Source organism: Salarias fasciatus, chromosome 22 (assembly GCF_902148845.1).
Source record: "Salarias fasciatus chromosome 22, fSalaFa1.1, whole genome shotgun sequence".
Classification (NCBI taxonomy): Eukaryota; Metazoa; Chordata; class Actinopteri; order Blenniiformes; family Blenniidae; genus Salarias; species Salarias fasciatus.
The window spans coordinates 2,877,610-3,165,967 of record NC_043765.1 but is presented as its reverse complement, the minus strand read 5'-3'; the positions used below and the strand labels follow the sequence as shown (position 1 = coordinate 3,165,967).

Sequence of the window (288,358 nt, the reverse complement as noted above, 5' to 3'; positions counted from 1 at the left end):
AGGACGCACCGTTCCGAGGGTTCCCCACAACATGTCCTGTGATGAACAGAGAATGTTGGTTCTGTAAATTATCGCCATATTTATTGATATTGCTAATGTGTTGTTTGTGTGTCTCTTAATTCCTTCTAATAATATTTTATATTTGTGCCTTTTTAATTCTGTTCCTTCTTTAGTCTATGTCTACACCTCCACCAAAACAAATTCCTCATATAGGCTACTGTACTTGGCAATAAACTTGTTTCTGAGAAGAAAGGAAACTTCTCACAGCTGATAACACAAAAAGCTTTGTTTGAATTAAAGGAATGTCAAATCTTTGTTAAAAGAATCAACTTATTGATTATTGAAACAAAACTCATGAGCAGAATTCAAGAAAAATGCATAAAACTACAAAAGCCTCCTTATTTACAATGAGGTGAGTGTTTGTAATTCCTCGCTCCGCCTTGCTGGACACACCAGACCTGCAGATAAGGCTGTCTGCTGTATTATCTACAAATGTGCATTCTTAGTGGGCAGAGTCAGAACAGGAAGGGCAAAGGTCGACTTACATAAGAGCTGTAGTACTTCAGATCCATGGCTTTATTTAATCTGGGAATATGAAGAAATACACGTCAAAACATAGAGGATTCAACCACAGGTGGTTTTCACGCTCAGGTAGATGTAAACACACTGGTGATCAAGAAAAGGATAATGGTTGCATCTTTTAGATCTAAAACAGGAAGCTGGGTAAGAAAAAGGACAGGTGCTTGCAGTCAACTAAATTAAAAACGACTAAATTAAAAATACTCGATGCCACAAAACGTTAAAAAAATACTGAAATTCCTCACTGTTACAGAAACTGAACTGCAGGTATAGAAAGAAAATGCTAATTTCATGTCTTATTTTAGGTTTCATTCGATTATCTTTTACATGACTGATAGAACAAACAGCAAAAACCCCAAAACAGGACATTGTTTAATTCATTCGGACAATATTTTAACCACTTCCTGAAGAGAAAAGCAGATTTTCTTACCTGTAACAGAATCCTGATGCGGCAGCAGGGAGGAGTGGGAGAAGCGGAATCAGCCGCTATTTAAGCCCCGCCCACCTGGAGCCACGCCGGCTCCCGGTACGCCCACCCAGCTGTCAATCAAAGCGCAGACCAATCACAGCTCAGCATTCTCCTGCCATCGTAAACGCTCGTGTTTCTGGTGAAATACTACCACGTTCCTCAAAAAGAAAAGAATCCAGACCGTCAGGTTTGTTTACAAAAGACAATCTGTAAACTGTACCTCTCAGGTAAATGAAGGAGTAGTTTCAGTTAAAATAATATATTCTACCATTCTTTTCATGTCTAAAAATTGATAGAGTTCTTTAATTGTCAGAGGTACAAAAATAAAATGTAAAAATTTTATAAAAGAGGCATCTGATAAGAAAAGCCACCTTGTTACATGCCAGCCATCTCTTTGAGATATAACTGTTGGGTGTGGTTTCTCTCTCTCTCACACACACACACACACACACACACACACACACACACACACACACACACACACACACACACACACACACCCACCCTCTGAGACCTGAAATTTAGACTGTATCAAAATGAGTTAACAAAGAGGCTTTTCAGCTCCTGTGATTTTAAATGACAAAGATAGCAATCTGATACCAAAAAAAAAAAACAAAAAACCATCGTGAACGCCCTTTTACTGTCATTCAAGAGAAAGGAGACAACAAGATCAAGTTCATATTCACACTGATAAAACTTTCCAGATCAAGTATTTGACTGTTGCACAACAACAACAAAACAGTGAAATTACAGTCTGAATGACAGTAAAACGTCATGGTTCTAACAGTCTGAATCCGTTTGCTCGTCTTTCAACGGTTTTCCACCCTCAGGATCCACAGAAACATGAGACCTGTGTGGTTATTCCAAACAAAACAGATCTACAGCAGCCCGACGTTTCTGTCACTGAATAAAACTCTCTTTCATCAAGGCAGACAACCACTTGTGTGTGTGCGCCGCTACCATTATGCTGCATCTTTTGAAAAATTACATTTATTTTAGTTTTTAGTGGTTAAACTTGGATTTGAAGTAGAAAATTTCAGGAAATAGACTTTGTTTATTTCAAGTACTAAATTACATGTTAAAGGAATAAAAAAAAAAATCAAAATTTGAGTCTTAAAGACAAATGTTTTTAATTTCTAAAATTAAGTTTGTCCTTTAAATGCTGTAATGCAGTTTTTATTGGTTTGGTGCAAAAAGGACAATATGAAAATATACTGTATATACCTCAAGATAAAACATGCAAATCAAACACATTTATATGTATCTTTATTTAATATTTTAAAACCTCTCCCATTTACATTACAGTTGAGATCTTTTGTAGCAAATATGAACATACTGTGGGTAACACACACATACACACACATTTATGTAACATAAGACTTTCATAAAACACGTCTGATACAAAACGACCCAGTGGTTTATATGTTGTATTCACACACACGTCCCAAAAATGTAGTGAAACAAGCAATAAAGTACTAAAGAGCATCAACGTTTCTTACATACAACATGTGTTATTGGCTTCATTCCTCCAGTGTCAGCAGGAGATTTAAAGCTGCGAGGACGAACTACGGGTGCAGGCAGAGAAGCAGCGTGGGCTCAGGTTGCACAAAGAGTCAGGCTTGAATACTTTAACTGCTGGATAACAGGTCAACTGGACACAAGCGTCTATCCTGAACTGAGACTGAAATAAAATTGCATGATATGGGCTGAAAAAAAAAAACCTAACAAAATACAAAAAAAAGTGGGGGTTTGGAAAGCAGTGGTGCAGCTCGTCAGGGCTTGTATTGCTTCAGTGGCTTCTCCTCTGCTGCTGCTGCTGCGCTCACACAGTGCATGTAACCAGACGTTCAGAGGAAATCGTATCTCGCTTCGCGAGGAGGCAGTGGCACAAACGGTCTAGTGTTCTGGAGTGGTCAGTCCGATGGAGATCAGAGCAGCTCGATCTTCCACTGCTGGCTCGGCCTCTCGTCGCCCTCCGGCATGATCACCACGTGGTCTTTGTCGTAAGTTTTCCCACCTGACGATCAGGGAAAAACAGTTTTCAAAACATCACAAGTGGGGAAAAAATGCTCTGACTTTCAAAATTACATTTAGACACATAAAAAAGACGTCAAATCAGACTCTTCGAGATGATCCAGAAAATCTGGGAAGCTGCTTGAAACTCCCACTTTTGGTGTGTTATCGAACTGCTGTTTGGCTTTTCTGCAATGTTTTGGAAATCTCAGGAAGCAAGAACAAAACTATAGGAAACCACGATGTTGAAGTTTGGAAAATAGAGGCCAACTTTTCGCAAAATGAGACAATATAACATTTGAGCTCCACCAGGACATCGGAGGATGATTTTGAAGTCAATTCTTTAAAATTCAGGCAACAGAAACTGTCTGCATCTAAAAAAAAAAAAAACTACTATAATCTTAAAAAAAGTCCTTTTTTTAATAACCCTTCTGGTAAAAAATAAAGTGAAATATCCCAAAACTCCTATTGCCGCTGCAGTCTGCCTGTTTCCCCAAACTCACCCTGACAGCACTGGAAACATTTCAAAGAAAACACTGATTTCTGAACAAATTTCTTCAGAGTAGCGGATATATGTTCTGGAAACTGATTCTAACAAAACATTTCCTCTTTCAATTATCGGTCAAGGAGATTTAACTTTAAATTCAGTTTCAGTTCTTGAAACTAAACATTTTCTGCTCCTTCTGCAGGGAAACTGAAAACGTTTCCCTGCAAAATAAACGAAGCTGTGCTCCGTTTGTCTGAGCAGCAGTTGTTTGCACAGAAGTTTGAATAATATGAATACAAATGGATCGGTCAGCTGTAGCCCTGCAGAGTCTGGATGTTCTTCACGATTCAAAACAGGTGCATTCAGATGGAAAAACTGAACCAAATGAAACTGCAGCTTTCAGGATTGATTAAAAACGTGAAAACTGGAATTTCACACTTCAGACGAAGCCATTCCCACGCGTTTGTACCTTTCACGTCCAGGATGAAGCCGGGGAAGGTGATGCTGGAGATGAGCCCCACCGTCTGGGCCGTCCAGGTCTGGATCGGCTGCCTGGTCTCCGTCCACAGAACCACCTTGGCCCCCGCCTCCACGTTCCCCATCACCTGCAGCGCCATGTCGGGCGCCATCTGCCGCAAACACACAACGTTCAGGAGTCGTCCGACAGCAGACGACGGAAACAAGCCATGATTGTTTCCATCTTCTCGGAGTACCTTGTTCTTCAGCAGCCCCTCCTGGTAGTACCAGATGTCGGTCATGGGCTCCACCTGCGGCGCCGCCACCACTCGGCCAGACTTCATCTCCTCCACGCCGCCCTGGACGGACAGGTAGTTCCCCGTCTCTCTGTTCTTCACTCGGAAAAAGCGGCGCTTCTGCAGGGGGGAAACAGAGAACGTCTTACTGTCTTATGACAGAGCAGAAGACATCGACTTAATACTTTCAAACTCAGCAACGCTGAAAAGCAGCATGTCTGAATTGGAGTGTACTGCTTTATTTAATGTTTGCTTCGATGCTGAAGCAGAGAGGCAGTGAAGCTGAAGAGGACGAACCGGTCTGACGGGGTACATGGAGCCGACCGCGCTCAGAGCGCTGAACTTCGGCCAGTTCGTGATCTCAATTGGTTCAAGCAGGAACTGGCGCCCCCTGTAGTTAGAGTACTCGCATATCACCCAGCTGAGAGAGAGAGAGAGAGAGAGAGAGAGAGAGAGAGCGAGAGAGAGAGAGAGAGATGGTTTGTTAAAATGCATTGCCTGTTATAGAAGGGAAAGAAATCAATGTCCCATTTCAGATTTTGAACATTTCCTTGATGATTTGGCCGGAATGGAGCATCTTGACGGCCGTTTTTGGCCCACGGGCATTATGTTTAACACCCCTGGTGTACTCCGTGATCGACTGATTTATACACAACGATGAACAATTTGATGTGTTTCAATCAGGGCTATTTCATTCATCGTTTTAGTAACATTTTCTCTTTCAAACAAATTAAAGTCTTCCATCTATCAATGGCGGAGCTGTGACGCCGATAGTGAAATCATTTTTCAATGTAATGAAGTCAGTAACAATTTAAATAAAGTAGAATAAAAAAGAACCTTTTCAGATGTAACTATTAATAAATTTGGCTGCATTTCTTGGAAATAAGGTTGGTTTTTTTCCAGATTAGGTATAGTGGATGAGACAGTTGCCATATTCATTAATTCATTGAGGAAACGGTGCAAAGCTCTCAGTCATGGTTGTAAAAACTCCTCTGCTACCTCATTAAACGATGGGCTCTATTACATTTCTAAAGGCCAAACTGTGAGACGCCAGCGCTCACCAGCCGCTGTTGACCCTGACAGACAGGATGTGGTTGTTGAAGCCTTCCTCCAGCATGCTGAGGACTTCATTCTCCATCGTGATCTCTCGGCCCTCCAGACCCTCGAGGCCAAACAGGGAGATGGAGGGAACGGAGAACAGCTGCACATGGAAGAGGAGGGGACAGGAGGGTCACAGTGAGGACGGCAGCGGAAACAGAAAGGCTTTCTTCTTCTTCTACTTCACAGGCCTGCTTCCTCACCATCGGGACGACCTTGGCGGAGCGGATGAAGCAGCCGGGAGGGCAGCCCATGCTGGTCAGATTGGGATAATCTCCCTCGGATAAAACGAACATGGCGCCGGCGAACTTATAGTTCTCGTAGAGCACCCAGCTGAAAACAGAGCGGCGAACCGTCAACCCACAGACACACAGATCAACTGCACGGCCTCCCGATCACCACACTGGGAGTGTCTCATCAATATTCAGCTTCCCGGGTTCAGAGGGAATTCTGCACAAGAGTGAAGCCCAGGATAGCATGATTTCACTTTTTCTCTAGAAAATTATTAAAAACAATTATCTTCTGTTTTTAGACAGCATACAGCACCATTCATGGCTTTTTTAAAGAAGCCACAAATGATTGACTCTACTTCCCCCTCCTTCCATCCTCTCAACATGTTTCCACTCTCTCTGCTCGATCCTCACCTTCCACGCGCCACTCGGCAGGATTTGGTCAGCAGTTTATCCGGCAGCGTTTCCTGGTTCAGGTTAAAGACGTGACATTCGCCCTGGAAGTCCGGCTCCGAGTACAAGAGGATCTGACAAAGGAAAGAAGAAAAACTTCAATCATCAACTTCAATCAAAGTCTTATGATCATATTAGAAAGCGATGACATCTAATACATAAAGCCATCAAGTTTTTATTGTCATACTCAGTTAATCAGATTAAAAAAAAAAAGGGTTTTCCCCAGAAGAGTGCATAAACAACCTCAAGGCAAATAATTAAGCTGTCCTGGAGGAGACAAAAGTTAAAAATTAAGGTAAATGCTGACATACTGACCTCGTCTTTGCTCTTCACACTGTCGCCCGGCGCCTAGAAACCAACAGAAGCAACATGTCAAAAAACCCACATCCTGCGTTTGGCGTCGGTATCTGACCGGCGGCGAGCCGCACGGCGCCCCTCACCAGCAGGATGGGCTGGACGGAGCAGATCCGGGTGTCCGCAGAGCCCCAGTCGGCACAGTTGTTGTAGAAGCCCTTCTCCAGGACGTACTGGTTCCCGGAGAAGTCCACGTGGGAGTAGGCGATCCACCTGGAGGGGGGGACGGACCGTCAGCTGCACTGTGGGGGGGGGGGTCCTGAGAGGGGAATGCGCCGCGGCGTGCGTGTGAACTTACGCCCCGCTGAGCACGTGGATGGAGCGGGTGGAGGTCTTGTACTCGAAGAGCTCGACGTCCGGGATGGCCTCCGTCACCTCGAAGGTGTTCTCCTCCTGCACGCCCTCCTGGTCCTCCTCCGGCTGCTCGAACATCACCATCAGGGGGTCCGTCAGGTCCTGACAGGGGGGAGGGGGGGGTCACACAGTTCAGTTCAGTTCATGGGAAGTTCTTCTCTGTTGTGTGTGATGAAAATGTCTGTATTTTCAGAAAAACCAACCAATTACTACAGAAAATAACCACAACCTCAACAACACAAAGCCCATTTAAATGAAACCTTCTGATGAAAAATACAGACAAACGTTTGCTACTCCATAGAAAGCTGTTTTTGGGGCTTTATGTTTGGCCAAGTTGGGGCCTCTTGCAGGGCCGGTTTTGGCCCATGGGCCTTATATTTGACAGCCCTGCTTGAGACCACAGATCGATTCAGACATGGGATTCTCAGCTGAGAGAATTCAAACTTCAATTTCTGATTCAGCTTTCTTTTAAAACTGTGGTTTAAAAAGTCTGTCATCCAAAAAAAAAAAAAAAAAAAAATTTTTAAATTGAATACTTAACATTTTTAAAAGAACGATAGTTACTTGTTTTTTGGGAAATAATCTTAAGCTGTGAATCCGAGACAACATAGTTTACTACTAAAGAATCAATAAATTGGTTAATTTAAGAAGACAGAAAAGCCAAAAATGTCAAAATAAATGTATCCTAAACACTTTGTGTTTGTTTCTTTCAATTCCTGTATTGTTTTGAAGTAATTCATGATTTAAAAAAATGAAGAAATTGAGCTTAAAATATAATATAAATTTGATTAAAACACCATCAGATTCCATCTCTTTCATTGACGCTACGACTCCATGTTTGGTTCACAGGAACAACCGCCGTCCAACTTACCGCTCGAATGACCCTGACGGAGCGCAGCTCGGCGTTGCAGCCGCCCCACACCCTCCAGTCGTGGTACTCGCCCTCCTCCAGGAGGTACTGGTGTCCCCGGAAGCCCTCCTTCTCGTAGCCCACCCAGCTGGAGCCAGAGACAAGAAGCACGAGGATGAAGACCCCGCCACGGCTCTGCCGCTTTGATTCATCCGTGTCCTTCTCCGCAGACACTCACATTCCTCCCAGGACTTTGAGGGAGCCGACGCTGTACATGAAGGCGGTCTGCTGCCGCTCCACCCGCGTCATGAAGTCCCTCATGGTGGTCATGATGGTCCTGGACTTCCCCGTGAAGTACGGCTTGTCGTAGATCACGATCTGGAGACGCAGACAGGAAACGATAATCATAATCACTGTGCTGTGCTGATCGGGGGGAGGGGGGGGGGGGAATTATTTTGATTTTAGCCGAGAGAAAACATTTTTTAATTTTTACCTTTGGTTCACTCAAGTTTTCCACTCTTGGTTCACCCTGCGCCGAGAAAAACAGATCAATTACGCTTTTATCATGCGATGCATTTCCATTTAATGGCTGGAAGAATGCTGGAAATCCTGTTTCTGCCTTTTTATCCAAGACTTAAATACGTTTGTCATTGATTTTTGTGCCACAATAATTGATATCGTACAAACAAAAAGCTCCGTCTGTCTCTTTCTGGCAGATTTGAACAAAACTTCAACAATCATAAGTCCTTTGATGACGTTTTTCAGTGTAAGATGCTGCATTTTGAGTTGATATGCTGAAATTTTTAATTTTTTTCCCTGGACAGAGCGGAGTGCAGAGCAGTGACATGATTTAGCTGAACTTCATGTTGCAGGCTGAGATTCATAAAAGGGAGGAAAAAGGGAACATTTAAGGAAAAAGTGAAGTAGTTCAGAAGTTTGAAGCTGCTGAAATGCTGCAGCTTTTAGGGAATTTGTGCGTTTTTCAGGGCCTGCAGGTATATGTTAGGTTGTGAATGCTAACGTTAATGTAAATCATGACGGCTGAATGTTCACGGCTCAATATTTCCTCTCAAAATCAAGCAGTGTTCTAAGCATGTCAAATCATTTCACAGTGAGTGAAGCAGATCGACACATTCAGTCTTTAACCTGCGTCACTTACCACTTTCAGCGGGTGCAGTGAGCCCACGTAGGGCTGCTCCACCCCCCAGGCCGCCGGGTTGGAGTACCCACCCACCTCCAGGACGCGAGGCACGCCCTGGAAGAAGGGCTGAGCGTACACCAGCCACCTGTGGGCCGGCGCAGGCAGCGGGGGGTTAAAAACACAGGAAGCACCACACACCTGAGCTTCAGTAACACTCGGCGTTCAGGACTCACAGCCCGGCGTTGATGATGATGGAGTTGGCCTTGATGGGGAAACCGAAGATCCTGGCGTCGTCCGACGTGTCTCGGAAGACGACCTTCTTCCCCTCCGCGTTCTCCTCCGGGAAAAGACTGATGTCAGGAACGCTGTAGTCCTGAGGGAGGACGGAGGACAGACGAGTCAGGAAGTTATGGAAATAACAGCTGTGAAGGTCACTCTGGCGTAATAATAATAATAATAAAGACTTACTGAAAGATATTCAGTAACTGCTTTTCAGAGTGTGATTTCAATGATTTTGATATGTGTCATGATTTAATAATAATCCTTGTTTTAGACACTAGATGGAGCCACTGAGTTGTGTCTATTGGAGCCGTCTGATTTGCATCAAAGCCAGTGATTGCATAAAGAGTTACTTGCAAATGCATTTATATATAAATGCACATCTTTCTAAATATATTCGTCTACCCATTAATGTCAATGCATGACATCTAAATACAAAAAAAAAAAAGTATTTGTCAATCCTGCCGTCAATCCGGTGTCTACAACCAGTTCAATCAGGAGCTCCATTTAATTTTTCAAATTACAGCAAAATGTCAATGTTTTGATAGACATGAAAACACAAAGCCTCCCAGATGGAGTGAAGTGGGTAACTCTCACCCTGACCGCCCTCCGAATGGACCCGATGATGAACCTGCGGGCCGGGCGGGCCTCGCCCTGCTGCTCGCCCTGCTGCTCGCCCTGCTCTCCGTTCTGCTGCTGCGGCCCGGCCTCCTGCTGCCCGTCCTGCAGTGGCTCCTCCGGCGGGCCGAAGGGGTAGGTCAGCTCGATGTCGCCCTCGTCCAGGGCGATCTTCTCCCCTTTGAACTCGGGTTTCTCATACAGCACCCACCTGACGGGGGAGGACGGAGCATCATGAGGTGCTGTTATGAGTGTAGATCAGGCTACACCACTAACACCAGCCGGAGGAGCCGTTCATACCGACTGTTGGCGGCTTTTATAGTTTATGAGGAGATTTTTTTTAGCTGTTGCATCATTTGGACACTTGGTGGCGTTGAGGAGACGCAGGTTCTATGTAGGAGGAATACAGCTCTCATTTGTATTGACAATCATTGTCTCGTTGTGTGGTTCTTACTACACAGGTGGAGCAGCAGCCAACAGGCGCAGAGCAGGAGGAGACGTTCAGAAACTTTCTGATGTTTGTCTTTTTGCTTTCTTCAAATAAACCATAAACTAAACTGCAGGCAGACCGACTGGAATTCCACTCCTGCTCCACCTGTGCAGTACAGACAAGGGGACGTTGACATATTGTCATCATATTAACAAAACTGCCTGTTTAAACACGGTGAGATGCTCAAACACTTTGGCATTTAAAGATACCGATTAAAAATGCAGCTTGATTTTAGTTTTCTGTCCTGTTTCATGACAGTTTCCTCCATGTTTTGTGTCGGTAATTTTAATATTCTCCAAGTAAAAAGTGACATATGATGGAAATCAACTCCAACAATTGCTTTAGCATTAAGTTGTAAGAAACAGGAAGTTATTGGCATCAAAGTGTATCAATAACGAGTAAAAGGAAGTTATCAGTATCTTTCATCAGTGACAGAAAACACTTAAAAAGAGCTCAACTTCCATCTGAGGTAGATAAACACAGATAACTGCTGAGGGCAGCTGAGTTTGTGTAATCGCTGTTTTCATTTAAGTTTAATCATCTACCAGGAGGCAGCCAGGCGAGCGCTGTTTTGGCGTCGTTCGCTTGTGTTGGAAAAACACCGCCGAGTGTGTTGAAGCTTGCGTTTGGGTGTGTTAACCAGCGGAGGAATTTCGGCGCTCACAGGCGTCAATAGCCGGCTTGTTTTCTCGGTACTGGAGAGCATCCGGAGCGAGGGGCTCGTTTGGTAGAACCGGTGTTTAATTACACACTCGATGTTTCGAGGGAAAAAGAAAAGAACAGAGACAGCTGGGCGTGGACGCGTCATCCTGTCTAAACTATGCAAACCTGGAGATGAGAGGAAAGTTCAAGCTCAAGTCTCGAACATATTGTGGTATGAGGAAAAATGCAGACTGACGGCTGACGGCGGGGATCGGCGTCGGACTCGAGTCATTCAAACTCCAGAATGAAACACTGAAGGGAAATCTGCCAACTTCCTTATCAACAGAGTGAAAACAGGTGAATGATTAAGTAGGAAGCCTTCAGTACTGTTAGATTTCTGAAGTTTCTACACAGGCTGAACTTAAGTAACTTGAAAATACCTTAAAAATAAACTGAAGTGTTTTATTATGCTGATGATTTTCTACTTTAACAGATACAAATATCTGTATTTTGAACTCCTTGCATTCTCAATACTGACTATGGTAGGAGATGCAGAAGGCTTCAAGTAAAGTCTTTAGTTTATGATTCAGAGAAAAAAACCTGAGCTTCAATATTGGAGGAGTGTCTCAAAGTAAAAGACATACTGCATTCAGAATTGGCGGTTATAGAAGTATTTTCCTTTGACAGTACTGGAAATCTGGCATTTCTTGCTTACATTTGTCTTTCCTGTTGCCCAAACAATTTACAGCTCAACTTTTAATTTGAGATCATTTTAACTCGTCTCCATCCGAGTCAAACCCTTTTGAACATTTCACATGAAAATGCAGAATTTTTGCATTTTAGTTTTGTTTCTGTGACATGTAGACATGGACAACACCAAGTTGGATTGTTAAAACAGTAACTGTCAATTATATTTAAATCCAAAAGACAGTCTGGTGGTTCCTCACCCTCCTCGGACCACCCGGATGGAGATGGTTTCCTGCAGCTCCCAGGATGTAGCATCAACAATGTCACTGCGGATCTCCAGCCGCTGGCCGCACATCCCAGGTCGGTCAAAAACGTACATCTGCAGGACAAATTAGCATTATTATTGGTTTGGTAAGACACGTTTTCCAGGATAATGGTTTACAGTCAAATGCTGGAAGATGTTGAAACACAGAAAGGGAAAGAGAAAAAAGAAAAAAAAAGACGCGAGCATAATAAGCTGGCTCAAAACAAATTAGCTATAATCATCACAGTCAGCCAAATTAGGAGTGCCAAACTCATTTTAGTTCATTCAATGTGATTTCAAATGGGCGGAACCAGTAAAGTGGAAGAATAATAGCCTATAAATCCTGACAGCTCTGAGTTTTCCCTCAATTTTAATGCAATAAATACAAATATGTCCTGATAGGTTTCACATTTGATGCACTTTTTTTTTTTATTCAAACAGAGTGTAACCTGAAGTATTAACTCATGTGTGCAAAAGCCTGTTTCTCAGAATCCAGATTTCAACAGGCTTCTCTCTTCTTTCAGGTAGATTCTGAATTTTCCAGATAAGACAAGCAGTCTGGGAGTTATTGCTAACGAGACGCTAACGTGCCGGATCCCGTCCAGGACTTCAAACGGCACAAATCAGAGATTCTTTTCTTGAAAGTGATTAACATTTGCAATGTTTAGACGTCTTTTGAAAATGCAACCCCTCGCTTCTGCCATCTACCGAAACTCCTCTCATGTCCGGAGCACAGACACGCTGGCTTCGCTCAGGCCTGAAGCCCTGCAGCAAGGGAGAGAACCCAAACCGAAATGTCAGCTCCACCTCCACCGCTCAGGATGCTTCATGCACAGCAAGCACAAGCAGGCCTGACATTTAAAAATTAACAGCAGAACATGGCCCCACTGGAAGCAGGTATGCGGCTTAATAATCAAGCCGAGTCTGAGATTCCACGGAGGAAGTGTGGGAGGGTTTGGTTTATCTGGTAGAGCACAAACCTGATCGTCTGCTACCTGGATTAACAAAGAAAAGCTCGTAAATCTCTGTTATGTAAGAGCACATATGTACATTGACGCAGCACGACTCCCCTGCAGGTAGAAACAAACCATCGATTGAGAGCGAATGGTTAGTGAGACCCTGCCTGCCTGATTTACTGCCGTCTGGCCTGGAGGGGGGAATTTGCATGTTTGGCAGACTGCATTAAAAAGCGAACACGGTGACAAAGCTGTCCCTGCCTTTTACCTAATGTCAGCTATGCTAACCATCTGCAGCAGGAAGTGCCCCTGCAGAGGGCCAGGTAAGGAGTGTTGTTGGTTCATCAACACGGATTCCATAGCGTCAGTGTGACAGGAAGTCATTTACATACAGCGCCGGTGCCTTTAGGGAACAAATAACCCAAAGCTCTGGGAATGTGGACATGATCCAGGATCTCTCTGGGGATGCTGGTTGGGATATTTTAGGCAACGAGAAGATCAGACCAATTAAAAACAGATCCGGGGACATCAGATAACCATGGAGTCCGGAGTTTTGGGTTATTTTTTCCATTTTGTTCTGTTCATCCTTCACTAAAGGCATCACAGGATGGATAAATGAGGCCCAGAAAGTGTTTATTCAATTTAAACAGCAACACTGGTTTGACTATGATTCCACTTCCTGGTCCCCGGTTCAAGGTAATGAAATCATGACCTTTCACCACTTCCTCCTCATGCAGATCATACACACCTCTCATGCTCAGGAGTGTGTTTTAGTGTATAAAAAAAGAGAAATGCTCACCTTTCCAGGACGAGGGTTGAGTTTTCCATGTTCCTTCTCTTTCGTGAGCTTTAGAACAAAAAGAATAATCATGTCAGTGAACTGTCGAGCACAGAAAAAGGCAGCAGAGTGTAAACAAACAAGCTTCTGAATTACACCCGGCGTTCGCACATGCCAGACAATCCGGACATTGTTTCTGCTGCGGCTACTGTGTTCGACAGGTTCCGGGGACATCAGAAGACAGAAGGAGAGCAGAGGACGTCCTTCATGACAGCAGAGACGCGTCTCTGACGGCGCTCTCTTCACTGGACCTGCAAAACCTGATCGACACGACACCGGGTCTGAGAATTCCAGTGGACCCCGCAAGTGATGAGGGAACAGTGTCGTCGTGCTTTGCTGGCGTGCATGCGGCTGGTGTGTTTGTGGGTGTGTGTCTCAGGTATCGCCTGGCCTCTCCTCTGAGAGCGCTGCAGGAAACAGGTTACCATCGGGATCATGTTTCCATCCAAAGAGGACCGGCTACTGTTTCAGTCCTCTCTGCCCCATTTCCATCCGGGGAAAGTTTGCGACCACATGAAGGATGATTCGAGAACGATTAACCGACGTCAGCCTCCGACGATTCAACCTTCAGCACACAGCGGGCGTTTCTGTAACAAAACACCTTTTTTCGCATTTCGATGAAAGTGAGTAAAGCTCCGACCTGCTGAATAAAAGAGTAACTCATGACTGCTCACAAACCAGAGGACAGAAACCGGCTCTCCTCCACCGGAGCCCAGCAGCCTCACTCCACCGCCACAGAAATCCCCACTCCACTGTGTGTGAAGTCTCACGCAGCGCAGTTTACACGAATACAATGCAATAGCAGTATTTCTGCAACTACGCTCTCGTTTCACTAATCAATAAAAGTCACAGTACCATCAAAATCAATAGAGACGGTGCCAGGGTTTACATTCCACTGACGTGACGAACGCTCGTCACTTCCACACGTCGACGCTTTTTGTTAGAACAGCCCGACTGAAACTGTCGAGGGACAAACGACGAGACAATGCAGCATTATTGACATAGCCTATCATAACCCGGCTTTCTGTCTAACATCAGCATCTCTCAGGTCATTCACATCCGGGCGCTGCTTCCAGGGAAGTCTGAAGAGTCGTACGGAGTCGAGACATGGGGAACCTGTATTGCTTGTTTAAAAAAAAAACAAAAAAAAAAACCTTAAAATGTTTGGCACCAAATCAGATGACAAATTAACTTTGTATGTGCAAAGCGTTGTATAAAACACACCTAAATATTACTGCTATGCAGCAGAGTAAATTTATCCTTTAACCTTCTGCATTCCTCTAAGATGTTTTTTGAAATCAGGCCAAAACTTTTGCAAACAGAAACTCCTCAAACCTGTTTTAAAACCCTTTATGAACATTTCAGTATAGATTCAGACTTTAAACTTGACTTAATGTCTTTAAAATAAACCCACCAGGATTCTTTAGACCATCATACCTGGCTCTTTATAGAGTCATCCATCTCGACCTGGACCCTCTGAAATAGGCATTATCTATAAACTATACCTGGATTCTTGAAATCAGATGTACGACAGACTCATTCTACTGGATTTTTTTGAGCCTGTGCATTCGTTGGAAGTCAAAAGGACACCCAGATTCTTTAAATTTAACCCCTTAATTTAAATCGAGACCATTTAAAACATCAAACTACACTTTAAACAGCTCTTTGTACTTGACCTGTTTAAGCTACGTCTCAATTCTCTTTGAAAGACTGAAATAATCTACATTTTTGCACCAGGCTTTTTAAAGAAATACATTTTTTAAAGGTTTTTCATTAAGAACAGAAGAATGAGATCAGCTCCACCCGACTGGTTACACACTGCGTTAAAGGGCGAGACTCAACAATGCGAATGGAATAATCTAGTGGCAATCACTCCGTCTCAGCCCCGGGCGAGATAATATTTGAGATTTCAATCTTAAAATCTAATTTACCATCTGTCAGCCATGCACCTGCTGAGCGAAGAGGCCGGTATGTTTCCTGCATATTTATTTCTTTACAACCTCAAGGTCAAACAGCTGCGTGAGGATATTGGCGCAGGTTCTGCGATCCGGCTGCCAAATCAAGACTAACTCACGACTTTGGCACCAGAACTGCCTTCCAATTAAATTACAAACCTCAACTGGGATCTGTTGCTTCGACAAATCCCCAAAAACTATGCGGCGGTGATGCAAACGGATTACAGACAAAGCGCATAAGACCTCGCGAAAGACGGCCGACAATCACGCTGTCGTCTCACCCTCCCACTTTCTGTTTAGTCCCTGTCAGCTTCGCTTCAGCTCACATCAAACCAGCCAACACAAAAGTTTTGAGGTGTGTCCTGGACTGTGCAGGAACCGACAGATAGCTGCGATGGGTGGGGAGCCTTGTGCAGACATGAAGAAAGCAAAAGGGGAAAAAAAGGATCAAGTGTTCTGCCAAAAAAAAAAAAAAAATAAAGGATGCCTGTATGCCCACCAGCAGGGAAATTTCACAGGTCTTCACATTACTCTAATAACGTCAACTGTTAATACATAACTTCATGTTCTAACTCTCCTTTTGTTGGATCCGATCGTCATTTCCTGTGCTCATTGAGCAGACAGCAGCAGGATGAAGCTGTAAAGTACGTTGCCGTTCATTATCTGAAGCCGTTTATTGAATCCATTGCATAAGATACTTTATGAAGATACGGCATTGCCTATTACACAGTTTCTGCACCAGTGTGCAGTTTTCCCACACGTCTGCAATGCAGCAGACTCAGAAACAACCTATATAAGAAGTGACGCCACTTTCTGAAGGTACAACAACAGTAACCAGAGTAATAATGCGTTTTTTTTTTTTTTTTTTTTTTCACGACATTCTCAAGTTCAGCATCGGTCTGACTGACCTGGTTGGAAATATGAGCCGCGGCTGAAGCCGTACCGTTGACTATTGTTCAAAAAAAGTGCACGTGGACTGCTAATGTCCCCACTGATCAAAACACCACTGCAACGTTCTGCGCACCGAGATGAACGATCGGCTCGTAAAGGAGCGAGAAAACCATCCAGGACGCATTACTGTCAGTTCTATACGCCGCGTTTCTGCACCCGCGCTCACAAAGGGGGTAATTATAATGATTAATAGCTCGGTGAGAAACCACTTAAAGGCAGCGTTGCTGAAGGGCTGAAACAAGAAGAGCGACTGAGGGTGACAGCGCGTTGCAAACATAATGTGCGGCTGGTGCCGCAGGAAGGGACGGGCACTTTTACTTCAGACACGTGTGAATGGATAATGAGCTCCGTGCCAACAAAGATCCCTTAAAACAGGTCTTACTCACATAAATCATTCGGATAAACAAATGCATGTAAGGACAAGAACAAGCAAGAGGGAAACAATCAGTCTTCACACTCGCTCCTGTGTGACGGTATTGTATTTTAACACTGCGGGTGTTTGTCTTCTTTGACAGTGAGGAGAATTTGAGGATGAGATCTGGCTGCAGGAACAGAGGGCAGAAGTGCACGCTTAGGATTCTCCATCCTTTTCGTAGTTACTGTTTCGTGAACTCTGCTCACTGCAAAGATTTGGGTGCTGTGCACAACCCAACCACCCAAACAATTCGGATCTGAAATGAAGCCTGGATGGACGTCTTCCACTCTTAATTGCGTCGGTGTGCAGAAATATGCATTATTCATTGTCGGTGTGCCTGTCTCATCCTGTACCGAGGCCTGCTCCCACAACAAGTGGCTCTTTTAAAGAGTACGTTCAAGAATGCCGATTATGTTTGTCAGTATATTTAGAATTCTGCATTGTGCTTTTCTTCTTTTGATTGTCAGGCACTTTAATGTGAAGTAAGCAACAAGACTGAAGATTCGAGTCGAACAATACTCACATAGGCATCGGGGAAGGCTCTGTACTTGGATAATAAATTCCTGTCGGGTTCTTGGTTCTGGAACTGACTCCCCGGGCTCTGGAACTGAGGCCCCGGGCTCTGGAACTGACTCCCCGGGCTCTGGAACTGACTCCCCGGGCTCTGGAACTGACTCCCCGGGCTCTGGAACGGATTCGACACGTTGCTGAACAACGGCGACTGGGACCCGGACAGGGCCTCGCTGCTGAAGCTCCTCTGCAGGAGGGGCGGGGCCGCAGTCCCGGCGCCGGCCCCGATCCCGGGCATCTGGCCGAAGATGGAGAGCGGAGCATCTGCGCTGGTCAGCGACTTCGGGAGGTCTAAGGAAGCGGAGGACGTGAGCACGCGGGCGGGGCTGTTGGCGGCGGCGGGTGGAGAGACGGCGCCCAGCGACGGCGGTCGGCTGATGCGGCTGTTGAGGTCGTCCGATCCGGGCAAGGAGCCCGTGGAGGAAACGGAGGCGACGGAGGCATTCAGGAGGAAGGACAGGCGTTCGGACCTGGAACCCACTGGGTCTGCGTTGGCTCTGGGTTCGCCGAGCTCCTTCGGTCCTGCGCTGATTCGGCTGCTCGCGGGCCGCGTGTCGGGCAGGGAGCCGGTGCGGAACAGCGGCCGGTGGGACTTTCCATTCTCCAGCGTCTGGTCTATAGACGACGACCTGTAGCTGCCAAAGAGGACGCTGTTGTCCAGGCGGGAACTGGGCGATGGAGGGACGCCGTTTCCATTCTGCACCGGAGACTGCGCCTCGTCGGGAGACGAGTCGGAGGACTTCATCACAATACTGTTACTCGTAGACGCTCTGAGCTGCAGGCTCAGATTTCTGGTTCCTGGCTGCTGCTGCTGCTCCTGTAAATGACCCGAGACATGAACAAGTCCATGAGCACAATTTACCCAACTGGCTGAGCAGGGACGAGATCCACTTAGTCTGAGCTTCACTTGATAAGTTTTTAAAACGGGAGTCAAACACTGACAGCCCTGTTTCACCTCGAGTGGGTCAGACTGAAAGTTCAAATATAAAAAGGCAGTTTTACCAAAGTATGTGACGAAAACATCCGTATTTTTAAAGTTAATACAGAAAACACCTATAATCTCAATATAAAGACAATTTTAATGAAACCTTCTGGTGTAAAATAAAGTGAAATGTCCAAAAGCTGTTGCATTCTGCATATAGCTTTTGTTTTTTTTTTAAACAAACTCCCCCTGACAGCATGACTTCAGTTCTAATGCTAGATATCTCAGCTCATGTTTTAATTTTTGGATTGTGTCCAGTAATCTTAAGAAGTTTTTAAAATCAACATTATATTTGAAATTTTAACAACTTGCTGGGTGATTCGGCCGGATTAGAGCTCCTTGCAGGCCAGATTTGGCCCACAGGTCTTATGTTTGACACCCCCGTTGTAAAACCAGCATCATGCGATATGTCTTTATGATAACACAATGAAGATTAGCGGTACTCCAAAAGTTTCCACCCCATGCATCGAGTGTCAAAAGGTTTTTGTTAGAATCTCTGTGTTCATGCTATTATTGTCATGATTGATTTTTGATGATTTTTATCAGATGTTTGAGTATAAAAAAATTGAAGTGGGTGCAGGTTACCTGGCTTTGCTTCATCAGCTCCAGCGGAGAGCGCAGGTCCCTGATGTTCTTCCTCAGTCCCAGGTCAGCAGGCAGCACGTACTGTCCATTGGGGACCTCTGTCTGGGGGCTTGTGGGACCCGCGGGTTTTACCGGAGAGCCGGCGGAGTCGGTAGCGTCGCCGACGACGGGGCTGGTGGCGTCCTCCACGATGGGCGGCAGCGAGGACATGAGAGTGGGGGCGGGGGGGCGTAAGGCCATGCCTCGGGGCCTCATGGAGGGCCCCATGCTCTTCAGGGTGTCCACCAGGCTCTCCATGTGCGAGGGGCTGGAGAAGTCGTCCTCGGGGGAGGCGGGGGGCGTGGAGGGGGGGGCCGCGGGATCCGGGACCAGCTGGACCAGCGTGGCCTTGAAGACGCCGGTGAAGGCCTCGTCCTCGTGGTCGTCCCGGTAGCCGCTGGCCGGAGGAGAGGAGGAGACGCCGAGGGCAGGGAGCTGCTGCGAGTCCCAGCCCGACTCCGTCTGCTCTGCCGCTGCCTCCGGCCGGCTCGCTGCAGGTGCAGCGGGATGCTCCTCCTCCAGCTCCCGCAGCAGGTAGCTCCGCCTCCACGAGCCGCTCGGCCGCCCCGCCGGCTCGCTGTCACGCTCCAGAAACACTGCAGTCCTGTCAGGCAGATGGCCGCCGAGGGTAGAGTGTTCCTCCGGAGAGGGGGCGGAGACTTCGCTCAGGTGTTTGTAGGCTGGAGCCTCGGGGAGAGTGGAGGAGGAGGAGGAGGAGGAGTAGGAGGAGTAGGGGTAATGAATAGAAGAGCTCTCAGATATTCTGGAACTCAGGGAGTCAGAAAAACTCGAATTTTCCGTCATCCTGGGTACATACTGACTGACTCCCTCAAATCTGTTCTTCCATTTGTACTCTGAGCTGAAGCCGGCCTCGCCGGACTCGGTCACGGCGCCGCTCGTCTCGCTGGAGTCCGCCGTACTCTGGCCGACGTTACCGCCGCCGTCCTCTTTGATCAGAGACAGTTTATGGACGCGGAGTTTGGACTCGTCCTCTTTCGGGAGAGCGGAGGTCCTGAAGCTCAGCTTGGTGCTCAGGCTGCTGTAGCCTGAACTCATTTTGGAGTCCTTCTCACTTTCTGCAGTGCTTGAAGCCGTCAGGGACCTGACCAGAGAGAGAGAGCGAGAGGGAGAGAGAGAGAGAGACAGAGAGAGAGGGTCAGAAAACGAGTACAGTCATTAAGACCAAAATCCACTAAGTGGTTCCTGGTGAACTGCACTGCGTTCATGCAAATCCTACCCAGCCACTTTGACTATCAGGGCTGGAAACGCCTCAGATCTCACGACTGAAACAGCCGCTGCACCGTTTTCACCAGAACTGAACAGAAAACGGCGTTTTTGGTCTGTGCCCGGCGACGTTGGGCTGGGTGCATCATGTACACAGAAGAGAGAGAGAGAAAACACTCTGACAGTTCAGGCTTAGCTAAAGTCAACACGTCTCGATTGACTGCAGCAGCGATCCGGGAGTCCCGTCGTGTTTTCACTTCCTGCTCGTCTCGGCTCGGAGAAGCGCCTCCAGCCGAACTTCGACCCGTGACGCTGAGTTTTACAGATGATAAAGCTGACAAGCTCCGTTTATTGGATCAGCTGACTAAATCTATTCGAGCACATTTTATTGAGGGTGTGGAACAGTTTTTGCAGTTGTAAATGAATGAATGAATGTGTTCTTTAAATTTGAAATCGGTTTTATCAGGACAGAGGAAACATTACTGATGCAACTGAATTAGCAAACTGAATTTCAAAGATTAAAAATTTAAATGATTGTTAAGACAAAAAGTTAACTTGTCACACTATTATTTTTGCCAAGGGTTTCCACACAAAAAAAATTATTTTACTTATTTGTATCATCTTTATCTTCAATTTATTACTTTCTTTCAAAGGCTGTTCTTGATCGCTGTGCTTTAATCTCTTTCATAATCTTAACTACTTGAGATTAAGAGTCTTGTTTTAGGAGGGAACTGCTCAGTGTCTGGATGGCGCTGGAGAAATCTGTTGTCAGCTGCTCTCACAATAAAGAAAGAATAAAATCCCCACAAAATAATTATTTGCACTATTTACATTAACTATATTTAGTATTCAGTGGACACTACAGAAAGTCTGCAGCTAGTATAATAGATTTCCATAGTTTCTTATGCTGGATGTTTTTCCAGAGTCAAACCTGGTCCAGGAACAGTCAAGGTCAATACTCAACCCAATCACTGGCAAATGAAAATAAATAGAAATCCAGCATTCTGTTCAAATTAAATACAGTTCAAAAGGATAAATAAACTGACAAATTACATGACAATATTTTAAGAATGTCATAATGCAAGTTACACCACTTATTAAACCCAATAATTATCTTTTGTTTTCATTGAACAGCTGAATTCAAGTGACTGTGGTTCATCTGAAGACATCGGTAGAAAAGAACAGAAATCAGAGAAACTTAAAGTAATAAATACTATAAATGACGAGAGTACCTTGTGTAAACTGAACAATCTGTATAAAGTTAAATAAATTACATAACGTAAAGCGTCAATCAGCTTATTTTAGTTGAGGAGAAACATGTGGTTCCATTTCATCTCGAGCGTTCCAGACCAGTAAAATCATTTTCTTTGTTGTGACGCAGAGTATTTGTGACAAAATGTCCTTTTTTTTCCCCCCACAAACCAAACAATTATGACAGAAAATACTTAGTTTCAGACAGTGACAGCGCTGAGGAGGTGGAGGTTTTTTACAGAATGACGAAGAACGAGGACATCGGAGCGACAGCTCATGTTCAGAGGGAAAGTGATGGACTTGTTCAGTCATGTATGAAGAGGAGAAGAAGCTGTAAGAGGACGCCGAGGAGGAGGAGGGTCAGTGAGGGGGAGCGTCATGGATAAAGTGGAGGAGGAAACAAACATGACCTGCATGAGAAGCTCTGCTGAAAACCACAGAATAACTAGAGGAGCCTTGAGGAGCGGAACACAGTCGAAACTACCTGACAGATGTTAATGTTGTGTTTTTTCCTGGAGCTACTTAGACTCAAGGATTGACAAACATTCTAGAAATGTGTTTTGTGTGAGCAGAGCAGAGTTCAAAACGGGGGCCAAAGTCATCTAATGAGGCGATGTGCTTCTGAACAGCGGCTGCCGGTTTTCTCAGCTTCTGTTTTTTCACGTACAGTGTAGTGCAGAGAAGTGTCAAACATAAGGCCCGTGGGCCAAAAACCAGCCTGGTGTAGAGTTTAGCTCCATTCCAGAGCACCGTCACACAAAACCACCTGCTTGATTCTACCTTTTAATGCTATAATTTCACATTGTTTCCCGTTTTCACTCTGATGTTCCTGCACTGAGCCGACTGTGGAAATTTCCTGTAGATACACTTTCATTTAAATAATGACACCGTCAGCAATTCTATTCTCTCCAAATTAGGAGTGTGTTTTTTTTATTGGCGCGGTAAATGATGTGCAGAAATACAGGAGGGAGTTGGTGCAAGTGTGTATTCACCTCCAGACAAAAGGCACAGCAGTGCTGCAAACCATCAATGAAAGGACGGACGAAAACGCCCCGGGGCTGAAAAGGATGACGAAACCTCGGCGGCAAAATGTCAAGAAGGAGCCACAAGCCAACCACTAATGCCAAGATGATCTGCCTTCTGTGAATCATTCGACCTTTTCAGATCCTCCGAACCTGCACGACATCAACGTTTCAAGGTGGGGTGTGTTGAAAAGAACTGAATGGTAAATACCAGAGTGCGACTTTCAGGACTGCTACTGCGGAAAGGTCGGAAAAGTCACAGAAAGTGTGACTGTTATCAACTTGTTGGAGCATTATGGCTCCGGAGGTGGAACAATTCTTCAAATTTCATGCAAAAAAAAAAAAACACACACACACTCGCACACATCATGTGGATGAATGCAAAAACACGCTACAGGCGTTAAGTGTTTATCTGTGTGTGTTGAAGGTTCACTCCTGAAACCTGCTGCAGTCTGCAGAATTCTCACTACTAATAACTAAAAATCATATGAATCAACCGGTAAAGTTCACAATCGCTCTTCTCTGGTGGTTTCTAATTATGAAAGCTTTGTAAAATGAGTAAATCTGACGGCAGCAGGTGTTTCTCTGTGCATCGTTGGCAGTCAAAAAAAATATACAACTATTGATTTTCAGAATTTACAAACTAACTGAATCAAAAAAAAAAAAAAAAGATGATGCTGGTTGTGTTTTTGTTGAGTTGAAGGGAGCGGTTGAAGTTCATTCACCTGCAATAGTGATTAAAGCTACTCCACCAACAAAACAGACCCAAATTATATCAAATAAACGACTTTAAACCATCACTTTTCACACATTGGGAGTAAAAATCAAATAATCAGTTCAATTCACAACAAAATGTCAGTTAAAAGCTAATTTGTTGAGTGACATTTATGGTTAACAAGGGTGCAGGTAATGGTCAGTTTTGTCTATTTTTATGAATGAAATCAATTTTCTTATCCTACATCTTAACATTTGATCAAACAAAACTTCCCTCTCGTTCTGCTTTCACTGAAAATCCCACCCTGGTAATGGAGTCATAATAAAAAGCAGTAATGGTATCTGAAATTTTAAGGTGGCACTGCAGATTTATTATTATACCTTGAAAGCTTTTTAATGAACATCTGTTTTCAGGATATCTTGAATGGAAAAGCAGCAGAAAGTGCAATGGCAGCACGTTTCATTTTTGAAAACACGAGGCCCGTGGGTCAAAAGTGGCCCGCATGAGGCTCCGATCCGGGCCGCCGAAACGCCAAAGAGAAGAAGAAACAACACACCACTGAGAGCCGAGCTGAGATATCGGTGACGCTGCCATGAAAGCAAGCAAACCAGTGGGGAGTTCAAAAAAACACACATTTCACCATATTTTCTACAAGGAGGTTTCATTAAAACTGGCTTAATTTGAGTGGTAGTTATAATTTTTTTGGTTTTAGAAGAGAAAAATAAACATTGTCGCGTACACTCTGCACCACATGGAGGAAAAACTCTTCATTTAAAGGTTATTATGGTACTGTTTTCCTCGTTTAGTCCACTCAAGATGAAATTCGTCTGAACTTCCGTCCCTGAACTACAATGCGTTTGACACTCCCAGTCCACAGAAACTCTTAAAGCCGAACGCAACACCTGCTTCAGGTTAGCTTCATCGTAAACGACTGTCAAAGGAAAAGCAGAAACATGAAGAACAGTTCATTGAAGACGATTGACTTTATGATCTGCAGTTTTCTCAGTACACGGTGAGAACATTGCTGCTCCTCCCACAAAGCCACGCCCACGCCCCCCAGCGACGGCGCATTCTGGCAGCCGCCCAAAAACCTCCCCGCGGACTTCGGCGCAGCATGCAAACCATCCGGGGCGCACAGTGTGCGAACGCCTTCAGACATGCCTTCATGTTAAACAGCACATGTCCTGGAACATGTACCAGACTCGTGCACGGGAACATGGAGTTCCTCAGAGTGAGAGCTCTGCACGGGAAACAGATTCCAGGTAACCGAGTGAAACGCAAGAACAAGAGATCCGCAGAAGACACCGGATGTAATGCAGTAGTCCGATCTTGCTGAGACTTTTTGAGCTATTTGATGGTTTTCATCAACATCTCTGGCTCATTTTAAACTTCTCTTCATTTTAAACGTCTTTAAACAAACAGTCCAGTTTGTCATATAAAGAGAAGTGTCCTGAAAGTTAGAATTAATAACTAATTCTTGTTATCTGTTACTGTTCAAACAGCTTTATCCAGTGTTTGGCCATGGAAGGTTTGAACTTGAAACAGTTTAATCGTCTATTCTATTGGTTTTACACGAGTCTGTTATATTCCCGTTACTGTCTGGACGGCACAGAGGGTTTCATTATACAGAATCATGTCATGTGATGTAAATATGAAAACAAACTGGAACTTTTAGACTCAACTTTTTCATTTTTTTTTTTTTTTTTGTTTAGATAAATCATAATAGAAATAATTCCAAACACTCAAAATGCTAGTTGTTGAAAACGAGTCTCTTTGTGACTCACTGCACTGACACTAGTTCCATTCTAGTAATTACTGTGTATAAGTGTGTTTAGTTCAGGGGCCACAAACACACCTCATCTATCCTGAGAGGGCTGCACGACTAAAACACTGCAATAATATGCTTTAAATTGAAAGTTCACTTGTTTTTTCCCCCTTTGCTGTGGCACAGAATATTGGTCTATATTTTCACACGACTAAAACGTTCCTTCATTCTGAACGTGGGCCTTATGTTTGACACTCCTGTTACTGAAGCCCACGTGCAAATGTTTGCATACTCCTGCATGTTTGAGGAGAAACACGTGGCTCCATGTAAATTCAACTCTTCCAAACAGCCAATTCTCGTCTTTGTCCGTGGAATAACATCCTGAGCAGCGGCTGAAAGCTGCAGGCTTCACTCTGACAGAGTCAAAACAACAAGCGGCTCACTGGGCCCAACGAGCTGCACGAGCCGCCGCCCGGCGTGCACGAACACTTCTCTCTGAACTCGGCCGAGTGAAGCACCGCGTCATCGGTCGACGGTAAATCAGATGATTCAGATCTCCATTATAACCCGGTCAGGGTTTACTCCTTAAATGTAACTGCTGTGACAACAACATCAGCACGAAATGTCACAGCGAAGCAGTCGGTACAATGACAAGGAGCAGAAACGATTAGTCGCTACAGGCAATTACACCCGACTGTGTGTGTGTGTGTGTGTGTGTGTGTGTGTGTGTGTGTGTGTCTGGACTTGAGCTGCACTGAGGGTGATATAATCCCCTTTTTGACAAGGAGGAATGCTTGTTAAAAAGAACCCGACATCACTAAATGGGCTACTGTGATTTATTAGAGCGCCTTGGAACTCTGACCTTTACTTTTTAGAGATCAAGTTGATCACACGAGTTGAATTCATCTTAGTTCCAGGCCACATGGATCTCAAAGAGGCCAAAGAAAGAGCGACATAACCTGAGAGTGACAGAAAATATTCATAATGTCAATTCCACGAAATGCAAACTACTGCATTTCAGTTTTGGGTGTTTAATTTTCTGCACTGAACAAAAACATAACCGCAACTTTTTGTTCTCATTTTTCATGAGCTGAACTGAACGATCGCAGACATGTTTCTATGCAAAAAAACAAAAAAAAAAAGGTTATTTCTCTCAAATATTGTTAGCAGACTTGTCTAAATCAGAGTTATAAATACTGTGGTGCAGAGTTTCTGTGTATTTTTCCAAATCTGAACAATTGCGACTGAAAATTATTGATTTTAAAATTATATGAAAGTATAACATTTTAATAATACAAAAATACAGCAAAAGGTCCAAGAAAACGTCTCCTCTATTACTGTTGCGTTCTGCATGCAGATTTTTATAAAGCATGACTTTGGAGCTAATGCTAGCTAGCTAATATTCATAGCATCACTGATATCTCAGCTCAGGTCTCAGTTTTGGAAATGTATTAAAACAATTCAAAGGAAAAATAGCTTTTAACAATTTGCTTGGCAGTTTGACCAGATTGGAGCCTCTTGTGGGCTGGTTTTGGCCCACGGGCCTCATGTTTGACACCCCTGAGCCAGACTCTCTTGCTGATATCAAAGCTCAGTTGGAATATTTTCTGGCTTTCAGCTGATTCATCTTGATACTACAATCAGTTTGGAGCTTCTCAATCTCATATATTCACAATTCAGCCACTCCTGATACAAGTCATTAATGTAATAATTATCCTGCCGCCCCACCCTCCCACTCCATCCTGCCCCCGCCTCTACCGCTGATCAGACTGGCCAGGTCGCATGTACTCGGTCTTATCTCAATGATTCACCAATAAAACTGACATAAAACATGAACTGTGGATGTGTCACACTGTTAGCAGCTTGTTACCTGCTCAGGTAATCTTCACTGGAGATGTTTCACCTCAGGATCGACTAATCTGGTTACTTAACGCCAATTATATTGCTCATGATGCAACACGTGGCTACGGCTCCGTCTCCGTCTCCGCCTTTTACTGCTGCAGAAATCCATTCCAGCCAAGTTAAACATTTAAAGCAAAACACTTGAAACTCCAGTCATCTCTGCTCAGGTGTTCAGAATATTAAGTAGCTTCATTTGTGTATGAGGCATCCCTCATGTGGAAGCTGAATTGAGAGGAAAAAAAGGTTAACTTTAGGAATTAATTTGTTATAAATAAACAGAATCTTGGTTAAAAAAAAAAAAAACAACTCAAGAGTGTCAAACATAAGGCCCACGGGCCAAAGCAGGCCCGCAAGAGACTCCAATCCGGCCCAACAAACCACTGAACAAACGGAAAAACTTCAAAACAGACTTTTTTTTTGATCAGATTTCTGAAGAATTGCCAAAAGGCTGCAGTTTATTTTCAGAGGTGGACATATCCGTCCTCAGTAAATTCCAGTAGTGATTACTGAGGGTTAAATAGCTCAAATGTCCCAGAAAAGACGTTGAACTTTAAAAACAGAGCAGGAATGTTTTCTTCTGTGGTGTTAAGGTGTGGTTTAAACTGTGTTCATGTGTGCCGCTGACAGTAGGTGGAAATTCCTCACAAGTTTGACATTCCAGGTGTTTCCTCGCCGCGTTGTAACGACGGGCTGCTGTCCGGCAGATCTGTACGCAAACAGCGGAGCAAGTGTAACACCAGGTTTCACCTTTACTTCAGATGAAGTGTCTTTCGGGTTGAGGTCAAGAAAACGCACAAAAATGATCTGTTTAACCGACATTTACCTCCCAGCGAGAGCACAGAAACGTCTGAAGCCAGCATGTGTCTCTGAGGCTCCGTTTATACGACGTATTCCACTTTCGCTCACGTTTACACGATAACGTTTCTCTGTCCCCTCACCACAATCAGAACACCAGAAAGCCGCCACCTCCGAGTTTAATTCTGCAGGTTTCTTCCTGTTAAAAGGGAGTTTTTCCTTTCCACAGTCGCCGATTCTTGCTCATGTGGATCTGTGGGGTTTTCTCCGTGAAAGTGTCTAGAAATGACTGTGTTGTAATTGGCACTTCATAAATAAAGCTGAATTGAACTGAAGTTGGCGTGAACTGGTGTTTGATTATGGAATGAATTCACACACACGTGTGTGCATGGAACAAAACACCATAAACATGGCCACTGGGAGTTCAGGGACTGCCAACTGTACAACTACCAGGAGAATCTGGACGGAGACCAGGACCAGGAGAATCTGGACGGAGACCAGGACCAGGAGAATCTGGACGGAGACCAGGACCAGGAGAATCTGGACGGAGACCAGGACCAGGAGAATCTGGACGGAGACCAGGACCAGGAGAATCTGGACGGAGACCAGGACCAGGAGAATCTGGACGGAGACCAGGACCAGGAGAATCTGGACTGGGAGTCTTGACTCTCTGGAGGAAAACATTGTTCCGACTGTACATCAACTGAGCATGAGCAGAACACGGTGATAGTGCACATGCGACTTGGCCGTCTCCATGGAGATGGAGCCTGAGCGTTTCAGAATGTTGTTTTCTACCGTTTCCATGACGACAGACTCGGAGCATTTTCATAAAATTCCACCCTGGGAGCAGTTTAATAAAAAAATAAATAAAAGTTTTCAGTCACAACAAGCACCCTTGCTGTGTGAACAGGCACCGAAAACGTAACGGAAACACCCAATAAATGGGTCTTTCAGCTCCACTTCGTCCCCGAGGAGGAATGTAAAAGGAGACGCCTCGTCCGTCTTTCAGTAAGTACGCCGGAGATTCTGGTTTTAAAAGGCATTTCTCAGTGAATGCTGCAGAAGGACGTACGGCGCTGCAAAGCGTCAAATCCGTGGAGCTAATCCTTCGCTGACATTCAGTCTTGGAGGCTTTACGTTACCCAACTGCTGTGTTTTCACTCCTGATCCTCCTTCAACTTAAACATTCTTCTACAAAGCAGGAATCCATCCAGACCAGCAGATTGAAAAACAAAACTTGTCAAGTATTTTTCAATTCTGACTTTTCTCAAACTTTGCAATATGAGCAACATCCACACAACTATCAGATTCCACTGAGCAGCAACACTGTTACCTGTACAGAATCACCGGTTCAACAAATAGCTTTGCTGCCATCTTGTGGTTTCAACTGGAAAAACAAGCACAGCTGTGTAAACACACACCTCGACTGGTAATTCCATTCACCTGAAGGGCTCGAACCCTCAGCAGCGCAACAACCCCATTTCATTTTTATGACCGGTTTTATCAATTGGATTCTAAAGCGGCAGTATCAGTCTGTCTGCTACTGTTGAAACTTCCAAACATTCCAGATGCATAAATAAAACACATGCCAGAGCACAGAACCACCCACACACACACACACACACACGGTGCCAACGGGAACAAAGTTATATGGTCAAGGTGTGTTCACATACTAGTGATTCCTGAAGGTTTTTCCATTCGTCTCAGCTGGAGCCTCCATTTATCACCCGATGATCAGAAAACCATTCAGCGCTGCCGTCAGGTCCAACTGATTTTGTGTTGCATAACCTGAATTTGTGTGAGGACATTTCAAGATGTTTGGAGATAAAATTGTCTGGGCATGGCGGTTAGGGAGTTTTCTTCCAACACTGACACATGTGGACGTTGATGCTCCTGTCATGGTGATGGAACAACACTGCTCCACCTGCGGCCGAGAGGTTTGAGATCAATGTAACAGTGCATCCACACAGAGACTCCTGCAAAAATCTGCCGTCCATTCTAAAACCTGGTGAAAAGGACGAATCCTTCAGCTTGTTTGGAGAACTAATGCTGGATAAAACGCTGTGGGTCAACAGCGGCAGACAGAGGGTCTGTTCACACGGTGACGGAGCTCACAGCGGCTCAACATGCCACATTTTGAACGGACAGTTTTCAAACCTTTGCCACCAAACATGAAGCTTTTCTTGCATTTTCACTTGAAACATTGTGGAAATGGGACCTCATCTAATGTCTCTCACTCATTCATTTATTAACTTTTCAGTGTTTTTTTCCCCCTATTTTTATTTTAGAAAATGACTAACTGAATCAGATTAGAATATGATTGCTTTAGGCTTTTTCTTTTCCCTACTACCCACATCCAAAAGTTAAGAGGTTCTGTTTGTGATTCCTTGTCTTCATCCTTTTGCCAATAGCTGTCTTTTCAGTGTGATGAATTGCATCTCTCTGGGAAAATGAAGTACATCTACATTTAACATTGATATTTTTTAGAATCACAATGTAAAAAACATTCATTAAAGGTCTTAAAATCAAAGCTTACAGAGTGAGAATAGCACTTTTTGCATCACACCATTCAGTATAGTTGTAAATTAACCATCATTTTCCTGTACTTTCAAAATGACAGAGACAATTGTAAACGACATCTTCAGGTAATAAATCACATTTACGAGGCCGCTGTGAGACGCTTTGAGTTTGAAAGTAAAAGCTGTCTGAAGTCTGAGTCTGAAGCATCTTTTATGGCAGGAAGTTTAACTTTCGGCGCATTAATACAAAACAGGTTGGAAAAGTCATTTTAAGGCAGGAGTGTCAAACATGAGGCCTGTGGGCCAAAGCTGGCCTGCAAGAGGCTGGGAACCCCCACACCCAAAAAAAATTTAAAAAAAACAAAAACAAAAAAAAAAAAAACCCCAAAAAACACCAAGATAATGAAATACAACAGTTTAGTAGACAGGAGGTTTCATTAAAGTTGGTTTCATGTAGAGACTGCAGCCATTTTTGGTGATAATTGTTTGATTTTGTGGAAATATTGATTTTATCTCGAATACTTACGGCATTATTTTCCTAGTGTGGCATACTCGAGATGAAACTGGGCTGCGAAATTGTGGAACCTGAACTAAAATGATATCGAGCTTGGTTCGTTCGTTCAGTCACTTTGTGGGACGTGACGGTTTAATTCTTCCTGCAGCGTCTCCAGCTGGTAAGCGACAGAAGACGCCGTTCATCAAGCTGAAGAGTGGAAAAACATTCAGCACGAAGATACAGCTGCTGCAGATAAACATGCGAAAGTTTGGTTTTCCAGCCTTCAACACACACACACACACACACACACTATCTGGGTCCTATAAATCATTAATCCATCGCCGCTCATCACGGTTCTTTATCACCAACGCCTCCATAGATTATCTCAGTAAATTATTCATTAAAACCAAACAACCACTTGATGGTTTAATGGTCATTAGTCTAAATTGTAAATATGTGAAATTCATTTATTGTGTTTTACACACTTGGGTTTGGTTGAAGAAATCACATGCAGTATTTTAACAGCTTTTTTTTTTTTCTTTTTTTTTAATTAGACTACAAATGAGGTGCATCATTAAAAATGTATTGTATGTTAAGTATGTCACTAAAATGAACCAGATCAACGTGTTTAATCCTCCAGCACAGTCCACACTGAGCCGTGACTGGATCTATGTAACCCAAGGATAGTCGATGCCTTCAACATGTGCTTCCCCAGAAAGGGTGTGTTCAAGATAAACAGGTATGAGAGACTCTGGAGCTCAGCAATGCAGCTCATCCACTGTTGGGACTTTCTTTTTTTTTTTTTTTTTTAAATCAGAGGAAATGTTTAGCCATAACACACTTATCGGATGACTTCACGGTAAGGTGACACAGGTAAAATAACCTTTTGAATGTGTGTGAGACATGAGGAGCACGCCCCTCATTCCAGCCCAGCATCTACGAAAAAGGCAGCAGTTCCCTGAATGACACCCAACACGCAGAAATATGCAAAGTCGCTCATTCTTGCTGGCGTCACGCTGCTCGGCCTGCGGATGTGACCCTCTCTACAGATGGAGACACTCACCCCTCATTCAGGTGCGGCTGGCTTTCCCCCGGACGCTCCTGGTTCTCCCGGACAGCCTCTGCAGCCTCGGTATCAGGACGGCGTGCGTCTGCATTGGGTTCTGACAGCCGGACTGCCACTTTAACGTGTGTGTCAGGGCTCTGGGCGATTGGATCCGCCCACTCTGGAGCCCTATTGTGCTCCACCTGAGCGGCGTCTGATTGCAGCTCGGCGCCGTGTGTCACCTCTGCTGCGCCGCAGCTCTCTGCTGGCACCGTTTTCATGGCGACGCCGCTACTTTCTGAGCTTCCTCCTCTCGCTTCGTCACTCTCGTCTGCCTGTCCGCTCAGTGAAACGGGCTCTTCGGCCTCAGGTGGGATCGTGTCTCGGTCACTTTGCTTGCCACTGGAGCTTGCATGTATATTTTCACTGCTCCTGTTATCTCTGTCAGCCAGACATTGCCCCTCGGGGCTTGGGAGTTGCTCCTCTTCGTGGTCTTCCTTTTCCAGGATCGCGCTGCACTTTGCTTCCTCCCCCTCGCCGGGTGGAGCAAAGTCACATACCATCAGAGAGCTCACCTGCTGAACCGGTGTGGCCGGTAACTCCTCCTCTCTCACCTCCTCCTCCCCCTCTTCTTTTATTTGTGCTGCTGTTGCGTCTTTTTTCTCCAGACTCTTCGCATCGCTGCCTCCGAGGAGCTGGTTCATTCCGGTCTCTTTGGTTGGAGCTGCCGTCTTCTCGCCTTCCGGTTGGCGTGCTTCCTCCTGGCTCGTCCTCTCGTCTCCCTCAGGTCTCATTTCAACAATCACACCTTCTGTTTGCCCCTCATCTCCGCCACCAGTAGAAAAACTTTCCTCTCTCGTGTCCATGGTGAACAGCTCATCCCCGCTCTCATCCCCCTCCTCGGCGCTGTAGTACACCTCCATGGTGGCGCCGTCCTCTGACCCTATGCTCAGGTACGACGGGCTCGCGGCCCCCTCAGCCCCCTCCATCCGTCCGGGCCGGTCGGACAAACTCTCCGTTCGAATTTTTAGCACGACGCCCTTCACTGGAGACGGACTCCTGGCATCGGCGCTCGCTCCGTCTCCGACTAACTGTTCCGGCAGGATGTCCCTCCGTTCCGAGTCAGTAACCCGAGCATCAGTCCCTTGGGATGTTGCGCAATCAGACATGGGAGGGGCGGCATTTGTAGGCACAGGGACCGACCCCGAGCTGTCAGGAGCGAGGTCCGGTTTCATCTCTGAATAGGAATGGCTGGACTCTGATTGAGGAATGCAGCGTCTGTCAACCTGCTGAGAACCCGAGTCGGGCAGATCCAGACTTTCTACATTTCCATCAAATTCAGAGGAAGCTGCTGTTTTATCAGTCATAGAGACGAAACTTCTGATCGTATCATGTGTTCCGTGAATGGAGCCTGGCTCAGCTTGTACAGAAGATCCTCTTGTGTTAATTTCATTCAAAGCTTCGACCATGTCAGGTTTTTTAGTTTCTGTAATTATGTAAAGTGTCTCCACTGGATTCTGATTGGCCGAATGAAACTCAACAGGATCCCTCACCTTGTTTTCCTCAGACTGAAGTGAAGACGACACCTGAAAGTGGAGATCTTTGCCTTCTGTCTGATTTTCATCACAAAGTTCTTTGTTTATTTCCGTATATCCGACGTCGGTGAGAATTTGGGAAGAGTTTGCCAAATTTCCACCGACGGAAGTTAAACTGTCGGCAGAATTGTCTATTTCAGCAGAGTCAGACTGATCTGAAATCCAAGTACGAGAAGTTTTGACCATGACCGGTTTGGGCTCAGGTCCTGGGATTTGGGCCGTGACCCCTTCAGGTTCTGGGACTTCCCCATCGGTCAGGATCTGACGTGAGACGGTCTCTGCTGATTTGTCTTTAATTGAATGAAAATCACCAAGATGCTCTTTCACTAAACGAACAATGGAGTCTGACTTCTGTGCAGATCTTCCTTCCACGTGAATTTCTGGAGTGTCGTCAGCGACTGGCTTCTCATTTTCAAGACGTCCAGCCTCGGGGCCGATTCGGGCCAAGTCTAAACCTCCCACGGTTTCCTCGATCTCGCCAACGGTCCAATCCAACTCCCCTGGAGTTCCCTTAGGAGAGAGAATAACACAGGACTCTGAGTGAATTTCATTGCAGGTTTTGATCATGATGGCCTGTTTCTTGGTTTCGCGATCCGTTTCTTCATTTGTTTTTTCGTCTAAGGAGGAAATCTTGTCGGTAGAATTGTTCGTTGTGGGAACTGTAGAATCTGAATCACGTGAAGCTGACGACCAGGAGCTCCCGGGATCAGCCTCTGTGTTAAGTTCGTAGAGAGTTTTGACCATGATGGCTTTTTTGATTTCAGGAGGGCTCATCTTTTGAGGCACGCTCACTTCTGCTGATTTCTCTCTGAGAGTGACGAAACTCTCGACGGTATCATCGACTGCAGTGATGTTTTCAGCCTCATGTGAAGAGCTCTTAGCCGAGTGAAAGACACCAGATTCTGAGTGGATTTCATTGAGAGTGCTGACCGTGACGGGCTTTTTGATTTCAGCGTTTATGTATTCCGTCAGGACTTCGCCTGGTTTTTCACCCTTGATTCTGTGATTGGAATCTGAGAGCAGGACTGATTCTGTGTGACGCTCATTCAAGGTTTTGATCATGACGATTTCCCTTTTGGTTGGAGAGTGTCTCGTTTCAGCATAGACTCGAGATGAGTTTGCCTCATCGACCACATCATTAGCGTCGGACTGAGACCGACGTGTGGCATCGGCTTCTGTGTGAGACTCAAGACTTCTGACCGTGACCGTTTCAGTTTCTGTAAGTCGAGTTTCGGTTTCGACTTTAGATGAGGACTTTGACAACGAGGACAGAACCTCAGCGGTGAAGTTCTGAGGGAAAAGTGAGTCGTATAAAGCTCCGTAGACGATCTCTGGGCTGAGGGGAACAGCTGAGGCGGTGGCAGTTTCTGGAATAGCGCTCTTGCTGTCAGGAAGAGAGACTTCAGGACCGGTGGCAGTGGCGTCCGCGGCGTCCGCACCGAGATGAGACTTGTCTTCGTGAGTCCGGGGAGCCGGATCTGTGACAGCGGGATCTGTGACAGCGGGATTGTTTTTGGAGTCCAGGTAAGGCAGGGAGGACTGGTCCGCCGTCTCACGGGCATCGGGTCGAGCGCTGGATTCATCTCTCTCCGGCAGATTGCTGCGTGCTGAGGTGGAGCTGGCGGACGCTGCTGGATCCGGCTGGGTCTTAACCTCAGGGGGGATTTCTGGCTTCGTTACAGTCGATTTGAAGTCATTTGGAACATTTTTCTTCTCAGCTTGGGGATCTGGATTGTCCAGCTGCGCCTCGGGGATGGAGGCAATGGGAGCTTTGCGAGGCTCTTGGTGGACGTCGAAGCCGTTTGTGAGAACCTGGTTGGATTCTGTCTGGGACTGACTGGTGAGGGTGAAGTACGATTCTGACTGATTATTGGCCACAGGAGGAGGAGACGGGATATCGAAGGCGCCGCTGGTGTCCAGCTCCGGCTCGGACATGCTGAACCGCTTGGTGTTCGTCTGGTCCAGCTTCATCTGACTGAGGTCCTGAGGAGACCAAGAGGACATTCACAGCGTCAGTAATGGAAAAACACATTTCAACACCTGCTATGGAGCCAATGCCAAAAACAACAATGAATGGAAAGGACATGCTAATCCCTGAAAGAACAGATTCCTTGTCCTTTGACGTTTGTTATGAGAAGTGAAATCTCTGTCACAATGCCGGCATCACTTCAGCTGATCTACTGATAAACTAACTGGAGGAAAGTCTCAGTGAAGCACGTGATTTTACCTCTTGCTGCTCTTCGATGCCTTGGCTATGGAGGCCAAAGGAGCTCTTTGACATGTCGTCTTCATCTCTCTTCTTTTTCTTTTTGAAACCAAAGGAAAACGTGGCGAACCTTTTGGGCTTCCGTAGGTCCAACTCCGAGTAGCTGATGTCTTTGTCCTGTCAAAACAGACCACAATGGCATTCATTCACAGGATAAGCAGCATAACTACATCAACTTTTGTTTTTTTTTTTTAACATCTAATGCTTTGAAGGTACAAAAATCTTGTTTGTGTGGATAACCTGGAAAAACACAGTATTTTCTAATGAAGTTTACGTAAAGTTAGTGATTTCTAATGTTGTTGGACTTCATTTAGTCTCCAAAGCATCTCTCCGTTTCCTCATCCCACACTTCAGTTCCATGATCATCCTCAATTCTGAATCTGTCACTTTTAATCAGTTTGATGGAAAAATTTTTCCCCCCGTTTCAGAATTCATTAAACAAACTGAGCTGATCGCTCGTGTCAGTCAGGCAGGATAATTGTAAGCGAAGAATGAGGAACACACACACACACACACACACACACACACACCATGCACACACACAGTAAACAAGAGAAGAAAAAAAAAAACTGTTGACATTGCTCACTTCATTTTTCTCAGGGTGGGGTCGTTTTCACTGTTTGGAATGAAGGACCAGAAGAACATGAATTCTCAAGCCTACAGTAGTGAAGCTGCTTGGATTATTGTCGTTCGGGGAACTCAGTGACAATAAAAATTCCACTCTTAAAGAGTTTTACTCTCATAAACCACTTTTATCACCAGAACATCTGAAAATCAGACCTGGCAAGTAAACATACGTCTACCTGCAAATCTACTAGAGTATATCAGCACAAATAGTCTTCAAGTGAATAGTTAAAACATTTATTCTACCATTTTAACATTTCAAAATCTCTTCTGTTTCCAAGTAATAATTGAAGTAACCCTTTCTTTAAAAATGCATGCGAACAACCTGGCAACACAAATACAGATCATGAGAAATAAATATGAATGGCATTTGATCAGAGGAGTCAGTGAGTCAGCCTGCGCACTTTTTACATTTTAATTTAAACTTTTGGTCAAAAATTTAGCTTTGATGACAACTTTGAGAAACACAGGTCTCTGTACTTCTACCTTGTTTCCCAGACTACAAATTGCATCTGAATTTAATACACATCTGTTGAAAAGATGTAAGCGCTAATTTGCATGACGTTTCAAGTGAAAATGCATCGTTTTCGTGTTTCTGTCTCAGAAAATTTTCATGTTTACATGTTTGAAGAGCTGCTTCTTCTGAACCTTGAGCTCTGGCTGTCGTGCTTTTAGCCCACGAGTCCGTTTTCTTCATCAACTTTAGAAAAGATGCCAAAGTGTCTTGTTTGAGGATTTCCTGAGAGCAACGGGTTTCCTGCAGATATTTCATAAAGATATAAAACTCATGCAGGCCGATACGAAGATGGAGTTGGATAGTGCTTTGGTGAGCGTGTTTTGTTGAGCCTGGACGGAGAAGAGGAATCCAAACAGCTGCTGAGTGTCACACACATCACTCACATCTGGGTGTGTCTGCAGGAATTCCTCCTTTACTGATGTGTGAAATGTGAAGACAACAATCAGAGAGCAGCTGAGCTGCGTCTAGAGGGAGGCGGACGAAGCAATCCTCAAGTATGATAAACATCAGACGGTTGTGTGTTGAAATCCGGGCTTCATGTATTAAAGCTGCGGAAGCTGATCGTCTCTCTCTGAGGTTTAATGAGACAAACTACAAGTTATTATTAGGACATCAGATGATCGGTCAAATCCAAATCAAAACACACAGACCCGAGTTTTAGGTCGTGATCAAATTATCCTCCAAGCCATGCTGTCAAGGAGAGTTTGGAAAAACACCCATAATGCAACAGCTATAAGACAAGTCTGAAGCCAGTGTTAATAACAGACCATATCAGGATTATATTCATCTTTGGGTCATTTAGACACAGTTTTCTGCTGCCCACTACATCTACACCTGCCCCTGTTGACCTCTATTCCATCGAAATGTTAAGCAGTTTGTGTTTTGCTCAGCAGATGTCAGCAGTCAGCCACTAATACTTTAGTTCAGAAGCTTTCCAGAGCAATGGCGCCCTCTGCTGGAGATTATGCCAGTTTATTTAGTTTACGTTTTTGCTGGATTTTCTGATCCGATTTGTCAGATAACAACCTGCGGGCATGTCTGGGAAGGAAAGCTCAGACTCATCCAGGCATAATGAAACCATAACATCTGAGGAATAAAGAATTCAGCAATCACAGGTAACTTTACTGGACAGATAGCAGCTGTTTACACACACACACACACACACAGAGCAGGTATTCTCTGTGCGGAGAGTGTGTGGTGACATAATGCATCTCAGAACTACACAAGTCTGAGTGAGTGTGTGTGTAGCAGCTATAGGAGTCATGTCAGTCAGCGCTCAGGAGGGTAAAGGGGTCACAGTTATGCAAGACAGACCCCGAGGGACCCACAGCTGGAATGAGGCGACTGTTGAGAGAGAACGTTCATGTTCAGACACATTTCTGGTGAGTTCAGAGTGTTTGGAGAACGTCTGACCTGCAATGTGATCAGAAGAAAAACCTCAGGACTACAACACAAAGCTACTGATCCGGGCAGGTTTTGGTACCGAAGAGGATAAAAAAACGTCTCTACAAGTCAGTGTGAGACCAAGGATGGGATGTGAATCTTATGACAAGTGAGACGGTAGTTTAAAAAAAATCAATTCACTATTGTAGATGATGTAATGCACAAATTATGAGAAAAGATTCAGATTTTACAACCAAACCGCATATACAACGCATGAGTGTTCGCTTTAATCTGCTTCAGACGGCATTCAGCTTTAGAACGCTAAAGTTGAGTTCAGATGAACAGCATCCAGTAAATCCCTCCACTTCACCCACCTTCACTCTGGGCGCCGTGCCGTAGAGAGACGACCTCTTGTTTTTAGGGACGACGGCGTCGGCCCAGACTTCTCCATCCTCTGGTGGGTTACAGGAGTCGACGTCACTGGAAAGAGAGTTCACATGTTAACGTTCATATTAACATCGTGGTAGTCATTAAAATGAGACTGAAGTAATCCAATACACCAGCTAATCTAAAAAAAAAAAAAAAAAAAGGAGTTCCTAAATGCACGATACATCTTAATAATGAGAAAACCCAAGTAACTGCAGAAGACTGTGGCAGTTTAGATCCTGTCTGTTATGCACTGGGGGGGATTTTTTTTGTTCAGAAATCGATTTTTTTCCCATATTAGTTGAACAGTAATGTACTTAAACCACTCGTTTATGACCGTGCTTTTTGTATTGTTTTCGCAAAGTAAAATAAACTAGTATGTACTGTATTTTAAGAAGACTTCAGGATGAAATGGCTGGGTTTTAAGAAAGCTACTTTTTTTCAAATCCTCTTTTATACACAGTCAAAGCTTTTGAAAAGAAAGTCCAAAGCTAAATCAGTTGGACTCAGATGTGAGCATTTTTTGGGGGAATATGGCCCGATTAAAGTTTGTAGACGTCATCAATAGACTTTCACGTGGTCTGGCATTTAAGTAAAAAAAAAAAAAAAAAATTGTCCAAATTGAAGAATCGCAATTTAAATCGGCAGCCGGAACATCGTAAAAAAAAAAAAATCCTAACTGAGAAAGAAGCATATCGTCCCAGCTCCATTATGCATGTGCTACGAAATTTAAATAACCAAAATAAGGAGCCTAATTTAAAATGACATCTTACTTTTCTCTCATCCTGCTTGTGAATTAAATGGTCATCCTTTAAAAAAATAATAAAAAAAAAAAACCTTCAAACAGATTTTCCTTAAAATTCTAATCAAATTATTCCTGAAATATTGAAAGTTTTGTTAGATTTCTGCGTCTTTCTGTGGAAATGGAATTATGTTCTCAAAACTTTTGAAGGTGTCAGAAGACCAAATGAAAACATGAAAATGAACTTTTTTTTTTTTTTTTTTTGTCTTTTTCAGAGAACTTTCATGTCTCCACTGGAACGACCACGCTGGATGGTTATTACAATCCCCGTGACCAGGACCAGCAGAACCTGGACTGGCAGTCATGACACTGTGCAGAACTCCTCGGTACGGCCATAGTGAGCACGTGCAGCAGCAATATTTTACAAAAGCTGCGTTTTCAGAGGCTCCAGGCATCGTTGTCATGTAAACAGACACTCAAAATGCAACGAAAGTTTTTTTAATTTTCACATAAACTTTCTTGACTTCCAGCTGTATGATCAACATCAGCGAGGCAGCCGAGACACGAGGGTCTGAAGCAGCTCGCTGCAGCGGCCGCTCCTCTGCCCTGCTGCTCGTCCGGCTTCCCTCCAACACTCGGCTCCTCCGGTCGACGCTCAGCCGACACACTCCGGATCGCTGTGGATGAACTCTTTTCATAAGCTGCAGCTTCTGCTCCGGATCAGTCGAGCGCTTCTGTTCCTTTGTGTGTTTTGCTTTGTAATTAATCTCTGGTATTAAACCAACAGTTAAGCCACTTTTTTGATCCAATACCTTTTCAGCTGGTAATGAAAACAACACCGGTCGGTATTAATACACCCTCAACGCCGCCGGCTCTTCAGTCAACAGAAATCCCTCAACGGTTATTGAGAGCCATCCTCTCATCAAACAGGCAGCACAAAGGTCACTTGGTGCTCATGTGGACAGCTTCCCTTTAGATAACTGGACGAAACAGGAAGTGGAATGGCGAGCAAACAAAGACGCCGCAGGTTAGGGATCAGTGTGTCTTCAGCAGCTGCGCACGCTGGTGTGTACACAGAGCAGCGTGCAGCCTTCACCTCTCTGGTGACAACAGTTCACGGTCTTTTTCATTCATTCACTCATTCTTTATGCAGTTTTAATGATTGAGTTTTAGAGTCGAACTGGCCACTTAGACACACACACATCCACAGACACACTCCACAGTGACCAAAGCTGCACGGCATGCTTCAGATTCATCGGAGTAATGACCCGGCGATTAGCCCTGTGTGAGGCCGTTTGTCCTTCTGGTTGGAAAAGACGTCTCCGGATAAGAGGCTGAGTCACATCTGTGTCCCGAGCTGAAGCCTGTTTACATGTCAACACGCTCGAAAACACACAAAGCCCTTCAGTGTGTGAACTTACAACACGATGTTCATGAAAAGAATCTCATGAACGGGACTGAGTGAAGTCCAGCAGGATGCAAGGAGAGAGGAAAGTGTCTTCTGTCCTCTGGCAAAGCAGCGAACAGTGACTGACGGCGTTTGTTTGGTTAAGAGCAAGAACGACAGCACGAGATGGAGAGAGAGGGAGAGAGAGAGAGAGGGAGAGAGAGAGAGAAGGAAAGGAGGACCGGTTTGCTGAATTCAGACATAATTTATGGAGTTCATCTGTAGACACTGGAAACCACTCGGCTCCGTCAAACCACATACTTTCTTTATGCAAACGCACAAAACAAGGCTCCACCTAAAAAAACACACACTCACCGACGTTCCATGACAAATATTACGTTCCAGCTGAGAATCGACTGATCAACAGATTGTTTTACCACTTTTAGAAGCTTCGACACGCTTCTTAAAAACAGTCCTTTATCACAGAAATGAAGCCTTTACAGGGAAGAAAATCCTTTGGGAGCAAAGAATTTTTCTCATCCATAAAACTGATGCATTCCAATTATGTTTTCCAGAAAATGATAGCCTCTGCAGGATGGTCGTCACTTGTTTCAAGCGGCGAAAGACAAGAGCGAAAAGTGTGAAATAAGGAAAGCAAGAAGGCAAGCAAGAGCAAAAGAGAGACGGGACCTTATACACAACAAAAAAAAGGGTTAATATGTATTTGTGCTGCTGCATTTATACCTGAAGAACACTGGCCCTGACTTTTGTACTAAATGTGCCGTCTAAATTGAAACGCCACAGGACCTTTAACCCCCCCCCCAGAAAGACAAGGCTTTTCCTAAATTGCCCAACAAAGGTCTGTTTAAGATGCGTCAATAATCAGACGAAAGCTTTAGAGATCATGGAGGAACTTCACGGAGATTAACAGACAACGCTGAATCCAGATCACGTCTTGCAGGAAACGGTGATGAAAGGTTTGTTCTGATGATATTTTACGAGCATTAAAGCGCATCGCGGCTTCCCCGACGACACCCAGCCCGAAGCAGAACGCTCTCATGCTGCCTGTCGGACAACCCAACACACTGAAACAAACCTTCAATCCACCATTTCTTTAGGAAACTCGTCTTCCTGTATGCACATACCAACAAGGGTGAGCACAAATAAACTTCCCTCATCAAATATCGAAGTGCGCACACACACACACACACCCTGAAAGCATGAGGGAATGAATGAGTGAATGAAGCCCGACACATTAAGGCCGGCGGGGCGTTGACAGACATCTGGCTCACTTCAGATTCCTTCACTCATGGCACACGGAGCACAAAGGGACATTCTTGTCTCCGGTTCCTCTGAGGGGAGCTACATGACGTACCAGTTGGATGCAACCGACACCTCCACCCCTCAGCCAATCCTCCTCTTCACTGCCAAACTTCCAGGAGTCGTTTTCAGAAAGGTTTCCACCTTTTCAGTGATTGCAACCACTGTTAGCATGTAAACGGACTCCCAAAACACAACGAAAGCTTTGCATTTTCGCCTGAAAATGTCTGAATGGGGCCTTAATGTCAAGTATACGAACAAAATGTTCACACATGATGTACAAGACACTGCAAAGCTGCGACAGCGGCCCCAGTCGACCCAAAGTGCAACACACCTCCAACAAGGCGTCTTCAATATCAAACAGACAATCGATTGACAACCTCAGTCTCATAAGCTGAAAGACGATCATCATGCAGAAAGAGAAGGAGTATCTCGCAGCCTCAAAGGCCAAACAAAGTCATGTAATAGAGCTTTGTTTGCATCTTCAATGTTTGGTCTCAGATAACAGCAGCACTGCGACGCTCGTCAAAGCTCAGCCTCTCCGCCGTCTTCCCACAGGCATCGTCACTGCCCGGGTGTCATTACCCAACAGACGACGCGTTTAAAAAGTTAATGTTTGACTATTGCTTTGTTCGCAGGATGCTCAGATGATCTATTAGTAACAACTAACCGGAATCCGACTCATTACTCCTCCGCTCCATTTTCAACACATACAAAAGACCAATTGGAGCGACTTTCTCTTCTGCATTGTCATGCATGACAGATAATTATGCCTCTTCGCTGCAGCTGCTGGGACGGTTTCCACAAAGGCTAAACGTTGCTGATCTTGACTGCAATGCAGCACACAAGGTCAAGACAAACCCGACGTTCAGTCAATGAATTACTAGAGAACCGACCCAGGAGGACCCCTTTATGGTACAGGTTTTGTTTATGAATAGCTGAAATGACTCGCTAGTAAATCTTTTGCATGTGGAATAAATGTCACAAGGCACCAAGGGTTGAAAAGGTGCAAAAAAACGCCGAAGCTACTATTGATTTTTAACTATTTAAATAACATCGATGCATCTGTGAATTCATTCTATGCAAACTATGAATCAGTGTTGATTTTGTAAGCATATGTTCCTCAGGTATGCTGCAAGTTGGGTTTATATAAACCTGGCTTTGCTGTGCACACACACACACTTCATGCACAAAGCTAACCAACGAGTTCAACAAAACATTGACTCATCGGATCTGTATTGTTTTGAATAATGTTAAAAATTCAAGCGCAGTCGAGCTGAAACAGATGAGCTGCTTCTGTAACAAAGATGCAGGCAACTTGTATCCTTTGGCGGCGAGCTGGCATGCATGCGCCTCTTTGTCCGCCTGATTCGTAGTTTCATGATGATAATGTGGCAGGCATGCAGAACGGCAGGTTCCTCTGCAGCGCTTCCATTAATCCACGACTCCAGTCCGGGGTTCGTCTGACTAACAGATACTTTGAGAGCGTGGGTGTGTTCGGCCGGGCTCGGAGAGAAACTCAGAGTCGTCTCGGTAATTCAGTACAATCAGCTGTCATGTTTCAGACAAGTGATGTGACTTTGACATAACCGTGAACTTTGTGAGAACCGCGGAACCAAAACAGAGCGACTTCCCGAGACCCTGAAATCCTCAAGATACCATCCTGGTGTGGACTGAAGCCGAAGCTTCAACCAACAACAAAAACAGACTCAATCCGTCTGGACTTAATCCCATCTGGGACAATGTCAGCGCTTCTATATGTACACACACACACTCCCACACACACTGAACTGAACTCCCATTGTCGTGTAATTGTGGTTAACAATGAAGAAAATAGCACCGACTCATTATCCTTATTGTTCTCATTCAAAATAATATAAATCAGTCTCTAAAATTAATTTGAAATTTCCTCAAATTTGTTGCAATTTGTTTCTAAGTTCAGAGAGAACGAGCCGGGAACTTTCCCCTTGCGTAACCTCCCTGAGTGGGTCTGTGTACAGAGGCGGCGGCGGCAGCTTCGCAATTCATTTTCCTTCTGAGCAAACACCAGCTGTCAGCACGTCTGCTCTGAGGCCACCTGAGCAACATGGCCGCCCTGCAAACGCCACGCGACTCCGAGCTCGCCCTCCGCTCCACCCGCAGGAGCCATGGGTGGGCGTGAAGCTCCAGAACGCGTTTTCTCCTTCGTAGGCACTTCTGTCCGACGCCATGAAATTCAAAGTGTGTGTGCAGCCAGTCTGTTGTGTTCATTCGATGCATGCGTCGCATTTATTACAGGCTTCATTCAGGTCGATCTCACTTCACTTTATGCAGCGCTGGGCCTCAGGAATTTGACATTTTAAAGTTTTTTGTCGTGGTGCAGAGTATAGGAGATGAAAAAGAAAATCAAACATTTACGACAGAAAAAAAGACTATAATCTCCACAGAAAGCTAATTTTATTGAAACCTTGTGGTGCAAAATCCGGGGAAATGTTTTTGAAACTTCTCCAACTGCTGCATCCTGCATGTTTTCCCAAACTCTCCATGACAGCATGCCTTTGGCCCACGGGCCTTATGTTTGACACCACAACTCTACATATTGACATCTACAGCATGTTGCTCCAACGAGGAGTGCATGATGCCAGACTGCAGGGAACCACTCAGCACCTTCAAGCAAATTAGATCAAGAAGTCCGCTACAGATTCAAGCAGTTATTTTTGTTTTACGAGTTTAAAGATCTTGTACAAGTGATGCAAGATGCAGTTTTTCTGTCTGAATTGTTCGGAGGCTGAGGCTTTCCTTCTCGTTTACCCCTTCATCCTCTTATTTGCCCAGCTCGAGGTCACTGGTGCAGATCCATGCAAACTGTGTGCAGAAGGTCGGCCACACCCTGAACAGGCCACCAGTCCATCACTCAAAAGCACATTCCATCGCGAGTCAATGATTAACCTCAAATGCATCCGTCTGGTCACGTGGGAGGAAGTCAGAGCACCCAGCAAAACTCTAAACAAGCTCAGGGAGAACATGAGTCCATCCAGAAAGGCTCGACAGCAGGGGTGTCGAACAAAACCGGCCCACCAAAGGCTTGATGCAAGAGCTGCAGGAGAAGCTCTGCGGACATTTCACAGCATGTTGAAGCAGAAAGTTTCATTAAAATCTGCCTCAGGTTGAGATTGTTGTGACTCTTTGCTTCTTGTTAAAATATGAACATTTTAATCACCTTTACTCTGAACCCCAACAAAGTACAACTTTAAAGCTGAAAATTGAAAGTCATTTTGGATCGAGTTCACCAGAGCCCACTCCGGATCAGATCTGGCTGAACTAAAATGTGTCGACACCCCTGGATTTAAGCATGTCCAAGACTGTTCAGCCCACCTGAGAATGGAGCGTTTCATGCATATGAACCGTCCTAAAAGCCTTAAAGTCATCTCAGGATGAGCAAAATATTGACGTCAAAGAGCATTTATCCACAGTCAGAAGGACAATGAAGACATTTCACCTGTGCGAGAAGCGCCAGAGGAGAAGAACGAAAAAAAAATTGGCATCGGTTCACAACTTGCAGAAGAACATGTTGGCAAGAAACAGGAATTCTCTGGAGCTGAAGCACAGACAGCAGCTGTTCAGGAACAGGATGCGAAGCGAATGTTCAGCTGATGCAGCTCAGGTCTTCAGGAAAAATCTACAACTGTATGACACAGACAGCTTTTCACTTTCGCTTTAAATTATTGTGGAAACCGGGATGTGGGCAGATAAATGAATAAATCGACACAAAATTCTAACTTTACACCTATTTTAGTTGTTTCAATTATAAATTCATATCCTGATAATATTGATGACTCAGTTTTATCAAGCTCCATGTTAAATATATTAATCTCTCCCAATTATGAGAAAGAAAACAAATTTAGCATTCAGTTTCCACATCACTGTGCCTGATAGGTGAATCAGATGATCGTATTCATAGGCGGCGCCAGGGCGGGGCTTGGTTGGGCTAAAGCCCCACCAAGAATTGTATTAGCCCTACCATGAGCCAACCAAGAAAAAACGAAACGTTTGAAATCCAACAGCGCCACTGCGGGGCATGTAACGGCATTCAGACAGGCGTCTGCGAGGACAGCTGAGCCGTCACTCTGGGGTCCTGCTACGTAGTACGTCACTCATGTGAGTGTGCCTGAGCTAACCTGGCTGTAATTTGTTTTGGCGGCTCATAGTCACCCGTGATTAAGTTAACGGTAGTAAGCTCTTCAAAACATGGACACATTTGTTTCTAAACGTCGCCGGACAGTCCGTCTTGTTGGTGAACAGTTTGTCCTGCTTCTCACGGTTTTCGAGGAGATTTTCCAGGTCACAAAATTCATGTCTGACCAGCTCCAATCAACAGATCTGGCAACCTCCTCCAGCGGACTGCAGAGGCACCGCACACAGTGCTGCGGTAATCCCGGACCGGAGACGGAACGCAGCCAGAACGGTTGTTCTGTTGGACATGATGTTTCTGCAGGTCATACAAATCGCTGACTTTCAGAAGGAAGACCGGCTCTCCTCTCCGCCGTGCTCGACGTGCGCGCTCAGAATAACAGTTCGTGTCGTGCGCTACGGAAGCCTCACACGGACAAAAGTGCGGCAAACGAGTAAAGTTGGCTCGACCCGGGGAGCGACCGTGTTCTCACTGCATCTAGATCGAGCCGGGGTGTTGTTTTATTTTAAATATACATTCACATTGAAGTTCTGGCATTTTTTTGGAGCCCTGCCACAATATGGGTCAGCCCCGCCTCAGCCCCACCAGGAAAAATACTCTGGCACCGCCACTGATCGTATTCAAGATTCAAGGAACTATTTGTAGAAACTTCACTTCAGAAATGCAATCATTGGGAAAAACTCTCAATTGTGTGTTCATATTGGTAACTGGAGTTCTCTCTCTGATTACCATGTAAAGCTGGGTGATGTGGCCCAGAACTCGGATTACAATATTTTTTTTCCCCTCAAAGTTTTACTACAAATGCAATTCTGGGTCAAACTCATTAACAAACTGAACACAGGCACTTTAATTAACCAGCAGCTGCACAAAATAAACACATTCCAAAGAAAAATGTTGAAAAAAAGGAAGGGGGGGGGGGGGGGGGGGGGGGGTATGCACAGAGGCTCTGATCATGGCTGCACTAGAACAGGCCCTAAACACGGGATCACGAGAGGCCGGGGTGGATCACTCTAGACAAGACCCTGAAACAGTCCAGCACATCACAGCAGGGGGCGAGATGCTGGCAGGACTGGAGGGGTCTCCAGTCCTGTTCCTGGAGAGCCCCTATCCAGCATGTTTTAGTTCTCTCCCTGTCTCACACACCAGCTGGCATGAACAGGCTCGTCACTGGACTTCGCTATGTGCTTGGTGAGGACAGAATAATCAGATTCAGGTGTGTGGAAGCAGGGCGCGAACCAAGCGTCAAAAGATTAGTTTTTTTAAGAAAATCACAATTGCATTTTTCCATAGTTACACTTGGCGATTTCTTTTTTTAAATTGTGTTTTTCATTTGAAGGCAGTTTTCAGCACATGAAGCATCCATCAGTCCAAACAGTCATCACTGAAGTTCCAGCACGGAGACCTCCTGCAGCCACTGATCTCTGACCACAGCGTCATGATTGGAAATCTAACACAGAAAGCATTTCCTTTTTGACCTGGTTAGATTTTCTTTCAAAATAAAGTGCCACGTAAATCAACTTCATGCAACGTCTCGGATAAAAATACAGTTTTCAAACTGAAAAAAAAAAGCCCTAAGCCTAATTATATGATTAATCCCAATTAAAAATTAATTGTTAGTCATCCCTATTAGAATTAATACAATTAACTCTGCTAGCCCTAATAAATATATATATATATGATACAATACAGCTGTGTTGAACTCATTTTAATTCAGGAAGAAACCAGAGTGGTTCAGACACGTAGTGACAACCTGCTTCGTTCAAAACATCTGGTCTGGTCTTGCTTTAGCACGGCCCGCTTTATGTGAATAAACAATAATAATAATCAGATTCACAGATATAAACAGCCGAGCATCGCGGAAGCAGCTAATCCAAATTGTCAATCAGATATTTACTGTCATCTCATGAAGCGAATCCATGACGCTGTTTTCTATAACGCTCTCATAACTCCAGAAACGTAAAACTGTCTGTTTACTCTGCAGGTGAAACAGGTTCAGTGTAAACATGACGGGACGAATGTGTTTTTAAAAAGACTGGTGAGGAAGATGGCGGATTACACAAACATACGCCTGCTCTCCAGTTATTAGATATTCACAAGTCAACAAAAAGACCCACAAAAACAGACGTCTTACAGCCTTGACCCGACACTAGAAAGAGTGTGTTACTTTGTGTTTGTAGGTCATGCAGGTGAGAGAGGGCGTGTCCACAACGCGCTCGCTGCACTGCCATGTTTTGGAACATCAGAGCTCAGAGAGGGAGTCTGCAGCTTATCCGACATTCATGAGAAGAACGGAGGCAAAAGAGGCCTGGAGAGGAGCAGCCGACGGACCCGAGACAAACGGGACGCTTCAACAAGCCGGCAGCTGGAAACCAGCTTTAAAAGAGTCAAAGCTGCCGAAGCACAATGTGGGATCAGACGAGGTTGAACATAACAATGACACTAAAAATATCAAACACACACACAATCGGGGTCAGTGAATGGCCTCCAGAACACACCCAGCGTCATGTCTTATTCAGGTCTGATGGTTTCAAAACAGACAGAAGAAGAAAACTTACTGAAGAACAGAGTTTCTCCTGAAACATCAACACAAAAAAAAAACATCCTCAGTGACTCAAGGTCAGGAACTGGTAACTACGCAAAACATCCAGAGGAAGAGATGCTTCTGAGAGGCAGCAGGGGGCAAAGAAACTCAGGACACCTGTGGACTCCGGGGCTGAGATGAAAACATTAAGTCTTTTACACCAGTTCATCCAACTTAAAGCTGCTTGTCCTGCAGGCCACGAGAAGGATAAAGTCACCTATCAGCCTCAAACCATGGGTTTGGACTGTGAGAGGACACACAGGAAGAACATGAAAACCTGGCAACTTGCAGCCCCTTCTCCTGAAACTTTCAGCTCAATATACTCAGATTACTTCGTGACTGATTCACTCATGAAGCTGCTGCAGGGTTCACAAGGAAACAATTTAAGTCATTTCTTCATTTTTAACTGAAACATTTTAAGTGCCTTGCAGTTTATAAACCAATAAAACACTGAAACTGGTTAAGTTATAGTTAAGGAATTCCCCTAAAGGGCTTTAGGGGCTTGAAAAGAATGTCTACTAACTTTCCTCCTGCATTTTTAACATATTGACTGAAGCAAAAAAGGCAAATGTCATGCAATCAAACCAATCCGGCCCACTTTCAACGGTGGAAACAGCGTCTTAACCAGAAGTGTGCACGTTCAAACATTGCAATGCTGGGTAAATTAACGCACTGGTGGGTAAATTAACGCACTGGTGGGTAAATTAACGCACTGGTGGGTAAATTAACGCACTGGTGGGTAAATTAAACGCACTTTAGCACTGCTGGTTGATGAATTGGTCATTTGGGGCGAAGAACAGCACCCGGACACATCAGGAGCTGCTTCACTGGAGGCGGAAAGTAACGAACCGCTCTGTTCTCCGTGCAGATTTGCAGCGTAGAGCGTTTCTGTCAGTGCACGAGAAGCCGCATGTCACATGCACGGACACGAAAACACGACGCCGCTGCGTAAAGCCGTACCTGAGCACCTGCTGGCTCCCGTTCAGAGACTTCTCCGAGCCGCTTTTGGACTTGGTCTTCAGCGTCGGGAACTTAAACTTCTTCTTTTCTCCCTCGTGTTTCTCCTTCTCCAGCGACTCGCTGATGTTGGCTTCGCTCCTGGAGAAGAGCTTCCTGAAACCTTTGATGGACGGGCCCTTCTTCGCCATCTCTGCCCGGCTGGACGCGCCTCGCTCTTCCGCGGACTGTCCGCTCGTTAAAGGCGGATGGAGGCGGCAGAGGGGCGGGATGACGCGGACTGATGGCACCTGACAGCTTACAGCTGTTGCCGCTGCCTCATTCTGTGAGCTCAGGTGTGTCGACACGCCCCAGTCATCCGGCACAGCCTCCGGGACGCTGCGCGCCGCATGCGCACCGTGCGTCAACGCACTTCAACGGCGTTTGGAAACGAATGAAAGTTTGTTTTGCTTCCTTTTTCTCATCAGGAATGATCACATGTTCAGTTTTTTTTTTTTAATATCAAGGCCGCAGGCGCTGGTTTTATTGTCTTTTCTCACATTCTTTACATAAGTCTGCACACAGACATGCGCGTAAGAGACAGGTGAAAGTAAAAACAGCACTTGAAACAATTTAATGAAGTAAAAGTAAGAAAGTACTGGTTCTAAAATGCATCAAATATTTTATTGATACAAGATTCTCCTTTTGAGGCAACTTAACTTGTTTTCCCCACATGTCCATGCACAAACTATGCATTTTTTTTTATGTGTATGTTAATTATAGATACTGGAGCGTTATCTCCAGCCATGATACAGATCAGATCATGATTCAACCTGCAAGAGCTTTCAGTCTTAAATTAAATTTTTTCCTCAATTTAAAAAAGTAATGACCTGGTTCTGGTTCATGTGAGTTAAATTTAAAAGTGTTTGAATGTTTAACACATAAATTCTACGAAATTGAATTCATTGAATTTAATTACTGTTACTGTCATTTGCTTCAGTCCTTTTTCTGTAACTTGAAATCGTCTAAATATGAGGGTAAAACAAGTCAGTCTGAAGAATGTGGAGATGGTAAAGGAGAGATATTTGTCTCCAAATGGAGTAAAGGATAAAGTCAGTCAAGTAATCACAGATAGCTGTGAAATTGAAATACTGGGGCTGTGGTCTTCACTGCATGAACTCATCTATTATCATTATCCAGTCAACATTTCACTGCATCGCGACGCATAACTCTGTGTTACATCCCCGTTTTCCTTTATTACTGCACATGACTGTTATTTTCCATCAATGAGAACAAGGAGTCAAGTAAATATTAACTTTTTTTAAATTTAGAAAATGACAAAGAAGACAAGTGTTTTGATATCTTCTGCTTCTTCTTGGACCCTGGACGGATCGCCACTCCATCGAACACAGAGAAACAAACAGAAACAACCAATCCATCATCACTGCTTCATGAAATTGTTGGAGGAAATCATAGAAAACCCTCACAGGCACAGGGAGAACATGCAAACTCCACACAGGAAGTCTCAGCCTTGTCAGTGTGAGGCAGGAGTGCTAACCTCTACAACACCATGCAGATCAATACATTGTGTATCAGTAATATTATTTTTTTTATCAGTTCCAAAGTTAAGATTTCATGTTTTAGTAAAAGATGAACATTCCAGCATCCAGGTGTTGATTAAATAACATGCCCCCATCATGTTGGTACAGAGATTTACTTGAGCTCTTACCTTGAAAGTCGACAAATATGATGTATTACCAGTGGATCCGCTGCTGGAAGGGATATTTTATGTCATTTTAAGGGTGTAGAATGAGTTTTAGTGAGGGGCTAATTACAGTAATACCTGAAATGAAATGGGACAGAAGCTGTGGTGAAACAAAAAGACAAAAAAAAAAAAAAAAAAAGACATGACACAGCTGAAAAAGCCAAAGCACAACAGCAAAAGACCACAGTGAAAGGCAGTGCATGATGGAAGCTCACAGCAGTCGGAACACGCCTGGTTTCCAGAGGACAGTATTTTCTGAAACAACCAAACGATGGACGGCAGAGCCCATATATAAAGTTATGACAATATGAACACGGTACTGATTTATGAACACACATGACATTCATCACACTCATCGAGCAGCAGCATTAAACTCATAAAAGTATTCTGCAAATATGGAAACAAGTGGAAAGTTGACCCTTCAGAACCGCCATAAAAAATGATTTATTACTTCTTATTATATTTAAGCTTATTATATTACATATATGTAGGTTTATTTAGGTTTCAGAAAAGGAGAGTGAAAGCAAATCATTTGAGGGGGAGAAAGTCCTATTTTCTTGTACTCAAATAGACAAAAATTACTTTTAAATGTCCAGTTTAATCGCAGTCAAATCAAAATGGTCAAATGAGTATTTGTCAGAAAAAAACAGCAACAGCAATGTATGTATTAGAAGTTGACCATGGTAAACATGTAGACGCATGTTCTCCATTCAACAACACTGCCCTCGTGTGGCCAATCTGCAGATTACAGCTTTAAAGTGTTAAAATACTTTTATTTAGTGCATTTAGTGCAGCCTCATGGTGGCGCTGTAATCCAATACACACACACACACACACACACACACACACACACACACACACACACACACACACACACACACACACACACACTTTTGTCTTCCTATCCTCGTGGGGACCTTCCATTGACTCCCATTCATATCTAACTCCTAACCCTGACCCTTACCCTAACCCTAACCCACACCAAAACAAAGCGTAGCCCTGAAGAAATGTTTTTGCACTTTTACTTTTTTCAGTAACAACAACATGGTCAAGAAAACGCTGTTTCCCCTCATGGGGACCCAAAAAATGTCCCCACGAGGCACGTTGTGCCGGAATTTCCATCCCTCACAAGGATGGAAAAACGTGTACACACACACACACACACACACACACACACACACACACACACACACACACACACACACACACACACACACACACTTCTTGCAGTGTGAGAACTGATTCTTCAACCTGCTTCGCTCCGTCTTCAGCAGCCGATTCACAGAAACAGCAAAAACCTTTAGAGGCTTGTTTTTAATGTTTTGCTCACATCTCACATGTTACAGAAGATGCTCTTAACTTAACTATTAAGAGAAGTGAAAACCTCCATCTCAACATTCATGTTCTGTATAAATATCAGGCGGCCGCCGGTGACCAATGGCACAGTTTTTATCACCAGTGAAAGTTTTATTGCTTTACTGTAACAGTAGCCTCCCACGCGATAAGGAGGGAAGTGGGAATAAGGGTCAGTCTATTCCTGGGTGGCAGTTTCGATTGGGAGGTGACATCAGATGAACTGGCTGTGCTGGGATTACCCTCACGCTGCCTTCAGGGACCCAGTGGAGGCACCGTGGAGGATGGAAAGTTAAAAAATATATATCAAGAAACATCAGCTACATTGATCACAAGTGTTTTAAAAGGAGGCCACCCATCCGGGGCATGGCCTGGTCTGCGTCCTGTTATGTGAACGGAGCCACAGATGCTTCAAAACATCAATAAACAAGGAAATCAAGGAAAAAGTCAGTGTAATCAGAAGAGTAGAAGCATGTCGAACATGGGAAGAATATAAATGCTACCAGAACAACGGGGTGGGTGGGTAGGGGTAGGGTAGGGGAAGGTGTATACGAGGGGTGTCAAACATAAAGCCTGTGGGCCAAATCCGGCCCGTCTATCCACCAAGCAAATTGTAAAACTTTTAAAGAAAACAGAGATTTCCTAACGATAGCAGACACAACATGACGCCGCGACCCGAGCTGAGATATCTGCACCAGAAGGTCTGATTAACAGTTCTGTTGAGATTATTGTCATTTCTGTAGTAATTATTTGGTTTTGTGAAAATTAGACATTTTGACTGTGTTTTACCAATCTGACCCACTCAAGATGAAATAAGCTGAATACGGCCAAGAAACTAAAATGTATCTGACACCACTGTATAGCATACAGTTTGACGTGTTTGTTGTCAAATATAAAATATACCAATTATTTCTTTTTGTGTTTTCAATGTGATTTAGCAAACTGAACATATTCTAAATAAATAAATTAAATAAAAAACAAAACTTCAAAATATCTTCATTGACAATCATCAGTTTATTCAAATGTTAATACATTAAAAGGGCACTATGGAAAATTGAAGTCGTGCCTCTGCTGTACACCGGGTTGCAGCATAGAGTCACTTTAATGCCAGTTTGTCCTTAAATTGTTTTTGGTGTCTTGAATTTAAAACCAAAGAGCTGATCATTGATTTTAAAGAAGGAAACGCCAGAACAAACCTTCATTTCCAATCAAAACATTTTGCAATTGTTTAATCCCACAGATATCTTGGCACCGTGTTTGACTCGGCTTAAGTTCTTCGTAAACTTTACGCTGATTGCCAATAAGGATCAACAAAGAATTTAGTAAATGAGGAAGTCAAATTCTTTTAATGTCACATTGTTATGACATTTTTATTGTTCTGTTATTTAAAGCCTTTCAAAGTTTCCCTTCAGCTGCTGTCACCAAAACACAAAAACAGTTCTTTTTTATTGATTTTAACAGTGAAACTTATTTGTTTCTTGCGTTTAAATACTGTTCATATTGTCTCATTTTCACCACATTTTCTTTGTCTTTAATTTTATCTTTATTAAACTTGTATATATTGGCTGCTTATGGCTTACTCTGCCCCATGCTTAAATGTTCTTACTTGACAGATTGACTATTTATTGAATATTGATTGATTATTTATTCATTATGTTGTTGAATGCCTGTGTGCAGTGGGAAGCTATGATTTGCACCTTGTGGGATAAATAAAGTTGTCTGAACTGAACTGAATCCCCTGTGTTGTTAACTTGCAGCGTAACACCAAGCAGGCTTGGACCAGGTGGAAAATGTTGACTCAGGTCCTGATTAACAACATTTCCAGTGAAAATGCATCGTTGTTGCGTTTTCATTTCAGTAAACCTTCGCTTTTGCAGGACGTTTTGAAAAAGATGTAGTTTGCTTGTTATATCAGAATGGCCTGAGTTGTCATCAGTCATGGAAACACAAGTACGGTTTCACTTGAAATCGCTGCCATGATTATATTAGTTCTACATGATAAATAAAACAAATATTACGTATTGTACCTTTAAACCTTTGGACTCATTCGTCTGATGGCTATCGTGTCACAGCCACGTGTTGTGACTCAGAACACACACCCATGTTTACTGTCTTCTCCTCACCAAAAATAACAATAATAAAAAAAACCCCACAAACAGGAAACAGGAACTTCAAAATTACTACAATTAAAGGCCAACACACACTTGAAAAGCGAAAAACACTGATGATGTGTGTTTGGAAAAGTGTAATTACTCAATGCAGCTTTAAAAAAAGAAAAGAAGGAAAGGGAATTCAAGGGAATACAATAGAACTGTTTTTTTTTCACTTTGCCACACGCCTTGCACACCCAGTGACACACACTCATACATGTGTGTGTACACATCTCTATTTCCAACTTTAACTCCCGTTCAGTCTTCAACAGAAACACATTCATCATCAGCGTAAAGGTGAAACTCTATTTCGACGGTAATCTTTAATCAAATCTCTGCGTCAAAGTAAAACAGAAAGTCATGCTGCTGAACAACAGCTGATCACAAGATAGGATTCAGTGACTGCATATGACCTTTTTCCTGCACTGCTGGCGTTCGTGTGTGTGTGTGTGTGTGACAGAGAGTTACATCATTGCAGACAATCAGCATGTAAAGACTTAACAGATAAGAGCCTATCTAGGAGCAGCAGGTTTTTTATTTCTTTTCTAGCCATTAATATTTCAAACTTTCCATCGCTCGGTGTATACTGCATGTTCACACAGCATAAAATATTCAACTGACATTTTTCAGTTTGTTGAAATATCATTTTGCTCTTAGCATAATTTTTTTCTGATTACATTATGTCACTTTTAGTCTCTATACATACATTTTCGTGTTGTTGGGATTTTCTCTCTTGTGGTGTGTAATGCAGTCAAGTCCAGCAAAACGGCCATCTGACGCCAAGTCAGGGGTGTCAAATATGAGGTCCGTGGGGCCAAAACCGGCTTGCAAGAGGCTCCAATGTAGCCCACCAAACCAGCAAGAGAATTTAAAACCTTTCAAGACATTTCTGAACAGCAGAACACGGAGACCCTGCTGTTTGGTGACATCCATCTGACGCAGGACAGACTGGAGATTGCACATTTTTAACGGTGATGCATGATTTGTGTCGCCTCTTTCCAAAGAAAAACTTGAGAAAGTGGTGACTGTATTAGCTATCATGGCTTTGGAACTGAATTGGGTTATTTCTGTGCAGTTTCTTCACCTCTCGCACATTGAGTCACAGAAAAGCATCGGATGTCAGTCACACTCACGATGCTTCAGGAATCTTTCCGGGAATCTGATTGTTAAGTCTCGGGGTTGGACAGCGTTTGGATGATGCATATCATGCTCCATGTGGGCAATGACTGCAAATCTTCCCTGAAAATCTAAATGCAGCAACAGTTTCAAGTGAGTCAGCATGAAGTCAGTGCGAGTCGTCATTTCTCCAGAAAAGCTTGCTGTCCTCTGGATGGACAGAAAGAGAAGGACGCCAGTTCAGCACCTGACCGAGGAAGACTCCACCAGCGGTGCACATTTTAAACACAGACGCGAACCTCTGTGTGCATTTCCTTCTGCTATTTCCAGAAGTAAATATAAAGTTGAGAACTTTCCTCACGTGGACAATTTCAACATTTTGAGGAATTAGTCAGCTTTTTTCTTTTTAAAGAGAGAGAATATAAACATGAGACCTGATTGAGGCATTGAGGCCCCATGTTGAGACAACATTTTGAAGTTTAATTTCTAATGTTCAGTGAATGATGAAATGTGACACAGTCAATAGCTGTGCTGAAAACAGTGTATGAAGGTGCAGCAATTCTAGTAGTGCCACCTCTGTGCACTGGGTGGCAGTATTGAGTTTATGGGTATTTAAGTGTTGGTTTAATCGAACATCTTCTGCTGCTTTTTCGGTTCTTGGTCTAAAATTGGGACAAGGCAGCGCCCTCTGTAGCTCATCACGAGCTGGTTAGATTGTTATGCTGACTGAATGTCTCCACTAAAAACTGAAATTAGCATAAGTACACCAAATACCTCAGGTGTGGCCAGTTAGCTCCTTGTGTCCTGATCGGTCAAAGAGACAATGATTCCTGAAGCTTGGATTTCCTTCACAGAACAAATTAATATACTTCCAAACCCTTAGAGCCATTTTACACTGGTTCCATGACGAATCTGGAATGGATCCGCAGTGGAAAATCACATTACGCATTAGGAGCTACGAGCATAGATGTATGGCCATAGATAAGTATATGCTATCAGCATTCGCCCCCATTGTAATAAATCTCCACCGGATCCCAGAGTGGTTCCCAGAGCTCCGCACTGAAAGTTTGCCATCTCCACGAGACACATATGTGCTGTGGAGTGCAAGAGGAAATTTTTATTTTGGAGGACCGACGTCCGGTCGTCCGTGGCTTTATGGGTCAGTCATCTTTCATCCAACCCCTGGCGTGTTGGTCGCTGTATGCGGAGGAAATACAGCCGCTACTGGATCACTGGTGACTCTGTTGCAGCTGCAAAGTTTCCAGTGGAAATACAGCCGTTCATTTCAATGGGGCTAATGCTAGTAGCCATATCTATGGCCATATATCTATGCTTGTAACTCCTGCTGCGCAATGCAATTTTCCGTTGCACAGCTATTATGGATCCGTAACACAACCAGTGCAAGATGGGCCTTAAAAAACTAAGATTTTGTGGAGGAACCTGATTTGTCCCAACAGTATAACTCCCAAACTCAAAAATCTAAGACTGGAATTTAAATGAAACACTTGTTCCTAGAAACAGAATAATTTAGCTGGAGGATAGTTAATGGTGACCATAATGGTGTGAATATTTTGAAAGTCTAAAGTCTCAAAACAGTTGCATACAGCTGTGATCCAGTGTTTAATTTTACATTCATCCACAGATGTCACTAAAGGTCATTTTGTAACACGCCTTCGGATGAAACCGCAGTTTCAAGAAAAAGCTGACTTAAAGGTCAGATATGAAAATTTAAATAAAAAAACAAGTTTTAAGTTGTTTAAAGAGTGTTGATGAGCAGTGAGGCGTCCCGCTGACGCTCCTCGCCGCTCTCAGCCACCTGACACAGTTTGAAGGGGTTTCCTGTCACACCGCGTTTGAAGGTCTGAGGTGTTTTGCTTGTGGTCGGCCTTGTGTGGGTTTTTTTTTTTTCTTTCTGCAGGGTACTCCCCCACAGCGAGGAAACACTGGAGAGAAGAGTCATCAAACAACGCGAAGAACAAGAAAGTGGTTAGAGAAGGCAAAACCAGTGAGAAATGAAGAGAAGGCAGGCTGACGAGAAATACAAAAAACATGCTTACAGTAACTTTGAAAAGTATTTTGATGATGACTTTATCCCTCTGCCTTTCAGAAGCAGCGGCTTCGTGGTATGGGCGCCTCTTCCTCTTTTCACACGTTAGCTATATGTGCTACATATATTCCAATATATGTAAGTGTGTGTAGATTGGATCTGGGTTTATTGGTTTAGTGTTCATGCGTTCCCTGCTCCGGACAGGACGACTGAGTCAGCAGTTTAATCATGACCCTATATGGTCACTTTCTGCAGGACACTCACACCATGTCATGATCAGGACGAGGTGGCAGGATTGTGAAAGCTTTTTGTAGAAATCCACGGGGAATTTTAGGTGATTTAGAGTTTTTGTTAAGCATTAGGATGTCATTTTGTTCAGTTCCAACAGAACTTCTACTGCATATATGTACATGATGTGGTTCTGTTTTGTAAGACGGACTCTAAAATATTTCACAAAGCAGGTTTTCGGATATTCTTCACCAGCACCAGTGTGTTGAAAATCTCCATTTCAAATCAAGTCAAGGAGAAGCTACAACCCTTGAAATAAGCTAACATGCACCTAAATCTGTAAATATTAAGCATTCTGAACCTGAGCACAAATTTAAATAAATAACATTTTTGACCACGTTTATCAAGTAAAAATAATGTTTTTCCAATTAACGTGTTAACATGCATGTATTTTCACTTTGCATTTACATTTGACATCAGGTTCAGATGTGGCTGAAGGTACTTTACTCTCCCATCAATTGAAAAATAATCCCTGGGTTTTTTTTTTATTATTTGTTTGTTTGTTTTTTGTTATTTCAACACTTGCTCATTTGCCATAAAAATTCCATGAGCTTTGAGTAACTCATGTCTGGATTTATCTGCATTGTGATGAAGAAACAAGAGGGGGAAGTTTACCAATGGAGGCTTCAGGGACACGTTTATAGACCTTCTTTAATGTAAATGTGTTTATTACATTATATGGTGTCTTTAAAATTTTGACTAAGTATTCAGACATTTTTAAATATGTATGTGTGTGTGTGTATATATATATATATATATATATATATATATATATATATATATATATATATATATATATATATATACACGTATATATATATATGTATGTATGTGTGTGTATATATATATATATATATATACATATATATATATACATATATATATATATATATATATATATATATATATATATATATGATAACAAGCATGCATGTATGGGTGTGGATTAATCCTGAAATATAAATTTATTTCAATGACAATTTAATATAAGCGGAAATAGATTTCTTTCTTCTTTTCTGTATGTGTTTGAATTTTGTGTTTCGTTTGACATGTCGAGAATGAATAAACTTGAGATAAAAGTTGTGGTTAAAAAAAGATATATATTTTTTTCTAATCAGACTTACACTATACTTTTTTTGTTTTTGGTTTATGGTTCACACCAGCCCATAATAAGATCATAACAATGTGAAGATCCTGCATCAATCTGTACTGTTATTTACACAATTTAATCTCTGATGTTATTTGTTTCCCTTTGTTAGAATGCTTCTTCCAGTAAAGGTGACAAAATGAAATGAAACATGAAACTGACACAAAACCATGACATGTGACACAAGTCACAACTCGCACCGGCTTACGGTCATTGTTGTTGAAACCGCTGTCGTTTAATTCCTTCTTGGCGTTCTAAGAATATTCAGTTTGTCATCTCGAATTGGGGGACTTGTGATGTATAGAGTGCTTTTTCTGGGTTTTATTGCTGGTTGATGAGTTTCAGTTCCTATATTTTGAAGGAAAGTGTGAAACGTGGAAGCAGCATGAAAAGAGGGACGTAACGTGGAAGTGACTCATCGTATTGCCAGTAGGAGTGGATCGCTAAGAAGGTCGGTAAGAAGGTCGTCACCAAGGCGTCTGCATTGTGTTTCAGCCATGGACTTAGTTACAACCACAGAGAAGATTACTCTGTAATCCCTCTGGTCTACACATGACTTTTCATTTGCTATACAAGTGAAAAACACAAACAAAGAGAAAAGTTCACTCCAAATGTGATTAAAAGACAAGAATTACTTTAAACTTAAAGAAAATAGAATGTTCAGCATTGTAAACATCTAGTTCAGAATCAAATTAAAGGCCTCTTACATGAAATACCACAAAGGATATACTTTGTAGAAAAGGGTCCATCATCTGCAAACAGTGATTATTATATTGACCAGCAGCTTTTGGATCTGCCGTCACGCTGCAAGTCTCAAGCTCCTGCGCCTCATTCTTGACCTCAAACAACTGACGTCCATCCAGAGTTCACTGGACTCCATTCAAACTGAAGGACCAATTTTCTTTTTCATGTATTAGGATGCGGTTGTCAACTGAAGTCTCGCTTACAGGACGTGTCATTTTTTTCATTTTCGTTTATTAAAGCTTTTCCATTTACACGTCGTTTGGACAGATACCGAAGTTGGTTTACAACTACGGCGACCACAACTACGGTAACTGTCAACTATGAAACTACCAACTTCCAGGAGAATAGCGACAGCAATTTTTGCTACGTAGTATTTAACAGCATTTCCACAATTAGCATGGGAGCAGAGCCGAAGCTTTGCAAATAGTTATGTTTTCTACCATTTACACGACGACAGTGTTTTCAAAAAGTTCCACCTTGGGAGTCATATTCAAAAACTTGCATTTTCTGTGGGTCCAAGTGTATCGTGTAAAGAAACACCCAAAACGGTCCAAAAATTGTGTTAAACTGGCCTATTCATTCTTCGGAAATCAAGATAAAATTGGAAAAAAATTTCAGCTTTAAAGGTGCATTAAGGAGTTTTTCAACTTTAAAAATACTTATTTTCCACCATAAATATGTTACACATTTTTAATGATGTGAACAATGTGCCCTGACATATTCATTGCAAGTACCGCTAACAGCGCTAAATTGTCACTTGAAAGTTTCAGTGCCGGTCCGGCACCACAATTTTTTTGGGGAGAATTTGAAAGGAATGACGTAATGCGCGCTCCGGCTGGTTAGGTTTCGTTTTGTCCGCCATTACTCCTCCAGATGCTTAGTGAGCAACAACTGAGCAGGATCTTCCAGAAAGTAAGAAAAGACTGGCTTCTAGCACTGCCACAGCTCCACACAGACTCCACCAGGTAAAAGAAACTTAAATTTTACTCGAGCGCTACTAAAAGAGTGAGGAAGAAGTTCCCCTCTTCGTGCACGCAAGCCACAGGCACGAGTGTTTTACTAAGCTGCATTACGCCCAAGGCCTGCAGGGGGCGCTGTTTCGCATAAAATGTGCAAATTCCTTAATGCAGCTTTAAACTGATATTTATGTCACTGAGATCCACATTCTAGAATGAATTTGTATTATGAATAACTGCAGCAGTACAAAAGAAGCGCGACTCGTTCAGCTGTTGAATGACTTCAAATGAAGGCCTAACCGTCATTTTACTGTCAAAGAAACTGGCAGCTTTCTTCAGTGTTTCTCCTTCACAGATTCCTGAAGTCATGAATATATTTTGTTGTGAAGTTGTCGAAATTCCAAAATAACATGAATATGTGTGTTGCGTAAACCCAAAGGCACTTGGATGAGTTTCTTTAGAGATGCATGTCTTTCAAAGAAACCGTCGTCATCGGCGTAAAGGTCAAACTCAGTATATTACCTTGTAAATACCAAAGTGAATGTGAAGATTACGGAGGAATTTCTGTCGGATCACTGAAGCACTTCAGGGGAAATTGTGATTAAAGTGTAATTTGACAGGTTAACAGATGAATGAAAATTATTATAGCTGCTAAGAGATCCCTGAGATAACACTCGACCAACTTGGATTCTGTTTCACTTGTCTTGATTTGATCAATTAAACTGAAAAACTGAAATATGCAAGCTTAGAGTTCATTAGTTGATTAGACTTTGACACCATGCTGAATTTTTTTCACTGTATCATCAAACAGGACTCAAAAACATTTCTGAATGAAGCTGAAACACACACAGTAAGTATAGAAACAATATCTTTAATGTGCTACATCATGTAAATATAAAAGTATCATCAAAATAGTCTCTCGCATATAAATTCTTAACATCTCATAACCAAAAATAAACCTACATAAACAAACGTACTGTACAAAATTTTCAAACTACAGAACAGTAAAAGAAGCACAAAACTGACTCCGAAGTGACAGTAATACAGAAAGGTTCCTGATGACTCAGATCTCTTTGCATTGATTTTACAGAGCTAAGTGACATGACTCTTGTTCTGCTTGTTTTCCTTTTGCACTCCAGGACATGAGGTACCGATGTCTCCATTAACATTTGGTTGAAGCTCCTTTCTTGTACAGCAGTTTTTCTATGTGATAAATATGAAGCATTTAAAAAGCTGCAAATAAAATCATCTGCTCATAATTGTACCCTTGTTATCTGTATTTGGCAGACTTTCGTCACAGTGTGGCTTTATGCTCAATTCAGCTCAGGGAAATGGCAGAAAATGAGCAAACGAATAAATAATGCTTTTTCTGAATCTATTTGGATGTTAAACAATCCTACATAGTCATATTTTTTTTGGAGTGAATTTGGCAAAATGCTTCTTATCACGCTCTTTCAGGACACATGGTTTTCCCTTTATTATCATAAATAAATTAAATAATCACAATCAGTGGTTTTTGTGCCGCCACTCTGCCCCACAAAGAAAAAAGGACTTAGACTCGCTCTGCTTCTCACTCAGAATCATCAGTTCATCATCGCACAAAGTAAATATCGACACGCAGAGACTCATTCACAGGTTCAAGCTATCAAAATGTTCCTGAGTCGTTTTCTCTCAGCGATCAGTTCTCCTGAGAAAAGACAAGACAACACTAACACACACAAAAAAATAAACACACACTGTGATAAAGCTAAATAAATATAGATTGCTCAATGAAAAAAAAGTAATAAGTTAAAGCACACAAAAAGCATTTTTCTACCTGAGTGAAAGTTTTTTGTTTTTTTAAATATTTCACAGTTTAACAACACTTCCCCTCGTTGAATTGGTTCTAAACTGAGTTTGAAAGGAGGTACAATCACTGAAAACCCTCACCCAGTCTTTGGATTGCTCTTCATTTGGTGCTACGCTCCTTGGATCAGAAATAGTTCATATTTCCCGTTTTGCTCCTGACAGCAAAGCAGGACTTTTTTCTTTAATTTGGCGAAACTCGTTTTTCTTAGTGGATGACTTAGTTTGTTCATCTGATTCCTCCTCACTGTCCCTCTGTTTTCACTGTGGGCCGTGTGTGGAGGTGAACGACGCTCGCTCTCTCCGTGTAAGCTTGGGAGGGGCTGTGGTGCGAGGACGATATGGGCGACGGGGTCATGGCCACCGCCGGCGCGTTGATCGCCGCCATCAGGGCCTTCAGGAGGACGGCGGCCTCCCTCTGGTCCTCCTTCCCCTCGCCCTCCAGCGTGCGGGCCAGCCAGTGCTCCACCGCCTCGCCCACCTGGGGCGCCGACGCCGTTTCGGTGAGCGTGTCGGCCTCCTGGCTGGCGTCGAACTGCTCCACCATCTCCTTGACGCGCGCGTTGACGGGCGCGGCGGAGCCGGCCGGGCAGCAGCTGCGCTGGTGGATGGCGAGGGAGAAGCGGTGGAAGAAGGCCTGGCTGCACAGCGGGCAGTGGTAGGGGCGGTCGCGGCTGGTGTGCAGGCGGCGGTGCAGCTTGAGGTGGATGTACTGGGTGAACTTGGTGTTGCACAGCTTGCACTGGTAAGGCTTCTCCCCGGAGTGCAATCGCAAGTGTGTCTTCAGGTTGCTGGTGCTGCTGAAGCGCTTGTGACACACCTGGGAAACACAAAGGGAAAAAAAAAATTAGTCCAACGCAACATAAAGACAATTTTAAAGATGCTTTCTGATGCAAAAAGCAATGAAATATCCTGAAATGTCTCCTCCAGCTGTTGCATTCTGCCTGTTTTCCCCCCCTGACAGCAAGGCTTTGAGGACAGTTTAATAGCAGCCAGGTAGCTAGCTAGCTAGCTAGCTGTAGCTCGGCTCTCACTGCTGTTTTCAGGCCGGTTTGGCACAAGAGCCTCATGTTTTGGACCATCGTGACTAACATCCAGCCGACAGACTGTGAAACAAAACCTGGATGGAGCGTTCTCGGGAGATCGTGGAAGAATGTGGCAACACCGCAGAGCTTCCTGCTCTGCTTCAGGATCATCCTCCGTGACACATAAAACAGGTGGGACAACCCACTCTTTGTTCTGTCCCAAACACTCACACCCAAACAGTCACTTTAGTAAACAAAAGTGCAATAATGATGCCGGTGTATGACAAAGTCGGCAGAGGCAGTGAAAAATCCAACAGACACTGTGTTTCCACAATGGCATGTGAGTCAGAGAGCATTTACGCGTTTTGTGTGTACAGTCACTTTCTTTATATATTGTAAGAAGTGTGAAAAGCCTGTAATAACACAGACACACACATGCGTGGGCCACGGTAAGCGACATACCTGACATTCGTGTGGCTTCTCTCCTGTGTGGACCAGGTGATGCTTCTGCAGGTGTGCCAGCTGAGTAAAGCTCTTCTTACATAAGTTGCACTGAAAAGGCCTCTCGCCGCTGTGCACTCGGAGATGGACCTGTAAACAACAAACGTCACGAGCACCAGTCAAGCCACTGTCGTTTCGGATGCGCCGGGTTGAACTGTCAGCGGAAGGAACTGCGTCTGTTACCTTGAGGTTCGACAGCTGTCCGAATGTCTTCATGCAGATGTTACATTCGTATTTGATCTTGCCGTTCTGCTTCTTCAGCGGGTAGGGCAGCGACTTGTGGCCGGGGCCGTTCCGTGGCGCCATGCTGCTTTTGGTCGTGGCCAGACTTAAGTTCATGGCCTCGTCGCAGCCGGAGGGGGACTGCTCCGGGGACTGGGGCAGGCTGCTGGGCTTGGCGATGGGGGAGAGCTCCGGGGTTGCGGGGGCTCCTCTCGGCGGGGAAATATTTGGCGTTAGTTCTTTCAGACCTCCCGGCGGAATGGGGGAGAAGGGAAGGGACACCGGGAGCAGACTGGGGGGGCCGATCGGAGGGTAGGGGAGTCCGTCCGTGCTGAGATAGCTGCTGTATCTGAGGGATCCCTTTGAGGGGAGCATGCCGGGGAAGGGAGGGGAGTACGAGGGGAGGAGGAGGCGGGGGTAGTGGGGGCCGTAGGGGGGAGGAACTGGTAACCTGGCTGCAGAGATCTGGACTGGGAGTACAGTGGGTAGGACGGCATAAGGCGCTCCCTGTGGCCGTACAGGCCATGGAGGTGCAGGGGAAGGTTTCTGTGCTGTGCTGGGAGCGCTGCGTGGTGGTCCGCCAGGAACGGGTGGTTCAGGCCCATGCTGGGCTCCCCCGGTCCCGGCTGGGGCGAGGGGATGATCCCCCTTCCCTCCGCATCCTTTTCCTCCTTCTCGACTTTTTTGCTGAAGTCCATGATCTGGTCGTCGGGCGTGTCCGGCGGAGTGTCCCTTTCCAACAGTTCCACGTCGATCTTCTCCTCCGGCTCGTCCTCCCGCTCCTCCTTCACCTCCTCCTTCGCTCTCTGCTTGAGCCACGTCTGCTGAGGTAGGTCCTGTCTGCTGCACTCGCGCTGCTGTTCTTCGTCAGCGCTCGTGTATTCTGCGACAGAGAGAGAGGAAACACATCAAGTACATCTAAGACAAAACAGGAAACAACTTAAACATATCCTCTGTTCATCACAAATTTCTGTCAGTACTCGTGACACCTCCCGAAAGAAGGCACTCCCTCTTCTGGTAAATGGTAGTAGTTTCACTTTTGACATGACAGGGATGTGATGCGTTGTAGGTTTCCGTTTGTCAGTCACAGTAGTGATTTTATTGAGGGTGAGGGAGTCGGCGGTGAAGTGCGTGGGAGTCTTTGTGTCTTGTCATATGTGTGAGCAGCGCAAGACTCTGAGTTTCATCATCTGTGAAACCTTTTTTTTTTTCTCTGTCTTTCTGGGTATTGCTGCGTTACCGTACTCGCCACAAAAAAAAAAAGAAAAACTTCCTCCATTGTGAGAAAGTGCTTGCCTCTACTTGTCTAATTTGTCAGCATTACAGTGATTAACTCTAAATCCTCCTGAAAACTTTCTTTTCACTTCATATTTGAATTTAAATATCTGCTATTTAAAAGATGAAGAATCTCTAATCAGTTCATCTGAATGTGATTTTCTTTATTTTATCTGCACTGCATATTTATGACATTAATTTGCTGTTTAATGAAATTATTTCCACACAATTCTCTTTCTTTAACCTCAGCTTTTCCATTTTTTTTTTGTTTTTTTTTTCGCTAATTTAAATCATCTTGCACAGACCTTCCTGGTTTTGATCATTTCTGCTAAGGTCTGAAAAAAAATGCCAGTAGCTGCCTTGAACTGCTGTCGCAACACATCCAGCAAGCGTTCAAAAAACTACTTTTCAAGGCAAACAATGAACAAAACTGGACTCTGACAAGAAGAAAAGGTCGATGCTTTCAAGAGCTGATAAAAGCAGGTAATAATACCTGTGCCTTGCCTTGGCGTTAGTCACAAACATGACTGGCGACACGTCTGGTGTGTCCAGTTTGTGCGATTAATCATACTTGTCCTCATCTTTCAGGATGGAGAGGATATGACTTGGTGTTTTACAACTGACTCACCAAGGAACTTTGACCAGGCATTACTCTCCTTAGACTTTTCCACTCTTAATTCTGACACTCAGCTCGCTGAATGTTATTTCTGCCTGTCGGATTTGGATTCCTTGTGATCTCGTGTAAGCAAAACAGGGAAATAGCATCAAGCCAACTGGTGTCATTGTTTGCCGAAGAGATAGCGTGGGTGCCTCTTTACAAGGAAGAGAATGCCATCTTCACTGGAATTAAAGTGAAGGAATTTTCCAAATAAAAAGCTCGAGGCGTTTGTTTGCCCTCACCACGGATCGAAATCTGTTGTTTAATCTGACTTCCTGATCATAATGAGAAGGATTTCTCTGAGTCATTAAATGCTTCATCACTGAAAATAGCCAACAATCAGCTGCCCTCCACTCCCTCTCACCTGCAGGTGAACTTCATAAAATGAGATGACTAATTTCACCGAACACGGCATTTAAAAAAACCTGTTAACCACCAGCCATTTGACGCTGTGTGTGCACTCGCCTCGGTCCCTCCCAGCGCCTTCAGATATTTGCCAGTTTTGTCAACTTCCAGTGCAATCTCAACCGCAAACACAAGGGAAAAGTTCCGGCGCCCGGCTGCACTCACTGTGCTTGAGGTCTTCCTGCTGGCTGCAGAGCCTCTGGGCGAACTCCTGGCTGTACCACACCAGCAGCTCCTGCTTGGGCTCCACCGGCCGGATGGTGTAGAAGTAGATGTCTCGGCCGTTCTGGCACGCCACCAGGTTCTGCTCGGCCAGTGAGCGGGCCGGGTTGACGTAGCGCATCCAGTTGCTTCGGTGGACGTCATAGCCGTCAATGAAGTTTTGAAGCTGCCCGCCACTGTAAATCTGCAGACGAAGATGGAACAAACAGGATGTTAATGGATTATTTATGCAAGATTTGGTTATTTAAAAGGCAATGGAAACATTCTGAATGAAAGTCTGAGTTCTTGTTGAAAAAGAAAACTCCTGGTTGTAAATAAAGATTATGAAGTTATGAAGTTGTTATAATCACCTCTGCCATGTACAATTAAAAGTCCTGTATCCTCTTCAGTTAATTTAGTGTGTAGTACTCCCTCAGTCAGTCACAACAGCTCTGATCTGTGTGTCCTCCAATGTGTGTCTTTTTGAGGTGAGATAAGGAGGCGTGGCCAACGCACGCTCGCTCGCTCGCTCTCTCTCACTCACTCACTCTCTCTCTCTCCTTCCTTCTCCTTTTTCACCTCTTATGTTCAAGTCTCATCAATTTACCTAACCAAACACACACCAGTGTGACTGGTGATCACATTCCTTCGCAGAAATGTGTGCGCTGTCTTGTGGCGACAAACTGGAAGTAAAAGGAAACGCCAGCAACAGCTGGCAGGCGGCCATAAAGCTGAAAGCCCGCATGCTCCAGACAGCACGTCCACCTCGCTGCTGCACCTGTGTCATTCCTCTGATATCATAATCACTCCCCTGGAACGCCAACTTTCACTATTGAGCCACACGCACGCCGCAGGTTTACAGGAAACAATGCCTTGCAGGAAGGAAGTCACGTAGGATGTCAACAAAAAGTCCTGATGGGAATTGACTCAAAGTGAGCTGAGAATTTCCTGAGTGACACATGTGGATGACAGAAGAGAAAGAGGGAGATGGCAAAACGGGGGAGGAAAGGCTAGGATCGTCTGAGTTTGTGGTGTAGTCACTTCCTTTGTGTGTGTGTGTGTGTGTGTGTATATGTGTGACATATGTGGCGCCGGACCTGAGTGCCGGTAAAGCTCTGATGACTTTGCTCTTATGCACTGACTGTGTTTACAACTTCCTCAAAACTTTTGACCAAAACCCCTGAGAGCGCTTTTGTTTCCCTACTGACGTATGGACGAGGACTTCTCCGTATGAGCAATGTTTTTTCTTTTCATGACAACAAAGACACAGTTTCTCCTCGACTTTTCCCACACTCGTTTTCTCACAAGCTCTGAGACTTTCTCTCCACTGCCTGACCGATCGGACTGCAGTCGTTCAGTGTCACGACAATGAAAACGATGTAGGTTCTCTCAAGCTGCTGACCGTCCTCACAAAGGTTGCACCATTTTAAGAAGAAATTAAAAAAACAGTTTATGAACAGATTTCTTTTCACTCTGTATTTAGAAAGTTTGGGGGTTTCAGTGTATTGAAGATTTAGCACTCTAAGAATTTGCCCCTCTGCCAAGATATTGTTTAAAAAACACAAAATGCAAAACCTACTGGGCCCCATTTACACAACGTTTCAAGTGAAAACGCATCATTCAGATAAGTCTGGGGAGGTTTTGAAAATGACGCAACAACTGCACTCACGGTTTTGCACTCAAGCGTATCCAGAAATTGAAAGGAAAAGGAACAAAAACATGAAAAGCAAAATAATTCCCCTGACCTTACCTGCAGCCACGGCCCTCCCCATGTCCCTCCCCACACTGAAAGCCCCTGACAGCAGGGAGGGAGGGTGCGCGGTCCGACTCACCCTCCAGAAGTATTTCCTGTTGGCCTGTTTGGGTACGCTGTCTTTGGTGTAGATGTCTCCTTGAAGTGGGCCGAAGCGAGTCCCTTGAGGAATGTACTCTTTGCTGAACACGCCAGTCACCTGGGAAATGGACCAAAATTGGTAAATTCCAGTTCATTTACTTAATTTTGCTTGTTTCCATGAAATAACTACACAGCAGTGGAGGATAGCATGCTTTGACGATTTGTAAAATCTAAAACTGTGTTTTTTGTTTTTTTGGTGCGCTGCAGGTATTTTCACTGCTTCTCTTATCTCAGGTCTGCTTTTGGTGACAAAGCCTGTGCGTGTCCTTTGTTGACACGTTGTCGGCCTGCATTACGTCTGTGGCGGTTCTGTCGAGTAAACCCAGACGACTCGTGGAGAAGCTATTAAAACCCACAAGGTGACCCAGTTTAGACACTAATGAGTTAAACGAATGAAGAGAATTACTCTCTCTCTGACCTACTCCACTGATCTCTGACCTGCTGTCCTCACACAGACCGCAGACGAGAAAAGAGAGCGGACCAAGGTGTGTGAGCGAGTCTCGCGAACCTCATGACTTTAAATGCACGAATGAACCGAATGGCGTCTTCTGTCTCTTCTTTGGTTTCTTGTTCTTCGCAAAGGTTGCTTCAAAAACCGAAATCCATGGTTACAAAATGTTCCGCAGACGAGGAAATGAGTCAAACATTCGTCTATCATCAACATGTCTTGTATAGGAGCGTGGGAGTTTTTCTGCCAGGCCTTGTTGGTGCAGGATATGCAGTAATGCATGTAACGACGAAGGCTGCCCACGGAGAATTCTCACTCATTGCTACTGTTCAGGTAGTTGTGTGTGTGTGTGTGTGTGTGTGTGTGGGTGTGTGTGTGTGTAAGTTGGGAGGACACTGGTACCGGGAAAAAAAAAAAAAGAAATGTATAGCGTGGAAGCGCTTTGGGATTCATACTTAATAGAAAGTGGTCAGGCTTGGGGTCAACGCTCATCAAAACACACTCAAACATAAACGCCATCTGCAGCGCGCACACACACACACACACACACACACACTCTCCCAACCCCCAAACTTCCAGACCACTCCAACAGACACACAGTTAACACACTGTTTCTCGTATTCCTGCTTCAAGAGGCAATGTTCAAAAACCGACACGGAGTAGCACTTTCAAGTTAATCCCCACAAAGTCAGACCCCGAAAACCACGCCGCCGCCGCCGCACTCTGAGGATTTACGACATGCAAATGACGTGTCGCCTGTTAATTGGGAAAACAACAGGTTGCTGCAGGCGGACCGGGGTGTGACTGCGTGTGTGTGTGTGTGTGTGTGTCGAGTGACCACTGAAGCGAGCGCGCTGATTCCAGGACGCGATGAGCCGGTCTGACAGGGACATTGTGCGTCGCTGGCGTTGCGTGACTAACGAATCGCTGTGGCCGCTGGGCTGCCGCTACCGCTCAACCGCTGAGTCCAGCCAGGTTGGGAGGCCGGGGGAGGGAGGGAGGGAGCGGAGGGCGGTGTCCAGCGCCCCCACGCCATCGCCCTCGTGAGGGCCACCCTTTTCTTCTGCGCTCTCCCAATCCCGTGTCTTCTCTCGGCTTGTGCGGCCGCCAGGGTGAAGCCTGATGCCTGGCCGGCCGCCTGGCCGGCCGCATGTCCCCAACGAAAGTTAATCATCTGGTTTTAACCTAAATCCCCACCCCCAACCCCAGCCTCCCCCACCCCCCCAAATACAGCCTCCTCACCCCGGCTTCTTCCATCCATCTTCTCCAACCCCTCCTCCTCTACTTACTGGCACCCGTTCCTAACGCCCCATCTGCCACGTGCCCCCTTCACCCCTCTCTGGATTTCCTGGCACGCTTTGCATTGAAATCGGTAAGACAGCGAGGCTTGAATGAAGCGCTCACGTGGAACGGGAAGACAACTTTGTGGGGCAGGTGAGTCGAGTGCCACGCTGACTTTACCACTCCTCTGTCCGTGAAACATCAAGACAGGGAACCTGTGTTCAGGCACGCTCACCTCAGTATGTTCTAATCATCTCAAGAAAGAAGTTTCCAGCTTTAGTGATAGCGAGATAAGAAGGAAGATTCACATGACAGCATCAGTCAGAAGGGAAACTACTCCATTAACAGCAGCCAGTCGAGGAAAAGCAGATTACTGGCACCCAAGTGACTGTGTGCTCATGTTTATTTTCATGTCTCATTTCTCATGTTTTTTGAGTTTCTGAGCAGAAATTACACACATGAACACTTATCTACAGATGTGATCATCAGATAATTCGCACTGAAGTCACGCATGTAATCTTAACAACGCCTGCATCCCGAAAGTCAACAGCAAAATCAAGTTCGGCACCAGCAAGTGTGAGTTTGTGAAGTTTTTTTCAGATGTTTTCAGCCAGTAAACAGCGTTGGCGGTTTCAACATGTGATTTTATCACTGTAGCTCACATGCTGTTTCTATGTTTTTTTTCCATGCCACAGCAGCGAACGCGACACAAAGCTGTGAACAGATGAGAGTATGACGCCTCAAGAAGAGGAACAGTGGCAGAAAGGGTTGCCTTGGGTCCTGACAGAAAGAGGAAGGGGGATTGCAGAGACAACCGCAGCAGTGTTAAAAGGAAGGGAGCGCGAAGTCACACTCACTTATCCTGTCAAGTTACAGAATGTGTTTATTCTGAAGAACAAACCCTCGCAGCGCTTCGGAGCGGCGGACAAGTCAGGGCAACGGCCTGATTTTATGACCGGCAGGGCCAGCAGTCAGCTGACGGGGTGAGCAGCTCAGGGATATTGCGTGTGCACTTGCTGAGTCACCTCAGTGGGAGAGGACGTGTGAGGAAAGGAGGGCAGGTGAAGCGCCGGAAAGCGTGTGTGCCGTGGAAATCACCCTGCAGGTCGGCTCTCGCCTGCCTCATTACCAACATCCAGGTGCACAAAACACCCAGGTGATGTATGGGAAGGCGAGGCGAAAAGACAGTAAGGCCTTTGACCTCAAGCTGCTAATGGACTTATGTCCACTGCCCCTCATTCATTCATTCACGCACGCACGCACATGCGCACACACACACGCCGTCTCGCACATGAGAACTTGTTAGTCAGCAGATCTTTTGTTCCCTGTTTTTCCAATGCAGATGGCAGGACAGACTGTTATGTAACAGAAATATGATAATAAAGAGCAGATGCTAAAGCTTTATTCCGAAAGCTGTCCAATCTGAATCTATATCGGAGACAGTGGAAAGTCGGGCGAAGGTCACCAGACGGTTCCCCGTTCCACGACGGACACTGGATTCAATTTTCTGTTCAATTAAGGCGAAGTTTCCTGCGAGTGTTAAAGAAAGCAGCTCTCACCTCGTTGTCTGTGCCGTACTCGAAGGTGAGGTTGCGTGGGATGGAGGTCATGGCCTTGGGCAGGCTGAAGCTGGGGTCCGACACCTGATCTGGCACAATGTAGGTGCAGTTGAGTGCAAAGTCCACCTCCCTCCATCCGCTCATGTCTCCAGGGGTGCTATCCAGCTTCATTCTTGGCAACGTGGAACACGACTTTGACAGGTTTGGTCTTGGAGTTTGGTTTTCTTCGGTTTGGTTAAGGTTCCTTTGGTGTAGGGGTGCTTTGGTTTGGTTGGGGTAGGTCCCTTGTCTTAGGTACGCAGGTTAAAGCTTAAGATCTGGAAAAGGAGAGGGGGGCAATGGAAGAGATGTTGGAAAACATTGCACTTGAATACATTTTGAGAAATGCAGGAGGAAACTGAAAGAAACTATGCTCCTTGTATAATTAACCAACAAAGTGACAACACTATATAAAGATCATAAAAACCGCCTCAGGGTTTGACGAGGCTGGATGTCTGCATGGTAGAAATCCCCACGCGGTCTGACTCATTCGCCTGCTGCCATTCAGAGTTCATCGACACCGTTGATTTATAACGATTTGACGTTTTGTTTGAGATATCCATCTTCCTTCTTAAAGGCAGTAAAAAAGAGAGAAAACTTACTTTCACACATTCATTCAGCTGGTGGATCCACATTTCTTTGGCTATGTCATCGCTCGTCCTCTCAGCTTTCTCCTCTCTGAACTCTCTCTCTCTCCCTCCGGTCAGCGTCTCTTCAGCGTTTCCTCTCAGTTAGATCCTCTGGGCATCCCTCCTCGTAGCTGCCACTCTGTTCACCCCGCACCACAAACTCATGAGCCAGGATTGCGCCAAGCTCTTTTAGCTCAGCGGCCCGGCCAATCGGGAGCCGCGGCGGTCATGTGACCGCGCCATCTGACACGCAACTGTTGGTTTTGGACAACAACACCGGTGACGTTGCCCACTTGGCCAGCAAGTGGCTGTTGTGATGAACGCGTACACATGTGTATACACATACACACACACACACACACGCGCGCGCGCGCACACACACACACACGCGCACACAAAGAAGATGTCTTAATGAATGAATAAAGGAGGAGCAGATGGCTGGCCTGTTGCCACTGAAAAACACACTGCGAGACTTTTGCTTGGTTTGGCACTTAATGAGCAATCTGCTGCCACCGGACCTCCTTGACCTACATCTCACTGCAGAGCGTCTTGAACCGAGACCCTCAAGACCCTCACATTCAAACACCAAACCCCAACAAGCGCACACACACACACACGACACCAACTCAATTTCAGCGCAATCCAGGAAGTGGACGGTGACCTTCCATCGGTTCTCGTCACACTCTCCACTTGGCGAAGCGTGTTCATTCACAGGTACAGATGTAGGCCAGGCCGCTCAGGGAAGTGACTTAGACACCTGCCGGGCGCGTGTTCCCTTTACTTTCAGACCGTCTAGTTCACCTGACGCCAAACTCGGCGCCAGATCAGCTGATGACCTGCATTTAGAAAACTGGGACAGGAGAGAGGAGTCGAAGCGCCATAAGGAGGCTAAAGAGAACGTGACTTCTCTAGAAGTGGAAATGAGAACTGCGATTTTTCTCGTTAGCTAAAGACCTTGAAATCTCACTTCGTCCACGTGTGATTTGAACCTGGAACTCAAACCTTGTTTTTGACGCCTTTCTTAATATTCTACTGTTAAACAGTGTAGAATTCACATCAATCTCACAACTTAACACACATTTTTAATATGTTCCACTTGTATATAATATTTATGGATGTATTTAAAAAAAAAAAAAAATACAGCCTTTTTTTAAATAATTGTAAATTAATTCCAGGCTTCAAAAGTTATGGATCCATACAGAAAGATTATTTATATATATTAAGAGAAAGAAATGTGCAGTAGCAGTGTTCTCTCCATCTGAGCATATTTATAAAGTTGTGTTTTCCTCCGTTTCCATGGAGACTTACAAAAAGTTTCATCCTTATGAGCCGTTATCATGAAGTTGCATTTTCAGAGGCTCCGAGTACATTGGTCAGGTAAATAGACCCCCAAAACACGACCAAGGTTTTGTACTTTCATAACCAGGACCTTAAAAACAGTAATTAACTGGTACGTCATAATTTTGGTTATTTAAAAATCACAGCTGATAAAACTTAAAAAAATTAAATTCAAACATTGGCACCCCATTGCAACATCAGAGAAACTGCCATTAGTGCTTTTGGTGTGTCTTGATTTCCTTTAGATTTATATACAGTATGTGTTTTATATGTATGAATGCATGCAGGCACACTTAAATATCGTCCTATTTGCAAATAAACAATGGATCGACTCAGCCACTTTTAATAAATGTTACCTAATAATTGGTTGTTTATGAAAACAGTTGATTGATTAATGCAGATAATCAGGAACATGAGTTTATCAGAGTCTTTTGGTATAAATGTAAGCAAATATTTATCTGTGAAAAATGGCGAGTACACTGGCGTCTCCTCCTTTAATAGGCGTAAATTGGCTGCCATATGGCAGCGCCGCTACTCCACGAGGGGAGCTTTAGCGGCCGGTGTGGCGTTGGGCGGGGGGGGGGGGGGGGGGGGGGGGGGGGGGGGGGGGGGGGGGGGGGGCGAACGGCGATGGACGGACTGAATGCGTGTGTGATTGAGGGGATAGAAGGAAGAGGGGATCGGGATTTAGGTTCTTTCACTGGCCCGCGCCCGGCTGAGCTAATTTCTCTAATTTGCAGACAGTCTGGGCTGCGGCTCAGGATCAGAGGCTCAACACGCTCCGGGACGGCCGGGGAGCCGACTCATGGCGCTCCTGGACACACATCCGGGACACCGGCCGGGCGTCACACGCTCCAGAGGGGGGAAACCTCCGCCGGCGGGGCAGGAGGAAGTGTCGGGGCGTCGCACCAGACCAGAGGGATAAGTGGAGGAAAAGCCTCGGGTCAGCAGTAAAGAAGCCGTCCGAGAAGGAGAACTGGTGTTTTGTAACAGTCGGCCTGAAGTGAATTCATGTTGACGTCCAAGCGGCCTGAATCTCCTGCAGCACGGAGTCACCGTGCAGAGAAAGCACACCTGCTGCTCCCAGCGCTCCGGAGTGAGTCTGAACAGCAGGAGAGCTTTCGTACAGCACAACGCAATACCATAAAATATAGCTTTTACTGTCCCTCTGAGGGAAATTTATCTTGGACTCAGTAACTGTGCCATAAAGGCCTCGACAGCCATAATAACAGACAACTCCACAACAATTACATAAGACTATTGGACATTTTAATAAGAAATGTCTAAAATGACTAAAGAAAGAAACACCAATTCACTATACATTCTCACTGTTAATCAATATCGATAGTTATAATCTGAGAGGTTTCTATACCTTTTTTTCACATAAACAATTTTATTAAAGAAGAGAAAATTTATCACCAGAAGTAGAAAGAGCTCAAGAAAGCTTTGCTAAAGTGCAACTGCTGCCATAGTGGTCCAGTTGAACTCATACAATTAAAACTACACTTTATAAAATAACACTCTTCTCAAAACTCCTCATATTTTATTCAGTTTAGTTGTGTCAAACATCTATGTTCAAAGAACATTACTCCAAAAAAAAAAAAAAAGAAGATACAAATGTATAAATGCTGCATGAGGGTGAACATATATAGATATAAATAAGGAATTTCATACAAAAAAAAAAAATCAACTTTGGCAAAAAAAAAAAAAAAATGCTGAAATATAGATTACATGGTTTAAACTCAACAAAAAAGGAGGAAAAGGATGTCAGACTCCTATTTAATTACATTAATGAGTATTTGTAATCTATTACTTTCACACTATTATAATAAACATAACGTCTTCGATCATTCAGAAAGACACAAAAATAAGTGAAGAAAGTCGATAGAACTCTAAACTCATTGTGACCCAGGTTTACATCTTGCCTGGATATTTATATAATTGTAAAATTATTCCTGGAATGAACATAACTAATGTTCATTTAACATATGTGAATGTTAAGGAGAGTTCAGTTTTTACAAAGCCGCACTGGCAAAAACTCAAACTTTTCATTTAGGAGTTATAAAGTAAAACCCACACATGCAGTTTCATGTCCGAAGCCTCCCGACACCGAGACTCCAGCCAGCGGAAAATCTGATGCAATGATTCCAAGGTAAAAGGATAATATATATTGAAAAAAAAAATCAAACACCTTTTAGACACTGACATGAGAGTGTGTACAGGAGGGTATCAATAAGTTTACATTAGAGTAACTGATTTCTTCTGTTTCTGTATCTAGTATATCATTTGACATGTGTGGAACGAATTAGTAGAAAAAAATCTCATGTTTGTAAGAGAGGTGCTGAACAAATACAAACTAAATCTTTTAATAAAAGTAATTTCTCCTCAAAAGTTTGTCATGAAACATGAAATTTGATCAAATCCAGTCATTTTCAGAACATGCTTGTATTTTCTGACAGATGAAAGACGTGGTTTTTAAGCCCGAGTCTCCTGAGTCTGCAGCTTCGACTCGGACCAGCAGGCGTGGCTCTTCATCAGCGTTCTGCCAGGAATCCTGTCATTGAGATGTTGCAATATGGCGTTCAGTGTGATTTTCCCTCACAGAGATAGAGCAACAGGGTGTGAAGAGACTCCGACTCAGAGTTTCTTATCGAGTCGAAGTTTTACTTTCCGTCACATGACTGTTGACTCAGCCGTCCCGAGCCGGGAGCAGCGGTGAAACATGACTCAGCTGGTTCGTTCAAAACTCCAGTGCTTGGGGCAAAGTCAAGAAGTTATCAAGACAGGTTCATCTGGAATGATTCTGCTGCCCTTATCAGTTCATTTGTACGTTAATATTCATCATCAGGACACTTTTGAAAAGGTTGCAGGACTTTTTTTTCTTTTTACTTTCTACATGTGAAGGAGAATTAAAACATTCTGGCAAGAGATAAAAAACATTATCAACACACATTTTATTGAATCCCAAACTTTATTTATTGCTGAATTTATTCTCAGAAAATCTTTTTTTTTTTTTTAATGCCTTTATTTCTTTAGTTTTCAATAAAAACAAGTGCGTTGCAGAGCTGCTGTCTCTCCATGCTGCGAAGCGTTGGCTTCCTGGAGACTCGGCTGCTGAACTCATGTTGACTGGAGAAGGAGCGGCTTCGTAATCCTGAACCAACTCGTCCTACGAGGGACACAAAGCTCCCCGAGTGTGGCCAAGAGAAGCGTTATATAACGGCCAGCATACCTTCACAGAACCGGACCGCTTGTTGATAGTTTTAGTATTTGTAGCTTCAGAACTGCTTCCTCTCACTGATCTGCATATCTTCCTCCCACTCAGCTACTGCATATAAACAATACTGCAAAAATAAAAACACCAAGTGCAATTCACTAAAGTGTAACAGCAGAGAGACTATTGAAAATAACCGTTTATTTTCACAAGTTGTTTTCAGTCACCAGTGAAATAACTACCATCGACTGACGTCGTGAACAATTTTAAGCTAATTGACAGTTTTGTGTCAAAATGTACAAATAATAAATAGGAAAGAAATTCACCAAAAAGATTATTTAAAATCAAAAGCTTTATCCCTGATCACGTAAAACTGGAGACACAACTCTGCACTTGCTATTTCTGTGACGATGACCCATCACTTCAACGCCAACCATGATTCATTTTTGGCGACAAAACAAAAAACAAAACAGAACAACGCCCACCGAAGCATCAGCTGGTGCTGGGAAGAGTCGGCTGACTTCTTTTAATTCAGACGGGGATCAGCTCCTTTTGTTTTACTCCGAATCGAAGCGGCTGGATTCATTTGTTGGTTTGTGTCAGTGAGTCAGGATCCATGCACAGATAATGAGAACACAATGGAGCGGCGCCACACCCCAAAAAAACACCCCGAAACTGTGGGAGAGGCGGCGAGCGGGCCTGCCACACGTTACGTAAAGGTTCGATGTGCGGTAATATTGTTTTAAAATGATGAAATGATTCACAATAAACAGTGTGTCTGTTTCACTTCCAGGTTAAAGTCTGAGACTCCGTTTACATTTGGGTGAAAAAGCAACTGTCATCACAACAACAACAATGGCAGCCTCTGAACTGTCAGGATTTTCCCCTCTGAGTTCTACTGCACCACTGAGTTTCCAGAGTTTCTGCCATTTCCCGTAAAACAGTTTTGAAAATATCGCTGTGTAAATGCAGAATGCTACGTCGATGCATTTTCACTCGAAACGTTCGAAACACGACCTTAAAGCCCATCATGCTGGTTTGGGATGAACTGAAGTGAAAGCAAAGCAGCGTTCCACACATGAACGGGAACTGAAGATCGTTTGATTTCCTTTGTAGGAAGAAATTCTGATCAGCCGCCGTGTCTGCCAAAGGTGAATACTGCGACCAGTCCGAGCCTCATGGTTAATGATTTCAGAATTTCATGATGTCTTTTTCAACTCAGATTTTTTTTGCTCTGAAGTTTGGATATTCTAACTCACAACTGCAGTGTTTCAGCAAAAACGTGGCTTTTTTGATCAGTTTTTCTTCATTTCTGTGCTCCCTACATCTATCCGATGATTAATAAGAATTAATCAGACGTATTCGGTATTTATGAACAGCCGTTCGGTGCTGCTGTAGCTGAATAGAGTATAATATCTGATCTATCGTCTGGATCTTCTGCTCACAGTGGTGTTTACACCCCGGGCCGGCCGTCTAGGTGTCCCCAATCCTCTGCGCTCCGTCGGCACCCTCATCTCCGGGTGTTTTTCCAGTCCTGCTCTCATAAACAATAAACAGCTGAGCTTCAGATCTTTGGGGAAAAGAGGATTATTTGTCTGTTAATGCATTGTTACCATGCCTCTGTGATTGTTGCCCTTTAATAACAACCACGCCTAGCTTTTTTTCTTTTTCTCTTTTTTTTTTTTTTGAGGAAAACGCCTGGATGTGGTGTTTAACTAGAGAAACGTCACCTTTCTTTCCCGCTGGGGGGGTTTGTTGTTTACTTAAGGCTTAGGTTTCATCAGATTCCTTCACCCGGCGGGATTATCCCCGCTCACTGACCCTTAAATATGTAAGAGGACATTATTGCGTTTCCTCACCAACAGGCAGGCAGAAGGCAACTGTTTTCCTAGAAACATATTTGTTTTTGAGGATTCCGTGGTTGGGTGAAGTCCTACCAGCGGTTTTTTTTTGGTTTCAGTCTTTGTCATAAAAAAAAAAAAAAAAGAGAAGTAATTCTTAAAGAGAGAGTGAGTTCTGCGAGTTAAACTGCCCATCACAACACATGCTTTTTGTCATTTCTAGCTAAAAGAAATAAACTTTGGAAATGGCGTGACATTTGATTTGCAGGCTGTGTTGGATCAGTCGCGACTTCTGTCCTGTTGGGGATCGTTAAAACTGGCGCTCATCTCACGACTTCCAGTCACGGTGGACCTGTTCGACTTGCACTGTTGCCTTGGGGGACGTTTCTGTGGAAGAGTCTTTGGCTCCGTTTTTCCACGATACGCATCAATGACTGTTTTCCCCTCAGGGATCTTTTGTGTGTGCGCGTGTGTGTGTGTGTGTGTGTAGGTAATTCCATGTAACTGATCATTAAGCGATACACGTGCCGACGAAGTGACGTTTGGAAGCCGAAAATGCTTTGTAGCTGTTGAGCAATACATTTCAGATGAAAAACATTTTAATTGGTTTTATTCAGTGAGCAGCATTTGCAGCATTTCACTGCAGCAGAAGTCACATTTCAATTGACTCATGCTGACTTCGGGAAAGTAGCAGTGTTCCCCCAGTATGTTCGTGCACTCAAGGCCAGGATGACGCCGGACTGACACTTTCTCAGCAGCGCTGGCGGCCGGAGCCAGTTTCTCAGAGGTGCTGCAGACAAAAAGCAGCTCGTTTTCACACCTCCACGCGCTCGCATGCAATCAGAAAAGAGGAAGGAAAGAGGCGTTAAATGAAGCATCACTCTCCACTTTGTGAACACGGTAATGAGGACGACTGGTGAAGGTGACGATCGGAAGCTTCCTGTTTCATCGAGAAGAGAGGAGGACTGATATTCAGAGTTGTTTCTCTTTCTGAAAACGATTTGCGTTTCCATGGCAGAAACGTTGCGAAACGATGTAGTTGTGTAGTTAGGTGGACTGGGAATCACTCCAGAGGCAAACTATCTTTTGCACATGTGCAGAGGAACTATGAACTGCAGCCGCGATGCGTGTGAAGCAGTAGCAGGACTTCTACCACTGACGGAGCGACAGCGTTTCCAAAAAGTTGCGTTTTCGCCCAAGTACACAGAACGAGTCGGAGCATTCTTGAAAACTTGTTCTCTCAGTAGCTCCGAACACCAGTCCAACCAACGCCCAAAACGCAGTCAAGGTTTAGTGTTTCCGCTTGAAAAGTGTTGTGTAACGGCGGGCAAAAAGACACACAATCAAACACACTCAGAAAACTGTGAGCCACCATTGAGCTTCAAACACGTCTCATGAAACCAGAGTACGATCCACACACAGGAGATGACACACACAGCCCGGACTCAAACCGGGCTCTTCAGGCTGCGCGGAATGAGAGCGAACCACTGCACCGTGGTTCCCTGTTGGGAAGGTTCCACCTGCAGAGCAGAACCGTTCCATGCAGCCAGTGTCAACAGATGTTGGTGATCAACGCGTGCATTCGGGCTAATTTGCAGCATATAATACTTCCATAATCTCTCCATGCCGCCTAATTAGCGCAGACTGCTGAACACAAGCTGCTACTCTCTGAACTAATGAGACGATGGCAGACTAAGACCCTCATGACGACCATTTCCACCGCCGCACGGCGAGCGTCTCGCAGGCTCACCGGGATCTGCAAGTGTGGCGCGAGGCGGGGAGGGGGCCGGGCTGCAGAGGAGGATACGGGGGATTAAAAAAATGTTATGATGAGGAAAACAGGGTTAAGTAAAGTCTGCACGCTTCTGACTTGTGGTTAACAGGTGGGCAACGAGGAGGAGCGACCCCCTCCCCCGATCCCAGCTCAGGAGGAAGACTTTACCCAAGATCTGTCTGGCAGACAGCGAAGGGGATTTCAGCACCAAATCCAGCGGATCAATAAAAATGTCTGCTAATTAGGGTGGCCGAGGGGGCAGGAGGGCGGGGGGGGGGGGGGGGGGGGGGGGGGGGGGGGCAGGAGGGCAGGGGGGGGGGGGGTTGACTGGATGAGAGTGAGACGGGGAGAGGAAGAAGAGGAAAAAAAATCAAAACAAACACGGGAGCCGCCCGTGCTGATTCAGAAGTCTAGACAGATCAGGAAAATCCCCAGACAGCTGTACCTGGCGAGGAAATCAGGTAAAGTCCGCGGGCCGACACCCTGCCTCACCCTACCTCCTCTGGGCAAGTCTGTCCAGGGATCAGGCACAGCTCTCCCCCCCTCCCTCCTCCCTCCCTCCCTCCCTCCCTCCCTCCATCCACCCATCACTCTCTTCCCAAGGCGGACCGGCCCTCCCATGCCACTGCGATCAGTTTCTCTGACCCCAATCCTCCGTCTTCCGCCTCCCACCTCTCGCCCTGCTCCTTTTCTCCTGCCCCCCCCCCCCCTCCATCCCCCTCCCCCCCTCCTCCTCTGGACATCATCACTTTGACCTAAATCTCCTCATTTAATCTTCTTCTTCTTGTCTTTTGGATAACAATCAACCCCCTAATTGTCTTAATCTCACTGGTCTTTTATTGTCCCCGGGGCGTCATGCGCACCGCAGAACAAAAACACGAAGCACAGATCGATACTCGGCATCGGGCGGCGGGCCGCACCGCGGCGCTCCATTGATTATCACTTAATTAATTTTGAGTGGCACATGGATTTAATTACTGGGAAAAAAAAAAAAACAGAGGGAGTGGTTCAAGGATGGATGAAAAATAAGCTTAATGATGAACAGAAATGAAAAGAAAAATTAAGGATCAATTGTTAAATTCATCAGATTTTATTACCATTTAAAAAAAAATATCCCTTCACATGAAAAAAATCAAGCATCTGTGTATTAAAGGATGTATGAAAATCTAACATTCTGAAAACAGAATGAAATTAAATGGATTAACACATTATCACATTTTAAAATAGACTTTTTAAATCAGTAACTGAAGAAAAAGAATGAAAAATAAGGGCTCTCTGCATCGAAGGATATATGAAAATGAGCAAAATGGTGAAAGAAAATTCAGCGGTTAGATCAAAAATTCAACAGATTTTATAAAAGAGCAACATTTAAGAAAAAAAACTACCTGTAGAAATTAAAAATACAGCATCTGTGTATTGAAGGATGTATGAAAATGAGCTTGTTGTTTCAAGAAAATCGAATAGAAATGAAAGGAAAATTGAAATGAGTGACTCAGATCGTTGTGTAACTCACCAACTTTGTGGATGAGATTAACATTTAAAGAAAGGAGAAGAAATCGCACCAAGAGTGAAATAAAAATCCTCCTAGTCGGACGCAGAGACCCAAGTCAGCGTTTGTAAACACCTTTTCCAAATCTCCCCACAAGCGGCTTTTTTCTTCTTCTTTTTTTTTGCTCTCTCTAAATAAAAAATAAATCTGTACATTGTCAATTTGGAAAATGAGAAGCTTATGGAATAGCACTTTCAGTAATATTACAATACGGCTTTGACATTAGCCGGGATCAGGCCGGGGTTAGGACATGATTTGTATATGATTTTGAAACGATAATCAAAATATTCAGAACAATAAGGGATTATGGCGGCCGGCGGCGGCACCGCCGACCATCTGCTGAGGACCGGGACATCGGGGGAATAATGTTGTTCACTTGTTCATACGCCTGTGTTTACATAGAGACTTTATTTTTAACGTATTTGTTCATGTGTGCTCAGGCACAAACTGAGCCGCAGGATTTCAAGATGTTGACCTGCGATGGTTTATCTCCAGCACCGCTCGGGATCGGAGGCCTGGCGTCAGAAAGCGGCAGGTTTTTTTGGAATAGCTGCGGCCTCACACTGCACAATGTGACGACCGCTGCGTTTCAGGAAGGAAATCTATAATCAATGGGTGTCAGACTGGAGTCACACATGCTCCAGTTTCATCTCGAGTGATAAAACGATGCCCTGATGACTTCCCATTTAAGCTTTCTATGTCGTGGCACAAAGTATTTGCGTAGAAAATGTCTATATTTTCTCCAAAACTAACAATTACTACAGAAACAAACGACAGAATGTCAACATGAAGTCAGTTTTGTGCCGTGTTGTGACGCTACTCTTGAGAAATTTTTCCAAAAATTTGAATTTTTCATGAGACAGTTTTGTTCTTGTTGAGTTTTTAACCGATTTACAACTATACTTAATGGATTAATTGTGATTTAGCCAACACTGTGGATATCTGGCAGTTTTTCCACGTTACAGAGGAGAAGTTCTGTGACATGTTACTGAATCTTGTCCATCAAACCCCTGAAGTCGCTCTCTTGTCGAGTTTATAAGTAGAAAGCCTCGTTTCTCTGCTTTCAAGTCTTTCTGGTGTGTTGATCCTTAAAATAAAAAGGTTAAAACTATTTAGTTTAACTGAAGAGGCAGTGACGTGGCGTTTCTTTTTCTTAATGGCATCAGCTCAGCTCCTCCCCCTCCTCTTCCTCCTCCTCCTCCTCCTCCTCCTCCTCCTCAGTGGGTGTCGGTCTGGAGCTCCGCTGCAGTCCGTCCACACTGTCTGCCCCCGCTGTAATCTGACATGGCTAATCTGGTGTCTCTGTCCTCGGCGCTGCCAGAACTACCTGGGTCTCTGCAGCCAATTAGCGCCCATCTGCGCGGCACGCCACGCGGCCCGGCGCCAAAGCCGGCCTCCGCTGGAGCCCCAGCCCAGCCCAGCTCAGCGGAGGCTCAGGCTGTCTGGGGCCCCACATATCTGCTTCCATAACAGCCCATCTGCCCGCCGCTTGGCCTGGTCCACTTTCATCCCCAACGGCCCCAAAGATTAGGGCTCCTCCTCGGACTTACTGTCAATTACAGCGCTTGTTGCCGTGCGGCTGTTAGGTAACAGGCCGAGCTATGATTCATGGTTAAGTTGCCGGCTGCGTTTCTCCGGAACCGCGCTGCCCTTCAGCAATGTTTCATGGATCACGGACGGAGGAGTTTTCACACCGGTGATCTCAGAAAGCAGCACAGAGGAAAAACTATGAACGATAACTGGAACCAACTGCCGTGTTGCACAATTCTTTCTTCTTGTTCAGTTGCAGCGACGAGCAGTTCTCCAATTCGCTGCACATCATATATGATTAGAAAAAGGTGTTATTTATTATTTATGCATGTCTTGACTTGAAAAACACACTATTAACTGCTCATTCACATCTCTTGCGAAGTGATGTGTAGCTGACCACATTTAACAAACTTACAGATTACAAACACAGGATTTTATTTACTGTCCCACATGCGATTAACAAAAGTAGTCAAGTAGACTCAACTTACTGGATTTTATTCAGGGTAAATAAACAAATCCCTTCACTTGCAGTGTGTTTCTGTGCAAAAGATTGAACAGATTCTCAAACTGGATGTAAACACCGATGCACTCGTTCGTATTCATCATATAAAGAGTTAAATTCTCAGCAATGTCACCTTGTTTCTATACATTCAAAAGGAGTTTCGAGAGTGCAGAAACGACAGAAGTGCTGCTTCATTATCTCCATGCTCGGCCACAAAGACAGTGAATGAGATATCCCAAACAAGGTTAGAGGCCTTCGAGCAGCTTGTTTTCTCATCAAGCCAGTCTCACTTAATCACCTTATCTAAATTAGTTTGAAATTAGCCCTCTTTCTGAACTCCCTGCCTCTGCTCCCCCTTTCCTCCCCAGTCGTTTTCACAGCTTTGTGGATTAGACAGATTACACGTCTGAAACGGTGTTTTTGTTCTTTTCTCTCCCTCTCCGTCTCGGCGTTAACTCGGGATGTTACTCGGGCTCCGGCCTGCAGACGCGTCCGTCACAGCAGCAGCTTCGTGCACAAAGTGACGGAGTGACGGGCGCGCCCGGTATCCCTCATCAGAAATTCACCGTGACGGACGTGGAATCAGACGGCTCGGTGGGGCAGCGGGAAGCGCTCGCAGAGGGAATGTCCTCGGTTCGAGGACAGCTTTGGGGGCGTCCCTGCGCTCTCTGGGGTTTTTCCAGGTGAATTTGAGGGGAATCAGCGGCTCTCGTAACGTCCCGCATGTGCAGATGTTCGTGGCTGTGTCTGTTTGGCCTGTGGTGGACTGGCGATCCGTCCATCAAGTCATTAATCAGCTCAGATCGTCTCCAGCTCCCCTCCACCAGCGAATAGGAGAGAGGGACGCCTCACTCTGTTGTTTTTCATTTCTTTAGGAGCACTAGTGTATTAAGAGTTACTTAAAGAGGCAGTTCTGAAACATGTGATGTACAAAATAGCTTAAAGGTATTAATTAAAAGTGGTTTGTGCCTGGGTGAGGTTATTTTGCCCTGTTAAGGTCAGGATTTTTAACTCATGTTCTATTTGACAGCTCACTCATTTCAATATTAAGGGAAACGCCCATAAATATATTCAATCAACATAAGTGCATTTTTAAAGGGCGGACCGTAATGCACAATAGCTGTGATTCTCAAAACCACTAGGGGGCAACATACTGATCAATAACCCCATAATATCCTCACTCTCCGATAGTTTAGTGATGTGATATCAGCTCTTGATTTAGATTATATTAGAATAAATAAACCTTTATTGGTCCCACAAGTGAGAAACTGCAGTGTTGCAGCAGAATGACGCAGAAATACAAACTATAATGTGGAACGAGCTCAAAAAGAGGAACAGAAAGTTGCGAGAGTTTTTAAAAAGCACGTATGATCAGTATGTAATGGCTCAGATCCAAGAAACTACAAAGCAACACTTTTTCCAAATCTGATATGATCTAAAGCCTATAATAGATACATATTTGATATCACATTCTGCAGCTCATTTGTTTTCCGAGCTTGCTGTTGAAGTGATCGTGCAAAATCAGCCAAAGTGGTGATTTAATGCTATGACTCCTGTTCGTGCAGCTCTGGACTGAAGCTCTGGCAGCTTTACAGTCATTTTATGGTTGTGCACCCAGATTGGCCTCCTCCTCTTTTCTTTCCCTCTTTCTTGAATCCAGTTCGTGATTTGAACTGCAGTCTGAACTGAACACAACCTTCAGTTTCCTGCAGCAGCACATTTCAAGCACATGCCATTTTGCTGAATGTTTTCACAGTCAAGCCCTCCTCGGTCTTTTTCTCTCTTTTTTTCTTTTTTTCTTTTCTAAACTCTGAAGCGCGCACCTCTCGCACGCAGCGCGGCCGTGGTGCGTAATTTCCTGTGTAAGGAGGGACCCAAGAGAAACAGGCGGTTTCAGACGTGTGCGTGTGCGGAAAGTTGCTTTCACTTTCACTAGAAGGCTCCACCGATTCCGCGGAGAAACCGCACTCACACTAAAGGCGCGAGAAATCCACATCCCGGCAGCGAGGACACGGCCGAGGGAGAACACTGAAACTGTCGGAAAGTCTCGCCATGGCCTTTAAATACCCGGCTGCCCGCAGAGATGAGAGTAAGGTCAGTGCACGCGAGCTTTCTTTACCCCCAGGTCTGTGTGAAACTCGTCTGCAGAAAACTCCAAACCAGGAAGAGAAAGGAGGGGAGGGAGCAGAAACAAAACTTTACGCAGACGCGAGCCGTGAGAGTCGCTGCTGCGGTGACGCGTAATTACGCTTTGGATGAAATCAAACCGAAGCGAACCAACCCAACCCCCCCCAGGAGAGAGAAAAGCCCCGGACAGAGTCTGCACTGCGCCCTGGAGGAGGGGTCTGAGGCGGAAAGGAAACTCAAGCAAAGTGTGTCCAACCCCCTCCCCCCTCAGAAATATGATTATGCAGCCATTTCATTTCAGATGAACTGATTTATTTACGAGTGGGAACGTGTTCCCGCTCACACACACACCTGCAATAAAATGACTCAGCTTTAACTCCTGAGGTAATTAGTTGGAAAGAAGGACAGCTCAGCTGTTGGAACAGACCAGTATTCCTCCGCAGGCCTTCTGGGAGGAAATGACAGTAAATGATCAACCAGCAACAGAAAGTGGTGAAGCAAAACGACATCAATCCCTTCCTGATCTGATGCCAAGTAGAACTGCACCTGGTACCACAGAGGAAATCCAATACTGACAGTTTGCTCATCTTGGTAAAACGATGCCATAATAGCCTTTAAATTCATACTTTGAAGTGTTTCTCCGTCATGGTGAAGATTATACTTTTTTTTTTTAAATATTATTTGTGAAAATAAAGACACTTCTATAGAAAATGATGAAGCCAATTTTAATGGGAGCAAAATACAGTGAAATATCCTTTAAAAAACTTCTATAGCAGGAAGAGAATGTTTCATTGTTGCTCACTTTCTGAACCAGGTGGATGATTACCATGGAAACAAGATCAGTGACCCCTACGCTTGGCTGGAGGATCCCGACAGCGAGGAGACGAAGGTACGCTCCGGTTCCCCGCAGGAAGCCGACGAAAGAAAACTTCTCATGACTTATTTTCTCTCACTTTTCGTCCCCCAGGCGTTTGTGGACGAACAGAACAAGCTGACCATGCCGTACCTGGAGCAGTGCGCCGTCGGCGCTCAGTTCCAGCAGCGCCTCACCGATCTGTACGACTACCCCAAGTACAGCTGCCCCTTCAAGCGGGGCAACAGGTACCAGAACGACGGAGCCGCGCCGCCCGAAGTCACGTAGCGCCGGCTGGGACTCACTCTGCGTCTCACCCCGCGCAGGTATTTCTACTTCCACAACAAGGGCCTTCAGAACCAGCACGTGCTGTACGTGCAGGACTCTCTGGAATCGCCGTCCACCGTGTTCTTCGACCCGAACAAGCTGTCTGAAGACGGCACCGTGGCTCTGACCAGTGAGGAACCCCGCGCACGTTCTCTCAGGGTAGGTGTCAAGAGAACCCCGCGGCTCTAACTCCTCCCCCTGCTCCCCGCGTGACTGCAGTGGGCCGCCTGTCCGAGGACTGCGAGTACTTCGCGTACGGCCTGAGCAGCGGCGGCTCGGACTGGGTGACGATCCGCTTCATGAAGGCCGGCGACCTGACGGAGCTGCCCGACGTCCTGGAGAGGGTCAAGTTCAGCTGCCTGGCCTGGACCCACGACGCCAAGGGGGTTTTCTACAACTGCTACCCCCGCCAGGAGGGCAAAGCTGACGGTGCGCACCGACGAACCCAAACGGCAGCGCCCACTAGTGGCCCGGCGTGCTCACTGCACTTTCAGAGCTTGTGTAAACAGACATCTCTTTCAAAACCCTCATGATTCCTCTCTTTCGTGCCTGGATTCAAGGCACGGAGACGACGTCCAACATCAACCAGAAGCTCTACTACCACGTCATCGGAACCAAGCAGTCGGAGGACATCCTGGTGGCAGAGTTCCCCGAACATCCCAAGTGGCACAGTGCACTGACCGTGAGGAATCATGCACACTCTTAATGTGTCAGGCGTAAAAATGCCACGGTTTGAACTAAAAATCTATGCTTTTAATGATATTTGGTTGATATTTGTGCACCACACGGCTTTGTGTTTCCGTCTCTCCCTCCTCAGATCTCGGACGACGGCAGGTACGCCGTTCTGTCCATCACCGAAGGCTGCGAGCCGGTAAACCGGCTGTGGTACTGCGACCTCCACAGTCTCCCCGACGGCATCAAAGGTCTGCGCCGAGACGCCCTCCGTCACTTTGGCAGACTCTGACGGACTCTGACGGCGGTCCGACTTGCCCCCGCAGGTCTGCTGCCGTGGGTCAAGGTGGTGGACGACTTCGACGCCCAGTACTCCTACATCACCAACGAGGGCAGCGTCTTCACCTTCCGCTCCAACCTGGACGCGCCGCGCTACCGCCTCATCAACATCGACCTGCAGAGGCCGGAGAAGCAGCACTGGACCACCCTCATACCGCAGCACGACAAGGACGTCCTGGGTAATTTTCCCCCCGCCGCCGTGGCGCGTTGGGAAATCTCCTCCGATCCTCAGAAGCGTGTCTTATACGTGGAATCTTACTTCCACAATTCAACCGTAGGGATCTTACAAAATGCCCTTATTCACCGAATCTGAGTGTTTCGATGACCAATCGACCGCGGCGAAAGGGAAGTTCTGCGTTCACGGTCACAAACCTCCGTCACAGGGAAGTCTGCTCAAAAAGTGAAACCTGGGGCATTAAGTGCTTTTTTTCTTCTTCTTTGTGAGTCATCGCAGTGACAGTAAGAGTGCCTGGAGATCAGACGTTTCCCACGACAAGAGTCAAACAAAACAAGTGAAAAAAAAATATACTGAGCTGTCAAGAACGTTGACTGGAGCTTATAGAATTTTTAAGAAACATTATAGTTGTATGGTTCTAATAGAAAAATAATGCATTGATAATAATATAGTAATTATTACTATTTGTGTATTTTACAGGAATATCATGTAATCATTGACGTCTCTACATTGTGGGAACTTTTTAAAAATGCAGTTCTTGAATTTTTCCAGAGTGACTGCAGCGCTGCTGCATTTCAGGATGTGATCATTTACCGAACCTGTATCTGTGCACGTCGTCCAGCGGGACGTCACAGAAGTGAAAAACTCCCCGACTCAGCAGTTCTCCAGTTTCTCTAAAAGCGCAGCTGACATGTCAACAGTGCGTCTCCCCGCTTCCTCTGAGAGCTGCATTAACCCTTCGCGCAGTTTGTGTTTTTTCCATCATAAACTAATTTCAGAAGAGCGTCTCGGTTTTCACCTAAAAGGCTGCCTTCCTCTCGGGATCATGAGACGACGCCTCGTCACTAAATGAGAAGTGTGCTGTAAAATAGAAAGGATGGCAAAATGCACTTCCCTCTTCCCTCTCCTCCTCCTGCAGCCTCCGTTTCTGCCGTCAACCAGCGCCACCTGCTGGTCAACTACGTGCACGACGTGAAGGACATCCTGCAGGTGCGCGAGCTGTCCACGGGGGCGCTGGTCCGGGACCTGCCGCTGGACGTGGGGACCGTGGCCGGAGTCAGCTGCAAGAAGAAGCACTCCGAGTTCTTCTACAAGTTCACCTCCTTCACCACGCCGGGTAGGCCGTCAGCCGGGATCACACACGCTCATCTGCAAGTCGTTCTGCAGTTTCTGATAAAAGCAGAAACATCACTTAGAAATCTTCTCTCTATATGATCTTCTGACTGACTAAAGCCTCCACTTTCAAAGACAAAACTATCTGAGCAATGTTACTATTGTTTCAATATAAGAAATCCAGAATTTCAACTAAGCCCCGTCGACAATTCCAGCGTTTGTGTTTCCGTTTTAGAAGAGTTTCATGTTTACACAGCAATGTTCTGAAAACGACGTAGTGCACAGAGAACTAAATGCTAGAAACTTTATCAATGGCTCTTTATTTATCCAATTGTTGATAAAAAATTAAGTATGTTGCATATTTTACAGATGTTCTGTTTGCACAGGTGTGCTCTATTAATGAGGAATAAGGTGCAGCATCTTGTTAGGATGAGTTTAGGTGTCCGTTATGATAAAATGTTACATTTTTGCAGCATGTCTGTCAGAAAATCTAGTTTTTTTGAGTTGAGGTTTGTAGTAAAGAGGGTGTACTTGGTGTGCAAACTGTACAAAGCCCAGGAAAATACTTCAATCTATCGAGCAAAGTTTAAAACATTTCAAAGAAAGTGTTGAGTGAAATTAAAAAAAAAACTTCAGCTGAGATTCAGTGATGCTGCCATAAAATCTAACTACCTCAAGCAACAGCAATTTTTTTTGTTGTATTTTTACTGTATTTTGCTACATTAAAATTGTCTTAATGTGGAGATTGTAGTTATTTTCCATTGTAGGTGTTTGTTGTGTGTGAAAATCAGACATGATCATCATGCATACTCTGAACCACAACAAAGAAAAGTTTAAGTTTCAAGGTCATTCTGGCACAACTTCCCCTCTCCGGCCCTCTCCAGACTCCAGATGAAACTGAGCTCTGAATGTCTCCTGAAGTAAAATCAGTTTGACGCTGCGTTAATGTGAATGTGGAAGGTGAACAGCGCCCCCTAGTGTCCAGATGCTGGTAGTGGAGAAGCAGAGGAGCGCTGAGGTTGAGGTTAACTGACCAAAAATCAAATTGAAATGCAAATTTGAGAAGGCAAATTGAATTCTGGTAAATTTTTTGAGGGGTGGACATGAAAAAACAAAACAAAAAAAAAAATCACCTTTTTGCTTTTTCTTTTTAGTTATGATACAAAATGTGCAACATTAAGATGAAAATGAAAATGCAGTTGAGATTACTGATTGATTTTAATTATGAATCAGATGATGCAGCCATAGCCTTAGAATGAAAAACCATTTTGACTAATCCATTTTAAATTGGACCAAAATTTGAATAAATTAGGTATAAAGAGCAGATTAACTGAGGTGCAGTAAGCAGACCAGATGAGGATGCGGATGAAGGAAAGTTTTCTTATTGAAGCTCCGTGACCTCTGACCTGCGCTGTTCTGACTAGGCATCATTTATCACTGTGACCTGAGCGATGAAAGCCCTCAGCCCCGGGTCTTCAGAGAGGTGGAGGTCAAAGGCATCAAGCAGGACGACTATCAGACCAGCCAGGTGAGAAACCCTGCTGCTTTCTCCTCATGTCTGCACATCACAACGTTCACTATCGTGATAAATTAACCATTTTTTTCCACGTCTTCATTCAGGAAAACAGATCATCACAATAAATACACTTAAAATACACTGTAGAAGTAACTGTTATAAGTTTAATATATGTAACTGAGGAATTAAACCTACATGAATGAAAGACAATGAACACAGAATGACTGTCAATTTCTTGGTAAAACTGCAGAATGAGGCGGTTAAGTTTTTTGTTTGTGTTGACAGTAATGGTCAAATCAGCATCTTTTAATATAATACTGAGTTTATTTTCATGCTATAACAGCCAATAATGAAAGAATGGCCAATAATGTAATGATTCCAATTCCACCCATGTCAAATGTGATCGAGCCAAAAACGAACGTCGGAATGTAATAATTTAAATGAAAACACATTTCTGAGGAGCAGCGGACACAACAGCAGCTACAGGAGAAGTTTTTTTGGGGGGATATTTCACTTTGTCACCACAAGGTTTTATTAAAATTAGCTTTATGTTGAAATTCTTGTCATTTTCATCAGTAATATTCTCATCATGTATGTTCTGCATCACAACGAGCAAAAACCTTCGCTTTAAGGTTTTTCTATCGCTGTTTTAACCGGTCCAGGTCACTGAAATTGGGCCCCTGAAATAAATCCTAATGCTCAAGCAGCAGTGACATTTGCATAATATGAGCATCAATCTGACAATAGTTCAGCTTCTCATTTCCTTTGCATCCCAACAGCCGTGCAAATAAACTGACTTCATCTCCCTTTGATCTGTCGCCGATATTTTCCTTTTCCACCTCTAAATGAAATAACATCAACTCGAATCTTTCCATTAATTAAGACGTTCAGACAGAGGCTTATTTTCACTGCAGTGTGACGTTTGAAGTTTCACTGCCTGCAGGAGAGACCTTCCAGAGGGCGCCCCGTCTTTGAGCTGAACCCCCCCCCCATTACTCTTCCCGCGTCTTGTTTATCTGGTATCATCTCCCAGTTTAATCACGCTCCTGCTGTATTAGCACATCTGCTGTTTGCATATTCATACGGTGGTGCTGAGGCAGCACAAACAGTGACAAATGAAGAGCAGCGCAGGGCTCCCATCGCTCAGTCTGCTCTTTCACACCTTTTTCAGGTGTTCTATCCCAGCAAAGACGGAACCAAGATTCCCATGTTTTTGGTCCACGCCAAGAATTTGAAGAAAGACGGGACTAACCCAGTTTTCCTGTATGGATACGGAGGATTTGAGGCTTCGATACAGCCATACTACGAGTACGTACTTCGACTCTACTCATGCTGTAAAACCTGCTTCTCTTTGACACGATTTTCTTCTAAAATTTCAGAAGTGAGTTAAAAAAAATCATGCTGCGATTGAGATGATGTGCACTAAAGGTGCAATATGTATAATTTTGTAAGATTCATATACATTTATTTATTAAGGTAAATGATAAAAAAAAAACTGTACTGGTGTCATCTCAAAGATGATTGTTTTCAATGCACTGCTGGTAAATCTTCCACAATCGGAACTTGTTCCAAACTTCCCTGCCACGTTTTCCATTGCAGTACAATTTTACACCACTAGATGGTGTCATGACAAGCTCAGCAACACAAAAATGGCTGATGGTTGAGAGAATATAAGTCAAAAATCTGAAAAAAGACAGAAAACGCTTCCATGAAAAAGCTGTTTAAATAAAGCAACACAAAACGTAGTTTTACTAGTCTAGTTCAAATTCTTTTTTTCTGTCAAAGTTAACTTAATTTCTATTTAATAATTCTAAAAATGATGTAAAATCTGCTCATCTACATGGATTTTATATGTCAAGAAAGTGTAAATCTACCAAAAAAAAAAAAGACATTCCAAATTTATCACGCTGGATTTCTTTAAATTCTAATACACATTCCTATTGTTATATCTTATCTATCGCACTTTTTCTATGAAGACTTCTTTGCAAAGACTAAAACTGACTTGTGAACAATAATAGGCACTTTTTCACTACATTTTCTAATCAGGTTTTCATGAATAATTTCAACAATCAGGTTCCTCTTCCCACAATGGCCTTTCAGCCTTCAGGTGTTCCACAGGGTTCTTTCCTTGGCCCTTTGCTTTTCTTTCATTTTCACATAATAATGAAAATAGTTAAAAAAAAAAAAAAAAAATCGGGTTGTTTCCTTAATTTTGGTGGATGTGATCTAATAACCTTTGGAAGAGCTGTTTATCTTCTTCACTGCCTCGATAAAAACCTGATGGATTTTCTCTTCCGTGCGTTTAGTGTTGCCAATCTGCTGTTTGTGAGACACCTGGGAGGAGTCCTGGCAGTGGCCAACATCAGAGGGGGCGGAGAATACGGCTTAACCTGGCACAAAGGTACCAGAGTGCCGCCGCTGCCCTGCGCCAGACGCCGTTTCCTCTCATTGACGCCACTCGTTGTGTTGCACTGCGTTCATACAGCGGGCTGTTTGGGGAACAAGCAGAATTGCTTCGATGACTTCCAGTGTGCGGCAGAGTTCCTGATCCAGGAGCAGTACACCACCGCCAGCCGCATCGCCATCAACGGCGCCTCCAACGGCGGGCTGCTCGTCGGTGAGGACTGCATCCGTTTGTCTCATACTCAGTGGAATAAAGTGGTAATTAGAGGACAAAACGGCGAAGGCATTTCTAACTATTAATGCTCCCATTGGAATTTCTTCATTTGCAAACTTGCCCTCTGCTTTGTAGCTGGAATCTTCAAGGTAAATTGCACTTTTCCACCTCAGTTTAATTCACTGAACTCGTCTATTTTATTTAACCCATAAAACTCCTTCCACTCTATGTACTGTTCATTCCCGTAGTTTTGCACTTTTAGGAAGAGTGAACAAGTCCCACCGAGCTTCAGTTTATTCCGTTTCCTGCAAACAATACAGATTTATCTTGCAGTATTTAGCTGTTCAGCCCCATTTATTCAGCCATTAAACGTTGTTTAGTGACAGCATTTACAAAAGGCTGGCTGCCATATGGCGTAAACAAACAAAGCCGAGCGAGCCACGCTTCACTGGCGCATAAGTGGACATTTACTGATTTCGTCCTGTGCTGTAGAATACATCTGTGTGTTTAAGTGTGCTGCTAATTTCACGAACTCTCACACAGCGGCGTGCCTGAACCAGCGACCGGACCTGTACGGCTGCGTGGTCGCGGAAGTGGGCGTGATGGACATGCTCAAGTTCCACAAGTTCACCATCGGCCACGCCTGGACCACCGACTACGGCTGTTCTGACGACCCGGAGCAGTTCAAGTGGCTCATCAAGTACGAAACACAGCAACACAACATCCTACAACACTTCAAACTCTGCAGCTCCTCCTTCCTCACCTCAGTTTATTCAGATTATTATTTAGGAATGTGTCGAAAGCCAAAGATGACTGAGGGAACAATCTTTACTCTAGAAGAAGGGAATTAGGAAAGCTAAAATTAAGAACATATATAGAAAAGTAAAGAGGAACTGTAGGGTTCATACAGTCATGAAAAACATGGTCAAGTTTTGGAAATGTAAAATACAATCTGGTGATTTTCGCCTCAGGTGTCAAGACCAAGGGTCTGATTTTAACTGTGATAAATATCAAGAAAAAAAATCAGATAAAAACAGTGACTTTGTATGTATTCTTCGAATCATGAGTATAAAATCAGCTGTAAAATGCCAGAAAACAGCATCAAAAACCAGCAGCTTTTAAAATACCAGTGATGGATGTCCGAAGACAAAGACCCGAGGCGAGCTGTAAAACAGTCAACATTTCCAACATGTGACACTCGTTCGCCACATAAAGGGGAAAAACAGGAAAAAGCTGCTGTTGACGCTTCACTGCAGCTTCAGCGAATCAGCGAGTTTCTAAACTCGGGTGTATCGAACACATCCAGTGAAGCTGCTTCACCCTCCACCGACGGCAGCTTCTGGTCATTTAACGTCCCCAGACCTACCGGTTTGCTCCGACCTGCCAGAGAAAAGAGGGCGCCGCAAAAAATCTAACTGATGGGAAGCTTTTAGAGACGAAGCTCGACGCCGACATATGACCGTTGCCATACATGTCAATAGAAGGATGCCTGTATTACAAAGACTTTATCAACATTTAATACCAGAATTAACAATGAGTGAGACGTCTTCAGTCTTCAGTCCATTTATTGTGTTTACTGTTTGAGTTATAACTGCCAGTTTCACCTTAGAATTTTTTTTAAGTTTAATTCACATGGAAATATGCCAGTTTGTGCCTCCTAGTTACAGGGAATTTACAACAAATAAGTTGAAAATGTGAACAACCTCGGTATTATTTGTGTGATACATTATTCTGGTATTTTATTTAGTAAAAAATTAGCAGATATTAATGCTCTTAAAATATTTTTAACACTGAATATTTTTGATCTTACTGAGAAGCACCTCATGTTTGAATACATCTGAATGAAGAGTGAAGTTGCGCATTAGTCATGGAAATTTGGGGGAAAGTTATGGAGAAGTCTTTGTAAATCATAGATGAAAAAGTGTGTGAACCCTGGAAACACACTTCAGATAAAAACGACTGAAATCATCGGATCCCCAGTATAAATTTTGTTCAGTGAGTGAAATGATAAGCTCTTCATGCCTGTGCTCCCTTGCAGGTACTCCCCTCTCCATAACCTCCCCGAGCCGCCGTACTCCGGCGCCCCCTTCCCCGCCGTGCTGCTGCTGACGGCGGACCACGACGACCGCGTGGTGCCGCTGCACACGCTCAAGTACTGCGCCGCCCTGCAGCACGGCGTGGGCAGCAGCCCCGCGCAGCGCCAGCCCCTCATGGTGCGGGTGGACACGCGCAGCGGCCACGGCGCCGGGAAACCTACCGCCAAGGCCATCCTGGAGAACACGCACGTCTTCTCCTTCATCGCCGAGACTCTGGGCCTCGGCTGGAAGGACTGAGGCGAACACGAGGAGGCGGCCTGCAGCTGCATCGGCCAAAAACTGAAAAAGATGCATTGAATGTTTTGAAAATCTGCACTATAAGTTTACTTTTGAAATGAAATAAAGCGGTTTTCAACATCTGAATCCTGGAATTCTTTCACATGTAAATCAGCCGTTCAGTGACTGTGGTTCATGACTGCTGAGGCAGAATCAGCGTCACAGAGGAGATTATGCTTTATGTCAGCATTAGATAGATGGGTGGGGGGATTATTTACAGTAACAACACAAATTAAAGTAAAATTAAAAATAAAATATCTAACAATCAAGAATGAAATATTAAATTATTAAATATTAATATGAAGCAATAGTAATATTTACAACATAGATTCTATATAAACAGAACAGTTACTGTCAAGTAAACTACTGTCAGAAACTGAAAGTTTAAAGACGGTAAAAGAGTGGATGAGTTATGACAGTCTTACCTTTAATGAAAATCCAGATGAGAAAACAGTTTAATCTGAGAAACCAGTGGATCTGCTCCCCTCAGTGTGACCTGAGACTGTGACTGTTGCTCCACCTGTTGCTCATTGGTTGGTTGATTGTTGCTTGGGTTGTGTGTCTGTTGTCTTCAGGGGCAGTGGGAAATTTAAACACTTTGCAAAAAACACTGAACAATAAAATAAAATCCTCTCCATTAAACTTTTTCCTAAAATAACATATACAGACTAAAACACGCACCAAAATTAAATTATTCAAAAGTAAATTTGATGAAACTACCATAAAATTGATTTGGATTTTAATTATTTGAAAAGGGGCCTCAAACTGACACTGCTTTTTTATTGGGGATCAACGAAGTATGGTTATTAAAAACAGGTCTTTAATTAATCTCTTTATTAAATTGTTTCAGTTTTTTTCTTCGTATTTACAGGGCAAGAAAAAGCCAGAAAAATGGACTGAATTTCATTGAATTTTTGACAATCAGCTGAAAGAGCCAGAAGTGAAGGAAGTGGACCGGGAGTGAGCGCTGAATGGGGATGATTTCCACTCCTGAAGCTGCAGTTCTCACATCTGCCATTAAGTGGCAGTATGGCACTGCAGAGAGATGCTCAACCATTGGCCAACAACTCCTGCACTCCGTTTGGCGTTGATCTGTTTGGTTCCTCCATTGCAAAGGATTGTGGGGGGGGGGAAACACATACAGAAAACAGCAGGGCAAAGTCTGGTAAATCCTTTATATTGTTTATCGACTGATCTGTCCGACTGGTCATTGGGGGAAGGGATCAAATCACCCACGGATAAAGACAAGTGGGATAAACATCTCTGTAAGAGCAGAACACAAAGCGGGGAGGGCTCTGGGGATCGAACCCGGACAGCAGATCTCTCAAGGATGTGATCAGGAGTCCAGACATGATGGACAGCAGATAGCTGGCAAGGCAGCGAGTGCAGGGAGACTGAAAGTGCACTTATGGGGAGTCCGGGGGGGGGGCGGGCAGACAGACGGCTGTTTAAACTGTCAAAAGAGAGACGGCGGCTCTCCGGCAAGCGGCCGCGGACGGCTGAGCAAAGTTGCCGGTTCGGTCACTCAGAGTTTAATCTCAGCTCAGTGGGAAGTTGTGATTTCGTCAGACTCACTACTTATCTAAGTACCTCTCAGTGGGGAGGGGTGGGAAGTGGGGGGGTGTTGGGGGGGAGCGAGGAGGCTGCAGGAGGAGGATTTGCAGACAATGACTCTTTACCACTGGGGCCAAGTGGTTGAACGGCGCCGGGAAAGACAAAGGCGGTTCTAAGCTGGACATGTGAGAGACAGCCAGAGCGGTTTAAGATGGGGGAAGAAAGCCGCGGTTCTCTTCTATCAGGAGCGTCCCGGAGGACCGAACGGGCTTCTGCTGCTCCGTTTCTCCCGTTCACCCGTCCGTCACCTATCGAAGCTCAGGCTCCCTTCCGACTGAACGCCAACCTTCATGTCTTCTTTATGCTCTCTGGAGAAAACACAAGCTTTTACCTCCACCCCTCCCCCCCTCCCCTCGTCTCCCGTCTCACACTCCTGCAGGTCCCCGTCCTGCCCTGCGTTTGTTTACTTTACTCCTTCCATAATGCAGGGATTAATTTCTCAAAGCCGATTTGAGCTGCGGCACGCTTCGGCAAAGAGCGGAGAGCGCAACTTTTGTGCTGGGGGAAGTTTCTCCTTCACACTAGCTTAGAGGTGGACGGCTCTCCCCTTTATGCCGCCCGCTTTAATCTTCACACAGAGCGGAGGGAGGGAGGGAGGGAGGGAGGGAGGGCGAGGACGGGCAGGGGAGAGGGCTCTCAACACACAGCTGGGAATCGCTAATGTCTTTACACAGGTGATGTCTGCTTTCCCGTGTGTCTCCTTCAATCTCCTCGCCGCCATTTCTTCCTGTGGTTTCTGTTCTTTGACTTCCATTTGCCATAGCTTGTCGCACAGTTATTGTGTTTTCATGTAAACTGAGTGGTGAGACTTATTGTGTCAGGTCTATGAGAACCCGCCGATGCCACGTTTCATGTGAAAACACATAATTTTTTAACAAAATGTAGTTTTCCTTTATCTGATTTCTGTTTAACCCATCACATCATAGTTCTTCTTATTTTCCAATTCATCCTCAGTAAAGTTTATCCTGTCAAGAAAATCCGATACTTAGCTGTGTACCGTCCAAGAAGATGCGTTTCTCTCCATGAGTGCATTATCGAAAGTCTTTATGCATGCCCCGAGTGTTGTTGTGATGGCTTTCAGGTAGCACAATCTATATTCTGCATTTGGAAACACGATTTGCATCAGTGTCTTGGACGGATCCCCGTCCCAGCTTCATTTACAGTGAATAAACAGCCAAATCTGATTGAAGATTTACTCTCGAACCGTGAGAAGCCTGTTAAAACAGCACCTTTCATGAAAAGAAAAAGAGGAAAGTGACTGTGCGATATGTTGTTTGCATACTAAGACATCAGCTCAAGCTAATAGCATTTATTATATTGCACTGCGAGGGGAAAAGAAGGCAGATAGCAGTTGATTATGCCCGCTATTCGCTTCATTTAGCACCAGTGCAGCTGCAGAGTTGGCTCATGACCCAGAGAAGGCAGAAGTTAAGTCTCAGGGCTATTAGGATTTCTCAATTTACATTATGTAGATCAGAGCCAGAGGCACATTTAAACAGAGATACTTTACTTTTATTGATTTTTTTTTTTTGGGTGGGGTTGGGGGGGGGGTTCTCATCCTTAAAGATTTGCTGAGGAATTTAACTTTACTCATTTTTTTGCACTGAAATGAAATATCTTAAAGGAGCCATTATTTGCTTTTCCAAGCCTGCCAAAGTCATCTACAGTCGGTAATAAGCTATCTTAGCTCCCCCAGCACTACTGAGCACTTTTATATTGTCAAATATTAGTAATTCTGTCTGCGTTGCCACTTTTTGTTTTCAATTTTTTTTGGCGAGTTCCGGTGGCTAAACCTACGCGTAGCGGAGATGACGGACTTTAACTTTAACCATCGTCTGAAAGCTGCAATCAGTAAAGTTAGAGCCAAAATACCAAGAATTACAACAATCAAGCAAGAGCAAGAGTCTGCGCCTGGAGAGTTTCTCACAGGAAAAGACGTTGTCGCGTGTCTTTGCGTGTCAGGAAGCTAGAGCTAATGAGCTAATGCTAACGCTTAGAGAAGCTAACGCATTTTGATGACTTATTTGTTTTGAAGCGCTGATTGGCTGAAGTACGCTGTCAGTCAAAGGAGTAACCGACGCCCCCTGCAAGAAGTTTCTATGGGCTCTTATCCAGACTAAACCCAAGTCCAAATCCCAAATGTGGATGAGGAGTGGGCGGGTCTGGTTTACGGCTATGCTGACTATGATAAACATACCTACCGGTCTATATTGGAAATGTCGCCACCTGGTGGAAGTTGTCGGTGAAGCAGCAGCACGTCAAGGTCTATGGAGGTAAGAGGTTCTCCTGCAGTACGCTACGGTGCTGCGCATGCGTATTTGGCCCTGAATATTCATATAGATGACTCAAATATGCATGATTGAAGAGAAAACGCTAACTTAAGTTTTTATGAGTTAAACACACACTGTCAATGTTAAAAGGTCATAAAATTACATTTTTCATGAAAGGCCCCTTTAACATCCAGCTGACTGAAAATAGTCGTAACTTTTTGACGCAATCAGATTTTATGTTCAATTATTTTTCCACATTTGTCATTAAAAGCTGTTGAAGGTAACATGAGAACATGTGAAACATTGGAAATTAAGGTGATTCAGCCTGTCTGTTTACAGCAAACTTGGAAATTGAATGTATTTTAAAGACATGTCAGCTGAACATAACACAGGAAATGAATACGGGCCTTTTTTATGTTCCAACAAACGGAAATATGGACGTATGACGATCAACAACCAGTTAAACCAGGAATCTGTATTTTCCTGCAAATAAAGAGAAACGTAGCACGCCACATTAAAGTGGAGTCGCTGTATTCCCAGCAGCGGCTGCAATGTTCAGTGTGCTTCTGCAGTTTTATTGGAAATTCCTTTTAAATACAAGCTGGAAATCTACAGTAACCCTCCAGTAATGAGTTGTGTGAATCCTGCGCTGCTGTAGCAGGAGTTCAAATGCCAGCGAGCGCCGGTCGGCTAAGAGGAGGCCTGTGACGGAGGTGGTGTTTGGGTGTGTGGGAGGTTTACAGAGCTTTACTCGGCCGCGGCTCAAAGATGAAACTCATTAAGTCTCAAACTTCGGTCCTCCGCTCCAATAAGACTGTAATATAAAAGGTATGGATTGGTTCTGCAGCTTTATGAGATAAATAAAAAAAAGAGACCTCATTTTCAAATGCATGCCCACGGACTGTTACAGCACCGTCTCACACTGGCAGGTAATATGAACATATGCACACACACACACACACACACACACACACACACACTGACCCCTGGTACCGGCACACTCGCTGCTGCACACCCACACAGCTGCCTCCAGCAATCCCACACAAAGTTAATTTGAATTTACAATCATTTCCCGTACGCCGGGCGCCGGGCTGAAGGTGGGCGTTACGGGATGAAGCGGCAAGTAACACGACCTCCGTCCCAGGGAGAGAGGCTTAATAAGTTCACGTGTTGGCACGGGGAGAAAAAGGGCGAGGGAACCTCTGAACCGCAGGAGAGGCTCGCCGAGGAAACCAAAAGTTGAGTTTTATTGTAAGTGGATACAGGGCATTAACCTCCTAACGGATAAGTACAAGAGGCCTCGATGGCCTGGAGGTTGAAGGAATCAGCGAGCTCTGAAAGCTTTCATTTCGTTCCTGCGCTCCAGAAGCAGAGTTGAAGGATAGATGGATAATTGGCAGAGTTTATCATTTACACTTCATTCACCTTTGCAGTTTTTAGCTGCTCGGAGCGGCTGAAAACTCCGTCCTCTCCGGCAAGATACTAAAACCTGATTAGGTCTGAAATGTAGTAGGTTGTGTGGGGAAAAAAAAAGAGCAATATCAAACACTCACTAATTGGCCTATTATAGTAGCATAATGCAGAGGTGTCAAATGTAAGGCCTGTGGGCCAAAACCGGCCTGCAAGAGGCTCCAATCCGGCCAAACCAGAAGCTAATGGTCAAAAATTCAAAGAAAACATTGAGTTTTTAACATATTTTGGAAGAACAGTGAACACAACACGACTTGAAATGAAGTACTGTATCTCTGACGCTGCTCTGAACGCAAGTTACCTGGTAGCCAGGCTGTCAGGGGCAGTTTGGAAAAACATGCAGGATAAAACTGTTTTTGGGACACTTCACTGTGAGTTACACCAGAAGGTTTTATTAAAACTGTCTTTATGTTGAGATTTCAGTAATTTACGAGAATAACCGTTTTTCTATAGACGTTTTCATGTTTCTATCTGTGAAGGGACGTGAGGAGGGACACCGGAGTCTCATCGGGGGCCGATTGCCTCCCTCTACTGTCCACTCCCACGGCATTGTGGGAGATTAAAGGCAGAGAGAGGAAGCGTCCGAGAGGACAGCGTGGGTCTTGGTTCGCGCCATGCAAGACTTCAATCGGACAGGAAACACTGGAAAACACTGATCTTGAAAATTATTCCTAAATAATTATCAGTATCAGAAGGAAATCCAAAAGATAACCCAGCGAGCATTATGAACAGTTTTTATTCATGAAGAAAATCCCCGATTCGTAATCCATCATCTCTTCCTGTGTTCCACCTGCAGCTCCTGCCGACTCACAAACCCGTCCTTGCTGGATTTAAGAGAAAACTACTTTGAGGAAACACAATCGTTATCCAGGCATGAAAGTCGAGGGACTCTTCACACTTATTTACCGCTATGAAAAGATGTAGAAATTCACCTTCATGTGAGCAGCACATTTCACTTCACACAGGGAAACACACTTCAGAAGAGCGGAGATAATACATCTGGAAATATTTGAAAATCATCGTACGTCGATGAAACCGTGGTTTAAGTCACAGCATAGCGAAGGATGGACCTGTGTCTTTGTTGCAAACCATTTAAAATCGAATTCTAAATTCCAGGTCTTGGTACATGTTACTGCAGAACATCAGGGTTGATTCTATAAATCCAATTTGGTCTCAGTAATGTAAGGTGTTTTTTTTTTTTTTTTTTGCTTAGCCGGGAGGTTGATCCCGGTGGAATGTGGACTGGAAGAAGCTCGCAGCAGAAAGAAAACAAGTGAGGGAAGCTGGAAGCCCTCCTGGAGAGATGATTGCTCAGCTGGGAGGGACGGTGCAACCTCTGTTTGGAAGGAATTGAGAAAGTAAAGGACCGGGGAGAAGTCCTGGAGGGTTGCCTCCTGGGTCCCGAATCTCAAAGTCTGCAGCCTTTTATCACGCCCCCCCCCCCCCCACCGCATGCCAAAATGAGACAAAAGACAGACAGCAGACACACACTGTATTGGAGATTTTTTAATAACACGTTTCAATATTGCAACAGCCATCAGATTTTCTTCTAACTGGTAAAAATCATCAAAAACTACCCAAAAAAAGAAACTTTTTTTTTTCCATGTTTTATATTCCAAACACCAGATTTTTCTGAGCTAATGGCCCCTAAATTCAAACAAATCAAACCCTTACACAGTGAGCAGATATTATATTCAACACATTGTTCTTCAAACAAATTATAAAAATAGATTTAGCATTTTCAAATACATATTTACAATATTAAACATATACTGTAATGGAGACGGATAAAGGAGTGTGGGGCGGGGGAGGAGAGGAAACACGGCTTGAGTTTCATTCATGTTGCGGTGTCCGGGTCCAGTGTGTGTGGAAAACGGACCGTCGGAGTGTTTTTAGATATGTTTACATGTGCAGTGGAAACACCTGTAAGGACTTCATTCTATTTAAAAATATGCTCATGGAGAGATGATGAGGAAAATAAAAACCAACACGTTTCACAGCAAAGCAGTAGCTTTTCAATAAAAATGATCAAATAATAATTAAAAAAAAAAAACCCTGGAAAAACTTGTTTCTTCAAGCTTTTCTGCATCGCCGGTGGAATCGGAGGAGCGGATCGCCGCACGGAGAGAAATCTGGGAAAAGTGCAACCACAGCGTGACGTTAACAGCAACTTAAAGTGAAATTAAATAAACCAAAAAAAACCCAACATCTGACATTCTGTAATACTGTATCCACACTGCAACACGCGCTCATGTGCAGCAAATCAACTTAACTGGAGCAAAGTTAAGTACACAGATACTGTGTGCTGACGGTACGAATCCTCCAGCCGGCCTCTCTTTGCACAAAACAACTCATTCGACTGGAAAAAAAAAAAAAAAAAGAAGAAGAAGAAGGGAAAAATCTACCTAACATTTCCTTTAAATACTTTAAATAAAGCGTCCCTGTCTGTAAATAAATACGGATAAATATCTAAAAGCAGACCACCTTCCAGAGTCGGCCTGAGCGCTATACAGAGAGAGAGAGAGAGAGAGAGAGAGAGAGAGAGAGAGAGAGAGAGAGAGAGAGAGAGAGAGAATCGTGCTACCGAGAAGACACCCAGAGGGAAAAACAAAATCTGAATTCAGCGGTAAGCATGAAGGAGAGGAGGAAAAAGAAAGAAAGAAAAATGAACAGAAGACGACAGACGACAAATTCATGAACAATCAGAGACACCCTTTACAACTTCCTCCTGCAGCGCTTCGCCGTCAGTTCCTCAGGAGAGAGGGAGAGCAGGCGGACGCCCCGGAAGGAGCGCCGTCAGTTCACTGCAGGCCGGAGCGCCAGACGGTCCCTCCTCGTCTGATATGACCTACAACGATATGAGGAAGTCACTTCCTGTCGCGCCGTAAAGGGAGATTCCACCTGAAATGTTTCTGCGGCGGTCGCCACGCCCGAGCTGGCAGCACGCCGAAGGTCAAAGCGCAGACAGAGGTCATCCGAAAGAAAGGGGAAAGAGTCAGACGGCGTCAGTCCTCCGCCGCGCCGCGCACGGCCCACGCCACCAGTCACTCCGCTGGCGTCCGAAGGAAGGAAGGGATCGAGGAAGAGTGTGAAGGAGGACCGAGCCGAGGAGTGCAGCCAGGAAGATCGGCTTTCTTTCCAGTCTGGAAGAGATCTCGCTCTCTTTCTCCCCGTTTCTGCGCTCGCGGGGGTCCGGCGGCGGCGGCGCCAGACGCCGTGTGAGGAGCTCAGACCTGCACGCCGCGGCCATGCATCTGGATGACCTGCGCTCTGAGAGTCTGGATGGCCGCCAGGATCAGCTTCTGGTGCTCCAGCGAGGTGATTCCCAGACTCAGGACGTCTCTGTGGACAGACACGAGACGGTGAGACGAGAACCCCGAGCTCTGCAGCCCTCGAGACCAAAACAGGACTTTCTGGGATTTTCAGCCAAATCTAATTCAACCTGGAGCCATAAAGCATGTCTAACAACACGGCTTCAATTCAGCCTTTTCCATTCATTCATTCATTCATTCATTCATTCTTTATTGACTTTCTCTTCTCCACTTCGTTTCATTTCATCAGGATTTCTTCTTCTGACCAACAAGATTCTTCCTGCGGCTTTGAATATATGATGGTTTCATATTAGCTAAAATACTTCTGAGCAAAACTCAGTGAGTTCAATCTGTTAATAGTAACGCTATTTTTAACTGTGGCTCCTCTTTCTTACTTTATTTTAATGTCTTTAATGTTTGCAGGTGGAGATTCCACACAGACTCAGAATATCATTAGAAAAGCAGATTATTTTGTCTGCTTTTATACAGTCACAAGGTTTAATTGTGAGCATTATGAGCTTTTCAGAGATCTTGAGATGCAGTATTTTCAGTATCAGAGGCATCTCTTTTCTTCCACATTGCACATTAAATACTGAATTATATTCTAATAGTGTAGAAAGAAGTCCAGCTACTTCTGAGTAGCCTTCAAGTTAAATGATTAAAAACTAGTAGAAACAACGGCGGGTGAGATGTTCTGCAGGTTATCTCCATCTGCGCTCACATTACTGAAGTGACTCATCCTTGAAAAGCAGAAGAAAAGGTCGCGTTAGGCCACTCACTGCACAGTCATTCGGGCCACGGACTCCAAGTAGCAGTATCCCGCAGCAGTGAAGTTGTCCTTGTAGCGGCCCATGTCCACGGCGTCCAGCCACTCGCCCACCGAGCTGAAGGATGGGAAGGAGGGCAGAGGCCTCTCTGCTAGCGTGATGGATGAACTGAGGGTCCTGGAGCCGGGGAAAAGGAGGTCACGGGTCACAGATTGAACGCTCTGTAATAAAACGACGTGCGCGGAAGAGGCGTTTGACGGCCGCTACCTGCGCGCCAGCGTGGAGGAGCCGATGGCGTCGGGCGAGCGGATGCTCTTGCTGAGGGCCGAGTGGATCTGGCTGAAGCTGGGCCGCTCCGTCCGCTCCTTCTGCCAGCAGTCCAGCATCAGCTGGTGGAGATGTGGGAGGCAGTTGACCGGCGCCGGCAGCCTGAAGCCGTCCTCGATGGCCTTTATCACCTGCACACATCCAACAGGACGGCCGAGTCAGGGACCGAAGGCATGGGCGGAGAACAGTGAGAAAACCAACCTTTCAAGTGAACTTGTAATTACTTTGCGTGCATGGAAGCAAACGAAAGAAACAACTCTGCTGCAACCCAAAAACCTTTCCCTGAATAATCAAGCTAATGTAGCTGCTCAGAAAGCAGATTGCAGTTTTACAGATCCTGATAACTTCCCTGTTTCTCTCCCAGAATCCATTTCTCTAAATGGAGAGTTTCTGTTCGCCTTCTGTCTCCTCTCCTCTGAGAACAATGAGCTCTTTAACGGAGAGACGGGAGCTGGAGTCAGCGTCCGTTCCGGGTCCGGTATAATCCCCACTGACGCTTCTGCGCACTGGGATGATCTCTTATCTGCATTTCAAAAAACGCTGCAGCCTGGATGTACAGAGACATCCGAGAAGAATGCATTCAAGACGTTCTTCATATTTAAGTCCTCTTAGTTCCACAGCTATTTATATTCGGCTGCATGTATCTATAGATCGAGCACACTCTTGGAAAAAGGAGTGTTAAAAAAACATTAAACAGGCCAAAAGAAAACGCGTGGCTATCTGAGCTGTACACGACCAGCCGGTGCTGAAAATACCTGGGGATGAAAAACAATTTCAATCAAAAGAAACACACTTGAAAGCAGTGATTTTAATTTCACTGACAAAACAATGAACTTTCCCCCCTCATTTATTCCATATTCCAGGCTGGAATAACTCTTTTCCCAAGTGGAATATTTAACATGTCTTTCCATCTCTCTGAGGTGACTCGATTAGCTTTCACCACCTCCTAAATAAATCTAAACTCCACATGGAGGTCTTTCCTGTGCGTAAAACAAAGTCTGCATCCATGTGTCAACAAAAACAAGTGAATCTGCGGACATCAGGAGAAAAGAGGATCCCTGAGAAATCCGTCCCAGCTGCTGCAGCAGGAGGCCGAGGGGTCGTTCAGCAGGATATTCAATATCTCCCCACGTTACTTCACAGGATATTTGATGGGCTATCACAATAGCCGGGCTCCTATCAGCAGAAAACCGCATTAGAACTTTTTAATTTCCTAAGAAAATGTGTCTCAGGCCAGAGAATGAGAGCAGAAACAGGAATTAAGAGATGAAGGAAACTCGCCGTAATCGTCTGAAATGCCTCGATAACGTGAAGCCACTCTCCATAAAAAGTTAGAGGGGAGGGTCTGGAGTGTCTTGGGGTCTCGTTTCCATGACAACGCAGCTCGGAGTCACTGAAAACACAGGTTTACCGCTCTGTCAGGCTAATGTTTCCCCCCGCGTTAACTCCACCGCCTCCCCTCTCGGCTCATCCCGGGACTCCAGGAAACACAAATCCCCCGGAAGGAGCCGACACCGTCACGGCGTCACGGCTTCGAGAGTGACATCCATCAGCAGCATCGTTTCCTCCGGCGGCGCTCCGGGCCCCTCCAGCCTCCATCTCGCTAAGGAGCATTCACAAAGTGCTTTTTGGCTTTTTGACATTTTCCATTTAATCAGCGCGGGAGGTAAAGGGCACGGCGGATCACAGGTGGACAGGCCGCCCAACAGTTCCGTTATGATATAATGTATCAATTTAAAGTGGATTAATATCCCCGCCGCTCCGCCTCCGGCCTCTGCGCCGCGGAGTCGGAGAGCAAGAAGCCGGCTGAGAGGAAACTTTCTCCCGTTCAAGGAGCCTCTTGGAAGAAGCACTCAAACAGACCGACTCCTCCTCAAGTGCTCACACGAGGAGTCCTTCTCATTTCTCATCTTCTCTCAGCTATAAACATAAACTTTGAAGGTTTCAGACCTGAAGTATGAGATTAGTCTGCCGTTTTCACTTTTCGTGGGGGAACTTAAATAGGACTGTACATCAGAGGAACACCGTTCATTGATAAATTAAGATTTTTTTGTGTATGTGTCTGTATTTTATGTATATTTTGTCTAGAACAAATTAATAAAAGAATAAAAAAATGGTGAATATTTTTATGTATCCTGATTAGCAATGCAGATCTCTTTTCTTATTATACCTTGATGATGTCTAATAAGGACAAAAACATACATTTAGACGTTTTCCCAGCAGCTGCAGGCAGATTTAAGGGAACATACAAACATGATGCTTGAACATGCTGTTTTTTTTTTTGTTGCGTCTCTCCTTTATATCAGAGAGAAGCTGCAACCTCCAGCTGTTTTCACAAGTATTATTGTCACTGCGAAGGAAACAACGCAATTTAATTTAGCAGCAGTCCCTGGAAGCAGCAGCAGCATCCAGCCCGTCAGAATAGATATAAATATGTATGAAAATCTGAAAAATAAAATTTAATCAAGCGAGAATATAATATGATGAAGGACTGTAGAGAGAGCAGGAAGCGGAGTTATTGCAGGAGTTTGAAACTTGCACTGTGGACAGTGAGGGAGGTGTGTGTGTGTGTGTGTGTGTGTTAGTGTGTGTGTGTTGTCTGTATATAGGTGCGACTTCTGGATATTTTATAACAGTAATTTTCTATTCTAATAGTTTTAATTGTTTCACTTCGGTAACAGACATTTATTTCCACTGCTTGAACTGTTTGAATTATGAGTGAACAGATGCTCTTGTGCAGCTTTACACAGAATCAGGAAGTGATTATTGCAGATTTGCAGTTTTTACGAATAGAATGCATCATGTTCGTTTACATCTGAAGCTGAGAGAGCGGCAAATCATCGGGAAAAAGGAAAAAAAAAACCAAAAGGAGAAGAAGGAAATGTTTCCTGTACGCGTTTCACGTTTACATGGTAACAATTTGAGAACAGCCGTTTCCACAGAAACAGCAGAATTTCTAAAAACAACGTCGTTTCCATGTTGGGCCACTAGTGGGAGCCACACACACGTGAGCAGAGAACGATCGATCGGACATATAAAGTATCGCCGTTATTGTCCATCTATTCATTTCAACTCCATCGAGCTTCGAGCATCGTTGTCGTGTCAAAACGACGTCCTAAATTTTTCCGCGCCTGCTGGACGACTCATGCATTTCAACTGTGGACGTCTACTAGCGGCTCATGCTAATAATCTGCTGCAGGTGAAGATTTCAGAGGGAAGAAACCAGCAAACCGCCTGGTATGTAGTCGGCTTCGATAAAGACAAAAAAAAAACAAGCTCCTATAGTCTCTTCGGCATCAGGCTTTCAGCGGCACTTTAGAGGCACGACTTCCTTCAAAAAGCGGAATAAAAACAACCTTTGTTTGAAGGACAAAGAGCTGGGAGCCCACCCACATTGACTTGGAAATAACAGGTTGCCGGTGACAAGCGGCGCTGGCGGGGTCCTATCAACTGGACAATCTCTCCCCTCAAACGCCGAGCGCTTTACATTTCCTGAAAGGAAGCGGACGTTCCCCCGCAAGGATTTCCAGCACTTTTAAGAGCGGAATGGCAGCCCGGGACGGGCGGGGGCCACCAGAAGGGGGTCAACGCGTCCTTAAGAGAAAACAGGATTGGTCATGGAGCTGATGCAGACTTAAAGCGAGGGACTTATTCCCCGCAGAAGCTCTCAGAGGTACTGCGGCTTCTTGGCTTTCTTTTAATAAGATCCATGCTGGGCATGAATAGAGAGTTCATTGATAAAAAAAATAAATAAAAAAGGATTGAGGAGGGAGGATGGGAAAGGCAGATATTATTATATAAAGCGGCGGAATATAAAAATCTGTCTTCACTTACATCCTGGTTGCCCATGTCCCAGTAGGGCCGCTCCCCGTAGGACATGACCTCCCACATGACGATGCCGAAGCTCCACACGTCCGAGGCGGAGGAGAAGCGGTGGTACTGGATGGCCTCGGGGGCGGTCCACAGCACCACGCTCTTCCCGCCGTGCTGCGCCACAGCAGAGAGGAGGTGAAGCAAAGAGTGAGAGGGTGAGGAGAGGCTTTAAAAACGCTCGGAGCGCGTTTTCTTCACGCTCACTCCTGCCTCAAACGAGAGGCAAAAACTGTCTGATTTCTGTACATTTGACCACATGAAGTGACGTCCTTGTAGCAGAAGCTGGTCTCTTACCAGTGTGGTGTAAATGGCCTCTATCTTGTCCTCCTGAAGAGGTCTGAAGCCCGATACTTTGCAGCCCAGGTTGGAGTTAACAAGCACCTGAGATTAGGAAAACAAACTGATTAGCCTGGCTTACATTTGCAGGGGAAACAGCCTCGGCATGGGAGAGCAACACCCCGGTGGGCGAAGCTCTTATCGCACCAGGGACAATTGACTGTTTACGAGGAACGAAATGCTCTTCGTTTACCACAACGTGACCGCTTGCATTTGCAGCCTGGTTCTGTTAGAAACCAGAGAGGAAAACAATCCTGACAGTGACATGATTTTCGGCTCGGCGGATCCCGTGCATAAAAACCGACAGGTGAGCGGCTGTCGAAGGCGTCTGCCGACAGGAGCAAATCGTATTCCGCCGGCGACCTGCAGAAGCCCCGAGACATACATCAGGCTGCATCGTCTCCTCCCACCTGCTCCCTCACCTTGTGTGCGGCCAACCGTTTGTGGACGAAACCCATTTCGGTGAGGTACTTCATCCCCGACGCCACTCCGGTCAGCATATCCATCAGCTGCATTACACTCAGCTGGCCTTCATGTTTCTGGGGTGACAGAAAGGAAAAAAAAACAAAAAAAAAACAAAGTTGGGTGGTGGGGCCGACACAGCTGCTGCTGCCGCAACACAATACCGCGCTTCCTGAGCCGAATCCTTTTATTTGGAGGATAAAAAACAAACAGGCCCATTAATTCACATCATTATAAACCACAGTGTGGCGGTTCGCGGAGCAGAGGGGGCGCAGTAACACTTTACAGCAGCTTACGGCACCTTTGAGCAGAAACACTTCATTTGTGCTGTTAATTATGATTCGTTTTTGCTTATTACTGTAATAAGTACCGCCGCCCTAGGACGGCATTACAATAACAGGGAGTTTTAGGATTATCTGACTAAAGGAGGCTTGTTTGCGAGGCGCCTCAAAAAGGGAAGATAATTGTGAGCCTTAAATTTGTTGCATAATGAGCCGGCGCATCTGCAATTACATGTAGGAATGCTTGAAAACACACACACACACACACACATACACACACACACACAGAAAACTGACCCTGAGGAAGGAATCCAGGGCTCCGTTCGACATGCTCTCCTCGATTATCATCATGGTGTTGCCTGCAGAAAGAGATAAGGACAATAAAAGAACATATGAAGTGATATAAGTGAAATTCGTGCAAACTTTTTTTTCTTTACACGCACACAAAAAGAAGAAATCAGAGCGGTAATAGAGACGAGAGCGGAGGGAGGGGATGAAGAGAGTGCAGTCCACTTGGCAGCGAGGCAGGCATTGTGCAAAGCCATTCTTCACCCAGTGAACTGTAGTGAAGCTGAGAGAACCTGTGTGCTGCCCTGGCTGTCTCAGCAAGTTTAACGACCCTGAAACACACACACACACACACACACGCGCGCACCACATGCACACACTCGCCGGCCCGGCCCGAGCGTGCACGCTCGTCCACAGCGCACGCGTGCACAGCAGACGCATGGATGCTCGCGCAGATACACACTGTGCCAAGGCGCAGATGGCAGGGATCCAGCGGCGCTGCGGAGCGCACAGAGCGAGAAAATAAGGCTGCAGCAGCCGCAGACAGAGAGGATCATGGGAGGCTGAAACAGCAGAATCAACCATGATGGATTTGTAAACATTTTGAAATGTACAATTTCTCTGATGTGATCATTAAATGGGCTGATTAGCACCGACTCTCCGGCAGAAATGATGGCTTGGCACTGCTACCCCGACCAATCACGGTTTGCCAGCATCGCCGGGCGTTCAGGAAGCTATTTGGAAAGGTTAGCAGCAACACTGTGGGAACTGCGAGTCACAGAGACGCTGCTGAAATGTGCCAGACGTTATGTCACCGAAATGAGTGAGAACGAATCTCTGGTTTAACCGAACTACCTGCTACCTGCGTGTCAGGTACACCTTGCTGTACCAACTGGAATGCCATGAGCCTGCATGGTCGTGGCGTGGATTTAACAAAGTTCTGGAGTCATTTCCCAGAGATTTTGACACTTGAGCATCGTGTAATTGATGCAAATGAGCTGGCTGCTCATGCACGATGTGAATCTCCCACTCCATCACTTCCTGACGCCATGTTTCACCCCGGGGAATCCCCACAGACTGCAAAAAACCAGGCCGATTCTCCTCTGACCTGACTGGGCAATTTTACCCAGAATACATCTGTTTTTTTTTTTTTTTTTCCAGTTATCTTTAGAGAAGGAGTGTGTGCGAGAATCCCAACAGATCGGCAGTATCTGAACCCTTCAGACCGGCCCGTCTGGCACCGACCGGCACCACGCGTCCGGAACCTCTCCAGCCACCTTTCATCCCCGTTCCGACGCTCGCTGTGAACCTGAGCGGCTGCGAGGCGCTGATTAGACATTTCAGTCGACGGGCGGCTGAACAGGAGCACGCAACCCCGTGCATTATGTGAGTGTTTGTTTGGAAACGGCCTTTTGGTTTTCAGCCTCGTTTCTGGATTCATGTTACAAAACAGAAGACGGTTCAGGGAGCAAACGTGATTATTATTATTATTATCTTTTAATTTGCCCTCAACAGGGATGCACCGATGCCGATCCCAGTATGAGGAATCGGCCCGATACTCGGACATTTAATGGATCTGTCAGCCACGTCGGCAGCAGGTAGACGTTAGAGGACGAGCGCCGTCCGCGGTGTGGAGACTCTTTCATATTAATGAGGACGACAGCAGTGAGGCAGACGGAACAAGGAAAAAGCAAACTCCTGTTTGTCTCGACTTCTCGCAAGGAGGTAACAAATCACGTTACTGTATTTCTCTACAGCCCTGAATCTGCTGACACGCAGGCAAGGCGCTGGAGCAAATGGTAATAAAAGAAAACAAGTGTGAAAAGGCAGAAAGCACAGAAGCAAGCGCTTTTCTCTTCAGTTTGGCTCTGAGTTACGATGCAGCGGCGGGGAAACGAGCGGGGAGCGGGCGAGCTGCAGGTGAGCTGGGCGTGTCGGGGGGGGGAGTGAGAACCTGGCGGGGGGGCGAGCGATGTAAAGCAGGCAATTTGTAGTCTGACGGCATGTGGGCGTGTGTGTGTGTGTGTGCGCGTTTACGTGCAGGAAGTGAGGATTTTGTAAGCAGGTGTGTGTGGATGATAGTGAAGGAGGGCACGTGGGACTGCCTGAGTGTGTGTGAGTGTGTGTGCACGTGCGCAGCCTGCGAATGTGTGTTCCTGCGAGTGTGTGTGTGTGTGTGTGTGTGTGTGTGTGTGTTATTGGAGTGTATTTCAGGGCCCCGCTGGGTCTCGAGCACCAATTACTGTACCCTGCACATCTGCTGCCATCCTACCGAGCGCAGAGTGTGTCGGGGCACCGTGCCCACACACACACACACACACACACACACACACACACACACACACACACACACACACACACACACACACAGGAAGAAAAAGCATTCCCATTAACCTCCACCTCATCTTCACAGTCTCTTATGTTGACCCCCCCTCGCCCCATCCTGTTTCCGTCTGTCAGTTAAAAACACTTCTTGATGGAGCTCGAACGCCTTCAGTCCTCCGAGCTCTTTACTCTGCAGACGTTTCCTCTTTTAACCTCGCCGACCCCGCCCCCCTCCCTCCTCACCGGTGGTGATGACGCCCTCCAGCCGGATGATGTTGGCGTGGTCGAACTGGCCCAGGATGCCGGCCTCGCTGAGGAACAGGCGGCGCTGCTTGTCGGAGCAGCCGGCCCTCAGCGTCTTGATGGCCACCGGCAGCTCCCTCTTGCTGGGCAGCTTCAGGCAGCCGCGGCACACCTCCCCGAAGTCGCCTGTCGGGGGGGGGGAAGAGACGCAGAGGTCGGAGGTCAGCATCGCAGCTAACCGGCGCAGAACGAGAGAAGCAGGTCAGACGGCAGGATGATCAAAAGAGGAGTGTCGGTGCGTCGGGGGGAAAGAGCAGAATCAGATGAAGAAATCCGAACACATTGAGAAAGACGGAGGATGACGCAAACGGACAGACACTATTGAGGGAGCAGGAAAGACATGAAATACAAAGGGATCAAAGCGAGATCAAAGATGGGGAGGGGTGAAGGTGAAACAGCGAGGCGTCAGAGACGAGGCGAATACACCAGCCAGAAGACCGGAGCAGGAATTTGGCAGAGATCAGTAGGTTACCGGGCTGATTGAACTGCTTTCTGCCACTCGTCTGTGTCGACTGAGGCGAGAGTTCAAAACGAGGTCTCACATGCATGTGGAAACCATTTTTTTCTCCTGTTTCCTTCTGTATCATGGTATTTTTTTCCAACAAGTTGCTTGTCTGACACTCCTAAGAATTGTTTTTGCTTTGCTGTTCAAGAAAACTTTTAACATCTTACAGTTAATCCACATTAATTCGGTTAAATTCAATTCCACTTTATCATACATCGAGCCAAATACAACACCAAGTCATTTCTAGGCACTCTTATAGAGAAAAACCCACCAGTACTGTGTGTGACTGTGAAGGAAATAAATGTGAAGCGCGCCCCAGCAGGCCAACAGAATGACTCATGTACTCACTCCAATCCTCCGCTTTCTGGTAGTTTGTGAATATCTGAATTATCATAAAGCGTCTCGGAGTTATGGTGATGAGAAGAACGCATGCTAAATCCCGTCAGCGCTGACAGCACATCAGGGTTAATCATGTTTTTGCTTTCTTTGACATCTTTAGGAAAATCACATTGTTGATCATTGCTTTCTAAATCCACTGCGACGCTCTTATCCCGCTTAAAACCAATGAGAATGCAGCAGGCAGAAGAGTGCATTATAAATCTAAGAAAAGCTCTCAGACAGTGTGATATGGGTTTTTCGTAAATGGTCTTTGAACGTAAATATTGTAACAGGTAGATTACAGACGCTCCACCTGATCCCACCTGGGAAAATTGCAATTAGCCGTAAAGAGAAAAGTTGTTTGCTTAGTAATAGAAATATTATAGAACAAAATCTGCCTTTCATTCATTATCATTGGACGAGAGTTAGTTGCAAGTGCATGGTGATCTTTAAATATATAGCTTTACTCTTCACACTCCCTTTCAGTTTATGTTCTTTTAACTTCTCTTTTTCGCAGGTTTTGCCACAGGAAGTTGACAGTTTTCACCTGGATTCGAACCCGCGTCCTCAACTCTCACAGATGATCTTTGGAAATAAGCTGCCCACATCTGGAATACTTGCTGTCTTTTTTTCAGACGTGTCTGGACTTCATGTACCTGTGTGCACGATTCTCTCGATCTTGATGCTGGAGTTGTCCAGCTCCTTGGCGAAGGCGTGCACGGCCTGGAGCAGGTCCTCGCAGGTCTCCGGGTCGATGTAGGTCCTCCTCGTCGGGATCTTAACTGCAAAGATAAATGCACAAAGAAAAATGCGAGTGAGGAAGACGCTGGCAGAGAGCTGCCTGCGGCTGCAGCCTCACATGAGACACAATGTAAACGGAAAAGAAGAGGCTCCTCGACTCGGATAACATTAAAGTGTGTACGAAACGAGTGCGGCTTGCAAACCACTTGTTTTGTTAGGATGAAAAAAACATGTGAAAGCACACCATCTCACAACACAAAGCAGAAAAACATTTGTGTGCGCGTCGCTTTGTGCTCCTCGGAGGCTGCCATCAGCGCAGAAATTGATGCCTCTGCCTGCTGCAACAAAGAGATTCTCTCCGCACGACGGCTGAACGACGGACCGAGATGTTGCATCGAGGAGGAAGGACTTTCGCTTTGATCCACAGGCTGAAATCAATACCGCAGCTTTATCGCCGCCGTCTGAGAGCGCGCCGACTTTTTTCTGCTACCAAACTTCATTAGAGCTGCAGACAAGCTGAAAATGTCTCAATCTGATGTGTTTTTTTACACATAATTCAACGCTCAGATGGCCTAAACCAAAGAAACTCGCCAAGTATTGAATTTAAAAAACATTCTAGAATGTTTGCTTTCTTTTAAACACTTTCATTTCCGCATGCATGTCATGTCTAATTCTCTGTTATTTGTTTTGACCTTGTAAACTCCGCAGAGAAAAGCCGAGATCTGAAAGCTCAGAGCGCTCATGTCTGACTTTGGGTTTCTTCAGATCACAAAACTCCACCATGAGGCTTATTGTCTTCAAAATGTTATCGCTTCAGCACACACACACACACACACACGCACACACACACACGCACGCACACACACACACATGCACGCACACACACGAAATAACAGATACGCACAAACACAACACCATCTCCACAAAAGCCTTGGAAATGCTGATTCAGAGAAACCTTAAAGTCTCGAGGTACATTTCGTTGCATTGCGGCTCAGTTGTTAGTTTTCCAGTGAAAAATGCAGTTTGGAGATTTTAATAAAACAAAGCGTGCTCCCATGATGCCCCGCTACAATGGCACATTTAGAAAAGCAATCAAACTGTATAAGACTTCAACCAGAACGCTATCCAGGGACATCGCATTCAAACCTGCCACCAGTTACTGCAGGGGTGTCAAACATAAGGCCCGAGGGCCAAAAGCGGCCCGCAAGAGGCTCCAATCTGATCTGGTCTGCCAAGACACACAGACATTTGAAAAAAATGTCAATAAAAGCATAGATTAAAAAAAAATAATAATAATAAAACTAAATTCTGAAGGGTAGCAGACACACTGAGGCCTGAACCGAGATGTCGTGATGGTGGCATGAAAACTAGCTAACTAGCATTAGCGTCAAAGCCAAGCTGTCAGGATGAGTTTGTAAAAACATGCAAGGTGCAACAGATACGGAGGTTTTTGTCGTGGTGCAGAATATACATGATAAAGACTTCCACATTTTCAGAAATTCCGACGGATAACACTCCAGTCACAGCATCAAACTCATTTTAATGGAACCTTCTGGTGCAACATCCAGCGAAATGCTGAAAATCACTTCTCCAAGTGGACTCATTCCAAGCAGCAGCTGGTTTCATTGAGAAATCACAGCTCATGTTTTCTTGTTGTTTCCGCACGAGGACAGGTTATCCAACTCGGCACTTATAGGGAACTACTCAGGTTTCCAAGTCTTAAAAAAAAACAACTATTCATCCTCCAGCAATTTATCAGCAGGTGAACGATCAGCGCAGTGAAGTGTTCACCAATAAGCACGAGCTTAAAACAGAAGTGGTAACCTTCAAACACAAGCAGGCTAATTTTACTGAATGTATCATAAACTGTCATTAACCTCATGTGGGCTAATTAGAGGAGAACAATGCTCTGGAGTGATCAACAGTGTAGAAAAAAATACAATAATTCAAGTTAGTAAGAATTAAAAGGAGTTTTTTTATTCCTGCCCTATTCAATCTGCAAATAAGAAAAGGCTGCTATTAATGATTGCCTTCAATCTCGATAAAATCACCACTGTGGCACTAATGAGAGGCTAGAAATGGAAATTTCATCTGACATTTGGAGGAGGAAGTGATATTGACCTCCAGTGTTTGACTGCACACAACAATACAAAAGTCTCCTGTTTTCTTTATCAGCTGCCTGTTGTGTTTACTGAACACCAACAAGTGCAGAATAAACCAGCCAATAGCCATTAACCAGTGAGGCACACTTCTCAGTGAGATGACCTTTAACCCCTGTTAGCACATGCTAAAGGTAATCTAGCAGGAAAAAGACAGACTTCTCCCAAAAGCTGCACCGAAGATCTGAAATGTGATTACAGCTCCGGATCGACCAGAGGGATCCTATAGTGACTGCCTCATAACGGCTTATTGATCCCACACACACACACACACACACACACACACACACACACACACACACACACACACACACACACACAGACACACACACACACGCACACACACACACACACACGCTCCCTCTTGTGTGCAAACACACTCACTGGCATGTTTGTGTGCACATCGACAAAAGTAATCCAAAAGTGCAATTATGAAGCAAATTAGAGCTTTTCTATTCAAGGTTTGGGTTGAGTGCAAGATCGAAGACTCTTTTCTGTCAAGAGGGCCTTTCAAACACGCCAGCTGCTGCTGGAACCCAGCACACACACACACACACACACGCACAGAGACACACACTCAAGACATGATGCTTTGGTAAAGAGCATGAGTGGTAAATAAGTTAAATAATTGCATTTTATTACCTTGCAAGATGCACACAGACACACACACACACACACACACATGCGTTTTAAGTTTTATGCAAAACTTTAACTCGTAATATAAAATCAACAGCAGATTTATGTGGAAATGAGAGTCTGGTGAAGGGGCACGGTTGGAGGAACTAGTGACAGAAACCAGAACATGTTCTGAAACTGGGCGCTTTACATGTTTATTTGGCGTTTTGAATGGGTTCCAATGGGCTCGTTTTGAAACCAACATCATCGCCCCCTGCTGGAATTTCCCCGGAATAACAGCTTTTTTGCACTCACGCATTATGTTCATGTTTCATGAGCGGAGGTTGGCGCTTGGTCCAGATTAATCCAACTTCATCCATTTGAATTTCTGCATACAATAAAACCAACCCAACAGCACCCACTAGTGGCTCAACATCTAAACTACACCATCTTCAGTGTTCCTGCTGTTTCCATGTAAACGGACATCGATCTTGAAATGTTGCTGACGTGTGTTTCGCATCCATATTTGCTTCTGCGAACACAAATCAGACGCAATCAGATTAACATGTGATTAAAATGAGGACTGAATATTTACGCAGCAGCGTAAACAAAGCCTTCCATGGCGAAGACGTTCCTCTGGTATGCTGATGAGATACATCCAGTTTCCCCCCCTGCAGTAAAGGGAGGGACACATAAACCCATGGAGGAGGGTACATCCTCCCATCCATCACGGAAAATGCTTACACGCCTCATAAAATTAACTCTGTAGGCCGGGAATGGCCGCGGCTGCACCGACACACACTTCCCGGCTCTGAGGCTGATTCATTTCAGGGTTAACTGTGTCACAGCCACGAGCCGCTGCAGGGAAACTCGGCTGCTCCAGAGGACCAACGCATGAGCGCACACGCCAAATATTTCCACGTAGAAGAGCCACAAACTCCCCGGAATCCTGATCCAGCTTTTTGACACGCGACCAGACCGGCGACGGTTTCCCAAACACGCGAGTTAACGGAGATCTGGAGCTGCTCCTCCACCCACGGCCCGCTGTGTGTTTCTAGGTCACATATTCTGACATGAAACTCATGTTCTGAGCAGTGTCACTTATGATGAGTCTCTCCTCCGCTGCCAGTTCACCTCCTCACACACACACACACACACACACACACACACACACACACACACACACACACACACACACACACACACACACACACACACACACACACACACACACACACACACTCCGACGGCGCCGCTCACTCGCTCATTTACCCTCCTCCCTGTATTTTATTACTCACACGCTCATTTATTCACTCTTTCTCCCGCCGCTCCTGTCCGTACGCTGTAATATATGGCTGGAGAATGTGTTTTCAGAGTGTGGCGGGCGAGCAGACGGGAGGAGAGAGACGTGAGTGTATAATATCACACCTCCCCGAACGCAGGTTTAATTCACACTGCAGCCACGCCACGGCGGCCGGACGCCGCGCTGCTCCACCAGAACAAAACTGCGTCTTTGTGTCTATTTATACGAGTGTCTGTTTTCTACAAAGGGAAGTGTGTGTGCGCCTGGGAAAAGAGGGCCAAAATATGTGTGTGTGTGTGTGTTTGTGTGTGTATTGCGTGTTTGTCAGCTGTTGGCATGTCTTTGTTTGGGCAGATTTAATTCCCAGCCGCATGGCTTCGGCTCATTATTCATCAGGCATAGTGCTCCAAACCTCTCCAGAGGGCTCGGCATGCTGGGAGATTAAACAACGCAAATGAGCACGTGAGCACGCACGCACGCACACACACATGCATAAGAAAACTCTAAAGACACACACACACACACACCCCCGCATTAGCGAAGCACGGCACGCACGCTTAAACACAAACGGGAAGAGATATGTGGAGCTGCCTCCATTCTGTCACTGTCAGACGAGACGCCGATCGAGAGCTTTGTGACCAGAGGGCGAAGAACCAAACAGCGACAACCTTGTTCGACACGACGAACAACAATAACATTTAACGTCTTGTTTCTGGAGCTCAATCCCTGCTCCGCTCCGCCTCCACCCCCCACAACTCCCCTCATCTCCGGCTCTTTATCTTCCCCCTCCTCCTGATTTCAAACTCGGCCGCACGCACACACACACACACACGCACGCACGCACGCACGCACGCACGCACACCACCTAATGGAGTGTGTCAGTGTGCTCAGAGTTGGCTAAGCGTGCACTCAGAATTAAGAATTAATGCCGTGGTGCCACTTAATGCCTCAAATGTCATTTGTAATGCACAGGCGTGTGCACGCTCGCGTGCATTTACGGCATACGTGAGACAAAGCCTTGGTTTCTCACACTCCTCCACGAATCTCACACACAAGCGCGCCGGCGTCGTCACTTACACTGGAAGTAAAGTTCCTCGTCTCCCTCCTGAGAAGCCTTGCTGTAGCCGCATTGTCTGCAAGAGGGGAACAAAGGACGTCGTTAGACTGCGGGTTTTTTTTTTTTTTTTTTTTGATCAGACACGAGCAAATACAAGCATCAGGTTGTGTTTATCTTACAACACAATAGATGAGATCGAATGTGCAATAAGTGTCAGATGAGGGAAAGCGGGAGTTTCGATGGGTGAGAAGGGAGAAGCACTGAGAAACGCTGCTGATGTGATTGAAAAAGATCAGCAGCGAAGGAGGAATCCTCACACACACACACACACACACACACACACACACACCGGGAGCTGTGACATCGATATGCTATCACCGTTCCGCCCTGAGTGAGTTCTTATGCAGGGTGGGAACACACACACACCCACACAGGGGAATGAGCGCTGCGTCCACGCACGTGCACACACACTGTTATCTGTCATCCCGCCACCGCGGGGGGTCTAAAGAGGGAAGAGCTCCATGATCTCACTGCTGATGGCTTTTCGGCTTAGGAGAAAACTTGGGCCTCTTCCACGCATGTACTCACACAATCCACACACACACACACACACTGTAAGTGACGGATTAACAGGCGAGGGGCGGGCTTACTGACTGACCAGCGCTGCGCTGACTTGGATTAAAGCATTGACAGTATTGAGGGTCAAATGTACCGTCCTGCAGCGGTTCCTCAGATAAACAGAGCGCTCGCAGGCTCAGTTCTAAACATACAGCTGACGCATCCGGCCAGACGGTTCACGCTTCCTCCCGACAAAATGCTGCTTTTCAATCTAATCGATGAGGCGGATGTGAAATCCCATCTGTCTGCAAAACGTATGATCGATAACCAAATAGGAAGCATGTTCAAAGTTGACGACCATGAAGAGTGTGTGCGTGCGTGTGCACATTTGTCTTTCTACTCAGGACACCATCGGTGAGGCCTTATAAAGTTTTCGAGTGAAACTGCAGAACTTTCGTAGCGTTTTGTCTGTTTACACGACGACGCTGCTCCAAGCCACTGAAAACGCAGCTCTTTGAAAACGGCTTCCACTCTGTCTCCATGGAAACGGGGGGGGGGGGGAAACGCAGATGCTGTGCATGCATGTGTGTGGTTTTTCTTGCAGAAACAACCAGCAGCGCCCACTAGTGGCCCAACATGTAAACTGCACCGTTTTCCCAAACATTTTTGTGTCGACGGGGCCTAAAGTTGTTTTCCATGTTTAGATCAGGGTGTGCGTGAGCGCATGTGAGCGTGCACACTGAGACGTATCTGCTCAGGAAGCCATGCGTTAATGCGTGTGTCAGAATATATCAGCACCTCAGTGAGATCCTGCTAAGAGCTGCCCAGACCTCCATCGCACGCGCACGTTTGTGTTATTGTCTGCTGATTTATGCATGTGTGTGAGAATGCGTTTTTTTCCATTAAAGACTAAAAAAAAAAAAAAGCCCCGTCTTGCATGTGCACGCTGCCGAGTGTTTTGCAGGAAGGGCGGGGATGGAGGCGGAGAGCGAGGCTGACGTATCGGTGAGCTGGTGAAGCGGCGGGGTCCGAGACAAGGTCAGAACCCCGTCTGTCACAACGCACCGGCAGACACATGCAACACAACTGACTCCTCAGGGCAGCGCACATCAGGCACGACAGGGGAGACGGGAATTCATAGATAAGGGAGCAAAAGCAGGGGCGGGCGGTGGAGGGAGGGCGTGGCGCGACCAGGAGGAACAAGATGCAAGAGAGGGGAAGGGGCTGTGGAGGCAGAGGGCTAAATGGGGAACACTGCAAGGGGAGAAGGGCGACGCAGGAGATAAATCACTGAAGGAAGAAATGTGTGCTGAGATGAAGAGGCAGAGGAAGCGGCGCTGCGAGTGAGAGGATAATTGTCAAGAAGGGTGAGCGGGGGGGGGGGGGGAAGAATCTGAAGAGGCCCATAAAGTACACGGCTGGGGCAAAAGAGGGGAGGGGGGCAGAGAGGGGCATGCATGATGAAGACTGAAGGACATTTAGGGAGCGAGCGGCGAACGAGCCCAACGCCCGGCGGGAGCGAACAGACCGCAGGCTGACGCACGACGGAACCGAGAGGACGGAGGCCCCGTTTACACCACAGCTTCTCCGCCGAATCGCACGGCTTCGGCTTTCGTTTCAGAAAAGATTTACGTTTACTAAGCGACGTCTTGGAAACCATGCCGGCTTACACTGCTGGGTGCTGCTGTGTGTGTTTTAAGTGACACACACTTTTTAATACTGAATGAATTACTTGGAATGAAAGTATCCCCCGTGTCTGAATGGTAACAGCAATTCTGAATTAAGGCTTCCATGGAAAACACTTCTATTTGCCTTTATTTCCTTTCTTCTGGAGATTTGGGGGTTGTGAAGGGTTCTGATTGGACGAGGAGGTGGATGTGACACATGTCCACTGGTAGAGGACAAACTTCAGTTCCTGTGTTTCTTTCTTTCTTGATTAACTCTGATGCTGCAGCTTTAGGAAGGTCTGCATCTTTATGCTTCCAATCCATCCAACTCTCTTCATTATATCCATTTTTTTCTGAGGGTCTCGTTAAATAAATCGTCTCATCTTGAGTCCAACGCTCGCTCCAGGCGGCCATCTTGAATATGTGTGTCTTGGTGACAGGATAAGAGAACGAGCAGAACGACCGGAATTAACTTACAGCAGAAAAAAGGCTTACATGATAGGGAAATTATTTAATTATACTGTAAAATCTGAAAAAACATTTCACTTTACTTGGAATACAGTTTAATTCGGAACACCTGTTTTCATTCAGAGTCAGGTGTTTAAAGATCATTTCAAAGTGGCGCTAAGTTTTATTCAGGATTCAAAGGGAATTAAAACTCATGTAAACGAGGCCATGGGAGAGCGCGGACGTTCGAATGGACATACGACAATGTTGGATGACTGTCAACTCTAAAACTACCAAGTCCAGGAGATCCAGGACCAGGACCAGGACCAGGACCAGGACCAGGACCAGGACCAGGAGAACCTGGACTGGGAGTCATGATGGTCTGGAGGAGCACTGATCTCTGCGGCTCCACCGTCCGGTGAACAATCAGAAGGCAAAAAGAAAAGTTTTGCCTTTTCACTTGAAAACATGCAGATGAAGCATTTACTACGGTCACGGTGTTTGTGCGCAGCAGTGGTGAGTCAGAAAAGTTGTGTTTTTTCCCTGTTTCTATGGAGACGGAGCATTTTCAGAAAGTTGTTCTCAGTGGTTCCATGTATCGTCGTGTAAACAGACCACCGAAACACGACTAAAGTTTTGCATTTTCACTTCAAAACACCGTCGTGTAAACGGAGCCTTGATGTTCTGGAGCTGATCCGAGCTGATATAGAAGATGGATGGATGAATTTTACTGGTATACCAAAATAAATAAATTAAAAAAAGCTAAAAGGATTGAGGAGGGAGGAGGAAAATTGGACAACAGGGAAGCAAATTAAAGGAAGCGAATCGTGGGAGGAGGGGGGAGTGCGGACATGCCAGTGTACCTGGGCATCAGCTGTGTGAAGGGAGGAAGAGGAGAAATAAGAGGAGGAGGAGGAAGAGTGGAGAAGGAGGTCGAGAGCAGCACCACGCTAGCAGGGGTTACATTGGAAGAGCCTGAGCAGACGCTGCTGGGAAGAAAACAAGGGAAGGGGAGCGCCAGTGTCAATCCCGACTCTTCTCTTCACTTTCAATACAACACACTGATGGATGCACCGCTCTCAGAACCAATCATTCTTATCACTAAGAGGAACGAGGCCAGGAAAGCATGCAAGAAAAAAAAAAAAAGGAAAAGGAAAAGAAAAACAACAACTCGAAAATAACCACAGATCTCCATTTGCTGCTGCGCAGTCTCTCCTGCCCTGAAGTCTATTAAACCCCCTCAAGACTGGGGTTTCTAGAATTGCGGGCCAATTTTTGAAATTTCACACACCAGACGAGCCAGATGGCAGGAAGAAGAGTGTGCGGATGCCAAACTCTGAAACTTCCAGCCATATTCCGTCACTGTCAGCTTCATCAAATGTTCATCTCATCAAGACTTCTGGCAAAGCGCCGCTCTGATAGACTCACTGAACGCAACCATAACAGTGATTAAACCTGAACATTTCTCATGAGAAAGACAGATTTTCTCCACTGAGAGCGAAATACTGTATATTTGTCTTTTTTCAAAGATTCAAATCTTAAATATCAGATTTAATTTGTATAAAAGGCCGTATCATTTCATTAAAAGGACAGAATCTATATTTTATACAAAAAACCAAATGTAAAAATGTAATTTAATGACGGTGATTGATTGCTACGTGTTTTTATCTATTTACAGTGGTGGGAAAACTATTTTTAAAGGTTTTAGTAAAAGTTTTAGTACTGATTCAGGTATTGAAATGGGCTCAACTACAGTTGAACTGAATTTGCCAGCATCAGTTCAACAGGGTATTGATCTCACGTCGATATATTAGCACTATATTACCCATGAGGCTACAGCAGGAACATTATGACCAGCAAAAGGTGAAGCGATTAAGAACGTTTTGCCATCAGTTCACCACAACAAGGAAAACCTCTGAAGTTTAAGGTTAAAATTGAAGCCTTTTTGGGACTTTTGCCATCAGCAGGAGTCAAAGTTTATCAAAACACTGATGCTGCAAGACTTAATGATGGATTTGATAAAACAGAAATTAAATTTAAGTCTACCTAACATCAGACAGGTGGTTATAATGTTATGGCTCACTTGAAATCAATACTATGATCATCCTTTGAAATATCTCTATAACTATTAATCTCCCTTGGTGAGTTACAATGTCTCAAAAAGTTGGTTTTCAAATTTCATCTTTAGAAGTAACCATAATTCATACTGACTGGATATTTCCATGCGTCTGCTGATTGTGAGAGTTCATCACATATAGAGTCCAAAAGATATACGTTAAATAGGAAATGGTGCCAGGAAAGAATATCTAATTGACTCCTTCAGCTGCATAAAGCACAAGTATGAAAATACTGTCAAAAAGAGTCGACGGGATTCTGAACTGTCAGGTAAAGTAAGCAGAAAAGTAAGTCGGCAGAGACTCAAACGGCAGAAAAATACTGGAAGTTTTATGACAATAAGTCAAGTTTTATCTGTCACAAATAGTTTATTATACTGGGGCGGGTTTAATGGATGGAAAATAAAATAAAACAAACATTTTCATTTTGCTGATGGGTGTTTTCTCGAGTTGTGGGTCCAGTCGGGTTCTTCTGGACTTGGTAGTTTTGAGTTGACAGTCACCCTAATAGCAATGCAGCTTGGTCATCCGTCCACACAAACGCCTGTTTTCTCCCACTGTTAATTGTTAAAGTTTGGAGTGTGTTGTTCTCTGCATGCATGTGTGCTTTCACAACAAAAGCATGCAACAGCACCCACTATTGGCCCAAAATGAAAATGAAAGAGTTTCCCACATTTCGGCTGTCACCGTAGAAACGGCTGTTGTTTTCAAGAGGTCGCCGTGTAAATGCAAAACTTTTGTGAAACGAAAATGCAAGAACAACGCTTGATCATCGAAACGCGGTTGTGTGAATCAGAAAATAAGCTTCAAAACAAACAGAAAAATCTTATGATGTGGAAAAAAATAAGAGTAAATTTTGTGTTAAAGCAGAAACAATGAATCTGGATGAAGGAGGCTTTGAAAACATGAAACCTGCCTTCCCCTCCACTGGGCCCGATGACAAAGTTTCCTCATACAGAAGATGAAGGCGTCGTACGTTCGGGTTCATTTCCGGGTCACGGCTCACAAAAGGAGCGCTTGATTTGACTAACAAATAAGACATTTCCAAAAGTGACACCGAATGGCAACTTTTACATTTAAAGCAGACGTCTGCGGCGGCGGTTTTTATTCTCAGACATGAAAGCAGTGATCTGTTGAAGATAGCCGGCCGACTGTACTGCTGAGCCGGAGACCTTTCCTCCCGGCTTAGCGCCGTCTCTCCTCCCCGCATCTCAATTCTCCCCCTTCGGATCCCACTTTTTGTCACGGTGTCACAAAGTGTCACCGCTCCCACGAAATGACCCTCAGCTTTAATTTCCTGCTTCTTCCTTTCTTCTTGATCTCCTCCCCATCTCCCGCTCCCTGATAACTTCTGACTCGCTCACCGACAATGCTCTCACACTCACACACACACACACACGCACGCACACACACACACGCACAGTGAGGAGTAAACAATCCCTGCACTGACCAGTCAAGCCTGGGCTTCCTGGAGAATGTTTGGGCAATGCCCTGGAACTGTGGCTCCATCAAACGCTGTCAGGCACCAGTGGATTCTCTGTGTGTGTGCATCTGTGTGACGGTGTGTGTGGAAGTGATACGATAGAGCCCCGGAATGAGGTTTCAAAGAGACGAAAATACCAACTAATCACTGCTTTTCTGCTTCAATATTTTCAAAGGTTTTAAGCCCTGCATTCTCTTCGAAAAGACGTTTTACTTGCATCTCAGAGTCACTGTGCTTTCATGTTGTCGGAGTTTGTGATGCTGAGACTGGGAAACACACTGTGTGACATTTCGAGAAAAGTTTGGCGTTTTGGGGTTTACACGGTAACGTCAGAAACAGCAGAAACATGTCGTTTTTCTACGTTGGGTCACTAGAGGGTGCCGCTTCTTTTTGTAAAGGAACCACGCACACACGAGCGCATATAGAACACAAAACATGAACAAACAACCACGTTGGACTGTTATTATGGTGAATGAACTCTAAAACGGCTGAATCTGAGCAGAAAATCATGTAAAATACAGTGAAATGTCCTTGAAATGTCCTCCAGCTGGCGTTGAGGCTAGTTTGATAGCAGCGAGCTAGCTATACGTCATGGCAGCATCACCGATATGTCAGCCCGGCTCTCGGCGCCGTGTTGTGTCCGCCACTCTGAAGAAATTTGCTTGAAAAATCTTTTGTTTTCTTTAACATTTTTAGAGTCTGCTCGGTGATTTGGGGGGCCGGACTGGAGCCTTTTTTGGGGCCGGTTCACACCCCTGCTTCAGAGATTCTTCATCTTCATTAAGCATATTTAGAATTTTGCATATTCCTGAATGGATGTGTCAAACTGGACACATAACGGAATTGCAATAAATGTTAATTTGATGAAAAAAGAGATATATTTGTCCTAGTCTGTTCCTGGTCTGATGGAAAGTATGGGCCTGATTACTGCCACCAAGTGTCCACAGATGGAAAAGAAATCTGATTATTATTGACTAATTACTGCTAAAAGTGATGAAAAATATACCAATATTCTGGCAAAAACAGCCACTACATATATGCTGATGCTGATGCTGACAAACGGCGTCATCCTGGCAGGAATAAGTCAAGAATGGCGGCGAACAAATGTCAACTGAGTCTACATGAAATCTGTTTGAGGGCTTTGCAGAGCAGTCATACATGTGACTGCGTGGCTTCACCACGCTCCAGCGGCCTCGTGTGTGTGCGCACTGTGATGCTCATTTGCATGTGTGTGTTTGCGTGCGTGTGTGTGCGTGCGGGCGGATCGAGGTAACGGAGACCCTCCGACCAGCGCTGGGAGCGAGCATGGTAATTGAGGCATCAAGCCGTTCCCTCTCTGGGCGAGTTAATGGTCCAGCGGCTGTGAACAATGGGCGCCGCTTGCAATGAATGCATTGATGGAAACGAAGGAGAAAAAAAAAAAAAAAAGAAGAAAAGATAAGCAATATTCTTCATTGTGGAGACGACGCAGCTTTTCATCAAAGCAGGAATGTATTTAAATATTCAAGTGCATCGCGCTGTCGTGTAAACGGCAAACTTTTCTGAAACAAAAAAAAAAAAAAAAAAAAACACACCAAAAAACGATGCATTTTCAAACGTCGCGGGCTGCTGCGAATGAATAAATCCCAATTCTACGCCTGGCTGAATTCATCACGGCGCCGGTTTGTGTGGATCTTGAAAAATGTGTTTTTAACACAGCATCCTCCTCAGACGGATATGTCAGGTGACCCTGTGGTAAAACGGCTTGCTTTGGCTTATCAGACCGAGATGCAGCATCCGTGAAGATATCTGTGTGTGTGTGTGTGTGTGTGTGTGTGTGTGTGTGTGTGTGTGTGTATTGGGGGGAAACAAATGCACAACAAACAATTGTTCCTGTACAAAAAAAAAAAAAAAAAAATCCCGTTTGGGCACTACCTAGATGTCTGTCAAATGAAATGGAAAAAATGTGGCACGCGCTTGGAGCAATAAGCATAAATGTACTCCCTTCAATTTATCTGGTTCGCCGAATAAAACATGCAAATATATGATATGATATACAATAACGATTCCGCTTTCGCATGGGGAGCCTGTTTGCCGTCAGAACGTCGAGGGGGTTTTAGCTTGGCAGGTTCTCTTATTGTGCGTTTCGCTCGTCGGCGGAGTCGATCATATTCTGCTGGCCCGCTGCCTCCACTGATTTACAAGATAGCGCCGCAACAACATCACTGCCGCCTCTGAGAAATGAGCAGCAAACTGCACTAACCACCTGCGACCTCTAAAATCAGGGACGTGCACAGAGAGCTTCCCTTTTAGTATTTTTCCACATAAGTGACTCAAACAGCGCTGCCCTCTCTCATGCTCTGGTATCTTAACTTAAAGCATTCTTCAAAGCTAATCTGCTGTTAGTAGCTGAATGTTGTTGCTTAAAGTACGCTTTTAAGATACCGAGGCCAAAGAAACAAATTAACATGCATTAGAAGCCTTAAGTCTGCATTTAAATACCCTCACTATACTCTTTCTAGAGTGCTACCAATGATGTACAGACCAAAACCAAAGCACCAATACTGCTGATGTGGCTTTGATCAACTCTCACGTTAAGTTATCAATATTTAGATTGTAAGTGCCAAACAAATGCTAAAAAATTCAAAGAAAAACTGATTTTTTTTTTAATGAACACATTTCTCTAGAGTAACAACACTGAGAGCCCAGCTGAGAAATCAGCGATGCTGCCATGAGAGCTAGCTAACTAGCGTTAGCCTCAAAGCCCTGAGGTCACGGGGAGTTTGTGAAAACGAGCACGACTACAGCAAAAGTTTGTTTTAGTGAAAATCATTTTCATCACATTAGCTCTCCACCACAACAAAGAAAAACTTGAAAGTTCGACGTTAAAAGTAATCATGGCACTATTTTACCGGTCTCTTTTAGCTAAACTAGCACCCTGCACTGGAAGGACTGTGATCTGGGCTCTATTAGGCACACGCTGTGTGTTTAATATGACCCATCAGTTACAGCTAGAAGACCTTCGCTGGACCCAGTGCAGGTATTCTAAAGTTAGCTGGAAAAGAAGAAAGTGACAGTCTAAATGGTCTTCCTGCCAACACTGAAGCACTTTTCTAAATAGGAGGACGGGGTGTAATTGGGCTGAGCAGCAAGCCGAATCAGGTCGCGGCCGCCACCACCTGTGAGTCACTTTGCTTTAAAGGAGCACATCAGTCGTGTCTACGGGCGTCCTCTCAACTCTCCGCTGACTGAATAAACATCTCAATTCACATTAATTGACAGACGGTTCAGCACTGTGTGTTTAGGATCAATGTTTTTCATTAACTTTCTGAATCGCTCAACAAGTGGAGGCAGATCTCCACAGATCGTCGTTGTGGTGAGCCGTTTCATAACGGATTACAGCGTCTCTGGGTAAATGATGCCAGATTGGCCCGATTACCACCGCTGTCGTGAAAACAGACACTCAAAACCAAAATTTAGTGCAGTCATTGCATTTATATTTCATGTGCTGAGGTTCAATTGTTTGGTGACATCTCCACGAAAGAGGGCGAAATAATGAATTCGATACTGATATCAACAGGAACAAAGGGGAAGAAAACCACCGCTGGTTTGCAGAAGAGACAAAATAAATATATTGGTTTTAGTGAAACGCGAGTCAGCTGTTATACAAGTGACACCACTTTAACCCCTCGTCTCTTTGTTGTTCCAGCATTTCTCTCCTCACTGTGTGGAAACTAATTAGACAGCAAAGAACTGAGGACCCCCAAGCCACGACGAAAAAAAAAAGAAAAAGAGAAAAAGATCAAAGAAGGTTTTGACCCTGCCAGCGTTTCCTCTCGGTGCAGACGGCACCATTATCACACTGCCGTCTTCACGCTGCTCACCATCCATTCTCACACACTCCTTTCACAGAGGACGGCCTCTTATCGATGGATTAGCATAATCTGGATTACGATGGAGTTGTGTGTGACAGCTGATTTAATGCCATTAAGACCACGGTGTGTATGAAGTGTTTGTACACATGAGCGTGGAAGTGTGTGCTCATGTTACACGGGGCTTTATGAAGAGAGAACAGCGGAATGAGCCATAGGAGGAGGATAATGGATTACTCGAGTGTCTGCGCGTTTCGCCCGTGTGTTCATATCTACCTCCTCCAGATGAGCAGTCCAATTCCCATCGAGAGCAGCATGATGAGGGCAGCCACCGACACCACAACAATGATCACCACCGGACTCTGCTCGCTGGATGCCAGCGCCACTGGGAAGAACAAGACGATTACACATGAGCACCAGACCTGGACGAATAACAAATCAATTACTGTTCAGGCAGTTACCGACGAGGACATTTGTGCACTACACATGATACAAGTCCTGCACTGTGCATATAATATATGGACATCTGGTGCAGTATTCTGAATGTGTGAGGTACTCTTATTTTTGTAAAATACGAATTCTGCAGGGAGAACTCTGATGGTAACTAATCGGGATCCTAAAACATTAAAGCCAACATGAATAGACGTGCAGTCATAATGTTCTGGCTGGTTAAGAGATTTAGGAGAACATGGGGAGAAAACAAGTTAAAAAGGCTCAGATCACAAAGGGTGGCTGGTTCAATTCCAGGGATATTTATTAGAAAGCACCGTGTCCTTCAATATTTAGATACTGATGATGAGCCAGGATGTTAAACCACTTGATTGGAGAACAAAAACACCCCGGCATAATGTGACGAGTGAACCTGCCGTCCAGATATTTCATATATTTGGACGGTCCAGCTCACTGGGTTGCAGCTATCTGCAGTCATCATTACTGAGCAGTTTTTTTCATGTCTCCACTGGGATTTTTTTACCATTTATTTTCAACAATGAGCTCCAACTCGTTTGTTTCCAACATGTCCTCCATTTAGTCCTCATAGCATCTCTAAAGAGACACCTGTCTCCAGGAGACACTACTGCCTGGATTTTAGTGTGTCCCTCATCAGAGGCTTTACTGCACCAACAATTCAAAAACGCTTTATAAAACAAACAATTCTTCAATAAAACATGAATGCAAAATCTTGAACTGAATTTCATATTAAGTCAGATCTTCTATTTCATCACCATCAATCCGGAGTTTCCTCCTTACCATGATGGATTCAAGGTTCAAGGTAACTTTATTGATACCCACAGGTAGATTTGTTTTGCAGTCTGGAGAGAGCATCTCAACATTAACCCAAACATTTAAAAACACAGGACACATACGGAAGAAAGATTAACAGCAGACACTGACGAACATTGACAGGTAGTCCCAGAGACTCACTGATCACGGTTAAAAGGCTAAAATAAATAAGAATGAATAAAAGTCGTTAAATATCACTAAGATGCCAGTATGAAGACCTATTTAGAGCATGCTAAGAAAACATAAGAGCATGACACAAAACCTAAATAAGTCAATAAGTAAGTACGTTAAGACCACGTTAAGATAAGACAGACGTCTTATTTAAAAGAGAAACAGCGGCAGGAACAAGGCTGTTCCTGTAGCGAGTGGTCCTAACTCTCGGGACTATGAATCTCCGTCCAGATGGTAGCAGCTGGAACTTACTTGCCAGGGGATGGGAGTCATCAACCAAAATGGAGCCGGACTGACCCAACCTGGCATGCTCCACATGCTCAGAACTCAGTTCCTGAATTCAAATGGTTCTTTATTATAACCCCAAAAGAGGAAATTTTAAGCTGATGATTATTTCTATGTGTGGAAATCTTCATTTCTAATTGAAAAAAAAAAAGTTCACTGAAAAAGGCTGAGAACCACTGGTCTAGATGGTTGCAAATGCAACAATTTCTTGATTTTACCTCACAAGCGTGTTGTGAGACAAATTCCAGACGAGTTTCAACCACATTCATCATTATTCTTGAAAGATTCATTTGATCCATTTGACTGACACAAAGTCCCATTCCGCTCCGATTCTGAGTGAGATGTTACTGATTTATTCACATTTTCATGTCTGGAACTAGTCAAATGTTGTAACACATTTTTTCCTTTCTCGAGTCCTCTATGACTTTCGCTCCGTCAGATTCGCACGTCCTGAGCCCCAAACGCTCGGAGGCTCGAGGGACAAAATATCAACTCGCATAAAGAAGAACTGCTTCACAGCTTTCTGGCAAAAACCTCCAAACTTCACACGTAATCTCAGCAACAGTCACACCCTCTTCTCCGCCCCTCCCTGCCGGCGTCGCACCAGCAGCTCGCCGTGCTGGAGGGGCGTCTGCCGGCGGCGTGAGGAGGAGGGGCCCGAGTGCGAGCGAGGAAGAGGAGGGAGGAGGCGTCACACTGAGACTCACGTTCGCCAAGTGTCTGCAGCTCCAGGGGGGCGCTGTACGCTCCGTAGTCGATGGGCGGCGGGGACGATGAAGAGGAGGAGGAGGAGGAGGAGGAAGAGGAGGAGGATGGAGTGGAGGAGGAGGAGGAGGACGAGGCAGAGGAGGATGACAGAGGCGAGGAAGACAAGGAGGAGGAGGGGGCCGGCGTGGAGAAGGGGCGGATGAGGAAGACGTATGTGGTGCCAGGTTTAAGGTTGTTGACACTAATCCGCGTGGCAGCAGTCTTCACAGTAGAATAACTCTGATCCTTTTGTTCCTGCGGACACAGAGACACAAAGACGGATCGGCGCTGGGAGGAGGAGAGAGACGAGTAGGTGGAATCCATTCGCCAGAAGACAGTTTGGAACAAATCGGAGGGTTTCTGGTGTCGCTTCACTCGCTGAGCGAGCGTCAGACAGACTGGCAGGCCGACGTGGGAAGTCACACTCGTTTTGTTTAACTCACATTTTATAATAAAAAGAATTACTCCACACTCTGAGAGTCAATGGTGGAATATCCAGAGAGGTATGACCCTCTTCATCAGTCAAGTATCGAGATACATAAATCGAGAGATGGTGTTTATACGCGTCTTCCTGTAAGAATGAGTCACAAAGGTGCACACAGGTAACACACACACTCACTCACACACACACACAGATTCTCCATTTATGTGATGCTGTTTGTTGTTGTCGGTTAACTGAAATCTATCTAGTAAATCTGATGGAATAATCCAGGTCCAGTGGGAAAAAACGGGTTTTATATAATCGAGGAAAAAAAAAAAAGATGAGAAATGAATCAGAAAATATGGAGTCGATCTGAGAAAAACAATGATGGCGACCAGATATGACGGGTTCGAACGTCAGGTCATGAATAAACCCAGCTAATCGCCGTGAGTCATGAAGAATGTTCATCGTGACTGGTGTCAACAGCCTGCTATTCGTCATGATTCAGATGAAACACTTTGTTTTTTTTTTAATCCAACCAAATGAAAGAGTTCAGATGTTTAGTCAGTGAATAAGACAAACAAGTCGTTTAAAAAAACTCAGATCGGAGTGAAACTGTTCCTGAAATCAATAAGAAATGAATAAACAAGACTAGAAAACAATGTGTTTTTATTTCTATTGTCCTGTCTCACTCTCAGTTATCCGTTTCCTTCCAATCGGTGTCTTTCTCCACCTTTCCTCAGCCGACCCTCGTCTCCACCTCACCCACGCAGCTCGGATCGGGGGCTTTATTAAACATGCCGAGGCGTAGAGAGAAGGCGAGGTGAAAACGGGTGTGAGTGTGAAACCGTGAGGCACAAAGAGCCAGAAGAACCCGGCGTGTGTGAAGACGGAGCGGCGTAAGCGTGACAGCTGTGCTTTACGTGCGCGACAGATTTACTGTGAAGACGACGACTGTTGACGCCGCCGCCGCAATCTGACTGAGTGCTGCGCTAAATGAGCCTGATCGGGCCGATCAAATTACAGAGCTGATCCATAAAAAGCTAAATAAACGTAGCTTGATACGTGAAGCTCCACCAATATAAATGATTTTGTTCCAGACAATGATTTAAACTTAATTTTTGATATTTATTTCAAATTTTTCAAACACTAATAACCTACTTTTGGACTTCTGCTACATACTTATATCCACTATGGACTGAAATTTATTTATTTATTTGTTGAGATTTGATTTTATATAATGGAATACTTGAATAATATTTCTGATAATAGATCATTTTAATCATTTGCAGGCACCACAGGAGATCGTAGAATCATTTCCACCGGGTATTCGTGCACGTTAAAGATCCCGTCATCCGTCAGCAGACGAGCCGCGGTCTGGAGATTCTTTAACACCGATATTAATTTTTAAACAGTTTAACTCAATTAGTGAGTTTATCAAATAAGTGTGGAGGATTAGAGGGCTTAGAGTGGGCAGCAGAACTGAAAACGGGATTAAAAACAGTCATTAAGAGCAACAAGACAAACATCAGAGTTTACCTTCTCGTAGTATTTGACTTCGTATTCCGTGCGGCTGCTGTTGGGGTAGGACGGCTCCCTCCACACCAAGGTTATGCTCTTCTGCTCGATCTTCTCCGCTCGCAGCTCACTGATCAGAGACGGCGCTGCGGAGGAGAGAGAACAGACCAGAAGCCTCAGTTTTGGGGGGGTCTCCACCCTCATTCATTATAGATAGAAGAGCTTTAGGAAGTTTGTGAAGGACATCAGACAGAGTCTCAACTCTGGTGTATTTCCAGTTTTCACACAAACTTTCACCGCAAAGGAGAAAAAGAGAATTCTCAAACACAGAAACGATGCACTGGACATCGGGTTATGCCCACGATGCACTGCTGGATCCAAGGTAAGTGCAGAGAAATGTGGACTGTGTGCATAAATGGACACATGAGAGAGAGAGTTCAACGCCGAGGACAGATGCAGGTGAGCGAGAGGTAACAGATTAATTATTCACGCTGCGGCACGTCTGAGTGGACGGCTCCATCAGACTGAGGATCCCGGCGCAGGAAGCTCCTCGGCAACAGATCAATGCAGGTATGGATTGACGGACACGTCCGAATCGACACGGGACGGACGGATGGAGACACTCCTGATCCGAACTCTGTTTCCTCTCGCAGGTCTCTTAATTAAAGAGTCGCCTCGATGAACTTCTCTCCCTGTTCACACTAGGGGTGGGCGGTAGAAACGGTATAAACCGTATGCGATATAAATTTGGCCCACGGCCGGGATTTTGGTCATACCGCCCAACCGCGATAGCACATTACGTCCTCTAGGTGGCAGTTATGCAACTTTTTAGATGCCTGGTTCCCCGAAGAAGAAGCACACAACAGCGATGGCGGCGAGCAGTGAACAGACAGAGGAAGAGCTCGTGAAAAAGATTGGCGCAACATCTATAACAGCGATCTGTAACTGGCGGCCCACCAACAATAATATCCGACCCGCCAGATGATTTTGAGAATCTGAGGCAGCTGCTTCACGGAGGCAGTAACACCGTCCATTAACCTGTGAGTATCCAGCTCCTCCTAAAACGCCTTCGTTACCTGTGAAACACCTGGAAAGCCTCAGATTCAGTGAACAACCTGAGCCGTGCGGCTCCTGCTGCCTTCAGGGACACTTCTTAAAAGTAGCCTGCTGATAGAAGCTACCGGTGCCTCAGTCAGCTGTTAGCTTAGCTGTTAGCCACCGACAAACAGGGATCGGTCAAAAAAATTGGCCCGACGCCAAGTCAAGTTGCCGACTCCTGATCTGTAATCTGGACATGGTTTGGATTCAAAGTAACTTGACTTATGTTATTTAATACCAGTTTAAACACTACTTCCTGCTTCCATGCTTTCACCATGTGCTATGCTAACCATTAAAAGACTGTTATGCTAAAATTTATAAATCAAATTATACTGTGATATATACTTTCTACCGTGTAAGTTTCAAATTATACCGTGGTATAAATTTTAGGCCATATCGCCCACCCCTAGTTCACACGACGACGATTTGAGGGGAAAACGCAGAGAGCGGCGCCCCGACAGTTCGCTCTGATCGCGTGTCGACAAATGACAGCCGACACATCGGATGACAATCAGCAAGCGCCACCCACTTCTGCCCCAGTGCTCATTACGCCACGCTTAATGAAGTCGCAAAATAGGCTGTCACTCAAAAACAGGAGGGAAATAACAGGGGAGCAGTTTTCTCTTTATGTTTGGGAGGAGCGCTGCTATTAAAGCCATTAGCTCTGCTTTAGTGGCAGACGAGGGTTCAGCGCGGTTTTATCTTCTCCGTACACGGCGACAATTACTCCTGCCTTTCACTTACAGACTCATCATCCGTTCCTTTTTTTTTTTTAGTTATTTCAAACCCATTTTCATTCCTCTCTTGGATGTGGACTTCCTGTTCCTGCCGTCTCTCCAAACTCATCTCTGTTCTCTATAACAACAACACGTTAATGGATACGTTCTGCATAGGAAGAAAAAAAAAAAAAAAAACCTCATCTCTGCATCTCCTTTGTTCTACCAGGATAATTCAACTGTTTTAGGCAGGAAATCAAAGCTGTTTGATGTGTCGGCGCCGTGTTCCCGCTCACTGTCCGCCGCCGTCCGTCTGTGTTTTCATGTGTCTGCAAACACAGATGTTTTGTTTGTTTTTTTTTGTTCTCCATTGAGACTCGGTGAGCTTTTCGTATTACATAAGAAAAATCTGTGTTTAACGGCACAATATGGCATTTATTTGTTGAGGGTGAAATAATATGACCTAAAACATGGGGGTCAAGCATGAGGCCCGTGGGCCAAAACTGACACGCAGCAGACTCCAATCCGGCTCTTCAAACCACCGAGAAAATAGCAAAAATTTCAAAACATAGATTTATTTTAAGTAAATTTCAGAAGAAACCTTGCTGTCAAGGTGAGTTTGTAAAAACATGCAGAATGAAACAGCAGGAAGAGAAGTTTTTTGGACATTTCACTGCATTCGGCACCTAAATGTTTCAATAAAATTAGCTTTATGATGAGAATGTAATGAAATTCAACAGCAATTGTTATCAAAAGGGAATTATGGCATTGTTTTACTGTTTTTCCCCACTCAAGATGAAACTGCGATGTATGTGACCATCGAACTAAAACATGGCTGACACCCCTGACCTGAAATCAGCAGCTGAACTCTTTCCCAACTCGTCTTGCAGTACAACTTTGCACCACTAGGTGGTGCATCGAGTCACACAGAGGAGAAATTATCAGAGACCAAAGTGTGAAAACCTTCAACGTGATTGAACCAAAAATATGTTAGTCAAAAGATCTCTAAACGGTAAGACTATGCAAGAAAATGTTTTAAAACTGCTTACAATATAATCATCTAAACATTAATCATGATCACTTAGCGGCATTTTTAAGTACAGCTTTGAGTTAGCAAGTTATTTCAAATCTAATCTCCACAGAGTGTGTATCCAGCACAACATGCAGATGTGGACGCAGTGGGAGGAAAAGCAGTGAATAAATGGAGCAAAGGGAAATATGCTAATGAACACGACACAAGAATGTAAATAAACACAAGCAGAGCAATTATTCTTATTGATGAATGAATCTGCGCAGGCATTTATTATGTAGATTATGGTATGGAGGAAACAGACTGGGCTAATAGAAAATAAAGGAATTAGTTCCACAGTCTGAGGAAATGAGGAACAAAATAGACAAAGCGTGGAGGAAAATGACTGGACAAACAAACATTTAGGAAAAAGCTCCTTAGTAAGATAATGAAGAGGAAAAGTGAGGCTTAAATAGACACTCCGGTGTTTCTCAAAGCTTCTGCCTGCTAAATACTGAAGGAGACTCAGCCAAACGAACTAAAGCGAGAACACAGTGTCAACCTGCTCTGCAGGCTATTGTTTGCTATTCTTTCCTTCCTTGTGTGCTGAATTATGCATAAGACTGCTGCCTGCCTCCAAACTCCAGATTACATCACGGCTCAATCTGACACACAATGAACACGTGTGCACACACACACACACACACACACACACACACGGAGTCAGTTAAAGGGGGATAAAAACAGAAACGCAGTACAAAGGTTAAAGTAGTTTTTCCACATCTGCAGCTGCCAAGAAACGAGCCGCAGCTCGTGCATCAGACAAACAAGGAGCGAACCAGTGAGGGAATTTACAAACCCGCGAGGCACATGAAGGACGGCAGACAGTATGGACCGCTCGTACATCGTTTGCAACATTATCCACCGCGGCGGCGGCGGCGGCGGCGGCTGCAGTCTGGCAGTCTGGAGAGTCTCCAGAGCAAAAAGTTTGGGACACGCTGGTCGACCAAATGTCTCCATGAAACAGAAGCCAGCCGGTCTCGCTCCTGTTTGCACAACAATGCTTCAAATTAAAATGCCTCAATTTTTAATTTTCGTTTAGAAAAGTTTCAAGTTTACAGCTGAAACTGTGCTGCTGAAGGTTGTTTTTGTAAAAAAAAAAAAAAATATATATATATATATATATATATAAAAATAAATGACAAAGAAGGCAAACCACAACATGCAATCAACATTAAGATTTAGTACACCCGTTGTGCACTGGTTACAGTGTGAAATGTGTTCGTCTGTGGAAACAACAAAGCGCCATCCAGCACTTCAACACAGAGAGTGGCAGGAAGCGGTGGGTAGTGTTGAGTTTGGCTCCATTTTTGAGAGGAAGAAATCGATGCCTGCCATCTGAAAATAGTTTCCAGACCCACACACATACACAAACAAAAAGACACACACAATTGCACAATGATTTTCGCAAGTAATATCGAGGAGGTGATGGCCTTGTGGGCAATAAGCCTCTCCAGTTCTGCTGCGGAGGAACGCGGCAGACGGTTTCATATCCTCATCATGCCGCCGAAATAACACGGCAGACACACTCATCACCCAGACATACCGCCTCTGATGCGATCCGGGATGAAAGCTTTGCCGTATACGTACCAGACGTAATGGACTTTAAAGGAACGCTGCCATGATAGCGGCGAAAATAAGGCAAGGCAACTTTGTCTGTATGGCATCCTCCAGCAACGAGGCAATTCAGAGCGCTTCACGTCAACAAAGGTGAGCGGTGCAGCCACTGACGGAGCGTAATGGAAGGACCAGGACGTCGAAACGACCAAATATTGAGACACGCGGAGCGACTTCTGAAGCAGTGGCGAGGATTTGAAACTTATTCTCTTCTAAAATCTGTGGATTATCCAGACGTAAAACACACTTGCAGGAGGTTAAATACTCTTTCACTGGAAGGACTCTGTCAAAGCAATTCTGGCCAAAATAGTCGTAACTGTCCGTGTGAAAACACTGTTTGATAGCTTTGATTTGTCTCTGGTCATGCTCAGTTCTAAGAAGGTGCTTTATTCATGTTTCATAGCCCACTTTTTATGAATGGTTTGGCCTCAAAAATGCATCGATGATAAGCCATGCTGAGGAAAGGCTGATTCCAGACGGATCGCGGTTCGTTTACGCAACGTTTCAAGGGAAAACTCATTGTATTTGTGTTTACATGTCAACGGTTTGAAATGATGTCCGTTTCCGTTAACCCTAATCACGGAGTTAGCATGGCGAGCCACTAGTGGGCGCTGTTGTTTGTCAGACTGTCATTACGGTGACTGCCAACCCTAAAACTCCCAGGAGAAACTGGACCCTGTGGAACCCGCCTGCGCCCAGAGTTCGCTGCGATCGGCTCCAGCGCTTCCTGGACCCTGAAGTGAATAAAGTGGTTTGAGAGGTGGATGGCTGGACGACCCGGAGCTGCCAGCACAGGAACCCCGGCGCCCCCCCCCCACCCCGCTCGGGTCTCCGTGGCAGGAACACCTGTGAATGGAGTTTGGCTCGGAGCGGCGCCTGCCGCTGAGGGCTCCTGCATCCAGGCGAGGAGCAGCTGGCATCTCCGTTTCCTTATCAAAGGAGACAGGCGGAGGAGCCGCGCTCCCGAGGGGCGGCACAACATCTCGCAGTCATTCCCAACTTTTTTCCCGCTCTTCACACGGGTCCTCTCGCTGAGAAATCCTCGCTCTCGCAAGCGTCTCCGTCTTCTTATCTCCGCTTCGCGCCGACACGGCTCAGTCTCGCTCGGGCGCCGCTCTCGGGGGAATCCGTCGCTCCCCGCAGGCCTGTTTTGTGCCTCTGGTGAGATGACATCCATCTTGTCGGGAAGAGGTTTCATTGTTCTCGCAATCTCCACCGAGCCCCGTGTGCCCACGCATATTAAAGAACGGCGAGCGTGTCGGTAATGAAGAGCCGGGGACGGCGGTGAGCGACGGCGGAGCGGATCTGTCAGCAGTGCTCCCGTTCAAAGGGTTAAGAGGAGGCTGAAGACGATCCCTCTGGGCACAGCACCGCTGGCTGCTTCCCGCGGTTAAACGAATCGTGCAGCGACTCGGGTGACTGACAGCCGAGCGGCGGGAACATTTACCTCGTTCTGATTCGTGTCCCCTGGGCTTTTATCAACTTATCTTATCTGTGGGTCCCGAAATCCCGGCGGAGCGGACTTTAGCCATGATAATCACGTTTCAGTGACGTCTGGAATGTAGTTTTCTTATGTTTTCTTGTACTAACTTCCATTTAATTGCACAATATATAAATGCCATGCTAGTTTAATTCAATTTCGAGTTCTACTTTACATATACAGTGCCAAATACAACACTTCCAGGCACAAAGTCCGCTTGAAACGGGGTAAAAGCGACCAAAATAGCTGCATATTTCACAACTTGTATTTTAAAAAAGTCTAAATAAATTGAAATTCTCTCAGGACTTCTTCACAAGGTACCACTATTGGTTTTTAATTGTGAACTCATGACTGTTGGTAACGATAATGAATTGATTTCAGTTATAAACCGCATTTTCACCGATTCAGCAGCGTTTTGCGGTTTTCATCACTGTAAACAGTGACGGCTGCCATGCAAAGTGTCTGACGTCCATATTTAGTGTCTCCAACACGTGGAGCCGGAGAGAGACGGCAGACCGAAGCACCAAACGGAGCCTCTGCCACCTCCCTCTCCTTTAATTACATTTTAAATAGCCGAGAAATGCTGAGGACATTTAAAACTACTCCGTTCAGACTTTATTTCACTTTCCCCGGGAACCTGCTCACAACACTAATCTGCTCCATCAGCAAACGGCCACCTGGACGCCTCGGCCCAAATAACACTCTCTCCTCTCCCGGCCGCAACCACAGAATATTTAAGGACAGAAGGACAGGCGAGAAGCGAAGACAAGAGGAGTCGGAGACGTGAGAGGAGGAAGAGGAGGAGGAGGAGGAGGAGGAGGAGGAGGAGGAGGAGGAGGAGGAGGAGAAAGCCGGGAAAATGACTGTGGTTCAGAGGCAGATGTGATATTTATTATCTGCGGTTATTATCATTCAGAAGAAGAAAGGAGGGTGGGGGGGGGCATGTTTAGAGGGATTGAGGCTTGGCTAGGGTTGACACACACACACACACACACACACACACACACACACACACACACACACACACACACACACACACACACACACACACAGACACACACACAGGATGTTTTCTGACTATAAGTGGGAAGAATTGTGCCAGGAGGACACCTGCACGAGGCAAATTTCCATCTAAACAACAAAATTATACGTTTCAGGGACTTGATCCACCCCGGTGGGTGCGTGTGGGTCTAAATGCGTGTCGGCACAGAGAGGCTGAGTGCTGGCTTGATTAAATGTGTCAGTCAGGAGGCGAGTGGGTGGGAGGAAGACCGGAAGCCGGACAAAAAGGCCCCTCGCTGGATGGCATATTCACCAGGGTCTGGTATCCAGTCCCCCCTGTGCAGGAATAGCAGGCCAGCGGGCGCCACGCTGCAGCCGCCACGCTTTCCTGCACGGCAACTGATCTTTAACTGATTTAATTAAAAAGAAATGCATGTGCATATCAGAAACGCACGTGACCTGCAGACATCACCTTGTCAGAATCTGCATCCCACACTCCCAGCGGGGGAGACGGGCCGACTCAAACCGCAGCTGACAGGCTGAGTGTGAACACTCTTCCAGGGCGGCGAGCCGCAGCCCGGAGCCGCCGGCCCGGTCCGATCGCGCCACGTCCGTTAAGCCAGACAGCCTCTGCCCAGAGCCTCCGACAAATAAAAACACACAGTCTGCCCCCCGCAGACACACCGCCTGCTGCAGGAGGCTGGCGGAGAAGGTGAGGGAGGCTCTATCGGTCCTGACAGGCTCACGAGGCGAGGCGGTGGTTTTACACACATGCACACACATCCGCACGTCCTCACACTTCACCATAACGCAGCCTGTCAGCTGCTGTCCAACCTGTTGATCCCGCCAGGTTCAGATCTTTCACTTTAGCGATACTGTGAGAGAGAGGAGGTGCAGTTATTCTGCACAGGTATTCAGGACAACAACACAACCTGAGGAACAACACAACCTGAGGAACAACACAACCAACACAACTTGAAGAACAACACAACCTGAGGAACAACACAACCTGAAGAACAACACAACCTGAGGAACAACACAACCTGAAGAACAACACAACCTGAAGAACAACACAACCTGAAGAACAACACAACCTGAGGAACAACACAACCTGAGGAACAACACAACCTGAGGAACAACACAACCTGAAGAACAACACAACCTGAGGAACAACACAACCTGAGGAACAACACAACCTGAAGAACAACACAACCTGAAGAACAACACAACCTGAGGAACAACACAACCTGAAGAACAACACAACCAACACAACCTGAGGAACAACACAACCTGAAGAACAACACAACCTGAGGAACAACACAACCTGAGGAACAACACAACCTGAAGAACAACACAACCTGAGGAACAACACAACCTGAAGAACAACACAACCAACACAACCTGAAGAACAACACAACCTGAAGAACAACACAACCTGAGGAACAACACAACCTGAAGAACAACACAACCAACACAACCTGAAGAACAACACAACCTGAAGAACAACACAACCTGAGGAACAACACAACCTGAGGAACAACACAATCTCGAGCACATCGGAGCTTTCATGCAACATCCAGACGAACACCACTTTTTAAGGTCGATGGCAAGGAAAAGTGATTTTATCATTATCAATTTCTAAAATGAAAAAAAATATATACATAAATTTTGGTTTTCCAAAGGACACAGAAAGTGTTATGTAATCGTTATTGACCCAGAACTGTTATGATCAGCTGCTCTGATTGTTTCAGTGCAACTCAGAATCATTTCTAATTGTTAGAAATGAGACAATTTAGAAATAAAGTACAAATATCAGCCTAAAATGCAGGAAGTGATCACCAGATCTAGTTTATATGAGACAGAACATCTGACCTATCAGACTCCTCTTTTCCATTATTTACTCCAAAAGTCATAAATTTGCAGATAGATCGCTGTTTCAGTAGCATTTCACTCTGAGATGGAGACGAGTATTACTTCTTTTTTTTTTTTTTTTGTTTAATCTTGAATCTGTCATTGATTCCTATTTTCCTGAGATTTCTTTTCTTTTTTATTTTATTTCATTTCACCAGATACATAACATCTAGGATATTTGTGATTCTACATCTGTACATTTAATCTACAATGAGGACAACTGTCTTTTTAACCAGGAGTTGTTTGCTGGATTTGTTTCTGTAAAGAAAAACCATGCTGGATTTGACCTTTGTCAAATCTGTCAACATTTATAGTTACATCAAAAATCACAGTACATGTTCAGGTAAGGAAAGTTATATGACATTCACTTTTTAGAGAAAAAAACAAACCAAAAAACTACTATATAAAATATAATCAATAAATTCCTCCATCAAGTGAATGAGAGACAGAAAATGGAGATATCCACTGAATCTAATGCATGTGAAAACACGGGTTCGTATAAAAAGATGCACGCTGAGTGAGAACGTGTCGTGCACGCTCCTGCCTGCTTGCAGCCGAAGTGCGCGTCCCCCTCCTCCAGTCGGCTCGCAGAGGAGAACACTGCCATTCGGAGAGACGGCTGCGTCTCCACACAACCTTCTGGCTTTCTGTGGCTCAGCGGGGGGCCGTCCACGTCCCCCTCCCCTCCACCCCTCCGGCAACAAACTGCACGGAAAACAAAGACGGCACGCACGCACAGACACAACAAAGACCTTTCCAGGTATTAGATGAAGAAAATCAGAGAGGACTCACAACTTTCAAGCATTCTTTCTAGTTTCTAGATTTCTTTGGTTCCCTCCTGGTGGAACTTTTTGGTTCAAAGAAAAACCCTCGAACCAGACCGACGATGAGGGGAAGATTACGTCTGCGTGTCAGCAGCTTTGTTTTTTCTTCCAAAGTGAACGGCGCCATTCCCCGAACAACAAGGAGCACCCTGTAAATCCACACTCAGAGTACACACACCGAAGACTCTCAGAGTGCCTCTTCATAGACTCCAATTATAAGCCAAGAGGTAGGCAATTAAAATTCCCATCACAGGGTGACAAAGCGTCTTAAGTGGCTGGGCTACAGTCCTGAAAAGTAGCTTGATGACTCTATTCATTTTGTGCCTGCTGAAGCCTCACCTTCCCATCACTTCTAATTAAGGAGGCACAGAGGATCCACACACAGGGCTGGAGGCGGGGATGAGGGGCGAGGGGGGCGGAGAGGGGCTATTGGAAGCCAAATGACAGAAGCAGTTTTCTGCATCGACACCTGAATAGCCTTGATTCAGTGAAGAGGCTTTGTTACCAAAGTACAGTATGATCCGCCATCAGTTCACACTCCGACTCATCAGTACTCAAGGTAAATTGTTGCACTTTCAAATTATTCAAATATATTTTTTTTTCCATGAAATTAACTAAAAGAATAATATGATGTTTACATTTCTAGGGCCATGTTTACGAATGAAAATGCAACTTTTTGAGAATGGCTCCCAGAGTAGAAGTTTTGGAAAATGCTCCGACTCCGACTGGCTCCATGGAAACAGGGGAAAAACCCCCCTTCGCTGAAACGCTGCTACGGCACCAAGCACATCAAAACAAATGTTTTCTCTTGAACCGATGTGTAAGAGGGCTCTAGTACTACTTTATCTTGCTGCATTTAGTCAGATTAGAGTTAATCTCCTCTATTTTCGGCTTTAAAAACAGTCTGGAGGCTTTGGTCGAGGTCTCGAATCTTTCTTGGGCGGCTCTGGTCTTCGTTTTGGCCTTGACTCTTTGTTGGGTGGCTCTGCTCTTGGTCTTGAGTCCATCTCGGGTCAGGTGGTCTTGACACTACTTGGACCACAGACTCAGATAGACTTCACGCTGATGTCTTTCCAACCTCTCAAGTCTTCACCAGAAGAGCCACCAGTGAAGAAGAACTGCAGAATATCCAATGAGGAAAAGTGCAAAATCACTCAGTGTTCGTATCTTTACACTTGAACAATTTCAAATCAATATAATAACAGTAAGAGAGGTAAACTGAGGGTTCCGGGTAGCTTTATGCTCACTGAGGGGAAATCTGGTTCACAGTCAGCAGTAATAAAAACCCAGCAAACACAATTACAACCGCAAGACAAATTAAGCTAACGAGACAAATTAGAATTAGGTGGTAATTAAAGGAGTGATAATGGTGGGAATAAAGCAGCCGTCCTGCACTGTGGCGGATTAAATCTGCACTCTGACGGCAGCGGGGGGGAGGGAGGAAGTTTTCCTGGACCCGAGTGTGAAGTTCTGGAAGGTCGTTCAGAGTCGACGTTCTCCTTTATCGTGCTCATTCTGCCTTATGTGTAGTTGGTGTTCACGTTGTTGCAGCTATAGATTTATGCCACTGACTGTCAGAATGCTAAGTCTCCTTTTGGTTCATAAAACTGTTCACACTCATTTAACTTCTATCGTACACACACACACACACACACACACAGTTACATTTCATTTTATTTTCTTAGTAATGCTACTTATTATTGGCTGTGTTTATCTGATGGCCATATTTATTTTCCAGCTGAGGGTTCTATAATGCATTATTCAGGGTTTTTCAATTAGTTTGCAGTCTCTGGTGTTGGGTAACTGTGATAAATGAGCTGGGTTTTCTCCACGTTAGAGACTTTAATAATCTGACCACTATTGATTCCCCGTGCTGTTAATCTGGGATCTGAAATGCAGCTGCACTTGTTTGTGGTTGATTTAGATGTTAAACTGTTCAGTTCTGCAAAATCTAATTTTACAAGCGTTCAGTCTACACATCTTCACTTCCACTGAAGTGTTTTTATTGATTTCATTCTCAAACATAGCAATTAAAGTCACTTTACCAGCAGACCGGGCCTAAAAAAATCTGCATAACACCAGTTAAACTGTGTTTTCCTTTGTTGTCACGTCAAGCAGATGTTTTGAAGAAGTCTATGTTTTCACAAAATTATTGGCAATTACCACCATTTCAAGTGTCTTGTTCAGATTTTCAAGACGGGTCAGCAATCGTTGAGGACATTTAATGCAGAATGATGATTTTCACACATGAAATGTTTCCTCTGCAGAGGATTCTGGCTCTAACCATAACACCTGTGTTTCTTTCTATCTTCTCAGGGGGCGGTGCGTCTCTCACATTCTGAAAGTCTCTCTTCATCAGGAGGTACGAGCCTCTGCAGCGCGTCTCGCTCTTTCTCTGGCAGAGAGAATCTTCCCCGAGACGCAGGATGTGCGTCATCGATGGGCGGATGTGTGATTATCAGACAGAGCAGGCTGTCCTTGAGTGGCACTTTCTTCATAGTGCATCACCAAATCTGGAACTTTAAACCTGATTGTGTATTCTCACATGAGCCGGGACATAAATGAATATGGTTAACAGTGTCTTCTTTGTTGGACACCTCTGTGTGAATCAGGAAATCTCTGCAGCCATCAGTAACATTTTATTGCATCAGGCTGACATAATTACATTATATGAACTTTAACTGTCCTGAAATCCTCTGAAAACAGGTTATAAAACTTTGTGTTTCATTGAAATTAATATTATCTGCTCCCATCTGGTATTTTCACTTCTTTCATTTTTAACCTTTTCTCACAACTCGCACCTTGATGATTATTATTATTATTGCAGTTATTACTTAGCGTGGCCCATTTGTCACCGCCGAAGAGAAATTACACCTCCAGCACTGTCAGACACTTTCATTAAAGAGATTGTTCCAGAGCCACAGAGGTAATCATCTCCCATATTTCACAAACAAGGGGTATTAAAGCTCATTTTACACTTTTTTCCCTTGAAATAAATACTTTTGACATGAAGATGTCACCCTGTTATTGGATAAGTAAATTATTGCATTTAATTCTGCCTCCTTCAGCTTCTCTAAACTTGTTTCTCAGTGCTGCTCTCCTCTCGGCCTCTCTGTATCCTTCAATCCCGTTCTGTTTCCTCGCTCTCATTTCTAAGCCTTCCCCTCCACCTCGTGCAGTTTTCTCAGCTACGTCTTTATCCTTTTTCCGGGGTGTTTTCGGGAAAGTTTCCACCGTCTGCATGCTGTTTGAGCAATCCGTGTATTTCCCCACTCCTGCTGCGGAAGGCATTCAGCTCACACTGCAGCGCCGCTCACCTTTCCCCATCCCTCTGCTTCTATATTCATTCCCCCTCTTCTCTCCACCCTTTATGCATCCATCTCTGAGGCTCGTGTAACTCCGCGGGGACCAGCCATCTAAAGCCCGGCCAGTAATCCTCTCAGGATATTGAAATGCCAATCCTTCCTCCTCTCTGACCTGCACCTCCACCTCATCTCTGCCGCCTCCTTGCATCCCTGTCTTCCTCCCTGCCTCTGCTAAAGGGCTTTGGATGTACCGCCGGGGGCCGCGGCATTCAACCCGCGCGTGCTTCAATAACACACACCCGGCAATTCTCAGGAATGATGTCATTACCGGATCCAAACACACAAATCAGGCATGAAGCATGTGCAGCACGCGAGAGACACACACACACACACACACACACACACACACACACACACACACACACACACACACGCACGGAGAGCGGGCGGGCGTTCCCTCACTTATGTATATGCATCCCTAATCCACAGCTGGATAAGGGGCCCCATGGGCCTCGGGCAAAACTGATCCCCCCGTTTACACAGCCCGTGCTCCATCTCCTCACGCAACCGTGGCTCCCCGCTCACTATGATCCCCTCCGTCCCTGATGCCCCGTGCACAACTCCCCCTCTCCCCTCCGTGGCCTGGAGAGGGCTGATAAACCCCCATCTGTCTGCCAGAAAGCCTCCTCCACTCTGCACGGACGCAGCGCAGCGCAGCCAGATGCTTTGAAGGAATTCTATTTGTGCTGGGCTTTTAATCTCGCAACGTCTTGGAAGCTGTTTTTAATGGTTAAAAAAAAAAATAAGTAGCGAGAAAATTCATCTGTTTTACTGACCGAAGGGTTTTCTTAAGGATGCACCGATACCGCTATCAGTATCGGCTCGGGTGCTGCAGGAAGTACTCGAACTCAAAAGCATTCGGTGGCGTCGCCCAGAAGTACGCAAGAGAATTTTACTCTGAGTCACGCTACATGCTAAAGAGCTCACACGCCAGTCAACACGGTAGCTAAACGTGTTTAAAGTCTGACATTGACAGCGAGCCCAGTCTACAGTGTGCGTATTGCTGTGTATGGATACACACTGCATTATGTGCATTATAGTCTCACACTGGAGCCTTGAAGGCGGTTGGAGGTGACGTAGCATCACTGCAGAGGCTGTGTGCACGTGGTTCTCATACCGTTTGCACATGGAGCATGAATTAGGTTTTGATAGGATTTAATAAGTATTGGTATCGCTACTCAGTATCTGCAGGTAACTAAAGGTTAGTACTCGTATTCATCTTTTAAAAAAGCAGTATCGGTCCAACCCTAGTCTTTACTGTTGGTTGAAATATTTGGCTTAATTTTTTTTTCTCTTCAGCTCAGCACAGACTCTCAAAATTGTTGGGTTTTCTTGGACCTGTGTTGCCAGGTAACCCCCCCCCCCCCAAAAAAAAAAAAAAAACACCAATCGCAACAAGCGTGCTCTACTCAAAAAAAACAACAACAACACAAATAGGGTGCAGTGGGAGATGCTGGAGAAATCGTCACGGAGACGTGGAGAGGTGACGAAGGGCGAGGGAAGTGGTGATTATGACAAGAGAGGAGGTGAGGAAGGAGGCAACATCGGAAAGGGTGGAGAGGCGGGAGGAGGAGGGAGAGAAATTACCATCTTTCTAAGAATAGTGAGTTTATGGGGAGAACAGGAAAGGATATGGTGAGGGAAATTAGCGAGGAAATAGAGGGTAAAAAAAGAAGAGCCTGGGACACAAAGGGAGGGTGGAGGTTAAGAAAAAGTACAGAGTAATGAAGGGATGATGAGGCGGTGTCGTGGGGGTGGAGGTAGGAAAAGTGAGCACACGCGAGTGTGGTGTGTGTGTGTGTGTGTGTGTGTGTGTGTGCCTTGTTCCGAATCCCTCCTGCAGTATTCATAAAGGTCAGTGATTTCTGATGATGTGCTGAGGTTCACACACATGCAGACATGAGGTCGAGGTCTGAGCAGTCTCTGGACCCGACTTCTGTTCTCTCACGTTACGGCGCCGCCGTCGCTGTGATCACGCCGTCTGGACCGAACCCGGAGCTTTAAATTATGGAGTTAACCTGCAGTGTGAAGACACTCAGCCTCTCATCTCAGTATAGGAGCCTTGGCTGAGGCGAGGCGCGGGGTCACAGTCCGTACATATTTAAAGGAAGGGTTACGAAAACATCATGAATATCTAACTGTCACTGGATTTCTTTATCTTTTAAACTGACATCTGCCTTCGTGCGTTGAGAACCCCGTTTACATGACGACACTTTTCAAGCTCCTGTTAGAGGTTATTGGCCACAGAACAGCCTACCTTTGTGTAAAGCATGTAGTTGAATAGGTCCAGTGAGCTAAATGAGGAAAAGGCTGATTATTTCTAACTCTGCTCCTCAGAACTTCCCCAAGACGTGACGGATTCAGACGATTCCCCCGCTACCTGCAGACCATGATGACTGCTCGCGCTGATTTTGTGCATCGTGCGCTTACACAACGCACCCACTAAACACTAATAATAAATGTTCCTTCCTGGGTCAACGGTGAATCACTGCACTCATCAAGTTGTTGCATAATTAGATATTTTTGTTTTCAACACGGATCTGAAAAGATGAGCGAGAAATCTGGAGGACATTATCCAAACATAAGGCCCGTGGGGCAAAACTGGCCCGCGTGAGGCTCCAATCCGGGTCGCCAAACCACCAAGCAAATCGTCAGTATTTCAAAGAAAGCTCTGATTCTCGAAGAAATTCCTGGCCTGCATGTGGCCCCTGAACTAAACCGTGTTTGACACCCCTGATCAGGTGTGAGAAAACATTTTCACCTGAAGTTGGTGTCATGATGTTCAGCATGTTGCTGCTCCAGTGGAACTATGCCCCCCCCCCCCCCCCCCCCCCCCCCCCCCGCCTCCACTGAGCATCAAGACAGTGTTACCCCCCTGACCCGGAGCGGAGCGGCACACAGAGCCGTTCGAGCAGAAAAACTCCAGCGGCCACCTGTGAAAACCACATTCCTCTTAATAAAAACCCAGAACGCGACCAGCAGAGCCAGGAGCAGCGGGACGGGACTCCCGAGAACCGGCTTCTGAAAGCTCACGTCTCCGGCTCGCACGGAACGCAGTCAGCATTAAACAACCCACACCAAATGTCAGCCTAAATCCTCTCCGACACAGAAAGTCTCCCGAAACCCCTGCAAACACACTCTCCTAACCCCCCGTCCAATCCCGGAGGATGACACGGTTAGCAGGACGACTCGCACTCTAATACCCCTTTATAACCGGGAATCAACACCTCCGTATCTGCTGACAGGACGGACGGGCCGGCGGAGGGACGGGTGGCGGAGGAGATAAAAGGGAGAAAGGTTGAAGAAGAGAATGTGAAGTGATCACGGAAGGCTTGTTCTTTGTCAGAAAGAGAGAACCTAACCTGGGGACTGGGGATTCTTCGGAGTGAGCGGAATTCCTAAAAGGAAAGTGATTTATTATCTGTGCAAGACGTTCGATTAGTTTGTGTAAATGCTGCAGGTAAACTCTGCAGCAGGCCGAGGAACATTCTTATTGCTTAATCTTAATCTACTATACTATTTATTTCTGTTTCTGCACTGCAAAACATTTTCTTTTCAATGAAAATAAATCGGGATTGAGATTAACGTGCCTGGCTTCCAGACACACACAAACATTTAGGATGATAACATGAGAGTGTGGATTCACATTTTCATGTATGAAGTCCTGCTTTAATGTGGATTTACATTCTGTCCCACCTCCTGGTAAAGTGCTTTTTGGTTTGTTTTGACAGCGCCTTAACATTTCTCTAAAGCCTCAGAAGCAGTTTGAAGGAGGGACATGTGGCTCGAAAACCCGCTTAACCTCCTGCCATCCCGACCCGGCCTCCTCCCACACGCCGGCGATTTACTCTGGGAAATATACGTCGGACATCTGCTGTTGAGCCGTCCCTCACCCTATGGAGCCCAGATGTTACACTTATGTAACATCTGCAGTTGGTAAGAAGGGAATTAGGATTACAGAGTAACTCCTATATTGTCAAACATTCATCTTCTTGGTATTGGAGAGAAATGTAAGCTGGCTGAGATTTGATCGGATGGATGGGGTAATAAAGTCGGGGTTAAATCCCCCTCCTTTACCACGGGGGTGTGAGGAAGTTTATCTATTTCACCATCAGACTGGCCAAAAATGTTGCTGTCGTTCAAAGATGGCATTTATTGATGGGTGATAGTTAGTAGGTTTTACTCTCAAATTAAAAAGGCGTTTTTTTCCCCCCAATATTTATCATCTCATTTAGTCCATTAATTTTCCCTGGCATTTGTGAGGCAAAGTGTTGTTCATGGACACTGTTTAAATCAGAGGTGTTAAACTCATTTTAATTCAGGGGAACCATAAGGCTAAATACTGTCATAATAATCTTACAATGGAATAGAATAGAATAGAATAGAATAGAATAGAAATACTTGATTAAACCCCTGGGGAAATTCCCTAAAATCGATGAACGTAGCTGCCACATGTGAAGCACTCAGTCCATCCACTGGGATCAATCTGCGATTCAGCGTCTTGTCTGTGGACAGACGGGGGGAGTCAAACCTGCAACCTACCAATTGAGAGACGATCCCTCTAAAAGCCGAGCCAGTCGCCATTCTTACAATTTTCAAATCTTTCTTTGTTGAGGCGCCGGGTCTAAGTTTAGAAAAGTGTGTACTGGTGCAAAACCAAATCATAAGCACTGAAAACTACAAAAATTTAATTCAAATACAGTGAAATATCGACAGAACTTCTCCTGAAACCATTTCGGTTCGTAGTGATGGCTAATGCTAGTTTGCTAGCTTTTATGGCAGAATCACCGACGTCTCATCTTCAGTGTGTTGTATTGTGTCCACTTCAAGAAATCTGTTGGAAAGTCCACGGCTTCTTTGGAGTTTTTACCGTTTGCTCGGTGGTTTGCGCGGCAGCTTTAGACGTTTCTCCCCACCTGAGCTCCATCCAGTCCATCACGGTCACATTTCCTCAAGCTTCTTTCAAATGAGAGCAAACAAGCTTCTTTCAATATATGTGTAGGTTTGTGTATAATAGAGTCAGTGTTCGAGCCAACGAGCGCTCATTTCTCCGTGTGTGTGTGTGTTTCACACTGGAGCTCCAGACAGCGCCACTGCGACGCCGGTCGACGGAGCTACTCGCTAAAGTGCTTTTTCACGCCGCTGGCTGACGGCCTGCTGAAGACTTCTGCTGATGGAAATGAGATCACCGACGCTGGCGAGACTTTGTGCTCCGTCGGCACGGACGAGCACGCTGTCACCGGGAGGAAGGAGTGTGTGGGATGGACGTTTGTGCTGCTGTAAGCACACACAGAAATGCAAATCACTCTGCAGCCTGAGCATTTCGGCCGCATGTGTGCAGTCCTGTCCTGGACTGGACATGCATATATTTATTCCGAGAGAGATGTAAAGAACAGCATACAGATGTATTCCAACACCTCTTCCATGTGAATGTGTGAGTGGAAGAACTCGCACATTAGATTAGATATGAAATGTGGATTGCTAACCAATAACAATAAAGAATGATCAAATAATATGAACATATTTTCACTAATAAAGCTTTTTGAATTGGAATTGAAATAGAAAATCTTCCATCACACTCTTTGGGTGCTTTAAAAGAAGAATATAAGAACTTGTCCAGGGACCGACACAACACTGTCGACAATACATAATGAGGTATAGAAAATGGATGGACGGATGGGAACAAAATTTATGGTAAAATAAAACACATTTCACTTCCCAATTTCTTGGAAAAAACTCCAGATGCACTCCAGTTGAAGTAATGCCAATGGCAAAGCATTCAATGGGTTTTTTCATTATGACCTTGGCCTTAATTTTAAAATCTGTGCATAAATAAAAAGATAAGAACAGATACTATTCAACCTGTTTCTCTTCCAGGAGCTTGTTTGTCGTTGGTCTTTATTGAATTACATGGCATTCCGGTCGGAAACGGCTGCTCCAGTGCACTGAGCGTTTGCCGTGTGGCAGAGCGAGCGAGTCAGGACTCACCGGGCAGACTCGTCGACACGTTGACGTGAGTGTAGAACCTCTTGTTGGGCAGCAGCTCCGACACGCCGTTCAGGGCCTCCACGGTGAAGGTGTAGTTGGTGTTGGGAGGAAGGTTGACCACGGTCACCGTTCTCTCCGTCAGGCCGACCTGCTGCGGCACGAAGCCCACGCTGGCGCCGCAGGGCTCGCACTGCTTCCCGCTGCAGCGGCGGCAGCCCACGCTGTAGGTCAGGTCCACCCGGCCGCCGGTGTCCGACGGCGGAGACCACTCCAGGATCAGCGTGGACTGCTTCAGGGTGTAGACCAGGTCTCGAGGTGGGGATGGGGGACCTGGAAACAGACAACAAACCCAGCTATAACATGCTACCACTGCATCATTCTCAATACATTCATATACATGTCTGAGTGACATTTCAACTGGAACTTATTGAAGGGACATCCTTAACGTACAGGTCTGAGGGTCAGCAGTAATAGAGCACAATACTGCTAACAGGTCCCCGATACAACCCGGTGAGCATTACAAGACGCCATCTATCAGCGACCTCAGCAGCATATAGGCAACGATGGAGGATAAAACTAGACTTTCAATGCGTATTCGTATCAGTAGCTGCTGTTAGAAAGCAGTTAAAGGCCAGTACTCGTAAATGTACTCGTCCAGTGGTATTGATGCATCCCTAGTTAGCAGGTTCTCATCCACTGGACTTAACATGGACCACTGCAGCTACCAACCAGAAAGAACAGCCGGAACTGTAAAACTCAAGGAAAAAACTGGCGATAAAGTGAACACAGCTTCCTCATGTGCAAGTGAAGCGTGTTCGAATTTGACATAGGACCTCTTTAATGCATGGCTTGTTCCAGATTCCTCAAATATCATGCTTGCCATGCATGAGTTATTTAACATGACCAATAGACCAAGTAAATTGGGTATTATGGTGCGATTTCTTCAGGCAGATTTGTATTTTCCAGCTTTATTAATCCCTATATGCTGCCCTGGATTTCATGTCAGAAGAACAGAAAACCATTTGGTTAAGAGACAATTAAAGATCCGTGGCTGCAGCTGTGATGTGCTGGAAGATGTGACTTTATTATGGTTGTGCAAAGAACATTAATGGGACGAAGACAGCAGGGAGAGAACTGCTGATCGAGACAGACGTGGGAATACAAGGAGGGGTAAAAGCACGCCCTGGATCTGAAAATGTGCGTGAAAGGATTACAGGTTTGTACATTAAGTTCTGTGGAACAGATCTTTCCTATCAAGGGCAAATGAAGCCGAGCCGCCCATGGAGATGCTTTTAACTCTCCTGGAACACGAGTCTGATTCAGCACGACTCGTCTACGGCTGTCGACACAATCTGTGAAGGTAAACTATGTGAGAACTGGAATGTTTCTCTGTCTGGAGGAAGAAAACCTGCGGAGTTCATGAGAAGCAGAGACTTTAAAAGTTAAATGGAGATGTGCAGTCCTGTATGAAGAGGGCAGGAAACTGTCAGGTCAGAGGCTGACGTCACGTCTCGTCATCAAGACTCTGTCCGGAGTGACCTGCGCCTCTTCAGGCAGTGCATACCGGGGACGCCATTAGACGCCATGAATTTTGCATGTGTCCTTGCATGTGTGATGAATAAGTGAAGGTATGCTGCTCTGTGCATTGTGCATGACTTCCAACACATCGCACAGCCCAGCTGTGTCCTGCTCTCTCTCTCTCTCTCTCTCTCTCTCTCACACACACACACACACACACAGTTACATAAGGCCAGAGAGCATTCATCAGCATGTGAACACACACACACACACACACACACACAGTGGATGGAGACACAGATGGGCCTTTTCTTTCCATCTCTGCCTACTTTCAAGCATCTTCTTCCTAGCACAGCCCCATTCTCTTAAGGTTTCCTTTTTCACTCGTCTCATCCCATCTGAGTGCCTCTCAGTGAAACTTCTTCAGCAATCTCTGCCCTCTTTCCCATCATTTGCCCTCTTCTGCATCCCCTTCCCGGCCAGAGTCTGACTCCCTCCCCGCTGCGACATGCTGCTCCATCTCAAACCGAGGCGGCTTCGCTGTCATCCTGCAGCGATCGAGCACACTGACAGGTGAATGACACTGATTATCTCTCCGTCAGGACATTTTGTCATCTAAGTTGCTGTAAGAAGCAGAAAAATGGACGAATGTAAAGATGTGAGCCAGTTTAACAGCTGTTCTGGGTGAGTTTATAGCATCCATCGAGTGAGGATCAGGGAAAAACCGAACTCCCAACAAGCTCACTGGCGATCAACTTTCACTGTATATATTGCTTTTTATTAATTGGAATATTTAATCACTGAGGTATTCATCGGTTTTTAAAAGGATTTACGATCTTTTTCATTACTGGTAGTAGCAGCTCGTTCTGAAGAAGGTGGGGGTGATACAGAGAGTGAGCATGCTGGATAAGTTCACCCCCAATCCCATTTTGAGATTCTTCTGAAGTATTAATTATCCTGTACAGAACTAATTTCGGCCCCTCATATACACATTTCAAGTGAAAATGCATAATTTTTGCCTTTTTCATTCTCTTTCTCCTGTGTCACCCTGAACGGTTTTAAAAGCTTTACTGAACTTTATTTTTTTCTTTTCTTTGGATGGTTGTGGTTTAAGGTGCAGAATGGCTGCCAGTTTGGACGGCTGGAACATGATTTAACTTTTTGATACCGATAAAATGTAAAGTCTTGGAGCCAGATGGCACAGCAGTCCGGCTCAGTCTCGACGGATCAGGGCTGCTTTGGCAGAAGAAGTGGGAAACGTCACATCTGGTCCAAATGTTTAGGCTGATAGGCGAGTGTTGTCCGAAACAGAGCGGCACGAGCATTTCATCTGTGTGAGCGCAGGACTTGATGCATGTCCAAATCTACTTGCTCGCAAATGTGAACAATCTTTACATCATGTAGGGAAAAAAAATCCATGGAAAGGAAAACCACTTTAAATCTGTATCTTTGAACTTCACGCATGTATTTATAGTAAAAAATCATGTTTATTTTTAAGCTTAATAATCCAGCTTTATCTTATTGCCTTTTCGCTTAATGAATCGTTTCCAAATGTGTTACGCTGCAAAATCCACTTTTCTCCTGCGATTCTGGTCCAACCTTGCAGATTTCCATATATCCGTTTCCAGACATACACTGGTAAGCAGTATGCATCATTTAAGGTATTTTCCCCTTATACTCATTATGCTATCATCGCTCCTACAGTCCTGTCAGCAGTCGTTCCACTCCACTGCCGAGTTATTTTAGAGCCTCCAGTGAGGTTTTCTCTTCACTCTTACTGAGCTTTTTCTTTCCACAACCACTAATATTTCACAGGCTAGTTTAATGATGCAGAATGGGATCAATCAGCCATTTGTACTGTTCGGTGAAGCTGTGTGTGTATATGATCAAATCCAATCACCATCACACAACAAGGTTTGGGGTAAATACTGTAATAGAAAAGCATTGCATGATACTCCAATCATCTTTTATCTTTGTTTTTTTTTCAGTATATTTCAAAGTTTTTCCACACTTACCGAAGGAAAGAAATGGAATCTGCACTGCTACTTCTACTCCAGTGTGTACTTTTGCCAACTTTGGTCTAGTTAAAGGTGACCATTTTAATTAGTTACATAAGGAAGGATTACTAAATGGACCTTGGTTTTATAAAAAAGTAGCAGGTCTTTCTCTCAACTGCCAAACGTGTCCTTAAAACAACGAAGAGCCTCTTATATCAAAGAGACAGCAAAAGGTTCTAACTCTCACAGCGTATTAGGCTCAGTGTTCGCCGCAGGCACTACTGGCAGAGGGAGAAGACTGAAATTACACCGGGATTATTCTTTAATTCCTCAGATAAAAAGGTACATATCAAACCTCAAACTCTGCTCCTGTTTTTATGACGACAGTTAGAGATTCATTGAACTCTCGTTCTCCTCTGCCACTTCCCCCGCTCGGTGGATTAGCCCAATCCGGGATGATCATAATTACCGGATCAATAGTGTAATTAATGTGGTCATTAGGCTGCTATAAATGTTATCACACCGGGATCAGAGAGCTCCGCAATCAATACTGTAATTAAACTCCTCCATTGGAGGTACCGTAAAAGCCGGTTCGACCGCACGCTCTCACATTTATATGTACACACACCGAGTGAGTGTGTGTGCATACCAATGCAGGAGGATGGGGTCCAGTGACCTTATGGTTTTACTGACCCGAGAACTCCCGAGATGCGCAGCCCATTATTCCTCCATCTAATTACTGAGCTATATCATAGGCCGCTCAGCATGCGGGAATCAATAGGGGGACCCGGGATGGTCCTCTGTCTTATTGGCCTCGTAGTGCATCTTCATCGGAGGGAACCACGGCGAGAGGAGACCTGCGAGGTGAGCGATGAAGAGATAATGCGCGGACAGTAGGGAGGAGACCGTACCGTCTGTGGCTCGAGGAGAGAGGGATGAGATTTCGGTGTGACAGCAGGAAGAAGGATGGCGTGATAAAACGGATGAAGGGATGAAGAGGCGTCGGCTGGATGGAAGAGTGATGAGCGGTCCACACCAGGAGACGGAGACGGGATAAAAGCGCGCATTCAGGCGTCAAAACCGAGAGGGATGGAGGGGAGGGGGCGGAGAAAGGTGGAGAAATATGAGGAGGATGTAAAAGGTTAAACAAAGAGACGGAGAAACTGGCTGATGGGCTTTAATGCGAACGTGATATTAGGGAGCATGAAAGATAGATCGGTGATAAAAAGGATAAAGGTTAAGAGGCAGAAAAAAGGCGAAGGCAGACTGATTTATCTGACACATCTTGAGGTGATTTCAGCTTATTAAGCGAGGAGGGGGTGGAAGTGAAGGCTGGACGGCGTTACAGCCTTTCTTCAGAAGACACAAGCTTCTCCAGGGGTTTTCAAACATGAGGCTGGTGGACCAAAACCGGCACTCAAGGGGCTCTAATCCGGCCCAGCAAACCGCCGAGCAAATGGGAAGAATTTAAAACTATAAGATATATTTTTGTTGAGATATAGGCGACGGTGCCATGAAAGCAGCCTCCAGGCCAGGCTGTCAGGGTGAGTTTATAAAATCAAGCATTACGCCACAGTTTTTGGAACATTTCACTGCGTTCTGTGCCAGAAGGTTTCACTAGTATTGGCTTTATGTCGAGATCTGACTCATTTTCTGTAGTAATTACTTGGTTTTGTGAAAACAGAGACATTTTCATCGTGCATACTCTGCATCACAACAAAGACCAAATCTAAAGTTTAAATGTAAAGGTTTTTATGAAGCTATTGTAACGGTTATAACCTGTACCAGTCTGCAACTGTTGGAACTGCTCCATTTAAGCACTGGCTATTTTAGGTCCAAAAAAATGGAAATTTTGTGATCCCTTAAGCAATTTTAGCCTCTATTTGTTTCTTGAGTCACAATTTCTGCTCAGGAATCTAAGCAGATGAATCATTCTCGAATCAGGCGTCATCCTTACCCCATTGAGTGAGGTCTGCTGCACAATCTGACGGGGGGGCTGGAGGGTGAAGGATTGGGTGAAGGGTGATGGGGGGGGGGGGGAGGGGGTTGGGGGGTGGGTTGGGGTGGGGGTTGAGGTAGGTGATGAGAGACAGAGGGATCAGTGTGGGGGTGGGGGTGGGGTGGCAGAGACCCGGGAAGGTGGTCAGACAGACGATCGGCGGTGACGGTTAAAGGGGAGGGGCAGGTGAGCGAGAGGATAACCGTGTGAAGGAGCGGGTAAAACCTGCAGGGATCCGAGCGGCTCGTAAAGGCAAATGGATCGTTACGGATATAAACACCTAGCCTGCCGGCAAAACCTGAACGGGGCTGAGAGCTAATGCTGGAAACTGGCCTCACTTAATGCAAAGCTGTCAATATGAATAACGGAGCACGTCTGAGATAAGGAGAGACAGCAGCCCACGCAGGAATCCCCAAGGGCAGAAGAAAGAAGGAGGAAGGCGCAATTGAAAGCAGAAGTAATCTGATTACGTGTGCACGAGCTGAGGGATTGTCCAAGGGAGTCCTGAAGTGGTCCTCTTCACACACACACACCACGGACCCTCGTCCTCAGGCGATGCTGTTGGCCGTGCAGGGAAACACTCCTGCTGCCTGGAGGACATCTTGTAAGAGCCGGGAGGACAAGCTGCAAGAGACAGAGAGAGACAGAGAGACAGAGGGCGTCAGGCGGACGACGCCGTAACTCCTGATGACACTACAGAGAAATCCTGGCAGAAGCACACAACACCATGCAACGCCGTGAAGATGACTCCACATGGGGTCCAGCCACGGTGTTGTGGTGGTTGCACGCTACGTTTATCAAGATCCTGCAGACAAGGTGCTACAGTTCCAGAGGATAAAGCCGGGAGTGACATCAGGATCACTGTGGCTCCGAACACACGCTGCGGTGTCAACAGACGCCCAAAACCCAACTACAAGTTCCCATTTTCACTTTCAGAGCGAGCCGGTTTACAGGGAATCGATCACTGGAAAGGGCAACACCTTCCTGTTCATTTGGTTCGCCGCTCTCGATGGATCGACTGACAAGCTGAGCTGAGTTGAGGCTCTTTCTGAGTGGAGTGTGCATGTTTTCTGGATTTTCCCCGTATACTCCTGTTTCCTCGCACAGGATCGACTCCCTCCCTCCACCCAACCCTGACGCGGATGGAAGACAGCGGGATTTTAATTTATTGCGTGGAAAACTCGCTTCACTTCACAAAGCACAGCAGCATTAAAGCCTTAGAAAAAAAACAAAAAAAAAAAAACAAAGCAAAAACCCAGCTCTAATCTCCCTACCAACGCATGAGAGAGAAAATTAAGAATGAATGCAGAGAAAAAAATAGAAGTGAATCCACAGGGAATGTGCAGAGGAGATAAAGATGGGATTAGGAGAGAAAAGTAGAGGAGACTTGGCTAAATCCATCTGACAACACAATTCTCACATTAAGGTGATCAGTGGCCTTGGCAAGTGGCATCAAAGGACGCTGCCGGACTGAGCCGGCCAGTCAATGAACACGGGCGTGGATGACGCCGCCGACTCAAGCTTTACAGTCAGGAGCGCCGCTCCGCAAGGCGCCGCAGAGGTGACAACATGGCCAAAGGTGATAAGCACTCATGACCTTACAGGTGTAGCGAGGAAAAAAAAAAACCCACACACCCGACCGTACCGGAGGCTTATCGGAGCGTGTGTGGCGACGGGCAGCGCATAAACAGGCGGAGGGCTGAAAGCGGGTTATTTTACACTCTCTCTGCGTGCCGTTTCATTTTCCACTTGCCAATGCCTTTGTAGCGAGTGATAATGGGTGTGAAATCAGGGAGCCGGCTATCGCTCGACACTCAGGTCTCCCTTCGTCTGACTCTGTATTCTAACAGCAGGCCCATATTAGCAACTCCAGTATACACTCGCCTTTATTCTCCCCACATCTCTGATCTCTTATCGATCTTTTAATACATCTTTATACATGGCTTCTCTTTGTGAGCTCTCTTTCTCGTTTACCCTTGATATTGCGTTCTCACTACTCTGATTCGAACAGATAACACTGAATGGACTCTGCAGTGAGATCTTGCCTGTCATAGTATTTATCAATAGCACGCAATTACGTGAGATAAGACTGAACATTTTGTGGGTTCTGAGAGCGGAAAATCTTCATACTTTCGGCCGGTGTGGTTCAATCCGGACAGTCCTTAAACAATCGTGAGGTTGGCTGGTGATCTGAGATTACACACAGATTATGAACATTCACAGGTGAGTATTGGACCGCCTACCAGCCCAGGATGCACACCAGAATTAATACCGACAGTGGCGCCATTAACATAATCACAGTAGTACTGCTGCCAGTACTGGCAGCAGTCCTCATCGCATTGATCTAGTAGCTGTAGACACTGCGGTTATAAGTGTTGTTAGTACTAGTCATTGCAAATTAAGTGAGTGTTGTCGTTAGCAGTTGCAGTGTCATTAGTAGCAGTTATGTTGGTATGATTATAGAAGTAGCGGTATTAGCCATGCTGGTATCGTTAATCTGAGGCCCATTTTCAAGTGAAAACGTCGTTTTGACATTTCACTCAGTGACGTTGCAGTTAGCATGTCGGGCCACTAGTGGGTGTTGTTTGTATTTGTAATGAGAATCTGGACCGGGAGTCAGGACGCTCTGGGGGAAAACACTGATTGTCCATCTACTGTTTATGTGTAGAACTGTTCAGTCCAGCTACGGCGGACATGTGCAGTAGCAGCGCTTCAGAAAAGTTATGCTTTTCCTTGTTGACACGAACAAAAAAATTAATTTTCTGTCTTTACTTTATAACATTGTGTAAACTTAATGGCATCAACAATCATCAGCCTACTTCTGGTAGCATTATGGTTTCAGTGGAGGCTAGCTGTAGCCACAGTCACTGTTAGCATTGCCATGCTTGTACTGGTGAAATGTCCAGAGTGTGTTCCCCACAGTCAGCGGAGCTTTCAGAAACAGGCTGCTTCCTCAGGCGATGTGTCACACTTAAAAGCAGTCAATAGCACACAGAGCCCAGCCCTGCTGTGACACATCGGTCTTGTCTTATGGATGTCCTTTAAGACACCGGTTCAATAAGAGATCAGCTTCTGTTATCCCCGTCCCTCCAGCCTCCCGCCGACACACTGAGCGACGGCTCCTCCGAGCTCAGACCGGAGCCCGCGTGTGACCGTGTACCTGTTCTCCGCCCGGCGAATATCTGAGGGTGGAAGAACCTTGTAATCGACTTTCTAATGTCTGTCATTACACGGGGGGGAAAAAAAGGGCCTCTCGCTTTCAGTTCACAGCACAGCCAAGCATGGGGACATTAGAGAAACACACACACACACACACACACACACACACACACACACACTGGAGCAGCCTGTCTTTGTTCCTGGCGACGCTGCCACCGTCCCTCCCTCACCACACCAAGAACATCAAGCGTGAACAGCGCCCAAATCAAGGTGAAATTATGCATAGATCTATGAGGACAGAAATGGCTTTTTGCGTTTTTTTTTTTCTTCTACCCATCGCGCTTAAAAAGCAGACTTGCCGCGTTCGTGGCCGGCGGCTGCGGCTCCGACTTATCTCTCCAATTCAGCGCGGACACACATTTTTTTGGCCGGCCCACCTTGGAAATGTGTGTCTAATGATAGGGGGCGAATCAAGACAATATGTGCAGCTCAGATAACAAAAGAAGCTGGCGTCGCTCGATGCCCATCATCCTCCACAGTGAGGGGATCAGTCCGAGCGGGGGCCGCCAGGCGGCCGGCGCCAAGGCGGGGTCACGTCAGTCAAGACGGGCCGGCGGCCATCTGCCAGAACGCCAGAGTGTCGAGTCTCAGAAAGACCGCGGAAAAAATAGACGCTTGGAACGATGATCGCCGCAGTCATTAGAAGACTTTGCTTTTTCCCTGCCAAGGTACACAAGTCAAACTGGAAATGAGAGCTTCGGCGAGAGGAAGAGGAGGAGGAGGAGGGAGGAGGAGGAGGGGAGGAGGGGAGGGGGCGGCGGCGGCGAGAGAAACGGAGAGACAGAAGGAGAGATCTGCCAGGACAGCTGGCAAACCAACTGATCAATTTGTCCTATGTGCTGACTGGGAGCCTCGATTAAGTGGAACATGGCAGCACATGCACACACACACACACACACACACACACACACACACACCACACACACACACACAAACACACACAGACAGACATATTCTTTCGAGGTGTGTAATAATAATATAGATGCGCAGCAACATGAAGATCCCGTCCGGGATAAGACGGAGGGATGAGGCAGCGGACCACCTGCTGGAAGACAAACAGATGGCGTGCGAGAGACGGCGGACCGTTCACCGGGCGGACATTAAAGACGGACGAAGAGCGGACGCCACGAGATGGAAGAGAAGCAGGAGAATAGATAAGCCGAGGCGCGTCAGGCATACAGATGAGAGGTGAGCGGCGCCGGGGGTCGGCCATGGCGGGGATGTATGTGCACGCAACAATGGCGCCGAAATCAGGAGAACGAAAAGCAAGACTCGTTAGCAATCTAATCAGATAAGTGAAAATTAAAAATTCATGATTACACCCCGACGGTTTGAGATACGCCAACAGTTCCACCGTTTAATGAATAAAAAGTTAAAAGGCGGCAGAATCCACATCTGAATGAGCTTACAAATGACTTTAATAGACTTTTGTCTTTGTGGGAGGAATCGATTTACAGTTTGCCCTTCTCTCCCGTCCCCCCCCCCCCCCGTTCTTTCCTCTAACCTTAAACATGCCCATTAATAAATCATGAAGCACTTAATACAATAAATGTGAGCAATGAATTGTTTCTTTGCTTCCCTGACAGCACACATTAATAAATATTAATAACCTCATAAGAGGTTTGCTTTAGACGCACGCACACAGGCACACACACACACACACACACATACACACACACACACACCGTTAAGCACACATAAACAGGGTGGAAAGTCTTTTAAAAAAAAAAAAAACACAAACATGGAGTTTTACTCCACACTGGTTTTACATGCATGCATTTTTTAGAAGTTTAAGGATGTGGGACGGAAGAGGAAGCGTGCAGGAGGTGACGGCATGAAGGTCAGGCAGGGATTTCATTCCAGCGGTCGGGAATCAATAATTCAGCGAGGTTTAATTCAGATCAGCGCCCTCCGAGTGGATGATGCCGATTCTGATGCTAATTCTTTCAGCCGCTTGAGCATCCGCAGAAGGAATCCTGGAGGCTCACAGAACCGACGGTGGATCGGGATGAAGGGGAACGAGTTCAGTCCGACTGTCAGGACAGTTTGGTTTATTCCAGACTGAACATCTCAACACCGGCAGCGGATTCAGAGCAGTTTCAATAGAACTGAGAGTTTTCATGGTTTTCATGATGGTTTGACTCGACAGGTTTCCGTCTCTCTGCTCTCATTCATCCGTGAATCATCCGAAAGTGAATCTGTTCAACTCGTCATATCATCGATCTTCATCAGTTCTTCACAACGGTCGAGCTGAAGCGTAGGAAAAGTGAAATCCTGTTTCATTTACATTTAAATCAACATCAACCTGTTTTCGCAGATGCATATGTGAACTTAAACGTGAAAGAAGAGATTCAAATTCTCATGTCTAAGCAATAATTGAATCACTTGCAAATAACAAGGTGCTAAAGAAACAAAGATCTAACTAATGAGGCAACTGTTTGCTCATTTTTGTGCTGCTGTGTGTTTTACTGTAAACGTATTAAAAAAATACTCTATAGAAGTTGAACTGGTTCGCTACATCTTGAAAACTCATGTAAAAAACAAAAAACATTCACGTCTTGGATAAAAAACAGTACGAAACACTGAAGAGTGAGACGAGCAGAAACAAAAACAGAACACAGTGTTCCTATTTGAAAAGGGCTAAAAAGAACTACACTTATTAAATCCAATCCCTTCTCCATAAATTCATAGTCATGAGTTTAAAAACTCGAAAGATATTTATTTACAGAACAATCACTGGGAGGAAGATTTTGGATTTGGACCACATTGGACCAGAACAAAAAAGTTTCAAATTGCTGCTCCGAGCTCAAATATTTGAATCCTCTGGAGCTTTTGGGAAACGAGGTTTGGGAGGTTTCCAGTGCGAATCACCAGACTGGGAGACGAAATAAAAAAAATCCCACTGAGACTCTTTAATTAAGACTCGTATTCATTTTCCTTTCATAAGTGGAAAATTGCTGCAAATGGGAGTTTTTATTAGGGGAATATCACTTTCTTTTCACTACTATCTTTTGGAAATAGTTTTATTTGAAGCCATAATCTCTGAAGTTATTTTCGTTCTATTTTCAGAAGAGAAAATATCCCAACTGTTCTGTAAAAAACAGCAGCTCAATCACAATGAATGATGGATTTAATTACTTAAATGTTATATAATAAACCAATCCAAAACAAACGGCAGCGGAAGGTAGAAATCAGCATTTAAAGTGTTATTTGTTATTTTCAGCTCTGCTTCACATCAGAAGCTCCATTTGTTTTATGAGGGAATAAAAATAATCTCAACTCTTTAAAACTGGGATGAGCTTTTTTCAAGCTCTAAAATGATCTCAACTGGGAACAGGGTGGTCTCCGTGAATAAAGGGGAGTAGAAGATACATTCATGTGTGTAAATATGAGTATATATGTCCAAAAATGAAGGAATCATGTTGTACATGAATGGAAAGACTAAAGGAAAATGGTGAACTTCTGCATGGATCTCTTGAAAAATGGGCTTCAAATAAAACAAGGAGCAAAATGTTGACATGAACTCAGTCGAGTTCAGTCCTCCTGCTCCTCAGTTGGCAATCATGCACCAAAACCACACATTTCACTTCAAAACAATGAAATGAATAACGTAAAGCAGTGATTGTTCCTTTCCTGACGGCCAGCCAGGCCACAGAAGCTCACTGGCGTCTTCAGTCATCAGTTTTCTGGAGCTGCAGGTCGACAGAAAGTGACTGATGGAAAAAAAAGCAATTTTGCGGCACTTTACAGCGTCTGCCTTCTGGAGGAAACGCTGCTTTCCTCCTGCTCTCTGCTCAGTGTCACAACCTGCCTGCATGTCCAGCTGCTCGCTGGACGCCACCGAGCCGGAATCACCACATCAATCCCCGTTATGAGCTCCAGGTAGAGCCCTTGTTCCCGTCCACCTGGAGGGGGGGGGGGGGGGGGGGGGGGGGGGGGGCGTTTTCACAACGCTGCTGTGGAAGTGCGAAACTTTTCTGAACGAAAACTGAAACAATGTGTGTGTTTGAGTTGGAATGGTGTGTAAAGAGAGCCTTGTTCTCTGTTGTGGTTGCTGCAGACCGACACCACAGAGAACACAGGAGGACAAGCGGAGAACAATGCCGCCGGGGATATTAATGTCAGCGGCGCCGTGTGCAAGCTTTACGCTGCAGATCTGTCTAATTCAGCCACACACACCACACACACCACACACACACACACACACGAACAAAAGCAGAACTGAATGTACTCTCCGACAGACGCGCTCAAACGGCGGATATTTAACAAAACCAGAGCGGTTATGTCACAAATTGGACGCAACAAAGAGCCGTCATGTTCCATCAGGAGGGGCCGAGCGACGGATGAAAGCACCTGAACCAGGAAGAGGATCAAACGCGCCGGCGCTCAGCGGCGTCCCGCTTTCAAGACCCAAAACTGGGACACAACTATCCGTGATGGCGAATGAGTGTGTGCTGAGGCCGACACACACGCGCGCTGGCCGGCATCGCCGGGTCGGAGGAGACGACCCTGTTCACCTCCAGAGGGTCAAACTCTAACAAACACATGGTTAAACGTAAACGGCAAAAATTAACCTCGAACTTGTAAATGTACCAGAAAAGTCTTTGCTTCAAAGTGATCAACTGAAAAACAAATCCCGGGAGGACCGTCAGATGTGGAATAGGTGTGATCGTCCATCCAGCAGCAGAATTGCTCTTCCCTTTGAATTCTGGAGAAAAATAAGTGGAGAATAAATCTGTATTTTTAAAATAGAAAGAGGAAAGAACAAAATCATAGACTGAATGAGAAATGGTGGAATGAAAAAATAATTTCTCTCTTTTTCAAGCCTGTTAAGCCCTTTGTTGTATATTTTTCACATGAAATGAAGCATTCATTCATTCATTAGTATAATGGAACAGAAAACAATAAAATCAGCAAAATGTCGCAGACTTCATGAAAGTGTTGGCAGATACTTCGAATGAAAAGCATCTAAATAGCAAGACAAGAGTTTGGTTTCTTCAAATCCCAAAAGAAATTCATAAATATACAATGAAGTAAAAAAAAAAAACTCAGGAATTACATGACATCGTTACTTTGGAGGAGAAATGTGGGTCAAACGCTTCATCCTGCCACGTTGTGTAAAACGCTGTAAATGTAACATGTCCCTCCTGAGTGAATGAAAACTTTGACCCACTATGGACAAACAGCAGGAGGAACGTCCTCACTTCCTGCTGGAGCATCACGGCTCACTTCAGTCTGTCTCGTCAATACTGAAGGAGGGTGACACCAAAACGACTGCAGCTCCTGCAAACAGCCTCCAACATCAGACGCAATTATCTACTAACCTCCACTTTTGCTCTCATTGTAGTCAATTCCCTCATCAGGTGTGTGTGTGTGTGTGTGTACACACAGTTACAAAACATGTCCAGGATGTCGTTTACAAGATTTTAAATTTTTGTGCAAGATTTTGTGCATTATCACAATTTCCTTCTGAACTTTCTCGTTTGTTAATCAGCTCCTAAATCAATAGTCCCTCAATGATTTCCTTGAAATGACGCATTCAGACGTTAAGAATCAGTGATTCTCTGTGACGTGATGCTTTATTGAGCTTTCTCACATGACAGAGGAAACTGAACAGGGTCAAAACACACAAATTACAGACACAATATGTCCTCGTGTGTGATTGAAGCAGGAGGCTGTGTGTAGGATCTGGATCTGATGAAGACACACACACACACACACACACACACACACACACACAACACACAACACAACACACAGTCAATCAGACTGTTGACAAACCGACTCCTTCACCACGTTCCCCCGCTCTCCGGCGTTTACCTTCCTCCCATCTCATCCTCTGAAATAGCTCTTGACTGCTATCAGCTCCCTGCCAAAGGCCCCCCCCCCCCCCCCCCCCCCCCCCCCCCCCCCCCCCCCCACCCCCCCCCCCCCCCCCCCACCCCCCCCCCCCCCCCCCCCCCCCCCCCCCCGATCACCGCCACCCCCTCCCACCCCCCTGCCAGCCGCCCCCTCCCTCTTTGTTCATTATTTGCCACCACTTACTTTTGCTCCTGCTATCATTTTTCGCTGGATTTATCAGAGGCTGTGGAACAAAAAGCCTGAGAGGGAACAATTTCAGGATATTATCGCCTCCTCCGCTCTGTTTCCCATCACACACACACACGCACGCCGCGCGCACACACACACGTCGTTCACAGATATCACACGTTGTCTAACGTACAGTTCTCTGTTTGTGTGTTAAAGCTATAGGTTTAACAGACAATCTCATTGAGCCTCTTGGCAGATAATCCAAAACAAATCTGACTGTTTGATACTGTAAAGCAGCGCCGATTGATTTCCATTTCATTCCGTCGCGTCGGATTGGAGGAAGAGAGCTGGGAGACAGATGTCCGCGTGTGTGAGACGTGTTGTGTAATGTCTCTGAAGTGACAGACTGCGGATACAGCTTTGTGTGGAGAGCAGGCAGCGACTGCAGCGCGAACCAACAAACTTCAGCTCCGTTTCAAACTGTAGTCTGTAGAGGAACTGAGAAAACAAGAGAAAATCAGTGTTCTGAATTCCAAGTTCACATAAATAGATCCAGACAGCTGTGTTGAGGCCCAAGAGCACATAAACATGGCGTCGGACTTCAACTCTGAACGGTTTTCTGAACACAGGTAAGCGAGTGTGAGCAGACCGACGCGATAAACCTCCACCTCATCATGTGACCTTGACTGCACCGCCCGCCGCAGCGGAACCGTCGTCTGGCGGGTTTGTTTCCCCCGGTGTGTGATTGATGGCAACCGCGAGGCTGAGCCACGGAGCAATTCATTTACGTCAAGGGCTATCCTGCAGCCCGCAAACAGACGCACGCAGGAAAAAACACACACGCATGCATGCATGCATGCAAGCAGGAAGATGCCTTAAAGTGCAAATGCAGACACAAACAGCCTCCGGACTGCTTTAGTGACCGAGAATCCAAAAGTGAACTGACAAGAAATGACTGACGGAAGAGGACGAGCAAAACAAAAAAACAGAGACATGGAGGAAAATATGGCTTCAAATCAGACGGACCCTCATCACGGTCTGGACACACACACACACGCACCTTCTGCTGGCTGCAGATCACGTTAATGTATGGTGTGTGTGTGTGAGGATGGGTGTATCTTACGTGTGTGTGTGCACGTCGCAGAGGAGCCTCTCAGCCATTTGCATTATAACCATATCAGCCACAAGTCGGCAAACATGTTTGCATGTGAATGTCAGGCAATTTCAGGTCGAGCGCTCACAAAATGAGATTCAATGTTCTGCTCAGACGTGCCGTCGTGCTCCGTGTGTGTGTGTGTGTGTGTGCGTGTGCGCAGCCTCTGCCTGTCACACCTCGCTAAAATACAATTCCTCCTTCAAACTGAGAGCGAAGATGGCTTAGGTAAGAGAAGTATTGATTTGTAATGCTGCTGAAGGTTACACACACACACACACACACACACACACACACACACACACACACACACACACACACACACACGTCTCTCAAACGCGTACATCTCTCCCCATTTGCGATGGCAATATGTAATGTCATTCTTCACTACATCCAATTTTTCATGTATAAAACTGCATGTCTTTACAGCATCTGTAGGAACCAGAAGCCGAAAAGGCAGCAGGGAGTGAAAATGCTGTCAACACTTCAGAACCCGGGCTAACCTTCAGCTACTTTCTGATACCGAAACAAACCAGTTATTAAATGGCTAATTCACACTCTACAGACAAAAAACATGCGAAGGCTTCGTGCTGACCTGAACGCCGCACAGCCGCACAGTTCCCTTATACTCACAAACATCAACAATGTCAATTTCTTGAATATTCAATATGACGTGCGACTGGAAGCTAATCTGATTCACATTAATGGAGATCTGGGGAGCAAAGGGGAGTTTTTGTTTCCCTGTCGGGCTCTTATTTTGCGTGTGTGTGTGTGTGACCGCGGCCCAGTTATGGAAATGAGCAGGCATAATCTCCAGCCTGCAGTCTGCTGTGACACACCAGCGACGTTTGATTTCTTGAATCAGCTATTTAAATCCGGCATGTGAACTCCGACGAGTCTCGCTAATGACGTTCCATTTTTATGCGCTTCTCCCGAATCAGCCGTTTTCATTAAGACTGTGACCCAGATACGGACAAATCAGCCCGATAAATGTGATTCCAAAGAGTACTGATTGGCGAGCGCGGCGGCAAACTCTTAAGTACAGCGGAGAGAGGAGGGCAGGGGCAGGAAACGCCGTCGAGCTCCTCATTCAATCTAATATCTTGTCAAATTGTTAAAGGGGGAGGTCAAGGGTAATCAGATAACTCCTCATCCCTGGAAAACGCGTCTATTAGAGTCACTTAGAGCCAGCCGGGATAAGGAAAGGTGCATATCAACGTGCTCGTTCGGTGTCATTCTTTATGAGGGCCTGCGTGGGGGGCGGGGCGCCTCGCTCGCGGCGTTTTACGGCGTAATGTGGGAATGAGGAGAGACTGTGCTCCTGCATGCCTGCATTCACACACAGCACAGTGCGAGAGGTGTGGATTTCATTTGCAAACATTATCCTCTGACAAAGGCTCCTTTCTGAATGGGAACAGCCATCTGCTGGCTGGCTGGCACTGTTCGGGCTCCTTTCTCTTTTTTCTTTGCAGCTTTTGGTATTTCCAACACTCCATAAACAAGAAAATATTTGAAATCCATTTAGCAGACTCCATTATAGAATGTGCAGCTGAATTCAAACAGACAAACAGCTACTTGTTACAGAACTCCACTCTGCACGTACGGCTGGTTGCAGGGGAACGGGTGATGGATTGCTGGAGATTTTTCCCAAACACACATCCATATTCAGGTAATTCACTGAAATACTCCATTACTCCCTCAGGCTACTTATGATTCCTGATGTTTGACCTGCATGGATTGGAAAAGGTCAGGGGGTCAGGTGTCAGGGATCACTGGCTCCTGAGGAAAATATCCATCTGGATTACAATGTGCATAAAAACCAATGATTAATTCTTTTTTCTGCGGTTATTTGGAACAAAATGTACGCAGTGTTCAGAGCCGCTGAAAATACAACTTTGGAAATTGAGCTTCGTTAAAACCACTGAACCTCCAAACGTCGACCTCCAGCCAAAACCATCACTTTCTGAAAACGTTTCAGACTGACTCCATGCAGACTGACCAAGATGTACGTTTTCTGAAATGCTGCTCATGATGAAGGGATTCTTCGGGTAATGAGCACCATCTATAAATACGATGACGATTGCTTGCACTACGCAACTCTTCATACTGTCCTTGCATCTTTATAGTCAGTTTTTTTCCATAAATATTCACGTTATTTTGCGTAAGTGTTAGATGTTTTTATGTGCACTGCAGAGGATGCCACTTCTTTTTTTACTGAGTCTTTAAATGCTTGATAATATTGAAAGAGTACCAGGCAGCCGACATTTTTTCCTCCTGTAAAACAACCTTGTTTGACTCCAGTTTCAATAACGTCTACACAGTGTTCAATGGAGCATCGAAAGCAAACCCGCTCGCAGCTCATCGCTCATTCTCCGCCACATTTCGGCTCCAGTGTCCCTGATCCCGAGTTATTAAAAAGCCGAGCGGGCGGCGAGATAGATGGAGACACCGGCGGGGGGTCGCTCGGACCATACGGCTGATTAAGTGTTTTTAACGGGCGGGGGGAGTCACGGTCGCGGCAGACGACAGTTAAAATATTTTCGGAGGGGTGTGCGACGGCGGCGTGTGTGGTTGTGCGTGCGCGGGAGCGCACGAGACCCCATGTGATGAGGAACAGTTGGTCCATCAAGGAGATGGATGAGGTGGGCCGAGCCTCCACCCCCCCCCCCCACCCCCCGCCCCACCCTCGCTTGGTTTAATGGCTTCACTCCACGCCGGAGTTCAGGAAGACCTACATATGAATGTGAGCGAGCAGCAATTTAAAAGTTCATCACTTTCAATCTTTGCGGGCCTCAGCCAAAATTGCCATGATTTATTTTAACAAAAGCGCAAATTTAAACTGATTCCTGCCCCAAATCCACTGTTTCCTTCTGCAAAAAAAAAAACAAAAAAAAAAACACAGTAATCACAACAGTTTGCAGACAACAGCGTCTTCCTGCAACAATCACGGCTCCGAAATTGCTCACAATAATGAAGAAATGGCACCAAAGATTAGAGGGAGAATGAATTCAAATGAACCATTGATTGTAGAGCGGAGATTCTCAAGAAAATTGAAAAGATGACAAATAATTGTTGATTGCTTTTTTTTTGTTTTTTTTTTATACAAAATACGATAAAATACATGAATTTCTTCACCGTAGACACATTTTAAGATTCCTTAAATCAAAAAGCTCAGGATGCTTGGACATTTCAGGAATACTCACAGAAAAGACACTCATGGTGAAAGTTTTTGAACCAATGCAGTTCATTTTCAATATTAAAACACACACACACACACACACACACACACACCCAGGGCTGATTCCACATGCATTCACTGCAACAATTAACACAGCTGGGTCTGCCCACGATTTGGAATTAAAAGTGAGGCCTTGCAGCACAATCAGGGGCCACAATTAAGCTGTGAAGGTAAAGCGGCCTTGACCTTGCTGTGTAATTAACGGACTCTTCTTTCATTAATCCCCACCACCATCTTTTCCCCCCCCCCACACACACACACACACACACACACACAATCTACACTCAATACCTTCCTCCTCCTAAGCAGCCGTTTAATTAAGACATGCAACACGGCGTCATGAAGCGTCGGGGGGATAGAAGTCATGCAATTAAGGAGCGGAGCAAAGAAGGGATGAAGGGAAGGGCAGAAGTCAAAGAAAAGGAGATAACGGGCGATCAAACGAGACATGCAGAGGCAGGAATCTCTCGTTGTGCGCTACATTCTTGTTTGTTAAGTCAGCCTGGAGCGTGCGCCACTTCTAATGCACACAAACTGCATGCCAGCGTAGGAAACACACAATCTCTGCCGAGGTCTCGTGCAGAGACATTCCAGACGCCGGAGCGCGAGGGGACCGGACGGACCAGACAGTGACTCATCCAGCCAAGTGACTCAAGGACCATCGGATCGCGTGTGCGCATCTCTCCGTGAAGACGTGATGCACGCACGCGCGCGTGTGTGTGTGTGTGTGTGCATCCTAAGCGTCTGACGCCGGAAGACATTCAGAAAATGAAGGAAAGTGGTTGAAAAAGGCTGAAAGTCAACCGCAGAGAGAGGGAAGAAAAAAAGGGAAGGACTGAGCAGACATGGCAGACGTTCGGAGACCCACTTTACTGTGCTATTTACTGCCTCACTTAGCGCTGTCAACAGCATTGCCTAATACAGCCGGAGAGCCGTGGTGAGGCTCGGATTCGAAAACCGGGAGGAGGAACAGACAAACAGGTGGCTGGAGACTCGCTGCACAGCGAGACTGGATTTGAAAGAGGTGGATAAACAGTCCAACGGAAACAAATAGGACCCTGCCGTCTGGAGACCAGCGGATACTAATGCATGAAGAACAAATTACACATCAAAGGGCTTCTCCCCTCGTCTTTTGTGTTTTCAACGTGTGACTAAACTTTAAAAAATGTGTTTTTTTTTTTTTTTTTTTTGCCAAGAGGATGAAGATGACGAGCACGGAGGAAGACGAGGTCGGAGAGGAGGGGGGTGGAGTGGAGAGGACGAGGAGGATCGTGAGAATGAGGACGAGTAGGAGCGACCGAGAAGAAAAGGAGGGCGAGGGAGGAGAGGGAACATGCGTGGTAGGACAAAGACGACGTCCTCTGAAGAGGAAGAGGAGGATGAAGAGCGTAAAGAGGTGGAAGGTGAGGAGGAGGAGGAGGAGGAGGAGGAGGAGGAGGAAAGCAGGAGCAGGAGGTCAAACACGTCTTAGTTCTGCAGCCACATTCAGTCCAGTTCCATCTTAGTGGATAAAAATGGGCTGTAATAAATGTAAACTGTATTTATGCAAACGACTGAAACACGGCAGCTTCGAGCTTTGACGCTGCGGTATCAGGAACCAGTCAGAGAGAATCTGCTCCAGAATCAAACACGTCAGACGTTATTTTCACCGAGAGGCACGAAGTGGCTCCGGCTGATGTTAAGCAGCAGAGACCGGAGAGCCACGGAGCTCGTCATGAGCCTGAAACAGGCAGCCCCAGCGTGTCCATGAACACATCCGATCTCCACGCGCACTCACCCGTCCTCGCGCCTCCACCACTTAGCTGGAAAAACACTCCTCTGCTCCACCGGGTCGCCGTTATGAAGACTTTTATCGGCGGCGTCTTCGTGGCTCGATCATTCATCAGATCGATGTCGGCAGTAAAACCTCACAGTGGAAAGTTTGCACATCCACAGCTCACAGGAAAACACTGCAATAAGGCAAAAGGTCATTTCCAATATGCTTTTTCCACAAAGCAGCACTGAAAAATGGACTTTTTTGGAATGGTTCAACTCCGACATTTTCCTGCCTGTGGATCAGACATGAAGGTGGTGAACCTGAAGTCGACCACAAAGAGTCAGTTCAAACAACAACATCGTCTGTTCTTACATCAAACATCCTGATTTTAATACCATTAAGGTCATTTTAGTACCAAATGTTTGTCTTATTGCATGTAAAGTAATTGTCGTCGTCTCGTTTTGTTCATATTTTAAATAAGTGAAGGATTAGTTGATTAAAAGCATCCAAATTATACATTTATATGAATTAAACTGAATGCCCTCAGAGAGAAATTACCCTTTATTTGCGTTGTGAGGGACAAACTAAGTGGAAATCTGAAGACAAACAACTATAATAATGTGTATTTGGGCATAAACACTGTAACACTTTAACAAAAGGCCGCTGAAGACACGTAGAAAAACACTGGCTTTGTTGTCCTCTAATGCAGGACCGCTAATGGCTGTAATTATGTCATTATGAAAATAAATCCGTGACTCTCAAGTTATTATTGGCGTTTCTTCCTAAAATCTGCGGCTGTCTGCGTGCCACGGCTTTGATTCGGCGGCGTCTTCTTTTTATAGCCGCGACTCGTCCGGCGGAGCGGGGAGCGGGCTCGCTGGCCGCAACCCCCGACCCCGACATACTGGAGCGCTAATGACTGCAAATGTTGAGTCATATCATGGCCAGACATTGATCTCTCCAAACAAACCACGCGCCGGCAAACAGATTGGAAGTGTCGCTCCGTGTCAGAAGAGACTTCGGAGCCGGCAGAAACGTGAAAAGTGCCTTTCAAATGAGTTGCAATGATACGAAAAACCAAAAAAAAAAAAGAAAAGCTTTTTAAAATAGGCAGAAACAGTTTGGTGAATCTATTTAGAGAAAGTACGCTGGAAAGTCTTTTTTTTTTTTTGTGTGTGTGTGCAAAAACAACAATAAACTTTTCCACACAGTGAATAAAGATGACGGAGGTCATGGAGGGAGAAGGGAAGACAAACTCGCAGCGTTATTAGCTGTTTGCGTGGGAGTGTTATGTGTGCGAGCGTATCGATTTGTCCTTCCCCTGAAGCGCTGGAGCATCATTTCTCCCTTTTGCATTTGTTTTGCTTTTTTTTTTTTTTTTTTATATTTTTCTTTTCCTTCACTCCCCCGATCTCTGCTTTCCTGTTGGCTGACACCCTCGTCTCTCCCAGCTCTCTATTGCTGGGAGGCAAGCCCAAATGGACTAGGTGTGTGTGTGTGTGTGTGTGTGTGTGTGTGCGCGTGTGTGTGTGTGTATTTTTAACTAAAGCCTTGCTGTGGGGGCACCGCCGAAACGGCTCCAGCGATCACTGTACAGTTGAACTTCCCTGTTCTCCATACAGCCGAAGCTGCAGTCGCTATTGATTCAAACCGAGCCTCCAAATTACTCACTTCGGGATATTTCTGTATGCTGAGATGCGAACAGCTCATGCGTGGATCATAAACGCAGTACTGAAGGCTGCGTGGCGCCGGAGCGGTTACCTCTCCGCTGGGCTGGATTTGAGAGGGTTTCCGTACGCAGCATGCATGTTCTCCCTGAGAGAATCGCGACGCCGAAACACTCCAAATTGGTGACTTTAAAACATTCAGGCTTTATCCGCCATCAGTCAGGTGAGCTGGGATTTGTTCCCCACGAACTCCAAGTCATTAAAGAGTTAAATTTAAAAAGCCGTTCCACAAACTACAAAAAAAGTCGTGAATTAGGAAGAGAATGAACAATATCAGTCTTATTTTCAACGTGTTGCAGACAAACTGATCTCAGATGCTTTCGACTCGAACCGGGGACAGGAGGGATCGAACCACTACAGTAAGTGTAGGTAGAGTGTGTGGTCTTTAGAATTTAATAGAGTTAAGCTCTGTTTCAAAGTATACACACACACACACACACACACACTTCTCTCCCAACAATTACCCGCTCGCTCATCCGTCAAGTTGTATGAAAGCTCAGCCGCTGCCTGGCTTCTTATTACAGATGCAGACTGTCGATCTCTGTCTGGAAGCAGAAGGTCCCGCGGTTGCTGCTTATGCAGAGTGAGTGAGTGTGTGTAGTGAGTGAGTGTGTGTTTGACTCGTGGCTGCCCTCCTGAACCCGTCAGTCTCCGCCGGTCCTCCGCCGAGCCGCCCTGTCCTGTTACGACGCCGCCGTCGGCGCGTCGGATCGCCGTGTTCGCGCACGGGGTCGAGTGGGGTGCACGACGACTCCGGAGAGTGTTCCCAACAAAGCAGGGGCAAGTCAAACTTCAGCTTCGTCTGCTTTCTTTTTCTTCTGTTAGAGCATGACCGTGCATGGTCAACACATTTGCTCTCAACAACTGATATGAAGAACCGGGAACCGAGGACGGATTAATGCATTTTAAAACGCCGGAGCGAGCGAGCCAGAGAGACTCCATCAGAGAATAACCAACTGCGATTACTTCTCAGTGCAGGTCAGAGTTGTAAAGTTTGTGGAGATGGTCAGTTTCTTGCCAAAACGCCGTCCCAGCGGGACGGAAGCCTGCGCTGCCTTCCTCCACCTCTGCTCCTCTGGCCCGCCGCTGACCTCCTCCGCCCACTCTCACTCCTCCACCGCCGTCCTGTTCTTCCACCTCCTCCAACTCGTCCGTTCATCCATCGCTACTCTCTCCTCTCTCTCTCTCTCTCTCTCCTGCTGCTCGCTCGCCCTTTCCTCCACCACTCTCTCCATTAATACCTCTCACTATCTGTGCGCCCGGAGGACAGAGCAGGGATGTGAGTGGGATCGCTCTGACTTGGTAAGGAGCGGCCTGCGATCCAAGAAGAAAATGAAAACATTCGCACACAGACACACAGTGAGCTGGGATGCTACACACACACACACGCACACACACAATCACCAGAAGCAGAAACACCCACCACTGTACCATCTCCTACCTAATAACTTCCAAACTTTCTTCAAATATGCTCCCAGCTTTCTTTCCTCCAACTCTGAAATTAACCGAGCTCCCAAGTTGTTTAGTGCAATTTCCTTTTTTCTATGCAGCCTGTGTGCATTGTTGAATGTATGCATGAAATTAGAAATCCGCCGGGGGCCATCCGGTGGTGTAATGGTTAGCGTTTTTCCCATCCTATCGTGGAAAATCAAAGGTTTGAGTCTGAGCTGGGGGCTCTTTCTGTGAAGTTTCCTCCCTCAGGCTGAAAACGTACATTCGAGGTTAAATGGACGGCTATTTGTTAAATTGCCGTTTTGTGTGAATGTCGGTGTGCGTGGCTGCCTCTCTGTGTTTGAGCTGTGACGGACTGCCGATCTGTTCGGGGTGTTTCCCGAGTCGGCCTCGGCGGGTAAATCGGTCGGACGGATGAAGTTTTAAAACACTTGAGTTAACAGCAGCAGCCATGACGGCAATGCAGCATCAAGCTGCAACTGAGGGGACGACTCAATATTATTAGAAATATTAGCTTCAGTAATTATAATCATAAATATAATGGTTGTAGAAATAGTAACAGATGTAAGGAGTTGATTTATAGTATTAGAAGTATAATAGTGAGAGTAGCAGTGCTGGTAATAGAAGTACAACTAGTACTAATAGTAAGAGTATCAAAACAGCATTAATCGTGTTAGTAGGAGTAAACTAATAATCGTTATTATAAGGATTGTGTTACAGTAGTGAATGTAATAGTACTAGCAGTCCTAGTAGCTGTAGCGATAACAGCTTCAATAATAGTAACTGCAAGTAACTTCAGCTGTTTCTTTTTTTCATTCCTTGGACTCATTTCTGACATACAGCAGGTCAGTACAGTTTATTTCTATCTCTTATTTCTATCTTAGAAATCTGTTTTGGGGCAAGATTAAAAACACGTACATGTCAGTTTACAGATTCCTCTGGTGAAGTATTCAGCCAAACGCCTCCCGATATAAAAATGTCTTGAAGCCCTTTATTTGAATGATTCCACAGACTCGGGCCTGTGGAGCGGCAGGGGCAGGCGGTTCCAGAGTCTGGGGGGCAAACAGCCGGAAAGGATCGGTCTCCCCGGGTTTTAAACCGTGTTTCTGGGACCTTCAGGAGTTTTCTGGTGTGAAGGCCGAAGGGTTTGCTGAGAGGAGGGGGGGGCAGAGGAAGTCTGATGTACTGGGGGCGGCCTCACCACGCAATGCTCGAAGAGTGAGAGCTAAAGTGATTTGTACTGCTGAGGAAATCAGGTTTTCACCTGCAGATTATTAGGATTAGGGTTCTAACACAAAACTGGGGGCATACTGACTTCACTTCCGGCCTGAAGTATCACTCTCACTAACAGGTCGTTAAAAACTTCCCCTGGTTATCATCTCATGACTGATGTGTGTAAATCTCTCAGCAGAACTTTCCATGTCACAGAGCAGGGAGACATTTTCCACTACTGACGCCGCAGCCTTTGTTTGGAACAAAATGTACCAGCGGCGAGCGGGGACGGCGCGTCTGCAGCCTCAAGGACACGCATTTGCGCTGAAACACGAGATCCAACGCGGCAGCCCACACACAACCCACAGCCAGCCAGTAAAGAGCTGCGATGGAGGCAGCTGTGCGGAGACTCCGGGGTTTAAAACAATTCAAAGTGGCACTCCGAAGCAGACAGACACACAAAGGGCCGAGGAGTGATGCAACCCGGGCACAACACGGCCGCGGGAATCGAACCCTCGTGGACTCCGTCTCACAATATCAGCCACGTCAGGATGACAGGAAAGAAACAGCTAGAAAGATGATTTTTTTTGGAGAGTGTGTAACATTTAATCCTATCTTTTTAAAACCACACTGAGCAGTAACCAGTCCCACCTCTTCTGAGGACAACTCCAACTTTCATACCAAGGTCTGGTTCCTTCCCCGCCGAGTGTAAGATAGCAGTCATGTCACCGAGCGTTTTGTGCAGTTCTGGGCTCATGACAGGCCGCACACACACACACGACACACACACACAGGACACACACACACACAGACACACACGCGGTGCTGCATGGCAGCGTTCGGCTGCTTGTGAGCAAACAGATTTGTTGCAGACATCTGCTGCATGTCAAAGGACGAAGTGGAACCGGCAACAAGCGATGTGAGAGCGAACGGAGAGAAATGTGTGGTAGCCAGCGGGGGAAAATTGGAAAGACACTCAAAACTCACACAACTGGAGTTTTGTTTTTTTTTTTTTTCGCCACTCCCTTTTCCCATTATTCCCTTCCCCTCTGTGCCTCCTTGGCGTCCTTCTCTCAGCTATCTGTTTATTTATTCATCCGCAGATTGACCGGCTCGCTGTTTCAGAGGGTTTGGGCAGAGGCGGCGGACACCAAAACACACTAACACACACACACACACACTCGTATGGGCAATTTCAGTCGCTGATTGGCTTCAAACCTGGAACTTTCCCGCTATGAGGCCAGAGCACTGACCTCCACACCAGCTACAACCAGCGAGAGAAACAAAAGTGAAACCCCACCTGGAAAAACCTCGTTGTCGCCACGCTGATCAGACGAGGGAGGGGGAGTCTCCATACTGCGTCTGTTCCCTGTTTACATAACTCACAGCTACCCACACACACATCCATCAACCGCTATTTTGGGTTTTTTGATGTTTACTTGCAGAATAAATCGCTCAATTAGAGGGCACGATTGAAACAAATGCTTTCAGACGTAAGGCTGGCTTTCTAACGAAGTATGAATAAACGCTGGTGTGTGTAAAGAAATCAAACGTTCTGCAGCGCTCTGAACAAATTAATACAGAATTCTCAGTATATCTCTGTGATAAGATTGTCTTTTATCTGATCCTTTCCAGTCAACACGCAGCAGATCACGATCCAAATGGCTGATTTATCAAAAGTTTCTGCATCTTTCAAATCAAGAACAAACTTCTGAGACAGGTGAAATGGTTGACAGATCAGCAGGCTCTGCCTGTCGCTGCGATCGGTAATGACTCAAGGACGGCGGCGCTCGGAGCCTCGAAAAACTCAGCTTTCTGGAAACGCTCAGGCTCCATCTCCATAACGTGACTGGTCCTGCCCGCCATGGCCAGCAGTAAATGAAACACCAACGGGAAAACATTGTTCAGTGTTTCTGTTGTTTCCATGGAAACGGACATGGTTTTCAGATCATTGCCGTGTAAATGTGGAACTTTTCTTAAACAAAAATCCAACAGGCGTGACTTGTCAATTTAAAGTAAACGGGCCATCGAAGGGACCACGAGCTGGTAATAACTGGAAACATCATTCACTGTCGTCTTCTGAGCTGTTTGGGGTCCAGTTAGCATGACAGCTGGCAGAACGTAATCGTGAATACATTTTCAACTCATCCCACCAAAACTGAACGCGCTCAGTCCTGATGCCTCACACTGAACTGAACGGAGCGAGCACGCAGATACAAACTCAGTGCAAGTAAACGTAATTAAATGCTCCAGTAAATGAATAACCTCTTCATGTTAATCGAGGGTAAAGTTTGTTTCATCTATATATCCTGCTATTTATTATTTCAAAAATAAAGCCAAACAAAATTACACAATGATAAATTATGGGCCGTGATTGATTTCAACGAGTGACTCCAGAGATGTTCTGACTTCCAGCTGATCGGTGCTGAAGAGTTAGGAATCATTTTGCAGTTATGACCGACTTTGTCTCCATTGTAAAGAGTTGTTTGTCTCCGCAGACGATGGACTCCAGTGATGAATGACAAGGACTTCACAAAGACGGAATGTTAATTTCAGTAAATAACTTGAACCGTTCAATTATGGTGTCAAGCTTTACAGCAGCTTCATCAAGACTCCCATTAGCATTTAGCAATTCGATTAGCACTGGTCTTAAAAAGATCAATTTCGGCAATATTAATGGCAATGTAGGAGGTTTAAACTGCTGAGCGCCGGCTTTCAGAGAGGCCCATTGACTCTTCCAGCATGCTATAAATTACACAGTCCACTCAGCACCGACCATGAGCAGCACATCCGCCCCTTTTTAACCACCACCACCAGCAATTCCTTTCAAAAGTCAGAGCGTGGAGCATCAACAGCATGAACACACACACACAAACCCAGAAGCTGTTCACATCCCGTTACACGAGCATGCACACAGCTCGTTCAGATCAGACACATGTTCTGTCAGCGCTGCGACAGTCTATTAGGGAGGAAGTGACACCAGCAAGACAGGAAACGGCGCCGACATGCCGCACGCTGCCGAGTCCGCCGCTGCTCAGAACGCAGCTCCGAATCATGGAAACCATGCAGACGTCACCGACATGCACGCCAGAAATATCAGCACAAACTCCACCTCTTCTCAAGTAAGGAAAAAAATCCGGCAGTTGAATATTAAAAAAGATTCAAGACTGTCGGAGGGAACCCACACATGGAAAACATGCAAACTACCAAATAAAAGGACCCCAAACCCAGCTAAGACAAAGCTAAACCAAGCATATCTTTAATAATAATAAAAAAAAGCATAGAACCACGAATCTAAAGTGTTTTTAAAGCACTGCACCAGAAAACTTTCTTCTTGTTTTCACGAGCTGCTTCTCATCGACCTTTAACCAGCCGCTCCGTCACATGGTAAAGTTTTAATAGTCTGCTGCAATGCTCTGATCAATATTTCTATATGGGTCATATATTGTACGAAAAGGTCACCAAGAGTGAAAAAGCAACTGAAACTTGCAAGCCGCCCCCAGGCAAATGAAGTGACAGAAATAACTTTATTTTATTTATGCGAAGCAGACTTGAGCTGCAGCTGCTCGACTCAGGACTGGAAATCAGCCCCGTTCACACAACGACGGTTCTCAAGCGGAAATGGAAACATTTCATAGCGTTTGGGAATAATCTCGCGGTTCTCGGAGAGGGAAGGAGGATTATTACTGGGAAGACAGAGAGATCAGAAAGGGGGGTCCGGGGGGGGGCAACGAAGCAGCTGGTGGGGGCAAAACAGAGATCAGAGGGTGGTGTGTAGGTCCGGACTACAAGCAGCGAGCAGAAGGAGGGAAGAGAGAGAGTGACAGAGAGACTCCGGCTTCACATCACAGCTGGAAAATTGAACTGGCAACAAGAACAAACAATTAGCACGAGAAGAGTTGCTAGCAGAACATGTTACGGCAAATTACTTTACACAACGCCACTGATGTGAGATGATTACAGACGCCACACTCAGATTGTAGCGCCACTATTCGAAAAAAAACAAACAAAAAAAACCTTGCAGAGGAGACTAAAAACCATGAAAATGTAAATAATCTCTGCAGACATTTGATTAAACAGCTTTTACCAGCGAAAGCCGTTATCGAGGACTCGTCGTTCTAATGTTGCATGAATAAATTCCATATCTGCTGAGGCTCTAATGTCTTGTTAACTGCTAATTTAATTTAATGCATTGGCGTCGTCGGGCTGGTGTGTACCAAAATATTTCTCCCTGCCTGGTTAGTTTGCATTTGGGCGTGTGCTCGTGTGTGTGTGTGTGTGTGCGTGCGTGCGTATGAGGACTCCTCATTAGTATTTCCTCAAGACACTTGTTGTGCTCCTATGATACCTACCACTGAGAGCTGGGGTAATTGGGCTGGAATGGGATCTGATGGCTCCAAATGGGCCCCGCACTCACAGTTACCCAGCTAAATGGCCACAAGGCCTGCTGGGTAGCACTCAAACAGAGGCAGGCCGTGCTCGTCTGCGATTGGATGCAACGAGCATGGCACCCTTCTATGAATTAGCGTGTTTGTTTAGCGGCTGACGCCGAGCCAGGTGCTTCTTATTGCCTCCTTTTCTCACACAAACCTACATAAATCCAGGGACGCGTGCACAGAGCCAGATATTACAATAGCAGGGGGAAGAAAAACACTGAAATGCATTGTATTGTATTCAGCCACTGCCACATAAAGCATGACCTTTGTTGTGCTGGAAAAGACACACACTCACACACATACACACACACAGCAAGACAAAGAAGCAAAACATGCTGAGAGATAACACACAGTGGTCAATAAACGACAAAAGCCATTCGGTGCTCCATCCATCCTGCCTTTATTTCTACCTGTCCCTCGGCGGGCGGCGGCGGCGACGGGCTGCTGCTGGAGGTGACTGACGGGAAGAGGTGCAGAAGGAGGGAGGCTGGAGAGCCGCGCAGGAAGCTGCCGCCAATTAGATTGATCGTGGAATGACGGGGCAGACAAAGGTGAGCGAGAAAACGCTTGACGGGAATTTGACAGCAACTAATCCATACATTCTGAGTGTGAGTGTGTGTGTGTGTGTGTGTATGTGTGTGTGTGTTTTGGTTAGTGGAGTTGGGACTACTCCTGAATGAAATCGGCGAAATGCGAGCCACTAATGGATTGAGATAGAAAGTGGCCGGATCGATGCGGAGACGACCGCGATGCGCACGACGTCATGTAAATCTTCAGATGAAAATCAGGGAAACAAAACGCACGTGACACACTTCCTCCTCCGTCCCGTTACCGCACAGAGCTCCTGCACTTATTAAATCATCAGCTGTGGCTACTGTACTGCGCCAAAAACACAGTGTGTGAAATATCTGTGTACCTATTGATTGAGTACACACACACACACACACACACACACACACACATATACAAATACACACACAAACACATGCACCCACACACACAGACACTTGTCGATATACAATCTGGAGAATTCACACCTAATTGTGTTTGATCGCAGGTCACTGCGGATCAATAGCAGCAGACACCAGACACACGTGCTAAAGCACACAAACTAGAACAGACACGCACGCACACGCACACACACACACACACACACACACACACCTCCCTATTAGTCCTACTTACACATCTTCAGATATTTCAGGCAGTACCACAGGTGTGATGAGAACATCTGGTATTTCATTCCCAGCAGCAGCCGACTGTCTTCCATTTGATCTGTTTCAAACACACTAATGTGACGTAAAACTGAGTAAAAACTGAAAATTCCCAGTAAAAAAAGCGAAAGGCTGTACATTTTTCTGAACCGCTCCTCATCAGTCGGATCATTTTCACCACTGGATGAAACGAAGAGGATTCAGAATCAAGGATGAAGACTGGAAACTACCCAGAATACAGTATAACATGAGACCAGTCTGATGGATAAATGCAAAAACTGTCAGAAGGAAGATGTTACGTACAAGCCGGGGGTCTCGGACCCCCTCTGCGGGGGAACCCTCGGGCTCTGCCTGCTATGAGGTTGTCAGAGGTGGATTTGCACATGTCAGGGCAAAAAGAAAGACTCTCCTCCGGTGTCTGGAGCATATCGAGGCGGTCCAGGCCTTGCTCAGAGGCAAACCGATGGCGAAAGGCTGGAGAACCGGTGGGTTGAGGAACGCTTGGAAGCATCCTGCAAACGGGGCTTAAATCTGACGAAGAAGACAAAAGAAGTGTTTGTGCGCTTCCTTCAGCCTCCCCCAACACGCCGGTTTGCGCCGCACTCCGGGGAAGCCGTGTAAACCTCATGACGTGCAAGTTCAACAAGCACTCGTGTTCAGATGTGTCAAGGCGCGCTGACATGGCGTGAGACGGATCCTCCATTAGAGCCCGGCGGCAGGGTCAGGCCAGGAGAGGGAGGTGGTGAAGGGTGCTGGGCGCAGGGAGGGGGGCGGCAAATGAGAGTAAAAGAGAAGGAATAAACATGCTTCATGAATAATTCAATCTAGGCCAGAGCCCTGGAGACTTCGACTTTAACAGACACGCACCCCCCCCATGCACACACACGCACACACACGCACACACATGCTGAGCAGGTCACTTGTAATGGAGGGATTACTGTGCTCTCGTGACAAGTCAGATCTGAGCCGGAGGAAGAGCCCGAGGCACAGCGAAGAGGCAGAACGAGGGGGAACGGAGGTGAAACAGACAGACGACGGAGGGCAAGCGCTTCGCCAGCTGCGGGCGTCACAACTCTCATCACCCCCCCCTCCTGGAACGGGAGCTTTTCCCCTTCCTGTGCCTCTCTGCAGGACGGAGGTGTTGATTCGCTGCTTCCGCAGCCTCTAAATTCCACTCTGATGTCAAACAGTGGTCGCTTCGGCAGCAGAAAGAGTCCGGGCGTCTGATGTTGCGCAACAGGCCTTTGTGTGAACTTCTGTGTGAGGAGCTGTGAGTCGGCTGTCGGGGATCTGAGTGCTCTCCTGAAGGCGCGTTGTCCGTCTCTGCTGGTAAATCTGGTATTATGCTAATACGACGAGTTCAAACGCAAAAAAAACAATCTTTCATCTTCCGTCGGTTCACATGACAGCCGGCGACCCCGGCTTGATCAGATGCTTTCAGATCTGCCCGGACAGACATCTCATCGTCTGACGGCTACTTAGGCGTCCGCCACGGCTTCCAGAGCCTCCCCACTCCGCCCCCGTCCTCCCTCCACTCACGTCCCTCCCTTTCATCTGTCCGCCCCGGTTTTGTCGTGGCAAATGGACGATAAAGGCTTCGTTTCAAGTTGAGCATGTGCACAAACAGGTTCGGACGTATGGCGGAAGAGGGAGAAGGAGCGTGGAATTAAAGGAGCGATTGGGGCCGGAGCAGCGGGAAGCTTGTCACTCTGTGGGAGAAACCTGGCTTCAATCTCACTGACGGCACTCAGGCTGAAACATTTACACACACGTAACAATCAATCAGAGCGTCGATACTGCAGCAGAACTCAAAGCCAACGGAGGTGGACCACACACACACACACTCGCACACTTACTCTGTCTGAGCAGGGTTTGTAACCTTGCGGAGGGTAGACACACATCAGATTTCCTTTATGGAATCAGTAGAGTATCAAGTTTGTATGCAAATTTGTGTAAATGACTCCCGAAGTGAGACGGAGGAAATCCGAACTTTTTTAAAATGCTTGTGTGAGCAAGTGGACAATAAGAACAATGTCTTCCTCCAGAGCGTCATGGCTCCCAGTCCAGATTCTCCTGGTCCCGGTCCCAGTCCAGACCAAAGTGCGCACAGGGAGAACGTGCAAACTCTAACGATGGTGTCGACACGATGAGTAAAGAGAAGGATTTATGTGTTTTCTTGCAACTGCATGACGTCGGGAAAGTGGAGCCAAAAGGCTGAAATGAAAGGAAGCAAGACCGATGAGAAGAGACGGCCGGACGGAGAGGGGAGCAGAGGTGAGAGGATGAATCCACACGGGGGAGTTTAGTGTGTCCTTGACAACCAGGAGTGTGAGTCTCCATGCTCAGAGCATGCTCACACCCCAGGGACATTTAGCATGGTCTGTAAACCTTGTGCTCACACACACACACACACACACACACACACACACACGGAGCCAGAGCTAATGGCGCCGCCGTCATTACGGCAGCTCCGGCGGTCTCTCGGCTGCTGATAAAACGCAGGGCCCAGTCACGGGTGTGAAATGAATCACAAACAAAGATGGCATTTCTTTTGTTGTTTCATGGTCGGGAATGAAAGCTCCGAGGGAAATGATGATAAGAGCTTTTTTTTTTTTTTTTTTTTTTTTTAATCAATTGAAAGCAGATCAGCGAGAGTTACAAGCGCAGAATGGAGCCCTCCAGCCGCAGCCCGAGCGCCGCGATAAGCTTTGATGGTCGTTTCGTTTCTCCAAATTGAGCGGAATAGGAATTCCAGCTCCTCCACTGTCTAACAAACGTAAACCCCGAGCTTATCCCCCCCCCCCCCCCGGCGCCGAGCTCCCCAGAGGAGGAGCTAATGATGGTGTTTTTCCTGGGAAGATGTTCGCCGGCGCGGAGGTGAAGGGATTGTGACAGACGCCGCGCACGGCTCCGAGGAGGCCTCGGCCGAGATGAAGATAACGCCGTCAACACTCCCTGATTGGCAGCAGGCTGGATAAACAGAGCTGAGAGGTGTTTTCTTTGTGGGATGAACATTTATGCAGAATATTCAGTTTGTCTGAGGAGGAGGCCGACGATCCCGTGTGCATGTGAGCGTGGTAATCTGTGGCGTGTGGATCCTATACGTGACATGCCAGATTCTGTTGCGTGTGTGTGTGTGTGTGTGAGTATGCGCGCGAGCCCGTTAAGGTCCATATTTTCGTGTTGTGTGTGGAACATGTCTGTCATGCGTTATACAGTTTTGACAGCACTGTGCGCCTCGGGGTGATTTTAAGCTATAGGAGGACGACGTTAGATGCTTGCATGTGTGAGAGTGTGCGTGTGCGTGTGTGTGAGCATCCACTCGGGACCCGTTCCCCAGGGTCAGCCCAGCCTCTTCCTTTCTTCTTTCACACACACACACACACACACACACACGCATACATACAAACATATAAATCTACACAAATGCACCTCATTATCATGCAAAAGCAATGAAGAAGGACGTACACAGAAAATGCTTAATGATGAATGAAGTTCAGCATCGACTCTGTTGCAGGCAAACAGGATAATGAATAGAAATAATTAGTGGTGACCAAACTCCTCAGAGGGAAGAAAAAAAAAACAGATAGAGGAAAAATATGACTTGCAGAAGGAGGCAGGGGCAGTTAAAGGGCTTGTTTATCTGTACAATAAATGTTTTTTTTTTTCCAGTTTATTTATTTTAGCATGTAGAGTTGACCTTGTGAAGCAAACAGCCAGTTTAAACTGGTTTAAACTAACGTATCCCTCGTTTTCCCTGCAGGAGGGAAACTGTCCATCTTCGACTTGGTTTACACGACGATGTTTTCAAGTGACAATGGAAAACTCTTGCTGCGTTTTGGGTGTCCGTTTACACAGCGGAGACGCTGAAGATGCTCGTTTTTGAAAATGCACATGCTACTTAAAAAAACTAGTGTTTCATGTAAATGCAAAAAGTTTCTGACGCAGAAACACAAAAACGTTGCGTTTTCAGTTGAAAAGTAAACAGAGCCTTAAAAGAACACTCAGAAGATTTTGGACCCACACCCTATCCCTATCATTTACAAAGTGAGACAAGCTCATAAATACCTTTTTTGTGTCTGTGCGTCCAGTGGCTGGCTCCCAGCTGTTAGCATCGTAGTTAGCTTAGCTCAAGTGCTGGAGTTGAAGAGGAGACAGAGCCGGACTGATGAAAGTGGACAAAATACTCCTTCCAGTGGTCCAGGGGACGGCGTATTAGCACGCGAAGTAAATCTGAATGGTTATAAAATGTTTAAAAAAACATGTTTTCTTTTCAATCCATTAAAATAACGTTATGATACACACAGACCTGCGCATGCGCAGTGCTCCGCGGAAGGATATACCGGCGCACAGCAGTAGCAGCCATAGACTCAGCCGCTTTGCGCCAGTATTTCCTTCCGCAGAGCGCTTTGCTTGTGCAGATCTGTGTGTATCAAAACGTTATTTTAATGGACTGGAAAGAAAACACTTTTTTTTAAACGTTTTATAACCATTCGGATTTACTTCACGTGCTAATACGCCGTCCCCTGGACCACTGGAAGGAGGATTTTGTCCACTTTCGTCAGTCCGGCTCTGTCTCCTCTTCATCTCCAGCAGTTGAGCTAAGCTAACTACGATGCTAACAGCTGGGAGCCAGTGGCTGGACGCAAAGACACAACAAAGGTATTTATGAGCTTGTCTCACTTTGTAAATGATAGGGATAGGGCGTGGGTCCAAAATCTCCGGATTATTCCTTTAAGTCATGATTGAAGATACTTCATGAACTTAAACCAGAGTCTGTCACACTTGAAAAAAGAAAAAAAAAACTCTCACATACGTAAGGAAACTCACAATTAAGTCTGCTATAAGCTCGAGGTGTGTGGATCATTTAAAATTTGTTTTTATGAGTCACGAATGGACGTGCTGGTGGAAGCAGAGACAGAAAGTTATAGAAGAGAAAGCAAAAGATGCATGAAAACTGTTCTATTTTCACTCAGATTTAACTGTTTCACCTTTTCCCATCTAGCAGTTGTTCACCTTTCTACCCTCTTCTGCCTGAGAAGTCTTTACATTCCCCTGCCTGTTTAAAACCCTCAGGCTCTTTGTGCGGCTATAAATGCACACCAATTATAGATCGGAATTGAAGACATTTTTGCATGATTGTGAGTGCAACAATAGCTTTAGAAAAAAAAAAAAAGGAGAAAAAAAACTGCAGTGACGGAAATATCTGGAAAGGCGTGAAGTATGGACGGCGGCCTGAGGAGGCGGCGATTATGTGAAGTTGGAGGGAAAGGAGAGGGGTGATGTGTGAAGTAATGAGGCCAGAACGAGGACTGCAGCTGTGTCGTGTCCAGCAGAACACACACACACACACACACACACACACACACACACACACACACACACACACACACACACACACAGAAGCCAGCCAGCCGTGGGGACTCTAGAATGACAAATGACAAAGTGACAAATGTGTCTTTGGGGAGCGGGGCAGCAAGAATTGAGTTCTGCGGGGTTAGACGAAAACACAAATAACACACCAGGCGCACACAAGCAGACAAGGAAAGTTGACAGAGTGTGTGGAGACAGGAAGAGTGACGCAAAGGCCGAGAGTGGTGACACATTCTGTATGAATATCCTTTAATATGTAAAGTGTGAGCGAGCGTGCTTGGATTTACGGCATGCTAATGTCCGCGATCAAGAGGCGGCGGCGGTGCTCGGCCCCGTCAACGGGCCGCCTCATTTCATTCGCGCACACACAAACACACTCCTGAGAGCACGGCCATGTCGCCTCGCCGCGCCTCGCCTCGATATTCATTACCCGGAGTGGTTCTGATCGCTCTGGGAAGGGGAGACGGGGTGTAACGTCGCCCTCTTGACTGCAGGACGGGACACAAAGCTGCTCCCCGACATTCTGATTAAAGGTATTTTCTAAACAGACTAAAGAAAACGTATCAAATCAACATATTTTAAAATCTATGTAAAGCAGAGCTGACAACTCTTACGCCACTGACAGAGACAAGACTGAGTATTCGAAGCAAATGATGCAAGAAGAAGAGGGAACAAAAAAAAAAAAACAAGTTCCATTGATGTAAGAGGCTTTTATGTTTCCAGCTTCCAGCTCATGAATTATAGTTTTATCTTTATTCCAATAACCAGTCAAGATGACTCCAACACCAGCTTCACTGGTGACAGCTTTAGTGACGACATCGCGTTCTCAGTTTGAAGCTACTAGCTATCTCGAGACGTTAATTGTGAGCTTAAGGAATAAAGGGTACATTTATATCTTGCATTGCAACAAACATAAAAAAGTCTTAGTATTTATGGTTCTTAATTGAATTTCTGCTGCATAGCTTAATTTTTTTCTTGTACTGCTTTGTAGCATCATGCTGTCGTCAAAAAGCGCCATCAAGTGGTCCCAACTGGTAAATACCAGTATGCTTTCATATATATGCTGGTTGTTAACATACACGTCTCGGTCAATGTGTTCAAATGAAAATGGAAAGCTTCCATTCGGGGGTTTGTTTACACCGCAGTGTTACTGGGAGAAACTGAAAATGCAAAACACTCCAATTCTCTTTGTTTAAGCAGGAAAAACTAAACTTTTCTGACACGCTGCTGCTGCCTGTGCGCGCCACAGCTGGAATAATCACTGGAACAACAATCCCACGTGTTCTCTGTGTGTGTGTGTGTGTGTGTGTGTGTGTGTGTGTTTGGTTTCGTGGCCCAGAGAAGCGACAGCACCAGCTCATGGCTAACTGCATTGCTTTCAGCAGTTCTGCCGTCATCTTCAAAATGTTGCCGTTCAAACTCAAAACTTTGGAAACTGAATCACATGATCAGCCAAATTACAGTTCCCAGCAAAGTATTTTGATATTTACGATACTGAGCCTCCAGCTGACAACCTTGAAACCTTTAATTCAGCGCTTGATTGAATTTGCGTTTCGTCACTTCAATTATAACATTAAATCTGCCTGAAAGTTGCATAAAATTTTAAAATATCAAATAATTGCTCCCCGTTTGAAGAACATATAGGGGTCAAAGACAAAGACAGATATAAGTTAGCAAGGAAACTGTGTCACAGAGGAAGAATTTAGAGCTAAAAAAAAGAGGGATAAGGATTGAACGAAGGGATAAGAGATAAGAGGTTTGCCACCAGGGGGGTTATTGCCTTTTTCACACTGAGTATTGACTCACCCTATTAGGGGGTGGGCTGCAGTGCAGAATACACACAGACGCTCAGACGGTTTGCTAACTTTTGTGCTTGTATGTTTGCGTTGCGGAACTGATCACACAGAAACGACGTCGCATGGAGCTCTCGGACCCAACAGCTGGCCACTGGAGTGTCCTCTGACTCCGCACTAATTGGCCTCTTCCTCCTGCGAGCTGTCAGGAGGGTCTCGGATAAAAACGCACACCTAACGACAGCCGAAGGACGAGGGAGCGCCGGGGAGGGCCGGACGAGCCGGGCGGGCAAAGTGGAGGGGAAGCAGAGGTATCGATCACAGAAACAGAGGAGGAGAAGGAGGAATGACGGAGCGATGGGGAAGCAGGAGAAGGCAAGTCAAGGAGAATAGGGAGAGGAACGAGGCGTAATCCCCCCATGCAGAGTTTAATGGTTGAGCCCAGCGGTGGAGGACGCTGGCAGGAGGTCCCGAGGATGGATCGATCCAATCCCTCAGACAGGGGCGCAAACTTTTGTCTTTGAGAAGAACTATTGAAGGATGAAAAGGAGCGATGAAGACCAGGAGGGAGAAAGTAGCAAGACGCTGAAGGGAAGCGAGGGAGGAAATAAGCCGAGAGGAGAGTGGCGAGGGCGGGGTGAGCCGGGGTGGTTGGAGTTATAGGAATTATCTCCGTAATGCTGTTTGACCATGCAGAAGGCGGAGAACACGCTGAGTGTGTCACCTAGCGTGCCAGTCTGGCTTTAATTAGAGCTGCAGGAATAACCTCGACATGGGAGGAACTGATTCCTCCAGCTTTAACGAAAAAGAAAAACAACAATGGGACGAGCAACGATTTCGCTTCATCTTCTGAAACCACTTCTCACTGATCACATTCACAAATTCCTGAGGCAACTGAGCCGCTCCGCCCTTCAGGTTCAGCTGGTGAGAGGGTGGAGTCAGGTACTGAATGTCCAACAAAACAAGGTTCCTCCATAACTCGGTTTGCAGCATTGCTGGATTTTCACTCTGTAAATAAACTTATCCTTCACAGCTCATCCTACCGTTCCAGACACTGTCCTTTTCCATACAAGCACCCTCACTCAGAAAGATCCCGTTCTCTGGAAATGCAAGCGCATCGACTCAACTTGCAGTTGAATAAACACATTTATAGCAGATTTTTTTGATCTCGTTCTTTACGTCCGCAGCCGTTTCAAAGGCTGATAACATTTTCCACATCCTATCTTTTCCCCATCGTTCACTTTTACCACCATCCCTCCCTCCGTCCGTCCCCCTCCCGGTGTAAATCACATCAGTGAGCAGAGAAATCCCTTCTTTCTGAGGGAGGAGATTAGGAGTGAGCACAGACAACTGGATTTAAATAAAGATCACCTTCCCTGCAGCGCCTCCGCCCAGACCTGCGTCGCCGTGTACATTCAGACCGAGTGTGTTTGAGACGGTCGCAGAGAGAAAGTACAGTGCAAAGCTGCCCGCATGGGGGTAAATCTCCCCTTTCAGTGTGTGTGTGTGTGTGTGTGTGTGCAGCATGACTGCATAATAAAAGTAATCTGCATGAAACATCTCAACCGGGACATAAAATGATTCTTTTTTTTTTTTTCCTGAGGAAGCCTAAACAGGCCTGAAGGTGAGCAGCTCTGTGCCGCTGACCTGCAGAGGATCGGACGTTTGTTGGCCTCATCAGGGAGGGGAGGGGAGGGGGGGGGGGGGGGGTCACGTGGTGTGAATGACTGCAGATTTACGGCACACACACACAGCGCCCAGCAAACCTCCATGCAGTTGTTTGTAGTAGAAAAAAAAACATCTAAATCCAACAAAAGGCGTCTAATAGAGGTATTAATGCATACAAAGATACTGAACTACATGCAAACGCTCGCGTCTAAAAAAACCACGAAACCCAGCAAACTTTGTACTCAGGAAAGGAACAAAAGAACAAGCCGGAGCTAAAATCAGAGCACTTAACATGAATTATTGATAGCAAACATCAGGTTTCAGTGAATTACCGGCTGGAGCACAAAATGATTCACAAGCGCGTTTCCAGAAGATCGAATTCAAAACTACAAAAGTACTGGGATGTTTTCAGAAGCACACTTCCAAGGGCGATACTAATACCTCCTCAGCTGCTTGAGATTATTCACAGTTTATCCTCAATTTATGTAGAATCCCTGCGCTGTGTGCTCAGAGAGGCGGTCGGTGCATTAATTCAGAGTGCTCCTGCATGCTTCCTTCAATGCCACTCCATTCATTTTACTGTTTACATCGCCTTAATGAGCGCGGGAGGCAATTTCTCATCTCTGCGCGTCTTAAGCTGAGTTTGATGTCTGTTCTAGAACAATGCGGTCAGCACTCTGGCGTGGCGCGAAGGAGAAAACTCCCTTAAATCCATCACTTTGACTCGCAAGCACCGGCACCGCGGACGGACAAAAAAATACTTCTACCCAATTCTGTTTGGTGTCCCGGAGCGTAGGCGGCCCTGTCCGAGCCTTTTTTTCTGCAGGGGCAACAGTCTGACGCGTTCTCTCTCCGGGGCAAAGCCATGCATGCCAAAATTTGAAGAGGCTTTTTTTTTTTTTTTTTTCTTGGACATCGAGGTCCTGACCTCAATCAAAATGAGGCAGGTAGAACGAGAACGGAAAGTCACAACACTGAAATTTCTGTCTCGAAGAAGGGAATAAATGGTAGCAGATGAAGGGTAAACGCAGTGGGACTCAGTGGCAGAAGGTGTCAGGAGCAAAAAAAAAAAAAAAAAAAAAGGGAAAGAAGAAGGATGAACGCGAGTGGAAGGCAAAGATTGAGAAAACAACTGCGGAGGTGAATCACGCCGGCAGAAAACAGGTGAGGGGCTCTGCGGGTCAACGACTTGGTGAAGAGGGGAAACGGGTTTACAAAAAACAACCGACAGCGCCAACGTGTGGCCCGGCATGCTAACTGCATCATCAAAACCGGGAAAACGGCCACACGAGACGCCGTGCGAACTGGGCCAAAGAGAGGCGGAAGGGAAAGAAAGGGGGGAGGAGGAGAAAGACAAGGAGGGGACAGATAGGAGGAGAAGTGTTGTGCTTGGCGGCCAGGTCCTCCTCTGGCCCATGATTCATTGCAAATGAAATGTCACCCTGGCAGGCAGTAATGCAGGCCGGCCCACTCCCCTGCAGCCTAATTGAATTTTACAGCCATATAAACAACAGTCAGCGGGTGGAGAGAGAGAGAGAGAGAGAGAGAGAGGGAGAGGGAGAGAGTGAGAGCGAGAGAGAGAGAGAGGTATAAGTTATTGATGCTGGTGTTTATAGGTGGAGGCTTCTGATGCGCCATCAGAGAGTGTGTAACGGCCTCTGGGGAACCATCGCGCAAAGCACACAGATGGAAGGGACGCCAAGGCGGCCCTGCCACCGACATGTCTCCCGCAGGACGCACAAACGCACGTGCCAGCATGAAATTAAAACTATCAGCACTCAGAGAACCATAGTCACTAAATACAGCAGGGCGGTTCTGATGACGGCTTCGATGGAGGAACGCTGGACCAGCGGTTCACTGCCTTCCTCTGGGGCGTTTGCATGTTCTCCCTGTGCGAGTGCCGGTATTTCCTGGATAACTCTGGTTTACTCTGAGTGCGACGTTATTGTGTGATTGTAAGGGCCCTTTTACCGTCCAGCTTCAAGATATACATTTTTCACGTTTGAAATAATATGCTAGCAATAAAATGTATATTTATCAACATTTGAAACTATTTTTATACCAATATGAATTTCAGTGTGCTCTTTAATGATTTATCATCAATGCTCAATGAAGGTAGCTACAATTTGATCCAGAATCGGATGTTTAAAGTGTTAATGAGTATAACTACTGGGTCTTACTGTTAAAGTCAGTCAAAACTTCTACACCAAGTCTTTATACAACCCTGAAAATCAAGCTAGTTGTTTTAAACATTTCAATAATGCCTCGTTCTCAAGTACATGCAAACAATGACGAAAAGGGTTAGGTTAGGCTATTTTGCATGTTGGGCCACTAGTGGGAGCTGTTCATCCTCAAAAAGTTGTGTTTCTGAACACTGTTGCTGTGAAAACAGTCAAAATGCTGCAACAATGCTCTGTTTGGATGTGAGGGACTGCTAACCTGTTGCAAGTGTATTCTGACTTCAATAATGACGTGAATTAGGAGTGTGTGTAGAGGATAAAGGTTGCTCCTTCTTCTTCTTCTCTCTCATTGGCAAAGTCACTTTATCCCTAAAAAGAAATGTAACTCCAATCACACAGCGATGCCTTCGCCCTCTTCCCTGGCTCCTGTGTGAGGGAGAACCGGGAGTGTGTGTGTGTGTGTGTGTGTGTGTGTGTGTGTGTGTGTGTGTGTTCTCCCCTGTTGGTTAAGTGAGCTGTGCCGGCTGAGCTCTGGCTGCAGATGACAGCTCCTGAAGACGCTATAGAGACAATCACCGCGTCCCCCCGGGCAGCCCCGGGGGTCGGGTCAATTTGTCCCGTCCCAACAGAGGACGCCGCCTCGGTGACAGCCGGCCGGGCTGCTGAACCGCCGAGGATTCCTGCACACGGACGTCTTTAAATTAACGGTACAGAGCGGCGGTGGGAAGCAACGGTCTCCGATCAGATGACTAAGAATGAGGCGTGTTTAAAAAGACGTCTTCGTTCCTACAAATAACATTCAAGGCTTCGCTGGATAAGCTACAAAGGTACAATTAGCTCTGCGAGCGCAGCAAAAGAAACAATTAGTCATATAATTATATCAAAGCCTTTCTTTTAATGTTTTACATTGGTATTTAAGTAATTTTTTAATAGCTTTGCATTTCAGCCGGCTGTGATTTTCCTCCACTGGGTCATTTTTAGCCACGCGGAGACGGGAGGAAAAAAAAGACTGAGAGGAGAAAGTGGGAGTCCTCAGTTCATTTATTGCCACTTACAGCCGTTCAGGCCGCTGCAGTCGCCACACACAGAGCAGCGGTCGTTTGAAGCCAACTGTAACTCTCGGGCGAGCGAGTGTGCAGTTCAGGAAATCAAGAGGGAGCGCTGCCTCTACCCACGGCCGGCGCCAGCGGGAGTCGAGCTCTGCTCACATTTACAGAGGTCTCCGGAACGCCGATACCGGCGGGGAAGGACGAGCGACTCATGGATGGCAGTGTGTCTTCCAATGCTTTAAACCAGGGGTGTCAAACAGAAGGCCCCTGGGCCAAACCGGCCCCCAGAAGGGTCCAATCCGGCCAAACCAATAAGCCAATTGGAAACATTTCTCAGAAAACATTATTGTTTTTAATTTTTAAACAAATTTCTTCAGAGTAGTGGGCATAACAACCGAGCTGAGATCAGTTTTCAAGTGAAAATGCAGCAATTTTCTCATACTTTAGGTTCTACTTGTTTGGTTTTGTTAAAATATAGACTTTGTTAATACTTCCATACTTAGCCACAAAGATAAACTTCAGAATTTAAACGTAAAGGCGATTATAGCACTGTTTTACCAGTTCGGCCCACTCAAGGTGAAACTGAGCTGCATAAGTCCCCTGAACTAAAATGTGTTTGACAGCCCAGATTTAAGAATTTAAACTTAAGATCTAGTCCCAAAACTCCAATTAACAGAAAAGTCTAAAGCGGGAGAGAAGAGAAATGTTAACAGAAGTGTGAGGATCATTGTGATAGCTACGCATAGAGCTTGAATCGAGCTGGTCCGAGATCCCTTCATCTGATGGATGCCACAAACATCTGATCCATAGACTGGATTTAGATGATTCAATCTCCAACCTTCCTATGAAAAGACCGTTTCTCTAAAATCCAAGCAACCACTATTATATCCAATTAAATAATCTTGTTTTTGTCTAAATCGGAGGAACGGTGTCATTGCTGAAGCTGCTTGTCGTCGGATGTGGAACCTGCCTCGTTCACCTCGGTCCGTCTTGTGTTTCTAACGGCGAACAAACCTGTCCGTCGGTGTTCGTGCTGGTTGTTGCCGTGCGTCTCCTCCGCTTGTCCATCTGTCTCGGTGTCTAATAGTCCTCTGTCTGGTCTATCTGCCTCCATCTCGCTCACGAGAGCCGCCTCATAAACGGGGCCGAGATTTATTCATGTGCCAGATGAGAATAACGACGCGGGATGGATGATGCCGGCTGGCCGGGAAGGATAAAAAAAAAAAAAAAAAATCAGTGGGAGGCGAGGCTGCTTTCACGTGTGTAGTTGTGTGTGTACAAGCAGTTCGAGTTCATTGATGAAACGATAAATATCCAGAACGAATCCTCCCAACAAGACGGCTCCTCATTTCAGGCCCACTTCATTTGTTCCATACAGGAACGGTCAGAGAGAGACGGGGGATACTGGACTATTTTTGAATTTAAAAAGACGTGTGTGTGTGTGTGTGTGTGTGTGTGTGTGTGTGTGTGTGTGTGCGCGCGCGCCGCAGCGGGACTCCAGCCCTCCCTGCCGACTTTGACCTTCCCTCCAAGCAGGCAGCACTGTTTCCCTCGTTCCCCTCCTCCCGACTCTCTTTTCATCACTAAATCCCTCCGCTCTGTCATCTCCAGCGTCCCCTCGCTCCCCGGCCGCCCGTCCCCTCCCTCGTTTCCTCCGTCCTCGCCTCACGCCGTCCCCCTTGATCCACCTGTCCTGCTCCTCGTCGCGCTGGATGACGACGCCCGCGGTCCTTGATCCAGTCGTGAGGAAAACAGCGGCTTCATAAACACGCCATCCATCACCGCGGACCGGGAGCCACAAGACACACACACCAGTGTGTGTGTGTGTGTGTGCTCACTGGAACCAGTGACATACACACTCAATAAACAACAAACAAAAAGTAAAACACACTCGGGGCAGCTGTGCCGATGCACACACGTCACATGACTGATTTTCAGTGCGTAATGACAAAGAGCAGTTCAGGGACTCGGAAACAGTCCGGTGCACCCGACACGAAAAGATCAGGGACTGACAAACAACATCACACAACTCACACACACACACTTACGTCATGTGTCAACATTAGACAAAAAAAAAAGAAAAAAAAAAGAAAAAAAAAATATATATATACATACATATATACAAACACACACACACAGCCACGCGTGTGTGAACTTGTGTTTTCGCCGTGTCTGATTTTTCAATCTGTGCAAACAGGGCGACGGTTCGCTGCACTCGGCAGTCTCTCGCCGCTCCACACACTCCGCCCTCCCTGTGTGTCCTGTGTGATGGATGATAGGAAGGAAAAATAACTAATTCAACAGTAGATTTACATTGTTCTGGATGGCGAACTCCAAAAAAACAGGACACACACACACACACACACACACACACACACACAGGGAGAGAGCGGGAAAACAGAGCGAGAGTCAAACAGTCGGTGCTCACCAGTAAAGCCTGGAATGGCGGCTGCTTTCTGAAGCCAATACCTCACTGAGAAAAGGACTTTCCAAAATATCTCCAAACATCGAGAGAGGTTTGCAGTTCCATCAAAAACATGTTTTGTTTTGGGTTTTTTTTACACGTGGGTTTTTTTTTTTCCCTCAGTGAAAAATACTGCCAAAGCTGTCAGGGATGTTTAAACCCGTCTCTTTCTCTTCCAACCATTAGAATCCGTCCTCAGCATGTCGGTCTGAGCTGCTTTCTTTCATGACAAATAACGATCGGTATCGACGTGTAGAAGACGATTGGGAGACTTTGTGTAAACAAGAATCCAAAAAAACTCACTCATGTGAATGTCAGGTGTAAATATTGTGCCAGTGTTGTGAACGTCGACTTCATGTCACATTAATTCAGAACAAAACTCAAAGCAACATTAATGCAATATATGCAAAATACCAATACGGTGTGATTCTACAAAATGTAATTGATTCACAGATTCTCTTCGACTGGTCAGGGTTTGTTGCAGCTCAGCTGCACAGTGTCTGTAGAAACAAGGCACAACCTGGCCCCGTGCAACAGTCGGGCCAGACCTGGAGTACAAAACAATTAAACTCTGTATTTCTGTATTTGTGCTGCCATGAAAAACTTCTCCGGGTCTGAGCTCCCTAATGCCAACATTAAATTAAAAACTACTTTCACTAACTTGTCCATGAGGTAACTTTCAAATTTAAGGAACTGACCTTTACTGCAACCCCAATTTTACTTGAAAAATATGGCAAAAAAATGTTTTGCAAAACCAAATTATAATAATAACCTGGCTGGTTCCTTATAGCTATTTTAATATGAGCCTCAGCGCTGCCTAATAACGTCTTATTCCCTGCAGGTAAACTCAGGGAAACAGAAGAAAATGGGCTTCAGATCTCCTTAAGGAACGACACGTCGGACAATACGCTGCAGGAGCTGCTGGGAAAAGGTCTCACATGTGACTTCCATGAGGATTACTGGCAAGGGGAAAATTAAGAGAAAGCTTGTGAGCGATAAACGTGAAGAAACACAATGAAAAGTGGACCGGAAGAGTTGTGTTTAATTTCTTTGCATCCGTCAGAGACACTTCTGAAAGGACTTAATCTCCTGTTCAGATCGTGCGGCTGCTGTGGCTCTTTGTTGCTCGGTGGTTTTAGGACATCACAGGAAATTAAACCTCATCAAGCCAAGACACGCAAGTCCCGAGTCTTTCAAGCCGTCGTCTCGCAGCCTCTCTGTGTGTGTGTGTGTGTGTGTGTGTGTGTCTGCGTGAGCGGCGCTGCTCCCCTTTATTTTCAGATAACGACTTTGATTTATGGTAAATTTTCGGGGTAATCTCGTGGAAGCGGTGTTTGGCGGTAAAACGTCAGAAGTGAAAGGAGGCGGCTGATTCAGGCTCAACGAAGACGCCACAGACATCAGGACCCGATGTTCACCTCTCTGATGGATGTTTATTGTTAGCGGGTGACTGAAGAGAAATTATTAGATGTCAGGGGTGTCAAACACGAGGCTCAGGGGCCAAAATCGACCCACAAGAGATTATAATCTGTGATTATAATCACAGAGCGAAAGGAAAAAAAAGACCGACTTCTGTCTTGTGCTTAACAAATGTCTCCAGAGTTTTGGAGCAAGTGAAGTATCGGCGATGCTGCCATGGAAGCTGGTTTTATGGCAGGATATCGAACTAGCAACGCTGCGTGTAATCTGCTCCACAACAAAGAAAAACAGAAATTTAAAGGCTATCATGGCGTTATTTTGGAATTCTAACCGACTCAAGCCGGATGCAGAAAATGAGTTCAACACCTGTTTGAGTTAAAGCACTGATAACGCTTTCAATATGAATCAATAAACTACGTTTTAGTGTGAAACTCCCTTACTCTCAGAATAGATTCAGTTCAAAACGTGCTGAGCTCCCAGGAACTCTGCAGCGCCCCCCACAGGCGTCTCATCTCATTTTAATAACTGATGATGATAACTGTATGTCGTCAGTTCATTATTACTTCTGATCACCAAAGCAATGATGAGATTTCCGCCTCTCATTTACGACATGAGGACTGTGAGGTGTAAAGCCACCCCCCCCCCCCCCCCAGCCCTGCACCCCCGCCTATTTCACGCCCCCAATCTCACGGTGCGCCGGCAGACCAGAGGCTCGGCAGGAGACCACTATGCCCCGGCACAGTGGAAATGTCACCCATAACACTCGCCTCGGGATGCCAATCACTTCACATTGCTCCCCACGGCGAGCATTTGTGTCTGTGTGTGTGTGCGTGTGAGCGTGAGAGAGAGAGGGAGAGGGAGAGAGAGAGAGAGAGAGAGAGAGAGAGAGAGTATGAGTGTATTAGTCAGGGAGCGAGGGGCCGATCAAGCGACAAGCGACACATCGACGTGTGCAAAGAGTTTGAAACAATTACCGACAGTGTGACAAAAAAAGCCCACACATCTCTCCTGGAATATTAAGGAGGTTTAGCTGGTGTGTGTGTGTGTGTGTGTGTGTGTGTCTGTGTGTGTGTGTAGATTTATGGTTTCATGATTGTTGCTTGGTGATGTGCGAGCGCTGGAGTGCTAATGAGCCTGTCCATCCAAGAGGATTATGGGTTGTCTCGTCAATGTGAGGACTACAGGTGTTTGCAGAGCTGCTCATGATTAGACAGCAGAACCGTGTGTGTGTGTGTGTGTGCGTGTGTGTGTGTGTGTGTGTGTGTGTGTGAGAGAGAGCGGTAAACAGGCCCTGGTTAGGCGCGAAGACAGAAACAGATGGAGTGGGTTACGGACAAATCACACACACGAGCGTTGTGGGGGAGTGGGAGTGCGCCCGCCTCTGAGCACGCATATGTAGTGTTGGTCTCCGCCGCGCACGAGTCCGTCCAAGAAAACCCCGGCAGGACATTGACACGCATATGTGTGGGCGTGTCCACGTAAAGAGGGGGGAGGGGCGCGAGCGGGCGGACGGGCGCAGGTGTCCCCTGCGAGCGCGAGCCGGAGAGTACGGCAACGCCGCCGGCAAACGGCGGCAACACGGCAATAACGCCACGACGCAAAGCCGAGCTGGCAACGTCTGGCGTGTCACTGCGGAGCCGGGGGGGGCGGGGCGGGGCGGCGGGGGCCGCTCTGTCCTCACGGCAGGGCCCTCAGCCGAGCTGTGAATACAGAGACAACAGCCGGCGCAAACACACACACACACACACTGACGGCATCACGGGGTCGCCACATACAAACACACAATGCAAACCTCCGCCTGGACGCATGACAGGAGAGTTTAATCCTGATAAATAAAACCGGCTTGAAAAGCTGCGCGGCTGAATAAAACGGACGGCGTCGCTTCAGACTAATTGTCCATGAAGGTTATTACTCATCCAGAATAATGGGATCATTTAAAGAACGCAGCAGCAGGCAAACTACTTTTAAAGTTTTGAAAATGGCCCAAAATGTCCTTTTTAGTGGTGACTAGTGAAAGAGCCGGGGGAAATGTCGGAACCTTGATGTCACACGAGGATAAAGACGTTTGGGAAAACGCCCTGCGGCGGGGTCACGGAGGTCGCGCTTACACCTCGTTCCAGAGGGGAGTTTCAGCTCCGAGCGCCGTCGTCATGCAAACAGACACTCAAAACACAACTGAAGTTTCGTGTTTTCAGAATGTTGTCGTGTGAACAAGCCTTCAGTGGTGGCAGCTACAAATGCAGACTGTATGATTAGACGTTTGGACCGTTTCAAATGTACAATGCCTTTTTCTGTGTCGCCTCAAGTAAACAACAACAAAAACAACCCAGCAGGAGAAGCTACATTTAGCTAAAGATGCATCGGATCCAGATGACTGTAAATCCATCTGATAGATAAAGCACGCCGTCATCAATCATTTAATTTGACCCCGACGACCCCCCCCTCGCCACGTGACCCAACGACTCCTGACTTCAACACGCCGGCAATTCCAAATGGTTTCCATCGCTGCGTAAAAGCCACTTAATCACCATCAGGCTGCTCAGAAGACGGTTTCATTCAATTATTTAGTCTTCAGAGACAAATGTGTGCATGCATCCCATTTCAGCCGGAGTGAGACCTGTAAGGCTAAAAATACCGCCGCCGAGAGTCTCCGCGCTCACACTTCGATTTTAATAAGCGGCGAACCACTGCGCTCGCCATCTTGCAACCGTTTTGACAGAACAAGTGTGCTTCAGTGAGGTTAAGTGGGGGCAGACGGATCCATACACTGATCCCACATCAATTTTAAACAGATGGAAAGTTATTAGTGGAGGTTGAATAGGGACGGCGGGCGGCGATTGTGGCACAGCAGGGCAATCTCTCAACACCGCCTCCTCACCTGAAATGTCGGCGTCTGAATCTTTATTGTAATTTTCGGGAGGGATGCATAATCAGCAGGCGCGAGTGTTTCGGTGTGTTTCTTGTAAAACTCCTGAACTGTTCAGTTCTTTCCCCCGAGGCCCCGAAAAAAAAAAACAACAAGAAAGAAAGAAAGAAAGAGCCGTTTGATTAAAATTCTCACAAGTGCGCCAACACACAGAAACACTTGTAAGCTGTCTTGTGCAACAGCGCACCCCCCTTCACCACACACACACACACACACACACACACACACACTGTCACTTCAGGACACAAAGCATTACACAGTCTGACATAATCGGACTTAGAATTTATCTGCGAGCGGAGAGGCGGGCTTGTCCTCGGCCAGCCTCGGCGTGTCGGAGTGGGTCACCCGGGATTCCCAGCCTGCACCTCGGGGCCAGACGACGTGGGTGAGAACTCACAAGCAGGACGGCGCCTCCAGGCGGAGGGGAAAACGATTAAACCGAGGGTTTGAGTTGAGCGAGGAAGTGCCAACACAAATTGTTTTTTCGTAGACGTTGTGGGGAGCTGATCTGGACCCCGTCCCAGCTGAACAGCGGCCAAACCGGGACACATCCCGGACCAGAAGCATAGATTTCACTGACACCAGCTAAAATATTAGCTCAGCTTTCCAAATCGTTGCTTTCAGGCGTCCCAGTCGCCTCCAGGGCCACAGGTGTATGAAGTTAAGCAGCTCGGCAGGCGGACTAGTGGACCCACATCAGATCACCTCCCAAATGGGACGATCCGAACAAATACTTTTGGCAAAATAGTGTATGGAGCACTTTCCCACTGCCTGAGCGGCGCCCAAGGCGCTTTCCGCCGTTAACCATATTCATCCACTGACTCGCAGGGAGCTCCGTCCATCCACTGAGAGCAGTGTGGGGTTCAGGGGGAGATGGGGAATCAAACCTGCAACTCACCAAGCGGGCCCCACAGAGAAACAGCCAGAGCCGAAGATGCTCTCATACTGCGGTCCGAAGCGGCGCCCGACGCGTGGCTCAAATTAGAGGACGGGCGTCTTTAAGCAGAATAAGTAGGCATTTATTTTTAAAAAGCGTCTCGCAGAGTGAAAAATAACATGCTTTTTATGCCATAACTCAAATAAATATGTTCCCCAGGAGGAGAAAAATGGTGGCGCACTTATCGGCGGCGCTGTTAATCCTCCCTCATTGTTCCTCTTTGATTTATACTGTATTGCCTCTCCTGTATATCATTTCCCTTTGCTGCTGAGTCGCACCATTTCTCCACTGGGACATTTAAATTTCCGATTGTTAGGCTTACCTTTACTGTATGATTTAATTATGATCACCGGCAAATCGGGGAAAAAAACACATTTTAACTCCTACAGTGAGTAATCTAATACGCAGCCAAGTGTTGCGTCATGCTGCGGAAACAACGAAGCGATTACTGAAGGTGGGGAATGAGAAAACATGAAGCCGAGGCTTTTGCTAAACCTTAATAAACCCTTTTTTTTTTCTTCATGTGTCACTGGTTAAATTTCCCCTTAACAGAGTGTTCCCGGGCTTTCCTGAATGATTGATCGGGCTCGGTGGTCGAGGCCGAGCCCAGAGAAATGAGGCTGTCATGTCAGGTGAGTTAGCAACCTGATTAAATTGGATGCCAACCTTTTCTAACTTTGATGCATTCATGTTGGCCGTGTTTAATTCATGAGTCGAGTTTGGATGAGAGGATACAGTGAGGGGGGGGGGGGGGGGGGGGGGGGGGGGGCTGGCTCGCAAATGGTTTGGTAGGTTGTTTTCCCCAATCCAAAGTGCCCTTGAGCAGGATTCAAGATGGAAATGCAAAGCTAATGTTTCCACTTGAAGCGTCGCTGCGGTGCGATTTATGAGTCACAAAATATTAGAACCCGGAACATTCCATCTTCTGTATCAATCATTGACTTTCTCAGCCAGGTTTATTCACTTCAGGCTGACAGAGGCCGGGTCTGAAGTCAGGCGGCCCCAGGTCAACAGGGGTCAAACATACACGGTCACGTTCACACTTAAATCAGGCACCGTTCACACGACGGACTGACCTCAGAGCCACAAGTGAAACTCAGAAGGAGAAATCCAGCCTGACGGAAACTCACACCTGCACAGGAAGAACATGCAGACCTCTAACCACTACTCCCCTGTGAGCACACACACCGAATCAAAAAAAAAAAAACAAACTACAAGCTTTTCACAGATAATGTTTGGATGGTTTGATGATTTTTCAACCATTAATTAGATTTGCTCAGAATTGCCGTATCACTGCTCAGTTCAAGGTAAACGCATCAAAAGCGTCAACGTTGATTAAAATTAGAGACGCGGGAGCTGCCTGTGTCAGAAACCTCTGGGGAGGCTGCTGGAGGGAGTTTCAGACCCTCTGACAGCAAGTCTGGAATATTTGCAGCCCCTCCCAGCACCATACCTTTGTTTGTGTGTGTTTGTGTGTGTGTGTGTGTGTGTGTGTGTGTGTGTGAAATCATCTTTAGCTTTTACAACTCATATTTTATGCATTCAGCTCTTCTGCAGTGACTAACAAACAGTACAACCATGAGAATTCGGCGACAGCTCCTCTCCCCCCCCCCCCCCTCGCTCTGATGTGTATTCCCTCTCACATTTCTCATTCCCCTCACCTTCTCCTCAACATTTCCATCTCCGTCCATCCCCATAATGTCCTCTTTTCTTTCCTTCCTCCCGTCCCTCATTCTAATTTGTCGAAGGCGGCCAGACGGAGGGATGAATAGTGAGTCCTTGGCCTCTCTCCAGCTCACATTTTCAATATCCATAGGACATTTTAATGGTCATATATGCTCATACGTCTCTGCGGGTGCGCGGCCGCGCTCTGACTCGCCGGCCCGGGTGTGCACTTCTGAGCTTTCTCGCCCACTTGTTGTACGGCTCGACTGCAAAATAAATACATCAGATGGCGGGGCTCAAAAGAACACATTTGTTTTCCTCCCAGGAGGACGTGAATTATTTAAAATGAAAGCTGGGGAGAGGGATGACGTGGCCGGGGAGGAGAGAGAGAGAGATGGAGAGGGACAGAGGGCGGCGAGCAGCAGATGGACAGCGGTGGCGCCGGGCCAAAGAGGGCCGGCGGAAAGAGAGAGGGGGGATTAAAGGGGAACAGAGGAGTGAAGAGCACACATCTCAGCTCAGAATATCAACTCAAAGTTTGATTCATCAGTTCTTTTCACTCTGTTAAACAGAAAAGAGAATCTCCTGTCTGGTCTGCTCTGCAGAAAGTCTGGCTCTGCTGGTTTCTTCTACAACCTTGAAGACGACTCCGTTGTGTTTGGCGCTATAGAAATAAGAGCAAATTGAATTAAGGCAAAAAGCTACAACTTTTTGAAGCACACTTCCAACTTTAAGGTTACAGTTATTGTCTCTGGTTCATGAAACATTGAAAGGTTTCACCCCGTCTCTGAATGGCTGGCAGGCTGAAATTATGAAGAATAAAACTAAATATTTCAGTTCAAATGGAGAGAAGTCAGACAGATGTGTGTGTTAACCTGCCTCAGCCCATCCCGCCCTGCACAGAGCGCACTGAAGAGGCATTAACCGCAGATTAAAAAGAAGTGAGAACTTAAAAAAAAAAAAAAAAACGAAACGTAAACAGAGAGAAAATGAGGAGGGAAGAAAGCAAACACTGGCGCCGCAGGAAGTCGCGAGGCGCCGCCGAGGTCGGGATGATAGAAATTAGGAAGGCACTTCTTCGGGAGAGCATCGGGGGTAAATGGCGGAGGGGAGCAAACGGGGGGAGGGGGAGGAGAAGGAAGGCGTGCGGCAAATTACAGAGGGAAGGAGGAATAGCAGGGCGGTGAGTGTGCAGGAGCAGCAAACAACAGAGATAATAAGAGAATCCGCTGAAGGCATGAACCGCACTCCATAATTATATAGAAAGAGCAGCCTTAATTAGAACAGGATGGAGCTGGTGAGTGCGACAGAAACACACACATGCACATGAATCGCAGTATTTGCGAGGTGAATTATTACATAATTTATTCTTCCCCTGGTCCTTTCCTGCCGGTGGCATTTCATAATGAGAGTGAAGAGCGTGTGTGTGTGTGTGAGTGTGCTCATCAACACGAGCGCACGCAGCAGACACGCGTGAACGCACGCAGGATGAAAGGATGCAGTCACGATGCACGCACATGAACGCAGGAGCTGCTCACAGGCAGAACCGCGAACGTTTCAGCTCCAAACTGGTTTATTTAATTCTTTACTTGTTTCACCTTTATCCCACACGAGGAACCCGAGACGGAACATGAGCGGATTTTTAATAAGGCCAATATTTCCATATCGCTCTGCATATTCACAAATAGAAGCTGGTCAAGTGCCACGAGAGCAGGGGTGTCCAACATAAGGCCCAAGGCCCAAAAACCGGCCCGCCAAACCACCAAAGCAGCACACACTACATGACTCTGAGAACCGGGTTCAGATATGAGGGCTGATCAGACAGGCTTTTGCGACATTTCTATGTATTTTGCACCAGAAAGTTTCATTAAAAGTGGCTTTATATTGAGATTAGAGTCGTTTTTGGTCAGAATTGTTTGGTTTTGTATAAATTATGTTTGAATCACATATAATTTTTAAATTCAAAGGTTTATTGTGGCATTACGTGATGCTGCGGCCCACTCCAGATGGCCCCAAATTAAATTTTAATTCCAAGTTAAGTTTTCTGTATTTTTAATCCAAAAGACGTCTTTGTAATAATAGTGAGTCTGTATAATCAATCAATCAATCAATTTATTTTTGTATAGCCAATATGACAACAACAGTTGCCTCAGAGGGCTTCAAGATGTTACATTGGTCGGTAAAAAAAAAACAAAAAAAAAACAGATGCACTTTTACCAATAGCTGGTCTTCTGCATTTCATTAGCATTTCTTTTTTTTTTTTCATTGAACAGGAAGGCATAAAAATTTGTTGGCATCAAAATAATGTTTACATGATTCCTTTTTGCTCTTTCATTCTCCCTCACCTCTTCCTTTCTGCTTCTATCAAATCTGGCTGCAGAGATCGCGATCTGCTCACCAAGTCACAGCAAACTTTAACCACCTTTTAACACAAGATGGCGTATTGAGTCACTTTGTCGTCTCACTCAACACCGCAGAAGGAGAAGCTTTCAAAAATTCTGTTTCCGGTGGCCGTCGTCACTCAAACGGACGGTCAACAGTTTTCCGTTTCACTGAAAACGTGTAAATGGTGCCACAGCAATCACTTCATCACCTTTAACGAACCATTATCTATGACAGAACTTCGCACACAATGGAAACGCTGCAGGCGACACGTTCCTTTGCCGCAGAGCGTCTCGCCGTCATTCAGCGTCAGCTGAAGCAGCTCTCTATGCTGACGAGAAGCGCTTTTACCGTTTCACTAAAGACCCTGTTTGCTGAAGGACGAGCGCCGTCGTTCGTCTCGGGACTGACTCATTCCACTTGACAGCAACATGAAAGCTGCCCGGCGGCGCGCGGCGTCGGCGTTAGAGAACATCCACCGGCACCTGCGCGGCGTTAGCGGCGCTAGATTGAGGCCTTGAACATGCTGGGTGCTTGACGCTTGCTTGGCTCGACTGCTGCTGCTCACATTGGCGCGCGTGTGTGTGTGTGTGTGTGTGTGTGTGTGTGTGTGCCCCTACGGTGGCAGAGTTATAACTGCAGTGCTGCTACATCCATCCCCATCTGTTTACAATGAGCCTTTAATAACAGCCATCAATATCGGCGCGTTTGACTTCATTTCATTAAAAAAAAAAGACGGGGAGGGGAGCAGCAGCGCGGTTCGGGTCGGTGAGGAAAGACACATAAATAAGCTGATATTACAAGACTGTGGAGCAAAAACAAAACTCGGAAGGGTCAATGAGCCGCACTGCGTGCTGCCAGTTATGTAATTCTGCTGCTAAGCATGTCTCAGGTTCAGTCCGCTCACGTGAAAAACAGGACGTTGCACACGCGGCTGCCATGTTTTTTACCCGTTCATCTCTGCCTGGCTGCTGCGAACACATTCAGCGGACAAAGACGAACCCCTAATGCACGCTTTAAAATCTAATTTCATGCCATATAAATGACAACGTAAATACGCAGCTCCATCACAGATCAAGTTTAACAAGCGATTTGATGAAAAGATGAAATATAAGCAAGAAACAATCAAAACGATGCATAAAAAGTTAAATAAAATGAGTAAATGAGCTCAGATGAAGTAAGTCTAGTGGGCTAAATGAAACAAAAGAACAGAAAATATTCAGTGAATCATTCAGTGTTTGAAGTTTAATGGGTTTGGTTGCTTTTTCTCGATATTTTCCTTTCTCCATTGTCTTCCTCTAAACTCTCAAAGTGAAATTAAAATTCTTTTCACATGCAAATCCAAAGCTCTTAAGCAGCAGGCTCCGTCACATCTTAAGAAGCTGTTAGTCCCATATCATCCCGCCAGAAAGTTTCATCCTCTCATCAGACGCTCTTACCGTTTCTGAAAGTAGAGTTTTCTGCTATCAGGCTCCCAGATTCTCTCCAAGAGGCGAACAAATTCTCGACCTTTAAAACCGAGCTTGCTTCAGGTCGCCCTTTAGCCGTTTTCTGAATGAAGCTGCTTTAGGTCTAGGCTGCTGGGAGAGGCGCTTTCAACACAATGACTCTTCTTGACCCGTTCGCTCCTGTTTACTCCTGCATCATTATGTGACTTTTGCATGCAGTTCGCCAGCAATCAAACGAAAACAGAGAAGTAGCACTAAAAATCTGACATAGGTTGAGAAATATATTGCCCAAAGGTGCAAGTGTCATTCTGAAAGTATGATGAATTATCAGGAGAAGCGTTAGTTTGAGCAGATTCTGTGACTGTTAAATGGCTTCTCTGCCGCATGGCGCAATCTGCTTACACCATTATCAGGAGCTACTGACTGGCTATTCAATATTATTGACCTGTACTGAGACACTTAGCGCATTTGCACTCACTCGGTTAAACAATTGCACCCAGGAGTAAATAAGACATAGTTAGGCGGGCGGCGCGGCGTGTACACAAACGCACGCGGGCAGCGGCGGCGGCGGCGCCACATTATGGTTCTGCTTTGCATTTAAAGCGTCGTCCGAACGTCGTCTCAGCGCATAAAAGTGATTGAGACACATTCTGGCGAGTTCAGAGATTCCAACATGCACAAACTTGTGTAATGCCGCGATCCATCTCCATCAGGCGCGCACAAAGGCTGGGAGAAATCAGATACAGGGCGTGTGTGTGTGTGTGTGTGTGTGTGTGTGTGTGCGCGCAGATGACACAGCGCGCTGCGGAATGTGTGTCCGTGCTCTATGTGTGTACGAGCGGTCCCAGTGCAATTCCTCAGTTTAGTGGAGCATTACGGCTGATCAATAGCTCTGCTGCGGTGGGAGATGTCGGAGCTTCGGCTGCATATTCATACCATTACAGGCAAAGTGAGGAACGAGGCACTCCGGAGAGAGAGAGTGAGTGTGTGTGTGGTGTGTGTGTGTGTGTGTGTGTCCTGTGGAACTCTGAGATAATGACATTCTCTGTCACCTTGTAGCTCACGCTGGAGAAGGCGGAGCACCAAAGCAAGCAGCAGGACTTGACTCTCTTGGTCTCTCCGGACTTCCTGTCGTCGTCGGTTCCGTCGCCGGGCTGCACCGTCACTCCCTCGCCGCTCTCCCTTCCCTTTAAAATCTCTTTCGAACGCCGTCCATCACAGTTTAACACTCTCGTTGGGGTTTTATTGCCCAAAACGCATCGCTGGCGATTACAAAAAGCAGGTCAAGCAACACGTACTTTGTTTGCGCACGAGCCCGACTGCCAACACCGCTGAGCAGTCCGCATCTCCAACTGTCAAACACTTAATCCCGGAGCAGAGATTCTGCAACGCGGCCGAAGTCCTGCATGACTTATCGGCACAGTTGCTTCCACAAACTTGAACGTGGACACGTCCTGCCGCCGAAATCCAGATTTCTCCCGTTAAGCGTTGGCAGGAGAAACATTCCGGTTAACACTGTAGCAACTCTTCATTTACTGCTGAGAGGAGGATTCTCTCAAAGAGAAAGATGTGTGCAAGTGCAGCTTGTTCCGAGCAGAAAAGTCCCAGAACTTTCACTACTTTGGCAGGTCGCGTGACGCCGGCGCCGAGCCAGAGGGAGGCGGCAGCATTTCTCACACACACACGCACACACACACACACACCAACAGCTGCACTCTGATCCGTGTTGAAACGCCATCGGATGCTCCTCGCCAGTAGCGGCTGACAGCAGCTGCCTTTCTGCGGCTTGTTAAACCTCCCAGATCATTATTTCAGCTCGTGTATTTTGAAATAATCACAGCTTTGTTTCAATCATTAGGCTTCAAAGAGGTAATCGGCGATTTGGTTTATTGCGCCATTAGTGGAGCCAAAGTTATGAGCAGCTTTGTTAAAAAAAAAAAAAAAAAAAAAAAAAGATCAGCTCTGAGAGGAAGTAATCATGAAGAGGGAAAAGGAGGCCGTACGCCTAAAAAACAGGAGTGAGTCAGTCTCTGGGTGAACAGTCAGCCCATACTGTGGATCTGAAGGATGCGTCCTGTGTTTTACACTCGATGTGGCAGAGCGGTAAAGATGTTTGAAGGGCTTCGCTCTGCCGACGGAATTCACCCGTTCACCCACTCACCGACTCGCCGGCTGCCGAGCGCTCGCCACTCGACGCCACTTGGAGTTCAGGGTCTCTGCCCAAGGACATTTTAACACACAGAAGTAGAGACAGGAGGCCACTTGCCTCCCACCAGCACTTTCTACATGCACGCTTCACTCCATTATCATCAGCTTCCTCATCTCACCGTCATTAGGTTTTATGCATTTGGCACTTTATGCAGCGAGCCGCTGTTTTACTCCTTTTCCTCTTTATTCGCTCCCTTTCCTCTCCTGAAATGTAATTACTGTATTGGCAGGAAACTCAGCGGGAGAAACGGCTCACATTTCGACTTTAATACCTTGTTTTCTTTATGTTGCTTTGTTCAATTTACTGAAAAAAAAAAAAGAGGCACAAAGACACAAATGATCCAAAAATTTCGACTTGGAGGAAAGAAGCAGCTGTGCTTTACAGGCACACAGAATAAAAAAAAAACAAAACCGGAGCTAAATGATGATTGCTCATTTGTGGAGCCCATCGGCATCAGACTAAAGCCGCCGTCCCATCAGAGTCAGCTGCTCGGTGACTCCGACGCCCACACCGCGTTGCACAATAACGCAAGATGGGGTGCGAAAACTGACAGCGACAGTCGGCCGATCAAACTGCTGCTCCGGTATGAGCAATCGTGACAAAACATTCCCGATACCGCCGGGCGATGTGCGCAGTACGTCAGAGTCGGGACAGCTCACACCGCCCACCGCCGGCCTCGCCACAGCGCTGCTTCGTGTAGGTGTGTGTGTGTGTGTGTGTGTGTGTGTGTTTTTTCTCTTGGCATTGTTAAGCTAAACAGGACACAACCATCTGAAGAGAGCGCATTAGTCACTGCATACGTGCACACACACCGCCGCGCACGTCGATGCCTGTGTGAGTCTTTGACACGAGACAAGGCAACAACGCTGATGAATCAAGGTCCTCAGTATTGATGTCCATGTCGGCCTGGAACAAAGGACGCCTTTAGGAGAGAGGCCATTTTTATCTTCTTCTTGTAAAAACAGGTCCAGTCTGCATCGGCTCAGCTCTCATTAACAGCTCCAACACCCATCTGACCTCAGGTTAGGATTTTAACCGACCGACTCACCTGCATGCATGTCTCCATTCCTCTGAGTAGCATCTCCTCCCTCCTCAAATGTACATTTCTGTGACTTTTCATGTGAAACCTTGTCTATTCTTTATGTTGTCGAATCTCCGAGGCTCTCTCGGATTCAGGAAGCAGGATAAATATAAAACGCAATAATCGCATATTTAATTTTGTACTTCTTCCTTCCACTTTTCATACAGCCTGAATGAGAAATGTGGGTTATATGTGTGTATGTGTACAAGTATAGATATGGACACACACACAGTATTTTCATGAAATGATATATTGTGTGTCTATATATATATATTAACATAACTGTGTAGGTGTGTGCATGTTTAAATGGGTGAATAAATATAAATTCAAATTAGTATGAATGCATTACTTCTGTATCTGTATGTTTTGAAATGTCTGGATTGAATGTATAATATAAGCACTTCTTTCTGAATCTCAACATTTCCAGGTAGTGTGTATCTCTATTAAAATCTACATTTGGACTTATCCTCGTGCTATCGCTCCTTCCCTCTAATATGAAAAATATCACATAAAAACAGAGCAAGCGTTCTGTTGTTTTAGGAAAAAGTAGCTTTGGGAATGAAAAATCCGTTTGCATTGTTGTCACTTGCTGCTTTTTTTGTCGCGCCAGAAATCATTCACAGTTGGATTTCCCAGAAAAGACATCAGCGGCGCTCGCTCCTGCTGTCTTTAACATCCCTCTTCCTTATCTCGGCTGTATTTTCTTTCTTTGCATGCTCTCGCTGCCGCTGCTCTCATCCGTTTCCCCGTCGGTCCGTCCCTTACCTTCACAGCTGCTGTGTCCCTCCTCGTAGCCGGCGCTGCAGCTGCACTTCCCGATGGGCACCAGCCACTCGCCCTCGGCGCTGCAGTGCATCCTGGGAGGGCTGTCCGTGTCCACTTCGGAGTTGTTGACGCAGGCGCCGCGGACCTCCACCAGCGTGGCGAAGGCGGCCTCGGCCACCGTGTCGGGGAACACGGCCAGGTTCTGGACGGTGGCCAGGCAGCGCTTGTAGTAGACGCGCACGGCCACCAGGGCCACGCAGGCGCCCACGTCCTGGAACGCCAGGTGGAAGCCTTTGCGGTTGAGGTGGCCGATCTCGCGCACCTCCGTGTTCAGCTTCATCTTCCTCTCGCCGAGGTCGCCCTGCGTGAAGCTCTCGTCGGCGGCGATGGTGTCGATCTTGGTGTAGCGGTCCTCCCGGGTCACGCCGCCCAGGTCCCGGTCGGACTCCACGTACAGGAGGTTGAAGGTCTCCTTGCAGGTGCCCGCCACGCCGGGGATGCTGTTGCAGTCGCGCAGGGTGAACTGCAGCTCCACGAAGATGCGCTGGCCGCCGCGGCGCGCCACCCAGCCGGTCTGCAGCCAGTTGTTCTGCTGCGTGGGCTCCATCACGTTGCACACCTGGTACGTCCGGATGGGCTTGTACTTCTCATCGACGCCGCTGATCTCCTCCCACTGCGGGGAGGAAGGCAGGGGGAAGAAGACAGAAGTGAGAGAAGTCAAGCAGGAGATCACTGGAAATGAGAAATGATTGGAAAAGACGCAACTGCTCAGAAAAAGACCCCCGGTAAAACCCAGCAAAAAGAGCAAGACAGACGATAGAATAAGTTCTGCCAAAGCTCTGTTTAACCTCGCACATCATGTGCACAGGAGGTCTCAATCAATTAATTACATTAATATTCAGTATTGGCAAGTAGCTAAACGTTTAGTACTCATCCTCGGCCTTTTAAAAAAGCGATATCGGTGCATCACGAGATACAATTCAACCACATTCAGGTTAACAGTGGAATGACTTCATCTGCCGAGTGGGTGTGAGGCGCTGGAGACAGAAAGACATTTGGCTCTCAGATTCTGGAACAACGTCACAATGACAGGCCGCACACCCTCGGCGATCACATCAGCCTTAAGTGGTGTTTCTCAAACTGTGGGTCAGACCTTAGTCATTTTTTCAGCGGGGTTATTTTGATCTCAACGCCCTCTGGCACACACGGCGATGGCATTTCAGAGAAACATTTGCTAAATACTGGCTGCCTACACTCTGCTTCACTCTTAAAAATGAAACAGACAGTGGGAAATAGAAGAGGGCCTCACTTCTGAGTATTTGTGGCTTTTGCTGATTGGATCATTACATTCTGGTGCTGATTGAAGTTTTTCTGATCTAATGAGCCATGAAAACCAAATTTCACATATTGATCTGAAATTTCTGAAAGAGTAAAGGTGTTTTGTGTCAATATTGATTTGAATAATTGAGAATTATTGAGCCGTCTGCTGACAAAGGTTGCTGAACGTCATTGTAATTGGTTATGGATTATCAGACAAGCCGGCTGATTCTAACTCAGAGATGAACCAACACTGGACAGGAGTCCGGTTTTATGGTCATACAGGCAATTGCCTGTTTTCTGTGTCGCACTTTGTTGCCTCTTTATTGCACACTTCACAAACTGACATTCACCCATTCACTCATCCTGTCACACGCAGCACCGGTGGCAGCGAGGTGCTCATCGGGAGCGACTCGGGGGTTTTACTGCTTTCCCCAGGAGCTGTGTGGCACATGTACAGGGAAGATGAGTAATTGAGCCACAAATAATAGGATTGGAAGACGACCCACTCCACCAACCGAGCCACATCCGCCTGAGTAGCAGATTAAAAGCCAACTAAACACGGCCATTTGGGCTCCAGGCTGCATCCGTTTGTGCTGCGTGTGCTGCTAGCATTCAGGATCCTTTCAACTGGTGAACAGATTTTAATTACCCCTCTTTCTCATTTTATTGTTTTCTGCGATTTCACTCCACCTAAAGGTGGCCGTTTTCTTGTTCCTCCTGACAGCTCAGTAAGTTTTCAATAAAGTTAAATGTATCTGTCGATTGTTTTTCGTGATCTTATCCCAGTTTCATCTTTATGACACTGACAGGTCTTTGTCTTTGTCCCACTTGTTTGCAGGGTCTGTATTAGTTGTTGGGTTTTTAGGGGGGGCGGCTCAGTGCTGGAGGATCGATTTAATTTTCCGCTGTCATCTTTTGGGGACATTCATTATGTTCTAATTGCCATTGTATAAATCAAAATTAGTTAAAGAGAGTGTTATGTATCAGTTCAACTGTTGTATTAGTGAGTGGAGTTGAACTTATGAGCTCTGCTGAGACAGACTGATAGATCTGTAGATATTTTCAATCACTTTCAATCCCGATAAATTGAAGAATAGTAAAAGAAATATAAACAATAAATATGTAAAACAATAGCAGTACAGTTCTACTCAGACATTAACAGAAGCATTCAGGTGAATTAAGGTGATCCAAGGTGAAGTCGAAGAGTAACTGAAGCATATTGAGCGAAGTTGAATTTCATCGTATCGACAGTCAGTGAACCCAGATTATTAGAACCGAACCGGGTTCAGTTCAGCTGAACTGAGGCAAATTTAGCTGAGCTGGGCGACATTCAGTTGAAATGAATTGAATTGAAGGTTTGAATTGAATTTAGTTGCATTCAACAGAATAAAAGAGAATAAAATGTTTTATTTTCACTCAGTATTTGATAAGAGTTTTGCCGTATTTACAATACCTTACGACTCCGTATCGCTGCTGGAATAACTGAAACAACTTTGACCAAATTCAAACGTCATCTGAAAAGCTCTCGCTCTTTCTCTCTCTCTCTCTCATACATACACAAAGGTGCACAAAGCACAGCAGGCAGTGAAACTGGATTATCTCGGAGAGTAATGTGATAAACTCCACCACTGTCAAGGTGACTATATCAAAGTGCAGCTGGGGCTTTTTCTGCATGGGAGGAAGGAAAGTGAACTCTGAAGTCCATTATTCTACAGATTTAGCGTTTGGAAGGGAGATGGAGACGGAGTTCGAGCCGCCGTCTCAACCTGACAGCAATCCAACAAACTCTCCACTGAAAAACACTGACGTGTCCTCTGTGATGGATTTGTTGGCACAGGCACATTTCCCAACACTATTTATATCATATATATTTCCAGGTGGTGGGACGGGATTCTTGAAAAAGTGCTCCTGCATTTGTCTCGTCGTCATAACTTGGTGTAAAGATTTTACAAGGCAAATCGATGGAGCCCATTCATCTGTGTGGCTGGTTCGGACACTGCAGGGATCGCAGCCAGGGTTACCGTCATTGATTAATGGTAATAACGAGCTTGGAGAAGAGAAGAACACGGGGTGTGAGAAAGTTAAGCAAACAGCTGTGATGTAGAGGGTGGCAAGTGAACCTGCACGTGTCCAAAACAAATGTAAGAGTGATGAAAAACGCTGGAAGACTTACTCCATTGGGGGGATACGACGTCCAGCCCAGCTCGGCCTGAGTCTCTTTAGAATTCAGCAGCACCACTGCAGGAAGCAGACGAGAGAAAACAGAGACGAGCTCAGGGTTAGAGGTCAATTTAAGAGAGATTTCAAAGACTGTTTGGTTCTGTTTTATGTTGTCAGTTAAGACACGCTGGTCAACAGAGCTCCTCATGCGCACAACAACAAAAACTGAGCCATGGTCCTAAATTTACAAGTCGAACGCTGTTGGTACAAGATGACAAGTTACACTTGGAATAATGAAAGAAAGCCATTAACACCGAGGCAGGCGTGTCAGAATGTGGTGAGAGCGAATGTGTCTTTTGATAAGTGCATTAATACCATCTGTTGAGGATTTAAGCTGGACAAAGAGCTTCCCATCATCCTCTGGCTTCAACAGCTCAAAAAAACACGAGAGACCACAAACAAAACAAGAGCAAAGTGCTTTCACAACAAGCTGAGAGACAAAGAGCATCGAGCTTTCAAAAACACCGCACAGCAAACAAAATATACCTCCACTGTAAAGCCTGCAATGTATGGGATTTCATTTCAGCACTGTAGACAGAGACAGCAAGACAACACTGGGGTTGGATTCAGCACCACAGACAGCGACAGCGAGCCAACGCCGAATCTGTATTCCGCTCTACGGACAGAGACAAGTGAGCCAACGCTGGATCTGCATTCAGCACCATGGACAGAGCCACAGAGCCAACGCTGAATCTGGACTCAGCATCGTGGACAGAGACAACGAGCCAAAACTGGATCTGCAATCAGCACCGTGGACAGAGACGAGCTAACGCTGGAGCTGCATTCAGCACCACGGACAGAGACAGCAAGTCACATTTAACTCGATAAATCTATCAGGGCCACAGACAGAGAACTAGCAGCGGAGATTCAGCACCACGGACAGAGATAGTTTGCACATTCTGGTTTCGGAAACACAGAGTCAGCTACGAGTCTGGTTTAAGCACCGTGGGCAGCTACACTGAGAGTTTAAAAAAAACATGCAATAAAGTGATTGAAAGCTCAGTGGGCCTGTAATTACAGAGCACACAAAACACATCACATTTTGAGAGAAAGAAAGTACACTTCGGCCGAATATGACTGTAATTATGTATGAAACACAATGAAAAATGTACCTTTGAGTGTTTTTGTGTTTTGCCACTTATACTTAACATTACTAACATGTTTGGAGGGAGTGAAACAGTGGATTATTGGTGAACCGCTGCAATAACAAACACAAACCCTGGGTTTGATTCTGAGTGACACTGATTTTGTGTGCCAGATTATCAAAGTGCTTTACTCAGAGCGTGCGAGTGTGTGCATGTGTGAATACACTGCTTTCACGCCCAAAGTTAGCGAGAAAAGTAGCATTTTTGAAAATTTCATTTTCAATCCAATAGACAGTCACTCAGGTAAATACGTGCAAACTTTTAGAAACTCACATCTGGAGTCCAGACTGTCCTTGAAATAACTAAAACAATCAATCAGCTCTTTTGGAAGAACATTCATCTGCAATTATATTGAAAAAGCATCAACAATTTTATTAATTTTGACATCGTTCATCACAAACATTCTTTTTACTAGTTTCAGACGCATTTATTCAGTAATTCAATACTCTACTGTACCTGATATGATGCATACTTAGGTGATAAACATTCTCATTCATTTAAGTACAGAAACACACTTCGAACTGAAGTTTACAGAGAAATAACACGCCACAGCTGAGTGGTCTGGAGGACAGCCTGAAAGTAGCTGTTTCACACTCGGCTGTATGCAGCAGGCGGACAGTGCACGAAGCCCATCATCAGCACATTTATCTTAATCTATAGTGTTATATCAACATCTGTAGTGACATATGGTCGGCTGTATTATTGCTCATTTTTAAAGAGATTGTGCTGACGTTAAAGTTACCCGAGCTTTACGCTCGTGCGCTCAAAAAGAGCTCAGCCATGAGTATCACACGCACACGCACACGCACACACACACACACACACACACACACACAGAGTGTAGGATGTCGTGCTCACTGCACCGACATCTTTGACACAATCACAGGCCTGACAACCACACAAAGGAACACCGAACAAGGACGGCTTTCCTTGAAACTTCCACTTCCACTCTTCTCTTAACTTTCACTCTCCGCTGTGACACTTAACCACTCTAAAATAACCCGAGTGACACACTCCACCAGCCGCAACGGCGTCACCTGCTTCCTCACTGCACGCAGCAGAAAGTCACCTCTTTGATTTTCAGAGCCGCCGTCTCATGACAAATATTAAGCCCCAGTGGTATTAACAACAGGACACACGGAAGTCCTTGTGCGCGGAGAGCAGAAACCTACACGGTCTGACTCACGCTGGATAAAATGAGGTGAGTCAAGACCTGGAATCTGTCTGAATCACCCAAACACCAAGGCTGTGGAGAAATGTTTGTTGATGAAATGGTTTCGAAAGGAAAAAAGACAAATTCAGAGACATTTATCTCAACTACTGAGGTAATCGATGAAATAATTTGGATGATGAATCACAGATGTGTGATTTATTTATTTTAATATAGTTTGCAGCACATTTCTTAAGAGTAGCGGCAACAATACAACACTGAGCCGAGCTGAAATACTGGTGACGCTGCTATTTAGTTCAGGGACAACATACAGCCCAATGTCATCTGCTTTCTACTATTTCCTGGCCCAATTGAAGTCTCTTGGCCCACAGGCCTTACGTTTCACATAAAAAGGTTAAAAAGGCTTGAATGCCCAAAAACACCAATGAAATCAAACACTTTTCATTCTTGTTATTTGGTTCTCTTAAAGGGGAAGACACTGAATCTGCAAAGTCTGAACCAGAACAGCTCTATTGTTTTGGGGTTAACATCGCTGAGCGCCCAGAGCTTGGTTCTGTACTTAGCTGATAACATAGAAGGCCTTTGGAGAAAGATTAGAAAGGAAGAGGGCAAAGGGTGGCGGAGGAAGGATGAGGCAGGAGGCACAGACCAACGATGAGAGGACATAATCAGCCAAGACGAGAAGGAAACATGAAGGGGAGGATGACGAACCAAGAAAAGACTTCTTGGCAGGAAAGGCAGAGAAAAGAGAGGGAAGAGAGGAACGAGCACACGAAGTGCAAATAAATGAATACAGCGGGTAATACACAGAGGGATCAGTGTGCCTTAGCGAGCAGTCAGTCAGTCACTCGGAGCGAGACTCGGAGGACAGAGTTGGCACGATGATCACACACAGAATACATAAGTCCTGTAATCACTGCCTAGTTAGACAGACTAATAGGCCTTCAGGGGCAAGAGGGAGATGGAGAGAGGCAGATAAGAAGTGAAGCAGAGCACGGAAACAGAGAGAGCTGGAAAGTTCCAGAAAGAACATGTGGAAGTAATGAAAGCCACAGCGACACGTCGGCTTGGCTTTTTAGACATGATGGCTTCTATTTGGGTTTCACAGGTTAAACAACACAACAACAACCACAGAGGATTACGCATAAAGATTAACAGACCGTGATCTGCTCCGGTCACATGATGCGATATCAATGCAGTCTGATGGTAAATGACGTTTAATACGTCTGGAATACAAACAAAGGTGGCAGAAGAGAAATATGCAGACCGTGAGACGGCCCAATACACCTCAAAGAACTGCTGGACTAATGCACCGATACCGATGAAGGAACTCGTGTCAGGTATCGAGCATTCAGCAGGTAGACAAGAGAGTGACGAGTGATGTCCGTGCATGCCGAGGGTTTTGGGGCACACACTCCAGCTTGCATATGAAGTATAAATCAAATTTTGTAGCATTTAATTAAGTACTAACATCAGTATTCTGCACTGGCAATAAGCCAAAGTTTAGTGCTCATTGTTGTATTCAACCTTTAAAAAATTAGTATCGCTGTGTCCCAAATGAAAAATACAAAACAATAAAACATTTAAAATAAAGTTCCTGCAGTTTGTATTTTAACAACTGTTGATAACAGCGTTTCAGATTAATGTGAAAATCAAGTTTCTTCAGGGGCAGTAATCCAGATTAATCTGAGGCCAACGAAACAGCAACTGTTATAAACAGACAATCACTTCAAAAGATGCACGTATCGTCTACTTGCACTCAAAGAAAAACAACGAGATTTGGACGAATAATCCAGAAATGTACTTTTAAAAACAGTTAAAATATAAAGTGTGTTCAATTTCTGAAAGCAGGAAAACAAAACTCCTCTTTTCAAAGAGCAAAACGAAACCTGCATCAAAAATGACATTTTTTTTTCTTCTTCTTCCTAAATCCAGGAACCGCACTCAGACGTGAGTCGTGCAGAACCTCACACGGTTGAAAGTAAATGAATTTTCACTTCCACAAAACACCTTCATGGAGGTTTTTCTGGTTGCAGAATCCATTATGGGTAAAAGAGATATTAAAAAAAAAAAACAAAAAAACAAAAAACCTCCTTTGAGAGGAAATGTGAGATTTGGACTTTGTGATCCTGCTGCACGTATCCGGCTGCATTCATGAATGCATCTGGGTGTGTTTGGAGGGGGCAGAAGGTGGAGGTTTTAAGGACTTTGATTTGCTTTCTTCTTTGTTTCTGCTGCAAGGAGTTTCATTAAAAGTGTATCTGAAGTGTAAACGTCTCGTTCTACCTCTCTCCCCGGCAGCGCCCGTTCTTTCATCTCTCCCGGCTTCCTGTGATGTATTAATTGAGTTGTTCAGCGTCGCTGAAACAAGGATGAGATGAGTCGGATACAAAGCAAAGCCCTAAAGATGAGAGATTTGTGATATATATTCTTAAAAAAAAAGAGATATGAACAGGGACTTGAGGTGAAACAGTTGCATCAAAGCAGAGGCTTACAATGAAATCTGGCCTTTGTCAAGTGTGTAACCAGCACTCGTCAAGATACGACTTCTTTCTTTTGTCCTTCTAGCTTCAGACAGCAGCAGAGAAAGTCGTGAAGAAATGTCTGTCAGAGGTGAATTATGAAAACGCCTTAAAGAAACTGATGAGAAACGATGTGTTCATGAATGTGAAACTGGGAAATTCCCACTGGGAATGTCCAGCTCCTGAAAGCTGACGTGCAGATTACGCAGAAATAGCCTGAAATACCCGACCAAACTCACACTTTACTCTAAAAACACCATCTTTACTTGGGAAAACTCAACTTAATGAATTTTAAACAGAATATAATATGCATGCGGAGTTGGGTTTTTTTTTTTTTTTTTGTTTTTGTTTCCCCAAAGGAAACTGCATGTGGAATCGAATCCAGCTGAGTACGGTGATATTTATCGATCCCCAGAGAGAGAGGCTCGCTCGCTCGCTCCATTCCGGCTGTACAGAAATGTCAAAGCCGCCACACTGAGGAGGCTGCTGGGATTTACCGCCCGGCTCAAACGCCCAGGCTGGACTGCCTGAACTGCAACACATCATGTGAAGGATGATCTTCCTGCCGGCCGCGCCGCCTCTTGAAGGCGCGATAATATACGATTCCGCTGAAACAATACAGTAATACCGCGGTCAGACAGATAAAGAAAAAGGATAAATGGACGAGGATACCAAGTGTCGCATAAAAACACAAACAGGCGCATAAAAGATAAATGCAGTGTATAAACAGACGTATACACTACCGTCTCAGACAAATGGTGTCAGGGAACTCATACAAACACGACGAGCCGAGCAGCAGCACGGCAATAACAGCAGTTCTAGCAGCATGAACTCCGAACGCGGGTCTCCTTTAAACAGTGTCAGTAAACGATCAGCTCCAGTAATGTGACAAACAGTAAAGAGACGCAGCCCGATCCCACAATCATCTCCATGAAGCACGGCGGCGGCGTGACGGGTGAACGCGGGGCGCGTTTTTCTCATCCATCAAGCGTCCTGCAAGTCGCCGGATGCATCAACAACTCCCACTTAATCACCAAATGTGGGAGCAGTTAATCGACTGCCAGTCAGATATTAGTTATTCATGGGGCTGCAGGCGGAACACAGGCAGAGGAAAAAAGGTCTGGAACAAAGCGGGGAACTTCAGTTCGAGGGATTCTAGGTTAGAAACTCATTCTGTCAGCCAAAGACAGGCTGCAGGAGGAAATTCACAGCACTTTTTGGGGTGTTTTTGATGAAAACGGCTCATTTAAGCTCAAGATTCACACACAAACGGACATTGCTGCTATACTTCTATTGGCCATTTTGTATTTATTTCATGTATCTAAACTGGTCTTGAGTCTAATTAAAATGTTATGCATTCCTGGATAAGATTAAAGTTTTGCCTGTGTGTGTGAGTACAGTCAATATGACTTATTAAAAGCCTAAAATCCAGCCGCAGGATCGTGCGTGGCGTTGTGGCGCCTGACATTCAGGTGGGAGGTAATGGAGGGAGTAATTCAGTTTGTGTGCATGAGGCTTTCCCGGCTGAGGCTATAATCCTCCCTCAGCTGAGACGCAGCTTTGTACAGAAGGTGAATTCCTGAAATCCACGCCGGCTCGGATCAGGAGCCGGAGTGTGTTACGGGGTCAAAACGCCTCGTTTGTAATAAGAAGCTCACCGAGGCGGCAGGCCGACAGCACGGACAGGCTGAAGTCAGTCTTACTGAACATTACTGCACGTTACAGATGACGAACGATCACGTTCCCAGCTGATCACCTCCAGCTTCATCTTCCTGATCCCTTCCTACTTTTTTCCGCCGCTTTTTCCCGTCTTCCTTCCTGCTTCGCGGCGCCGGTCTTGAATCTGAATGACCACCTGTTCAGTCCAACAGCTTCAGGAGGAATGAAGCCCGCGTGTGTGTGTGTGTGTGTGTGTGTGTGTGTGTGTGTGTGTGTGTGTGTGTGTGTGTGTGTGTGTGTGTGTGTGTGTGTGTGTGTTCGTGTGAGAGCTCGAGGGAACGAAAGAAAAGAGTCTCTGTTGCAGTAAACGCAGAGCGTTTCAGAGAGGAAGAGGAAGGAGAAACTAACGCAAACAAGTGAGGACGTACTGTAAAACCAGATGAGAGTGAAGGAGCGGATCCTCCTGAAGTCACACACTGCTGCCGGCATTTTCACAACAGTACGCACACACAGATCCCTCCACGCACACACAGAATAAAAAGCACGTGGATTAGAAACAAGAAAAATGGGGAGATAAAGAAGCATGCTAATAGGCTGAGATGAGACACAAAGAAAAGGCTGAGAAATTAAGAGAGACCAGAGGCCAGAGAAACCTATTTTCATTTGGAGGGTCTTGTTAAGGCTTGTAATTAGCTGTCTGGATTCAATAGAGGAGGCGGTGACAGAGCTGTCACTTCTTATTGTTCCAGCAGAGTCCCTGCGAGGCTCGGGCGTGTGAACAGGACTCCGCCGCCTCGATCTGCTCCCAAACAACGCTCTGCTCCATCAGAGGCCAAGAAATGTCTGATTCATTCAGCAGACGCTCATATGACTGAATCTGCAGGCACAAAGGAAACCAGACGGCGTTCAGTCGTTCATTCTGAGACAATCCGCTGAAATGGGAGGCGCATGCAGAAAGACCAAAGTCATCAAAAGACGTTCTGGAAAACAAAAAGTCCTTGAATTTGATTGAATTTAGCAAATATAAAAACTTTCACAATGCACTGAAGTTCAGAGCTGCAGTCGTCTCTCAGGTCATAATTTCCTCTGACCGTTACGCAACGAGAGGTACATACGTGCTAACGCGCAGTTTCTTCTATTTCAGGAACGTAGCACGGCGTTTGGCACGAGAGTGTGCATGTGTGGCGCTCAACGAGGCGGCGGCAAACCTGCTTGCATAACATAATACAGACGACACGAGTTGAGGGAGGAACATGTTCTGCGTCTTCACGGAGATAAACTGGAATTCAGAGTCGGACGTGTTGCCACCAAACGTCTCAACATTTAAATACTAATATTTTTGAAAATATTTGCATTTTCACAGCACAACTTCCATTTTCCAATAGGTTTATTGCAGAACATTCTGCTTCTTTACCTTCTATTTTAACATCGTGGTATCCTCTATTTTGTTATTTATTTTGTAAAAATATACAAATTAAAACCTTGAACTTCTTTACTTTATATGCTAAAGTGTTTTTTCAGTGATTCATTTCAGGCACTTTGAGTGAAGAGCAGAAAACCGAAGGTCACCAGGTCGGGTTTTCTCTCATGCAGGACACACTGGTTTATCTGAGTGCATGAGAGAGTGAATGAATGAATGAATGAGTGAATGTCTGTGGTCAAGACTACAATGTGCTGGAAAAGAAGCTATCGACGACCCCGTTCGCGCCACGTTTCAAGTGAAATCCCGTCTTTTTTACATTTTCGTTTCAGGAAAATCTCTTGTTTACGCGGCAGCAACGACGTGTGTTTCCACGGAAATGGCAGAAATTGTGAAAAAGATGCATGCAGTTAGGCTGTTGGGCCACTAGTGGATGCTGCAGTTTAGTTTTAGCTTTGTTTTGTAATGAAACCACCCAAACAAAGAGAATACGCCATCAACATTAACAATGTGAGGAGGCAGCATCCGTACGGACAGGTGACTGTCAACTCCAAAACTACCGGGACCGGGGGAATCCGGACCATTCTTACCGTCCGTCTACTGAGCATGTGCACAAGCACAGTGCATCACGGCCGGGGTGAGCACGTGCAGTAGCAGCGTTCTACAAAGGTTTTGCTTACCCCCCGTTTCCACGAGACAGAGCCAGCTGTGTTTTCAGTGACTCTGAGCTACACTGTTGTGTAAACAGCCTGGGATGTTGGCGTCTTGGTATTCTTGCTTAAAATTTTCATGTTAACAATCACAAACGTGAATCCAAGGACAAAATGTTTGAAAGCTTGATTTCTTCGCTTTAACGTGAACACGACATAATAATGAGGAGTGTCTCTGAAAGGTCTGCTCTCATAACATCATTATACCGCGGCGTTCTGCGGGAGAACCTGAGGTGGCTGTTTGAGGATGCCTGAATGGAGATGCTCTGAATAAACCGGACTGGAAATGTCAGCCGCAGCTTTAGAATAAAAGGAAACAAACTCGGCGCCACCAGTTTCTCTCTCACTCACAAACACATCATTACAGTCCCCTGCTGCAGTGACAAACTGGAGCGTTAACCTTTTTTGTGTTCAGGAGTCGGCCACAAATGTCACAAAAACGTGGAAGCAGAACAGGCACAAGCTTACTTACACACACACACACACACACACACACACACACACACACACACACACACACACACCTCCACAGGTTAATTCAAACTGTGCAGGTATAAGTGCACCCGCATCAGCATATGTCACGCATGAACGGGCCGGAAAACCTTGAACGGCTGCATCAATTGGACAGATGTGGACGTGCACGTACGTGCACTCGCAGAGTCGTGGTTTAATTCGGGGGAAGCCGCACTTCCGCCGGTCTTTCAGAGGAGCGTTGAATAATAGAAGTGTGTATCTTTGCACTGCGCCGCGACTCGCTCCAGCTCGTCCCCGAGCCGCTCGGCGGTCCAGATGACTGCATTATTTAGGAAGACACTCGTTCAGGACGCAGCTGATGGGTTAATGTCAGAGCAACAGCGGGCCGGGGGAAACAGAGGCAGGAGCGAAGGAGCAGGAAACTCCTCCGCCTGCCTTCCACCGTCTAACATCTTTATCTGTTTTGTTTTAAACCAGTTTGAATGTATTTTTCACACTGATGACTTTCGCCCGTCTTACCTGGGAATACAGATCTTTATGTGAGAGAGGAGTGACAGGTGCCACCATGCTCCATTTAGACATGAAAAAATCATGTTTCAAAGAATTACATTGACTAAAATCACACGTTATTCATCATTTATTAGATTGTAAAGTCTATGAATTCTTTATTGGACTTCGATGAAAGATTAATTTTATGTTATTAAGCACTACGTTTCTATTATAAAACGTATATTCAGCAAAACAAGAAAAAAAAAACTAAACTTTAAAGTAATTCACCTTGAAAACTAGTTTTGTGTGTTTCTCAATTAAATTGATTTTCCAGTGAAATGCAACGATCAGCTGAACTGACTGGAAGGCAAACTTCATTTTTAATTATTGAAAATTCCCCCGTTTTTTTTTTTTTTTTTGGGTTCTTCCTGACAAAAGTAACACTGGCATGTTAAGAAAAAAAAATACTGGGATTTAATGAGTTAAAATCCTTTAAGGGATGAAGGAAATGGTTTTTATCTTCAAGACTGGAGTTGGACAAACAAAACATATTACAGAAATCTTTACATTCACATGTGATACACAAAAACGTGGGTGAGATACGGCAGTGGGAGTGAATATGACTATGTCTTTAGTATAAATATAACAATTTCATGGAAAATGATTTGACTGTCATCTGTGTGTAACAGTCTGAGAGAGAAAGAAATCAAGAAGTCACCGACGAGTTACACGGCAGCGTTTCAAGAGAAAACATCGTTTTCAGGTTTTCACCGACTCCCCCCCCCCCCCCCGCCGCCGCCGTTCCCTCCGCTGATTCAGACGGCAGGACAGAGGCGTTACATAAGCGCAGCGGAGCTCCAAGCTTTTCTGCTGACTTTGTTTTCCCTCTGGTTCAATTTGAGAACCACTTTAGATTAAATTAGGTCGTCTTCTTCCACATTCCCCCCTCTCCGCTCATCTCTTTCAGCCGCCGCTTCGCTCCATTCCACGCTCTCTTTATTTTATTCACCGACAGCTGAAAGAGTGAGGAGTACCTGCAGCGATGCTGATGTACACAGAGCGGCGGCGGAGACGCTCGCACATCCATAAACACAAAGAGAAACAGTCTGCGCACCTTAAAGAAGTCGATGCGGCCGTATGGTAAACACCGCCTCTCTTTGTGTCGGTTCGGCTCCTGGATTGTCTTGTGTTCGTATGCTTTCACGCAGGGAGCGAAACAGCTCACAGAACTTCAAAAGACAGAACTGAAAACTGAACAAACTTACATTTTCCAAAAGCTGTAACAAAGTTAATTTTCTTTCTTTCATGCAGTGCAAAACAAACTTTACCCTCTTGCAGAAACTGTAGACAAAATGTGTTGGAAAAACAGCCAAAAGCTACAGTCTCTGCAGAGAGCCGCGGCGGCCATGACAGTTCAGCATTTTCACTGGAAAACGAGACGGAAACAGAGAACGACACGCGTCACGCGTTGCAGGCGACAACGCAGAGCGTCATCCAATCACAGACGAGCACTCTGAGCGCTGATGCGGGCCAGAAGCTCGTCAAACCGGCCCGGGAGAGGCAGAAGTACTGCTGAAAGCGAACCTCATCCTCACGCAGCTCCTGGAGAAAATGGTGAAATTCGCCAAATTGCGAACGCCGCTGCAGGATGGGGTGAAGCCAAAAACGTCGCACAGGCGCCTGACGACGCCGTTTTCTGGCTTTCTTTATTAAATAGAGCGAAGCCAGTGTCTCGATGGGATCCGCCATTGTCAACATGAATACAGGACACAGAAGCTCCTCCCACTCCCGCCAATGAGCTGCCGCGCGTCGCGAGCGTTGCAAGCGTCGTGTGTAGATGAACACGCGTCGAATTCCACACTTTACATGCATCAACTCTGAGGCGTCAGTGACGCCCGTGACGCTTGCAACGCGTCCGGTGTGAACGCACCATGAGACAGCTTCACTTCCCCCTGAACGGCCCGCCGGGCTCCTGTCCGTCCTCTAATAGACTCGCATCACTAATTTCAATAACCTGTATCTCAAGGCGACGACGGGAGCGCAGCGGTTTGGAAGGCAGCTCTCGAAACGGGTTAATACATATGCATTAGCCATCTGCTGGGTATGGAAGAGCAGATTATTCCACATTCGGGAATGAGGTGATCACCTCGGCTTTAAGCCGAGGACGTGTTTCTGAACACATCAGAAAGAAAACATCCACATGCACACGAGGATATCTGGAAAATTCCAGCTTCAAAATCCGAGTCTAATGCACACATTTCACTTTGTGGACTTATAATGAGTTGTAACATTGACTACAATGCTGAATATCACCGGGGATCATGGAGAATAATGACTGTGCGATGTGATTTGGCTGCACTAATCCTTTAAGCTTCATAAAAATGCTCGATGATCCTTTTAAAATATCTGTAATATAGTGATATGTTGCCCGGCTGCGCTGTGCAGGGACAGCGCTGCGTCGCAATTAGGGCCGGAGCCTTTCCCAGCGCTCCTCCACTCTCACCGCCGCGATGTCATTCAGAGACAAAACCGGCAAAATAAAGTCAGCACTCCGGCGGCTTTGGGGCTCGAGCAGCTCTCTGCTTCCTCATCGCCTCGTCTTGTCCTGTCGCTTCGTGTCTTTTCCCCAAAAGCCACCCGGTGCGTCTTGTAGCTGCCCTCTGGCATGCACTCCCCCGCCCCCTCCTCTGTCTCTTCTCGTCCTGTTCGCCTCTCTTCATCCTCTCCTCCGCCAGCCCGACACACGCAGCCGTTCGTCATCCGAGCCGTGTCGTCGCCTCGCGGACCCGGAGCGGCCGCCGCCGCCGCCGCCGCCTGGATCCCCGCAGGCCCGGCAGCCATTATCCCCGGGATCGATCTCTGCTACATCGATGAGCGATTGCAGCAGCAGACGCAGGAGAGATGGAGGGGAAGGAAGTGCCGATAGAAGGACAGACGGATGAACGAGGGAAGGGGGGGGCAGAGATGAAATGAGGGGAGTGACAGATTCAGCAAGACGAACAGAAAATACAGGAGAGTGTAGCAAGAAGGTGAGGATGATGGAGGGAGGGAGGGAGGGAGGGAGGGAGGGAGGGACCGGTGAAGGACCATTCGTCAATAGCCAGCAGTGCGACCTTGGGAATCGATGGGGCCGACAGCCAATCAGTCAATCGGTTCCATAACTAGTTCTGCGAGGCCGGGGCAGAGAGGGGAAAGAAAAGAAGGGATGGTTTGGCCGGGAAAAAGAAGCAAAGGATGGTCTGTCCAGCTCGACACGGGCACGTCGAATCAAGAGTGAGGGAACATGGATTTAAAGTAAGAGACGGACGAGCGAGGAGATACGGTGGAATTAAATTCTACAGGATCAGAAATGCAGAGAGGCGGTTCTCCCGACGCCCTCGGTCCACACATGACAGTTAGCTTGATTGGCAACTGAATGATTAAAAAACGCAATCAGGTTCCTGTGATTCCTATCACCAAATTACAGATGTGCAGATTATCTGCCGACTCCTTCAGACCGATCGGACTGGGCACATGGATTCACTCACTGTTTATGTGCAAAGAAACAGGAAGTAGACAAATCAACCAACAGCCCTGCCTGCTCGCTGCACGGATTCTGTGTGAACGCCACACGTTGTCATGTTAACATTATAATGATGAGAATTCTGCGTTCTGCTGAGCAGCCCTTCCGCTCGCTGTGCGATTGCTTGTCCCTTTGTGTCAGCGCTGCCGCAGGCTGCCGCTGGACAGAGAGGACGGATCACAAGTCGTCAACAAATTACGCTTTCAAGTCGGTCTGAGTGTCGGTCAGAGAGAGGTGGACCTGCAGGTGTCGGGGATGAGGACCGTGTGTCTGACTTCTCGGAGACGGCGCCGTCGGGACACGCAGGCTGAGTCACACATTCTGCAGAAACCCAGATCAGAAAGTAGGTCATGGGCCCAGATCGAGAAAAACCACGACAAGGTGACGTCAGACGCTGGAAAGCTCTGATTACGACGAGCAAGAATACACACACAAACACACACACACACACACAAATAAAAACTGGACTACTGGGGAAGTCATGGTTATTAATTATCAAGCCGAGGCGATAAATAAATAATGCGGAGCGGCGGCGGTGAGCTGCAAGTGGTTAGAATGCCAGATTGTGCCAAACCACAGCAGCAGCAGCAGTAGGTCAGTAATTAATGAAATCAAAGAGCTGCTCTAATGAGAGACAAAGAGCGTCTCCCTCCCCGACGACTCCCCGCCCGGGTAAACAAGAACCAGCAGCAGAATGAGGGAAAACAGGCAGTCCAACATGGATGTTTAGGTCTGAAAAATGTCACACACACACACACACACACGCACGCACGCACAGTCTTGTATTTCTATCCTTGTGGGGACCGTCCATTGACTCCCATTCATGTCTAGCCCCTAACCCTGACCCTTACCCTAACCCTAACCCACACCACAACAAAGCCTAACCCTAAAGAAATGTTTTTGCACTTTTACTTTTTTCTGTAACAACAACATGGTCAAGAAAACACTGTTTCTCCTACTTAGGACCGGAAAAAGGTCCCCACAAGGCACGTCGTTCCACGTTTTGCTATCCTTGTGGGGACATTTGGCCCCAACAAGGATAGAAATACGAGAACGCACACACGCGCACACTTGACTAAAACAACAACATCACAATCAGCAAAGTTGCAAACAAGTTGGTGCAGAACTCTGTGGAGAAGCGATGTCAGCTTTACGCATCTCATTAGTTCGGTAATTCAGTAGTTCAGCAATGAAAACATCAGAAACGGCGTGACGACTCCATGTTTTAACCCAGAACGCTTCGGCACCGACTCTCTTCACACTGGAGACCTGGAAGTCAGACATTTACCCACAATTCCTCCACCTCTTTGCAGCCAACAAAGCCAAATGTCCATGTACGCCCATTTTTAATGTTTACAGCTTCTTGTTCTCTAAGCACGATTTCATGATAAAACCAACAACAGCGCCTACTAGTGGTTCATTGAAACATGGCCTCAGAGAATAATTAATTATTCTCCCTTAATAATTAGTCTGACATCAAATGCCAGCCTGTGTTTTCATTGACTTCTGGAGTATTTTCATCGATAAAGTCTGTTCTATTCATGTTTGTCTTCTTGTGAATCTTAAATAAGAAGTTTACGTGAGCATAATGATTTTACAGTAAAGCACTTTGTAACCTTGGTTTTGGTTCCATAAATAAAGTTATTATCACCACGCAGCTTCTCGCTTATTAGTCCATTAAGACGCTCGGTAATGATGCACAATACACTCTCGCTAATGAACCACCATTTTTCTTTCCATGACTCATGTGTCCTCACACACACACACACGTAATCGAACGGGTTGCTGGGGTTTGCGAGTGTGTACGAGTTCGCATGTTCGTTTACACATGCAGACATGCGATCGAGGCGAGGCGGGGCGGCGCTCGGGACAGACGTGGCGAGAAGCGACATGTTGAGTCATAAAGTCTGCAGATGGGGCCCCGGGCAATTATAGTTCATCAACATGACACCTCAATCCCCGCGATTAATGCCTTTTACTACACACACACGCGCACGCGCGCGCACGCTAAGAGCCTCGGCTCAAAAATAACACTTCCGTAATTAGCCCCTGACAAACGGACCGATAGAAACACACCAGTGTTTAAGGTTAGGACGCTCTAACGCTGCCGTCCAGACTATCAGGGAAACAATCCAAACTCAACCAGACTCCCAACTGAACTGGACAGTTTGCTTTTTTTTGGGACACAGTTGATCAAAAGCATATTTTATCAGTAAATTCAATTGTTATTGTAAAATCTTGCCAGCTTACATTCAGGATTTTAACGTGTGAGATAAACTACTGCCTTGCTGTTGCTCTTCACACATTGAAATTAACAGACTTAAAACTGAAAAACTTGTAAAAACCATTGTGAAAATGATGAATAAAGAACCAAACACACTTTTTTTTCCTTTCTTCCTGAGGTTAGTTCAGGCACACACACGCCTGCCCGCCTCCCTGACATGCCGATGGCTCCGTGACCTGCAGTTGACTCTCCGGCCCCGGGAGGTTAAGGAGCCAAAGGTCAACCGTCTTGACCTCTGCAGCCCTCCCCGACGCCTCGCATCGAGCAGCCGGCGCGGAGCTCAAAGGTCCGATCCCGCGGGGGGCCTCGGCCTATCGAGCGGCGCCGGAGCCAATCGGAGGGAAGACGGGTTGATCACAGTCATGTAGGCCCCGTCTGACAAGCGGGCCTTCATTCGCCCGCATGTGCAAAACCAGAGATGATTGAACGAGCGGGACGTTCGCTCACGAGACGAGCTCGGATTGGAAATGGGAGAATTCTGAAGATCTGAGCTGAACATTGAAGCTTCACTCTGGGCACAGGGGAGCCATCTTCTCCTGTTGACGTCAATATGGATTAACAGAGCGTTTTCACGGGTGCGGGAGGGGCTGCCTCTCTGAGCACCAGACAAACGAGGAAAGCTCCAACACACAGGCACGAAGGAAAAAAACGCTTTGGGGTGTTTTTGGTGAGTACATACCTATATAACAAGGTTAAAACATAGAAAAGGTGAATTTGGTATAATACAGCCCCTTCAACGGACAGCGTCTGACAGGTGAATCTGTTCTTGTGCACTGCTTTAACTAATCAATGGAAAAACACAATGACCTCTTTTGTACATTGGGCATAAGGGGAGACTTCCAGCCCGGGGTGCGGCTCAGTCCTTCAGCTGACGGCCGCGTTATGGACGGCTGGAGCGCAAAGGATGGAGGGAAAGGTGGACGATATCAAACAGAACATTGGACGAGGGAAGGGGTGGGTGGGTTTGAGAGAAAGACGGATGAGACGACAGAGACGAGATGATGAGGACAGAGCGGGGTCGCGACCCCGTGGCTGATCCAGCCCGTCCCACACGAGCTGCACGGCATCGCTAATGAAATCTGTGCATTCACCGTCCTGGCAATGAGGAAGGGGGAGGTGGGGGTTGATGGAAGTGCAAAGAAAACAACAAATATATATATATATATATATAGATATAGATATATGTGGAATGGAGGTAGGAGGAAGTAAAAGAATGATGGGGAAGTGAGGAAAGGTAGAATGAGTGACAGCAGAGAGTGGAAAGAGGAGGAGGCAGCTCATCTCCATACAATGTGATAGCAGGCAGATTTGAATTTAGAGCCCGTCTTTCATGGACTCCCTATAAATAGGGACGAGGAGCAAACACCAAGCAATTCAGCGGCAACACCAAACACAATGCCTGATTGAGAGGCAAATTAAAATGCAAATGCAACACTTCCATTTTTCCAGATTTCACCTCGCAGATAAGTGAAGGACCTCTGTTCCCTTCATAAAGTGCAGGGATGGGCATGAGTGTGTGTGTGTGTGAGCGTGTTCAGGCACACATGCAGGGAGTGTGTGTTTGTTTGTCAGGTTTGAGAGGAGAGGAGACGGGAGGGAGACGGGAGGTGAGGTTGAATAAACAGATTAGATGCAGTATTGTCTTCTCCAGGCTGCGGAGACGAATTCAACAGGCTGAAAACCGAAAACAAACACAGCGGCGTGTTTAAAAAAAATGACACGGAAAGTGACTGGACCCAACTTACTTCTGCTCTTCGCATTAAAAACTCCAGATCTCGAGGAGGAAATCTGGAGGCACGATGAGCCGTTTTACAGGCGGGTATAAAGGAGCTTTAATACGTTTGGTGCTCCGCAGAGACCCAGTCAGCCCCCTTAATTGTTACAGAGCTTTCACTTCACCATATGCATCCCAACCTTTCCAAGTCACGGGTTACACACACACACACACACACACCGCGGTCACGTGGTCTTGCCGAGCAGAAGGTTTGCAGTTGGTGCCAAGCGGAGGGCAAATGTCGAGCGCAGAGTGCTGCCCAGTTACCGACGGATCCGTCTGCGTCGAGGGAGACTGGAACCGGCTCCCCGGCAAAAGGACGAGATTCTCAAGCTTAAAGCTGGTTTTTTACTATATATTGAAAGGTTTTAGGCTGCGTTTTTTTCACTGTAACTTTAAAATAACAACTAACTGATTATCCGTGGTGGAGGACGTGCACTAAAGGGTTAATCCATCTTTATTTTAATGTGACCGTCTGCAGGATGGAGCCTTATTCAGCCGCTGGGGTGTGAACCTCAGGGTAGAGAGGCCGAGTGTCACTGCGGTGCTTAAAACATGGCAGGAGAAACAGAAACCGAGGCAACAAAGTAAGACTGACATGCAAAACAAAAAGGAAATGGGCTGCGACAGAGACAATCAGAGGCACGAACTGACAGGCAGATAGAAGAGCAGAAAACCAAACAGCCTCTGCTTTAAGCCGCTCTTTGACGAACTGCACTGAATTTTTCATCAGTTTCCATTCTCAGAGGGCGGTGGGCTAAAAGCAATCCCTCCCCGTGTCCTCTCGCTCTGTGTGTGTGTGTGTGTGTGTGTGTGTGTGTGTGGTCACATATGTGACGAGTATACCGTCAATGAGAATATGCGACTTTTCCGGCCGCTTTCTAGTCTTCAGAGGCTTTTCTGAAAAGATGGAAAGAAAAGTGTCCGTTTACAAAGACATGCTAATGCCGCCGCTATTAACTTTGACTCTGTGCTGTTGGGCATTTTCTAAGCTCTCGGCTGCTCTTTAGTCCCACAGCAGGCTCGGTGAGAAATGAAAAGAATGACGGAGCGAAAGAAAAGGGGTGAAAATGACTTTTAAAAGACGCGGCAGACAACAAAGGAAGGAGAAAGTTGAAATCTGAGAGGAGCGTTCGCACACAACACAATGGAAGGAGATGTGTGAGGAGGCCGGCGAGCAGAGGGATCGCTGATCAAAATGTGAAGCAGATCTTCATGTTTGAAATGGAGCGCTGCACAGTGGTGTAGCGGTTAGAGCTGTCGCCTCACACAGACCAAGTCCCATGTTCAAGTCCAGGTTTGGTGCCTTCTATGTGGAGTTTGCATGTTTCCATGTGTTTCTTTCTCACAATGGAGGAAAAAAAAACATGCTTGAGGTCAACTGCTGGCTCTTTATTGACTGCAGTCTTAAATATGAGCAACTTATCTCAGTTCTTGAGTTGCTTTTTCTTTAATTTTTGCTGGTATACAAAAGAGGTGCCAACACCCAGATTACAGAGCATCTTCCTCCCATTAAAAACCGAAAGCTCCTGTTCGAGCTGTAACTGAATATCCGGTTTGTCTCTACATGTGCACCAACAGTCTTCTTCCGATCCGACAGAGCGATTTAGGAATTCATGGTCAGATTGATGTCCGACTGAACTGTCATGAACCAAGGCGAAATCAATGCAGCATCTCAATGAATCTGAATTCTGTCTAATTAGATTTTTTTGAAGTAGTCACGGCTCTAACTACTCTTAAAATAACTCTCCGTTTCGAACCACTTGCATAGCAGCGCTCATCACTACAACTTGTACTTATACAGAAAGCATCGGTGTTTCTAACAGTTCCCGGGATTGATGCTCAAAGGAACGTCCTGCCGGCTCGATAAACGGCGCTCTTCTTTTAATTAACTCCATTCCTCTGTGATGCGGTCTGAGTGAGTCGTCTGAGAGGCGCTGCAGCTCTGCAGCACTATCAGCACCTCCCAAACTCTGAACAGCACAGACACACCTCCACTGCGCCGCACCAGCAAATTAAGATCCCGAGCAGAAGGTCGCCGAGGAGAGTCCCTCAGTCGCTCTTGGCTTCCGTACAGCCAGACGAGCAGCAGCGCCGTTTCCAGTGCGCCAAACTAATTCTCCAGGAGAGGAAACAATTACACTGCACTCGCTGGAAACCATACATTCATATGTAAATCTGAATAAAACCTCCTCACTCACTGCTTCCAGAACATTTCTGTGCAAACGTCAAACTTTTCTGAAACGAAACACTAAAACGACAAGTGTTTGACTTGAAACCTCCTTCAAACGACCTTCCCGCGGAGTCCACTCCTTCGCCTCCCTCCAAACATGCAGACACACTCAGGACCTCAGAGGCAGACAGGTAATTCGCCATTAACTCCAGCCGCTCAATCCCTGAAACTCTGCCAGGTTCAATTGTGCGAGCGAGTCAGATGGAGTAAGAAAATGCGAGAGAGAGAGAGAATCACAAAGAAAGAGGGAGAGACAGATGGAGGGAACAATTGAGAGCGAGCGACAGTGAATGAGTGCGAGAGGAAAAAAGACAGGAGGGAGGGAGGGAGACACTTCATCCAGTCAGTTCCTGTGTTGAAGCGTCCCTTCGCAGCAGCCCTGGAGAGAATATCCCAGCCACCTCCTCTTCATGCCGGTCCCACCATCTGACCGCTCCAGGACTGCAGCACTCCCGTTTAAAGCCACGGAGGTACGTGCAAGCTTCAAAAAGGACGAAATCAAAGCACATAAAGGAAACCTGCACGGATCCACCAAATCATTCTCCTCGCAACCCCATTAAAACCAGTTAATGTGCACGTAAAATATGGATTAAACGCAATACGGAGTCTGAGGGAGCAGCACAACACACAGCGAGATGCCTTAAAAACGAGGGCAGACCAATTATAGAACATAAACCAACTGTGGCTGAATTACACACACACACACACACACACACACACACACACACACACACACACACACACACACACACACACACACACACACACACGCCACCAGCATCCAGGCCTTCCCAGCCAAGCTGTAACAACTGTGTCTTCTAGCTACAAACAAGACCACGGGGAGACACAGAAGAAGCGTGTAATAACTCCAGAGCCTGAACTGCAGAGAAAAGACAAGCTTTTCAATATTTGTTAATAAATGCTCACATTTTTTATTGCATGTCATATTTATTACAATAAACCTGAAATGTGGTTATAAATGTACAAAGGACATGTGTGGTGGAGATTTATACCAGCACAAACAATTCAGAAAATGTTTGGCTGTACGAAAACGTCTAAAGGTCATTTTTACTGTCAGCAGGCAGCTAAAGGCAAAAAATCACTGCTGCGACCCAATGAAATCAGGAATATAAACATGATTAAAACAACCTGCTGACATTCAGACAAAGCATCTGAAGGAGGAATGAATGGACTGACGGCGCTGCTGATGGACTCGGGTTTTCATGCATCTGGACCAGACCACCTGTGATAACGCAGCCGGGCCCAGCAGGTCGATTTCTGCTGCGACTAAACGTGACGGAAGAAATCTATCCCGACTCACATCAATGGTGCTGGCTGCTCCCAGGAAAACAGACTCCAATCATTTCAAATGTGACTGTCGATTAAAACAGAGGCTGGGCGCATCCAGTTCAGTCATGAGATCCAAATCCAGCAGATCAACCAGCCAGAAGAGAATTCTACTGTGAAGCAGGCAGATTTGACTGGAACCGGCTCGGTACTGTAAAAGTGTCTGGTGCTGGGCCCAGGGACTGGAAATACAACTGCAAAGGCACAAGTAGAAGTCTGTCATTTACAGAGCCAAATGACTGGAATCCAACGCCATGCCAGACAAACACGGATATTTCCACAATTCAATTCAACTGGAAGTCGGTGAACAGAACCATTCTGCCCATTTTCCCCAAAACCAGTTATGGCAAACTGATGGCAATGGAGGAAAACATGAATCAACATTTGTTCAACAGAGTAAAATCTGTGCCCAAAGCAGCTCAGTGACAAACTGCGGCTGAGCTGCTCTTGATGGTGTAAAACCTGTTATTCCGAGTCAATGCTTTAAATTATAAAAAAATGACTGACAACCAACGTGGACGCATTCACGGAAAACAGTTAGAGATTTAGGCCAGGTTTACACAACTGCCACTGAACACGCAACTTTTCACAAAATGAAGAATTTTCACGTGAAAGATTTTACCCCAACAGATGTCCTCAACATATAAATGACTGTTCTCTGAATCACAAAACTTTTAAAAGCCTAAACGGGGTTGAATCAATTTGCGTTCGCTGAGATTAGTTGGGTCTGAACACACAAACAAACAAAGTTAAATTAATTGCTTTCTGCTTGTTAACCTTTCTAAATCAGAGGTGCATTCTTCAGCGAGAGTCCGTCTGAAGTCGCATCAAGCAGCTCCAACTTCAACGAGGATTCGTCAGATATCATGAAATCTGCTTTCCAAACAGCGAGTGAAAGATTTATAGAGGTGGATCGCGAGGTCTAATATATTTACTTTGCCGACTGATTGAAATGCTTTCTGAAGGCATCGAGCCCGGCGGTTCAGGACTGCAGCGCAAAGGAGATTTCTATCTCAGAATTCAAATGAGATAAGGGAAGGTCTCGGTAAGAGATCTGGGATTAGTCTTTAAGGGCAGATGCAGGAGGCAGTTTGTGCTTGCAACAGTTGGCGAAGTTTATTTTTTTCCCCCGGTGCCACGCTTCCCTTTTGGTGGCTGCTGGTGCTACAACTCCATTTGCATATTTTCTTAGCAAACACGTCCGCGGCAGTCGCGGCGCAGACCGTGTTTTGACACCTGCGATTCGGAGCGAGCGAGATCCGTTTGCTTTGCTGAGTCTGTACATCGCTCCAGGAGCGATACTTTCAGCTTTTGAGACGCCGACATACACAGTTGACGCTCCAGGCGCGAATCCGCGGCGTGCAGGTTCAGAGTGACGGAATTAGACTTCAGTGAGATCTCGCTGCATGAACCTGATGCAGACTGAGGGAACGCACGCGCCGCTTTGTTGATGGATAATCATTTGGCCGCTCTCCGAAATGACTGATTAATCGAATGCCGTGCTCTTTGACTGGCTGACGGACCAAAAGGAGGAATAGCAAAGAGCGTCCGGCTAACGAGATCAGCAAACGCAGAGCTTTGGATTGATTGCTGGTTGCTGCAGAGTTTTTGGGGGTTTCTTCGGCTGCCAGATTTCACCTGACTGTACAGCCGGCCGGCCAGCCGGTCAGTCGGTCGGTCGGCTGGCCGGCCGGTTGAACGGACGAGCTGATTGGGAAGCTGGCCCCCTGATTGGCTGCAAAACAGGAAGGCAACATTTACTGCTGAAAGGAAGCTAAGAAACAACAGGAGCAGCCTCCACCCAACCTTCCTGCGCTGATGACACTCTGATTGCAATCACAGGCAAGCTCACAAGCGAACACACACACACACACACACACACACACACACTTATAGTCTGGATAACAGCATGAATAATGACGAACAGCAAGGACTGAAAATATGTAGTAGTAAATAGCTTAAGTAGTAAATAATAGCATAATAACCTATAAATAATCACAATAAATTGCTTCCTTTGTTTCAGCACAAAGACGAAGGAGTGCATTAAAAAAAAAAAAGTTGACATTAATCAAATAGTTTTTCAGGATTAGATTTGGAGGAAACTAAGAAATGTCAGCATTATGCCGCTTCTCATTATGCCTTCTGCAGTAAATACAGTAAACTATTTGTGGCTTGTAATTTCTCTCTGAAAAAAAACAACAAACAACTTCCTTTGACTTCCACGGAACTCTCTGCCAGCGTTTCTCTCCAAACTAATTTTGGCAAAAACCTGAGTTGTACAATTCCCGCAGCTTCCAGCCTTCATGTTGTGACAAATTCAAACTCAGACTCTGATGCCAAAGCGACTTCTTAAGAAATAAGGTTTCTAACTTTCACCGCAAGCATTGAAGTTCATGCATTTGTTGTAATTTTAACACCTTGTAATGCCACACAACAGGGCAGATCAGAGAGGAAAGACTTCGTTCAGGTGCCGAAGAGTCACTGAGACATCAAAGGAAGCGATACTTCCACCAATCAACGTTTAATCTTCATCGTCTGTCCACTGACTGGAAATCAGAATGAATGAGTCCGGCCGAGCTCTGAGCCGGCGCGAGACTCGACTGCCTCCCTCATCAAGTGTGCAATTGATTTTCCTTTTATACGCCCTTATCTCACTGCCTCTTTTCTCAACTGTACCTTCCTCCAAATTCCCCTCTCCACGGTTCATTTCCTCGGCCCCTCGCTCCATTCACCCCTACAGTAAACTAAGCAGAATAAGTTTCATCCCTTCCCGCCCCGCTACTTAGCCCATTACCGCCCGCTCTCCTCTCCTCTCTCTCCCTCTCTCTCTCGCACTTTTTGATAAAGCGAGCAGATCTGGTCCCATGCTGTTATGTTAACCTTCCCTGCCACTCGCCACATTACATCCTGCACCACCTACAAAGCCGCCGCCCCCCCCCCCCCCCCCCCCAGCCCCCCCGGTAAACTGCGAGGAGCAGGTCCCATGCTGGCGTGTTAACCTGCCTCGCCCACTCACCTCATTACATCCTCTCTGCCGTCTCCGCCGCTCGCTCTCGCACTCCCAGCCACCAACACCCCTTCATTACAGATCGTCTTCTCCGCGGGGGGCCGTCGCTTCAAAGACGCCCCGCTCTCCCCTCACGTGTCTCCGTGGCGAGGGGCGCGGACGGCGGTGAGAGAGGAGGGGGTATCGCCGAAGTGAGTGAGGCGGGGGCGAGCCGTTTATGTATTTATTCATCAGCGAGGAAGCTGCGTATTAAAAAGGTCGGGCAATTTTCCAGGTCACTGACCAAACCCACACGGCGAGGAGGTGAGGAGGAGGAGGAGGAGGAAGAGGAGGGACACGATGAAGAGACACAGAGGAAGGCGGAGATGGCACGCCGCTAAAGGCCATATTGGCAAGTTGGACACACATCAATGCCTCCACGCCTCACCTGAGCATGGGCGGAGCCTGCCTGACCGCCGCCTGCAGACAGTGCATTGACACTTTCCCGTGTGTGTGTGTGTGTGTGTGTGTGTGTGTGTGTGTGTGTGTGCGCACGCTCACGTCTGTCTGCACAGCGGCCGTGGTTAATGAGTTTGAAAGGTCAAACGCCTCTCAGAAAGATTAATGGGGTTTCCTCGGCGCTGGGGTAATGGTTTACGAGGCCCGGCCAGACACATTTCCAACATGACGGTCATTACCGCCGGCGAGCAGAGACAGAAGGAGGGAGCACAATCAAAGACACGGGCGACACACAACCACCGGCCCAACACACCGCCTGCCCTTCCCATCAACACGTGTCGCTCACTGCTGCGCCTGTTCGGCCAAGTGAGCTGCAGCACTAATTATTAGATGACAGCGGACCTCTCTGTTCCAACTGACACATTCAAACCAAACATTTGATTGGGGACGGCTGAGTGTCATCTCCATTTTTGTGATATAGGTTCTCATTTACACTCATTTCTTTATGTGGAAAAACATGTGTACGTGTGTCCTAAACTCATCACTCAGTATAACAAGATTGAAGTGACTTTCTTTAAAATTTTTCAAAACTTAACTTGTGCCATATTTCTAGAAACTTGTGGACATTATAACATCACTTTCATGCCGAGATTCCTGCAATTAACATAAACGTCACGTCTTAAAAACCACATTTTATTTCAGCAAATCAAAATAAAAAAGCGCAGACAGGATGCATCACTGTGCTTAAGTGTTGTTTGATCAACGTAATGCTGCTTTTAAATGTTAAAGTTATTTTATGGCTGGTTTTTTTTTTTTTTTTTTTTTTATAATTGACTTGTTTCTGAACCGTGTATGTTCACATTATGTAACAGAAGACCGTGTGGGAAATATTAATCTTTTATTAACCACCTTAATGTCTATGTGAGGCGTGAAAGGCGGCAGGAAATCAGAGCGAGGTGTGATTTAACATTTATTCATATGCAAATAAAGATGCTGGGAAATAAATGCACATGACATGAAGGTGCTGAGGTTTTCCTGTCCTACACAGCCAGAGAATTTAAAATAAGAACCTGGGAACATGTGTTAATGGGCGCGACATGACCGAGGAGCCGCCGCGAACACGGAAAGCACATTAAAGGCGGCGCTGTGCAGGACGGCCAGCCGGCCCGAAGCGGGCAGAGCAGAGACGAAGGGGAAGTACAGGGAGGTGCAGAGGTCGCTTCATTTCTGCGTGCGCTGCAGGACGGCCGGCTGCACGTGTATGAGCAGAAGAGTGATTTTCCATGTGTCTCTGAATTATGAACAACGTATGGAACCGGTTTAGAGCAGGGCTGCATACCCTGCAGCCCTGGGAGCGACTTCATATCACTCGGTACGGATGACTGGACGGCACGACCTTGGCTGCAGCAGGTAGAGGTCAGAGGTCGGAGAACTTTCTTTACGCCGCCAGCAAAACTAATGAAATTCATCTGGAGCCACAAACCAGGTTAAACCATTAAAGTAAAGCTAAATGAGTCCGTGTATATTGAACTAAGCTGTTTTCCTCAAACTTCTTTTCTTTTACAGAAACTCACCTGCGAATGCAGCGACTAGCTAGCTGCATCTGAATATCAGTATTAAGGTTAGCATTTTCTATTTTACTCTCATAATATATAAACACCAATATATTTTAAATGATCCTTAATTGTGGAGAAGTTCTGGAGCCACTCCACAGAGGCTGCAGAGTTTGGTTTGTGCTGCAGACCCAGTGATGATCGACAGCCATGTCCCTCAAGCGGAATCCTCCCACAATGAGGCTCAGAACTCTGAAAGCCTTTTTGATTTAATGTGGAACTACCAGGATTTACAGGCACTTAGAATCAGAGATAGTGTGGCATCGAAAGCACAAGGAATATTTTACATTTTAGGCGTTCTGTGGGACAGCAAGCCGAGTAAAACAAAGGCGGTGAGGATTAACATGCCGAGTCCTCTTTAGTGACTGACTGGAGAGCGACGACTACGATGGCTGCGTTTCCCGTGAACCGAGTCTGTAGGATTCCCACCTGAATCTAGAACTCATTTCTCTCCTGAAACAAACAGAAGGCCTCTCTCTTGAGCTGATCGCCATGAAGCCCTCACCGCGGCATTTTCACATCATTAAACAGATTTGATTTTCCACTGTGATCGCAGTGAATTTGGAGGGCGCGCATTAATGACGCCGTGCTGCCGCCGGAGACGTCGCGTCACATCAGCCTCCTCTGCAGGCCTTCCTCAAAGGTCACAAACAAAATATTTTGGTGTTTAGCTACCAGGACTTGTTGATCAGAGTGTATTTTTAGACTAATCCTCCTTTAATTTGACTCGGTTATTCGTTTACACCGAAAGCGATTAAACAATTTTAAATTTATTCAGTGAACTCGGCGGCAGTTTAACTGAATCACGCCGTCGTGACACAGTCGGTTAAATATAGACAGAACTCACTTCTAATTATGGACTGGTTGTTCTACAGTCATGCGATATCTATACGTAATCGTATAATAAATCTTTGTCTTGTTGGCTGATGCGTCTCATGTTGAGAACGTTCTGTGGTCCTATTAAGGTTTTCTTTGCAGTGCAGATTAAACGCTGACAGCTTGAGAGCAGAACCACCACAGCTCTTCCTTCCAACCTGGAGGCTCGGACGGCCGTCGGGCCGGCCTCCGATCGCTCAAATAATGCCACCAAAGCCTCAGAGCTGCTCTCCCATTCCACAGGAAACGACGCGACTGAGCTTCTATTGGAAAAAAAGGCACAAATACACACAAATCTGTCTCCCATCAAAGGTCATCCATCCGTCTTCTATACTGCTTTATTCATGCCGGGGTCCCAGGGGGCCGAGGCTGATCCCAGCTGACTGCAGGTGCATTCAGGGTGGGTCCCGGACGGGTCGCCCGTTCATCGCAACGAGAAAAGAAGGGAAAAGAAAGCAGTAGGGCACTCGCGCCTGCGGACAGTTTCAGTCCCTGTTTAACCTCAAACGAATGTTTTCAAACTGTGGGATGAAACCAGGAAAGTGTGCACAGCGAGAGGAAGCATGAAAACTCCAAACAGACGAGAAGAAAGATGCATGGAACCTGGGAACTTAAAAAAAAAAACAAACAAAACAGGAAGTTATTGGAAACACTAATGAAACCAAATGGGTTTCCAGGGATAGCTGTCAGATCGTCAGTCCTCCAGCTCTGAAATCCAACTGCATGAAGTGAACAAACTCACAAGCCTGAAATTCTCCTCGACTCGGAATAAAAATCCACCCTGATAAATCTGTTTTTCAGCGAAAACGAGTGGGCGACTTTGTTTTCAACACTGGGAGAAGGAAAAAAAAAAGAAAGAAAAGGAGGAAATTAAATGAAATGCTGGAAGTGTGAGGGTGGCAGCCTGACTGAGCTCCGCCGAGTTGTCAGTTGAATTCCCAGCGTGCCCGCCCACATCCAGCCCCACGTTAATGCAGTCGGTGTTTACTCTCAACGCAAAACACGGCGAGCGGCGAATTCTGCCAAGAGCGCCGCTGCGGCTTCACACGCAAACACACCAGTGACATTTATCAACTTCAGACTCCTCAGGAGTGAAAAGCCTGCCAACAACCGCTCCTCTAATCCATTAGTATCCCAACAAAGGCAGCAGAGATGAATAATGTGTTGGAGGTATCCGTACCCGTATCGGGCAGAAATATGTGTTTACGCTCAATATCTGGCAGCGTGGGCGGTGAGTCATGGGTTGTTTTTTTTTTTCCTTCTTTTATATTTATTAGACATTTTTGCATATAACCTTTGAAGGACCTTTAGAGAACAGGCCCTTGAGATGTTCTGGCATGTCAGCACACATGCATTTGCTGGGTTTTTTGCTGCTCTGCTCAGAAACGCAGCATCAGATGATCACAGTCGTAGAAACAGACTCGGCACCGGCGTCCCGAAGTGAATCCCATCCAGTCTGAAGCCGATACAGTTAATAGTTGATGCTTCAGGAGTGTTTTTCAGTGAACGCTAAATGGATTTAACTTGTATTGTGCATTTTTTACCACGTCGGCCGTCTCAAAACGCGTCTCACGATCAGAATATCTCTTTGAGGTTCGGCGTTTAAGGAGGCCGACATGGAGAGAGCGAGACGATCAGATGAAGAATCAACCATCAGCCGGCTCCTTCAGCCGCCCCCACCTCTGAACCCAGACGTGACCCTTGTGCCTTTAACAAGTCAAACACGATAACGGTTACAGACGCTGCTGAATGTGTCAGCCGGCTAAACAAAGAGCCGAAGCAGCGTTTTGTAATTGCGGGTGTCTGCGGTTGATCTGAACGGACGGTTCTGCAGGATTGCTTTTCAAACCGCGGTTTAACGGATATGAAGGTCAACGCAGCGGCTTCGTCTCCACCTCGCCGAGGAATCAACTGCCGCTTCTCCGATTCGCTTTCTCATTTTGCTCCGTCCTGTTTGTCACTTTCCCTTTATTGGTAGCAAATCAGCAGGCGCACGAATCCACTCAGACCGTTTACGGCGTTGCGTTTGTCTTGTTTAGAGTCCCCGGTTTCACCCTACACAGTTTCATCGTCCTCTCGGCCACATTTTCGGCATTAGAAGAAGGAAGTATCAATGATGACTGAACTTTTTGCAGATAAAACGTGGCCTGCAGCCACACCGTGCTGGCAGAACTGGCGAGGCTGCGATTATATATAACGTGAATACTTTTTAATTATCAGAGGTAAAGCAAATTGTTGAATTAAGGGTTACACCACTTTGATAAATGTCAACTCTTTCATAAAAGTAATTAAACTAAAATGCAAATAATGCAGTTTCATGTGAAGGATGGCCGTTTCCCTTCTACAGAGCACATTAGAAGGAACATTTTGGACTCCTGGTCAAAGAAGCAATCTGATAATTACACCTCACGCTTTGGAAAGTGGAACTGAACAAACTGAACCATCTTGAAACGAATGAAAGACGAAAGAGTGTCCAGTGCATCACCATTTAATGTGCCAGGCACCAATGAACTTCAATGATTACTTTAGAATTTATTCTTTTTTACTGAAAATGATTCAATTCTAATTATTCATGTATTTAATCTATAGAATATCAAAAACCCATAAGCAAGGTAAAAACAGCATTGCCTTTATTCCGTACTGAACTTTTCTTTACTTCCTCATCAATTTGCTCGTCTTAATGTTCGTCTCACCTTTCTCCACCGTCACTGCAGCCAGTCTCACTCAGAGGACACAATGCTTCCATTGTTATTCACCGCATTTGCTGCTACCGCAAGCCAATCACTTCCCACACAAATTAACATTTGATTTAAGCGCAGGCTGGGCGGTGATTAGCACTTTTGACTCACAGCGGGAACGTCCCCGCTGCAGGGTCTACGTTCTCACTTGGAAATGTCGTCGTGTTGTAAAAAGAGTAGACGGGAACGTGGAACACACACCGTCCGTCACTTCAAGAGATTCACATCCAGGAGCGAGATGAGCTCTAACCCCGCAGTCCCCCTGCATCCGCTTCACCGACTGTCCGATACGTCTGAAACACCTGCTCCGTCCTCATCCTCACCCCCCCATGAACACAGACTGCTCGGTTTTCTTCTGTTGCATTCACACACACACACTCACACACACTCCCGCCCTCCTCCAGTGGTTCGTTTCTGCCGATCCAGCAGAACAGCACCGACGCCGTAACGCCATCTTTATCCTGAACAAAGGAAATCCGGAGGCTCTATTGGGATTCAATAGACACACATGCAGTTCATCAGTGTGTGTGTGTGTGTGTGTGTGTGTGTGTGTGTGTGTGTGTGTGTGTCAGGTAAATAAGGATCTGGCTGAGCCGCTGCATTGACTTCTTATTTTAACCCCTGGTCTGTTTGATTACATGGAGCTGAGAAGTGTCGCGGAACAAAGCGGCGCTGGCAGATTACAATTCCCTCAAGTCGCTCTCCTCCCTTCCAATCCTCGCTCCACCCCCACTCATCCACTCCTGCTTTGACCTCTGACACCGGGACACCGCCTCCTCTTCAATGCATCATTTCTGAGGTAGGACTTGCTTCCCTTCCTTTTCCCAACACCTGAGCCTCGACCTTCCGTCGTACCGTAACCCCGCTCCTAAATTGACAGCGTCCCGGGCCGGGGCCGGGGCCGGGGCCGGGGCCGGGGGCCGGGGCCGGGGGCCGGGGGCCGGGGGCCGGGGCCTTGGCAGGACAGACGTCCGCCGCCGTCACATCGGTCAGGAAGGTCACCGTCGTCTGATCCAACAGGCTCAGGCCTTGGCTGTTCCTGTCCGCCGGAGACGGACCACTGCTTCGGTCCAGGCCAACCCACATCCATCACAGGCAATTAGTCCCAGCCCGGGGGGGGGGGGGTGACCACTCAGAAGAGCCCCTATTAGTCAGTCTGATCACCTCCCGGTACTAATTATATGATTTATCATCACACAACACAAATCAGAGCAGTTTGACAATACTCACACTGATGAACTTCATGTAGGAACGGCAGCTCTGACTGGGTCAACTCGACAAACAGAACCTATTAATACCATGGCTTTGAGAGTTTACTATTGTCTTTCCAATGAGTGCGCTACAATAACAACAACAAAACCAAAACATTACAACCAGACAAGACGACAACCTCAACATGGAGCCAATTCTAATGAAACCTTCTGTGAATGTGCATAAAACTGTTTTTCCAAACTGGTTTGACTTCAACCAGGAAGCTCTCATGGCAGCATCACTGTTATCTCAGCCCGGGTCTCGGTGTCGTGCGCCCTGCATTAGAGTCCAGGTTTGAATCCCGACTGCCTTCATTGTAATTTCTCAGACCTGAGCTCTCCTTAAGGCAGCCCGGTAAGTGATATTGCATATCGCCACCTTTTAGCAGGCTCAAAGTGCCTCACACTAATCAAAATAATCAATTGCACCCATTCACACCCAGAAATCAATGGCGGCTCGCCACCGGGAGTTCAGCGTCGGCGAGGGATCGAACAGCCAATCGCATGATTGGACTAAAACCAGTCCCGTGCTTAAAAGAACATGCCGTTATTGAACGCATCTGCCTGGTGGCTCGGCCGGATCGGAGCCTCTGGCTGCCCGGTTTTCCCCCACGGGCCTCATGTTTGTCCTCTTCTGATTAATTTGCTTCATTGTGGGCGAGGACACAATTATAAAAACATTAATTTTAAAATCCAAGTAAAGCGCAGCTGCCTGATGCGATCACCTCTAAACTCACAATCAAAACGAACGGAGCTGCTGATGGGAGCTAAATAGAGGCTTTTAAACAAAAGTGCTGAGCCACATTACTTTTTTTTTTTCAACACGGATGTACATTAAAACATGAAGCTGCAGTATTTTATTCAGCTTTTTTTGTGTGTCTGATGGGAATTGGCATCAATTATGCGAGTAGTTGCCTAGAAACTGAGCACATTTATTTTACCTCCGCGCTATAAATTCAAGTACTACAGCACGTTTAATGGTACTACAAATCAAGCAGTACTTCAGAAACGCTGGAAGACTTTCGAGTGATCTATCTGGAAATGAAAGGTCAAAATCAATGCAGCGCAGGCTGAGATAACTAACTTTTTCTTAATATTCTGAATGGTGCCACTTCAGTACAATGTTTAATTTTTTTTTTTTCCTGGAAAGTCGGTTTACTGAGCCGATTGCATAAAAATCAATTCCCAGATTCAGATGTGGTTGGATCTGATTAGAGAAAAACGCTGAAGAAAGCCAACAGTAGCTGTAGATCACTTTTAACACCAAACAGGTTTCTAAGGAGAAGCGTTTTTAACATTTAAAGAATCCAGAAAATGCAAATAAAACAGATCATGTCACACAGAGAGATGAGAGCCGAGACCTTTTGATTTCACCGAGCCGTGAACAGACGCAAAGAGAAACACAATAAACCTAAAGCGGGAGCCGTCAGTCTCATTAACGGAGGGGATCAAGGCTGAGCCGTCTCACACACACACACACACACACACACACACACACACACACACACACACACACACACACACTGACAAACACCGGGTCGGCGAGGACACAAAGACGGAATGACAGCCGTCGTCTGTCCTGAAACTCTTCCAATACTTCTCCATTCTGTTCATTATTATATAGAAGCACAGAGCAGACCAAGACCAAGCGATACCAGAACCAGTGCCGGGTACCGGGCACCGGGTACCGGGTCCGAGTATCAAGAGGAGGAGAAAGAAAGTTGGTAGAGCACCACAACAAGCAGCAGGGACGTCTGGAGCAGCAGAGCTAGAACCATCTGAGTTTTAACATCTCAGTGGATCCGGGAGGATTTCACACCGAGTCCGGCTACATGCTACATGCTACATGCTAAACATGGTTAAAGTCTGACTGATACACTCATCACAGCGCTGTACAGACAGAACACACTGCTCAGCGCTAATCAATACATAAAATCATGCCTTCAGATGATCTCCGTCTCCCTCACTGCCTCCTGAACCCGGCCTGCGTCGCCGCCGCCGCCGCCTCTCCTGAAACCCCGACCTCGCCCAAACCGTCCAGCACGACTCCTCTGAACCTCCACATCTGTCTTCCAGACAAAGCCCTGCTTAAAGAAGGATCCTGACAGCATGTACATACACCGACTCCACGATAAAATGATTCACGTCTCTGCGTCGTAAAGCTTTACGGTTGACAATGTCGGCTGTAAATTCTAAACGACTCCCGACAGGGGAGGATTTGGAGGCGTACCAGCCCGATTCGGCGGGAGGTAAACAACGGGACGCCCGTCTGCCAAGAACGGGCCGGCCGTCCCGACACGGCGAGGGATCGGACCAGGCCGACGGGATAAACCCACAGGTTGGGCCGGAGTTTCTCCGACTCCCTGCTTCTATTGTTCTCCACCTGGCGCCTCTCGGCTCGCTGCAGCACGGAGGGGGGGAGGGGGGGAGGGAGGAAGGAGGGAGGGGGAGGGAGGGGAGGAGAAGTAAATGAGATCCCGATGAGATGCCAAGGTGTGTTAGCGGTGAGGCGTGGGAAATGAGAAAAGCAACCTGAAGGGAGGAGGAGCGGCTGGATTGACTGTGTGAGGTGAAGGAGCGGCGGAACGGCGGACACCCGGCGCCGGCCTGCCCGAGCCCCCCCCCCCCCAGACGCCCCGGGCCCCCCCAGGCCCCCCGCGCCCATCAGCGAGTGCTAAGTCAGCTCAGGATGCGGGAGGCATATAAAAAGAAGGGGGGGGGAGAGCAGGTAGGTGGAGGACGAGGAGGCTGACAGCTGACATAGGAGTGGATGGAGGAGGAAGAACAAAGGCAAACAGGAAGAGGGGAGGCACCGGAGAAGAAGCCGGGATCTGTTCTGACATTAAAGCAACGCTGCCGGCGCTCGGAGGGAAACGAAGGGGAGCGAGAGAACCTGATAACAGCGACTGAGGGCCTGGAATCAGAGGCAGGAGTCCTGATCAAAGAGTCGCTCAAATATCGTTACAGAACATTAAGAATGGCTTCAACCGACGCTGAAACCTGGAGGTACAGGTGGGAAACACACTCCCCCTCTCACTGCAGAGTTTCCTACTCAGAATGAAGCACCTGCTTATTTAATCTGGACATAATGGCTGAGAATGAAAGAAGCAAAAAAACAAATCACTGGTGTTTTCCCTATCTCCCAAATCCTGATAAACAGCGAGGAGGACGGCTGCCAGCAGCCGCCTTCAGGAGCACATTGCTTTCACAAGCAATTAATCGCTGTCACAACATCAATTAGACAAAAGCCAGCATCCAAATGCCGCTACCCAGCATTCCAGGGAACCAGATCAGTCCGGGAGAGGCTCCGCGAGCCCAGCGTCCAGAGCGAGAGCGACCCTCTGACCAGACCGCTGGCGTGCAACACGCTCACGCCAAACCAGTGTGTGCGTTTGACCCCGGGCTGCATGCGTGTGTGTGTGTGTGTGTGTGTGTGTATGATGTATGGCTGTGAGGAATAAGTGCTCCAAATGCACTTCTCTGCTGAACGTACAGGTTATGCGTGCGAGTGATTTCCAGCATGTTTGTATCTAACCGCCATTCGGCTTTGCCTTTGCCAATAAAGCCCTTCTTCAGAAGGAGCCTGGGGGGCCGAAGCCATTAAAGTGGATTCCACTTCACAATCGCACAACTGATTAGGATCACACCTCACACAGCCACTCACGACTTCACTTTTTTTTCCCCCCTCATCTCCACACACTTGTTTGTGATTATTTGTTCGTTGCGATCCGTCTGGACGGCTGCACGGGATCCACGCTCCGGGGCCTTTTCACACCAACGTCTGAATGTTGCTGGAGGCGAACTGATCAGCTCCCCGAGTGTGTAGCGTTGTCCGTGTCTCTCTGCTTGTCCTGTGATGAACTCTGACCTGTCCTGCCTTCACCTACGCTCGGCTGCAGATGGAGCGAAGCAGCCTTCCTTCCCAGCTTCCGCCAACTCTTCAGTCCTAATGCACAAGAGCAATTAAACAAGCCTGCCGCCCAAATCCCACACCGCATTAGCATTAAATCTTGATAAAACACCAAGTGAATTATACATTGTTCACCTCCATTACTGATTGAATTCTTGGTTGAAAGCTGATGGAAAGATAGAGAGAAAATTGATATATAGTGATGTAATCCTGATGGAAAAAAAAAAACTGGAAAAATTCTTGCAGTAAAAGCAGATGAGATTTAAGGGGGTGAAAAGAAAGAAACCAGTTGCACAAACCTGAACGGCAAAAACCTTCCACGTTTCTAACAACAGAGGAAATTTATTTCAACAGGGGAGGCTGAGAAGACGTGTTCCCTTCAAAACAGATTATAATAATAAAGTCTGAACTTATCGTTTGTTCAGTACAGAAATAAAAAAGGACCGTGATCCATGAAATTTATTGCATTTTAGACGTATTGTTTCAGTTAAACTTAATATTTGTCAGCAATATTTTATCTATCATTCAAGACTTAAGGAATTAGAAAAATCAGCGTTATTATCCAAAGGAAGGCAGAATTTGTTTAAAACCTGTTTTTTTCTCTCTCTTTTTTCCCGATTTCTTTGGAGCGCAGACGCGTAAATCTGCCATCGTCCAGCATCTAAAGCACCTTTTCCTTCTTCGTGTCCTGACACTGTCTCGCAGTGCACCGGGTTTCGGAGCGTCACAAGTCGACTTTCCCAGCCAGCCCCGCTCCGTGTAGCGGTCCTCTCCCTGCTGCACCTGCTTCTCCTCATCTCTCATCTCCGGACGAGCGCAAAGAAAAAAACCCAACTGAGCGCAGAGCCGCGGTCCACGTACCTTCTTCTGCGGGGCAGCGTCTCACTCCGCTCAGCAATAACATCCAAAGCAGCGCGAGCGGCGTTTTAGGGAGATCCATGTTTGCGTGCACAGGTCCGCGGGGCTCTGGTCATCTCTCTCCAGCCTGCGCGCAACGCACCGCGGCAGCAGAGACGCGCGCAGTGTCTGTCCGGACGGAGCGCAGCGCAGCGGAGCAGTGCGGGAGCCTGCGCGCCACGCGCTCTATTTGAGATCTCGGGGGAGGGTTTTGCCGGGAAGATTGACGTCGCGCGAGCGCAATGGAGTCGGCGACGCCGTGCCGGAGAGGCGCGCGGGGCCGACCTATCGAGGAGGCGCAACCTGAAAATCTCCCGCGCCAGGTGTTTCCGCGGCAGTCAGCAGAGTCCGCGCGCGCGCCGCAGCGGTGCGTCTTCGACGCAACGTGAGGAATGAGAGACGGATCCGAGCAGCAAAGACTCAGGATTCATCAGTGGTCAAAGGAACGTGAGGAAGTCTCAGTTAAGATCGGTTCATCACATTTTATAACATCCACAAATAATAACAAATAATTTAATTAGAAAAATGACCCAAAATAAATAATCAGTGACATCGATGTTTAAACGCATGAAAATTCAACGTGCTTCACAAAGACAAAGAAATACATACAATCAAAGAAGAAAAGATATTAAGACAATAAGAGCTCGCTCAAATGACAGAAGGCAACCAAAACAGGAGAATAAATATTTCAGAATTTAAACTAAAACTCATAAAAATGCATGTAGAATGGTGAAAAATTAGAATGAATACAAGGAATAATGTATGACAGCCATGCGGACGCTGCAGTGAGCATGAATGTTTCCTCAGTCTGAACAGACCTCGGGTGTTTGGAAAGTTTCTTCCACAAGTGAACTTCAATTTGTTTGGTTCCCCGCAGTAGACCGGTCCCAGACCACCTGAGGGGTCTGGGCAGAGAACTCAGAAATGCTGTATATATTTTGGTAGAAGACTGTTCAGCGCTTTGCAGCCCAGCTTTAAAATGTGTCCTTTGACTCACAGGAAGCCGGCGTCGTGTTCTGAGGAACGGCGAGGTGGCGTCCAGATCTTCAGGGTTTGTTGGATCAGATGAAGCAGCCTGATTGGTTTTGTTTTTAGACAAAAAAAAAAACCTTTTGATTCTAGCAGTTTAGTTTTCCTTCCAGCTGTTCTGGGCTACAACGTCACAAAGAGTCTGTTTGAACTGTTCAACCTTATTTCTTTTGATTGTTCTTTTCTAAAACGGTGTTGGTGGTGAAGAGTCTTCCTCCTGTAACCTGCTGGCTTTTCATTTTTGCCGAAAGCTTTCTGGCGCCCCCAGTGAGACGTCGCCTGGCAAGGTCAGGGGCCACGAACAGCTCAGGTTCATCTTCAGTAGACCGGACCAACACAATACTATAACCTTTAAAGTTTGTCTTTGTTGTGGTGCAAAGCAAACAGGATATTTTCATAAAATCAGACGGTTTTTACATCCCGACAGCACGGCTTTGAGGGTAGGTTGATCCGAACCAGATGATTTTCATGGCAGTGTCACTGAATTGTTGTTCATGTTCTTCCAAACAGATTCTGTTCAATTTCTCTTGGATTTACTTTATTTCAGTCTGTGAGATGATTTATTACATTAAAAAAATGCTTCAAATGTTGGTGGTGTTAAGTGTGTTTACTCTGGCTATCATGCACTGAAAGATCTACACACACACACACACACACACACACACACACACACACAAGTAATGCCCTCGATTGATTATTGCTCCACTTTAGCTTAGAAAGCAATACACTTTAATGCCAATTGACAGGCGAGATACTGTTTTTGTGAGAACTGGTGATGTGAACACAGGTTAAATCTTCGATCAATAACACCTTGGCTGGAAGCTGCAACGAAATGAAGGCTGCTGGAGATTCAAGGAGGAAATTAGAAGCCAAAAAGAGCTTTGGTGAAGAAAGCATCTTCACAACAAAACTGAAGCCTGAAAACACGGCTCATAGAACCGATTCCAGTTTCAGTAAAATGTCCTTCTTCCTCTCTTTTAACGGCGTTTTTAGGCGAAGTGGCTCAGCAAACGACAATGACCCAATTTGGACCATTTCAGTAACACAGAATTCAATGAGTTCAAGAGCTTTCACCAGTCTGTTTATCTCAAGAAATGATCTTTTCATCTGTTTTTTTTTTTCAACATATTAAATGTTGGAATTACAGCTTCGAAAAATAAGCGTTGAATTTACAGTTTCTTTTATTTAGTTCAAAGCCTGAAAGTGGAGCCATAAACATAAAGTTGCCAGAGAACTGCATTGATAGCGTCCGCCGCTTGGCTCCTCTTCAGTGTGCATCGCCAGCCGCGGCTATTTAGCTACTTTTCAAACTTTAATGACATGCTAATGAAAAGGCTAGTCAGCACACCTAATTTCTGCCCGGGAGCGAGCTCTGCAAGTGCCAGATATAAACCAGCACTCTAATAAATGTAAGTAAGTCCTTCGAATAGCACGTATACCAAACACTCTCCCACTGTGCAAACACACATCTCTGCACCGCGCCGCACATCCACCTTCCTGTACGCTCCATAATCAGCTGCAGGACTCATTATCACAGCCGTCACCCTGCCCCCTCTCAGCCCCACACACACACACACACACACACACTCAGATTATGGGCCATCAGCCTGACTGATCCTCCCCAGCAGGGGGGCTCGTGGCGCGGGTTCTGGGAGCTGATGAACATGATCATCTGTCCTCCTCTGTGGTCATTACTCACCCAGGACAGAGGCCAGCAGCTCCACTCACTCACCCGCCGTCTCCTCTCAGACTCCATTACGTCCACACACACACACACACACACACACACACACACACACACACACACGCAGGAGTCGCTTCCCGCTGCAGCAGGTTTCAAGTCTGGGTTCTAAAACGTCTCGTTAAGGTTGTTAATTTCTCCAACTCTGCTCGCTAATTTATGGTGAGATTGACAAAAAAGAAATCACATTTTGTTTCAGTAAAGTTTAACATTTACAAGATAACGCTTTAAAAGCAAAAATAAGGAGCTCCAAAAAGGTTAGAAATCATTGGTTTTTCTGTTTTGTTTTTTTTTTAAACCTCCAGCTCTGTTTCCTTTTATTGCTTTCTGACAGTACAAATTGTATTTTTCCCCGTTCGCTTCCATGTCAACAAGGCCACGGACACGCGGCGTTCAGCCGGCAGCACGGCGTCCCCCGGCCCTCGCTTTGCATTATTGATCCAGAAACACAACGGCTATCAGGAAGGAGAGGGCGTATAACTCACATGTGTACAGAAGAGCGGGAGGAGGGGGAGGAGGGGGGGGGGGGGCTGAAGCTGTTAATGCAAAATCTACATGAGAAGCATCTTAATAAGAGGAGTGCTGTGTAGATTTTCTTTTCTTGGATATTTTAATAAAACCAATGGTTCAAACTCAGGTGTTTCAACAAATCTACAAAAACCCATCTTCCTCTATGACTGGAACAGCTATTTAATTCTTGTATTTACTCAAATTAGTCATCGTTGTTTTGGATTACGAACATCAATCGATAACACCAGATATGCAGAACTGCATGTACTTCTCCTCCTCCAGCTGAAAAACGCCGTGCATGCTGGGTCCGGCAGGCCTCTGCCGAGCGCTGGGAGCTCCGCCTTGGCAGAGTCCGGCGGCCCGAGGCTCAGACATGTACCACAGGAAATGTGCTGCTCGCCGTGCGTTTCCAGCCAGGGATCATCGGGCCACATTATTTCAGGGCTCACCTCCTCGTTCGTCTCTCCTGCAGGCATAAATAAATCAAAAAATCCTCCCTGCACTCTTTAAAACCACAAACTACTTTCTTTTTTTGAGGAATACACTTCGGTTGTTCTCACTGTGTATGTAGAAAAGTCACATATCATCAATATAAAGATAAAACGTGGTGATAATTGAACGCCAGGCTGTGTTTCTCCACAACCTGATGCGACACCATATTTAGACATTTGGGGAACGTTTTGATATTTTATCTGGAACGAACACGACAGCAGAGTTAAACAACCCTGATGATGAGAACCGGCGCTCCACTGAGTTTGTCTTCCCACATGACAGGATGACAGACAGAAACCTGCGAAAGACAAAAAAAAAAAAAAACAGAGTATAATGGAAATGTTTGGCGGACGGAAGAAAAATAGAGGTGACATGAGCTGGGAAATGAGCGGGATAAAAGATGAGGTGTGGCGAGTTCAGACGGACGAAGACGGATGGAGGAAACAGAGCTGTGTTTGTCCTGTGATGGACTGCTGACCTGTCCGGCTTCACTGTCGGCACCAAGCAGCGTCACGACTGATGGATCGGCTCCGAGATGGATGGACGCTGCAGGGCAGGCTGCTTTTTAGAGTTTGGTTAAATAACTTAAATAGCAATTTGAAATATCCAACACTTTTTTTTTAGTCAAAAAACTTTAATTGTTCATGTTTCAGTGGCAGTAACTCCAGGACTTTCTGATGCAACGCAGTGTTAGAGTGTTCGATTGGTTCGTCTGATCGTGAGTGTAGTGAGAATTGAACCAGGGTGTCAAACGTAAGGCCAGTGGACCAAAACTGGGCCACAAGAAGCTCCAATCTGACCAAATGAGAGATCAGTGACGCTGCCATGACGGCTCATCAAACCAGCCTGCTGGTGGGGGGAGTGTGGAAAAACATGCAGAATGAAACCGTTTTCTGGACATTTCACTGTATTTTTACACCAGAAGGTTTCATTAAAATTGGCCGAATGTTGAGATTGGAGTCATTTTTTTGAAGGAATTTGTTGTTTTTTGTGAAAATACAGATACACGAGATAAGATAAACCTTAAAGTTTAAATGTAAAGGTTATTGTGGTTTTGACACATCTTAGACGTTCGATATATCAGTTTAAAACATGTTTACACATATATGAGTTTGTTTGAAATCAAACTTATTTTTCAAAGACAAAACATGTTTTCTTAGATTTTTTTTCATGTCTTGTTGAAATTTGCACATTAATCAGTGTTTCTTAAACTAAAACCGCCTGAACACAGAAGTTTAATAAAGCTTGCACTTGATTCATCCACATGTCAGCAGCTCTTGTTTTTCTTGAGTTAGGGATGCAAATCTCTTATGAAATGAACCGTAAATCTCTTTCAATGTAAAAAAAAAAAAAAAATGTTCAAAACAATACAGAACAAAAGTTTTGAAATTTCTGATTGAGAGGGAACAGAAAGAGAAAAAAAGTCACATTATCTGCCACTTTAGGTTTTCTAAACATTGGTTACACATTGGACACTTTGCACCATGAATGTAGCATATTTAAATTTCTGAAAAGGACTCGGTTGTGATTCAACATTATCTCAAACCTGACGGGGGTTCCAGAGCTGTCATGGGAACAGGAAGTGGTGTTAAAGGGGTTAATGTGTTCGAGGTGAACTGACTGGAGGTGGATCGTCTGGAGTCTGACACCTCGGCTGTCGCTCCTCTTTCTCCGCCTCCTTCTGAATAATGCCGCGGAAATGTCGGGAGCTGGGGTCGGAGGAGTGACAGCGACCGTGTGTGTGTGTGTGTGTGTGTGTGTGTGTGTGTGTGTGGACGGAGGACAGGCAGTGGTGGAGAAAGCGGGTGTTTGATAACAGTCGGGTTCATGTCCCTCTTGTATTGCACCGCCGCCGTCTTATTCCCCAGATGGAACCCTGCAAACGCCGCCCAGTGAAAAGGTGTTAATGTGTCTTTGAGGAAAGATGAACGCCGCCGACACACACACACACACACACACACACACACACACACACACACACACACACACACACACGCGGGAGGATGTGTGGTGTTCACATGTACAGTACACTCGCAGCAGTGGTGCCAGCGATAGACGGGGAGTGTTTGGACGGTGCAGGATTCACTCTCTGCTTCCTTCAGACCCGAATCCTCCTTCGCTTTACGAGACGATTAGCTGCCAGACGTTAATCACACCAGCGCTCCGTAATGAAATTAGATCACTCCTACAATATCTCTGGATGGATTACATTTATTGCCCTCATTAGTATTTCTCTAATAGCGTGTTTGTGATTCGTTAGCGGATTTATTACGATCATACTTTTTATTTTATTAATGCAAATGGGATCGTAACTTTCGCCTGTTGTTGGACCATGAATCACACTCCAAATGAGTGGTGGGTGAGGACTTCCCACGCCGCACCACGGCGGAGGCGAAGGCCGCTAGCCGGTGTCAAACGCCGTAACTTTGCAGGAGTTTCGCACAAACGAGCCGGCTGAGTGGAAAGAGGAGCAGGTCAAGCCGGCGTCCGGACGTGGCGTCCGGGGAGAAACGGGGAAAAAAAGCAGCCCCGAGGGAGGTTCAGCTTCAGCGCCTGATGACTCCTGCTGCCGCAATTAGTTCCAGGCACAAGAATCTGTGGTGTCATCAAGGGTGTTTGAAACGGATGGGGGCACTTCGGGCGAGGCGGCGGGAGGCTTCGGAAACGGGGCGGCTCAAAGTGCTTTTCTCCCAGCAGCCACTGAGGCAGAGGCAGAGCGACAGGGGAGGAGAACATTAAGGCCAGGAACCCTTCAATGTTCAAGATCCAGTCAGACGAATGACTTTCACAAAGGTTTCAAGTTTTCACGGCAACGTTTCGAAGAAGACGTCAGTTTCCACGGAAACGGCAGAAACTCTTAAAATGGTGCTGTTCGCATGTCGGGCTGCAGAGCGACAGAAACTCATTAAAACAAAAGAAAAAAGAAACAGCTTTTCATCAAGACGTGATTCTTATTGACCAAAACCAAAAGTGGAAATCATTTGCTCGTCCCGGGTTTAATTGAGGAATGTGAGTCGTTCTGACTCTGCACGAAGCTGAAGCACCGAAAATACAGCGTCCGTTCAGTTATTCATTAAAATCTGAGTTAATTTCTCTGCAAACATTACAATCTGACAAATGTCAATATAGAATGAAAGTCTTCTTTTTTTTCCATTAACCACACAATCCGTCAGGTTTATTCATTAAACAAATACAGATGTGCTCATAAAGGTTCCACAGCCGATCAGCACAGTAAAAAAAACATTCTTCCACAGAGCGTCACAGACACGCCGTGTCGTCAATGCAGACAAATGCTTCACGATTTCGAGTCTTAATTCACTCGCAACCTTTTTCTTGGGAATGTTTTGGATTAAATTAATTCTTCAACACTTTCCTCAGATGACACGTGTGGAATGAGATTCCTGAATTAGCTCGATAACGCCGCGCCGCGCTGCGCCGCTGCTAAAATAATTGCTCCTGTAATTGCACCGCTGTTGCGTTTGAAGTGGGACAGTTTCCAGACAGTTTTTTTTTCTCTCTCTTTCTGTGTGACCTGACATCTTCAGCCGCAGTTGGAGTTGCAAGAAAGCAAAGAAGAGTCTCTGCTATAAACAAAATCTCGCTGTCATTGAGTGTATCAGTCACACTTGAATCATGTTTAGCATGTAGCATCACTGGTGCGTGAATCCGGGAATAAATTAGACTGAAGGCTATAAAATAGTTACTTTTATCAGTATGTAACTAAAGGTTAGTACTACCAATCGTAGTTTAAAAAGGTGACATAGTACCCAGGCTGGACAGGGTGACAGAAAAACGGACTGAAGTTAAACAGAGCGAGAGAAAAAGAGCGGCGCTAAGGTGGAAAGGAGGACAGAGTGAAGGCCGGGCCGAGCCAACTGTCAAGTAGCCATGTGGCAGTTTGCAGATAAGGCCCATGACTAAGTAATCAGGGCTATACGGTGTGATCTGCTGCTCGGCGACACATTCCTGGGTATGACATCTGCGCGCCAGCCTCATTTCTCCGCCGCAGCAGGCCGAATCTGAGGCCAGGCGCTCGGCGGGGAGACCGAATCCGATATCGTCCCTCCAAAGGATTGTTATTCCGGCTTCCGCCGCCACTGTGCCAGTATTTTTAAATATCAACACAGATAGCGCGGGGCCTATCGTGACTTTAGATAAAGTTCAATTATACAGTTTACACAAGCGGCCCGGGTTCACACGGAGCGGCGTGCGTGTCTGTTTCTCTTCACTGCGATGATCCTTTCATATTTAAATGGCCGTGCGCGGGTGTGTGCGTGGAGGTTCGGGGTGGCGGGGCGGTTTATCAGACGGCGAATACACTCTGTGAAGGTGATGGGAGATTAGGGAACGCCACTGTTTCCAATTTTTAGAGCCGGCTTCAGACAGCAAGGAAATGGAACAACTGTGTCTTCTTTAGCTTTTCCTTCACCTCCATTCGGTTCCTTGAACTGTGTTTTCCCATATCTTCCCTTTCTTCACACATTACCTCATTTTTGGGCTCACCTTATCTCTGTTTTTCTTTCATTTTACCTCCCAACTTTTTCATTTTGTTCCTTCTTTACTATGTTTTCACTGTTTTGAGCTCGTTTGGTTGGTTGTTATGAGCGATTGTTGAACCCTCCACTTCTGCTCACATGATCACCTCAAAGGTCATCAAGTTATTTTAGATCAAACATTTGCAAAAATACTGACATGCTCATCTATAAACCAGCTGTGGGCGTCAGATTCGAATCTGGACAACACTGGTAAAACACAGAGACACGCTGCCACATTCACGTGTTCCCATGACTCAACATTCCAAGTGGAAAAGTCTCGTTTTTGCAATTTCGTTTCAGAAAAGTTTCATGTTTCCGCTGTAACATTTTAAAAATGATGCCCGTTTACACGGAAACTGCAGAAACACTGAAAACGACACAGTTGTGTTATCATGTTGGACCACTAGTGGGTGCTGCTGTTTGTTTTTGTAATGAAACTACACACCTGCACAGAACAATGCAGTGAATCAAATCAAAGCTTTTCAAACAAACTATTTCAAAATGTTAAAAACAGTTCCCCCGCCCCCCCCCCCCCCCCCCCCCCCCCCCGCCCTTCCCTACCCAAAATGCTGTGGAAGCTGGAGGCCCTGGGGGAAAACCCATCCTCAGGGAGAACATGCAAACATGAAGGAGATGAGACTCCAGGAAAGATCATTTTTAACAACGATCATCAAATATAGCAAATCACTGGTGGCTTGATCCACACAGACGAACCTGTTCTGGTGTCAGTGCAGAATCGATCCGCTACACTCCAATCCACGGTTGTAACTCACCGGTGTGTGGACCAACAGTCCTGCCTGAGCATCTCAGTGAGACGAGACCAAGGTTCAGCCAGTCAGGGTCATTGGTTTGTTTTGAGGCAAATGTTTCTCATATCTCACGCTCAACAAAGCACGATCGGCTGGAGAAGGAGGAAAAAAACATCACATGGGAAATGAGGTGCTGAGTGTTCACACAAAATCTGTGTCCGACCACACACTCACAAAATGCTCCTGTTTAGGGGTGAATTATTGATCACAGATCACTGTGCCGATACAATAATAATCATACAGCTGGAAAAGTTGACGTCCAGATATGTTGATGCAACCAACACTCACAAGTCTGAGCTAAAACAGCTGTTTGAACACGCTGAGGGAGAAAAAACCCAAACAAAATATAGGAACTCGTTAATATGATCTTAATATGACACAGAGTTAACAACATGCCACGGTCAGTGAATTCCTCAAAGAAAGAAGCTTTGATTCAACTATTTAGAATGAAAGCAAAATACACAGTGGAATGAATCCAGTCACACTTACAAAAACAAGAAACACTGAATAAATAAAGAAAATGCGGGCTTGACGAGCTCTGCAAAGCTCCTGAAGGACACTGATGCTGGAGATGGAGATGGAGTCCTGCCAGCTGATGTGCTGTTTGGACAAACAGGGCCCTTAAGAAGGCAACAATAAAATCAAGTTACATCGAAGAATCCGTTAAAGCATCATTTCGAGTGAAAACACATGACGCACCTTGAAGATGCTGGAATAATTTCAGTGTTGCTCATCCATAAAGTTCGTTCACAGTATCAGATCAATCAGTCCAGGAGAATCTGGACCAGACCAGGACTGGGACCAGGAGATCTGGACCAGGACCAGGACTGGGACCAGGAGAATCTGGACTGGGAGTCTTGACACTCTGGAGGAAAACATTAGCTGCATTCCTGTGGTCACTTTTTTTGTCAATCATATTGAATTCTTTCTGAACTGACGTGATAGAAATACACAAAAAGGCCCGACTGTAACCCGATGAGCTGTTTCATGGATTCTGATTGGATCAAAACCCAAACTAAACCAGCCCTTCTGATCAGATCCAAATTTCAACTGGATGTTGCAAATAAGATCAGACTGAAGTGTTTACATGGTGCAAATTTAATCGGGTTAGCAACCAATCAGATTCATTTTGGTCTGGAGTAGGGATTAAAGTAAAGCTGCGGAGCAGCAGTGAAGTTTCAGAAAAGTTACATTTTCTCCTGTTTACACCAAGTCTGATTCAGAGCTTTTTCCAAAAATTGTGTTTTCAGTAACTTCCAGCGCCGCTGTAAAAAGACTAAGAGGTCCCAAAAACATTGTGGTGTAAGCAGGAATGAATGACTATAATCATTTCAGAAACTCGAACCATCTCATTTTCGAAATGTTGTCGTGTAAACGAGAAACTTTTCTGGAACGACTCTACAAAAGTGAAGCGCTTTCACTCCAAACTTTGTCGAGGAAACGAGGCCTTAACATCAGTGAGACTGCATCGAGTTTTGCATTAAAAACAGCTGCAATGAAATTACAATGAGAGTTCTGTGTTTTTATTGTAAATTGTAACATAGCAAACAGGCCTCGAGCCCTTCAACAAATGAAGACGATACACAATCATCTCCACAATAAGGAAAATATATAATTACACTCTCTTCAATAATAAGCTATTCAAGCAGCTTTTCGCCACATTCTGAAGCTTTTTTCTCTCACACCTGAGAAAAGGTGAAGCAGACGAAGGTATGGAAAATCAATTGAGTCAAGTATGAATGAGGGGAAACAGGAAGAAGGAAGAGGGAGAGGGGAGAAGCGGCGGACTGGGAGTGAAAAATGTGTTGGTTTGTCAGCATAGGCTGGATGTCTCGGGAGACGGAGGTGGGAATTCATCACGGGAGACAAATTAGATTGCAGAGGAATCCCTCGTTCCCCGGGATGTGTGAACACGTCTGCTCGGATGTGTTCCACGTGGGCGACGGAAAACGTATTAGAGCAGGTGGTTAACTCCGAGCCTGCACAACCACTGTAATTACATTATTGACTGTTTAACCTTCAGATTTTCTTTTTTCTCCCCACAATGCAATATCAGACAGCGCTGATGGATGCGACACTGAGCAGAACAATGTTTTTCAGGTTGGCTGGAAGTCACGTGACGGGTTGAGTTTCATTACCTGCTTAATGATGATGAAAAGATTGAAGCCGGGACGTTAATATCAACCTACGTCTGAAATGTCACCAACGGATATGTTCGAGGAAGTCACGGGGCGAGGCGGCGGCTCCGCCGGGGCAGCGGGCGGAGGTGCTGATCCCCGATCCCGACGGAGGATCAGCACCTTGCATGTCCTCCATCCCCACTGCTGTGTGGTACACTCTGATTATTGTCTATATTATCAGATGTATTTACTACTAAATAGATAACTGTCCTGCAGTAAGTCATCATCACTTGAACCAATGTGAGATTAGCTCTGAACGAAAATCACACAGTCTATGAAGAATAAATGATCAGTTTATCAATAATTTAAGACATGACTGTTTTCCTTCCCCAGTTTCAGGCCTCAGTTTCTCTTCACGGTGGAAAAAAAAAAAAAAAAGGTGTAATTAATCAGCGAGCTGATAGAAGGGCGCCGGGTGTGCAAATTAAATTACACCTCGGCAAATCAACAGCAGCTTAATAATATCGTCACTGTTGCAATTAAAGCATGCGCCTCTGTGCAGACATGTAGAAATCAGCTCCTCGCCCCCCCCCACTGCGCCGAGCGGGTGAGACACACACACACACACACACACACACACAGCCGACACACACCGAGAGGCGCACGTTTATCAGAGGAAACGACCGAAAAGACAAGAGATGAGAAGGAAAACACTCCTGAGCCGAAACAGACATTTGCAGTAATTTTAGATGTGAAATTGATATTATTCATCTCCGTTTAAGTGACACTGATGACGGCGCGCTGCTTAACGTCCGTGACGCGACTCCGCGGGTTTAAACTCCGTCCAGCGTCTGTTTTTACTGCGATAAGCAAAGGCGGCAAACGCATTCTCAGGTATCTGAGTGTTTTCACTTCCATTCTCCGCGTCCAAGTATCCGCCTATTTACATGATTCAAAACGGGTTCTGTTCCAGTTTAAACATGATTCAGAGATAAACGGATCAAAGTGGCTGATGGGAACAGCTTTCCACGCCGAAGACGACTTTGACAGGAATCCTGAGAAACAAATGATGGATGAGCGCCAAAGCTTGAAATTCCTCCCAAAATTACTGTTTGCAAACAGCTTTGTGTGAAGTCCAGACAGGTTACTCCATGTTGCTTCGAGGATCTAGATTCTGACTCAAATATGTTTATTCGAAATAATCTGTTGCTCCATTTCAGACGTCTCCTGTTTACATGGCAGCATGTTGAAAACAGCGTCTGCCTCCGTTGTCCCACAATCAGAAGCCCAAAACGCAACAAAAATGTTCTGTTTTCACTTGTAAATGGGTCTTTTTTTCTGCATCAATTTCAGAATTATTTACATTTACTTACAAAAAAATGAGCTGGATTGGTGCTTTTTACCTTCACCAAAAACCACATCTACACAAGTATCGATATATAATATCTTGTTTGATGTGAATTTAAAATATATCGTGAAATAATCGGCGGCTATAATGTCCTTTCAAACACAGTTTGACCAAATATTAAGATTTTCAGGTGAAAAATGCTATTTAAAAAGAAGAAGATATCTGGCAGCGTTCATAAGGAGGAGAGATGAACGCGGACAGGACTGATGATTGAGGACCGAGCTCCAGATAAAGGTGGAGTTTATTTTTAGATGGAGTGAAAAAGGCCTGGTCTTTGGAGCGGGAGTGGCTGAGAGCCGCCGTGCGTTCGGCATCTGCAGGGACTTAATGGAAAAAGAAATATGCACGGACGGCAGAGGAGAGAGAGACGGCCCGACTCCGGCTGAGATGAAGGTCTGCGACCGGGGTCAGACTGTTTTCTTCACCCCTGTTTACTCCCCGGCGCTGGACGATGACGGCTTCAGATTGCACCGAGATTGGATCTTCAAAAAAAAAATATATGAATATGAATAAACCACGAGCAGAGTGGCAATGATGTTTGTCCCGGAGGTCTACTTACTGTCCAAACCAATCTCATATCAATACAGCGCCTCAGATTGGGGGGGTTTTCTGTGAGAAGTGAGGCGTTTATCAATGTTATCGTGAAGCTGAGCAGACAGCAGCTCCTCTGGTCTCCCTGCAGCTGACAGAAACAAAACCATCTGATGGCCTCTGCAGCTTTAAATGTTCCTCAATGCCCGTGCACTGCCAAGAAATGAACATTATTTCTGTGAATGTATATTTGATTAAACCGTGGGGGGAGGGTGAAGGTTCTGGGGGAGGATTTCAGTGTTTATGTCTCTTTCTGTGCCATTATCCAGTAGGAATAATGATAAAAAGGGCATAAGGGGCATTTCAAGCAGCTCTTTATTCCATTAAAACACAGATGAGTGAACTCAACGAGGCATAAATGCAGTACGGACAGACCAGGGTCGTAATACAGCTTGAGTGCGATGCAGCGTGGAAAGATGAATGCTTCTTATCGCATCGCTACGACGCCGCTCAGCCCTCTGCCTTGGTTTATAATCGTCAAATCAAAAGGTTTGTCAACAGTTCTCCAGCATTCATTCAAACTTTGCGAACAGGAGGACCAGCGTTATTCCTTCATCCGTGATTACTCCCACCGCCTCCGGACCGGGGCGCAGACAGCCGGAGACGTCGGTTCTGGGGTGAGCAGAGCGAGCAGCGGAGAGATTAGCAAGCTGTGATGTAAGGTGAGTGGGCCAAAGCATGTAGGGCTCAACATATGCAAATTCTGAGGAGAATATTCATGCGCTCCAATTGGGGTCTCTCTTTGGGATTTCTTCAGGCGTGTGAATGGAAGGAAACTGTTCCTCAAACTTTGCCTGAACTTTCTCTGCCCTCCTTCGTCATTCAATATGTAGCACAGACTTGAAAAAAACACAAATTTGGGTTGTGCACACAGAAAAATCAGCTGAGGTTTTTTTTTTTTTTTTTTAATGAGGCGCCTCATTTTCAGAACATTGTTTGCATGTTTTTCTGCCTGCCAGTGTTTCTGTTCAGGAGTTTGAAAGATCCAGTTTGAGTCTGAATGACTGTGTGTGCACATGGTGTGTGTGTGCACATGGTGTGTGTGTGCGCATGGTGTGTGTGTGCACATGGTGTGTGTGTGCACATGGTGTGTGTGCGCATGGTGTGGCGCCGACATGACAGCGTTTGGACTGAAAACACATCGATTTTGTCTTTTCATTTCAGAAAGGCAGAAACGCTGAGACAATGGCGTTAGCATGTTGGGCCACTAGTAGGCGCTGTTGGTTGTTTTTTTCCCGGAAGAAGCATTTACTGGCGCTCACCTCCGTTTTCATGTGAACGGACGCCCCAAAACACAACGAAAGCCTCGAGCTTTCACTTGAAAATCCTGAACTTGGACTCACCGATTAACCGAAATAAACTGTTCTGAACTGAAATGCCTGAAAGAACCCAGGCATAAACATGCAAACTTCACACACACACACAAAAAAGACCCAACCCATAATCTGCCGTCTCGCAGAGTTTTTTAAGAAGCTGATGGAAAGTCACCTCCAACACCGTAAATTGAGAAATGTGAGCGAGCAGGCGTGTTAGTATGCAGATCGGATCAACGATTCCATCCTTCTCGGCCCTAAACTGATGAGATGAAAGGCCAGAATCTGAGCACCTGAGGCCTGGAGGATTTACGCCGCACAGAGGAGACGGTTGCTGGCAAATTAATTGGACCCAGCCCACGAACACCGACACTGCTCTGACCAGCGGATCAGCGTATTTACTGACGTCACTCGGCTGCAGAGCTCGTGTAGCTCGACTTCATCCTGTGGGAGAAAGATCAACGCGAACCCTACACCTGGATGCAGAACATTTCCATCCTACTGTCTCACATAAACAAATCACAAGATTACAGCACTGACGCATCCTGTTCCCCTGATTTCAAAATGAAATTGTAGCTCAGACAGAAGAGAACTTTACTGTCTCATAACCGTAACTCCCAGACTATCTATGATATTTAGAACATTCAAAAAGTACCAGAAAGCAGAGAAATGGAGATTTAAGAGTCATTACAGGGACCCTCGGGGGTCCTGCGGGATTTCTGTTTCAATCAGAGACACGACACACTTCTCCAACATGAGCAGAACCGATGCTGAAAGACGCAGAAAAACACGCAGAAGGTCTCACTCGCTGTGTGCTTTTATGCCACACCTATAAAATCTCATTACATCCTGGCATCCCAGCCAGAAGAATTATTGGCTGGCGCTTCGTTTGCACCAGTCCCACTAATCATGTCCCCAAGAGAGACAGATACACTTCCATACTATTCACACGTAAACGCTCAGATATCAACACTAATCCAAACATGATCATGGACCGTTCCCTGGTTCACACACACACACACACACACACACACACACACAGAAGTATTCAGTCGGAGTGGATCACATGCAGGTCACATCAAATGATCAGATATCATGCAGGGATCATAGTTATTCACAGTTTATGATTATTTTGTCATCAGCTGTAGGCACACAGTACATTTTTACACGGTTAGATTTGACAGCTTTCCTTTCTCTGCATATCTTTTATAATTTAAGAGCAGGTTTGTGCACAGTCACACAGTTTTCCCTCGGACTCCTGTTGCAGAGCAGTGAACTGACCTGAATGCACTGATGCCACGTTTTGCTGGTAGTGAGTACTTATCAGCTGTGGATAGATCACGAATCAGGCTGAAGACTATGTGAAGACGGCGTTGCAGCGAATCGCAAAATGAAGGCTCCAGTCTACACCTGCGCCGACAGTACGCAAACTGCAGTTTGTAGCGTCTACACATCGACGTGTGGTGTCGTATGAACTAACCGTTGCCCTCCTTGATAATCTCCAAAGAATCTTTCGTCTACCTGCTGCTGACGTTGGTGACGGATGACGTCTAATAATGCTGTCAGATAACTTTTACTATTATGGAGCATGGTGTCGAACCTGATTCTGGTATCGGTATCAGGTCAGGAAAACTCAGGAATGATTTATCAAGAAACTGATGCCACCAAACAAGACTTAACTTAAAAAGAAACCGGTTACTGGTATGATCCATGGTGTGGAGAGTGCATGAGAGAGGATGTTTAATTAATACAAAAAGAAAACCGAGCTGATCAAATAAGAACCAAGAAAAAATGGATCGAAGCAGGAGAAGACGGTGCAGATCTGAAGCGCTCAGGAGGAACTGGGTTCAAGAGGAACCTGGTTTAAGAGGAATCGGGTTCAGGTGCATCTTCGACCTGTCCAGGCTGATCCCTGCTTTCCCTCCCGGTCAGCTTCAGTGTCACATGACGACAAACTGGACTGATTAGCAGACAGAAAGGCAGAGTCACGCCTTGCTGCTGCTGTCGGGAAACTTTCAATGTGGAAAAAAATGACTCTTTTTTTTTTCTTTCATTTTTAAGCAGGAAGAAAAACCCTGAAGTTTAGCTTCTCTCACAGTGGACATAAGTGCATCATGTCACTGCATGTCTGGTCAAAATTCAGCACTAGATCTTCCTGGACTGTTCCATAATTAGAAATGGAACGCCCCCCTGTTCCTAAATGTCATTCTCACGTGGTTTTACCAACTCAGCTTACAACCGCCCGCCGGGCCACATCGTAGTTACATAAATGAGCCGAGGACTCATCGTTCGATGAATTGAAGGCTGCCGTCTCTCATCTTGGGGCCTCATGAGTGGATGAATCCTCATAATTATGTTCCAAAGACACTGCAGGAACAGGGGTATCTATAAACACTGAAATCTGTGCTTGATTAGCTTCATTCATGGCTCACTGCTGGAGCCACTCAAACGATCACTTCTCCTTTACTGAAAGGACTTCTTTTAATTTTAGAGGCCCGGATGGACCTAATGTAAACGCAGGAAACAATACACGATCTCAATCAGCGCCGGGGCCACGAAGAGTCATGAGGCCCTGTTCAATCTCACTCAAAGCTCTGGGAACATCTTTAAAGGGGCACTTTAGGATTTTGGTCTTCTGTTGTGAAAAATACTTTTTGCATGGTTATTTCATTAACATGATGTTTAGATTTACATTATTTTAACACTAAACGGTGAAAGGATTTAACTTGTCAGAAATCGTAGCTTCAGTCAGAGAAGGGTAGATCGTTGTCCAGACCAAGTCAAGACCGAGACCCAAGACCAACACAGGAGCAACACTTTAATGGGCTCAGACCGAGTCGAGACCAAGGACGTGAAACTTTGGTCTTGATGCCGATCTTCAGCGCTATAACGTCACTGTTCTTTGTTCTTCTGTCTCTCAACGCCCTCCTCTCATTGCTGTTGATCTCAAACAGCGCCCAGATGATACTCCGGACTGGACCTATAGATGTAAGTCTGACTGCAAACCCATTAGCATCTCCATACAGTCCTATAAATATACATTCTCTACTCAAACCTTTCACTTCAGCCTGCGGTTGTCATGAGAACACATCAAGAGGCTTTGATCACATGTCAGCGTGCAGGTGAGCATGTTTCCCCACGGAGGAACAGACGGCCAAACAACTGGAAATAAACAAGAAGCAAACAAGAAATGACACCAGGAAACTCACCTGAACAAAACCAGAGCGGCTTTACAGTCGGCAACGCGCCGACGAACACACAGATGTGCTCATTGTGTCTCAGTCTTCCGATCACATTACTCTTCCTCCCAGAGGCCAGAGCATGAATCTTCATTCAGAGGGACTCAGACAGAGGCGGAGAACGCGATGGAGGCAGCGAGTCAGTGCTTGTAATGTGATTTGTCACTCCCTCTGCTCTCCCTCTGATGTGATTACCGGACGGGCTTCGGCCCGCCGTGTCAGACGAGATGATGGCCGCCGATAGGAGCGAGCCCAGCCCAAAGCAGGAAGCTTTCAGCCGACTGCGACCCGCGTCCGGACGCAGGAACAGCGGATCCCAGAAGACGACGGCGGCGGAGATACGGGGAGTGTGTGGGTGTGTTTGAGATCATAAAGTGAGTGAATGTAATCTATCCCTCAGCTTTCTATTGTCACTATTTCAGTTTTTGTGTCTCTGATTATATATTGTTTAGAGACGCAACATGTAAATCAGAGACACATCTCTGAGCTTTGGGAAGAAATCCAAGTCAAACCAGGGATCCCTCGTCGTGAGATGGGAGAGCCATCCACTTCACTACTCAATCTACTGATAATAAAGTAGATGACTGAGGCCAGGGGTGTCAAACGTATGGCCAGTGGGCCAAAACCGGCCCAGAAGAGGCTGAAAAAAAGAAGCAGCTTTGCGTTGCTTTTATTGTATGACAGGTGCTTTGTAAATAAATAAATAAAGGTTGAAAAGAAGCTCAAATTCAACTGAACCACCAAGTAAACGGTCAACATTTCAAAGAAAACATTGATTTTTCAACACATTTCTTCAAACAAACACGTTCTGGTTTTTGTGGCACGATTTTACTGGTCCAGCCCACTTCAGAAGAAATAATCTTGTATGAGGCCAATAATCTAAAATGAGTTTGACACACCTGAGTTAGACATACTGTTCAAAACATGCTCACACATTGCTATATCTGAGCTGATTTTTCATATTTTTTTAAAGTGCCTTGATGATATTTACATACTACACACAGGGGTGTTACTGCTGCTGTTCTTTTTTTCTTTTTTTGTTGATTCCAGGCCGCATTAAATCTACCTGAACATAAACTCAATAAGCCTTTGTCTTTGTCGTCGGTCCAAATCTCAAAACGGTTCTGGTTTTTTTCTGTCTTGTTAGAGATCAAGGCTGATTTTTTTAACCACTGTTGTCATGAGATCGACCAACCAGTGAAACATTCGCCAAGGATGTTCTCAAAAAGCAACATGATGGAAAAACCCTGGTCAGGTGAACTTATGTGACCTGGAAGAGTCAAGCGAAAACAAGTCGTTTCACAAAAGTGCTGTGCTTCCATGACATCGTGCCACAGTGCTCATGAGCAGCAGCGGATTTCCGTGTGGATAGAATACAAGCGTTTTCGAAAAGTTGCGTTATCTGTGGCTTTGGGCGCCGTTGTCGTATAAACAGACTCCAAAAAAATCAGAAGTTTTCCATCTTCTAAGTCGCCTGCCTGCCCCACACAGCCTCACCCGACGTGTCCTCGGCCTCCCGTCCCGGGGGACACTTGGCATTTAGCGTCTCTGTGTGCTTTGTGCTCCGCCTGCGGCGGATCGTGACCAGTGTAACATTTGAGCCGGACGCTTGTCTGCGTTTCAGCGGCCGTTCAGCGGCTGCCGGCGTTCACCTCTTCGTCCTCGCTGCCGCCGTTTGCTGTCCCCACTAAAACACATCCTCTCAGATTTATCCCACTTCCACTGTCAATCCCCTCTTTTGTCTCAATCCCCTCTCCCCCATCTCACCGCTCTTCTCTTCTTTCATTTTCTCTGCAAATCCTCATTATTGTCAATCCCACCCGAACCCCTCCCCCTCTTCATCCCTCCCTTTGACGGGTGGCTTAGGGGGTAGTTGGCAGCTGTGATCGTGGTGGATTGGACAGGCGAGGGGCATCGAGGGGGGGGGGGGGGGGGGGGGTCTGGTTATGGCTGGCACGGGTTTTCCACTTGGCAACGGCAGACACGGGCAAATTGGAGAGGTAACCTGCGCCGAGTGCCAGTGTTCAAGGTTAGGGCCGGCTCCGCACCGGCGCATCCAATTGACCCCCATCTGTTCAGGAGGGCCGCGCTGACCCCATCTCGAGCGCTCGCGCCTGGCCGGAGGGCGTGCGAGTGCACGTGCGCACGCACGCGGCCGTTGCATGCCGTACGGCACGCGCGCCCTGGTTTCCCACCGCACACGCTCGGAGTCCGCTCGCACATGAAATCACCCACTGACACAAATCCAGGGAGCTCCTGCCAGCTTCGTTTTCTTCCTGCGCCCGCCCCCGCTCCTCGCACGCCACCGCATCACGCACACGCCGCTGCTCAACCCTTTGCCCGCCGTTCACCCCGGCTTAATGGCGGCTCTGCAGCGGCAGAGCGTCACGCCACAACCTGTACACTGCGAGACGCACGAACGACACGGAAGCTGGATGCCGCCGTATTTCATACACACCCACACACACACACCCACACACACGCACACACACTGGCTTCAGATGGAGGTGTGTCTTCATTTGCGGAGATCTAATTGCATTGCTCTCACCCACAGGGGAAGTAAGTGGTTCGGTGGAGGTACGTGGAAGTGGATGAATAAATAATGAATCGACTTCAACCGCTGTCTTTAATCCGAGCAGCCCCCCCCCCGCCGGGCCTGCGAACCTCGGGAGGTAAAGACACGCATATGGGTCCAAGCTAAATATATATTTCCCCCCTTCACTCATTAATGCTCAGGCAGTTGCCTTTTTTTTCTCACTCGCACACAGACCGGGTGGAAACATCTTCTTGGGGGGGAAGATCAGGGATACGATTCACCCTCCATCTGCTCGGTGCATCCTTCTTTCAGATGATTTCTTATTTTTCCTTTCAAATAAAATTTCATGTCTGTCACATGGTGGTTAAAGCCACTTTGCCAGCAACAAATTGGTAAATAATTATAATTTGAATGTTTTTTTTATGCAGACTTCACCTATAATTTCAGATGTACTGAATTTTTGCAACTCTTCTCCTTTTTGTGCTTTTTATCTTTTTTTTTTTATTATTATTACCTCTTTGAAATCATTATTATTAACATGTATAAAATGTAAAAACTATGCAGACAATTCAGTTACAGTTAGACCTGCTATCATTCAATAGATTAAGGTCAAACAAAAGAAGATTTTCTGGGTAGAAGTGACTGTATGTCCTACTGAGTTTTATTCCTACACTCATTTTAAGACATTTTTACAGAGAAAAACCAAGAATTTCACCAAATCAAGCAGGAGGCCGAGGAAAGGAAAGTGTTTTAAAGAGGAAGAAACCTGAAGAACCAGACCCAGAGGTGGAGATATTCTCCTGTTCCCTTTGGGGTTTGAGGACAGAAAGACAGAACTTTTGCAAATGTAAAAGATTTTATGAGTGTAAATGTGTTATTTTGGGGGTTTCAGTAGTAAATAATAATAATAATGATAAGCGCTGAAGTTGCTTTCCTGTGCTGTGGCGGCGCCGCCTCCACCCAGCCTTCGGGTTTCCTTCACCATGCAGAGACAAGCGGCAACTTTCACCTACTAACACATATGCAACACCCGGTCCCGTGGAGAACAAGGCAGGAGGGCGCCGTGGCTTCCCTCCGGCGAGCGCCGGGCTAATATTCCAGACAATATCCTCCGCCCTCTGCAGAGGAGAGATAACGTTTTGGCCAAACCTCACAATCAAGCCGCCGGAGAGGTCACAGCCTCACCTCGGATAACAACTGCAGAAAAATGCTTATCTCTGGCCATCAGCATGTCAGCCACTCTCACCGTGTACGCCCGGCACTCCCACCTCGCCACCTCAGCTACCTTCCTCTCACCGTCTCTCCGTGACCTCCATGAATGTGTATGGGGGGGAATTATTTTCAAATCTATCAGAAAACGCAGGGGAAGGAATAAGAAGTGGGGGAAAAAAATCCAATAATATAACAGAACAGAGGGAGGAATCCCATTTTCCAGCTGCCATTCCCGGGCCTTGGCAGGATAATAGCAGGCGTCCCGGCGTTGGGATAAGCTGTGATAACAAATAGCTCAATCTGCTCGGTGTCTTCATCTGCTGTTCCATCGCTCTCACACTCACAAACCCTCTGAATTATGATTAATGGGAGGAGCAGAGGCCCGTCGCAGGTGTACGGAAGCTGCCCGGCTTCAGATCACCACACAAATAGCGCTGTTCCATCACGCGTTGGACTTCTTAAGAGGTGTGAGCAGGTAGGGTCATATCTACCAACCAATACTGTGATTGTTTTTTTTTTTCTGGGGACCATTTTAAATGGAAAAAAAGCCAATAATTAATTATATCATAGTCGAGTTATTATAGGAGCAGCATAAAAAATGTAATAACTGTAAACAAATAGGACTGGATTTCTGGGAAATAAAATATTTATCTATAGCAGTTTGCTGAAAAATAACAGGTAGACTGGTTCCTGGAATCATCGTCCTAAATATATGAGGATCAATACTGTGGCAATCTTTGATTTTTTTCTACTGTTCTGTTACATTATAGGTTTTGTTACATCAAATTATTTTATTTTTAGAAAAGGTTTGGTCCTATTATATTATTGCTACATGTATTTATAAATGAAAGATCTGATCCTTCCTTAAAATGTTTGCAGAGCTTTGATTGCTAATGCTATTTCCTGTTCAATTCGAAATAGGCTGGCGAGCCGTATTAAGTTTTCTGCTTATTTTTGTCGCCATGGAAACACTCTCTGACCTTAGCCAGGTATGGAACAATGCTGCAGAGATGAGACACCTACACACTGCTGTGGTGTGTGAGCATGCGGTACGTTTGCAGCAGCTGCTGTCTTTCTCCAGATGTGATCCAGCTTCTCCGTGGTCGATCCTCTCTTTGCTCCGGTCACTGTGGTCACTTGCTTCTCAGTACCCACGCTGCACTGCGTCCTGCAGGCCACCTCCATCCAGCGTATTCTGACGTCGGCAGGTGGAGAAATTCACCGCTGTTGCTTCAAGTGAAAGCTCGATCCAGAGTCCTCCTGAACTGCTGCGTTAAACATGAGAAAAATTAACAAAGCAAATGTGTTTTTCAGCCCCATTACGACGGCTCCGGATCTGCATCCCGGTGTGAAGCCGGCTGTTCTCCAGACAACCACACCCGTAAACGGTAATAAAATCCTTCTAACAAGCCTCTTTCATTGCCTTCCTACTGTTTTCATCTCATTTCAGACTCTCGTCTCACACGCCTTAATGGCCTCCGATACAGATTCACCCTAATGAGGCGAGGAAAAGCAGGAAGAGGAGGAAAGAGGCGCGGAGACGCGTCACTCCAAACCGCGGTCGGATGGAAGGTCGGGACTCTTTAAACTGATTCAAACCACGCTGAACGCTTCACAGGCTCATCGCAGCGAGTCTGATTCAGATCTGAAGCTCCTGAGGAAATTCCAAGGAGTAATCAGGAATCAGAAATCAGCGCGAAGACGCTTTTCCTTCATTCCACTTTGAGTGTCTGTTTCTACGACAACTGATGTGGAATAATGCTTTGTTTTCAAAGTTCTCAGGAACACAGTGTGAAGGCCGCTCTGTTTTGTCTGAAGTCACTTGGAAACAGCGTCTGCTAGTCTCGTGAGATCTAGCTATATGAGTTGGCATGGCCGGAAGTCATGCCAGAGTTGGGTTGGATTCTCCTCGGAGCAACAGCCTTGCTCTCAATCAGCTGATTTGTGTGTGCTTCCTCTGCAATCCTCAATAAATCCTCCTTGTGCAGCGTCAACACCTTGACTCGTCATCTTTGGCTCTGATGCACCAAAAATTCCACAACAGTTTGGTGGCCCGTACGGGGATCTAAATACAACATAAACGAGGTAAGTGCAAATGTTTCCTCTGTTAAATATTTAACTCAGGAAGTAATGCCTTACCTGTGGGGATGTTTGACTAGATAAAAGAACTATTTCATAGTTGATTGGAATTGTAAATGCAAATTTCTAAACATAAAGAGCCAAAGATGTCCCTAAATTTTTGATTGATTCTTATCAATCAATTGCTAATGATTAGTAACAATTGGGTTGTAATAATAATTTAATTCTAACTTGGAACTGTGGCTGAGAGAGCTTAGGAAGAGTTTCTAGACTTGGAGTCTGGACGGCCCTGGGGGCCACTGGCGTGGAAGGGCTGAGTCCCTGAAGCGACTTTGTTTTCACTCGGATTGGATCCGATCCGAGATTGACGCACCGCAGAGCTTGGGGGGTATCTTAATATAGCCTCTTCACCAGGGTGGGCCTGGTGCATGTAACAGAAGGGTTGATGATTTCCCTAACGGGCTGACCTGCACTGTTGCAACTGTGGGTGGCGTCGCGTGTGGAAGTTTCTACTGGTGAAACTTTTTGAAAACTGGGTGAGTGTGATTCTGCAGGTCACACCTCACGACTCTGACTCTCTCTTTCACGTTAAAAGAAAAGGGGGTAAATAAAGAAGAAGGTCATGATGCTGGGAGGTTGTTTAGGTTTGTAGAGGACATGTGTTGCTGTTTGTTTTGCTGTTTTGTTTGCAGTTATTGTTTGTGCTAAACGTTTGGTAAACACCAAAGTGTTAAACATAGGAAAAGAAGAGACAGGAAGTAGAACAGCACGGCGTGGTCTGATCCCGTTGAAAGTTTTCAGCAACTATTCGATAAGTTCACACCGGTCGGGGTGGTCGGCAGGACCAAGATATTGGAATGTTTAGAAGAGTCACAATCTACGGCCCGAGCGATGATTTCTGGCTGGTTGCGCAGACCACCGGGTGATCTGAGAACACCGAGAGAATTAAAGTTTACTTTAATGCATGGTGGTTTTGATTTGCTGGTTCTGTGTAAAACACGGATTGTGACTCTTCACTCGTGCCTCAAAACCGGTTGTTGAAGAGAAGTGTGAGGATAGAAATGCTGAAGAGAGAGAGGCAGGCAAAGAGAGAGAGAAAGAAATAGAGAGAGGCAGAGAGAGAGAGACAGAGGTAGAGAGCGATAGAGTGAGAGAGACAGAGAGAGAGAGACAGGACAGAGAGAGAGAGACAGAAGAGAGAGAGACAGAGAGAGAGAGAAGAGAGAGAGACAGAGAGAGAGACAGAACAGAGAGAGAGAGAGAGACAGAAGAGAGAGAGACAGAGAGAGGCAGAACACAGAGAGAGAGAGAGACAGAACAGAGAGAGAGAGAGAGACAGAACAGAGAGAGAGAGAGAGAGACAGAACAGAGAGACAGAGAGAGAGAGACAGAACAGAGAGAGAGAGAGAGAGAGAGACAGAAGAGAGAGAGACAGGGTGAGAGAGACAGAACAGAGAGAGAGACAGGCAGAGTGAGAGAGAGGCAGAGAGAGAGAAAGACAGAGAGGTGGAGTGAAGTGAAGAGATGAAGAGTTTGATGAACAGGGAGGAAGAACAGGAAGTTAAGAAAAATAAGCAGGGTTTTAACCAAAGGGAAAGGTTTTCAACCTGTTTGTTTTGTTTCCTGCTTTTTACATGTTTAAAATAAGGAATCCATCAACGAGTCAACAAATTTGCTTGTTGAACATGTAATCTACTCCACTATTTTTAACCTCAAGTCTACTGTGGACACCCAAGATTTGAATTTATGTTCAAATTTTTCAATCTAATAGCCTGTCTGATCACGACGGGGTTGATTAATCTATGATGTGATTGATGATTGGTTCTCTGAGAGAGATTCACTCTGCAATCTTAAAAATTGATTAATCTAAAAATCGAATTCATCTGCAGATTAAACCAAAATAAAGGAAAAACAGTAACCTTTTCCTAAAGAGAGGGAATACAATAGAAATAGATTCCTGCTTATATCTACATTTGGTCACAAGACAAGCTGTCTTGGCATAGTTTTTCATTATTCCTCTGAGGAACAAACTTTGAATGCAGTATTTTATCAGAAGAATCAAATAAGATGTCTGCTACTGACAACACAAAACATCCATTGGTTAAAAGTAACAATACTTTGAGCAGTTTGTCTAGAGACATGCTTTGCACTCATAAGTATTTTCTGATACTGGTACTTTTACGGGTCATTGAGCATTAATCATTGTAGCAGTATTTGTACTTCAGTGCTAAATTTTCAGAAACCTCTGCCTCTGGAAATTTGTCAAAATAAGTTTCTTTTCTTTTCCATCTTCAGTAGGTGGGCAGAGGCCAGAAGTTCCACCTGTGAACCGTTTCCTGTATAATGCTGTAAAGCATGTGATTCAGGCCTGTTTGAGAGAAAACTGATTTCTCCAAGACTGCCAGCTGTGTGCAGGGTCAGAGGTCACTGCTTGAGCCATTGACAGGTTTGAGGATGGTTCCCTGAGGACAAACTCTCAGGATGATTGTTCATGATTGTGTTAAAGAGAAAAGACAACCTGAATTTGCTGAATTTGAGAGGCAGTCTATTTTCTTTGACAACATTTCCACACTATTTTAATCCCTCCAAAGTGAGCTGAAGAAAGCAGTTCTTTCAGTGGTTCTTATCAGACTGCTGAGGAGCCGAGGACCCTGAACAGAAAACAATCCAGAGAAAATATCAGCACCAGTGAGAGAATGAGGATGAAGGTCCACCAGTCACATTGTTTGATAGACAAATATGATAATATACTAATATGTTTTTCTCTCTTGAGTGTTTGTTTTGTTATAAAGTCCTGTACAGGCACTCGCCGCTCCGATCCACAGCCCCGATCCTCACGGCTACCTACACTGCACCAGCCAACCGGGAGGGAGAAGCTCTGTCAGCAGCGGGAAGTGCAGACATACACACACACACACACACACACACACACACACACACACACAGGAGTGACGAAACTCAGATTTTAGCGAGAAAATTGATTTTTCTATGATGATGACATGTGTGGTGATTCTCTGTTCTTCTGTTCTGCTGAGACTTTCCATACAGGAGAGGAGATGTTGTGACTGCGAAAGCAGTGGACACATTCTTGGAGACGGCTGCTCCTGGTGGCTGGGTGGCTGGCTGGGAGGAGGCTGTGGAGGCGGTGGGTTTGATTACGACGTGAAAACATCGGACGTGATAACGGCGTCCCGCAACGTGATGAAAAATATGAGGCAGCATGACCGCGACAAGGTCAGGCCATGAACACACACACTGGGGGGAAGAGAGATTAGACTTTAAAAAGTTTTAAATTCCTTACTTTTTTAGCTTTTGAATGAATTATGTGTTTTGTTTGTTTTATAAGTCACTAGGAAGATATCAGTGGGTCGACGGGCTGAACCGTCCTGATCAGACTGAACCAGAGGCAGCAGGAAGCCTCCATGATGGTCACTTCTCCCCCACATCACTGTAACCTGAACACAGGGGGCGGGGCTTCTAGTTTTAGTGGGTTTAATTATCAACCAATTGCTCAGTTGGGTGAAGAATTGAAGTGAATTAATTAAATGAATTTGTTCCAATACAGTTTCAATGAAATAACTTGGAGGTCACATTCCGGGTTTTCAAACTGAGTGAAGGAGGAGACAGAAGCGAGAGGTTTATCTCGACCTTCCCCTTCGACATAACAAAACTAGCATGACAATGTTTTTACATGACTGTGCTACAAGAATTTGTTACTGTCTATGAATCTACATTCCTAACTTTGAAATCTACTGAAATGAATTACATTTGCACCTTTATTTGATTTAATTGGAGAATTTGTGGACTAACTATAAAGAGATTACTCAGATTTAGCATCGACTAAATCTCACAGAATCACACTGGAGCTAAATGTCTAACTGCTAGAGATAGACAATAGAATGTTTGTCCAGAAGTCATGGGAGGTACTGAATGTTTTATGAAGTCATTGAATGATTCAGTGATGTTTAGTACCGACTCTTTCTACACCAAGACAAGGAGGACCTGATGGGTGGACATTTTTCCAAGATTTTATAGAAATCAACTGAACTGTACTATCTACTACTTCAAAATCTACTGATTTTAAAATCATTTTGTCTTTTGGACCTCTGACTCATGCTACTATCCAGTCGTTGACCTGTCTGACCTGTCTGCTGCATTATTTTCACTCAGATTGGATCCTGAAAGGCAATATTTGCCTGCATTCACCTAAAAAGGTAAATAATGCTTCACATTTGGCCCAGGACTTTGTCTCTAGTCTGGGAGTTCGTGCATCGGCAGTGAGGGGATCTGGATCTGGACCTGTCAGGTGGAACTCTGATACAGTATGAGGTTGATGTTTTCGCACCAAAAGGTTGAAGGAAGCTTGAAGAGCCTGACACTGTTCTACTCCTGAACCGTCTTCCTGAGGGAGGCCACCGAGCATCCTGAGCCCAGCTGCAGCTGAAAGTGACGTTCCTTGGACACGTTCTGGAGGAGAGGATCTGGAGGAGAAGAACCGGTCCTGGTCTTTGGGAAGACCTGAACTGTGGTCTAATCTGCCGCTACAGACTAAAAGAAGAGACGTTGTCTTTTCTAGGTCTGGCAGAATGCTGTCGTCACTGGATTTTTGGTTTGCAGCTGTAGACTCTGTGTTCGAAACAACCACACAAGGGTGTTTCTGCAGGACTGGAGTGAACAGAGACAATGTCACGTGAGGGTTAACATCTGGAAGAAGACTAAACATCAGCCTCTGGTCTGAGATTACCTGGCTACGGACCGCCCTGTCATCTCTATTCCAAGAGAAAGGACGGTTCTCTACAGGTATTCTGGTTTGGACACATGGATCACGGTTTCACCCTGATGCTAATTTCTCTTGCAGACTCCTGACTGGGTTCCTGGGCTCCTAAATAGTCTGTGAGCAGCTGATGTTCCAGCAGAGATTATCACTGCAGCAGGTTTTGGTTCGGGGCGACGGATGCGTAGTACATGCGTCACATTCTGCTGCTGGTGAATACAGCACAGAGTGCCTGTCAGCAGGGGGGTCGGGGTGTGAAGCCATGTTCTGTGGTTTTAATTTACCTTTGAAATATCTGCTCAATTGAATATGTGTGAATGTGACTATGACTGTGTTACGGCTGACAAACTAACTTACTAACAATCTAACATTGACATTGATGACTGACTTTGAGAACGACCAGATGTTCAGTGTTTTATGGTGGTGTTCAATGTTTTTGCTGATTTTAATGGTTTTTCTTTCTTTTCTTAGTTTAGCTTGATTGGACACATCGCGGCCACTGATTGTCTTTTGCCTTCCTGGTTGATCGGCCTGGACCAGGATTGATTGTTTGGCATGAAGGTATTTCCAGCTGTCACTGTCCCATGGGTTGCTGATTTGTTTAAATTGTGCATCCATGACTGAGTGCTGCTTGGTGTTTCTGTGACAGTGGATCAGTTGGAAATGGTCGTTGAAACATAGGTAACTTAGGACATATAAAATAAAAATGACGATGCACTTGGAGGAACTGATCTTATTGATGTTTATGGGAAACATTAATATTGACGTGTGATGCAAATGAAAAGTGGTTTTACTTTGTCTGGCTTTACTGTTTCCGATAGTGAGTTAGATTATTGTTAAAATTCGAATTTATTTTGTGTCTGGTTTTGTTTAAATTGAAATTTAACAACAGGAGGGATTGATGTGGAATAATGCTTTGTTTTCAAAGTTCTCAGGAACACAGTGTGAAGGCCGCTCTGTTTTGTCTGAAGTCACTTGGAAACAGCGTCTGCTAGTCTCGTGAGATCTAGCTATATGAGTTGGCATGGCCGGAAGTCATGCCAGAGTTGGGTTGGATTCTCCTCGGAGCAACAGCCTTGCTCTCAATCAGCTGATTTGTGTGTGCTTCCTCTGCAATCCTCAATAAATCCTCCTTGTGCAGCGTCAACACCTTGACTCGTCATCTTTGGCTCTGATGCACCAAAAATTCCACAACAACAACGGTGCTCAGAGCCACTGACAACTTCAACTGCGTCTCTGTGTAAACGGGGGAAAATGCAACTTTTCCAAAACATTCTGACTCGTCTCCTCGGAAACGGGGGAGAACGTGACTTTTCTGAAACGCTGCTGCTGCTATGAACAGGCCTCCTGCTCCTGAGGACAAGGTGGACACGAACCCCGGAAGCGGCGCAGCTGCATCACAGCAGCAGCCGTTAGCATTAGCCGTTAGCATTAGCTCCCATTGTAATGAACGGCTGCATTTACACCGGATGCAGTTTAACACAACGCAGCCGCAGACGATGCGCAGCGAGATTAATATTCTCTGCACGCCACAGAAAACCAGGGTGCCGGTCCTCCAAAATAAAACTCTTCTTCCGGTCGACGTCTTTTCCTCTCCCAACTGTTGCCAGTTGCCCGAGGCAGTTTTTTTTTTTTTTTCCAACCATGGACAATGAACTTTTTATTCTAGACATTACGAAACACTACATTTTGCACCATTATGTTGTGTTGACGCATTTTGAGGAGATCTTTGTCTCAGCAGGTGAAATCTCGCAAGATGACGCAGTCCCCGTATGATCCTGCATCATGGTGAGGAACGCTCTGCTGTGGAGGATGCAACCCAAACACGATGCGACACAGCTGGTGTGAAATGGGGGGGGAAGAACAATGTTTTATTCCAGAGTGTCATGATTCCCAGGTCCAGATCCTCCTTGTCCTGATGCCTGTCTAGATTCTTCCTGGACTTGGTATTTTAAACAACAGCATCCACTACATGAAAACTACATCGTTTTCTTCATTTCTGTGGAAAATGTTTTTGAAATATCGCTGTGCAAATATGAAACTTTTCTTAAGAGAATGTAAAACTGATGCGTGTTCACTTGGAACGCTGTGGTGCAGTGCTGGCAGTGTGTGGCTGTGTGTCTCAGTGTGTCGCTCTGGGAATCCGTCCAGGACGTAAAGCGGAGTCTTTGCTCAGAGTCGGTCGGGATCGGCTCCAGGCCCCCGTGACCCCGAGCCGGACGGGAAGTCCAGACGACGCGTCGGCTCTCCACACTGCGTTTGATTCAGAACCAAACTGCAAAACGTCGTTTGACACAATTCAGCCAAAAACACCCAGAATTCCTCGTTTCCCCCCAGCGGCAGTGTTGACTTCATGACATTTCATGACTTATTATCACTAATCCACATGTCACAAAATATTAACCGTTGGAGAGAAAATGTCAGTAGCAAAGTTAATTAGAGCCAAAAGGCCAGATTTCCTGCTCGCCGTGTTGTGTATTGACGGAGCGGGTGCAGCAGGGACGCTGACAGACACGGCCACTGAACATTTGTCATCCATCAAGTGGCGAGGACAGCCTGCTGTCACCACCTCATGGGGTCTGTCAATTTCATTATTTCTCTCTCTGTCTGCCTCTCGCTCTCCCTCTGTCTTTCATCTCGTCTTGTGCGCGGCGTCTCACACCGACCCAAATATCTACTGCAGCATGGCCGGGACTTTGCATTATGGAGAGTGGAAAGGTCAGCGAAGGGCTGGTGGACAAACACCCACAGCTCAGCAACCGCAAACACAAACACACACACACACACACACACACACACATATACATACAGGCATGCCTGTGAAGCACACGTGTGTCTCGGTGAATTCCGGGGACGCGGGAGGGTGGAAGTAATCTCCCATGAATATTCCATCCCAGCAGCAGCGAGCCGTTTTAATTATCAGCCCCTCCCAGGCCCTGGGTGAGGTCTGGCCCAGGTAAATTAGGCTCAGCAAACAGCCTGTCTTCAACCCCGCCGGATTCAATATGATGTCAAATAGAGCACAGCGCTCTCCCGGCACGCACGCACGCGCAAAACGTGCACGCCGCGCACGGCGCTGGCGGGCGGGTGTGGAAGCTGGACAGGTGCACATTTCCTCTGCATCTGAGCGAAAGAGAAAGCAAGCAAACAGGCGTGCGCACACCCGGACGGCCGTGCGCCGGCGTGCAGGCGTCACCGTTACACCGATACACTCGTATCGAGGTCAGATAGCGTTTCCAGGGCAACAAAACTAATCAGTACGTGTCTGGAAGCTCGGGGTTACGGACACATCCTCCCCGTTCCTGGATGAACATGCATGTAAACACGTCTCCAGGACCAGGAGCAGGATAATATGGACCAGGACCAGGACCAGGACCAGGACTACAGAATACGGACTGGGAGCCCCAGAAATCGTTTCCATTCCCACTTGAAAACATGAAACTATCGGGGTAAAGATCACACATACGGGGATGAAAGTGTTATTTAGACGGAGCAGATAAGACGACCGGTAAAAATGTTCTGATCTGCGCCAAACCGGACAACACGGGACGATTTATAACCGCAGAAAGATCGATAAGACGCTGCGAGGTAGATTGAGAAAAGGCAGTGGAAGATAAAGGAAATGATATTTAGATGCGTTATTGAAACCCCTGAGGAAACATGTTTTTTCTGTAACGTATTATCGTAAGCTGCGGCAGTGCAGGGGCCCCCAAGGAGCTGCTGGAGGTCAAAGGCTTTGCTCAAGGGACAACTGGCAGTGGGATTTGAACCTCACGCAGCCTAAGATCACTGCTCTGATCTCGAGGCCAACGCTGCCTGCTGTTAGGACACTAATCTGAGGGCCACAGCAGAGCTTTCAGTCCTGTTCTCTTGGTTTTCTTACAGTTTTAAAGAGTTGGCGGGACTCTGGCTCATTCCTCCTCCTGACAGTATTTGGCAGCAGTATTCTGAAATGACGAGCTGCGATCCAAACGAAGCCCTTCCACCCTTCAGTGTGAGCTCCCAGCTACATCAAAGTAGCCGGGTTTGGAATCTGATCAGGGAAGACTCAGGTGCTCAAGTCAAGCTGTATCTGTCATCTCTTATCGTCTTGATGTTAAATCTGGCCTTTCGTCACTCCGGGCCTCGGCCCATGTGCCAACACCGAGGTACAGACGTAATCTCCAGTCTCTTCGGGCTCCCTGTGCCTCCTGCTCTCTCAGGAGCGATCATAGGACAGTTGTTGGAATCACCTTTATATCCCATCTCAAGGAAGTTTGCAAAGAAAGGTGTGAAGCACAGTGAGAGAAGGGAAAAACACATTAAAGAGAAATGTAAAACAGACTGTAAAGTAGTCGAATTTCACTCAGAGCCACGGAGGCTTGTTACCCAGCATGATGAGACGTCCGCTGTCACATGAAAACAACCGATGGCTCCATCTCTTTCACCCCGACATGTTTATTTCCCTCTAGCTGCTCTGATTTGTGGGTCAGGGTTGCTTTAAGTTTGGTAACGTGCAATAAAGCGCTGCAGTTCAGTCATGGTTTGGATATTTTTAATTGATCGGTTTCATTGATGTGAGCTGACATGACTTGTATTAGTTTGCACTTTGCAAAGAGACAGACGGGTAAACAGTAGGGGTGTGTGTACGTCTTCCACCTCTGTGACACAAACACACTGACGGCGTGCATCCAAACACAAACCCTGACTATCCCCACGTCGGCGGCACTTCTTCATGGCCCCGGGTCACAGCCGCTGTCTCCACCGCGACCCAAACGCCGTGCGTTTTCCAGAGGAAGACGCCTCGTTCGAACGAGGCGGCGCCTGCCTCACCGTCTGCTGTGGCCGTTTCACAACGGATAAGAAAAATCAATGGTGAGTAACTCAAAGACAAAGAAAACAATAATATCGTCTGGTGAGTCAAACCCCTGGAGACGGGCTCTCATGAGTCACATTAAAGGCTTCATCACCTCAAACCTGAGGGTGATGCCTCAGTCTTCATCTCAGCGCAAATATGTTGTTCGTGATTTGGATTTAAATGGTTTTGGAGGTGAGCTTAGGGTTTTGTATCCCTCCATTAACGAGGGAATGAAGAATTCACCATAAACTCAAGTGAAAGAGAAAGAACGGATGAAATTCTCCTCGTGAGGCAACAGTTTCCAACAACGATCCAGCGACAAGGTTTCAGGTGAAAATGAAACGCTCTGTGTTTTTGTTGCAGAATAGTTTCACATTTACAGAGGAACGTTTTCAAAAGGACATGCAGCATTTTCACAAAGTTGTCTTTTTAGTGGCTCTGAGAATCATTTTCAGTTAAACAGACTCCCAAAATGCAACAAAGGTTTTGCATTTTCACGTTAACATCTTAAAGTGTTCCCTTCGTTGTGTAAACTGGGCCTAAATTTGCCTTCAAATGCTTTTTTTTTTTTTTTTTTTTTGGTGAA

At 45.9% G+C, this 288,358-nt stretch overlaps 5 protein-coding genes and 1 long non-coding RNA gene across 6 annotated transcripts in view; 1 reads left to right on the top strand and 5 right to left on the bottom strand.

Moving 5' to 3' along the window:
• The window catches only part of anxa14 (annexin A14), a 5,655-nt gene extending 4,597 nt beyond the window's left edge, over positions 1 to 1,058 (bottom strand). The window contains exons 1-3 of the mRNA XM_030120786.1: positions 1,010 to 1,058; positions 546 to 585; positions 1 to 36 (exon numbers count right to left, since the gene is read on the bottom strand). The exon at positions 1 to 36 is cut by the window's left edge and continues 61 nt beyond it. Coding sequence (XP_029976646.1) covers positions 1 to 36; positions 546 to 572 — 63 coding nt within the window. The 5' untranslated portion in view covers positions 573 to 585; positions 1,010 to 1,058. The remainder of the gene's footprint in view (positions 37 to 545; positions 586 to 1,009) is intronic.
• A 1,191-nt stretch (positions 1,059 to 2,249) lies between these two features.
• crybg2 (crystallin beta-gamma domain containing 2) lies at positions 2,250 to 50,021 on the bottom strand. The gene is made up of 24 exons (XM_030121128.1): positions 49,798 to 50,021; positions 38,585 to 38,690; positions 35,648 to 35,803; positions 31,844 to 35,403; positions 19,053 to 20,193; positions 17,439 to 18,302; positions 13,556 to 13,603; positions 11,757 to 11,875; positions 9,657 to 9,888; positions 9,014 to 9,153; positions 8,799 to 8,925; positions 8,133 to 8,168; positions 7,878 to 8,017; positions 7,661 to 7,787; positions 6,734 to 6,891; positions 6,522 to 6,648; positions 6,397 to 6,429; positions 6,043 to 6,155; positions 5,602 to 5,731; positions 5,362 to 5,501; positions 4,598 to 4,721; positions 4,262 to 4,420; positions 4,018 to 4,177; positions 2,250 to 3,065 (listed from the first exon to the last, which is right to left on the bottom strand). The coding sequence occupies exons 1-24, from the start codon at positions 49,983 to 49,985 to the stop codon at positions 2,977 to 2,979; spliced, it is 8,217 nt and encodes a 2,738-aa protein (XP_029976988.1). The 5' UTR covers positions 49,986 to 50,021; the 3' UTR covers positions 2,250 to 2,976.
• Positions 50,022 to 62,194: 12,173 nt separating this feature from the next.
• On the bottom strand, positions 62,195 to 73,451 carry LOC115380892 (PR domain zinc finger protein 1). Its single transcript, XM_075410396.1, is given in 8 exon segments — positions 62,195 to 64,004; positions 64,672 to 64,800; positions 64,894 to 65,372; positions 65,375 to 65,815; positions 67,436 to 67,676; positions 69,304 to 69,423; positions 72,654 to 72,970; positions 73,295 to 73,451. Coding segments are annotated over 7 exon segments (2,157 nt in total). The 5' UTR covers positions 72,825 to 72,970; positions 73,295 to 73,451; the 3' UTR covers positions 62,195 to 63,428.
• Positions 73,452 to 86,982: 13,531 nt separating this feature from the next.
• On the top strand, positions 86,983 to 97,156 carry LOC115409898 (prolyl endopeptidase). Its single transcript, XM_030121199.1, has 15 exons — positions 86,983 to 87,163; positions 88,011 to 88,085; positions 88,164 to 88,297; positions 88,376 to 88,506; positions 88,596 to 88,805; positions 88,937 to 89,058; positions 89,194 to 89,299; positions 89,375 to 89,566; positions 90,482 to 90,679; positions 92,100 to 92,203; positions 93,363 to 93,499; positions 94,498 to 94,592; positions 94,677 to 94,808; positions 95,352 to 95,508; positions 96,847 to 97,156. The coding sequence occupies exons 1-15, from the start codon at positions 87,122 to 87,124 to the stop codon at positions 97,139 to 97,141; spliced, it is 2,130 nt and encodes a 709-aa protein (XP_029977059.1). The 5' UTR covers positions 86,983 to 87,121; the 3' UTR covers positions 97,142 to 97,156.
• A 7,750-nt stretch (positions 97,157 to 104,906) lies between these two features.
• Positions 104,907 to 254,694, bottom strand: epha10 (EPH receptor A10). Its single transcript, XM_030082222.1, is given in 21 exon segments — positions 104,907 to 105,876; positions 106,625 to 106,789; positions 106,880 to 107,070; positions 110,774 to 110,926; positions 111,107 to 111,193; positions 111,571 to 111,687; positions 112,189 to 112,250; positions 114,748 to 114,933; positions 116,347 to 116,472; positions 121,586 to 121,641; positions 131,962 to 132,070; positions 134,130 to 134,424; positions 136,130 to 136,254; positions 155,179 to 155,508; positions 156,489 to 156,492; positions 160,058 to 160,062; positions 161,171 to 161,266; positions 161,269 to 161,316; positions 215,489 to 216,161; positions 218,982 to 219,046; positions 254,512 to 254,694. Coding segments are annotated over 21 exon segments (3,087 nt in total). The 5' UTR covers positions 254,591 to 254,694; the 3' UTR covers positions 104,907 to 105,761.
• Positions 178,856 to 189,605, bottom strand: LOC115380923 (uncharacterized). The gene is made up of 3 exons (XR_003930377.1): positions 189,522 to 189,605; positions 187,877 to 187,881; positions 178,856 to 178,866 (listed from the first exon to the last, which is right to left on the bottom strand). It is a non-coding gene; the product is annotated as an uncharacterized LOC115380923 (long non-coding RNA).
• Positions 254,695 to 288,358: the final 33,664 nt, after the last annotated feature.

Bases quoted from the DNA above. Each gene is read 5' to 3' on its own strand.
- LOC115409898 (XM_030121199.1), top strand. From the start codon at position 87,122: ATGGCCTTTAAATACCCGGCTGCCCGCAGAGATGAGAGTAAG. The intron at 88,507-88,595 runs GTGAGGAACCCC...GCGTGACTGCAG, and splicing joins CGGCACCGTGGCTCTGACCA to TGGGCCGCCTGTCCGAGGAC. The intron at 93,500-94,497 runs GTACGTACTTCG...CCGTGCGTTTAG, and splicing joins TCGATACAGCCATACTACGA to TGTTGCCAATCTGCTGTTTG.
- crybg2 (XM_030121128.1), bottom strand. From the start codon at position 49,985: ATGGCGAAGAAGGGCCCGTCCATCAAAGGTTTCAGGAAGCTCTTCTCC. The intron at 5,732-6,042 runs GTGAGGATCGAG...CTCTGTTTTCAG, and splicing joins TGCCGAGTGGCGCGTGGAAG to CTGGGTGCTCTACGAGAACT. The intron at 4,178-4,261 runs GTACTCCGAGAA...TGTTTGCGGCAG, and splicing joins AGGGGCTGCTGAAGAACAAG to ATGGCGCCCGACATGGCGCT.